We start from the raw sequence: 288,358 nt of genomic DNA, 5'->3' as shown, positions 1-288,358 counted from the left end.
ATACTTTATCCGAACGAAATAATTGGAAATATCTACTACTATTATCATCGCAAATATATATATATATATATATATATATATATATATATATATATATATATATATATATATATATATATATATATATATATATATACTTTACATGTCCTCTTTTTAAAACAATCATTGAGGCAAGAAAAATCATCCAAGATAAAGTTCTGAAATTCTAGAAAAAAACCTGCATTAACATTGTTCTGAAATAATTTTTAAAGTTTACGTAGATGCATTGCTGGTGGCTGTATATAACTTTAGAATGCGCTGCACATCTTCATTCAATCGATCAATTGTTTCTACCACAGGAAAATCACTTCAATTGAGCAGAACATCATGCACTAAACTAGTGGAAAGGTTTCCCATTCAGTGACATAGGGCGGAAGCAATGTTACGTATAATATTTATTCTCTAGTGTTCTGTATAAAATATCTTTACTCCAACAACAGATGTACGTATAAATTACGAACCTGATTCAGAATATAGCAAAAAATTAATTATTTTTGCAGATTATTGGTATATTTTACATATTACATCGTTCCTCTTAAAATTTCCACTTTTGTGTTAGCTGATTTTCTTTAGAATATATTATTATACACAGTGTATAGTATACTTTATAAAAACATTGGCTCGACTCAAATTGAGCATAATGGAGCACGGCCAGCCAAGGATACAAAATGTGGCAACCTTTTTGAAAATCATGAAGCAGCTACTTCTTAGTAGGTAGATAAGGATTATATAAGTTAAGCATACTTTAAGGTAATAATAAATATAAGCTGGAATCCTCATCACTACTAAATGGCCAAAAATAAACAATACAATTCATATTACTAATCATAATCTATGGTATTGATTATTTCTTTATTTCCTGAATACCAGCATCCCTTTTAGCATTGAGGGTACATTATGAGACGTGGACCTAATGTTAAAGGAGGAATCCGAACCACTGTAATTCGTTAAAATTACAATACTTCCTACCCGGACCACATGCATCAAAGGCACGCGTGATAACCAATACACCAGCGTGGAGTGCGCAATCTATACTCTTATATAAAAGAGTAAAAGTAACTCATCAATCAATGCCTAGGTCATACTACTTTAGCTAGGAACATGAAAGGGGTTTATTCACAATTCCATTTCCAAGGACCCCACAAGGTAGACGCTCACCAATAGGATAAATAGAAGGTACTCGTTGATCCCTATCGAGAGGTACTGTTAATTTGGCTCTAAGGCCTCAGAAAGTTGGGCGAAAAGGGCAGCAAAGATAAGGAGGTCGTTGGTGATTTAGAAAAACTGAGATATCTTAGGAATGAAATCAATATAGAAATAAGACCAGTATGTAACTGCATTTAGCTTATGTGAGAAGCATCTATAGAGGATAGTCCTAAGCTGAGATATCGGCATAGGTCAGCGTTTCCCAACCGGTGTGCCGCGGCACACTGGTGTGCCGCGAATGGGCCGCTGGTGTGCCGCGAGAAAATCGAAACAAATTATTAATTCTATGCGAACCAAATTGCAAGACAGGGAAAATGTATATTTATATTTCACATTACTATGAACCTCTACTATAAATCTACAATTTTAAATTTCATACTGTGTTACTTTTCTGTACATTTTTAATGTTCAAAAACGTATTTATCATTGTCATGACCATTATTACTTCTTTATTGTTGCAGACTATTTCGTAACTTGAAATTTTAACATATCATTCAATAAATTCAACAAAGCAAGCATGCATACAAATTACCTACATTTGTGTTTTAAAAGTATAGGAGATTTGTTTATTTGTTCGTTATTTAGTGATCTTCCCTTTTAGTTAGAGGTTAGATACAGTTTTCGAAAGAGAAAGTGGATTTTTAAAAACCCGAGTCCTATATTTCATTGCTATTGTTTTCTATTTTAAAATTAGAATGAAAAATGAGTATAATGATTTAGCACGGGGAAAAATCAGTGATCGAGCTTTCTTCTCTGTAAGAAGGAAATTAGTAATCACATTAAAATACCACGGTAATTATATATATATATATATATATATATATATATATATATATATATATATATATATATATATATATATATATATATATATATATATATATATATATATATATATATATATATATGGGTGCCGCGAGAATTCAAGTTACACCTGTAGTGTGCCGCAAGTTGAAAAAGGTTGGGAAACGCTGGCATAGGTGATGGGTTAAAAGCTTTTAAAAACTAGATATCTCGAAAGAAAACAAAGGTAAACGAAAGAGAACGCATGTCTAGTATAGAACCTTTCAAGATCTTGCATATGACATGCAATTTGTTTCAAGAAAACTTCAGGAACAGAGTGCAACTAGTGAGAGAACATTCTTCCATCAATCGATCAACAAAGGTGGAAATATGACTGACTAGCGCTAAACTGAGATATCGGTTTAGGTGATGGGTTGAAAGCTTTTAAAAACTAGATATCTCGAAAGAAAATAAAGGTAGACGAAAGAAAGCGCATGTCTAGTATAGAACCTTTCAAGATCTTGCATATGACATGCAATTTGTTTCAAGAAAACTTCAGGAACAGAGTGCAACTAGCGAGAGATCATTCTTCCATCAATCGATCAACAAAGATGGAAATTTGACTGACTAGCGCTAAGCTGAGATATCGGCATCGCATAGGTGATTGGAGATGACTAGATTTTTTAAATGATTTGGCAGCAGTTTGCACATGGTGAAGAATGTGAGAAGAGACGGGAAAACCCCTAGAAAACCCTACACAGAAGAGGTTTGTCCACCACAAAGCCCACTTGACGTGAGCTGGAATCGAAGCAGAGACAACATGCTCAATATATGCGAACGATCTACCACCGAGCCACCGCACTGACATCAAAAGTTTACAAATCAAAATAGCGGATCCAACATGGCGGACACAAATTGCAAAAAAAAAAAAAAAAAAAAAGCAAGGTATGGATCTGAAATTGGGTATATATGTAGAGATATTCGACGTCGCTGTGTGTGAATCGGATACCAAAAGTGTAAAATTCAAAATGACGGATCCAATATGGCGGGTAAAATGCACAACACCGCTATGGAACTGAAAGCAGCTAGTTAGAGGCTTTCGTGGACGCTGAGTACGAATTCAGTGTTAAAAGTGCAAAATGGAATAGGGCGGATCCAATGTGGTGGACAAAAAGTGCAAGAAATATGTACAGAACTAAATATGTTATTCTTACACATGTAGTAGGAACATATCTATAGTACATAACGGGGCCAGTAGGGACAGGTGATGTTTTACAATAAACAGGGAGCATGTTTTGCTATATAATCATGCCAAAATTGAAGCACGGAATGCAGGACAGGTTTTATAGTGCACATGAAAGTTTTATGATACGAACAAATTGCAATCATAGACAATAATTATTTTACTACCAACTCCCTCCCCCACCTCAAAAGAAATACGTGGGGATCCGCATGTGTTATATATCGTTGAAACGCTCGCACCGGGTACACTTTATATCTGTACCATCTCGCTAGAATGGCGCCTGGAGGGTACGTTGCGATAATTTGCAGATATAATCTGAAGATCCGAACAATGAAAGTGAAAAGAGCGCGTTGGAGTTTAATACAACATTAAACTTCCATAACTGTCTTTTCGGTTTTACATTATGCCGTGTACACTTGTATGCCATATGTATGACAAATATCCACTCTCATGAGTAGGGATGGTACTGACATTTTGAATTGTACACTTTTGGTATCCGATTCTTACATAGTGATGTCGAATATCTCTATGTACCCAATTTCAGATCCATAGCATGTTTTCCTGTAATTTGTGTCCGCCATGTTGGATCCGTCATTTTGATTTGTAAACTTTTGATGTCAGATTCGTATTTCAGCTAGCTTTTAAATCTATCTATCTATTTATCTATCTATCTATATATATATATATATATATATATATATATATATATATATATATATATATATATATATATATATATATATATATATATATATATATATATATATATATATATATATATATATATATCAAAACAATTACATCGTAGCTTCCTATTTTGCCCACGTTTTCTGGTATTTGGGAGCGTGCCTTGTTCTGATCTTCAAATATTCGCCACGCCTCCTACAGGCCCCATTCAAGCGAGATATTTCACATGTGAGATGTACTCGATGTTACCTTTTCAACTATATATAACACATGCAGATCTCCGCGTACCACTTCTAGTACCTCCCTAGTTAGTATTAATAATGTTCATTATTACAAGCAAAATTTGAAAAGTATTGTTTACATTTTAGATATTTTGTAACGAAACAACTATTGGAAACTGTAACTACACTGTAGTTTTCTCGAGTATGAACTCTGAGGAAATAGTTGATAATTGAAGTGAAATTTGTACTGTTGTTTAAGATATAGGCTTTGGTTGTTTGCTTGTTTGGTTTGGGGCCGAACGTCTCTTTTCAGCACCGAGGCTAAATGAAACATGGACTTATTCATTTTAACATGGGATCTAAATTACATGTCCTCTTACCGAGAATCGAACTCTTGTCCATACCATGCCAAAGGCGCGTACCGCCATAAGACAGTTATACTCCAACCTTCTAGATCCAGAAACGCCTTAGACTAAAATTGGTGATAATGTTCACTGCTATATTTTGAAAAATATAAAAACAATAACAAACTATAATAAGAGAAATAGTTAATGGTTTCTTTTAGAGCTGTCCTTAAAAGACCCTTTTATCCCACTTTATAGTTGCGTGATGTCATACACGTAGAACCAATTTAAATTTAAAAGGAAGGGTCCCAAAACATGTACACAACACTTAACCATGACTTAACTCTTCTACAGAGTTTCTCTCATTCTTTAACTGCCTCTACGTCGACAAAGAGATAAACGGGATGAGGGGAAACCAGTAGAAGAAAATATTATACAAGCAGGAAGAACACAACAGCTGCTGTTAATACCACAAAGAAAGAGCATGAAAAAAAAATAGTCCCGAAGAAGTTTCAGCTTTTAAACGATATGGTTTCAAGCATCTACATCAGCTAGCACTGGAGGTTTATTATGGTTGAGTTCTTAAAATAACAAGCAATCTCAGAAAGGTTTGAACCTTTTTCCCATAATTGCTATGATTAATTTACATGCTACTTCATTCTTCATCTCTCTTTCCCCTCTCTCTCCGAGCTCTTCAATTTCTTGGATTCCATCCGGGGGGAATTTCACGAATGCATTACATTTAATGTGTTCCGTTTCTTCTACTTCAGCATCTATTACTTTCATCCAAATAAAATCCCTTTATAAACCTTTACTTTATTCACGTTGATATAATAATAATAATAATAATAATAATAATAATAATAATAATAATAATAATAATAATAATAATAATAATAATAATAATAATAAACTTTATTAGTGGTATACGGGAACAGCTGAGAACAGAATTATAGCACTTCATCATAAAATTCAATGTTATTGTAACATTATAATGTAGGAAGAGGGCAAATAATAATTAGCTTTAAAATGGATAAATAGAAAGGTAGACTATGACAATATAGTCTATGTTAATTCCCATGACACTGAGAAGTCAAAAACTAAAAATAGAGTTAAGCTCATGAATCTCTGCCGCGATTCTAATTCCTTGTTGGCGTCAATCGCGGCAGAGATCCGTGAGCTAAGCTATACTAACAATAGTAACCTGCATTATAAATTCTGAAATACACAACCATTGTAGTTTGTTAGGAACTTAGAGATTAAAATATGTTTCCTTTACTTGGTTGAAATAAAATCTATCGCTTGTCTCACATATTACAACTTTTAAACTCAATTCTTTTTTTTTTAACATAGTCAGTGGTTGTTAAGCAGCTTTATTTTCTTCTGCCCACTCAAGTTTAAAATATCTTCTTCAGTTATCTGACATATTAGAGTAATATTCAAATACTAACTTAAATCGTACCATTCTAATAAACCATTTTTGAACCATTTCGATTCTGTTCACAAGCGTTTGTGTTAGACTTCCAAATTACCGATGCAGTTTCAAATATTGGTGTCACCAAGAGATTATGTATAATATATAATATCTTGGTTGACAAAAGTAGACCATTGATTAAACAGGTGCCCAATTATTTTCCTTGTATCATTATGTGTGTTCTGTATCTGTTCATTTTAAAACTTAAAATCTATCAAATATTGCAATATCCTCTCATATTTATGAATAACACGATGGGTTTCTCCATAAAGAATATAAGCAACCAATGGATGCCATCTCCGAAGAAATACGAGGAGGACACAGAGAGTCACGAAGAAACCCGGAAAACCCCTCCACAGGCCCCCCTCCAAATTCGGTTATAAAAGAGCATATCAAGAGGCAGAATACATCATTTCCAGCTGATCATTTCCTACCTTTCTTTCCAAGCTGTTCTGGGTGGTGCAGACTCCCTAACCTTAGCAATCGCCGTGCTACCGTACTGGGCAGGAGATACCTAACACACCTCTGCGCTGCTAGGGGCTAGAGGTTCCTTTCCGTCTCCACGCTGTTCTGGCAGGAGACACTATCCCACCTTTACGCTGCTACGGGCAAGAGGTTCCTTCCAACCTCCGCGCTGCACTGGACAGGAGATTCCTAACCATAAAAACTTCCGTGTTGCTCTGGGCAAGAAGTCTAAACCCATTGAGAAAGGATTATTATTAAAAACATCTACTTATTTACAGTATTGCGTACAAAAAACTTATATAGAACTTTTAATAATAAAAGATGAAGGAAAAGAAAATCCCATGTACCGCTTCTCTATCATACATAACAATGTTATGTCTAAATCCTAAATATTATGGTTCAGCAAAGTATCGATTATATGCTTTGTGGATTTTGACGTCTTCCTTTCCTTTTTTCCTCCTTTTTTGTGATGGTATTTACGCCATTAAAAGAAAATCTACAACGATAGAGTAAGTTATACAATTAGACCTATAGTTAAACGTTACAGCGCGAGTTCGATTGCCGGAGGGGACACTCGATCGAATAAGTAATGGCTTTTTTCAGGCCAGACATTCTGAGTTAGATTTTACCTCGGTTTTCCTTATTCACACCAGATAAACGTTGGGGTGGTACCTAACATAGTCCAAAGCCGCTTCCTTCCTTCCCCATTCCATTCTTCCTCCCCAATTCCCGGGTAGTGTGATCACCGAGGGACGTCATCCCTCATATGTGTGACAGGCTAACATGACCATAGATGCTGAAAGCACAGAAATTTAATTTCTAATTCTAATTCTAAACGTTACAGCGAAACGTATAATGCCGCAAGCGAAGTCAACTAATGTAGGGAAATGGAAGCACGCGTGTTGAGAGAGAAAGCATGAGTCACGATCAGCAGGACGCAGCGCTCTAGGTCACATTGACGGGTTCATTCTATATCAGAAGGAACAAAATGATTGCACCACGTTCTGACAAAACGTTTAAATTATTTTAATCATAAATAATGAAGAGGTGTGTTAACACGAAGAAACAAAAACGATTTACCTATTTTTGTGTGTGTGAAAAAGTAAACCAACTAACTTGTAACTTCAAAAGAACATTATTTAAAGTCATAATTGGATGTGTAAGCCTCCTACTACAAATAGAAAATTTGGAAAAGCATTTTCATGTTAATTTGTGTTGTTTCTTTGGCTATTTTGCGGATTATCCGTTATTTGTCTCGTTACCGAATTCCACGGATAATCAGTAGTTTACTGCGTTATTACTAATTAGTAGTCTGTTGTACTAGAGTAACTTCGTTATAGTAGTAATGGTAATATTGTAGTACAAAGTAGTAATAGTAAATATATATATATATATATATATATATATATATATATATATATATATATATATATATATATATATATATATATATTGGATGAGTCGAAAACAAGCAAATTTTTGAATATCGAATTCTAATAGTGCGGGAAAATTGCGTAATCGCATGCTAAAAAAGGGGAAAATATTTTAAAAATCTATATTTTATCCTTAGTTCACGCAAAAGGCCTAAAGATTGACAAAAATTACAAAATACATCAATTATTGCTTTAATGCTCAAATTTTAAACTTTTCTGAATTCTAATAACATGAAATCATTTTAGCTGTTTAATAGTAGTAAAAGTATTTTTAAAATAACAGTGGTTCATTTAGAGTTTGCGTATATAACCTAAAGTTAGTGAATTTTGGTGAAAAAATTATTTCTTCAAAAGTTTTACGAACAGATGCACTTTTGTATATATGGCCATATTAAACATTTTTTCTAGAGAGTGATTTTATATATTCAAATTTGAGATGAAAATATTAGATGTAGTAATCCGTGCCCATTTTACAAAATAATTATTCTTGCTCAATTACCCCGATCTAACCATATAGAGTTGATTGCAATTTAAGTGTCATATACACCCTACCCAACCACTCAGGACATGTTAAATTATGTTGTTTCACCATTATCAATCAAGGGTGGCATTGAAATTAGATTTACGATCAAATTTAGGCATGAAAGATTGCGATGTTGCTCTAATTTAATATAGCCATCTCTGTTATATTGTTTGCACACTTTTTTGACAGACTCTGTCACAAATTAACTAGGGATGCATTCGAGTCGAGTCGAGTCGAGATTTAAGCCTGTCTCGACTCGTCTCGAGAAAATGTTGTCTCGACTCGTGTCTCGACTCGAAAATATGTTTCTGTCTCGACTCGTGTCTCGACTCGACAGTCTCTGTCTCGACTCGACTCGAATTCGAGTCGAGACGTCTCGAAATTCGAGTCGAGACAAAATATACGCACACATCAGCCAGACCATCATGACTACCTACCTAATTGTCAGTATGTCGACTTTTGGCATGGATAAAAACGGCGACACGTCTTGGCATACACGCAATGATCCTTGATAGGTCGCTGTAGAGAGCTGGCATCACATGTGCTCACTCAGGTCACCTAATTCCCGTAAATTCCGGGAAGAGGGGCGATGTGTTCTGACGTCACGTTCAATCACATCCCACAAGGGACATTACTCAAATGTCCGGCTCCAATTTCAATGAAACTTTTTTTGCTGATAGAAGGCATGTATGCATCATTACTTGTGATGACAAATTTTTGCCATGGTGCATGTTTTCTATTTTTTTTTAAATAACTTTTAAGAGTTGTGATGTGGTTATTAGAGATTACTACAGAAGTCCCTTACTACCCTTTGTAAACGGAGCGTTAATGAAGAAAAGTGAAGAAAAACCATGTGGATACATATAAGTCCTGGGAGGAAGTTGTATGGTAGATATGACCTTGATGGCAGCCATCTTGAAATCCGCTATTTTGAATTAAGGTCAAGTTTTCAAAATGGGAATAGGGTAATATGATACATAATTTCGGGCTAGAATTTAATTAGAAAAATAATGGTGAGGTTAGTTTTAAGATACACCCATTTGGGGGAAAGTTACAGGCATATTAATTGTTTTTACTTACTGTGTGCGTAAGTCCCTTCTTACTTTCATCTCAAGACCTGTAAATCGATCGCAACGGCAGAGTCCGGTTTCGCACTAGTGTTTAGAAATCTTTAAACTCACTTGAGGCAATATTTGTGGATTATTGTATTGTATTTTGCCTTTAATTAAATTTGAACCCACTTCATGATCTTGTGTAAAGTATCACTAAAAGAGAATTTCTGTTTTTATGGAGAACGTAAGCATAGCAATTATAAAAGGTGAGTAAGGTGCGTATGTATTTATAAGAAAGTTTATTTTACGAGTCTTTTGTGGTTCCGCCAACCTATTCTTTAGTTGTTTTTTTTTTCAAAATACTCATATCTCATAAATAAAAGAGCTATTGTAAAATCTCTTACCACTATTCTTTAATACTTATAAAATTTTATTCATTGTAAAAGCACTGGCGAGATATTTCTTATCGCCCACTAAAATTATGGTGGAGCTCCTTCGTGGCTAACGGTTAGAATACTTGCCTTTGGCGTGGGAAACCTGGGCTTAATTCCCGGTGGGAGTTCATGTGGTTCGGATTCCACGTTAATCAGTAGGTCCATGTCACACATAGCCTCGCTGCTGAACGGGACGTTAAACTCAGAATCAATTCAACTCAAAATTATGGTTTTGACTTTATTATGATGTCATTAGTTTAAACGCCCAACTGCCCAGTAATTATAAACAATGACTACATTATAAAATTGTAATTTGTGACGACTAAAATATCAGAAATTAAAGATTATTCTTTGGGTTTTGGAACATTTTGAAAAACGTGAAAAACTGGTACTGCACCGATACAACACACCTTTTGGATTTGTCATTGTGTAAAGTGATGCAAACTAAAGAAGAATTACAACTTTATGAAATTGTATTAGGACTTATTATTTAGAAATAAACACCAAATAAGTGTAATAGTTCATATTCGTATCAAATACCAAGTTTATGATGAATCAACTACACAAAGTAGGATCCAAAAACGCTCATTGCAATTTGTTCCATCCTTCAGTCGAACCAGGAACTGAAACATAAAGAGTGACATTTTCTTTTTAAAGATACTTAGTCCAGCTAAGTATTGTGAAGGTTTATGTCAGTAGAAGGAATTGCATTCCATTATACAAGCGCAATTTCACAACTTTATGTACACATTACTAAATATCGAACACCCTTGTCCATATGATTAGCGTACGCGTCTTTGGTGCGGAGGCCTAGGTTCGATTTCCGATGGGAACTCCTGTGGTTCTGAACCCACGTTAATTTGTAAGTTCACGCCTCATATAGCCTTGATGCTGAAAGGGACACTAAACTCTAATCTAATACTAAATACAAATATTTAAAGAAAACTGATGACGCACCAAGATGATGTGAATTTGGCTATCAAATCCATTTTGTGTTTTCAGTTATTTTCTAGTAGTATTTTTTCTAGGCATCCTTTCAAAAGACAGTGATGCAAACTTCGTAACTGCGAATTCCTGTTAGAAGCCATGAAATTATCCGATTAGATGCAAAATTTCCCGTCCACTAAAATAGATACTGTAAATTTACAATATCTAACAATGAATAATTTTGAAAGATATCGCTTTCGAGGGAGAAAATGAAGTGAAATCTTTGAGTTTTACGTCCCACGATTATGCCGGTTAGGCTAAAGGAGAGGGGTGATGATGAGAAATTAGTGAAATCGTGGGATGAAGAAAGTGAGAGGAACGGAAGAACCCCGAGGAAACCCACGCACACGGTGTTTGTCCACCACAAAGTTCACTTGGTGCGAGCTGGGATCGAACCAGGGTCCCCAAGCACCAGAGGTGAACGATCTACCACTGAGCCACCGCGACCCCGCTTTAGAGGGGCCATGACGTATAGTTGAACTCATTCTCGTAGTATGCAAGGCATTATTCATAATTATGCATGATAGGATCACAAACAAAATTTAAAAATATTATGTGCACTTTCATTAAAAAAAAACATTATATTGTCTTTTATGGTGTCGAAGGGAATGTTATGTTCGAAAAAAAGTCCTTAACACGATTCTTGTTGCTACACACATCATGTTCCTAGCCACAGAAAAGATGCAGCGATAGGTAGCCTATTTTTCAATTGCTTTACGTACATTAGCTTGATGTTTCAAGTCTTTTGTGTGTTTGTGAAGTTCACTTTTACCACAAAAGAGCTCAATATTAACATGTCTTACATAGCTTTGATTCGATTCTCAACACGGACTGCAACTACCCGTTAAATTGTGTATCCGAAAGGCACTCTTTGTTAAACCTCGCTTATAACCGCTCATCTTAATAATATATATAACTTCACCGCGAAGCAAATGTTGCATTTCTCTCTTTCATCCTAACACAAAACAAAACTAACCACAGCTGTGACACGAAGGTGCTATTTCGAAAAGAAACAAGCTGTGCTTCATAGAGATGTGTACCAAATGATAGAAGTATAAAGTATTGTTTTCTTTCCTGTTTATTGATATCAGTTGTTTTTCTTGATGAGTTTACTCATTAGTTTAGAAAGAGTATATATGGAATTTGGACATATGTTGTACGTATTGATGAGACCAGAAAAATTATAAGGACAGATGGAATAGGTTTAAGCGCATCTACGTGACTTTATGAAATATTAATTCTCCATAATGGTACCACGCGGAAAACTTGGTATAGGCCTACTTTTATCTTTGCGTCCCTCTGTTAGCTGTTTTGTATCATATATATCGGATGGTTTTGATATTTCTTCTGATCATTAAAACAACAATGGTACCTGTGTGCGTGCAGAAATGCAAAAGCACAAGGTAACTTCCTATTTGTTTTGGAAACAACAAACCCATTTCACGTGCGCGAGAGAAATTGAGCACAGCGAGATCGGGTGTTTACTCACGGTCAGTTCGCAGCAGGAGTCCATGGTAAAAGATTTGGCTATCTCGAAAACACTCGCAAAACCTTACAAATACAAAAGACTGCTCTTCAAAGAAAATTTAGACACAGATGCTTCAATTTTCTTTTAGCATCTTTCTTCAGCAAAAGAGTCGGTTCATTGTATTCGAAAAAGGGAAGGGAGAAAGGGTGAATTTATATTTTATGTGGGGGTAACGTTGTAAGTAGTATAAACAATACATACCGCTTCCGACTCTGTACTGAAGCACTTCCTTTAGCGGTATATCACTAGATCTATCCTGACCCTTATCCCACCTCAAGTTGTAAAGTAGAAAGGGACAGAAGTATTCAACATGACTGCACACTTGAGTTTCAGTTCACAATACTAAAACCAGTGAGCAAGTAAACAGTCTTTTGTAGGATCGTGTTTTACTTCTTGAATTTATTTTTGAACATTTCTGTGAATTCAACAACAGAACGCAGTAGAAATACGGACTAGTTTTTACTCCAACCATTACTTTCGCTCCAACCCAGGGATGCCACATTTATGATTTCGTACTAGATTTAGTGATTTTACTATTGAACTAGTGATCTAGTACGTACTTTGGGTAAATAGGCACATTCTAGTGATTTTTTCCATTTTTTTCTGATGCAGACAAATGAGAAGGAAATGGTTCTTAAAATAAAAGGAAGAAGTATATTGCAGTTCAAAACAAATGTAGAAACCTTAAATTATTTTTTCTTTTCCCCCTGACTGAATGAAACCCCTGCTGTGTAACGACCTTAGGTAAACAACGGCTATCTTTTGTCCGCTACTTCCTTTTGTTAGCCGACATGAGATGGGTTACTTTTTTTTCTGGAAGAAAGTGAAGAAATAATTATCCAGTACATTCATGTTTTGTCAGGCACACAGGCGCAGTCTGTACTTGTTTCCTAACGAATTTTAGCAACATAACATAAATGAAACATATGTACCAGAAAATAGAGGCAGTACAAACGGAAATTTTCATCTGTGACACATTTAATGAGAAATATAGTTAGATGTCACGTGCAAGCACTCTAAACATGTCCTATCCTGTAATTCTATTCGATTGTTTATGTAGGTGAGACTGAGAAATCAAGAAACAATAATAACTGGTTTTCTTCCAGGGGAAAAATCTAAATGTGAAGGGGTGTTACACTGGGACTTTAATTGCGTCCTTTGTACAAGATTAACAAGTAATAGCAATTTTTTAAATTTATTTTAGTTCTTGGGGAGAGGAAGATGAAAGCGAACCCTCGTAAGGACCTCTGCAAGGAAACATGAATACTATCCGCCACTGTTTGTTACATTACACAAAATAGTTTTATATATATATATATATATATATATATATATATATATATATATATATATATATATATATATATATATATATAGAGAGAGAGAGAGAGAGAGAGAGAGTTTTAGTCAGGGTTTTCATTCTGCAGGAGAGGGGGGGATAGTAATACCTGACAAACATTTTCTATTCTCAGAGTGTTGCAATGATAGCATTTCCTCCATTATAACTTGGCCAAGCTAGTTGCATTATATGTAAGGATTAAGTTAGCCTAAAAAGCTTAAATTTCTATGGCTGTTTTACTCTGTACCCGTGTTTCTCATTTTCGGTCTACGGGACTCTGTGTCCGGAAATTTTTGATGGCTTCCAAGTCGGAAAATAAGTGTATCAAAGACATATATATTATATCTATGGTTATATGAGGTATGGATCCACAGTTTAAAGTGGGATACCGGTAACAACTTCATGAGCTTCCACCGTAAATCGAACCAGAGTCTCCCGCGATCAAGGCGTATGTGTTAACCATACAGCCACAAGGAAATTCACATAAGCACACACACATATATATTGTTGAGTTGATTTTGACTTTACCGTCTGTTTCAGCAGCGAGGATATATGAAATGTAGACCTACTGATTAACGTGGAATCCGAACTACATGAGCTCGCGCCGGGAATTGAACCCGAGTCTTCCACGACAAAGACGCATACACTAGCCGCGGAGTTCACACACACACAGAGAATCAGAGTCCTCACACACCAAGGGTGAGAGCTGTGCCACTGAGTCACAGCGGCCACGGGGCTAGGTTGAGTCCACTTTACGTTCATAGTTTCTTAGTACATAAATGTTACGATTATGAAATAGATTTTCCTTAATGAGCTGCATAAAAACAAAAAAATGAAATGAAATGAAATCTTTAAGTTTTACGTCCCACGGTTATGCCGCTTAGGCTAAAGGAGACGGTGATGATGAGAGATGGGTGAAATGGTGGAATGAAGAAAGTGGGAGGAAACGGGAGAACACCGAGAAAACCCACGAGCACGGCATAAAAACAAAAGCTTTCGAAATACATTAAACAATTAGCTCGATTTGAGTGTGAACTTAAAGTTATATCAGAGTGTAAATACGAATACGCACCAAAGCTCGAAAACTTAATACACTATTTCTCCTATATAGTCAGCATGTATCCAACAATCGTTCAGCTTTCATTTGAGAGGATGGAAATCGAAGGCCCCTGAACAACTATGTTACTAATGTGCGGAATGTATTTATCTTACAGTAAACTGCTTTGATGCCAAGTGGCCTAACTCCAAAATTAAAATTTTCCAGGAGTGAAAGTTGAAGTTGAATATCTCATGAACAATCCATATTTCTTTTATGTTGGGAACCATTACAAAAATCCTTTTAAAAAATACCTATTCATAGAAGTGAATGGTACTTATCTGTACTAGTTCTTGGCATCCAAGCAGTCCATTTATTGTAATACTAGCTTAATATACCCATTCTTCGCATGGGGGCTGTATTTGGAAGTCAACAACTGTGGAAGTATCACCATTCATTTCAGTGACAGCGAAAACTATGGATTTGACACTGGTATCAAACAATATGGGCTATTTATACATGTCTCGGTATTCCTCACCCGCTGACACCCGGCCCACATACAGTAGTAGCTGAATTTACAAATCATCACTGATGGAAGTGTCACCATTGATCTCAGCGACCGTGAAAACTATGGATTTGACACTAATGTCGATCAATTTGGATTACTTTTACTACATGTCTCGCTAAACGCCCCCCTGGTTCCAATTTTGACAAAAACGCTTCGCCTTAGACTGGGACCTGGACCAAGGTATCCGTGACCAAAATTTGGTAACTCTCGGTCAACTTGTCTGGTCCCCAGGTCGGTCCCAGAAAACGTCCCCCCCGAGACCCCCTGGTTCGAAATTTAAAAAAACGCTTCGTCTTGATCTGGGGCCTGGACTAAGGTACCCGTGATCAAACTTTGGGAACTCTCGGTCCACTCGTCTGGTCCCCAGGTCGCACAGACAGACAGACAAACACACAAACAAACTCTTTATTTTATTTATATTAGATAAGATATACTATGTAAAATAGTCTCTATCATAATATGTGATGTACAACAAATGTTACATTATATATTATCCGTAGCTCGTGATATGCTGCAACATATTAAAGTCTCAGAATAGTTGGGCAAGCGAATAATCCAGAAGTTACGTAACCCTATTGCGTTCATGGGAACGAAAACACAATAATTATAACTATGCTAAATTACTATAGACTACCAACTGCTCATTCAGAGAATTTATGAAGTTCACTTTATCGCAATATTTTTATACAAACTAGATTTAGACTACGGATAATAGCTTTATACAAACTAGATAATCAATTATTATTATTATTATCATTATATTTGCAGTACAACCAAATACAACGACATTAAATATTAGTTCTAATTAACCGAATTGAGCTGAAAATTAAATCTTGATCTTTAAAGATTAACTATTAATTTTATGCGTTCTGTACCTTTTTGAAGGAATAAAAGCTGGAATTGGTTTCAAGGCTGTTTCTGAGTGAATACTTTCTTCAAAATAATATTAAAAATTATAGAAAGATTTTCGAGACATTCGAGTCGAGTCGAGATTTTTAAGAGCCGTCTCGACTCGACTCGTGTCTCGACTCGAAAATTCGAGTCGAGAAATACGTTTGTCTCGACTCGTCTCGAATTTTACAAAGTGTGTCTCGACTCGAATCTCGACTCGAATTCGAGTCGAGTCGAGTCGAGATTCGAGACATGTCTCGACTCGAGCGCATCCCTAAAATTAACACATTTTGCACTGTTTGAATGTGACGGGGGAAATTTATTTTGTCAGGTTTTCCACCATTGGAGGAAATGATAGCTTAAATTTCGTCTAGTCAATCATTTCAATGTAATCCTTGGCATCAATATGTATTAAGAGAAGCATAAAAGTTTTAACAGATTGCACCTTCTTCTGTTGAGCCCTGGTTTTCAGTATTTTCCTGAAACCCAAATTTCGTATTGTCTTTCAGCTACTATTCATTGCCAACAACATGATCTCATATTCTTCCCTGAAATTGTATCTTAATTAGATTTCTACTTATGCTTACTATTGATCAATATCCGCTATGTCAGCCAAAAATAGCTTTCTACTTAACGACATGATATGTTTCTTTCCTATATCTTTTTTTTTCCTGATATGACATAAACTACATGTGAGGCTAAGTAGTGTTATTGGTATAGACTTTTATCATTCTGATTAGAAGTTTCAGCTTTGTTTTTCATTGCTATATTCAACCTTTTCCTGGTTTAGTACACCAACATCTACTGAGCATTAGGTATCATTTATTTCGTAGAAAAGTGCTAGTTAATTTTCTATAACCATGGTTTCCTGTTTTAAGTGGAGAATTAGGAACTGTAGATGTCAAGGTTGTAATTGAATTATTGGCAATCGTAACCTCGTTCCCTATGCTTAAATCTACCATCTTGTTCTAGCTATTGTGAGTACGAATATATCTATCCCTATATATGAGATTATATGTTGTAGATTAGTCTTTGGTTAGTCGGCCTACGGCCTTGCACCTCTTAAACCCACAATTCTACCAAATTTTAAGTTTCTTTTCGTATTTCAACCATCTAAAAGATAAGATTTTGTATCCCAAGAAAATACCCTTTTAAATAACATGGGGATTTCTTCACCCTCCGTTTAGACCCCCTAAAAATTAAAAATATTCTCTTTTGGCAATTTTCCTGTTGATTAAACCCGGAAAGCTACAGTAATATCAAATTTAATCACTGTAGTTTTACAGGAAGTGCCCAATAATTTTGGCGTGTAAAAGGTGTCCCATATAAATAACAAGGGGAAGATTTTTCAGTTCCCCATAAAACCACTCTAAAGTTGGAAATTTTTATTTTTAGTGGTTTATTTAGATAACACTAACAAAAACGTTCGAGCATAACGAATTTCAGGTTTTCATTCCAAGTACCTAAAACATGAGATTACAGGTAAAACAAACGCCCATTTAAATAAGGGTGAAAATTTCTTCATCCCTCCTTTAGATCCACTAAAAAAAAAATTTAAATATTCACTTTTGGTAATTTTACTGTGGGTTAGTTCCGGAAAGCTACAATCATCCCAAATTTAAATTTCCACGTCAACTGGAGGTACATATTACTTTATTTTACGTCAATTCATGTAGTTTATATATAGTTATGATTAGGATAAAAATACAAAATAATAATAATAATAATTGGAGAAACTGAAAGACACGAACGCCAATAAAACGTCACTAACACCTAAGAAGAAAAAAGTGAATTGGATCTTCCCAGCAGTGAGTTCCCTGGGGGGGGGGGGTGGAAATCATTTAGGAAAAGTCATTAATTTTATATGTGTTCTAGAAGCGTGCGTACGACTCGGTTAGGAGAGAAACATTATACAACGTTCTTACAGAACTTGGGATACCGAGAAAGCTAATTAGATTAATTAAGATATGTTTAAATGAATCCCAAAGTAAAGTCCGGGTAGGTAAATTTTTGTCCACGAACTTTCACGTCGAGAATGGCCTGAAACAAGGAGATGCGTTGTCGCCATTATTATTTAACTTTGTTCTGGAATACGCTATAAGGAAAATCAAAGATAGCAACCAGGGCCTAGAGTTGAACGGTATTCACCAGGTTATGGCATATGCTGATGACGTAAATTTAATAGGTGATGATCGGAGAACAATAGAAAGAAATGCAGAGGTCTTATTAAACGCTTGCAGGGACATGGGTTTAGAAGTAAATGCAGAGAAAACTAAATACATGGAAGTGCGTCGGGACCGGAATACAGCAAATTATGGATGCGTTAAAATATTAAATAATACTTTTGATAAAGTGGATAGTTTCAAATACCTAGGATCAATATTAACAGAGGAAAATCATATTCACGGAGAAATTAAATGTCGACTAAAAGCAGGGAATTCGTGTTACTATTTGGTTCAAAATCTCTTGTCGTCGCGAATTCTGTCGAGAAATTTGAAGCTTAAAATATACAAAACGGTAATCATGCCTGTTGTTTTGTATGGCTGCGAAACATGGTCACTTACTCTGAGGGAAGAACATAGACTGAAAGTATTTGAGAACAAGATCCTGAGACGAATATTCGGACCCAAGAGGAACGGGAATGGGGAATGGCGGAAACTTCATAACGAGGAACTACATAATTTATATGGTTTACCCAACATTGTTAGGGTCGTTAAGTCTAGGAGGCTTAGGTGGGCGGGTCATGTAGCTAGAATGGAAGAAAGTAGAAACGCTTTCAAAGTCTTGACAGGAAGACCAATCGGAAAACGACCATTAGGAAGACCTAGGCGCAGATGGGAGGACAATATTAAGATGGATCTCGCAGAGATTGGAATACAAAGTAGAAACTGGATGCAGTTAGCTAAGGATAGAAGTCAGTGGAGAGCTTTTGTGAACGCGGCATTGAACCTCCGGGTTCCACAGGCCATAGAGTTAGTTAGTTAGTTCTAGAAGCGTCTGCCACTACAACATATACACTAAATTTTCACATCAAATTGTTTCACATCATAACGTATTTGAATATTATTTGATCCTCTAATTATTATAGAACTTTTGTAACTGTTTCTGATTCAAGAACAGAATTTAGTTTCAAATATAATGAAATTATTTCATTCTGAGCAATAACGAAGCACTATTACAATCTCCATTTGCCCAGAATTATAATTATATATATATATATATATATATATATATATATATATATATATATATATATATATATATATATATATATATATATATATATATAAACAATGTATCTTTCTCCTCTTCTTCACGTTCACACTAATTATCCGAGGGAAAGCTTTTCTGTTCCGTTCATTTCAATTCCTACATATAACTCCTAAATTTTGTTTGTCTATTTATTTTCCACTCTAGATTTTCCTCAAAGCTTTAGTCAAAAAAAACATAAACCTGTACACATCCTTGCAACATAACACACACACAAAATGACTTTATAAATTTTTAATTGTACACAGGAATTAATTTCACAAAAGTTGTGTAACAACTCGATGTTTTGAACAACAAACATTTTAAAACGTACAATTTATCGTCTGTTTTAATATGCATATCGAACTAAGAGTATCCCTTTGAAATAATAAATAAAACATAAAGATCAAGAATAATATATTAAATCTGCTTTCCAAACTTTAAAAATAAATTTAAAAAAAAAAAAACTTTCAATACCGAGAAATAAACAGTTGATTATCATTTAAAATGAAGAGTTTTGTAAGACTGCCGAATGCTTTTAAAAAGAAACAATAAAACTAAAATATATCTTAATAAAACAATCAATCTCATATTCAAAGATTTTATAAGATCAATAACGTAAGGACAAACAATAAAAAAACTTGACACAAATAAAAGAGATCATGAATTTGTTCATTAGGAAACATACAGTTTGTGATTAGATCTCCAAATATAAAATCAGTATGGCTCATTTTGTTTTGATGAGTTTTGTTACTTCATTTACCAAGGCTTATATTTTGTTCTAAATTTTATGAACTTTCTCTTTTCTTGTACAAAGAAATAGTATGGATACAGAGCACAAAGTTTGTTTAACATTATGATACTCCACGACTTTAACAGTGCCTTTAAGAAGCAATAACTTTACATTTTCTTCTCAGAGCGAAATAACTGAAGACTAATTGAGAAACATTGATTTCCCATTTTCTTCTTAACAATGTACTCTTCTTATCCTTTATCAAAATAAACTTCATGGTGGTTAGAGCTCATTAAAACTCCAAACGACTCATCCAGTATTCTCTCGCAGGTCTCTTATCTTTGCTCTATGGACGACTGAAATGTCCTATAGATTATCAGTCATTGAGACGAAACGTCCTCTGTTAACGCTAGTCTTCGTGCAAATGAACCAACAAAAAAGGGACACTTCATAGTTATTTATACGGATTTAAACGCCTAACTTGGCATTCATCTTAATTATTATCCACTTTAATGTACTGTAAGTAAGAACAATTATTCAAAACATGTCATCGTTTACAGTTTTGTTATTTGATAATAAGAAACAAATGGAAGTAAATTTATATCCACTTATACAATGTAACTGGCATTGACTGTATTTTCACTATTTCTTTTATTTTAGATTATACACAAAGTCATCATCAGTTGAAGTTATATGGCGGCTGTGATGTCATAGAAATAAAGTATAGCTGCATATATTGATTGTGGAAAGCGATGGGTTTGTTTACACCTTTAACCTCCCTCTTCAGGCCAAAGCGATTTATGAGATGTAGGTCTTGATGCTAATGTGGGATTCGAATCAAATGTGTTCTCACTGAAGATCGAAGAAAGAAGTATGTGTGGCCAAGCTAACAAATAAATGAGTTGGGGAGAAAACAGTTTTGTAATAGTAATGAAAGGAAACCTGATGTAAACAAAACTTTTAGACGTATAGAATGTTACAAATTAGAAAGCAGATGAATTAGGGAGAGAGAATAACTTTTGTTATACCAGGCTGTTCCAAAAGTTGTGTACCATACAAGGAGGAAAATGAGACACGAATATCAGAAACAAAGATAAACCTTTATTCAGCAAAGTACAGGCCATCATATTCGATTATCTTCACCCATCTTTCAGACAAAGTTCAATCTGATGGCGATACCAGGCGGCAGGTTTAGAATTGAAGAACTCTCGACGGGCAACATGCACCTCATCATATGAATTGAATTGTCACCACATATGAAATGTGAGGGAGATCCAAAAACAATAATATGAGGGTGCAAGATCCAGACTATAGGCAGGATGAGGTAACAACTCAAACCCGTCAACTTCAGCCTGGGTGTTGGTCACACTTTGAGACCGATGACTCGGAGCACTGTCAATTTACAGCAAGGATCTCTTCCCCCTCGTTAATGACGGATATTTCTCGTTCAGAATGGCATACACTCGGCGTAATTTTTCAGAATGCAGTTCACTATTACAGCACGACCCTATGGAGCAAACTCAAAATGAATTATCCCGTCAATATTTCACCAAACGCACAGTATGAACTTTTTTCCAAAATTTGTCCTGTTTCACATTGGCTAGGGCTTCCTGTTCTTTTTTTCATCCACTGTTTATGTGTGTCAGTGTTTTTTTTAAGCACCCACTTCTCATCTCCTGTCACAATTCTCCTCCACAACTAAGATCACGCGTTTTTTTTTTTTTTTTTAACAAAGTCTGGCAAATTGCCACTCTGCTCCTCTGTCAGTTCATGGGGACTTTATAGGTGCTGTTTATTAACGTAATCCATGGCATGCAATTGACGGCTTACTGTTGATTTAGATACCCTAACCACTCTTGCTAACACACGCATACTGGATTGTGGTTCAGCACTCACATCATCTTGCAGAGGGCCGTTAATGTCCATCGGAGGTCTGCCCTTGCGGAGCTTGTTTGCGAGGCTTAAATCACCCGAAGTAAATTTTTTCAACCAACGGAAAGTTATCGATCAGTCTAGTACTGCTTTGTTCTCTACACGATAAATTTACTTCATGCAGGTCAGTGTGCTAATGATGCAGACTTCTGGGACAGCGTGGTATATGTTAAAGGGCAAACCGAAAATGTAAACAAAAATTACTCTCTTGCAGAATTTATTATAAATTTAGAAATACCCTCGTAAATGAATTAGGGAGAAAATAACTTTTCTAATGCAGTGAAAATAAATGCAGTGGATGTAATCAAAAATTATTCACGTGGTGAATTTGTTACAAATGTGGAAATAGATGAATTAGACAGAGAGAGTATAACTTTTGTGATACATGTAAAAGGTAATTTTTAATATGTAAACATGAACTGCACATGTACAAATTTTACTACAAAAGTGAAATTTTTCTATTTTTCGCGCAAAAAAAAAAATGTAACATTTATTGGTTTGGTTTGGTATTTCATATTAAAACACAAACAATAAAAGTAAATCAAATATTGATCTGAAGCACCGATACGTTCTCTACGATGTAGTACACTTTTTGTGTGAATGAGAGGATTTTTATCATGTGATTTTATCTAAAATGTATTTAGCTTATATATATACGAGCATTTACGAATGAAGGAATACAATTCGGTTGCACCAAATACTGTATGATGTACTCCCAAAAGTGGAACTAACATCATCATTCTACACACTTTTCAATTATTGAGATCCAAATGATATTGTCGGAATTCAGTTCGTATTCTGTTAAAATAATTTTTAGAAACAATAAGAGCGAAGAGGGATTTGTTACAATATTTTTATCTTGCTTAAACTAAAGAACGACAATAATTTCTATGTTCTCTCTCTCTCTCTCTCTCTCTATATATATATATATATATATATATATATATATATATATATATATTGTATAAAACCTACTATACGATGTATTGAACCAAGAGTATTCAAGATGTATATATTCCACGCGTATACTCTATGAAACTTATTTTTTAAATTGTATATTATTTATTTCTTTTTTGTTATAATATTAAAACGGCCTCTTAGAATTATTTCAAAAAACCTTTGGCTCCGCACATAGAATAAATAAATACTCGGTTTTAGCAATATGGAGTAAGTATTCGCCATGTTTATTTATTTATTTATTTATTTATTTATTTATTCAACACAACAGCTTCTAGGTCCAATTACAGTGTTGTTCCTTAGAAATACAATTACACAAAGTTTATATATATATAAACTTTGTGTATATATATATATATATAACAAAATTATACATTTATACATTTTCATTATTGCATATATTTCTAAGTTTATTTTTATATACTGTCTCCGACTTTCTAAAAACATCTATAGCAGATATCCTTTCAGTTGAATTGTAAGAAGCACTTATCCTCCATGAGACTTAGTGAGGATATTTGTTCTTGCCTTTTTGCTGTAAAATGTACTGCTACTTCCTATGCGGGTTTTACCTGACGGGACATGCAATTGAACCTTCGAAGTAAGATTGGGTCAGACAATTTTACCATGTGGTAATTTGTGTAAAAATAAAAGATCGTATGTTCTCTCCGTTGTTTCAAAGTGTGCATATTGAAATTTTGTACTGTATCCTTTTTAATCTATGTGTTTTAGTATTTTTGGTGACCAAGACAGAGTCTCATATTCCAATTGCGATCTCACAAAACAGAAGTAGAGTTTCATTAATGTAGCATCGTTTTGAAACTCTTTACCAATTCTCATAATGAAGCCAAGATTTCTGTATGAATTATAAATAATTGTTTCAATATGATAAGTAAAACTTAATTTAGGATCAAATAGCACTCCTAGAACTTTAATTAAGTTAGGTGTCTCTAAAATAGTTCCCTCAATAGAATAATCATGTTTAATGCTGTTTTCTTTGCGGATGAAGGAAAGAGTTTTGCATTTATTCACGTTCAGCTTAATCTTGTTATTCTCTTACCAGTTCTTAATATTTCGTAAGTCTATTTGCAGTTTTACACAGTCTTCAAGCGAAATAATTTTGGAGAATAGTTTAAGGTCGTACCCGAATAAAAGTGTTAGAATAATGAATATAAGACGGTAGATCACTTACGACTAATAGGAATAAGAGTGAACCTTGAGAGACTCCAGATAAGGTTGTAATTTTTTTAGAAACATATCCTTTGTATATGACGGCCTTGTTGACGATTTTGCAAATTGGAGGCGAAAAAACGTTTTGCTTGCATAGAGAAATTAAAAGTCGTTATTTTTTGTAACAATACGTCATGGTCTACCAAATCAAAGGCTTTTGAAAAGTCAGTATATATATCACATCCATTTGAACTCCTCTATCAAACTCATTTGCAATAAAATCTGTAATAATGGCTAAATTAGTGAATGTTAAATTTTTAATTTTACATGATACCATGTTCGGTATCATTCTTGATATATGACCGTTCTGTTAACATATCATTCATTACATTTCTATAAGAGTGTTCAAGTTCTCCATGAAACAAAGCAATTTGAGTTTGAGTTTTAGTGTTTTGTGGTTTGTATCCCTATACAACAATAAGTTATAAAGGGGTAGACTCTGAGCTATGCAGTTGGCAGGTGCACTGGATCATTATACAATATTAACCCTCACAGTAAAGACCGTTTCCCACCACTAACTCGCCTTCAGCAGAGATGATTACAGAACCATATCAATTTTTCCGGTTATAAAGAAGTTTATAAACTTACACACATACTAGACATAAAAAAAAACATTACCCTCCATTTAGCTTGCAGCAGTTAGAAAATTAATTTGCATTACTCAAGGATTTAGTTGCATATACGTATAATAAAATCCGCATACAGCATTTAAATGAGATTTCCAAAATTTTAAAAGCAAAGGTTGTTCTCAAAATTTTGAAAACAAAACAATTTTGGTATGTATATTATCAATAGACAATTTACTATATGTTCATTTATCTTGAATTCCTCTTTACACTGCCAAAACAAATAATCCATTAGCAATCATGCTTGTAATTTAATGTTTAATTGCTATTAATAATTAATGTTCTAAATCGGTCTAGTTAACATGGTAATATAATCCTAATCATAATTATTAATAGTTTGATTTATTAATGAATGAATTTATTGCTTTGAATTATATAATATTGTTATTGTCCTAAAACGCTAATTCTGTACTTAAATATTTTTTGTAACTTATAAACTAGTAGTGACTGCGGATATAAAATAATAGTTTCTCGACTACGGAAAATATGTCCTTCTTTGGTCTTTAAAATAATCTTTATAATAAGTACACATTGTATTTTCTTAACGTGTAATCTCAAATTAACGCTTGACAGTTTTGTTCCACGTATTTCTCCGTAATTCTTGTTCTAAATAGCAATTAGTTAAATATTTTAGCGAAACTTTGTGTAAGATTAAATCCCAAGTTTGATAACCAGTAGATGGGGACAACGATCTGCAGAGGAAAATATTTCAGATGTATACTAAACAAGTCGAGATCAACCTCCGTGCCAAATAGGATGAATTCTGTAGACGCAAACGATATACTGGGTGTTCCAAAAGGAAACCGACAAACTTCACACATATGTTCCATAAATCAAAACAAGATAAAAAGTTTATTTTACGCTTTGATGAGATGTGTTTAGTTTTGCAGATACAGGAAAATTTAGGCAATGTAGTGATAAAGATGCCAGGTTTGCTACATTTTGATTATCAACAAACTCAGTCAACGTGCTCCTTACATCGAAGCAAGAGGAGAAAAAATATTTTACGTTTTGTTGAGAAGTGACTAGTGTCAGAGATGCATGCAGGTGTAGGCAATTTAGTGATAACGACGCCAGGTTGACTACTCTGTGATCATCAACAAACAAATTCAATGTATTCCTTACATTGAAACTTTAAAAAAAAAATGAATTTTGATGAAATAAATGTGCACTTTATTTTGTTTTGATATAAGGAACACGTTGACTGAGCTTGTTGATGATCGCAATGTAGCCAACCTGGCGTCATTATCATTAAATTGTCTAGAAATACCTGCATCTCCGAAACTAACCACGTCACAATAAAGTGTTAAATAAATTTCTGTCTGTTTTGATGTGAGAATTGTTTATTTCGTATCATGTTTCTCTCATGTTTTTCATCATATTGCTTTTCATCTTTAATCTAACATCGTCTCTGTGTTGTTTAATCCTTTCTTCTAACCTCTTTCCTGTCTCTCCTATGTAATTCATATCTATTCTTTACACTCAGTTTTATACACTATCCTTTATTCACTTTGCTTTATCTTTTCTCCTTTTCCGTTTCACTAAAAGACCAGTTCCAAGTAGAATATTCCTTTATGCATATGTCCATAGTATCTTCCTTCAAATCTTCCATTACTTTAACTAGTTTCGTAAGGCAAAATAACTTGCTTCACTTTATTCTTATTATGTGTCAGTCTTCTTCAATTATTGTACTCCATTATATTGATACATGAATAAGAACCACAAAAGCATAGGAACTGAATTGCATTAAGTGGAAATTACTGAGGAAGATTAAGACCTTTTCCAATATTGCGTGACATCAGGGAGGCAGAACTGAAAATTGCTTCATACTAGAGGCGTAAAAGCTACCGTCGATAATATTATTTCACAATTATTACATAAGAGCTGGTGTAGACGTTCAAAGAAAGGTATAAAATTTAAATTGTTAAAAATACGGAAAGAAAAGTTGTATCATAGTTCCCAGAAGTGAAGTAACTGCCAGATACTTCTTGCACGCAAAAACAAAAACTTGGTGTCTTATATTGCATTATAATTATTGACAAATTATTTGAATCTTTGTTAACCACTTACTTTAGGTATAATAGTAATATCTATATTCATCATATATTCTGCTAAAGATGACAGTACCGTTTCTTTTCTCATTTGTTATAAAAATACTTCATAACGTAGTAGAAACATGATAAAATGTTAAGAAAATGAAAAAATTGTCGCTTCAACCAAACTTACACTCAAAATATCGATATAGCAAGGATATATGTTAGGTTGGTGAATAAAATGTCCGCTTTGATGTCTGGTGGGAAGCTCATGCTAGCGGCTAAAGTAGAGCGTCTAACGTCACGAACTTACTAAACGTCCAGCAAACAGGATGATACCAGATAGTCAGGAGGCAGTGTGTTATTGAACTGGTTTGTATGAAACTGAACCATGGAAAACACATAATTCAAGTATTTTTTAAACCGTTTTAAATTGGGACATTTTGTACAGCAAACCGCAAGAAATATTAACAGTGGATTTGGGCCAGGAATTGAGAGTGAGACCACCATTCGCCGTTAGTTTATCAAATTTTGTTCCGGTGACACAGCACTACAAAATGATTCCCGTGCACATCGACCAACACCATGTTCGGATCGGATCCTCAGGAACACATTCGAAGAAAACTCTCTGAAAACTGTTCGTGCAATTGCAAACAAATTAGGCATACACCACATAGTTGTTCTGCAATCCATAAGACGAAAAAGTTGAATCCATGGGTACCACGTAAACTAACAATGGTTAAAAACAATCGCCATCTGAAGGTGTACAGTTCTCTGAATGTTACATTCTGTATAACAAGCCGCAAGAAACATTAACAGTGGATTTGGACAAGGAATGGCGAATGAACACACCGTTCGCCATTAGTTTATCAAATTTTGTTCAGGTGGCACAACACTACAAAATAATCCCCCTGGACACCGACCAACACATTGTTCGGATCAGATTCTCAGGAACACCGAAGAAGCAGACTGTCTGAAAACTATGCGTACAATTGCAGACGAGTTAGGCACAGTACAGTTGTCGTTTGGCGGCAGCGCGCAATCCGTAAGGTCAAAAAGTTGAACCCATGGGCACCAAATACGTGTAAGTTAATACCGGCCAAGAAGAATCACCATCAGGAAGTGTACACTTCTCTGAGTGTAAGGAATGCCTGAGGAAGTTCCCTGGATTTTTCAATTCACTTTCACGGTACAACTTAGGAAGGGAGAGATATTTAAATATGATCGAAAATGACCAATATTAGTGCCGAATCCATAGTTTTCGGGGTCGCTGAGACGAAAAGTGAAACGCGCTCTGCCGTTTAAACCCAAATGCAATCCTTTATGTCTAAAATGAAACGTATTCTCTCCGTGCAAAGAACGATGTTGTGTTAGTATAAAATATTTATCTTTATATTTGTCGACTAGAAAGTAATTTTAGTTTCATTTTAACGTCGTATTCTGAATCTGAGAATTATGGTAACCCGCTAATCTCATCAACACAGTGGGTGGTATATCATGCAAGGATGATATTCATAATTACTCCCATTAGGAATACTTGGAGAACCGATTTTGACTGTCCATATCTTGGGATCAACTTCATAGATCACCTTCATTAACGCACTCGATTCCTAATTTTTGACCCTCTACATCCTTGCCTAAATTGATGGTAAACCATCAAGTAGTTGATGAGATTTTTGATTGCCTATATCTTGGGATCAACTTGATAGATCACCTTCATTAACGCACTCGATTCCTAATTTTTGACCCTCTACATCCTTGCCTAAATTGATGGTGATCCATCAAGTAGTTGATGAGATTTTTGATTGCCTATATCTTGGGATCAACTTGATAGATCACCTTCATTAACGCACTCAATTCCTAATTTTTGACCCTCTACATCCTTGCCTAAATTAATGGTGATCCATCAAGTAGTCGATGAGATTTTTGATTGCCTATATCTTGGGATCAACTTGGTAGATCACCTTCATTAACGCACTCGATTCCTAATTTTTGACCCTCTACATCCTTGCCTAAATTAATGGTGATCCATCAAGTAGTTGATGAGATTTTTGATTGCCTATATCTTGGGATCAACTTGATAGATCACCTTCATTAACGCACTCGATTCCTAATTTTTGACCCTCTACATCCTTGCCTAAATTGATGGTGATCCATCAAGTAGTTGATGAGATTTTTGATTGCCTATATCTTGGGATCAACTTGATAGATCACCTTCATTAACGCACTCGATTCCTAATTTTTGACCCTCTACATCCTTGCCTAAATTAATGGTGATCCATCAAGTAGTCGATGAGATTTTTGATTGCCTATATCTTGGGATCAACTTGATAGATCACCTTCATTAACGCACTCGATTCCTAATTTTTGACCCTCTACATCCTTGCCTAAATTGATGGTGATCCATCAAGTAGTTGATGAGATTTTTGATTGCCTATATCTTGGGATCAACTTGATAGATCACCTTCATTAACGCACTCGATTCCTAATTTTTGACCCTCTACATCCTTGCCTAAATTAATGGTGATCCATCAAATAGTTCTTGACATTTTTTTTCACCCGGACAGATAGACTAAATATATACTTGAGATTTTGGTAAGACAAACTCCTAAAAAAATGTAAGTATTCTATATTTGTTTACTGGTATATATTCAAAACAAATTGCATTCAAAGAGGACAAGACCAGGGTGATCAGTAGAACATTCTGACTAATGAAAGTGGTCCCTAAATGAAAAAAAGGAGTTGAGAAAGTCTGCATTCTACCAATTAAATTACCACAAAAGAGGACTGAGTAGAAAATCCAAAGATCCATAGAAACGTTACCCAATAAGAGGAAAAATAAACCGGAAAGTTTTTGTGTACAAATATAAACAGTGAAGTACTAGCATAGTATTCTATTTTAGAGCAAAACGTAGAAACTTTTACACCTTTCAGGCTTTGTACGGATGTCACGTATTGAATTTGTATCCCGAATGTCGGATTTTATATTATATATATATATTATGCGGTCGAACGAGGCAAAGCATAACTTAGTATGACGTATAAGCTTCGTGGAGAGAATTTATAACTAATGCATAGAGTTTCAAAGCTTTTGCTTCCTTCCTAAACAGTTTCCAGATCCATACTTATTTTCCTTTTTCTTAAATATATGTATTCGCTTAGCTTCTTTCTATCACCCTGCTCAAAGAAGGAAGTCTGAAGCTTTAACAAAATTGAAATCCCTGTACAATCCTCTCAACTTCTTGAAATTAAAATGCATTCAACGGAAGAAGTTAAGAAAGACTGCTTCACTTTACTTCACGTGACGGAAAGGAAAAAAGGAGGGCAGCCATAAAGATACTACTTAAAGAGAATCTGATAATGCAGGTCAGATTGATCGTTTAGTTTTCTCTGAAGTGTTATGTGAGAAGAGATGAGATTATTTTCGTGCAGATGCCAAATTATGCGCTGAACATTGATTTCCAATAAGAGGCTCTCTCTTCGTGTGAGCCGAAACACAGCGCCCCACATCACGCATTTCTTCCACCACTATTTCGTCGTCTTCTTATTGGCAAATGCAAAAATCTTTTTCCTATTCTCGAATTTCCGTCTTCCTTCTCTTCCCAGACAGTATAAGGCTGTTTCTTGGAGAAGTATTTTTCCCCAAGGCTACCAAGAACTGGAAACTCTGTTGCAATTCTGGCATAATGAGATACTGGTAAACCATTACTCAATATTTCTATAGAAACGTCGAGGCGGCAGAGGTTTTGAGTCAATAAAAAGAATACTTTGGTATCTCTCCCCTCTAAATTTAAAATGTTTTGTGGTCTACTGTTACTCTTCTTGTATGGTATTGATTCTAGATTATTTTCAAGAGTACTGCCTATTCTATCTTAAGAGTATTATTATGTTATATCTATCCTCTATACATAACCATACACAAGATATTTTAATACCTGGACTTGATAAGTTTTTTTAGCCAAAGAATGTGGATAACACAAAAGTAATAATTATGAAAAAATTAGCGGGGTATTAACATAGGAGGAAGCAGTAAAACTACCAGATTCTGTTGTATTAGTGCGGTCCGTAAGTGCAATAATTTGTATGGATCGTGCATTTCCGGTTACCAGCACGAAATTTGGTCAGAGTGTTTAACCTGACATGTGAATGAGAAAAGAGCCGGGAGACAGCTTCTCAATATGTTTCGTGTGACTCTGGGCGCCATCTTGGAAAATGGCCTACTTTTCACAAGTTCCCCAAATTTCGTCCGATTTACACCGTCTTTGGGCTCAAATTCACAGGCAAAACGACAATAGAAGACTGTGAACTGCTAGACAATAACGGCACGAAATAGCTTTAATTTCTTGAAGGGGCTAGTGAAAGGGCACAAGTACTCTGGGGGGGCAGTTATTTTGTGTACACCAAAAATAAGACTATTGTGTTACTGGACCTATATATTAAGTCCACATCTCTGGGAAGGGGGCTCACGACAGGCCCGTGTCCACGGAGGTCATGGGGCGTCATCCCCTAAATTTCTACTGCCCCCTAAAGTTTTTACGGTAGTCTTGCAAGAGCAGATATTACAGTTAATATGGTTGGATCGGGCCCCCTAACTTCTACCGCCCCCCCTACATTTTTGCGATGGCTACGAGCCTGGCTCACGATGCCACCAGAGGGCACTTGCCCCCTTCTTCCCATCTGATGTCATCCTGATGTATTTAAGGAATTCTTTAAGGGACATTTCACCAGTAGGAAATCTTACCGGCACTTTTCACGTATGTCCGACGACCAGCTTCACGAACAGAACAACAAACTGATAAAAGAAAGTGGTTCTCTATGGGAAGCTTTCGATAACCCATTTACTCTTTTGAAGAAAATAGTCACTTGTCCCGAAATCGCTCGTTTATTGGCTGAGTATGAACACAGCTACTCTGCTGAGTTGCACGTATCGAGATCACATCACGAGGACACGGATGCATTGCAAAGCAAGTACAGGACACATGTGAAGAATCTAATTGATGGACTTCGTGATACTGGTAATCCTTTTGAAGAAGAGCATCTGTCTACAGTTGGGTTCACCAGACGTATAGCACCAGAAGATTCGTACCAGTCTGTACGCATCGCAGCTACCACAAGAACCAAAATGTATGAGGACTTCGTTTATAACCATCTAATGACATGCAAGCAGTCCATACACGATGTTATAAAGAAAGTTAATATGCAGCTTTTCAACTGTAGCTCGTTGAAAGTTCGTTGCAAAGAAAAGATTGAACTTGGTAGTGTACACAAAAATTCTAACCTGTTCTGCAAGATGTTCATAGCATGTCAGGAAAGGGAGGGCGATATTAGAGAATTCTTTTCTCATGAGAACACAACTTATCCTCCATCAATATCTGAATTTGGAGAACTCAGACTTCCTACCTCTAAATCAGATATTTTGGAGTGTTTTGAAAAATTTGATGGGTGTACAAGTAGTATCATCTCCCATTCCTCTTGTCTTGTCGTCAATGGAGCGATGTTGGTACACCAACTGCAACCAGGAGCAGCGAAAACATTTTCAGAATATGCCACAGTTATGAATAACTGGGTTTCTTTCACACTTTGAGACACTAAACGCTTAGACGTGGTCTTTGACCGCTACATTGAAAAGAGCTTGAAAACACAGATGCGTCAGAAGCGTGGACAGGGCGACCGCTTTATTGTCAAAGCCAACGGGACCGCTTCCAAAAAATTCCAGAAGTTCCTTGCAAACGATGACAACAAGGAAAGGCTATTTCATTACCTCCCGGTAACAATAACTGCAGCTGATATTTCAGAAAGAGAAATATTCTGCACAAGAGGAAATCAAGTCTTATCCTCTTCCTCAGACTTAGATATTACTGGTATTTCTTCCTCATCGCACATAGAAGCTGATGGAAGAATCCTTCTGCACGTCCGTCATGCCGCCGCGAAGGGACACAAAAATATTACAGTTGGTACAGTTGACTCCAATATTATTGTTATCGCTCTCTTCGCGTTTCTGCATCTGTCACCCACTCTGAAGAAACTATGGGTTGATTTTGGTTCTGCAAAAATGCGACTTTTCATTCCTATACACATCATGTGCACGAACTTACCTTCTGGAACGATAGATTTGCTGCCGTTTTTTCACAGTTTTACGGGCTGTGACATAATGTCAGCCTTCCTTGGCGTTGGCAAAACAAGTGCGTGGAATATATGGATGGCGTTTAGAGAAGTGGATACAGCGTTCCAGGAACTGTCAGTCGTTCATTCTCATGATGTTTTAAGCTACCAATCTCGCATGCTAATCCAGCGATTTGTGACGGTCATGTACGACAGATCAAGTACTTGCGAGGAAGTCAACGAAACCAGACGTAGTCTATTCAGCAAGGAAAATCGCACAATAGACAGAATACCTCCAACCGAAGACGCATTGAATCTCCATACAAGAAGAGCAACTCTTCAGTGCAAGATCTAGCGACAGTGCCTCCAAAAGGATGTGCATGATGTTGAACCCCTGAACTGGGGTTAGAAGGAAACAGATGACGGACTCGGTCTTAACCTGTGTGGACTACGTTGAGGAGTATGTCTCATGACAGTCGACAACTACTGACATGCTGTTGCAAACTGCGCTGTACTTGGAAATGTACTTGCATTAAGAACGGCCTCGTCTGTACGTTGCTTTGCGAATGTGAAGGACAATGCTCACAGTAATATCACTATGAACACAGCAGCTGAACTTTTTTTTAAAATGTGAAAGCGTATATGAGTTACGTAGATATGTAACATTGTAGCAAACGCATTAAAGATGTAGAATGATAAACTGTATTAGTTTGTATTTGATATACAACACCTCTCAATAAAAACTCACAGTAAGGTTGGGTGACCGGGGAGGCCATTCATGCAGTTAACCCTTATGGGACCTTGCCTTTTTAGGTAAATTTTAGAGTTTCAGTCAAGCAGCTATTGCAACGAAACTATTTATCGTAGGATCATGGTTCATACCTCGTTTTTTTGTAATGAAGCTGCGTTTCCAACTGTACTAGTCCAATTTCCTATCTTGTACCCAAGGCGGGAAATTCCCGCCCAAAGTGGTAAAAACGGAAATTACTAAAACAATTGGCACCAATATCTCCCCTCGAGCATGCAAGTGATACCAAAAAACTTTGCTTTATAGTGAATAGAATGAGGTATGAAGAATTGTCCCTCAAAAATTAGTGTAGATGCTCTAGTCGTTTTACCAATTTCCCCCAATAATACATTGTCAGTCAATTGTTTTTCAATGAGGTTCAGCATAAAGACTATTCTTCGTAGGAAATATGAATCGTACCTTGTTGTCTTTGGGATGAATCAACCTTTCGAGTGGTACCACTCGCATGTGGGTACCGTGTGCCTGTGGAGGGAAAATTACCTCCAAAGGGAAATATTGTCAGAAAAATCACTCTTTTTCAAGTTTGGGTTCCTCTCTCCTTTGTGTTAACGCTTGGATCTCAAAATCGTCTAAAACTTACTACATGGTGTATGTAATATCTGTGGAAAATATAAATGTCATATCTTGAAAACTAAGGGCGTAAACAAAATTCCCCCACGTGGAAAGCATAACCCGTACTACTTTGTGTTCTACTTTAAGGGAAAAAAATTACTGAAAGGTCCTTATTTATCGGAGAATCATAATTCCCAAACGATTTCGTGTCAAATTAGGGTAGCTTTTAAATGGTACAACTCACATGTCCCTATCGTGTCCTTGAGCGGGGGAAATCCCGAAAAAGGGATTTTTCCAGAAAAATCTCATTTTTTCAATTTGGACGCGATTTTCCCGCTTCTGATACACAATAGGGAAATTGTAATATTACAGTCAGAGACAGTGCTTCATTACAAACACAACGAGGTACGAACCATGATCCTAGAATAAATAGGAACGTGTCAAAAAAATTCCCCAAAAAGCTCTAAAATTTAACCCAATTTTTTCTTCTTCAATGTTCGTGACGTCACCACCCGTAGGCATGTGACTGGAAAATGCCCGTGAAACACGCTCTTTGATGCTTCCACTCTCGAATAAATGCAAAGAATCCGGTGTGAATAGCTTAACTAGAGATTTATAAGGCAAATTCCAAAGGTCGACGCTATGGTACAGATCTGTTTCATCGGTCCCCAAAGGGTTAAATGACTAAAATCGGAAAATTTTTGCTATTAACTGTTTCTTATTTTGTTTGGCAGCAGACTGGAGAAGAAGAAAAGTGTTTACTAAAGCTTTCACGTAAATATTTAGATTAAGTCGCTAGAAGTTAGCCATTTTTCAATATGGTGTCCAGTGTCGACCATAATGATCCTACGAACTGTCTCCCGGTAATTTTCCAACCTTGATTGGACATGCAACAAAATGACGAACTTTCATGCTGGTAACCGGAAATGCAGGATACTTACGCTAACATACCACACTATATATACATCACAAGCTCGTATGAGTTGTAAAGAACCATTGACATCTAACAACAGAGGTAAGCGCTATACCACAATTCTACTTTAACTTGAAAGAAATATCTGACGTAATCCGCTTAATTTGATTTCGACCATGTATTGGCATCCACAAGTTTTCAAAGTGAGGTCAATGACCAGCAGCGCCGGCCTACATTGGCTATTATTTCATGGATGAGATTGTATTTGTCCTCAAATTATCTTTACGTTATTTGTCATTCACTTTTACATATTTCAGAAATGTATCCAAGTTAATAAGCAGTACTATATGTATTCTTCTCTGGACTGGGTCCATCACTATGCTTTCCAGATACACTTAGAAAGTCATTATACACTAAGAACGTTAACAATGAAATATTTCTGTATAGGAAGACAGTTGTGGAGAAAAGTGACCAATATCTAAATATTCTAGATAATTTATCATATTTCGCTGAGTGATACTGAAAAGTAAAATTGAAAAAAGTTCAATTAGCATGACTGTCAGCGGAATTTGAACCCAAGGCCTTCCGATTGCCAATCGTTTACCTGCACCGGCTTGATGCTCAATGTTTTGCAATATAAAATATCCCTGCACGTACACACTGGGGTCTGTGGGACCCCGATTCATATTAATTCTAATACTATAACAATTCTATTTATTTTTGCAGTTTGGTCCATCAATGTAAATTAAGTTTGCAACACTGTCTATGCGGAATAATAGCAGTCTAGCCAGTTTAGTGAGACTCATTGTTGGAAATAGACGTTATTTTTGCTCTTGCGTTGATTGGGGTCCAGCATACCCCAGTGTGTACTTTAAGTGGGTGAATTTTATTGAAAAATATTTTGATAAAATGGATTTGGAAACAGTTTTGAAACTCTAGTTGTGTCTAAAATGTTCTATTTACATATACTACTTACAACAAAGTATCACAAAGTTTAGTATCATAATTGTCAGAAAGGTCATAATATTTACTGCTGTTGGGGTCCCACAGACCCCAGTATGTATTTTAAAGGAATAATTATTTTATAAATTTCCCTCATGTTTTTCAAAATAATACAGTAACTACAAGAATGGCATTAGAAATATTATTTTCAGTAAAATGTTGGAGCATTGTTGATAGATATTGTGTAAAAATGTATGAGTTCATTAAATAAAAAGAAACTCCATAATTTAGAGAAATATGATTGGGGTCCTACGAACCCCAGTATGTACTTTGTAAGTAAGAAAATATGTGCGTACGTGCAGGGATGTAGACATCTTTCATTTCATTATACTTTTAAATTGAAGTATTTTACAATACAATACAGTGTGTCCATAAAAAATGTTATATTTTAAAGTGGTATTATGTTGCTTTGGATAATCGTACTTAAATGTAATTGGTCACATTTGAAAGAAAAACTCAAATATTTTTGTACATGTCAACAATGGACAACAATGTCAATAATGGATGTCAAACATAGAGAAAGTAAATTCACACATGTTTACTTTATGATTAGTGGATATGAGTTCATTGTTGAATATTTAGCAGGCAGCTGCTTTTTCTGCTGGAGGTCACTTGGGAAGCTTCATCTTTCTGTACTGTTATGCAGTAATATGCTAACGTAAATTTATTTCCTTTCTTTGTGTTGTGTTGTTATTAAAGAATAAGTTTTAAGGAGTTATGGCTACTCTACAAGAACGAAGAAATGATGATAATGTCTTCTACAAGTGGCCGCCGAGGTCGCCTTACTAGTGGACTGTGACTTCTTTCTATGGGGTTGCGTAGAGGATTGTGTCTATGTACTAACATTGCTTCAAAAACCTGCAAGAAGTGCAAGTTCTTATCAGTGCTGCCATCCAGTCCATTTCATCAGAATGTTGGAACGTATGTGGCATGAATGGGGATTTCGTGTTGATCTCTAGGACACTAATATCGTCACTCATGGGGCCCACATTCTATGTCTATGAGGTATAGTAAAGAAAAATGAGTTTTTCTTTCAAATTTGACCAATTTTATTTAAATACGGTTATCCAAAGCGACGTAATACTACTTTAAAATATGATAGTATTTTTATGTGCACGCTGTAATATGACATAAGATTTAATGACGTGTAGTATGTAACATTTTTTTTAAAAAATCCATTTCGTAACCCAAAATTAAATTCTTTCAAAGTAAGTACTATCATATCTGTTCCCCTATTCTAATAGGCGTATTAGAACATAAATAAGCTGGATTCTTGAGCCTAACGCGTGCGCCTTTGATGTAAAAGGCCTAAGGTTCAATTCTCGGTGGGAGAACACCAAATGCATTGTATTGGTTCAAATCCCACTTTGAACCGTAGGTCACGTCTGCTGACAATTCAGTCACTCAGTATAATATAACGTAAGTGAAATCCGTCAATCGATGGAATATTCTGAATGAGATTTTCTACAATACATTGTGTTTAAAAATGTCATGCGGAGAAAGAAACATTTTAATGACAAAACAAACGCATTAGGTAAACACGTAACGTGCATCCAGAATCACAAATATGAAGTGCAAGAGAGTACATATTATAGTCATTGATCACTATAGAAATGAGAGTGTCTTACGCCGGAGAAATGTTAATGGACGCGTCACATGAATGGGTAACGAAATCGTAATTACCGTACTCAATTCTTGAAGCTCTACACGCACACTCCTAGTACTCATTTACATACCCCTTCACTCTAGGTCTCACAGGATCACCATGGGAAATAAAGTAGCCGTCACATTCATTCTACTAGTTCAGTAGTGCTAGAACCTGTGTGTCTTTGTTGTAATATGTGCAATGGCGCTGATATTGTATTTCATAGTAAATTGAACAAGATTACCACTAAAACTAGGATATTTAGGTGTTGTACCTTAATTTCTTTTTTCTACTAAACTACCCAAATTAGCTTGTGTTGCAAAGAAAGCATTAAATAAACATTCATAGCTGTATGTTGGATGCACCTTTTTGTACTTTTTTTAAATGCAAACACTCTTTCTACGAACTTGAAAAGTTCGTAACTGAATTCTCTATGTCTGTGTGTGTGTGTATGTGTATCTGTAAGTCTGTTATTTAAGAATTTTTCAATTTTGAGCCGTCCTACTATCTGAGAAAGTGATGGAATTTTTCACGTCACTCTTACCGTTCCCAAGATATTGGCCAAAATTGTTCACCTTAGGGTGATTTAAGGAGCCGCATCTCGGGAACCATAAGTTATAAAGATATTATATTGGCGTTGATCAATACCTAAGAGAATGGTGCACATTTGGTACCAAATAGCACTCGGTACCCACTCTTCAATTGGCCACTAGTTTGGCCAGTTGTCACCTGTTAATATTAGTACCAAAATGTTTACCATCCTCTTAGGTATTGATCAATTGGCCAAAAAATAAAATAGTTCCGATTTTGGAAGATTTAAGGAGCCAAATCTCAGGAACCGAAGTCATAGAGAGATCACAATTTGTGAATTTTTGCGAGAAACATAAGAAAGTGCGGATAAAAAAAAAAAAGTACTTTTACATGTAAGTAAAATCACAGTTATCCTTCCCAGTTCATCTCTCCATTCTTTTTAAAGTTTGTCCTGACAATGCTCTCGGAACATTCTCAACTGGTTATATTTGTTTTCAATTTCATCATAATATTGCTCTTTTAAAACTTATTTTTTGGCTCCTTTGCTACATTTTATTGCTATAATAATAATAATTAAACAAGACACACAGAACGTGTGCAGCATTACATTGCTTTCGCTTCAGTGCAGTCTCATTAGCTGAAACCTATTGATTAGGAAGTAAAGGGAGTGCCAACATCAAACTGACCAGTCACGGGCATCACCAATTGGTGTTGTTGAGTACCTTTCTGCATACAAATATTTACTTAGTGATCGGAGACGCAGCCTTATTCAAAAATACATTGAAATGTTAAATTCTATCTGTTTTAAGTTTTTTTTTCTTTCGAACTTGAACATTTCATTGGTTTTATCTGTTTTGACATTTATTTCGAACCTGAAAATTTCATTGAAACGCTAAGTTCTCTGTATTAACAGTTTTTTTTTTTATTTCGAACTTGAACATTTCATTGAAATGTTAAACGTTTTCTCGATTTGTAATTTTCATAATATTGGTTGTGGAACTTTTTTTACGCAGATGTTATAATACATAGAAGTAATTTGAGTACTTATATACAGCAGCATTTCAGACTTTGTTTTGAGAGGGGAGGGAAAGACTATCCGATATAATTCGTGTTTCACATTTTTCATACGTATGCTGTTATCCTACTGTTTAAAACGTATATAGAAGTCAAACTCAGAGAAGTCAAACTCAATTGATGCCCCCCCCCCCTTCCTGGAGCGCCAAACGACGTTTCTGTCTATCTATGATTTAATTAGTTTTGATACTGTTCGTATAAATATATATTTAAAGTTCGCACTTTTTCTCAGCATATTTGCACTAAAATTACTACATCTACTGATTTCATTAAATAAAATTTAACAAAACTCAAATCACTTTCAATAAATAATAGTGTTACAGTTCCGGCAAAATATAATCTTGTTTGCCTTCATTAGACTCATCTTTCTGGACTCATTTACTTTTATTTAAAACAACGCAATTGTAAAGTTAATATGATTACATAGGAAACCCGTTATAATAATTTATGTTAAAATCATATGACCAATCCGAATTCTCATATGTCTCATTTTGTCATGTGACACGACAATATGTGAAAAATAATTATGTAATTCACAATTAGAAGACTAGATTAGAATCTAATCTTTAGCTTTATTGTTCAAAGCAGCAGATATTTAATACAGAATCATGTAATCTGTATTAATAAAAATAAGTGTAATTTTATTTGTGATTGTATCTCGGCTGACCAGTGAACCGATGAATATGATTAATATAGTTAGTATAGGACCTACATTTCTTATTATGTTACTTTCATTGAAATGGGAGGATGATCTAGGTTGTCCTCAAACAACGTCCTATGCGTTCTCTTGGGCCTGGGATGGAATCTTAGTGTCCTAACCCATACTCGTACCTCAGGAGTGCTGAGGAAGTGGGTCGCTCCTTCGTCCCAGGCTTACACATTCACTGGGTGCAGGAGCTCACAACCCTACCAGGGGAGCCGCCGCTCCAAAATGGCCATTGTCTTTAAAGGCAGACAGTCTACATCAGCCATTGGGTCTGGTAATGTACGGTGTACCTCTACCGTAACTAGAGGTAGTTCCGTATTGCTTGAACGGCCCTACTGAGGAAGGGTGTGGATGTCCCTTCTAATGGTGGCTTACACGTACCATTGGGTTTCGGACAAGTAGCTTGCTACAACGTGTACCTCTACATTGGCTCTGGTAATGTACGGTGTACCTCTACCGTAATTAGAGAAAGTCCCGTATTGCTTGGACGACCCTACCGGGGGGTGAGTGTCGGATTCCAGCCTGCAGGGGGACCAAACGGAGGTGGGGGAGGGGCCAATCCCAGGAATCTGGGTAACGGTTCTGATCCTGCTAAAGGGAGGAAACTCTGTGGGATATGGGCCGGCACCAAACTCAAATGGTGACTTAACGCGTGATAGTTAATCTGCATCCTGATCTGCTATATAAGCTTGTGAAACATTACGTTGCAGAGGATTTCGGTTCCTGAATTTGGTTCGGCGGCCAAAATTTGAGCCGTTGTTTTGAAAAAAAAAAAAAATACACACGGAACTCATGCCTTCGGGATTACACTTTGCATTGACTACAAGCGTATGAGATATTATGACGTGCAGGGTACTGGTTTTCAAGTTACGCACAATCGAAGTTCTAAATCAGTTAATTAGAGATAATGAAAATCTACGAGAGAGGATCAGAAACTAAGGTTACGAGGCCGACATTTCTAGAGTCTCGTCTGTTATAGAGGAATGAAGAGTGTGCGGTAATTTTAATACATGAAGTTGGCAACTATGCAGAGTTTCAGCCACCCGCTACCTACGGTGCTAGTTGTATGTAAACACAAATGGTGACTCGTTTAGAAAACTGGTCTCGCAAAAGAAGTACACTCAATTATTCAATTTCTGTGGACGAAACATGTAAACGCGGCTAAACTTCACCAGCAGCTCGTTGAGGTTTACGGAGAGACTGTAATGTCTCGTCATCATGTCGCAGAATGGTGTCGAAAGTTTACAGCTGATAGAGAAAACGTCACCGACAAGGAGCGTAGTGGCCGATCCAGCAAGACATCAACAGATTTGAACACAGTTGGGACATCATCAACGACCCTCCCTACAGCCCGGACCTCAATCCAAGCAATTTTCACCTGTTCCCGCACTTGAAGGAGCACCTAGAAGGCTGATGCTTTGCTTCAGACGAGGAAGTGAAACAATTCGTGACAACGTGGATGAATACGCAAGGACAGGATTTTTACCAGGAGGGAATCTTCAAACTCATCCCACGATGCGACAAGCGCCTCAGTCGATACGGAAACTATGGCGAAAAATAATCTACTGTATGTACTATCTGTTGGTTGTATTGGTTGTATGAAAATACATACACGTTTCACTGCAAGCTTTGTAACCTTACTTTCTGATCACCCTTCGTATACAAGCGTATGAGATGATATGACGTGCGGGGTTCTGGTTCTTAAGTTATGCACAATCGAAATTCTAAATCAATTAATTGGGAATAATAAAATCGTATGAAATACTGTTTAAATAGCAATTAAAGGTCAGTCTTGGACAGAAATGAAAGCTTTTTTTTTTTTTTTTTTTTTTTTTTTACAAACTATTGTATTTCACTTGTGCAATAAGCGCTCATCATATTCATTCTGGTCAACAGGAATACAATCTAGAATCCTTCTAACGCACGCAAATTTCTGCTTTATCCTCAGACGCAAACAAAATATTTAATGAGAACAGACCATTCGTTGAATAGGGATAACTTACTTCCTTAGTCCGTGTTGAAGAAAAAAAGGGTCCTTTATATAATACGGACATCACATAAAGAAACTAGTATGATTCGTTATATATAATTTCCATTTAAAAAAAAAAAAAATAATAATCGATATGTCTTTTTCATTCCAAGCTCTATAAAAAGCTCTTTTGGTAATAAAACCAAATTTAATTTTCTAATTTGAATCATTCTGTGAAAGATTTATTTTGTTATACAGCTCCACTTAATTCTTTTTCGAAAGAACATGATTTACAAAAGCATTACAACTACCAAAGTTACAGTTTTTAAAGGAACTTGTCATCGCCATCTCCACTCCAACAACGTCTACTTAAAAATGTTTACTGGTTAAACAGTCTGGCGTTGACGAGTGCTTAAAAGAACTCTTTTTTTTCTTAGACTTTGAATCATTCCGTTTGAAATGGAAGTTCTTGGAAATTACGTTTCTAAAGCTTTTCATCTCGTAATTGTTTTAACTCCCGAATTTGTTTAAAAGTTATGAAATATTGAGACATATATATTACTCTTAACCAGTGGCGGATGTAGAGCGGGGAAGGGGGAGCCTAGGCCCTCAGTTATCCGAGTGACAAAAATAATTTTAACTATTATTTATATATTTTTGAAAGTTTATAGTAAACCTATGATATACCTATCATAGGTTGGGTTCATAGTCTGGGTCCAAGTTTTTACCTTCAAGATCCGCTACTGCTCTTAACATATACACGGATACATTAAGAACATAAGATTCGCTGCTCCTCTTCCAGGAATCCCTTTTGAGAATATTGCATTTCAATAATCGGTTAATTCATTTAAATATATTTTTTGTATAAACACTATTTATCTGAACTCTGCTCCTTGTCTTGTTGCATGTATGTGCGCCTTTGGTGTTCGTAATACCGGGTTCGATTCTCGTGGTAAAGTATTGGAATTTAAATATATTGTGATGGTCCGGATTCTACCGTAGTCTGAAGGTGCACCGTCAAAAAATTGAGAATTTGACCAGTGTTTCTTAAGATGAACCTCTCGAAAGATTTGGGTCGCACTCCCGAAGGAGTTGGGTATATAATGTTTTCTTATATATATATATATATATATATATATATATATGTGTGTGTGTGTGTGTGTGTGTGTGTGTGTGAGAGAGAGAGAGAGAGAGAGAGAGAGAGAGAGAGAGAGAGAAATTTCATTTCACGCTGGAATTTCTGGTTTGATTTTCATCTAAGAGCGGGTAATTTATTGGTTAAATTGAAGTTAACATAGAATCTCTTTTAGCACGGAAGCGGAAGCTTATGAAATGTCAACCTACAGTGTAAGGTAGAATCTGAACCATCGTAATGCATTTAAATTTCACTACTCTCCTACTAGGAAACCTCTCCCCTACAATTTATGACCAAAATAATATCAATTCTGACCAAAAGTGATGGAGGTGATATGAAGCTGCTGAATTTTTAGGATAAAAATGATGATCAGAGGTAGGACTTTACCTGATTAACTTTCTGGTCGTAAAACATACTGTATACTAGTAAATGATTGCTGTTAATTTACTTATTTTCAATAATTGTACACAAAAGAAATATTGCAGCTAAGTTTCGAATCTAGTTCTTTACAAATTTTTATCATCAGAAGTATTCTACCAATATTGTCTTTTCACTTGTTGCAAGTAGCAGTTTTCATCACATGGTCTTCCTCTATTCTATTCATTTTCATATAATTTATTTATTTATTTGTGAACAACACAAGAGGCATAAGCTCAATTACATTGTTGGTGCATTACAAAATACATTTATAATAGTCTTCTTAAATATTGTAGTTCATATTAGAGATGCCAATTTCTTTGTGTTCGATACATATTATGTTATAAGAAGAACATAGTCTCCAGATTGGTGACTTCAATAATACGTTAGTCCTTGCTTTCTTGCAACAGAACAGGCCAGAGTTGTCAACGTGAGAGTTCTAAGTGTCGGATACTGAAAATTTAGTGTCGATATTAGATCTATACGGTTGAACTCATTTTGTAATATTTTATGAAAAAAAAAAACAGATCTATCACATTTCTAGTACGTGATAATTGTTCTCTGTAATATTGCCCATTAATTGTATTTTAATACCTCTCTCTCTTACCTTCTATTGTACTTTCGTCTTCAATAATTTTTCTTTGTTTAAAGCCAACCTTTATAGTTTCTCATTGTTTCTTCAGCTGATTTTCTTTATCCTATCCCAAATCAACTTGTCAAACGTTTATACTTTATTCCTCATTACTCTTTCGTAATTAACAACGTTTCTTCCCCATATAGTGCAATACTTCACACGAAACATTTTGCCATTGAAATATCTATTAAGTCCTTAATTAATATATGAAACATTTAATGAGTATTTTCCATCGCTTTTCTTCTTTTTAAATACTTCCTTTATTCCTGTCCGTTTTTCCTTCCATATTTCAGATTTTCACTCAATACGCTACCTACCTACATATCTAAAAGAAGTCACTGGTTATTTATTTTTTCCCTCCAACTTTCACACTTGACAACATTTCCTTTCTTTCAATTACCTCTCTTAAAATTATCAATCATCACCATTTCTCATCTTCATATCTTTCTAAAATACCATGGCGTCTCTGGCGGGGGGACGAGGGGGACGCGTTCCCCCCAATATTTTGAAGAACAAAAGTATTCAATATTTTATTCTAATTTAATTCATTTACTAACGACAGAATAACTTATAAATAATAACAATAATTATATTTATTTGGAATATAAATATAATTATATTTATTAAGGCTATAAAAGAATTATAACAGAGTTCTTTATAAACCTTCGGGGGTCCGTTAAGGTAAGCAAAAAGGTAACAAATGGAATCGAAGATAATAAACAGTTTGGGCTAGGGAGTACCATTTAAATCACTTTCTTTGATGTCCCCCCCAAACTTTACATTCCAGAGACGCCAGTGTTCAATACATACAGTAAACCTTATATAATCGGGCCGTGCGTTACTCTTGTCCATCCAGTAATCCGGCCTCTTTTAGCTGGCTACTGCTTGATCTATTTGTCGTTTTGTCTACGCATCTTAAAGTACATATAAAGTACGTTATATCACTTAAATAAATTCTTTTAGTAATCTAGTAATCCTTGAAAGACTAGGGAAATCTATTGTATTTTGTATATACACTCTCAGAATATAGCTGGGCCACTGCTGTGAAATAACTAGTGTTTCATTTATGATTTTTTTTTACCAGAGCCTGAAACAACTATCAAAGAAAGAGCACAAAAATTTAATTTCACAGTTATTCAACTTTATTAATCATCCGTCAAAGGAAATACTTAGAGTGAAGAGCATAATCGTGGCGCATTAAACTAAAAACAAAATCATTCCATTTCTGAAACAAGAGGAGATACTGCTAAAATATTTTTGAAGATCTTTGACCGGAAAATAAGCTGGGATTTTGCGTCTCGAACGTCTATAGAGGTTCTTTATTTCAAATTGTCAAAGTGTACATTGTCTGCTTGTCGTCAATTCTACGACCAGTCTCTAGTAATGTGGCATGTGATTGGTTTGTGTTATTGAGAATATTAAAGACCTCTAAAAGAAAATGGGTTTCCGGAGACAATATTTATCACTGAACTTGAACAACAGACAACAGCTCGCTGTCTGTCCTTCAAGCAAAAGCAGCTTATTTAGCTAACAAATTAGGACTATAGATGTGTCGCACTTAGCTACCCAATTTTTCGTTTGCGTCACATGTGTGTAGCAAATTGCAATGAGATACCCCTTTGAAAACTCCCATTCATATATCTGGCATGTGAATAAACTTAATTTCAGCCTACATAGATAGCAAGCCTATATTATTTGTCCTATATAGACCCTTTGTAATTACTTCTAAAAATATGCTGATTTTATAAATTAACTATATCATATTAATCTACACCAGACCAGACCATAACAATTCTATCCTTTCTGCGTATATTATCCTTTGTCTTCAATTCTATATGTATTTTGAGAATAAAAGATATTGAAAAATGTTTAATATCATGAATACAACACTACTGTGTTGATTAGAACTGCAGCACAATCGCGGCTCGTATCTAATGGATTCGTCCAGACAGGAAGAGGATCATTGTGAACTGAGGCAAGTCGAGCCACCTAGTATACGATGAATGGGGAATGCAAAAGGCAGGCCCAGCTCTATTCGTCGCTACATTATATCGCAATGCGATCACTCAACAACAGACAGATCAAGAGAACAATCAACCATGTGCAATTGGAATTGCATTGTTGTGTTGTAAGCGAACCAGCTGAACATTATGCATTACAATATGAATGCTAACGTAGCGTTTTCACTACATAACAAGAATAACATACTGTTCAAGCATTAAGACAGCAGACTGCAATATTTACATTAGACAATTAAAAGAATTAATCAAATAATTAACAATATTTCAAATGTCGAATTCCAAAAATGTCCAGTTCCTTTATCTTTAATTGAAAGTGTATCTTTTGCATAAATCAAACCACATTTTATTACAGAAACATATGCACCGCCGAATTACGAGGGATAAATATTACAGTTGGTGAATCATTTATTAATTAGTTACCATGAAAAAGGTATTACTAGAATTTTTTTATATAGGTAACTCTCAACCATTTTCAAATACAGGAGAGTACCGAAAACTAGGCCTAATGTGTACCGAAGGATGGTCGAGTTTGTGATAATGCCGGGTTATCGGGAATGGGGTTTAAAAAGAATAAGCACGAGTGTTTCCTCAAAAAATACAGCACTGTACTTGTCTGCAGGGGTAAAAGTGAGGGGGAACGCGGGAAGATGCCATCATCCCATCTCGAAAAAATATGTACGGCGTCCCACCAGTTCCTAAAAAAAATTACAATGGGCAAAGATATGCAGGGGGAACGGCCTGATGTCACACCACTACCTACCGTCCCCCTACCTTTTCATATCCACTTTTACCCCTGCTTGTATGTATTGGTTGCTTGAGAATACAACAGAGAATACAAAATACAATCGCCCAATTACCCTTAAACAAAGAAAAAGTTCGTACTTTATATAGGCATAGAGCCTTTAGTATACATGAAAATGAAAATTAATGAATACACACTGTATAGTAATCCTCCTGACAGGACAGACCTCAGAAAAATACTTTATGAAGCCGTCTATAATGAAAATTAATTAGGGTTTTTTCGCCCTGTCAGGATGTGGTCTAGTTATCCGGACTGTTGGGTTATCGAATGCTGACAAGTAAAGGGTCCAAATGGATGAATCGAGTTGCGGGATGAGACATAGTGCGGCTGATAGAGGATGTGAAAATATGTGTATGCCCCAAGTTATAGCGGCTGAGCGCCATAAGAAACGGAAGGGGAGAGGGTCAAACTTGGTGGCAGAAAGGCTATGCTATATTATAGAAATACATCAAATAAACTGTTGAATCGTAAAAATAGTGAAAGATAGACAATGCAAACGGTGATAGATTCACATATTGGCAACAGAATGGGCAGAGTAGATCGCGAACCTCCTCCGCCATTTTGAAATCTGTGATTTTTTTTGAAATGGAAATGTAGTCATGCAGCACGTGTGTTAAGACTGCGTTTTGATCAGGAATGCAAAGCTACTGTCGATTTTATCATATCAGTAATCGTTGATGAATTATGGTCTGTTTTATCCCTTCGGATATTACTACAACAAGTGCTCGAAATGACCACCCTGTGCAACAATGGTGTGTGCCACACGCCTCTTCCATTCAGATTTTATTGCGTTATGGTTTATATTAGTATGCATGTAATTTAACAAAATTTAGCTATATAAACTCCACATCGTTTTCGCCCAAAAGCGCAAAACACAAAACAAACAAGCGGAAGCGGTTCTTCCAGACCGGAACAGTTCTCTTCGGCACTATATGAAGCAAATTGGAAGTAATGCCATAAGTAATAATGTAATAATATACAACTTGGATATCAAATTTCCCTGTTAGTTTTCCTTTCTTTGTAGATATGTTTAGCTTACATTTATTTTCGTTATAATCCAAACTTGCAACGTACGAGTATCAGTCTCCTAGATTTTCGTAAATAACCATACAGATGAATCTAAATCTTCCAAATAGGTACAGATAATGATCACTAAAATTCGTAATTGAGTTTTTGAGATCATGTTAGCCCTAATTGATATATGATGATTGATACCTTTCCATTTCAAAAAATATCGCAGAGTTCAAAATGGCAGATTTCAAGATGGCGGCGGAGGTTGACCATCTACTCTGCCCATTCTTTTGCCAATATGTGAAACTACCACCGTTTGCGTTGTCTATCTTTCACTATTTTCACGATTCAACAGTTTATTTGATGTATTTCAATACCATAGCATAGCCCCTCTCCCACCAACCTTGACCCCCTCTTCCTCCGTTTCTTATGGCGCTCAGCCGGTATAACTTAGCACATGCACATATTTTCACATCCTCTATCATGTGCACTATGTCTCATCCCGCAATTCGATTCATCCATTTGGACTCTTTACTTGTGAGTATTGTATTAGCGTATGCCCTTCGTTACAGCCTTGATTTAAAGAGTATACGCTGAATATAAAAATATTAGACGGGTATATACCATATACCGCCTTATACCCTCTACTACATCCTTAGTTACCGGTACAGTGCTGTTTGAAGGCTCTTGTCCTGATGGAAAGACTCAAAAGAAACTTATATATGAATCAAAAAAATAAGTGTTAGTATAGGGGGACTATATGACAGAGGAGAGATTAATTGGAAGGGAAGTTTGGCAGGAATGTTGTCTCTCGCCGACGTTTTTAAATATCTGTCTAGAAGAAAGTGAAGAGGAGCCTACATAATGAAGACGGTATTTCGGTAGGATACAGAATGATTAAGTGTTTACGGTTTGCAGATGATTTGGTGCTTATTGTAGTCAGAGAAGTAAATTAGTAAGATGTTAGAGAAATTAAGAAATGACTGTGAAGAATATGTGATAAAAGTAAACGTTAGACAAAAACTATGGTGATTGGAACCAAGCGATCGGTTCAGTTCAGTTCATTTTAGTTAAACGTCCCTTTCAGCAGCGAGGCTACATGAGAGTGGATCTACTGATTAACGTGGAATCCGAACCACATGAGCTCCCACCGGAAATCGAACCCGGGTCTCCCGCGCCAAAGGCGCGTACGCTAACCGCTTAGCCACAAGGGAGCTCCACTAAACGATTGGTGTCAAATATAAAAGTAGCAGGGGAGAAAATAGAACAGGTGACTAGTATCTAATACATAGGTAGTATTATTAGTGATGACATGATATGTGAACTTGAAATAAAAGCAAGGCTAGGAAGAGCGAAAGAAGCCTTTAAAAGGAAGAAAAGTCTATTTTATGGGTCCTTGAATAGAGAAGAACTTATAAAATGTTTCATGTGGAGTATTATACTCTATTGGGCAAAAAATATAGATATTACGCAAAAACGATTTTTAAAAAATGCTGTAAGCTTTCGAAATATAGATGTGAATAAGAATGAAGAGAATTCGTTGGGTCGAACGGAAAATGAATTAGGAAGTGTTAGAAATAGTAGAGAAGAAAAGAACAATTTTAGATGCAATTAAAAAGAATAATAGAAATTGGTTGGGATAATGAGTGAGCATGAACTGCATCACGAGGAACGTGCTAGAGGTACGGTAGCAAGAAAAAGCGGGAGGGGGAGAGGGTACAGTAGGTGGGCGGTAGTAAAACACAAAAAATGTACGGGAAGACGAAGAGGCTAGCTGAAGAACATACTGCATGAAAGCTTCTCAGTTGCGACAAGCGACCTGCCAATGATGGCAGAATACCTATAATCATAGTGATGTCCCACTGGTTTACAGTTTGTTTCGGTTTTCAGTCATAACAATAATATCACTCGTTTTATATGTTCCCTATTCTCATTGCAGTATTTTACGTTATTTTTTGGTATTACCTTCATTTACATTTGCAGATACATTATGTAATCTTTATTTGTTGAATAGACTACACTTGAACATTGCCATTTATGCTGATTACAGTTGATTTATAATCTTTCATCGCAAGAGGGCAATGCATGGCATGTTAATCATAATTATATATATATATATATACAGTAGGACGTCAAAAATCCGAAACGTCAAAAGTTCGAACGCGGGCCCTAGAAGCTTTTTAAATTTTGTCCTAGCGCTAGTGATAAACAAACAATAGGGTTGTCCTTTGGCGTTGTGTGAAGTCAATGTTTTTACAAAAGCTCATTCGTATGTAACTGTTTGTCATGCATATTTTTATTTTTAATTTTCCCTTAAGCATACAGAAGTTAAGTTTTATGTGTGAGTTACAAGAACTGTGTAATTTAGTATACGAGCAGATTCTTCATAAACGTTAAATGTGAGTAGCCTTATGTACGGTGTTATAATTACTGTATGTACTGTATAACCACTGTATCGATAAAGGAGCGTATCATACAGTATATTTAAGCCTAAATGGCATTTTCTTGGTCATTTTCGAAAATCCGAACTACCTGTGGTCCCAATTAGTTCGGATTTTCGACTTCCTACTGTATATTATATATATATATATATATATATATATATATATATATATATATATATATATATATATATATATATCAAAATTATGATTAGTTTTAAACCATGACACTGTGCATGACACATATGTAAAGACACATATACGAATCCATAGATGATATCGAGATGGACAAATACCATACTGTGAGAGTAAATTGGAATGTGTAGTTTTTAAGAAAATCGAAAAACGCACATCTTCATGGCACTGAAAAAGTATTCTGTATGCTGCCAGTAATAATTGATAGTTTCTATTGTGGTGGAAACTAAAATCTTTGAGTTTTACGTCCCACGGTTATGCCGGCTAGGCTAAAGCAGACGGTGATGATGAGAAATCAATGAAATGGTGGAATGAAGAAACTGGGGGCAAACGGGAGAACTTCGGAGAAAACTCACGCACACGGTGTTTGTCCACAACAAATTCCATTTGGCGCAAGCTGTGATGGAAAACGAGAGTTTATTTATTTGCATACGATATATGTAAGAAAAACAAAAAAAAAAAAACGATATTTTTAGTTGATATAAGTTGGAATTCAAGCGCACAACAACAGTATAATGTATGTGGTGCTTGTTTTATTATTAAATCAAGTTACATAATTAAACACAAACAATTTGCTGAGCAAAACAATATATTCACGTTAGAAAACTACATGCGTGTGACAGTTTCGCCAACTAACATTTTGGCTTCGACAATATAGTGTATGATGAAGCCAAAGTGTTAGTTGGCGAAACTGTAACACGTATGTAGTTTTTTAATATGAATATATTGTTTTGCTCAGTAAATTGTTTGTTTGTGTTTAATTATATAAAAAGCAAAGCTTCTACTTATGGAAAATATTACAAGTTATCAGAGGCGGCTCTAGAAGGTAAAAACTGGGGGGGGGGAGCAGCCAGAACCCAGACTATGATAGGTGTACCATGAGTTTACTATAAATTTTGAAAATATATAAATACCTTAAATTACATTAATTACTTAAAAAAAACTGTTGGGGCCTAGGCCCCTCCGGCCCTGGGCTATATCCGCCACTGCAAGTTACATAGTTTCAAGTAGAGCTCAACAATTCTCTTCAACACATTCGTGTTAAGATCTTCTATGTTGATAAATTCATGATCAGGTCAGCCTCTATTTGAAGAACTGAAACGCAACATGATGTACAGATTAAATTCCTGTTGTAATAAAATTTGCGCGATGATGTTAGTTTAGCATCCGAGTATTTCTGCATATATTTATGCATCCCATTCGCTCGACTATGAATTCATATTTTGATTTTTCAACAAAGCGTGAAGTCAGTGTAACCACGTAAATTGACAGTTGCTGTGGTTTTCTTTTCTTTTCTTTTTAAAAGAAATAATTGTTATTCGTTAGGAAATATATAATATTTGGATATTATTCTTCGCCACGAGTATAATGAAGTTCCAGTGAATTCCGGTTTCACTACACCCCTCTCTATATTACATGATTGCGTAATGCTAATTAATTCATTTTCTTTTTATTATTATTATTTTTTAAAAATCTACTGTACTAGCTATATATACAGTATCTATACAGTGTACATACAGCAGTGGTTCTCAAACTTGTTGTTATCTCGACCTACATTAAACATTAAAAAGTACTTTGTGGCCCACCTACTTTTATTCAAATACACATTGTCATTCTGCGTAATGGTGGTATTTCAATTTTGTAAATCATAATTCTAATTTTTCCATATAAAGGTAACACAGAGTTCACACTATTCTCAACGCAATGCCCTACCCCGTGACAGATTTTGACTCACCCATTCTCTTTCCATCCTAACCCAGCATCTCTACTGACTGTAAAACAGGGCAGGGCTCTGAATAACCACTTACTCTTCACTTCATTAACAAACGCTTTCAATTTTCACTTCCTGAAGGGTACTTACTTTACAACATATGTTTCTGCATCAAAATACAATTTTCACAACTAAAAGTAAAAACTTCTCGCGACCTACCAAAGAAACAGCCCGCGACTCACCAATGGGTCGCGACCCACACTTTGAGAAACACTGACATACAGTACAGTACAGTACAGTACAGTACAGTATATATATATATATATATATATATATATATATATATATATATATATATATATATATTTATATATATATATATATATATATATATATATATATACAGGGAGCTGCAAAACAACACCGACAACGTTTGGGAAGTGATTCCTGACACCAAGATAAAACGAAAAGTATCGACCAACCTGGGTGCACAAATGTCTCCTTTCGGAGTTATAGTCTGCCGAAAACATGGAAAAATGAACTTAAAAGGTCCATAGCTTCAAAACTATGGCACCTACTGTGGTCGGATGAAGACTTCACTTAGGAACTAGTATGTGCCCTATCCAAATATCAAGAGTGGTTCAAGAGTTATTAAGATTTATTTATTTTCATATATTTCCCCTCCCCTTAGATCTACTGTCAAAATGAAATGATAAAAAAAACTTCCCATATTTGAACTTCATATATGTTGAAAATTTGATTGAAATCGAACGGGTGGTTCAAAAGTAATTAATTCACGAACATAGTCACTTTTATTTTTATATTTATTGATTTTTGTATATCTCCCCCTCCATCTCCTTCTCTACGTTGCTGCGTCAAAGTGAAATGATAAAAATCATTCCAGTCCAGAACCTCATCTACATTGAAAATTTGATCAAGATCGGTCGGGTGGTTCAAGAGTAATTAAGATTTATTTTTTCTGTCCCCCTCTTCCCCTCCCCTAAGTTGTACCGTCAACGTAAATAGCTAAAAACACTCCCAGGCCAGAACCACATCTACGTTGAAAATTTTATCGAGATCGGTCAGACGGTTCAAGAGATTAAGAGTCACAAACATAGTCACATTCAATTTTATAATATAAATATACATTAGATTTATACTATTTTTGTTTAAAATAATATTCGAAGTTGATACACTAATTGATAGATGATATGGATGTGAACAAAATAACATGTTTTCCAGGTCTCATTCGAATATTTCGAAAAAATTGACGAAAACAATTTTTTATGACGCTAAAAGATACGTCGTTTGTTGCCACTAATAATTGATAGTTTTATTTTTATTATTATTATTATTATTATTATTATTATTATTATTAGTAGTAGTAGTAGTAGTAGTAGTAGTAGTAGTAGTAGTAGTAGTAGTAGTAGTAGTAGTAGTAGTAGTAGTAGTAATAATAATAATAATAATAATAATAATAATAATAATAATAATAATAATAATAATAATAATAATAATAATCTGGAACGGATGACTGCTGAAATGTAATTGTAACAAAAAGAAATACAAATTGCTTTCTTCTAACGGTAACAAAACCGTAATTCCCCATATAAATCAATAGGCTAAAAACAAAGATGGCGCAGGTATTCGACACCGTTAATACTTTCTTAAAAAATGGCAAAAGTAGCAGAGTAAGAGAGAAAATTTCCAGAAGTAAGTTTCAAATATTAGGTGAATTGCAAAATTAAACTAAGTACAATGATTCCTTTTAATCCAATCTTAATCCCTTCTACAAGCATGTTCGAGTTTCAAGGCAATTTTTCTCCTTTAAAATAACAAAGACTGGATTGATCTGTTCCTGGGTCCTGCGAACTCGAATTTTCAAAATGATTTTAATAGTAAATACAACTGCATTTGAAGATAAAATATTATCAAATAATCATAACAATAATAGTTTATTGTTATTGTATTTGAATAAAAAATTTAAACTGATACAGCTAAAAATGTAAAAAATGCACTTTCTGTTCTGCTCCCAACAACAAACTGAACGATAAAGGGCATGACTAGTCCGAGCGCTGGTAAATGTACGCACAAGCACAACTGAACAACGTGATGGACGTTCGAATTCCAAAGCAAAATTCGTATTCTTGGGCAAATTTTGTTTTTCTTTAGTTTAACGTCCCACGTTAAGGCACCGAGCCTAAGGAAAGCGGTGTTGATGAGACGGATGATAATAATGGAATGATGAAAGTGAAAGAAAACGGAGAAACCCCAACAGAACCCATGCGCACGGTGTTTGTCCACAACAGAGCTCACTTGGAGGGAGCTGCGATCGAACCAGGGACCCCACACTACAGAGATGAGCGCTTTACCACTTGCTACCGCGTCCCCTCAAAATGTTTGTTCGTATTCCAAGTTGCTCGAGTCCTGAGGGCTTTAGATTCCGGAGACAATACTGTAATACGCCATCGCGTCCCCTCAAGAAAGATGTAGAACTTTTACTTCAATCGTCGATCCTCCGTATGTGTTAACAACTTTTATGAAATACAGAAAATGGGCCGTTTTTGGTGGTCTGGAAAGCACGTAAACTAGACAATTTAATACACAAAAGCTATAATAACTTTTGAGCGACTTTAATAAAAGTTTAAATTTGTGAGTAACGCCAATTCGTAATAGATAACAGTCACCCTCCATTATGTTCGCTGTCTGACTGCCGTAGTCTTCGTAGTTTAAGAGAAATTTCCTTAATTTAGGAAAATTTAACAAAGAGGGGAAAAGGGATTTTTTTCGATAAAACATGAAAATCCAGGGAAATTCTAGCGCTGCTGAGGGACCAATATAAAAGCTTAAATTTTTCTTTGTTCTTCAGAAATAAACCAATCCAACAGCAATAGTTTATGTGTGTGTCTATTCAAGGTAGCATAATTTACATCCATTGTTGACTAGATGTATTTGTATTTTCTTTAAAAAGAAAAAAGGTGAAGGAAAAAGTAAAAAAAAAAAATTGAAGCCAAAAGCAAATGAATAAAACAAATATTGGTTGGCATTTCCTTTAATATAGCTAAATTAATCTTATCACATAATTTCTGTCATTGAAATTGGACACTAAACAAACGAGGGAAAATTTTACAAGAAAAGGGAATATTTAGTAAGAAAAGGGAAAATTCTATGTCAGTCGAGGGAAATTTTCTTAAGAAAATCTAACAGTATGAATATTGATCTGTCGTTGAAAATGCTTCAATATGAACGTGCTTTGCTGTTTACTAGTAAAAGACAAACGATATATTAAATGTAAATAAAAGATTGCAATTATTTATATAAAATTGTTGCTTGAAAGCAACCTAAACATAGACTATACATTACAGACTGTTGTAACTGTTTACCTTTAACACTGCAACATTTAATAAGCTTTACCGTCAACTTACATAAAGCGCCAACCCACTACCATTAACAGCCCATATTGAGATTTCAGCATTAATATTTATGTAACCGCAAGTTAGTTGGGCAAACTAAAAGAAAAATAAACAACTAAAACTTTTAATTACGGTAATCTGCTTTTAACATATAGCCTGCAGCGAGTCGAAGACTTGGAGGATCAACTTGCATTTATAAAATAAACAATGGCTGATGTTTATTGATTAAAAAGAGAGATAGGTCTTTTAAAGATTTAGATACACACGCAAAAGACTATGGGCTATTTGGAAAATATGTAACAACCATAAAGTAAATGTTTTCAATAGTGAGACAGACATTGAATTAAACAAAATTCACAGAAAATGTACTCAGGTAACAATTCTACGGTAATATCTTAATTACATACAATATATGAGGTATTTACTATAATAATATCCTTTGCATACAGTATTATTGCTCGTTTACGTTCTTTTTTAAAAATCCGTAATGTGAAAAAGGAAGGCAAATACCATAAGTTTTGAATATGCAACTATAGGGGAAGCACCAGTTTATATAACAATATTTCAAATGAATTTATTTATTTTACTTTACAGGCTTTGCAAAACACAAACCAATACTTGGGTTTGTTATTCGAGATGCAGTACTCCCAACAGGATTTGAACCAAACACATGCAACGAAAGCAAGGGCATTAGCTATGAAGCAAACAATTCGAGTTTCCCGATCATATTCAAAATTACTCAACTGTGAACACCTCTCAAGTTCTACAGTTGTAATAGCTTCAGCAATTCTGAACATGGGAGCCCGAAGGGGAGGGGAGCGTGGGTCCCGCCCCCCTCTGGCTCACGAAAATGTATTAAATTTCTTAAGATTTTCTTAATACAAATAAAAAAGAATGTAAAACGTAATATACCAACTAGGAGGATGATCCCTCTAGAAAATTTTCTTTGGGTGCCCTTGATTCTGAGGATCAATTTCTCTCAATAATTTCGGCCGAAAATAATACTAGGTAGTTTTACAAAGCTATCGCTCTTTATATACAACTATTATGTTCGATGACAAGATCGGTGACATAGCAGCTCTCTTGAAGAAGAAAGAACGACCTACACTGTGAAAGATGGTCTTACATGGTGCTCTGTGCACCCATTAGCTGCAACTAGACTCAAAGCCTAGGCTAGGTTCGGACCATATTAATAGTAAGTCTGTTCTTCATAACCTTCGTGTTCAATAAAGACACGAAACTCAAAAACTCAAGGGGGCATGGTGGTTAAGTGGTAGAACGCTTACCTCTGGCGCGTAGGGTCCTCGTTCGATTCCCAGCCAAGTAAGTTTGTGGTGGACAATATCTTGTCCGTGGGATTTCTCGAGATACTACCGTTTCCTCCCACATTTCATTCCACCAATTCTTCCATCATCCACCATTCACTTGCCTTAATCAGCCGTCGCCCTTAGCCTAAAGGACATCATCGTAGGATGTTAAGTTCAAAGATTTCATTTCACTTCAAAAATTCAAATTTAATTATGTTTTATGTACAATTCCATCTGTGTCGCCTAGTGAATACTGTTGCGACTGTCACAATAGAGGTTATGGTTGGTTACTAGGCCGAATCCCCAATGAACGGCCCGATACGTATTAACAACAACAAATTTTAATACAATTTTTGCTTTTAAAAATATGTTATTCATAGGCTGTGTATCTTAGAAAATAATTTTCAAATACGATTTATGGAACGCAAATTGCAATAAAGTATATATGTAGAGAGAAAATATAGCAGCTAAATAAAGAATTTCAGCAGTAAAGTTGAAATATGTTTCTGTGCTTTTTTTTTAATACAGCTGGAAGATAAAAGCATCTTCCACTGAATCTAATTTAAGGCTAAAATATTTGAGTAACTCACACTGTAGAAGTCTAATATTTTAAATAATATTCTGAAAATAAATAAAAAAAATACAATGTATATTACGCAACCAAGTTTATTCTGCACATAGAAAAGAGAAAGAGAGGAACTTCCTATTGCAAGCTCATCTTTGTAATAAATTGTCAAGATAGTATCAGTTTCTAGAAGCTAACGTATTTGCTCATGTCTTGGCATACCAATCTCCTTTACTGGACGATTCTCTTGCGCAATATTTCAAAGCTACAAAATGCTATGAGCATATGGTACAGTATATATTAGAATTGCAGACGTTACGATTCCGATCTCCTCCAAGAGAAATGTACAGAAAAAAAGATAAGATGAAGTTACCATAAAAAAAAATATAGTAAATATTGAACTAAAAATTAAAGAAACTTTTTTTTTATCAAGAATTCTTCTTGTATGTGTATCACAATTCATGTCCTGACTAATTATGCTACCCAGGCAGTAGATATTAACTTCATAAATAAACCAAATACGAGGGTGATTCAGAAAGTAATGTCTCCAAGGTGATGCCTTTATTTGTGTTTGATGGATAGCACCGATACATGTATCAGTGGAAAGCTTGCAATGTCAGCTACAAATGGTAGCATCATTTTTAAGTGTAGTCCCTATTATGGGCAACACACTTGCGCCAAGGCGAAATAAGATTTTTCATGAAATCGGCGAAGAATTGTGGTGGCTGCTGGCAACACAATTGTCGAACTGCTACTTCCACCGCCACGTCACAAGTGTAGCGCTGTCCCTTAAGAGTCTTCATCCCGGCGAAATTAAAATACCGCTAATTTTACAGTAATTATGTGATATATTCAAATAGATAAAAGATAATCGAAATGTGGAACAAGAGCGCCCTAGACAATATTATTTTGCGTGAAGTACCGTTATCACAAGTCACCTAGTGGCTTTCAGTTTTCAGCCGTTTAGAAACGCGAAAATAAATGCCGATTTTCAAAATGGCTCAAAATCAAAAGCAGATAAGTGAGTCGTGATAACGGTTTCTCATGTAAAATAACCGCTCTTGTCTAGGGCGCTCTTGTTCCACATTTCGATTATCTGTTATTTATTTGAAGATATCACATAATTACTGTAAAATTAGCGGTATTTTAATTTCGCCGGGATGAAGACTCTTAAGGTGATCCTTAAATTTGGAGAAGAGCCAAAAGTCACAGGGCGCAAGATTCGGGCTATAGACAAGACGAGGCAGTATGTCAACAACACTTTGCCAGCAGATGAGATAACTGAATTTTTTTTAGCGGAGGAGAGGACGTGTGGCAGTATCTCATCGACTGACGTTTCGTTACCGTATCGTAATGGTGTATCCACGACTAGTCACCGGCGATTGTACATGGATGTAAACCTTCCGCAGTCATAAATTCAATAACAACCGCTATTCAACCGGATGTCACCATTGGATGTCATGGATTGAATCATTACTCTGGAATCAGAAGAAATAGAAAAGTGAAACAAGTGACATTCTATAGCTTAAACATCACTGCATTAATGATAAACAGTTCAGAATGTTTTCAGTACTATTGGCAAGGAGTGGGCTTGGTGGCATTACTTTCTGAATCATCCTCATACACAACTTACACTTTTAGTAGTATGTGTCTAATCTGTTTTAATCGGTAAAAAATACCTTATAAACTGTTGTAGTTTATAAAACTGATTACTAAAGTTCGTGTAAAATAGCAAATTATACTCACAAATTATAAAAATTCTATAAGCGTAATCTCATTTTCTCACAATAAATGAGTTACATGCAAGAAAGATGAGTTTCCGCGATTTATTGCGCTCAACTAAAATTTTCTTGGATTTTTTTCTCTATTTTTTCCGCTTCACCTATCCATCTTTTTCTCTGATAATACTATAAAAATTTCATTTTATTCTATTTTAACGATTTTTTATTCCTACTGTACTATATTAATCAAATTTGTTTGTCATGTATCTATGAAGATCACTATATACTTAAATTCTGCAAATCAAAAAATATAGCACACACTTACAAATGGAAACTCTTTTTATATAATGAGATGTCTTCACTTTTAACGTCACAAGCTTCCACGAGATTTCCACCTCCCGGAACTTCTTCATCATCTATTTTCTAATATTGCTAATATCAGTTGCATTCCTCCATATGCCCCATGCTGAATACTATGATTTGGTTATTCTATGCTATTGATGTTTATTTAGTTATACTAAAGTACATAAAAAGAAATATATGCACATTAGTAACATATCATATTAAATAGTAGTGATGTTTTATTGCAATTCAATCATATATGATAATGACGATTTGATAATAACTATGGGTGATACTTTGCAAAATGTGACAGCCATTTTGCTTTGAACAAAAATGACTTTAACTTGAGCTAATACACAATTGGATATCCACACGATTTAATAGTTAGATTGCATCGTTTCGGCACGGAGTTCACTAAATTTTGCAGTGACTCTATTTGAATGCAATGTTGCCAGACGTCGTTTACTACTTCAATTAACTCATTTCTTGTAGTAGGTGTCCTTGCACGAACCATGACTTTCAAATCACGCCATAAATTTTCAACAGGATTTAATTCTGGGGAATTACCGGATCAAGGAAGTGATGTAGCATGCCGTAAGGATAGAATATAATCTTTTATAACTCTGGCATGGTGGTAAGGGGCAGAATCGTAAAGGGCTCACCATTCAGTGTATTGTTTTACACTCAAGAATCATTTTGTGTCTTTGTACATTACAAATACGGATACCATTACAAATCGGATTCTACCGATCCCATTGGAAGAAAAACATCCTCAAATCATGACACTTGTATGATAATTCGAGATTTTTAACAGTACATGTAGGACTAAGTGCTTCAGTAGACATGCAATGTACCCTGGCACGTGAATCATTTCCATAAATGTTGATTGTTGTCTCAGCACTGAACAGTACTTTGCACCATTTTTCACTAGTCCAATCCTTGTGAGTCTGGCCCACCGCACACACATTGCATGTTGCTTTTGTGTAAGGCATGGCAGCACTGTACGAATCCAAACCCAAGGATTTCAATTTGTTTCTCACTAAATGTGAACAAACATTGACACTCAATGTTTCCCGTCAACTCGTTGCAAGAACTTGTGATGATTGAACTCTTCTGCAAAACAGCCGGAATGCACTGTTCAATCCTGAACACCTGCATAACGAGAATGAACAGAAGAATGGTACTACACGATTGAGGGGTTAATTAAATACGTAATCTATCGCGGATCTCACGTTAAGCTAGACCGAGTCGGCCATGGCATGAACATTCGAAAAGTCTAATTTGAGTTTCATTTACAATACATTTTGTGAGGTATAACGCAATGGTGCAGATATGGATAACTTCTGTAACTTGATTTGCATTCTGCATAAAATTTACTCTAAATTTATGTATATCTCATTGTATGTTTATGGTTACTTTTGTAGAAAATTCTTATTAAAATTGTAAACGCATAAAATCACATGGAGTTGCTATTAATCTTTCCTTTACTATAAATATGAAGAGTTATTACGGTGCAGGCATTAATTTCTGAATAACGTTTCTAATTTACAACAAACTGTCAATCATCGCTTGTTTTTGCTAGTATCTGGAGAAGAAATTTTGCTTGACTTTTATATCTGAAATTACCTCACCTTCTCTGTAATTACCAGAGATATGGAGACGATTCAATGATTTTTTTAAAACAAGCAAAAAAAAAAAAGACACAAAAAAGAGTTCTTACCCGCTATTGTTCTTTTAATAAATCTTACTATACATATCTATCAGCAGTAATTAGTTGTTATGAATGTAAATTATATCCGTTGAAAAATGTAACCTGTTCTCTGCTCTGTCAAGAAGAATAGAAAGTTCCGTAATTAATTCAAATCTTCAAAATATAAGATTCTTTTATATTACCCGGAAGGCAAAAGAGAAGCAGCCAACTCTCTTGAAATGATAAAAGCGTCGACTTCGCAGAGCCCTGAGGAACGCAAATGTAGTCGGTGAAGATAAGCATTAGTATGCGCAGAATCTTTTCTCATTTCAGATGGTCCTCGCGTTCCTCTTTTAATTTCTGCATTCAGTGCAGCCTCTGGCCAGCCTTCCTTACACTGGCTACGGGGAATATATACGAGATACATTTCATACGATCTTATCGAAAACTTCCCCGTTTATTTAATATACGATCTCAAATGGTGTGGAATTTTTTATGCTTTTTTTTTTCGCGTATACATAAGATTCCTACAGTTGGTCCCGATGTAAATGTGTTGATTAAATTTCCAGTTGGTGTATTTGGCGTAAAAAGTTGAGTTTTACCCTGTTGTATTTTATAATACCTTTAGAAGTTCGCAAATTTCTTTTTTTTTTTTTTAATGTACATCTCATAGAACAATATGTACAGAAGGAGGTGGTCAATAATAATAATAATAATAATAATAATAATAATAATAATAATAATAATAATAATAATAATAATAAGAAGAAGAAGAAGAAGAAGAAGAAGAAGAAGAAACAAGAATGTTCTCATTCTTAGTCTAGTAGTTAGAGCTCGTGCTTTCGATGGACGAGATTTTAAGTTCGATTTCCGACGGAAGAGAATCTAACTAACTACTGTGGTTTAGATTGGGATTGTCGTGTCGCACGGCGCCAGGAGTGCTCTAGTTCGAAATAAACTCTACTGATCTAGATGTCAACGAACTAAATCTCGAGCTTAAATGTTAAACTACATTGCTATTTTATGCCTTGTATGTAAATGTAAATCAGGGGAGCTTATATCACCCAATGATTTATACGCAACTCCTCTTCCTCATATTTTCTATTCTCTCCGCAAATTTACAATCTTCGCCCCCAAGTTTACCGTTTTTCATCCAAAATTTAGCATTTCCCTTCCCCCTATTCACACATTGTGGTCCGAAGCTAACTACATTGCTTCGACAAAAGAATCTTCGAGCAAGTCCTCTTATTCAACACTCATGACAAAAACATACTTTTCTTTATCTCGCTACTACTCAGTACATTGGAACATACTCGCCTTCTACATATCAACCCGGATATCTCCTTTGTGGTTTGATACTCTTCAGTATTCGAACCGAAAATAGGTCCCGGGTCCCGGATTCCCGGTAGGGGCACGTGGTCAAAAAAGTGTAAAAAGCTTTTACAGGCCAGAGATCCTGAATGAGGTTTTCTTGGGTTTTCCTTATTCACACCAGGCAAATACAGGGGTGGTACCTAACTTATAGGTCCCAGGCAGCTTTCTTCCTTCCCCTATCCTTTCTTCTTTCCCTTTCCCCGGATAGTGTTCTCGCCGAGGGACGTCATCCCTCAAACGTGATGGGCTAACATGACCATAGATGCTGAAAGCCCAGAAATCTAAATCCAAAATCCTAGCTCGAATCGGAATAAATTGTGGTAGACAGTAAAAAGGAGCATGCACCACAACTTTCAATTTCGTCCAGTAGATGTCAGCCGCTTGCAGATAATTAATGCCATCTAATGCCGAGTGTAACTTCTACTACTACCTCTGTTTCAAAATAAGAAAATTAGATATAATTTGACACCGTTAAAGTCACCGTTACCCATGAAAATGTTAAGAGATTGACTACATTAACGAAATCGGCCGAGGTTATTTGCTCTAGCTGTCTATTACGAGGACAAACAGCAGAATTCAACAATTCTCTTTCGTTCAAGAGTTATCGTGTAGAACAACGGACGGACAAACAATACAACATTATAAAACCCACTAGCGTGATCCTAATAACATTACAATCTTATAAGCACCACTAGCGTAGTCCTAATAACATTAAAATCCTACGAGACCCACTAGTGTAATTTTAATAACATTACAATCTTATAAGCACCACTAGCGTGATACTAATAACATTACATTTGTTAAGTCGGCAATAGAATATATTGTATCGTATGTATGTAACCGGAAACAATCTATTCTATACAAGGGGCATGTCACCGAAAAGTTTTGTTACTCTGTTTGGGGTTCCTCAAGGATCTCATCTGGGTCCTCTACTATTTCTCCTACTTATTAATGAAATTCCACTTTTTATTGAAAACTCTGAGATTCTCCTATTCGCTGATGATCTCAAATTATATTCTAGAATTAATTCAACTGGACTGCATACAACTACAACAAGACCTACAGCGAGTTCAAACATGGTGCGATGACAACAAATTAGTAATAAATGTATCCAAGTGTAAATATCTGTCTTTTACTAGAAAAAGAAATCCTATCACCTTTAGCTATACATTGAAAAAAACTAAATTGTCTAAACCAAGTACTGTCAAAGATTTAGGCGTTATTTTTGATCCTGAACTAAATTTCAATCAACACATAGATATGATAACAAACAGCGCATATAGAAACTTAGGTTTAATTTACAGAATAGAGCAAGATTTCTCCAGTGATACAACGTTTACAACACTTTATTTTACATATGTTAGATCAAAATTAGAATATTGTTCTACTATATGGACCCCCAATAATAAAAAATACTCTCAAGAAATAGAAAACATCCAAACAAAATTCTTGAAAATGCTTACATACAAAAAAACTAATTATTATCCCAAATAGTTTTCCTACAATGATCTAGTAAACAACTTTAATTTTAAAATTCTAGAAAAAAGAAGATGGATGTTGGACTTGTTATTCTTATACAAATTATTAAATAATAAGATTGACTGTATGGAGTTGGTCTCGAAAATATCATTGCGGATTCCCACTTGCAAAACCAGAGTAGAAAACACAGGGACATTGTATTGTGTAAAAGCCAGGAGCAATATATTATATAAATCCCCTATGTGGAGGCTGTGTAAATTATACTATGATATTGTAAATAAGCTTGATAAAGTGGATGTATTTAGTCTTTCTGAAAACAGGTTCAGATCATATGTGAAACAAGAAATTTTCTGTAGAAATAATTAAGAAATTTATATATGTAACATTTGCTGTATGTACACAACACTGTAATTGAGTATTAAGCCTGTTGTGTTGTATATTAAATAAATAAAAACTTAAAAATAAAAAATAAAAAATTACAATTTTATAAGACCCACTAGTATGATCATAATAACATTACAATATTATAAGTTCCACTAGTGTGATCCTGACAATATTAAAATCTTATAATGTCTAATAAGGACCATATAGTGAGCCTAATAACATTACAACCTTATAAGCACCACTAGTGTCATCCGAATAACATTACAATCTTACAAACACCACTAACGCGATCCTAATAATATTACAATCTTATAAGACCCACTAGTGTGATCCTAATAATATTACAATATTATAAGTTCCACTAGTGTGATCCTGACAACATTACAATCTTATAAGGACTAATAAGGACCATATAGTGAACCTAATAACATTACAATCTTATAAGAACCACTAGCGTGATCCTAATAACATTACAATCTTATAAGAACCACTAGCGTGATCCTAATGACATTACAATCGTATAAGCACCACTAGCGTGATCCTAATAAATTACAATTTAATGAGTTCCACAAGAGTGATCCTGACAACACTATAATCTTATAAGGACTAATAAGGCCCACTATCATGAACCCAATAACATTATAATCTTATAAGGTCCACTAACATGATCCTAATAACATTACAATCTTATAAGAACCACTATCGTGAACCTAATACCATTATAATCTTATAAGGTCCACTAACATGATCCTAATAACATTACAATCTTATAAGCACCACTAGCGTGATCCTAATAACCTTACAAACTTATAGGGACCACTATCGTGAACCTAATACCATTATAATCTTATAAGGTCTACTAACATGATCCTAATAACATTACAATGTTATATGTGTGAAGTAGCTGTGTATTAGATGTGAAGTGACCATGTGATAATTGTGTAAACTCCTAACTAAATTCGCTAAATTCCATTATTTTATTAAATTACATTATTAACGACAGAATCATGAACTTTTGAAAATTCATCGGAAGAAAACTTTGATCGAGTTTGTATATACATTCTCAGACAGCTTTTGTAAAAACGCATATTTGTTAATGAACAAGACTAGTTTCCTCGTTGAATTTCAGCATACCTTCAAGCATAGCCTGATACTTCCCCATTCATTGAACTCCAAAGTAATCATTCTTCAGCCACACAAAACCACGGAGGGCACATCAATAAGGGGTATTCGACACACGGTTAGGATAGGTGTAGGATCGACGAGGGAAGCGGATCGCACCATTGGAGGATAACCAGTTCCATAAATCAAGAGTACCATTCTGTTGGTTTATCACCGCAGATACATCAAGCTTAAGTTGAGACTAATGGAATGAAGGTGTAGGAGAACATAATCGTAAAGACGCATTATCGACGCCCCTTGCAGATCAACAGGATAGAGATCCAATTGTTGACTGACTCCAGTTTATCCAGGCTCCTCCAGAGAAAGACACTAATCGTTCCAGATGACCAGGACGACGCCAGCCTCGTTGAAATTATCAGGCTAGTGCTCATTCCTTTATCTCAGTTAAAACCTTTCTCTTTCTCTTACCTTTCCCACAACTAGTCATTTTTCAAAATTAGAAACATTTGAATTTTATTTAAAATCAACCACAATTTCTTAGTTAAGTACCGTGTTGTGCATCAGTTTCATCCCCATTTGGTTGTATCCATTTAATAAGTATTGTGAGCTACAACTGATGGCACAGCACCAGCACATGTTAGGAGATGTTGAAGGATCCCAATATTTACATTAGCCCACCAGGACATGGTGGTAGATGTTTTAAGATCCCAAATTTTCAAATATTTTACATATACTCACCGGCACATGGTGGAGATGCTGCACCGGTTCATAAGGATCACTAGAGTGGTCCTAATAACATTACAATCTTATATGGTCTGGTGGCTTGATTCTAATAATATTACAATCTTATAATAACATATTATTAGATCACATTAAATTGAACAAAGTGACGTGTTTTAGGGTACATTTATCATGCATAGTTTTCGAGAAACTCGAGGAAAACTAATTTTTGATGTGGCATAGCATGTACGTACGATATTACGGCACGCAGTTCCTCCGAACTAGACCGTAAATGCAGTATACTACTGTACGTTTTTGGAACATCTTCGTCCATGTGACTTTCATCTGTTCTCTAAGATGAAAGAACCAGTGTAAGGAATGCGTTACCGCATCAGAGATGCCATACTTAGAGCTATAGGGCGCTATCTTGCAGACACCAACAGAGAGGAATTCCCGTTCTGCCTAATTCGCATTTGCCCTAATTCGCATTTGGGGACAGGGAATTTTATGCGAGGAGGTATTTTTTAGGGAAATGCAGCACCGAAATGCTTGGGTTCTAGCGTGTTTTTCTTATGCAGATCGGAACTCATGTATATAATGGCTGTAATAACGAGGACGAGGACAAAATCCATGCTGTCATAATCCAAGGAAAATGTTAATGAGACGAACAAAATCCAAGGAACAGAACCATAGGAGTATATATTGGATACACCACTGCATACCCTATATGATGCTTCAATTGTCATATATTCTGAAGTGTTATCTGTAAGTTTTCAAATTACTGAAATAACTTTTATTTTAAATACTGAAAACACAATAAAACTTTAAAAAGTATATAATAAAAGGGTAGGTTGGGTTTAATTACTTTCACACCCAACCACCCGTATAAAAAGTTCTGGGTACTCCTATTTATTATACATTTAATATATTTAGCATACTATCGTAAGACTATTCATTTTACTTACGAAAAGTAACTATGATGTAACTTGATCTTTTTTTTTAATTGTCCTTGTGAGGTAGCATATAGCAGTCTTTTGAGTGTGTTGTATGAGTATTTATTTATTTTAATTTTGAAATACTGATCGAGATTTGTTTTATCAAAGATCAAAATGTGACATATATACTTATTATAACAATCTTAAGTGTTTTGTTGGGTTTTCAGTATTTAAAAAAAAAAATGTTGTTTCAATAAAGTGAAGAATTACAGATAACATTTTAGATGCATGACAGTTGAAGAAAAAATAATAATCCTTTTATTAGGTTGCGCCTATGATTTTGTCCCTTGAATTTTGTCCGTTTTGTCAGAATCTCCTTTGAGTTTTGTCCTCTTGAATTTTGTCGTGCATTCGTAATAATCTGTTTAGTAATTCTAATAGATTCTGTAAGAAGAATAACTATTTCTTCAAGTTTCATCATAAACTTAGATGTTATTCTACTTGTTCTTCTCGGAAAAATGAGTAGGATACAGTTCTGTTATTACTGGTGTTATTCACATTTACTTTAGAAAAGATGAATGAATATATATATATATATATAGAGAGAGAGAGAGAGGTAAAAGTGTGGGGATCGCGGGGGGACACCATCCCCCCGCTTCCAAATAATATTCGTGGCATCCCCCCACTTTCTAACAATTACAATGGGTAAAGATAGGTACGGGGGACGGTGTGACGTCATCCGTCCAACAACCTTTTCAGATCCACTTTTACCCCTACCTGCAGGGAATGGAAAATTGACTGACTCAGTTGTAAGAAAGCCGTTTAACTTTGTAGTTGAAACGAGCACAAAACAGAGTTGGTCTTCGGTCTAATATCAAGTCATTTCACAACAAAAATTCATTTGGATTTCCAGTAATTTATTTCCAGCATGCTAAGGCTCGAAATATTTAAAAAGCCAGTTTACATTCTCAAGATATGTTTGGCCATATATTAAGCAAACAATGCAAGAAGATACTTAAGAAAGAGCCTAAGTCTTCTACATTACAACTTCTTTTTCAGCATCATCTTCTCAGTTGATTTGTCTTCTGTAAATAGCAGCAATACAATATACCAATATCACATATTTAAATACATGTATGTTTTTGTAGTTTTAATCAAATAAAAATTTCGGATAATCGGGGAAAGAAAGGGGTCTATAAGATTTTGTTTCAGTTTGGTACTTTTGAAAGTGGAAGGCTGGAATCACTGTTTACTGTTTATACTGTAAACTGTTTATACTGTTTACTGTTTACATACTGTTTACATTTATAACAGTGATGATGAGGTCTTGTTTTAAATTGTATTGATTATATTGGTGATATGTGATATTTACTATTGCTAGTATTTACATTGATAATATAAGTATATATGACATATTGCATGCATTATAGAATCATGTATAGAAGACAAATCATCTGACAAGGTGATACCGAAAAAAGGAATTGTGATGTAGAAGACAAAGGGAGGTCGCCTTGTGCATCCTCTTGTACTCTTTGTTTAATATATGGCCAAACATGTCTTCAGAATGTGAACTGTGGCATCTTTTAAATACTGCAAGCTTTAGCATGCTGGAGATAAACTACTGGAAACCTGAATATATATATATATTTGTACAATGACTTGATATTAGGTCGAAGTAAGTTTGATTTATGTTCGTTTCAGTTACTATGTCAAATGGCTTTCTTGCAACTGAGTCAACCAATCTTACTTTTCCCTGCAGAAGAAAATGACGGATAAAATGAATGTTACTTGATTTACAGTTGTTATTATAGATTTGTAAAAGTATCAGTGAACGAATTCTAGCGGTGTGAATCGGTATGGAAAACCAGTAATAAATTAAGATACCAAAAATAATACCAGCCGTAAAATAATAATAATAAAATCAACTCTACAATAATGAAGTAAACAGTGTGTATATCTAAGACAGGTCCATATTTATGAGTATAGGCCTACCGATAGTAATTTATTACACTCACGCTAGTAAGTCTTATAAGATTACTATGTTATTAGGATCACGTTAGTGGACCTTAAAATATTGTAATGTTATTAGGTTTACGTTAGTGGTCCTTATTAGTCTTTATAAGATGGTAATGTTATTAGGATCACACTAGTGGACCATATAATATTGTAATGTTATTAGGATCACACTAATGGACCTTATAAGATGGTAATGTTATTAGGATCACACTAGTGGGCCTTATAAGATGGTAATGTTATTAGGATCACACTAGTGGGCCTTATAAGATGGTAATGTTATTAGAATCACACTAGTGGGCTTTATAAGATGGTAATATTATTAGGATTACACAAGTGGACCCTATAATATTGTAATGTTATTAGGATCACACTAGTGGACCTTAAAAGATTGTAATGTTATTAGGATCACACTAGTGGACCTTAAAAGATTGTAATGTTATTAGGATTACACAAGTGGACCTTAAAAGATGGTAATGTTATTAGGATTACACAAGTAGAACCTATAATATTGTAATGTTATTAGGATCACACTAGTGGACCTTATAAGATGGTAATGTTATTAGGATTACACTAATGGGCCTTATAAGATGGTAATGTTATTAGGATTACACTAATGGGCCTTATAAGATGGTAATGTTATTAGGATCACACTAGTGGACCACATAATATTGTAATGTTATTAGGATTACATAAGTGGACACTATAATATTGTAATGTTATTAGGATCACACTAGTGGACCTTAAAAGATTGTAATGTTATTAGGATTACACAAGTGGACCCTATAGTATTGTAATGTTATTAGGACCACACTAGTGGACCTTATATGATGGTAATGTTAATAGGATTACACTAATGGATCTTATAAGATGGTAATGTTATTAGGATCACACTAGTGAGCCTTATAAGATTATAATTGATATGTCTTACCATTGAAAAATGTTACAGTAAACTGTAATTTAAAATAAGGATTAATCATAATTTTTTTGGCTAGAATTTGTTGGATATACTGTAGATTGTAATCTTAGTAGTGCCACAATGAAAAACTTGACTATTGTATGCTTTAGTACTAGCTTCATCTTAATAGGTGGCGCGGCCTGGTTGCGATTAGTTCAAAGCCATTACAAATAACAGTTTTCTTCTTTCTATCTTTCAAATATTCAGCGATAATACTGTAAGTATTATAATACTTTACAATTATTGCTCTTTTAATGTCGTAGATGCCTACAGTGAGTCACGCATTCCAATGACAACCAGCTGAGCCTCCAGAACCGTAACAAATGCATTCATGTGTGAAAATCAATTCAAGATTTCTTAGAGAATTTCTATAAAGGGAACTTTGCCAAAAATGATTTTTGATCTAAGTCTTCATAGACATTAGGATCGTTACATTCCGATAAGAATCCTCTTTTGCACTCCACCATGAGGAAAAGAAGGAATTCCGTCTATTTCTTGGCTGAAATCAGACTATCCTGTTACAGATGACCTCTACTTATATTCCACCCACAGTAATCCGTTTCTATCTTCCTGCAGATTCTCACAGCTCTTTTCCATCCAAATATTAAATAATGTTAGAATTCTCCGAACTCTAGAATATACCATTTTCACACACTCTTTTTCATAACTTGATATTTATATTTCAAGCTGAATTTGCTAAATGCATACAACGCAAAATTATGAATAAACCGTCCAAATATAGATGTGTAAAAAAATGAAATGAAATGAAATATTTCAGTTTAATGTCCCAGGGTGGGACATAAATTGGTGGGATGAGAAAGTGGGAGAAAACGGAAGTACTCCAACAAAACCCACGGATACGATGTTGTCCGCCAGAAACTTGCTTGGTCGGGTATCGAACCAGGGACCCCACAGCACCAGAGGTAAGCGCTCTACCACAGAGCTACTGTATCCCATTCTTAAGTAAAGGCTAATGTTTCTATTGCCTAGTAACAGTGAGTACAGTTTCGATTTATCACGTACTGTATCTTATTTATATTCATTTTCAGAATTGTTCATTGGTGGAATCAAAATTAGACAGAATGCAGTAAATGAATCATGTTGAAAGAATGGAAAAGAACAAAATTCCTAGAACGAGAAATAAAAAGAAGCGTGTAATAAAAAGAGAAAGAAAACTAAGATCACATAGAAAACTTACACCAAAGTTGAAAGACGCAGTGAAGAAAGAATGTTACGGAAATTGTAGAGTGTGTAAGTTGATGTGAATGAGGAAAAGAGAAGATGTAGACTGACAGAATTAAATGGAGTGTTCGTTTCACAATTGACCTTCCAGACAGAGAATCTAAATGGAGCCAAACAAGAGCGTTGTGATTGCTAAAAGAAAATGGATAAGCATATTCAAAACAAAATGTATGAAGCAAACCGTTTATTTAAAACATTCAGAACAAATAGTCATGCATTATGCATACGTGAACTATATAGAGTATGGAGAGAATAATACCCTTTAGAGTCGGGTTTCTCAACCTGAGGGTCAGGATCCCTAGGGAGGTTGCAAGAGAAACATATGGGGATTGTGAAAGGAGTTGAAAAAATATAAATGTAATTAGGATCTAATGGCGGAAAATATTTTTTACAGAATACTAACAGAATGCACGTTCTTTGCACGGGGAGAATATGTTTCATTTTGAACATAAATGACATCAGAATTGTCACCAATCAACTTAGGGACCACCAAAACTATGAATTCGGCACTTATCTCGGTCATTTTCAATTACTTTTACATGATAGCATCCCCCCTTAGGAGTACTAATGGGAGATGAATTTAGATTTAAACGGCATCGGAGGTTAGGATCAGCGACCCCGAAAGCTATGGATTTGATACTAATATCAGTCATTTTTCGATCATTTTAATATATTTTCTCTCTCCTCCTCCCCCAAGTTGAGGGGATGAATTTGGATATAAACGGTCGGAAGTGTCACTGTTTATCTCAGCGACCCTGAAAACTATGAATTCGACACTAATACCGGTCATTTTCTATAATTTTTATATCTCCCCCTCCTCCTCCAGTTGCACCATCAAAATGGAATGATACACACCATCCCAGGCCCGAACCTCATCTATGTTGAAAATTTGATCGAGATCGGTCAGGTGATTAAAGAGTTATTAAGTCATAAACATAGTCACTTTAATTTTTTATGTACAGATAGATTTTGAATTTCTAATTTTGATAGACATATAAAAAATATTAAACTTTTTTTTTTTTTTTTGAAAATTAGAATACAGAAGGATTTAACTTGGTGGGGAAAAAAACTGGTTTTTGAAGTGCAAGAAAAATACAAGCTTATTACAAATCGGAAATTATTTATGGGATCACTGGCAAGAGGTTGCGATCAAAGGAGGATGGCGGTATAAAATCGTTTGAGAAAGCCTGCCATAGAGAACTTGTTAAAGGTACATATTAAATAAATTCCCTTAAACAGGAGTTGCATCATGCAATGCAGATCCGCGAGGAGTAAAACTAACGATACAGCCTTCTAATTTATCGATTTACTACGTACGAAACGTTCTTCTTAAAATAACAGCATAACAATGGTGTATAAAACATACTCTATACATGAACATAACATAAAGGGGAAATTCGAATTTATCTCACAAAATATAGAGTGGCCCAAAAGTAGGTATACAGTATCGTACTGATCAGCTCATTGCATTTTATATCATTTCTTATTGTTATCCATCAGGTAGACTTAGTTTCTTTATTATTTGTTCTTAATGTGCTTTTACTTACATCTTAAGCTCAGAAGAGCCGAAGTAAATGAACCCATAAACTAGAATGTTATACTTGATCAATGCAGGGGTATATACCTACTTTTGGGCCACCCTGTATAAATAAAAAATATAACTTAGTAAAATATTAGTGGAAATACGAGTTCTAAAAAACACTGATATTTGGATAAAATTAAAACATAATTGTATGTACGTGTTATTGTATGTACAGTATATTCATCACTGCAAATATCCTCAATTCCCCTTCTATGCATAAATATGTGTGGAAAATATTTAGTACTAATGTATTTCTGATTGATATATCAATGCATAGGTACTTACTTTATTAAGAAATTTACGTTTCACTGGAGACTAATTCATTCATTTTCAAAATGAATGCTTTTTGCCGTCACAGTTTGCTGCACGGATACGTAATAAACCACTCACAGAGAGCAATGGAAAGGCAGTGAACCTAGGCTAGCATTGATAGAAGACAGTAGGGACAGGTGAACAAAGCATACTAGATGTCTTTGCAGATACATTACTCCTGGATTCATGACTAATCAAATACTGGCAACACTTGTTTTATTCTATTCCATTTATCTCGTTCCCTCCCCTTATTTGCTCAGTCTGTTCTCTTTCTCCTGGCTACGAGTGTAAATACACACACACTGAAATATTTCAATAAGAAATAAAAAAAAATACAGATGACGTTCGCAACTGTATGCATTTAATACAATGGGAAATGCGTGTATCTACAGTAATACTTAACAAATATTTAACTTGGTCCGATCAAATTAACGCATCATGCAAGAAGGCTTTTGGAATTCTTCATTCTCTCAGCAAATTAAAAAACTTTTTACCAACACAGTTGAAAAAAACTATTGTTCAAACTATTGTTACCACATTTGGAGTATTGTGGCACCGCCTTAACTGACGCTGATATACATTTACAAAAGCGTTTGCAGCGAGTACAAAATGCTTGTATATGTTTTATTTTTAACTTAAAATTCTCCGATCATGTAACGCGATTCTTTAAAAAGCTGCAATGGCTGAAGATGCAGCAACGGCGAAAATTGCACTCGTTAGTACTGCTGTATAAAACACTGACTTTCACAAAATCTTCCTATCTTCTAAAACACCTTAATTTTTTAAGCGACTTCCATGAGAGGGACACAAGATCACGTTTTAATAGCCAGCTTGCAATTCCTATTCATAGATCAACTTACTCCTCCAAATCATATATAATTTCAACGTGTCGTGATTAGAATACTTTGCCAACCTCGGTACGTGAGTCAAGCTCTCTAGCATCTTTCAGAAGGGCAGTTTATAATTTATTGTTATCGAAGCAGAGTTGAATGGAAACAGACAGAAGAGCCAATAGAGAAGCTTGTCATAAAGATATAAAACTCAACATTTATTACATATTGTAACATGTATGTACTTTCGTGTAGCACTATATTCTATTTGTGTGTATGTGTGCGTGTGTGTGTGTGTTCAAGTGACCGTCTGTTTCTTGTATGTTTCTTTTTACTCTCTAACTTGTTTCTTTTGCTATTTGCTATTGTTAACTATATTCTTTGATTTTTCAATTTTATATCATGTTTAGGTGTTAGAAAAGGCTTCATATAGCCCTAACCTCGACATGTAAAATAAGTCGAAATAAATAAATAATGTTAATACACAAAATGTTTTAATTTTACCTAAATCTCTGTGTTTTTTCAAATTATGTCTACTAATAAATTGCTAGGTTATAATTTCATTTATACATGAAATCTGTGAAGTCAGGCAATCCGAACTTTGGAATATCAGAATTTCTGTACCATAAATGCGGATGAAATGAAACTTCATCCACAAAAGGCTTGCCCTTGTAGATGTTTCTGAAATATAAATCGTAAGGTTAGGATTCGAAGTTCGTCCTCACAAATGCCAGAAACATGCGAAGGTGAATAATTTATTTATTTATTTTTTACAAAAGGTGAAAAATCAGGAATTAAAGGTAGTTGTGGCTTTTTTGTAGACAAATGGAAATGTTAATGGGTAGGCTGGGCTACGCCTGGCCATGACTTCCAGAATTATTTGCAAATTTCTTGTAACTGTCTATCTGTAGGATAGTTGGTGGCCAGCACCGTCTGGTGCCGTCAATGTTACCATATTACATCATAAATTTAATGCCTGAAAACAGGTGTTTTTATGACATGTCATTATCATGGCTGTGGAGTCTCTACACTTGATGTCATTGTGTCGTTGTTGTTTCAGAACGACACATTCGTATCCAGCCTACCAATTAATTAGCATTCCCATTTCTTCATTTAAAAAAGCCACAACTACCTTTAACACCTGATTTTTCAAGTTCCACGAAATAATTTTTCTTCACTTTCGTATGTTTCTGGCATTCGTGAGAACGAACATCGAACCCATAACCCATGGATTGTATCTCAATAATACCTACAAAGACATGCCTTCCCTTAGGTGTGAATTTTATTTCATTTAAACTTACGGTTTAAAATTTTTGATGCTCCAAAGTCCGGGTTATGCGACTTTACTGACACCCTGTACATTTTATGAGCTATGCTCAAATAATCACTTTATGTTCGTGTATAGAATGTGTCTAAATACATTGTTCTGCAATTATATTGTAAAAACTTACTTTCGTATGTAGTAAATGGATAAATCTGAAGGCAGTATTTTCAGTATTACTTATCATCGCTCTGTTTTGCATAAATGAAAAGTATGCAAAGGAGCAATCATTAAATACTGTATTAAAATTAGTACAAATATAAGTATCTCAGGCAGAGGCAGCGATATTTTCTTATATATATATATATATATATATATATATATATATATATAAGAAAATTGTGCTACAGTATAAAAATATCCGCGTGAGTAACAATATAAATAACAGGTGAGTGTCCTATTAATAAAATATCCAAGAAACCGGATACCTCTCTACTTCTATTAAAATTGTAAAAATTTCTACTTTGGAATTATTTTTATGCTTATCCAAGCTTATTTTCCGTTAAATGCTCTAATATTCCTACTTTCTTGAAACCAAGAGGAAGACTCAGTAGGTATTTAACAATTACTTCCTTTCTCTTTTCGCGTTTATATGTTTTATTTTTTTAAATTAATTACAAAGGATAGTATATATCATATGTAGGGCTCTCACATTTTCAGACTAAAAAATCGGGACATCTTATGAAAATTTAAACTAATATACGGGACATGCTATGTAAATTTACAATATATTCAAACACCTTATGAAAACTTACACAAAAAATACGAAACAATTTATGTAAATTTACAATATATTCATACACCTTATGAAGACTTACACTAAAAATACGGGATATCCTATGTAAATTTACAATATATTCATAGTTAGAGCTTGAAAAATGGCAATTGGAAACTCGAACTTGTCTCCTACCTAATATAAGCCAAAATATTTAGATTTTATTTATTAAATTGGATCTGAATTATTATGGTGCCTGGTTTTCAGAACTAGCATTTGTCAGAAGAACTTTTTCGAGAACTGTTTGTAAATACAAAGATGCATTTGCTTTTTGCTGAAGTAGCAACAGTCACCAAACGTAAGTGTCAGAGAGCAGACTGTTCCTACTAGTTACTAGGCAAAGCGGTAACTTGTTTTTTTTTTTTTTTTTTTTCAATATTGCACACGCGATATGAACTCATCTTTTGGAGAAAACCAAGAATATTTGGAGTTTTGAACAATTTGGGGGGGGGGACAAATTAAGCAAATCCGGGACTGTTCCGGCAAAACCGGGATGTCTGGGAGCCCTAAACCAATTTTAACCAAAATGGTGGTAGCCTTTGACGAACTTAGTAAACATATCCAATCTTGTAATAAACATGTCCAGGCCTTTGGTTCTCGAATTATGGGCAATGAAAGCTGGAGTTTTGACTTCGTTATCTTCGCTAAAATTTCGCATCGTCAAATTTTCGTTAAAAGTATTTTCAATGTGAACAATTAGATTCATCCGATCTTGACCAAATTTATGATGGTGGTACGCCTAGACAGTCATCTGAAATATTACAGCGTGTAGACCTTTGGTTCCTGAGTTATGAGCCATCAAAGCTGGGATTTAATAAAATTTTCGTAACAAAAAGGAAAAAAAAGTATTTAGAACAAAATTTCATGGAACAAAACAATGAAACGTTAATTTGAGTCATAAAGAAGCATAGACGTCTTTGGCGGGGGGACGAGGAGTTCGCGTCCCCCCAATATTTTGAAGTACAAAATATTCAATATTTCATTCTAATTTAATTTATTTACTAACGACAGAACGATGTCCCCCCCCCCCCCAAATTTTACATGCCAGATACGCCAGTGTAAAGAAGTAAATGCTGAGACGGTTGCTTAGCTATGTTGTAAATGCAGTGTGTACTCATAATAAAGAATTTCTTAAAATAATGAACGATTTTTTTTTTCTTAATACAGAAACTTTCTTAATACGTAAAACAAAGTTTTGGCTTAATTCATTTATGCGTAACATAATCAAAATTCAAATCTTAACTAGTTTCTTTGTAATAATTTAATAACTTATTTTTCTGTTGCAGACCTCAAATACTATAACTTGGAGTATCTTAAATATGAAAATGATGTTTCTTTGCTGGACACATGCCTAACAATGTATAGTTAACTGAACTTCACTAGTTTTGAAAAAACGAAGCTTGAATGTAACTGTCATCAATTAGGAAGTTACATACTAACACTAGCGAAAAGTAAGTAAAGTAAGTTGTTTTCAGCTTTGTGCACATTGCGTAATATCTTGGCAATTCTGTTATTTGAGAAAACGTAATTATAGTAGCAATAAACGTACCTGCATAAAAGGAATTACATTCTGTCCTTATGATGTATAATATAAGTAGAAATGACATTGATAAATTTCCGAATCGATAAAGGGGCTAAACCGCAAGAGAGAATGTTGCAATGACACAAAGAACTTGAACATCCAGGTTCTGGTATCTATACGAAATCATCAAGCTCACATGACAAAGAAAAACCACAAAACATTGTGATACATCTATTGTCAGTAACATTGAAACTAATAAACTAACTTGAGTGTCTGGGACGTGGGAGCATCGCTTCCTCTGAGTAAGCAGATGAATGCATAATATAAATAATGCAATAATAATGCAAAATAATAAGAAAATATATTAAATATTCAGGATAATTCATTAAAAATAACCGTTTACCCTAAGTAGAAACTCACGCTACACCGTTGATATACCAGTATTGTAAATGGTAATAGCAATCGATAAGTATTGATATCTATCAATAAGTAATGAACAACTGGTATATAAGTTTATTTCTGAAAAGTATGGTAACTTTTTTTTTTTCTCTAAACAAACTTTCTAGAAATATACCTTGATATCAGTTATTAATTAGCTATCAATAGATATCGTTACGAAACTGATTTATCTCTTCTGAACTTATCGAAAAAGGAAGACGTTGTCCTGCAGGATAGAAGCATACACTTTTGGTAGATAAATGTATAGAGGGTGGGCTCAGTAATTTCTCTTGTAGACCCTAACACAATTAATATAATCCTATTGTCATAAACATAATATGCTGTATTTTTTTTCTTTTCTTATAATACAATATATCTAATCCTAATTCCATCTATCTCCAATTTTAAATATCATTATAACAGTTAAGGTTAATGAAAAATATCTAAGACATTTAAAACCTCTATTCTCTTACTTTAGACACTCTTTACTTTAGAATTAGTGTTTCGAAACTTTTAAAATCCTAGTCACCCCACAAATCAAACAGTTCACAGAAATTTTCATCTCTAAATACGTCGTCAATTACTGAATTTGCCATTTTTTGCTAAGCCGAGATACAATGCTACAATGGTAAAGTATTGATCCCGATGAGAGGGATATCTTGTTCGAATCCTGACCATAGGATTTGAAATAGCTACATCGTTTTCTTCATACTTTCTCCGGGTCCGGAAAATGAGCACCGGTTCTCAACCGATGTGTCGCAACACACTGGTGTGTCACACAGTCCCCTAAGGTATGTCACGAAATTTTAGAACTTTTAAAAATCATAAAGAATTTAATAATAATTAGTTAAAATCGGGACAGACTGTATCAATATACACCTCCAGCGGTAACAATAACGCTCAGTGCTATATATAGTCATTATAAAAACTAACAGGTTTCACTATTATAATAGATATTTATTATTATTATTGTTTATAATAAAAATATCAAACAACTATGTCACTATGTCCTGGACTTAAGTAAAGTGTGTCGTTAGTCAAAAAGGTTGAGAACCACTGATTTAGCTCCATGAATTGACCGTGTACCCCTCCCATCCCCGTCTCTCGCTGCAGAGCTAAAAGAAACAAGCACTACGCGAATTGAGTTTCGTAACTTAAAAGAATCAAAACTGTTATCACCGCCACTGATCAATACTGAAAATTATGTACTCCAATTATGAATCAAACCTGGAACCACGTAAACCTAGACACAGTCCTGATTCAGGAGAGTACTTTGCATGAATAAATACAAGGAAACATGTTCAGCGACGTAGTTAAAAAAAAAAAAAAAAAACAGTGGAAACTTTTTTGTCTTTAGTACATTATTCTTAATGGATTTTTCTGAATATGTAAAGTATTATTCTAAAATCATTTGCATAATTTATATTAACGAATTATTCTGTTTATTCAGTGGAAATGGCGTTTCAACAGCTTTCATGAAACGCAACGGCATTAAAGCATACTATTTTTGACTATATTAAACTATTCTCTTTTTTTCTTTTCTTTCTTTTAATTTAAACATATCTATCTTTATCTACGTTTATATATGTATCTGTATCTACGTATGGTTGGTTGAACTTTAGCGTCCCTTCCAGCACCGTGACTAAATGAGACAAGGATCTACACATTTTTAAAAGGTGGAATACGAACGCCGGTCATCGTTTAAGTGTCAGTGCTCCCCCTACGGGAATAGACCCCAAGATCCCGTACACCGAAGGCGCGCACCCTAGTCACTAAATCATCGGCGAGAACTACGTTATACATTTATAGGCTATATAAAAAAAGTAAAATGGATTATTATATTGTGTAAGCTATAATATGTACTTCTAAAGTCAGTCGTACTGGAGAATAAGGCATCGCGCTTGAATTTTAAAAATATGTTTGAACATTTTGCCGACCTGACACATTATGCAGAAGCTGGTTATTAGAATAATTTCACAAACGCACACAAAAAATAGTTTTAAAAAATCGATATTCCAACCATTATAGCCACTGATGTAAGCTTAATATTTGATGTACCGCGGGATAGCAGTTTACTGAGGTCTGTTAGTTATAATTTAATTAACCACCACCATCCAATCAATCATTCAAGCAAAAACAATTGTTCCCAAACCAAAATTAATTGTTTTAAAACTTAATTTTAATCAAAGAGATTGGCTATCACTTCCCGCAGAGAGAGAGAGAGAGAGAGAGAATTTCTGCCTTTCCCGCTATAATCTATTTGATGTATTGCAAAGGGCATGACCCCTTATAGGATTAAATGATGTTCAAGCTGCAATCTCGGAAAGAACAATTAATTGACTGCACTGACTGATGTAAGAAAAATTGTATTCTTTTTCCCTATAATATAAGTAAGTTAATACCAATTATTGTGTAAGATCTATCTTCGGAAGAGAATACATAAAATTTAATGTACATATTTTTTAATATATGCACTATAAGCGTGTATTTCCGCTTAGTTTAAAACGTTAACGCGCGTGTTTTCGCAATTTCTAGTTCGGTTCTCTGACAGAATTTTCGATCTTGATTTAGCATTGGGATTACTATAGAGAAGCTACTTGCATTAAGAAGGAGCGAACTCCAGTCTAAAAAGCCAGAATTAACTACAATGGGAGCGGGTGTACTGATTACACATAACAAGTGGTGTCGTTCAAACCATCACAACTGGTCCTATGATTAATATAATAATAATAATAATAATACAAAAATAAGTTTTCCAAATTAACGTACAAGAAATAAAACTAGGCATGAAGGCCTACTATATTGCAGAAATTGAAACAAAATTAATCGTCAAGAAAGAATCGCTGATCGTAAACGATATGGTAGAATCGTAACGTAACCCAGTTTCGTAGTAACGAAAAATTCTACTGCCCGAAGCTATGCACTTTCTCAATTAGATGCGCATTTTTTTCCCTCCATCTAAAATAGATATTTCTTCTAGTCATTGAAACAGAGGAACGATGTCTGTGTAAGTACCAAAACAAAATCATCAAAGGGTCCAATTTCGTATCGGTTTCCCCTCAGCGCAACACGGAATCTGCATTTTTTGGCAGGAAACTTAACACATGTTAGAGAAACGAACTGCATCTGCACATCGGCTAAATTACGTTTATATATATAAGATGCTAGAGAAAATTAAAGTGACATGTCTCAACTGTACGATGTCTTCATTATTTCTTTAAAAGCTGAAAGGAAAAGTACTAAATTCTTTTAAAAAAAAAAGGATCTACTATAGATTTTTTATTTATTTTTGCATACCTGAGTCTAGAGGTGGGGAGGAAATTTTAACAACCGATTTCGGGAACTTGATAAATTTTAACAATGATTCGGGAGAGCCGGTGCGAACAGGCTAAATGATACCACTGCACATCACTCAACTAAACTCTGGATCAATCTTATTCAGACCGATCGAATTGGATTCTAATAGGGGCATAGTGAGCTGTAATATCAGAGCCTTTTTAATATTTTTTTTTCCCTCTAGCAGCAACTAATGTTAGACATGCTCGTTCAATTTCAGTTGTAATGCTTGATCTAGTCTTTCACAATCAGTGTATCATGTAACCACATAACTCTTGACACGAAATTTTAGCATTTAAATATAAATTTTATGCCATTCATACTGAGAAAAATCCGTTCTCTGGACAGCGGTATATTGTACAAGTATACGGAATCGTCTTGCTTACTATAGAAATCAGTACGGAGCATGCGTTATCCGTATGCTACATAGGCACTTCCCTTAGTTGTTACATCATGCCGTTGCAGGATGTCTGGCATCTAACAGTCTTCCTTATATTGCATACATATATGTATGTTACCTTCGTCAGTTATATGTTATATACGTCCATTTGTATATGAGATCCTGACCGCCTATATTGTTTCATACAGAAAGTAGGTACAGATGAAACACTTATACAGAAAGTATTATTGAAAGTGCGTTGTCAGTTATACGTCTGCTGTACGTTAAGTCCAAAAACTACAGGATTTACAAATGTAACATACGATTTTACGTACGCCATATTTTGTTTTCTCAGTGAAGAAGTTGTACAAGTCTTGATTTTATAAAGCACATTTTATTTTGAGTATGAAGCCTTTAATAATAATAATAATAATAATAATAATAATAATAATAATAATAATAATAATAATAATAATAATAATAATGTCTAAATCAATTTTGAGACAGATTATATCAGTCAACATCTGGAATATTAAATATAACGCTCGATTCTATGTAGAAATTTATGGCCTTATCCCATTACAACTTACAATTATTATTAACTTTTTAAAAATATAGAAAAAAAATGTGTCCTGACAGTGTGTTCAATAAAATGTGTTCTAAAAAAGGAAAAAATAGAACCACTAGCCTAACTAGGTATGCTGGGATAGAACGTGCGGTCAAAAAAGCTCACAAGATCTTCCACGTTTTCATTGTTTTCCTAAAATAAAATAAAATGTTCTCATTTAAAAAATAAATAAATAAATAAAATGTTTAATTTAACATCTCATGTCTAAGCCCTTAAACAACTCATAAAAGATCTAGTTACTAGACCCGCAGAGAGGGTTACATTGTTCCCTACTAGCTTAGTGTGAAGTCATAGTAATCGGACACTTTCCTGAAGCATCAAAACAGAGAAAAAGAGAGTAAAACCACAGTAAATTGGATTCGTACAACCACTTTATTTTCTTTTTTTAAGCACATTTTTCTACCAAAAAGTTCGGGAACGTTCAGCGCTTTCTCCTAGAGAATAGGTCGCGACATTAATTCTAGAACACGCCATGGGAACTTGTAGTTCCCTTAAGTTACTCATGTTTCCTTCCATTAAATACTGCGTCATCAATCATTTGTCGTATTTTCTACTGTATCTAATAATCTTCTAGTACAAAGATGCGGTTTTCAACATTCAAATGAACCTTTAGTGTAACATCCGCTGCGATTATGGCCGCTAACCTAGAGGAGAAAGATGAAAAATTCACGTGAATAATGAAAAATGATGATGTTGATCAAATGAAGGTAGCAGAGTGAAACGGAAGTATTTTTAAACACAATGATGAACACAATAAGCTGACGTTAACTGGGTTCAAACTACGACCATTTGCACTATAGATGAACGTCATTCCGTCACTTCTAAACTGTTTTTATAACATTAATCACGGCCAAGAAAATCTCAAAATAACAAGAAAAAACTAAGAGACAATATTAAAATATTTCCATGTAACATATTGTGCTATCTTAAGTTAATTATTACGTCATAAGCTTTAACGATGTACTGCTCAAAAACAGTAAATTTATCTCGAAAACATCCGCTGATTTAGATTATAGCTGAGTGTAAGTATATATTTAAAAGTTACCTTCAAAATATGTGTTTTACTACTATTTATTACTATTTCCTACTCTTTCGTAATTTGGAAACTATGAAAATATACTTTAAAATTCGAAGAAAAGTATTAGCTTAATACTAGTTCTTTCTGTTTTTGATAATATTTAATATTATCAGAATAAAAAGTGTTTTCAAGTCAGAAAAACGTCGTTTTGGAAATATAATCTGATTAGCACAATATATATTTGGTCCAGTAGCGCCATTTCAGATTTTGCAAGGGGGTGGGCCATTTGATTGTCCAACATATGAGTTGTACGTTTTGATTAGCATATAAGTATACATTATTAAATTAGGATGTGTTTCTGAAACTCGGGGGTGAGTCGATTGTCCCCTTTCCAAATGACACCCTGGATTTAATCAATCTTACAAGTAATAAAGAAAAAAATATATGTATACTTTCACACTAATTATTCAAAAGGAAAATAAATAGGCCATGTCCATAGCCTAACAGCTAACGTTCTCACTTTCTATGTTATGTGATTCAGGATCAATCTCTGCCAAAGGTATAACGTTCCATATAAAACCCGATAAATGATTCTACTCCACTTTAACAATAGGTTCCATTCTTCACAATCTTGCCCGGCGGGAGCTCATGTAGTTCGGATTCCACGTTAATCAGTAGGTACACGTCTCATATAGCCTCGCTGCTGAACGGGGCGTTAAACTCAAATTCAACTCTTCACAATCTTGGCATGTCCCAAGTACAAAATCGCAAACGAAATTCCAAAAAGCTCGCACTAAATGAGCTTTGTGATGGACAAACATCGTGTGTGTGGGTGGGAGTTTTTCCGTTTCCTCCAACTCTTTCTTTTTTCATTCCATCATTATCATTTATCTTATGATCACAGTTGCCTTTAGCCTCGGTAGTGGAACGTTAACTGCAAAGATTAAAAGAAAAATCTACAGCAAAAATATCCAATTAAAAAATGCAAATATTAAAGCTTGAATTTTCTTTTTCTAATAATTCTTTAAAGATGAAAACGGAACAAAATTTGTCGATTAACTTGTCAAAACATTTTCCTGATATTTATCCGGATTTAAGAAATATTTTACCTGATTAAGGTATTTGCGGTTTTCAGATTCGAACCCGTATCTTCCGATTCCGCGCCAAGCACGTTGTAGTCACATAAGCCAGCGAGTATTTATTTATTTATTTTAACGTTCCATTCACAGGATAAACGCTTCAAAATATTAAAAACGCATTCCAAAATTTGCGCTGCTAAAAAACTTTTTAAATGTTTTTGTTTGTTTGTTTGTTACATATGAGTGGAACTAGGTGTGAGTGTAATGTAGTATCTCGTACGGAAATAAAAAATATCAGTATTATATTGCATTTTATCATTTTTTATATCACACTATTTTTATTTAAAAGTTTTCTAATATATCTAAAAGCTGTAGACCAAACACATATCCATTGTCATGCATTTCTGCTTCATTTCCCTACCTGACATGAAGGATGTGATGATTTGTGCGACGACCCAAAATTTCCAATCCATATCTTTCTTCACAGGAAAAAGTTTCCACGAAAGAATTAAAACGTTAATATTTTACCAAGAGCACTAGCGCAACTTTGTCGTTTGAATTTAAAAAGTATTTCTACTTTCTTTTAAAAATCGCAAATATATCCACTGACCGTCGCAGAAATTTGTGAAAAACAATTTTATTTTTGAAAATATAACCACGTATTATGTCGAAGATTTCTTACAATAATTATTTTTTTTATCACAACTAAAGAAAATCCACTATCGATCTCACAGAGACTTGGGAGCGATTAAACCCATTCAACGGCAGACGGCACAAAACCTAGTTCTCAGAACGTCCGGTAGGAGAAGACACTGTCGCTGCTCGAGTTAATAGAATCAGTGCTGCCAACGGTGTATAAAAGTACCTCATGTGAAACGTGAGATGCATAATAAGCAAAACGCAATACGAGAATAATTATTTTAAATTGTTCACATGCAGATATTTTAAACTAAATACCACAGTTCTGTATGCAAATATATTTTTGGCAATAATTTATGACATAAACATCCTTGAAATTTAATTCCAGAAGTTCAATTCAATTCAGAACAAAATACTATTCTAAGTGAACGTTGAATTGTATGGTATCTAACCCGGCAGGATAATTCCACTGTTTTTTTAAACCAATATTCAAAAGTGAGTGAGTTTTCTAATCAATGTCAGAATCTATGTTACGGTCATGGGGGCATGAAGGGGAAGGCAGAGTGTGGTCCGAGCACCCCTGATTCAAGAAAATTAGTACATTTCTTAAGATTTTCTTAATACTAATAAAAAATGAAAAAAAATTTTTTTAAGTTTTACGTCGCACGGATATGCCGATTAGGCTAAAGGAGACGGTGATGAAAAATGAATGAAATGGTGGAATGAAGAAAGTGGGAGGAAACGGAAGAACTCCGAGAAAACCCACGAGTACGGTGTTTGTCCACCACAAATTTCACACAGCGCGAGTTGGGATCGAACCAGGGACCCCAAGCACCGGAGGTGAATATTCTAAATACAAATAAAAAGGTACCAAACGTAATATAGGAACCTGGGATTTGACCCCCCCCCACCTAATTTTTTTTCGGGCGCCCATGGTTACGAGTAACAAAATTCTATCATATAACACATGAAAATAATTTTTCTTAAGATTTGATTATGTATTGTGACTAAAAGTTCTCCAAGGAAATACGTAATAAACGCAAAATCTCTGCTTCAATTGAAAAAAGAAAATCTTTCACTTTTGTATCCATATATATTTCCCTTGATGTTCAAAGATATTAATGACTAATGAAAGGGAATGATTTGAAATATATTGGTGGAATGAGGATGTGGGAGTAAACCGAAGAACTCCGAGTAAACCCACGAACACCCTAAGATCGAACCAGGGAATCTCTCACCAGAGGTGAACTGTACCATTCAGACACTGCTTCTTGTTCTCACTGCTTCAAGTTGTGGTTCTGCAGAAAAATTTAACGTGTATTGAACGTCTAGTCCACTCCGTTTTTCAGAAATTAAAAAAAAAAAAAAAACCTTTCCACGTGAGCGTTTCTATTGTGTTTCCTACAGTCTTGTTCAAAATATCTGGGTCACCCATTTGCTTCAGAAAGCTACCGTACATAGGAAATTCTAATACTTTGACTCTAAATAAAGATCTCATTTTGGCCAAAGAAAATTATATTTGTTTGATTTAGTTTTAACTGTAAGCGAGTGTCTCGGACTTTTCAACAAAATGTGGGTGGCCATTTTTTTTATTATTATTATTTTATTTTATTATTTCTTTTCAAACAAGACTGTATTCGAACTTCCAGTGCTGTGCTTGCTGAATTTGAACAAACTCAAACAATTCCAAATCGTAAGTAAAACAAATGAGAAAGTTTCTGATTCCCTGATTGTTGTCAACTGACAAAAAGTATTCTATTGAAAAAGAGAAAGTAGCTAAAATTAAATTTCGTTTTGCGTCTTATGATTATTACTTATGGCTTACCTGTGATTGGTGAGGTCCCGGGTTCGATTCCTCGATTAGTAAGTTTGAAGTAGACACTATTGTGTCCGTGGGTTTTCTCGGATACTCCCTTTCCTCCTACTTCCTCATTCCACCAATTCTTCCACTATCGTTAAGTTGCCTTAATCATCGTCTCTCTTAGCCTAAACGAGCATAAGACGTTAAGCTGAAATTTTTCATTTCATTTTAATTTTTCACTTCTTTAATTTCCAAAACTTTCTTTACAATATTTTTAAGTCATCGAAGAAAATGTTTTGTTTATACTGTACTATCTTTTTCTGCTAGCTAAGGATCTCGTTTTACTGGCCACGATAACTAGATATACTAGAATTTGTCTTTGAGCAGAATACTCAGACAAAATGCGACAAATAAAGTATGTATTTTGTGTACAGTAGAATCAAACATTCCTATTTTTATCAGTCATGGGCGGCGATTAGGGGGGGCAAGAGGGGGCAGTTGCCCCCCCCCCACTTTTTTGAAGTGCCCTAATTTATATAATTTCATTTGGAAATGTAAACAGGGTGTCCATACAATTTGGAGAAAAGATCTCTGACTTTTCCCTGACTTTCCATGACAAAAGTTGCAGATTTCCCTGACCTCTGAATAACTTAAAAATATAGAAAAAAGAAAGAAATCCCAGCCTCCACATTCCCCATAGTTGGCTTTGTTCTATTCCACTTCTGTTTCTTTCGTTTTCAATTTTCTTTCCAAAGGAATATAAATTTACAAATATGTGCATTGGGCCATTATTGATTAGGCCTACATATTACACAAAATGTAAAGTTACAAACGAAAGTGTGCAGTATACAGAGTACTTAAGATATGAAAAAATACACATTATAATACCAATTACACAGCATTATAATATTGCCTATAGCAATAAACAGTTCATCCATGATTTTACTGATTATTAAAAAAAAAAAAAAAAAAAAAGATCACACACATTATGTAACACATACTTTTGCTGGTGCAGTTGTTAAATGCAACAAATTTAGAAATTTGTTTTCATATTTTCTCGCATAGTTTTCTTCTCATTGATCTGAATGTCCTTGTCTTCGCAGGTTAATTTTCTTTTCTTCCTCCAGCTCCTTTAGTTGTTGCTAAATCTTCCGTTTCTCTCTCCTCTTCTCGTCTCCAGCATTTATTTCTCTTTTCTTTTCCAAATACACCTGATATTGTCTCATTGAACTTGTCACTGAATTTATCATACCTCTGTAATTATTAATCCTGATGATCCACCTATTCTCATCACAGAATCATATATGATCCGTTGAGTCACCAGAGATTCTTCTTGTAAGTTGTCAACAATGAGAATTTTATTTATTGTAAAACGACTTTCAAAAAATGCGTTTCCGTGAAAGAAGACAAAACACATTTCATAACTGACCATAAGTCAACCAAGTCCTTCCCATTTCCTAAGACTATGTTAAAAAAAAAAAAAAAAAAAAAAAAAAAACTCATCAAGTCCAATACCATCTCTATCATTGGCTATGAATTCATTCGAGTGTTCCTTAAATTCTTCAGTCTCAGCTTTCACTGTGAGCTGGAGATACTATTTCTTCGCGTTCTCAGCCACTTGTCCAGATATCCTCTTGGCACCATGCAATTCTTTTAGAACAGCGTCTACCCTTTTGAGCAAATATACCAGGATGTAGTTAGATGTGTTTTTTGCAGAAAATTAGTTTCAGCGACTACATCAGAGAACACTGACTCGCACAATATCATAATTGAGAACACCACATTTTGAATCCAGTAACAATAAAGAATCAACCCTATTTGATAAATTCAATAATTGAACAATCAACCTAAATCGATTTTCTCCTGACTTTCCCTGACTAATCTGCCATTTCCCTGACTTCACCTGATACATTTTACTTCCCTGACCTCTCTCTGACTTTCACTTATTTTCCAGAATGTGGACACCCTGGTAAAGGTTTTGTATGTATTACTGTTTCATAGAAAAAAATGGTGCCATATGATATTTGCCGTTGCGTGAGTACATATTGGTTATTTGTCTTCCCATGGAGTTAAGAAAGCTACAAGAATTGCGTTTTAATTGCAATTCAAAGCAATTAATATTGCAATTGCATATTTCCTTAAATGTCGTAGCATATGCTTGCAGCACTTACTGTATTTCATTTTCTAAGACTTAAATCATTCATTTAATGGCACGTGTGGAATTAAAAGTATAAATTGTTAATTAATTCCCAGTTTCAATATAACTTGTGCAAAACAAGCGTCATTATTCATTACTATTATGATTAATATTATCCTTTCTATTTATTTATGTTACAAATTTATTAAATAATCTGATCACAATTTTCCAGACATAATTTTAAGATGTTTATGAGCAAGAACTCAAATCTCTTCTTACACTTTCGTTTTTAAGAGTATAAAGGGCTAGTACCTATCTGTATTGCTCTTATGAATTTACTTAATAAAATAGAAATACGATATACAACATTTTAAGTGAAAAAACATAGTATCCTATTAGTTATACAACCTTTCATGAAACAGTGTTAGAAACAATCAGGAAATCTAACATTGATATACAATTGTTCAGACCATGTCTTGCCCCCCCTCCCACTTCTAACGTCCAACCGCCGCCACTGTTATCAGTGGTTACTGAATGAATGAGATTTCTGATTGTGTATGTATATTTCGTTGTCCATGTCTACAATAAGTCTGAAATTCTTGTTACTTTTTTTTTTCTTTCGTCGCAGATGTTTATTTTCGTTCTATATATCAGATTAGATGGATGGCATTGGCCGTGTGCATGTTAAAACACTAAAAATATTAGGGTGCGCACCATCATTTCATGGCGCCAAGAGATTTGAGTGAAGTACGATGGACAGAATAATGTGAAATAGTGTCAGGAAACTACACAATATTCTATTCAGACGGCTTTAAGGCTGAGAATAGTGTCGTGATAGTCATGAGAAACGAAAGAGCAAAACTAGCCCACGGGCTCAGACGCTTATCGACATTAGTACGTGGCATGATATGATGGAAACGAATATATGACTTACAAATAGAAAAATCCAGCTGTACACTTAGAAAAGTCCACGAGACATGAAACGCTACCAAATAGATTACATTCTTATCAAGCGACGTTTCAAGAATAGTGTACAGGACGTCTGATTAGGAGAACAATCTCCTTGTAGCGGAAGTGCAAACCTGGTTTAAGTTTATCAAGGGAAGTGGGTGGAGAAATTGAAAAGGACGACTAAGAACTATGGACAGTGATATGACAGAAGACAATGGACAATGGTAGGCAGAAGAAACCATAGTAATGCTTGGGCCAAAGTAAAACCAATAGTGTGGAGATTGAGTAAGAAGTCAGACAAAAATGTAGTAAGTCACCCCAATTATTCAACGTTTATAATGAATGTTTCTTGAAGAAAGTACTGCCAGTAATGGAAGTTGGAGATATCAACATTGGAAGGCAGATCAATAACAAGGTGAGGTATATGATACGGATGACACGGTTATTGTAGCTAGAACCGAGGAAAGACTACGAGAGATGATGGATAAAATAGTTGACAATGGGAAACAATATGGAATGAACATCAGCATGGAAAAGTTAAAAGGTTATGAGAATATCGGGGGAAAAACGCCCTTACGGATCATATTAGAACAAAGAGAGTTTGAAGATGTCGATTCATTCAAATATCTGAGATTGTGAAAATGTCTTTTTTTTAACCCTTTCACTGTGGAAGGCGACGGAAAAAATTTCCCTAACCTGCGAATGTCGATTATAGTCGACGTGTTAAAATTTGTCTGTATCTTGGTTTTGTCGATTGTAGTCGCCAAAGGTTTTCTGTGTGATTTCTATTGTTTATCGAAAACAATAGAACACAAACAAAAATGAACGGTACAACTTTGGCGACTACTCTCGACAAAGCCAAGATACGGATAAACAAATTTTAACACGTCGACTATAGTCGACATTCGCATGTTAAGGAAATTTGGTTCTGTCGACAAAAGTCGACTTCCTCTGTGAAAGGGTTAAAGGAAAGTGGGTTGCCATATTTTGAAAACAAGTCTACATTTACTTAGAAATTCAGAAAATCTTACAACGTTATCGGAAAAATAGTTATAACGTGAATATTTCTTTTAAAACAAATTTGGAGTCAAAAGAACTCAGCAACGTACTTACTATTCTATTTTTGAGGTTTACGTCCCACGAATATGTTCTTTAGGCTAAACGAGATGATAATAAGTGAATGATGACAAAGATATGCGACATCAAAGAACAACATGTAATATCCATATCTTGAGTGGATTTCTAACCCGCGATAGACCAATCACCTTAGTTGCAATCGCCAACCACCTTAATCTTTAGATCACTAGAAATCGCAATCAGTATAAGTATATATAAGTAATTTTTAATCAAGAAATTGTAAAATAATTCCGGAAGCACATTGTGATTGAAGTCACAATAATTTGAAAAAGAGATAATGAGTTTTATATTTCACAAGAACGCTAATTTTAGCATGAATCTAACCAGTGCCGGACTGGCCACGTTGGCGATCGTCAAGGGCCCGAGGCCCTAGGGGGCCCAGCAGGGATAACGAGGCCCAGGACCTATAGAATTTGGTCGAATTTATTTGATCACAAATGCTTCCTTGAGTCTTCCTACCAAAAAGATTGCGGAAGCCTAAATCCGTCTTTTCTAAAGAAGTCTTCTCAGGTTCCCTTACTTTAATGTCTATCATGCGCATTGAGTTTTGATTTTGAGTTTAACGTCCCGTTCAGCAGCGAGGCTATATGAGACGTGGACCTACTGATTAACCACATGAGCTCCCGCCAGGAATCGAACCCGGATCTCCCGCGCCAAAGGCGGGTACGCTAACCGCTTAGCCACAGAGGAGCTCCATCATGCACATTTTCTTTTCTGTTTCAGCTTTCGCAACAGAATGATTTGTTCAGTAATTTGTACACTGCTTTCAAATTTGTTCTTACCTTCCATGTGAGAGGGCATTTTCTAAATTGAAAATTGTTAAAAAAAATAGACTAAGATCTACGATAAGTCAAAATCATTTCTCTCATTTACTTTTTATATTTATTTCTGAATGTAGACAAAGAAAAAGTAATGATTTCATTGCCTCATCAAAGTAACAACTCAGGGGTGACATTTAGGGGGCAGGAGGAGGCAATTGACCCCAAGAGTTTGTGGAATACATATACTTTAATCAATTGTCTACTAATATACTACTACAAAGCGTGAAAGTCTTATGTCGGAGGTGCTTTTGGCCCCCTCAAGCGAAGTTTGAAATGACGCCCCTAGAACAACTGCGTAAAAGAACTGTCAAAGTAACTGAAGTAATTTCACGATTACGTTTTATTTTTTTTTCGATCTGTTTTGTACTTCATATTTATTCATTTGTCACTTATGTTTTGCAACTGACGTTTTAAGTTTATATATAGTAGTAGTTTAGAACTAGTATGTGTCCTATTTAAATATCAAAGCGGACCGCGGTGGCTCAGTTGTAGAGGGTTAACCTCTGGTGCTTGAGGTCCCGGGTTCGATCCCAGCATCCGTCAAGTGAACTTTGTGGTGGACAAACACCGTGTGTGTGGATTTCCTCGGGGTTCTCCCGTTTCCTCCCACTTTCTTCCTTCCACCATTTCATTCATTACTCATCATCACCGTCTCCTTTAACCTAACCAACATAACCGAGGGACGTAAAACTCAAAGATTTCATTTCATTTTTTCAAATATCAAAGTTTCAGAATCCTGTGGTAGTTCCGCAACAATTTTTATAGAGGTAGTTGGTGAGTATTTCAAATTATATGATCGCAGCGAAGTAGCCAAACTCCGTCTATAAATATTGTTGCGTCAGTAATTCTGAAATGTTGTATTTTTGGATAGCGCACATATTAGTTCCTAAGTAAAGTCTTGACCCGACAATGGTAGGTTCTATAGTTTTGGAGCTATGGACTTTTAAAGATCATTTTTTTCATGTTTTCGGCAGCCTATAACTCCGAAAGGAAGCGTTTGCGCACCCAGGTTGATCTGTACTTTCTGTCTTATCTTGGTGTCAGAAATCACCTTCCAAAAGATGTCGGTGTTGTTTTGAAACACCCTGTATATATGGGGCGTTTAAGGACCCGCGCCAATGGTCTTCATCTTGACCAATCCGACACTGAATCTAACGTATTAACAATACCAGCTGGTGCATCCGAGTCTTCAGACTCGCTGTACACTATAGGTTAAAATAGGGTTTAACTAAATTTCTTATTATTTTCTTTATTTATTTTTATTGTTTAATTTGCTCACTTTAATGTGTAACACGAAGTTACACATTTATGTTCAAATCTAAGTATGGTTACAGCCATGTTCCAATAATAAGCAGCAAACCACGTTCATGTTCAAAATTAGCCTATCAATATTCATTTTCAAATAATTCAATTAATACAATATAGTATTTAAGTTACAATTAAATCTTAACAATAGTTTTAACTTAGCAAATTGCTTGCATGGTAGCGATATTTATTGGCGTCAAGCAATGCAGGCAGCGATACCTGTTCGCTTGACTGTTTACTGTTATAAATTAGAGTGACGCATAGACGCGTTTCTCTTTTATATTTACAATATATCTCATTAATTCAGGCTTCCATTAGGCTATGCAATGTTGATCGAAATGGAGTAAAAATGGTAAGCTATACTTTTGTTTCCTTTAATTGATTCAGGCTTTCAAAAATATTTTACATCTCCGTCTATATCCCTCCACTGTAACCAAAAATGATAAAAATTTCCTACCATTTTCGGTTTTAACATTGATCGCCAAAGCGTAAAACGATAAAACAGATAACAAACGTTTTATGGTTGCATAAATTCAGTACCCCAGGAATCGTTTCTTCTCTACTTGCTATTAAGAACGAAATTAATAGATGTGTAATATGTTTTTTCATGTGGATGCAGCATAACGAGAACATAATCCATCTCGCTCCTTATTAGTTAATTGAAACCCAAGTATACAGGGTGTTTCAAAACAACACCGACAACGATTGGGAGGTGATTCCTCACACCAAGATAAGATAAAAAGTATAGACCAACATGGGTGCACAAATGCTTCCTTTCGGAGTTACAGGCTGCCGAAAACATGAAATATTTAATTTTAAAGGTCCATACCTCCAAAACTATGGGACGTAACGTTCTCGGGTCAAGACTTCACTTAGAAATTAATATGTGCCTTATCCAAAAATCCATGTTTCAGAATCCTAAGATACTCATGCAACAATTTTTTCAGAGGGAGTTTGGCTACGGACATATAACTTGAAATACTCATCAACTTCCTCTATAAAACTTGTTGTGGAAGCACCGCAGGATTCTGAAATATGGGTATTTGGATATTGCACATACTAGTTTCTAAGTGAAGTCTTGATCCGATTACGATATGTCCCATATTATTGAAGCTAGGGACCTTTAAAGTTCATTTTTTCATATTTTCGGCAGCCTCCAACTCCGAAAGGAAACATTTGTGCACTCAGGTTGGATTATACTTTTCGCCTTACCTTGATGTCAGGAATCATCTCCCAAACGTTGTCGGTTATGTTTTGAAACATCCTATATAGTTGAAATCTAACACTTTCGCTGTCAGTATTGAACATCCACAGAGAAAAACGGCAATAGATATAGAGAAATTGTTTTCCAAAGTCGATTCAGAGTCCCAAAAATAGATTTCTTCTTTACATTTTAACATTTCCGGTTTGGCTATTGGATCCGACTGAGCAAAAATTTATAGCGAGAAATTGTTGTATAGATTGATTCCCTCTCTACTATTATCCCTCTATAAAAATGGAATAGTAGATATTTACCATTTCCGATTTCAGCATTGGCCTCCAAAAAGGCATAGTATGAGAAAGAAATCGTTCTTGATATTTATTCGTCCATCCTGTACATTCCATTCCTTCTCTTATCCCTCTGTTGAGACCGAAAGCGATAGAAATCTCCTTCCGGTTTAAATATTGGATCCCTATATAGCAAAAAAACAATAAGATATAGTGAAAAACTTTTTGATATTGATACAGTTTCCCAAGATTAAGTTCTGTATTTACACTTACTTGTTCCATTATTGAAACCGAAAATGATAAATCTATCACTTTTGGTTACAATATAGCAGTAGCGGTTCGTGGTCTGTTGAAGCACCGGTTGCAATGTTGCAATATCAAAGATGTGTAGGTACGCGCAAGTCCCCCAGCATTCTCGAGTCTTATCCAAAACATATTCAGGAAATATGAAGAGGAAAGTCCTTTTAAGCTCCATTTGTATATTTATTGATTAAAGTGTATTCTCTAATATTGGGATTATATAAGCTATTTCCTTTTATTTTCAAACAACCACTATCAATGTACGTTTATACACTTTTTATATACAAAACTTCTACGTTCATGCTATTGAACAAGATATAAATCGAATATATAGCATGTGCTGTAAGCCATGAATGATATCGTTAACCCGAAAAGAAGAAAAAAGCAAGAAAATTCCATATATTCATGCACGCAGTTAAACAAAATTATTTAATTTGTTTAAAGTAAGCTATGCATTATTTTCAAATGGAATATTTTTCTTCGTTCTTTTCAAGCTTCAAATTTTTCTATGATTTCATTGAAATCTGAAATGCTGCTCGCCAAGTTTATCTGAATAGAAAGCATCGCTATCGCAAATATTTTCTGCTTATTTTCTTTAGGGTACAGAAACACCTCCCTCCTCTGTCAATATGCATTTTGTTAGCATTTCTTTGTATGAAAATAAGGGACAAAGAGTCCATTTTTAGTACCCACGTATTTTTGTCTGCTGTTCTACTATAAAGAAGCATGAAATCTAAGATTTTTTTCCTTCGAAAATGAATATATATATATATATATATATATATATATATATATATATATATATATATATATATATATATATATATATATATATATATATATATATATATTCATTTTCGAAGGAAAAATCTTATTATATATTAGTTTAACATTCCAGCAATTTAGGCTAAAGAAGACAGATGAGTATTGAAAGTAAATGATTTGAGATTAATTTTATACGCTCTCCGCCGGAAATCGAACACGGGATCAAGTGCACGAAAGACACAGAGCTAGGAATTAGATCAGTGCTAAGACATTTTCTGCTTCGAGACTCGATCGACCCCCTTCCCCGAGAATAGGATTTTTTTTATTTTATAAATAAAACCTATAACAAGAATTTTCACCTTTGTATTATAAATGTAAAATAAAACCTATTGACTTCGAACGACCGCCAAACATTCAGCCTGGATCCGCCCCTGCTACCACCAGACGCGTATTTGTTCTTTGCGAATTGACATCTCTTTGTACCTGTTTACCCAAATAAAGTATCTCTAGCAACTAGCTTCTTTATTTGATCATGTCATACCTTTTTATCTGGCATTTTAATCTTGAACGTTTTTGCTAATGATCGCGGACGAGTTTCTTTAATTTTTACGTTCTAGTGATTTTTGTTACATTCTGGGAACATATGTCCTCTAATGTGGTTGGCAATATTGTAAACTTGAGAAGTGGCGATGGAAAATGTAGTAGTTCTTATTTAATCTATGGAAGTAATTATTGGCTTCTATAATATAATTATATGCGTATTTTGTTATTAAGATGTCTGTGGAAACAGAAAGTGTCTTGAAATTGGTATTTCCGAATGGTGTTCCAGGTGAGGACCTAAAAGTAGTGAATATTGTGATTAAGTTTGTGGAGTGAGTGACAAATGAAGATCTCATTGCGTTATTTTGTGTAATATGTTACGTGTTAAACGTAAACAATACCAATTCATATAAACTATGTAATATTATTGACTGGTGTCGGAGATTGTCTCCGGACAAATTATAAATGACAACAATTATGAAATGCTTTGTCCATCAGTTCTAACATGACAGTAATTATAAAATGCTTTGTCCATCAGATCTAAAGATTTGACGTATTTGTAGAAAATAAACAATTAATACTATAGATTCAGAATACCCTAGCATAAATTTTGAATTTTACATCATAAAGAGCTTTTCGTGTTAACCTATTTTAGATTAACATACATGATTTCATTATTTACGTAGGTCCTTCATCAGGAAATGCACTCCTAGTACCTTTTAATTATTTGTTACGGAAAGACATGTATTGCTGGGTGCACTCAGTACAGATTTTCTTTAGGGGGGCATAATGTTATGGGTATAAATACAGCGTACGGAGATTAGAAACTACAGCGGCTAAGCTTCCATAGATGGCGGCCCTGAATTAAACAATCATGAACCTATTTTAAACGTTGTATTACTATTTATTTGTTGTTATTTTAATATACTTTACCTAAAATTACCCCTCTTTAATTTCCATCGTTCACTCTTAATAGTTAATCACAAATATTTCTTATTCTCACACTTCCTTTGTTCTTCAGTAGATACATATTCATGTGTGTATAGTATTACTGCGCAGAATTAATGCCAGTACCTTGCAACACTAAAGTGTTGCAAACCACACTATTCAGAAATAACGAAAGCAATGCATCCTTACCTTCTCATGTTTCCGACCAGCACTACAAACAACATCTTATTACAATATTATGTAAATAAACTTTCAAAGAGGGGGGGGAGGTTGGGACGGATCGCCCTATCAAATAAATGTCCCTGGGACATCAAAAATTTCAAAATACATACGAAAGTACTTCTTTCCTGTACTAGGTTGTCACACAAAGATATACTGTATTCATGAAATATAAACTTCTCTTAGCTGGAAATGAAATTTAACTAACTTAGAAAATGTTTCTTAGGAATGAGTTGCACCATTTTCTTTAGAAGGGCTAAGTATGACTACAGCGTGTGCAATATGGCATAAAAATTTCAGTGCATAAAACACGAATTAACTTAAAAAACACAAATCAACTCGTGTAGGGAGGTCGAGCGTTAGCGACGAGTTGCATAGGTAGGGCGCAGGCACACCAGTGACGATGGGTAGACGATGGATAGTGGAAATACACTTTATACAGCATAAAAACACATGTCTTGCGTGTGGCACAGCTTTGCGACACTTCTATGATCTTATATACTGTCTTCACATAGTACTTCACTTCATCGTGTCTTTCTTATGGATTACTACATTTTAAGGAGCTCACTTTCCATTTCCTATTTCTACATTTTTATACATGTATAAGATTTAAGATTTCCATATATTTTGATTACGGTACTTGCACGATCCCATTGTGAAATCAAATAATATATTTCTTCCGTGGATATTACAAATTTATGATCCCATAAAATGAGATAGCATCCAAAAATTGTGCCCCATTTCACCACATTTGCTTCAAATGTAGCTCTATTTTTATTAGTTTCCAGTCTACATTTCTGTATTTCTTCTAGGTTGAAAAGACATAGGGTTTGAAATCCTGCTATATTATGCTCTATTGCCTGTTTACCTAATATTGCATCAATACGCAAACTCATTTATTCAAGAATTTAACTTCGTTTTTCCCTAATTAATCACCCTACAGTGATGACCTTTATTACCTTTCTTATTACTCTCATGCTGACATTTCGTCTGATTCTGTTGATTTCTCTGTGTTTTATTATTATTCCGTGACCTCCATCTGTGGCAGTTAACTCCTACAGTACAAAAAGTGCAAATCAACCTGCACTTGGTTACCGTTGGAAATCAAGGAAATGTGTCCGTAGCAAGCAGGCGCGTTAGCGAGGGTGAGTATACACGTAAACGAGGATGTCGCAAGAAGTGACATAAATTGTGTTACCCCTTCTCTCCCCTTCCAGCTTATAAAACACACGTTAAGTAGTTCAGATTAAATTAGGTTTTGTTCGGTTTACCATGATGTAAGTAATCAAGGTGGGTCTTGATGGAATGTAATCAAAATAATAATAATAATAATAAATAAATAAAAATATTGGTCTGTACATTTTAGAAACCTAATGTCACATTTAAGAAGAAATTAGAACTTACCTTGTATTTAAACATTGCCTTTCCCTAGCAATTAAGTTTATCATGGTTTTCTTATACAGTAATATGTAGCTAAAAAGTACATTTTGCATTACGTAGTTCTATATTATTAGGCATGCTACAGGTAAGATCCCCTTATATTTTGATTACTTACACATTACTCTTGTGAAAAAGCAATATTTCTTTCGTAAATTTTACAAATTTGTGTATACCTAAGCTAGGAAGCAACGACCTTTTAATGTCTGAAGAACTTACTTAGCACAGGGAGCATTTCTCTAAATAGAGTAATATGATGGAGGTACAGATGAAAAATCTTTTGGTACTAGGGTTGTCACCCTCTCTGAACAAAATTACCGGTTGTTTTTACAATAACGCCGGACATATCGGACATGAAGTTTCAGTTCAAAACTGTAATATTAAAAAATAAAAATAAATCTAATATTTGTTGGATAGTTTATAGTTAATTACAAGGGCAGTTACAAATGTTAATGCTTCAACCCTTATTTTTATGTTTTAAATTTAAAATCATGTGTCTGATTACCACGAGCAGCACTAAGCGGTTTAGGTTTGGTTTTCACATATTATTTGAATCCAGTACAAGATAATGCATAATTGATCTTCACACAGAGTTCAATCTTAACTTGTGTCCATATAATTTCTATCTTTTGTCCATGAAGCATTCATCAAACTAAAAATTCGTTCGGGAAAGGTGTGGAACTAATAATACAGCTTTGACTAGTTTTAATTGTCTGGAAAACTTTTTGAAACACTTACAGTATTTTCTTGAACTAAAATGTATTTGTCTTAGATGATTGATGATAATAATAATAAAAATAGTATTGATTAATAAAAATAAGTTTAGTATGTTATTTTGGTAGTTGTATTTAAATAATATTATTTTACTGGGAAATAGTATCCCATCTTTCAGAACTGAGCACAAGAGGAAGATTTTATTTTTATTTTTTTTCTGGAGAAGTTTAGTAAAAGAATGGTTTTCCTTTGATGTTTAACTACAATTTTATTAACATAAAGAAAATTTTAATTTTTACGAGATAATATTAATAACACGTATATATTTTTTGAGTTACATGCCACAACCTATTTTCGCTTGGAGACTAAAATTAAAAGCTTAAACTTTTTTTTTAATAAAAATGTTTACATATGTTAACGAATGAGACTTACATGAGCAAATGATACCCTCTCAACCCAAGTCCGAAGTTAGTTAGTTTTCCCGCACATGGCTAATGCTGCTTTTTTTTTTTTTTTTTTTTTTTTTTTTCCTCATGCCTTTGTTCCCCCGTTTTCACTTTTGGTAGTTGCCAAGACCACAGTCCTCATCCCTGTTCCCGGTTTTTTTATTATATTACAAAATTAACTAGTCATTAATTTGAAATTAGATGCTTAAACTGTAATTTTTTTCAATTAGAAGTCCCATTAGGTTATATCCCCTTTGTTCCTTAGGACAAGTTATTTTTCAAAGGAAAACTTATTAATAATACATTTAGATTATAGTCTTAAGGTTTTTTTCTTATAATTATACTTAAGCACTAAAACCTTGAACAAATTAGCATATCAGTTTTTTTATCTTTTTTTCATAAATTTTTTGTTTTCAAAACTATATATATCTGACAGGTTTTTGACGTTTAACCAGACACGGTCAAATAATTTCCTCACATACACGATGTCTGGTTTAAAACAGGACAACCCTCGGGATCAGGGATGTGAAAAACCCAGTCCAATGGGTTTTATTTTATAACAATTTTTTTTAATGAGCAAAATTGGGTTTTTATTAAATTTTGTACATACATTTAAAGCGTATTCCACTTAAAATACGATTTAAGTGGTCATGTTCTGTCGTACACATGAAAGTAAGGAATTCTCTTGCTGCACGTAGCGAATTCGTGAAGGCCATCCGCGTTTCATGGGTCACACTTTGCACCACTGCCACTCAAATGTATTTCGATTTCTAGAAAGAAGGAAGTAGACAGTTTTGTAGGGTACAAAGAGGTGGAGAATACTATATAATAAAGAATAGGGTTCTTCTTATACTCAGGATTCAAATCCATGGGCCAGCCACACTGGCTGAAGATTCCTTTAGTTTCCCTGAAAACACCAACAAATACTGGGACAACGCCTCAGTCAGGAACCAGAGATTATGAAAAAAAAAAACAACACTAATTTATTAAATGGGACTTTTTAAAAAATAAAATGTCGGCTTATTTGGAAGAATTGAAATGCCGGAAACCTTGTTCTATATATATATATATATATATATATATATATATATATATATCATTTCCAGTGGCCAATGTGCTTTCTTACAATTGATTTTACGATTACAGGACATGTAACCAATGATGGATTTCTGTATAAGCTAAACAAACTATAACCTGGGTCCCTAAAAAGCTAAGAAGAAAAACTGGATTCACATTTCTAAAATATAAGATATTGTATTTCAGTTCATTAATTCCTTTGATAAATTACATAGCCTATTTTGTCATGTGAAAGTGGCTTCAGATGTTGTTAGGTCCATAAATTACCATATAGTATGTACACAAAAATAGCGACAATTTATTATTGACAAAGAAGAGCTGGACATATGAAGATCCCCCATTACCTTCAGTAGCTAAGGGCCTCATTTAAATCCGGCTTCGTTAGTAACGAATGATCATACTCTATTAGATACGCGAAAACAATTCGGGAACTGTAGGTGGATTTTCTCGGGGCTCTCCCACTTCCATGTTGTAGCGCTGCTTTGTACTTTATGGCGTTGAAAGTAATTTACATAACTTCGGGAATTAAGTGAAAATCAGTGAATTCAGAAAAAATCATCTGTAAAAGGGTCCTTTAGCTGAAGGGTAAGGGGAAAAAACAAGGAATGTCCATGTGTGTGCTTTAACAAGCGCTTTGCCCTATCTGTTGATGAGTCTTGATACTATTTGACCGTATATGCCATGCATGCGTAGATGTAGAAATGCCCAAGGAAAGGGGCAAAAGATTTCTCTAACCCATTCATTTTGTACGCGGTTTTCAATGTTAAAACGTCGTTTTCTCGAAAATACAGTTTTGTGACATTCCTTCTTTTTTTCCCCTGACCCTTCTACTTATTTTACTGTTCCTTCATAGTAACGAACCTCATAAATTTATCATTTGTCTCTGTAGTGGTGGTCATAAAACGATTAAAATATTCAATACGCATGCCAGTAAATATCGTCTTTTATAATTTTGAAAAAAAAAAAAGAAAAAAAAAAGTATGTCAATGTATTCATATTAACTTGTTTATATAAAAGAGAGAATATTGATGCCTGTGTAGTACGTCAAGTGTTATTATTTTTCTACTATACTATATTTCGGAAACCCCATTGTTTGCTCATTTGTATAATCCGCCTAGTTATTACTTGAACTACTTCCTAATTTTTCTTTCTTCTTTTTCATTTTGAGCTACTTAAGTTCAAAATACGGTAGATAGTATAACATTTTTACTTTTTTAACGAACTGGAAAACTATACATAAAACTTCCACTGTTGTTGAAACAAACAGGGTTTCCATATCCATTAACTGTGAGCTAGGTAGATGGTGTAGTATGCTGGATCGGATGGCGTGAAAATTTCGGTGCAATATATTGAATCGAATGCCATGTAAATTTCAGTGCAGTGACAGTAGGTAAGATTTCATTGTTGTAATTTATGATGTAATCCCATTGCTTGTCCAAGCTACATTTATCCAGGTGTAATTTTGGGTCTTTGGTCCTAATGAAGAACGAGAATGCTTAGTTCGAAAATAATCATAATCAAGCATCTGACTTGCGAATTTATATAAATATATTTCTCCTTTACAGATGGCTGGAAGGATAATCCAGATTTTTCTTTATACATAACCAAACTTGGTTCATTTGGAATTGAAAGCTTAAGTAAGTAAGTTCTTGCTTTTGGTAAATACTTGTTCTCGTTCAGAAGTTGTTTACTTCGGTATAAGATTAACTGCGTACCTCAGCTGTTCTTGTTGGCACATTTACTTCATAAGTAATAACAAGCACGTATGCGTAGATCATTAGTTAGTTTTTTATTCTTATTGGCACATAAAGAAATTGTTAAACTGTTGTGACTTATGTCAGTTTTTACCTGATGAAATTGGAGCAGGCTGTTGTATAATATGGCTCGTGTACTCCGTTACTTTAATTTTTCTTTGTGACTTTATCCTTGTATATTAAAGAAATCAGAACAAAAGTTTTCCCAAATCATATTATTAATTCGAATAAAACAATTCTTGAAATATTTGTCGTATTATTCAACATTAATATAATTAAGTACCGGAATGAATTTTGTAATGGTTTTTTTAATTTTTTTAAAAACAACAATTTGTGTTGTTTCTAATTGATAATGTGACAAATGGAGGCATAATCTCTGTCAGTTTAAAATAGCAGAGTATAGTTATTGTCCATTTCTCAGTTGAACACAATTGAGAGAATAGAGCAGTGATCGCCAAACCATCGATCGCGAGGACATTTTCGGTAGGTCGCGTTAACACTTCGGTTGGCTAATCTTGATTCCTCCACTGAGCTGACACTAACAATAGAGGGCGCTGATGACAATAACTGCTGCTTTCTCCTGCGCAACTGTCATTGCCAGCCCCATCTTACAGTTAATTGTATGCACGGTATGTTTTTCGTCTGTGTATTAGACATTTGCTAACTCGGATAGTTTGGTTTGTTATTTACTAAAAAATAACTAATTTTATAGGCAATAAACAAATGTAAGATTTTTCTGAAAAAAGTTGGTAGTCCTTTTGATTTGTAGCCGGATTTAATAACAGTAGGATTTAAAAACAGTACAATTGCACATAAGCTTCATAAGTTTGGCGACCACTGGAATAGAGTATCCTTTTGTTCGAGTTTAAAAGCTTAGCTCCGTATAATGATTTAATTAAAGTTCGCCGATCTGGAAATGAAATAAAATAAGTAAAAGGATGGCTAAAATAAACTTGTTGGTGAAGCGAGTATTACGAAACTGTTTACAGAATCAGTAAATCTCGTTTGATTGAAGTCATAGTGTTTAAATAGTACATCTAAATTATATTTTCTTACAGGCAGGGAACCAGAAAGGTTAGCTGAAGAGAAAGCTGCTGTGCTGGAACGTACACAAGAGTTAGCATTTTCAAATTACAAGACCTTCATTCAAACAGCTGAATGTTCTCGAGAGATATTTAAACAGGTACAATCCTCAATTAAGTACTTTACAATAATTTTATAAAATAATTTACGAAAAATAATCTCATTGAATATTAAATAGAATATGTGATTTTATTATTATTTAGTTTGTAAAGAAGGTAATAGGATTGATCTTTAGTATTAGTTTTCATTTACTAAAGTTTCTGTTTTTAATCTTAGATTTGGTTTTTATCAATGTAATATGCCCAATACATTCATGATATTTTTAACCTGATTTTGCAAGCAGACGTCGATATTTGTTCAGCGTGCAGTGGTAGAAGTTTGTGCACTCTTGAATTAAAACTTGAAATACCGTTAACCTGCACTACGTTTTTTGAAATGACCCAATACAATGTTGTCTATGGCATTGTGACATGACGTGGGATCGACCACGGAGATATCGTAGTTCCTAAAGTTTTCTATGCTTCTTCGGTTTTCATGATGGTTACGTAATTTGCTAGTGCGTCATTTCCCTTCGTCTCATGTAGAAACCCTTAAAAATACAGTCTGTTCGTAATAAAAGGTTTGGTTCAAGGCGAAGCGGATCATGTTTTTGTCGAAATGTATGGTTTCGCTGAATGATGATCTATTCACTTGATAAGTAGAATAATTGTATAGATTTGTGCTTTGTGTGTGTGTATATAACGGAAAAAACAAGTTTCGAAATACACAACTATAATTCTAAGTGCTCTTATGCTGTTACTGTCTGTTTTGAGTAGTGTTAAAATAATAATAATAAATAGATCATTTAATTACTTCAAAAACTGTAATTAAAAGCGATTTAATGCGTTTGGAAACCAAGGTTAATAGTGATTTTTTTTTTTTTTTTTTAACAAAATACTATTGGGGCACTTATTTCGATAAAGGGAGATAAGCTGCAACGATCTATTCAGAGGCGAAAGATGTGCGTCTATTAAGTTAAGTATTTTCAGTGTTTGGTGATTTTTTACAAGATTGATTTTCGTTTCGTGGTATCCGTTGAAATGGTGCGCAAAAACTCAAATATTTGAAGACTGTATTTAAGGTGTACTTGTATTGCTATTGCTGCCCATGGCAATATCTGATTGATTTGAAGTAGGGAACTAGGTGTAATGCACGTCGTAAGAAAAGTAAAATTTTGTACGATACCTTAAATGAGAACTACGTAGCCAACCACATATTTCAAGGAGTTACACTCCGGACAGAGAACAGCGCTAATATCCGTGATGCATCTGTCAGGACTTGAAACTTTTGATGTCGATATGAGTCAAGTTCAAAATTGGGCGTGAAAGGCATATAATAAACTTACAGACTTACGCTAACTGAATTTCTGGTATCTAAGTCTTAATTTAAACAGTATGAAAGGAAATAGAACCTGATTAATAAAAGTACATAAATTTTAAAAGCTGATACAAAGTGAACACGAATCAATTCAGTATGTATTATGTCGTTCGATTGAAGAAATAGGTTGTGATAAATACGGCCAGTATTCAAATTATGAATATGATGTACGGTTACATTATAAAGTTTAGGAAGAAACAAAACGTGAAGTCTGGTTTAAACTTTCATTCCTAGTACCTGTGAATTCGGAATATTGTTTCCAAGAGAAAGAACTACAGACGTCTTTTCAACTTGTTTTAAAAGCTGAATGGGTTGATCGTATCTGCTTATTTATTCTGACATTGTACTCTATCTTATTGTAATCTGATACTCTTTTCTGTTTTTCTCTCTTTCTTAGTTTAACAACACTGAAGAAAGATTGAACTCACTAGTTGTAAAACTTCCAGAATTTGTCAAAAAATGCCAGGAATTCAGCAAAGCTTCTAGTGATATCAACACTCATAGGCGCTTGAACTCTTTAACTCTCACGCGGAATACTCAGTTGCTGGAGATATTGGAGCTTCCTCAGTTAATGAACACATGTATAAGAAATAGCTATTACGAGGAAGCCCTTGAGTTAGCGGCGTACGTGAGACGTTTGGAGAGAAAACATGGGAACATACCTATCATTGCAGTAAGTAATCCTTAAGTATCTTAATTCACTTAGGTATGAATGTAAAGCGGCTGACTTAAATGTAAAGCTTGTTTTCAATGTAGTATGTTAAGAAACACAATTATCTTAGCTCATAGTAGCTCATTAATATTTTAACAATAATAACTAAAAACAAAGAACAAAATTATTATTACTTTTCGAGTATTTGGAACACACTGTAATACCTCATGGAATACTCACTTGGCAATTTTTCCTCCCATACTTCGGGTGAGACACACATCTTCAGGGGACACTTTCTTTCCATGCCTCAAAAGTGGTTGGTTATGAATATTGTGAAAAAAAATTGTTTTGCGTATTTATTGGTCAGATACACAATACCTTCTGAATTAAATTAAAATCTTGTAGAGCACTTACTTTCTGGTAAGTGTACCTACTTTCAAAGTAACCGTTTTCTAAGTAAACTGTAGCCTTCTAGCTCCGTTGCGTCAGATTTACTATTTTATAAACTAGCCATTTACGCCCACTTTGTGGTAAGGTTATCTTTGAAATAGTGTTAAGTTGCAAATTTTCATAAAATAGGTCGTACTTAATATGAAAGGAGGCTCGGTGCACGTATGTAGAAACTCCCACAGCGTAGCACGTAACTCTGCCTACTTCACATATATTCGGAAATAGTAGTGACAACAACTTCATGTTGAAATAATCTGTTAACTATATATTTGAGTTGTCATCCAAGTAGCAATTTTAATACAGCTAGTTATTTAGCATGAGACTTTGATCCGAGGATTTATTTTTACATTTGCGTATTCATAATTTATACTACCCTCAAAATCACAAACGTATTTCGTCCTCATTTGACTGTCAGTCAACACTATAAAAGCAGTGATTTGTGTACTAATTTCGATTCGAAAAAGTTTTTCCGTTAGATTCAAATCATGCGATATAAACCAAGATACATGTCAGCACATTTCAGAATGTCGTGTAATGCGCTGTGGTGCAGCTATAAAATAGCGGCGCATTACACTCTCAGGTTCACATATGGTTACTAAAAGTAGAAAAATAGTTTGACCTGGCTACACTGTTTACACAGCGATTTTGAGGTTTACATATGGTTAGAAAAATTTTTGAAAAAAATGTTTTAGCTGGCTATATTGGTTACACAGCAATTTAAATTAACTGTTTCTTGAATACTTATGACGACGTTTTGATTAGGAAAAATTCATCGGAAGGAAACCCTAAGAAACCAATAAAGAAAGGTTATTAGTAAATTAAGTAACACTAGGGTTGCATATATACGAGGGAGTATCGTAAAGTTTTAATTATCACCAGGAAAGTATTAATATTGTAGACTAACTGTAAAATCCGTGCCAAAAATGGAAAAGTTCGGTGTAATGTCAAAATGTGGGCTATGTGCCTAACAGTGCTCAGTTAAAATTGGACTATCTAGTATTCACTGTGGAAGTAGTTCAAATAATCGTCAGAAGAATGCGCGTGGGCCTATGTCCCACCAGTTGTGAAGTAAAATCTGGCGTTTTTCTCAACATTTTCATTTTGCCATTTAGCACGGATTTTATCAGTGTACATTATGATAGTGACATTTTGTCAGAGTTATGTTTGGTTCTTATGTGCATGATGTTAAGGAAATTAGCTCCTAATTTCGTATATATTGTTATATAGTAAAATAATAAGAGCAGTCTACAACACAGAACGGTAAGCGAGAAAATAATGGTTGATAAAATTTTACGCAATATTAATAAATAACCACTGAGAGGCAAACAAACCAATAAAAAGTGTAGATCGTGAAGTGAAAAAGGACTTAAACTGTTGGGTGCCCCTGACGATGAGTGACGGACTGGCTGACTTGAAATATTGGAGGAACATGGTGAATAATTTGAGGTAGGAAAAGATTATAATTGTATATTTATATTGGTATAGCTAATTCTACAATATTGTTAGTATTTAACGAAAAAAAATCCAAAGATGAAAAATAGACCAATTGGTTAATACCATTGAAATGAATAAAATGATATGCCTAAGTGTGGATACTCATGCGTAATTTTCGAGAAAGTCGAATTTCTTTGCATACGTAACCATTGATGCTGTACAATAACCATGTCACTTATTGAGATAAAAATTGATACTGAAAGACCATTAAGCTTATTATGACACTAACAAAACAATAGTACATAGTATGATTAATAAGACATAACCTAGAATTATCATTAACTGATAAGTTTTAATTTCTGTTTAACTAAAATATTGCCCAAAATTGAAATGAAATCTTTTAGTTTAACGTCCCACGATTATGCCCTTTAGGCTAAGGGAGATGGATGATTAAGGCAAGTGAATGATGATAAAAGAATTAATGGGATGAAAATGTGGGAGGAAACTAGAGTACCCCGAGAAAACCTACAGCCACGATATTATCCACCAAAACTTACTTGGCGGGGATCAAACCAGGGACCGTACGCACCAGAAGTAAACGCTCTACCACTGAACCACCGTACTCTCAAAATATTGCCCTAAAATGTTACATATATTGGTCGTTAGATCACATCAAGTTGTTGAATATAATAACATTTGATGGTAAGGTGATTTTGAGTTTTACGTCCCGTTCAGCAGCGAGGCTATACACCCTCCATTCAAAAAGAAACCGAACTTTTGAAAACAAATAGTACCACTAGTGCCATCTGTTGTAATATTTTACCGGTAGATGGCGTAGTCCCTCATTGACAACTGGTATAAATGTCATGACATTTGGATGCACGGCAACAAAGTTATTGCGTTTCAACTGTCAGTGTGTTGTGTACATCGGTCGGAAAATGAGTTTCAAACAACGAGCTGCAATTGAGTTTTGTGTTAAACTGGGTAAAACTTTTAGTGAAACGCACCAAATGCTACAAAATGCATATGGTGATGAGTGTCTATCCCGTACGCAAGTTTACGAGTGGTTCAGGCGATTCAAATCGGGTAAAGAGACGCTGGATGATGACGAAATATCAGGCCGTCCCAGAACCGGATTATCGGAAGAAAACATCGAAAAAGTGCGTGAATTCATCAAACATAACAAAAAATCGTCGGTGAAAGTTATTGAAATGGAATTAGGCATTCCTCAAACAACCGCATACCGCATTTTGACCGAAGTTTTGGCCTTAAGAAGGTTAATTCGCGGTTTGTACCACACAAACTCACCGAAGACCAAAAAGTTGATCGAATTGCGCATTGCAAAGACATCGTTAAAGGTGCTCGGCAGGATCGAAACTTCTTGAAATCGATTGTAACTGGTGACGAGACGTGGTGTTTTGAATATGAGCCCGAAACAAAGCGGCAAAGTGCTGAATGGAGAGCGCCGGATGAAGGAACACCCAAAAATGTCGCTTGGTGAAGTCAAAAGTTAAGGTGATGCTGATTTGTTTTTACGATTCAAAAGGAATTATCCACAAAGAATTTGTTCAGCCCGGCCAGACAGTCAGTGGAGAGTTTTACTTGGGCGTCATGAAGCGTTTGCTGGCAAGAATTCGTCGTATTCGGCCCGAATATCGCGAAATCGGCAGTTGGCTCTTTTGGACGATAATGCACCATCACATCGTTCGCGACTTGTAACTGAATTTTTGGTCAAAAATCACATTATTCGGTTGCATCATCCGCCCTATTCACCAGATCTCGCTCCATGCGATTTCTATCTGTTCCCGAAACTGCATTTGGCGATGAAAGGAAAGTGGCACGCATCGATTAATGCCATTGAGAAGGCGACGACCGCCGTCCTAAAGACCATTCCAATAAAGGACATGGAGAAGTCGTTTGACAACTTGTTGGAGCGTGCAAATATGTGTATCGATGCAGAAGGGGAATACATTGATTAATAAAAATGATTTGTTCCAAAATGTACATTGCTTTTTTGTTTTTTTAAAACGTTCGGTTTCTTTTGGAATGGAGGGTGTATGAGACGTGGACCTACTGATTAACGTGGAATCCGAACCACTTGAGCTCCCGCCGGGAATCGAACCCGGGTCTCCCACGCCAAAGGCGCGTACGCTAACCGCTTAGCCACGAAGGAGCTCAACATTTGATGGTAAGTTCTCATGCGAAGTTTTCAAGAGAATCGAAGGAAGCTAATTTTTGTGACACTAGAAAAAATCTCGTTCGGTGCCAATAATAATTGATTGTTATTTATTTATATACGGTGTATGCAACAAAATACACTGCTAAGTCGCGAAGTATTCCTAACGTGACACACACACTCCTGTACCCACACATTATTGCAGTCTATAATACAAGCAAATCTAGGTCTTTAGAAGCTAACATAAATGAAGTAAAACTTCAAAATAGATGCATGTTTTACATAATTTGTTATTTTGAGCACTAAAACAAAACGTTGGTAAATTTACTTACGCATATAATTTTCTCCTAAGCAGTCTGCGTACTTTTAAGCTGAACAAAGTACACACATTTTGATATAAGCAGGTTATAGTTTCCTTAACATCAAATTATAATGTGACATAAATGTAGTAATTAACTGATATTGGGAAATTTAACATCCTTATTAGTAATAATATTGTTTACGTAACAAAGATGAAAACATAAATTCGGCGAAGATTAAGTTGTCCCTCTAGTGTTAGCCCATGCTTGACCGAATGATTTTTAGTCAAGGTTGACAGATTCTACTTTAAGTGAAACATTAGTATGTATTTTATCTGTAGATTGTATTTCAAACATTGTGAGCGGATGTATGTGATAGTTACAGTAATTTTCCTTCTGCCTTCCAGAATATAGTTCAAGACATACAGGCAGCATGGATGTTGATGTTGCAGCAGTTATTAGCTCAACTTCGAACGGATCTTCAGTTACCTCAGTGCTTACAAGTTGTTGGATATTTGCGACGTATGGAACTGTTTTCGGAGGCAGAGCTTAGATTAAAATTTCTGCAAGCTCGTGATTCCTGGCTTCAAACTCTGCTTTCATCTATACCAAAGGACGATGGTAAGATATTCTTTGAGTCTGAGTATATTTATATCTCATGTACAGTCTCACAGCTACTATCCAGTCAAATTTCTTTTGTCAATAAGCCCTAGATAAATTTACGTGACCAACGATTTAAATTATAAGGAATTTGAATGTATTTCCTTATTTCAGTTGACATAAAACCGAAACTGCTGATAAGAAATGGATTAAAGTTTTATTAATTCTCCAGATTTAAAACTGCGTTGAAGATGTTTCTTCTCATTAGGATTTGCACACAGCCTTAAAATCTCAAAACTTTGAACAAGATTTATAGCACAATGCAAAAACTATACAGCACGAATTCAAATAAAATTAAACTGGAGTCGATGAAGTAAAATGCAGCAGTCTGGTTATTTATATAGACATTACGAAAAGATATTTAATGATTAGTGGTAAAGAACATTTTAGAGGTATTAAAACATAACACTCAGTTTCAGATCTTTCGAAATAAATAAATATATAAAAACACTATTGTTTACTCAAGAACTTTATTTGGAGCCTAAGATGAAAGAGATATTGTTATTTGAAAATTTGCTTATTCAATTAGAACATATAAGGATTGGCTAAGTGAAAAAAATAGAAGGCAGAAATTAAAAAAATGCATCTGAAATTCTCACATCCAATGAAAACATCAGCTTGAATTTGGCAGACTTCTCTTCCCGAACAAGAAAACTGCACAAATTGACTCCGCTGTTTCACAGTATGCTACACCATTACTTAATGAGCGACAAATAGCAATTGACAAGGTTTATCTTGATTGCTTTATCCCTGTGGGTTCATTCCTTTATATTTCCTTGTTTTTATTTCTTTTTCTCCTGTTGTTATCCAAGGGAGAACAGGAAGGTTGGAAGTATAAAGATTTATCATGAATCACAATTTAAAATAAGTTCGTAAATGTTAAATTCCGGAGCATCTTAGCGTAGTAACAAAATTGTTTTTCTTCTAAATAGGGAAAGTTTATAGCTAAAATTGTATATGTAATATTGTAATCCTACTAGAAGAATCATTATCATTATTTATCATTTTTAGCATATCAACATTTAAGTAATACTGTGGAATTGACTCGAGTTCACCTATTCAATATTGTGACTCAGTATAGAGCAATATTTAGTGATGAAGATCCTATTCTTACTGCATCAAAGGACCAAAATAATAATGACGGTGGAATCTTTTATGGATGGATCACAGAGAAGGTATGTACCTATTTCGTATATAGTACATGTATAGTGTGGATTTCGTTGCGCAACAATACATAAAGACTGTGTGCAGTTCTCGAATCCCAAATCAGCTATAAAATGTTAAAATAATGTAATCAAGTTCTTGTGTGTTTATGTATAATGAAGTAAAATAAAATACTTACCTTTGTATTGTACGTCTTCTTTTGTTTATTTACCCTGTATTTCAATAACTCTTGGCTGTTAATTTTTCAAGGGACGAAAATTCAACGAAGAAAGGAGATTCCAACTGTTTACATTTCTATTGTTCCCCAAAACTCCTGATCTACTGTTGTGTGTTAGATTCTTCTCTCTTTCTGTACACCACAGAATCAGACGTAGAAACATTTTTAGAGGTTTTGTATAGGCATCAAGAGAAAATAATTGGACTCACAAATTGGCAACACTGAAACAACATGGATGCAAGCAAAGCTGGTTGATGGTAGTGGATATTTTTAAGGAAAACTTCAAGAGTTTCGGAAAATAATCGAAATAGAATCAGGTGGATTTTTTTTTAATAAGAATGAACAGTCAAGAGTTACTGGATTATAAGGCAAATAAACAAAAGGAAACGTACAAAGGTAAATATTATATTTTACTTCGTTAATACTCAAATTTACTATTTCTAACTATCTAGGCCGGAGATTGATACGACATTCGTACGTACCAAAATTCTGTGCTACTCTGGGAATCAAACTGGGGGCTACTCGTGTTATCAATTCTGCTACGTGAAATAACAAATACATATAACAAACAATACGAAAGTTAATAAAATAGTAAGTATTGAGAGCTTAGCCTTAGATTGCGCCATAAGAAGGTTTTCCTGTATTGTTTGGCCACCTGTTGCTACTGTCTTTGTCAGCAATAGAGTACAAAAGTGTAGTTAGTTATCGAATGTATAGAGCATATTGTAATACTTCTAATTACTAACGTAGTCATGTTTCTGGTCAAACTTTACTCTAATATTTCGAGTGAGACGCTCGGGCACTTATCTTCAGGCGCACACAATGGCTTAAGTTCGTTTTCATAATACGATTTTCACATTGTTTTTGTGCTTCAGCGGTGGTAATTTATGAATATTGCGTAAAATTTTATCCATATTTATGGTCCCCTACTTTTCCCGATAAGAGCAATCTGTAACTAATGGGAAAGGTACGCAATCATAAATATCGATAAAACTTTACACAGTATTGAGGCGAAAAAGAAAATTGATGGTCGTGTTGTGAAAGCGCATGTTAATTTTACATTTCGTTCGTTTTGACGTCTTGTGAGATAGCTTCTTCTGCGATGCTTGTCACCTTATCCTAAAGTACCGATCGTATCAATCTTTTATTATTATTATTCCAGCTCGCGCCGTGTGGACTTTGTGGTGGACAAACACCGTGTTTGTGGGTTTTCTCGGGTCCTCCCGTTTACTCCTACTTTCTTCATTCCACCATTTCATTCATTTCTCATAATCACCGTCTCCTTTAGCCTAACCGGCATAACCGCGAGACGTAAAACTCAAAGATTTCATATCATCATCATCATCATCATCATCATCATCATCATCATCATCATCATCATCATCATCATCATCATCATCATCATCATCATCATCATCATCATCATCATCATCATCATCATCATCATCATCATCATCATCATCATCATCATCATCATCATCATCATCATCATCATCATCATCATCATCATCATCATCATCATCATCATCATCATCATCATCATCATCATCATCATCATCATCATCATCATCATCATCATCATCATCATCATCATCATCATCATCATCATCATCATCATCATCATCATCATCATCATCATCATCATCATCATCATCATCATCATCATCATCATCATCATCATCATCATCATCATCATCATCATCATCATCATCATCATCATCATCATTATTATTATTATTATTATTATTATTATTATTATTATTATTATTATTATTTTGCCCTTGTTCTTGGACCGATGGATTTATTGTTATTGATATCACTATAAGTTGTTAACCATTCATAAATCCATTTGTATAAGTGTATTTGTAGTATTATTATTTTTTTTCATCCTACATGAATTGTATCAAATATTTGATGAGCAATGAAATTTCATGCAGCTACAGTATGATGGTTTTGACGCATGAAGTCATAGTAGGCATATGTTGTGTAATCTTTTCTATAAGTTCTGTTCTTCTGTTGTTGCAAAGGTCACATTGAAAAACCAGATGGTCCAGCATTCAATTTCTTCGTTGCAGCAGTAAAAGTTTATATTTTTTTAAAATTTAGTTCAGTTTATGAAGTATTAATGCGACATTAAATAAAATTCAATGTAGCAGTAGTACTTTAGATCTAGAGTAAGTTTGGATTTCTGTCCAAATTATAGTATCATTGATATTTGAAATTTCCCAATAACATTTACCTGGTCTCACTCTTCTCACTTTCCATTTTTGTATTCATGTTTTCTTTTATTAGGCTTTTGAAATTATATGAGGGTGTCTCCAAAAGTTTCAGGCTTAACACTGAAATTTTAATGTATCAGTTTCAACAGTCTATCTTCGTCAGTTCGTTGGAGGCAGTCATTTCAGTCAGTTGCTGTATGTTCATAATGTTCCAGTCCACATGGTTGTTGTTGCCAAGGCTGCACAGCGCTAAATCTGGTCCGTAGGGTGGATGCAGAATCTCCTCGAACCACCTGAATCAAATCTTTTCTTTTGCTTTGGTAACAACAGCCGTATGGACTGGAGCATAATTGTGCAGTATTTGAGCTCAAAACACAGCGACTGATTGAAATGATTGTTTCCAGCCAACTGAAATAATTAGATAGTTGAAACTGATACAGTATTTCTTCCGTAGATGGCACCAGCTTATTACCAGTGTCGCAATATTTGAGTTCGGAAACTTTTGGAAGTATCCTCTTAGAAAAGAATTTTTATATTTGGCTTGTGCACATTATCTACTGCAAGTTTGGATAATGTATCAACTTATTTTAAAATTATGTCCGCATATGCCTTCATAAATAAAATTATGTTGTAGTTCTTTCATCAGAGACTTCTGTTATAATTGTTTTATGTTTAGAATATTCCAAGAAGTTTTATAATTCTAGTGGTTCTTATCTAAGGTTAAAATCACACTCAACAAATCAGAACAAATGCAAGCTGTAGATATATATTGAACTTATTTATTAATAATGAGAACATCAGTAAAGAGGCTTTTTTTTTTTTTTTTTTTTTTTCTTCACGGATATATTGAACTTTTATATTCAGGGTCTGGCAGAAAAACCTGCTGATTTTCAAATTTAAATTATGATTAGACTGATTATTTCATAAATAATACTTTACTTCCGAATTGAGCTATAACTCAAAGCGTTTTGTTTACAACAATTAGGTATGAAACATATCGCTCCTACTTCCTGAAAATCATATTTTTCAAATAATTTCTCCCATCGGCAAACGGTACGCGTTACGAGTTTTTTTCCCGAAACTTTCTAACCTACAACGGCTCGAAACAATTTGATTCCGTAAATGTTGAATTGGCATCGAAATGCACGCTGAGTAACAATGATTGACTCATTGTTTTTAAACTCTGACATCTCCCAAGATGAATGATCGATTTTCTGCTCATTAATGCTTCATGGCAACTGAAACAATTTCAGCTGGCTATATTGTTACAGTCAACCTCAGCAATCATATATGCTCAGAATCGATCTTAAGAAAAAGAAAGAAAAGGAGAAACATAGCTTTCAGTTATGCCAGTCTTAAATGCGGCTCTGAGACATGGAAAAAACATCTGAAAAAAATGAAATTTTCAAAAGGTAGGTGCGGTATGTTTTGTAGCTAATTGTTGTAAGCAAAACATTTGAGTTACAGTTGTTAAATTCGGAAATAAAACACATAAGTGAGATAATTAGTTGTCTCGTAGCAATTTCAATTTGGAAACCGTCAGATTTCTCTGCCGGACTTCGTATATAGTAATATTCGGCGTGCACAAACGTTCTTCTTTAAATGTCAATGTTCTTTTAGTTATATATATATATATATATATATATATATATATATATATATATATATATATATATATATATATATATATATATATATATATATATATATATATAATCTGGATGTATGGTATCAGCATAGGTATTCCTACTGATGTTCCTGCTTGTTTTGATGCATGAGAGAAAATAAGTGTGCAATCTTTCGATAATTTGTAAATATGATATTTTCAGATTTCATTAAAATTACATTAACGTTAAACTTATAACATTAATGTCTAACATTAGCATTATAAGTAAATTATTGTTAATATTTATTGGTAAACAGTATTTGTTTTCCTTTTACCATATCAGGTGTCCCAGTTTCTGACCACTCTAGAACAAGACCTTAATAGAGGGGTAGGAAGTTCTCTTGCTTCTCTTATTGGACGATGTATGTATTTTGGTCTGTCGTTTAGTCGTGTAGGTGCTGATTTTAGAGGACTTTTGGCACCAATATTTATTAGAATTGTATCACAGAACTTCAAACAGTGTCTGGATAAAGCCTCCAAGAAGTTTGAGGCTGACATGGAGAATTTCTTGTTGTCAAAATCCCAAGTTTCCATAGCTCGCTCAGCTGGTACAGGAGCAAAACAGGTTAGTGTTAAGCAATAATGTACTTTACTTATTTTCTATAACTGTCTTACCTTTAAATATCCAATTTTTTAAATTTCTTCTTAAACTCTCAATCCAGACAAAGTGGAGATTCAGGTAAAGACAGAAGGTGCATGAGAGCCATTGCAAATAATGTATTGACAATAAGTATTGCATAAAATTAAGGACCATGGAGGACATGCGAATAACGAAACATCATATTCTATTTACCGACACATTTATTTGAGGACAAACATAGTATTGATGGTAAAATTCTACTCAAAAATCTAAATCTCGAATTGGAGGAAATATATAAGAAGCATATTAAAACTATAACTTCAACTTTAAGCATTGATCAAGGTATTTTCATATCTGTGCGGGAAGAATTTTAAAATAATATGAAAGAGACTAACGTCTCTGTCTCCCAAACTTCAGGTAGAAAAACTTGTTTACTTCCTGTTCCTCTGTGGGCAAGTAAAAAAGGTTTTAGTGGGGTGAGATAGAATGGATGGGAATTGGTTACATAAGAAATAAATAAGAACATAATCATACGAGGGAAAACTAGAAAGTTCTTCTTCTCACCATGATAGAAATGAACTAGAGGTTCGTAGTTTCGTCCACAGACGCGCCCTTCTCTACATATTCACCTTGCAATTCTCACATCTTTGGATTAGTCCGTTAATACCATCTGCATAAATGTCTGTGGAGTTGGAGGCAAACCAGATTTCTACCACATTAATGACCTCCTGATCATCCGTGTTTATGCTTACGTTCTTAAATGTTCGCCATTTACTTAACTGGTAATGGACTGTCTTCTAACAATGGAAACTTCCAATACTTGTTTTTAGTTTTTATTATATCTTACTAATTGCTGGTTTTTAACTAACACTTAAAATAAACCACAAAGTACATATAATAACTGCACTGTGTTCATTGCACTTAAATAACAAACTTAACTTTAAAATTATGGAAGAAATGTTCGTGCCTCGTGCCTTATGCACCGTCTCTCTTCAACACTTTCCATCTTGAATAACAAATGAAATCTAAATTTCGTAAAAACAGTGTTTCCAGTTCTTAAAAATATTACTACATAATATAAGACTTAACATGCCGCCCGCCAAAAAAGGGCTAGAGACCTTTTTTTTAAAAAAAAGAAAAGAAAACAAACTTTACATAACAACAAATAAAATAGACTAAAACAGGAAATAAATATACTTTAACATGAATGACATTACGATTCATCATTATTTGGTAAAACACAAAGTCCTCTAATTGAGCGTTTATATAAACCATTGGAAGTTCTAACAGTAGCCACTCGAACCAAACCGTCAGGTCCAGAATGCACTTCAGTGATGACTCCCAATTTCCACGATAGAGGAGGTAGCTTATCTTCTTTGAGAACCACCAATTGACCTGGCTGTATGTTGGCACAGCTTCTCTTCCACTTGTTTCTTCCTTGTAGTTGTGACAAATATTCCATATACCATCTTCTCCAAAACTGTTGAAATTGTTGTTGGATCCTTTGCCATCTTTGAATTGAACTAATCTTCTCCTGATGTAAGTCACGTTCTGGTAGCGCTGTCAATGGTTGACCAATAAGAAAATGACCAGGAGTTAATGCTACTGGATCATTAGGATCATTGGATAATGCTACAAGAGGTCTCGAATTTAAGCAAGCTTCTATTTGTGTGGTTAAAGTTGTTAATTCTTCAAACGTGAGATATGACATTCCCATAACTCTCCTTAAGTGGTATTTAAAGGACTTAACTGCAGCCTCCCAAAGACCACCGAAGTTGGGCGAATATGGCGGAATAAAATGCCATTGGATTCCTTCAGTAGTTGCAAAATTCTTAATCCTTTCTTGATGGTCAGCTGTATGCAACAACTTCGCGACTTCTTGAAGTTCCTTGTTGGCACCAATGAACGTAGTTCCATTGTCACTATAGATATGCTTGCATTTACCTCGACGAGATATGAATCTTCTCAAAGCAGCTAAAAATGCCTGACTAGTAAGATCACTCACAACTTCGAGATGGACAGCCTTTGTTGCTAAGCACACAAACACTGCAATATAGCACTTCACCTTTGTTTTTGACTTTCTGGTACCAGTTTTGATGTAAATAGGACCGGCAAAGTCAATTCCAGAATTTGTGAAAGGTCTTGTTAGTTCTACTCTATGTTTTGGTAGTTGTCCCATTAATTGTTCTGGTCCAGACGCCTTTAATCTTTGACATGTAATACACCTTCTAATAACTTTCTTGATGGCATTTTTACCATTAGGTATCCAATACCTTTGCCTTAGTGATGCTAGCATTAACTGACATCCAGAATGTAGCAATCGCCTATGTTCATGTTCCATAATTAGTCTTGTTAGGTGGTGATCTGGTGGTAGAATAATTTGATGTTTAGCATCAAATTCAAGTTCAGACATTTTTAATCTTCCACCAACTCTTAGTAATTGTTGATCACATATGAAAGGATTGAGAGACAAGAGTTTGCTCTTATTGCTAACTCTTCCACTTTCTTTAAGATTAGCCATTTCCTTAGCATAAACTGAGTTTTGAACTTCTCGTATTAGTCTGATTAAAACTTCTTCAATTTCTTCCAAAGTAAGAGCGTCTACATTTCTTCTCGATGCTTTTACTTTAGCATTCTTGAAAAACCGCATGCAATAAGCCAAGACTCTCTGAAGTTTGTTCAAAGTAGAGAATTTTTCGATCATACTATTATCTTGAGTTGTCACTAAGTAACTTGATTTTAATTTCTTCTGTTCAGGAATCTCTCTGAGTGGGGCAGGCTCCGTCTTAGGCCAATCAAGTGAAGAACACTGTAACCACTGAGGACCGTTCCACCACAAATTATTATGTATTAACTTGTCAGGACTTGTTCCCCTTGATATAATATCTGCAGGATTTTCACTTGAAGCGACGTGTCTCCATTCCCCTCCCACTTCTTGTACCTCAGCAACTCGATTGCCAACAAATGTTTTCCATCTATTTGGACTTGCTCTTAACCATGCTAAGACCACCATAGAATCTGTCCACATATATACCTGGGATATTCGTTGTTTTAATGCCTTAGTTACCTTCTTGACAAGTTTTGATGACAACACTGCTGCACATAACTCTAAGCGAGGCAGGGAGATCTTCTTTATGGGCGCCACTTTGGACTTAGCACATAATAACTTCGAAGTAACTTGACCATCCTTGCTGACGGATCTTAAATACACACATGTCCCATAAGCCTTTTCTGAAGCGTCTGAGAAAGCGTGAACTTGAATGTCTATCAAGGTACCCGACTGAAGAACCATTCTGTCTACACTGATATCTGATAATGAAGGAATGAATTCAAGTACTGTCTTGCATCTTTGCTGTAGTTCTTTAGGAAGTGTTTCATCCCACTCCAATCCTGCTTGCCACAGATCTTGAAGAATTATCTTACATACGATTGTTATTGGACTAACAATTCCTAACGGATCAAAGATTGAAGCAATAATACCCAACATCTTGCGTTTTGTTAAATTATTATTCGACCTTTGATTTAGAGTGAATCCATTCATCACTTGAAGTTGATCAGTTGCTGGATGCCAAAGTAATCCTAATGTTTTGATTTGACCCTTATCGTCTAAGCGTAATGGAAGTTGTGTTTCTCTCAATTCTTCAGAGATGGATTCCAATAACTCAGTACTGTTGGAACACCACTTTCTTAGCAAAAAGCCACCCTTTTGTAGCAATTGTATTAATTCGTCCTTTATCTTTAAAGCTTCCTCCAAACTTTCAGCCCCTGAAATACAATCGTCAATATAGAAGTCATTCTTGAGAATTTGTGCTGCCTTCGGATATTCACAAGCTTCTTCTGCACTTAATTGCTGGAGACAGCGAGTAGCAAGGAAAGGCGCTGAGGCTGTTCCGTATGTGACAGTTTTTAATTCATATACCTTAATGGGTTCTTCTTCTGATCTTCTCCACAAGATCTTCTGGAATTTACAGTCACGCTCATCAATCAAAATCTGTCGATGCATCTTCTCTATATCTGCAGTAAAAGCTATAGGGTAGGTGCGAAATCTTAATATAATTGACTGCAAATCGTCTTGCACAGTTGGACCAACTTTGAGAACATCGTTCAGTGAAATGCCACTAGTTGAGCATGCGGATGCATCAAATACTACTCTAGTCTTCGTAGTAGTACTAGCTTCCTTAATAACTGGATGATGAGGCAAGTAATATCCTTGAGTAATATTAGAGTTGCCTTCTACTTCCTTCATATGTTCCAAAGCTTCATACTCTTCAAGGAATGCCACATAATCTGTGCGTAACTTTGGGCATCTATTTAACTTTTTTTCTAGTTGTTGTAAACGCTGAACAGCTGTCTTATAAGAATCACCTAACTGGATCACTTCTTGTTTGAAAGGCAGTCTCACTATAAAGCGTCCTGTTGAATGTCTTCTAGTGTTTGCGATAAAATGTTCTTCGCATTCCCTTTCTTCTTTGGATAGAGGAGTTTCTTGGATATCTTCTATTTTCCAAAACTTCTGCAGCTGATGGCTTAAATCATCGTTGTTGTGCAAAAAGAATGTTCGATGTTCTGGCGTGAAGTTGTTGTGCTTTGGCATCTGATATTGTCCTGAAACTATCCATCCTAACTCTGTATTTTGGAGAACTGGAAATGCTCCTGGACGCACCTGTTGTCCTGCTTTGAGTAGACTAAAGAAAATTCCAGCACCTAACAACAAATCAATCTTACCAGACTTGTTGAAATTAGGATCCGCTAACTGTAAATTCGGTGGAAAGTTCCATTCTTTAATGTCAATATCAGCATCAGGTAAATTTCCCGCTATTTTTGGCAATACAAAACACTCAACATCTACACTAAAATCACTTACAGCAGAGAATACTTGTAACTTACTTCCGTATTTAACGTTGCAACTTACATTATTAATACCTTGTACAGGAACATTCATAGGATATTTCTTTAATTTTAACCTTTGAATGAGAGATTCTGTTGCAAAATGAGATTGGGAACAACTATCAAGCAAAGCCCTAACCATATGTAATTTACCATTGCAATCTTTAACTTGAACAACTGCAGTTGAAAGTAAAACACGCACATTACTTTTAGGCTTCACAGAGCAATAAGTACTAGTATTAACAACTTCCTGTCCTTGAGACATTGACTTTTCACCTACAGGTTCCGTAACAGAATCATTTTCAACACTTACAGCATGATTAGGCTTTGATTTCTTAAAATCACTATGCAATAACGTGTGATGCTTGAGATTACATATTTTGCATGCATTTAGCGAACAATCTTTCGCTACATGGTTGACAACTTTCAAGCAATTAAAACAAAGCTTGTTCTGTTTCGCAAAACTTAATCTTTTGGATACACTTAATTTCTGAAACTCATTACACTTTTGCAACGCATGACTTTGTTGACAGAACGAACACAAAACATTAGTACTTACATAAGATTGACTAGCATTTTTTACATCCTTAACAACATTAAATTTACTGACATGCGACTTTGATTGTGTAGACTTTACCAATTCTAAGGCCTGGCATTTATTTTCTAAAAAGACATGAAGTTCTTCTAAACTAGCAAACTGTTCCCTATTTGTTTGATTTTCAAAGTCTTTACGTGTTTGTTCATCTAGCTTTTCCAAAACTAGGTGCGATAACAATATATCCTCCAAAGGAGTATCTAACTGTAATGCCTTAAGTGCATTTACGTTACTTATAGTTTGATTTAATAATGTCCTTAAGTCCGCCACTGAATCTTTACTGACAGTTGGTAATGAAAACAATGCCTTTACATGAGCAGTTGCTATTAGCTTTGGATTATTATACCTTTTGCATATCATTTCCCAAGCAAGTTTGAAATTTTCACCTGTCACGGGTATATTCTCAACTAATTTGCTTGCTTCACCTGATAATGAGGACAACAAATAATGAAATCTTTGAATATCATCTAAACTCTGATTGTTTACAACCAAACTACTGAAAGTATCATGAAAATGTCTGAAATCTGTAACTTGACCTTTAAATGTTGGTAGCTTTATGACTGGTAATTTTAGACACCCTGTATTCGCGGTTGAATTATCTGACGAACTTCTATTGCTACTACTAGCCTTCTCAGCTGTTTCAACAATTGACGTCATTTTTGCAAGAGTATCGTAGTAAGTAGCTTCAAACAACTCCCTATCCTGTGTATATTCATCGTTTTCGTCCTTTAATTCAAGCTGTTTTTGCACTTCATCATATTCTTTGAATATATTGGGTAAACGTGCACACCTAACTTTAATTTGCATTACATCGCCGTCTGCTCCAAATTGTTCAACAAATGTTTTCATTCTTGTAAGGGAAGCTTTAGCTAGGCCTCTTGCCTTTATAAGAGAATTTGTATTTGAATCCATTGCTTGTGATATATCTACCTGAAGTCCTTATAACAACAGACCTTTACACAAGTAAAAGAAACAAAAAAATATACTTAGCTACGTGACTGCTACATTGCGCCTTTGTTTTTCTTCAGATTGCAATGCACAGCTGAATGCGTAGGCGCGTACGTGATAAGTCCACTAGGTCAATTTTGCTTCTGATTCGTAACACTCACTGTCTTTACACACACATAGTCAATATGAATGTTTGAATGATTCACTTATTCTTTTTCTTGGCACAACACTTCCTCCATTCGGCACTGGAGGACCAAAAAAAACTGTTTATGCTTACGTTCTTAAATGTTCGCCATTTACTTAACTGGTAATGGACTGTCTTCTAACAATGGAAACTTCCAATACTTGTTTTTAGTTTTTATTATATCTTACTAATTGCTGGTTTTTAACTAACACTTAAAATAAACCACAAAGTACATATAATAACTGCACTGTGTTCATTGCACTTAAATAACAAACTTAACTTTAAAATTATGGAAGAAATGTTCGTGCCTCGTGCCTTATGCACCGTCTCTCTTCAACACTTTCCATCTTGAATAACAAATGAAATCTAAATTTCGTAAAAACAGTGTTTCCAGTTCTTAAAAATATTACTACATAATATAAGACTTAACAATCCGCAAAATGCCTAACCCGCAAATGTTGCTTCATATATAGGGGAAAGAAATAATCGAATGGAGCCTGATCGGGTGAATATGGTGATGGTCATTTTCATTTCTGTTGTTCGTTGTGCCGTTGCATTTTCCACTAGCAGCAGCATATCTTTCAAGAACAACCCTGTCCCTTTGCGTTGATAGCATCCCGTAACTTTTGCAACAGCTGACTGTAATATTCTCCTGTGATTGTAGCCTTATTTTGTAAGTAATCAATCAGTATGTTTCCGTATTTTACTCATTTCTTTGGTTTCAAATTGAAAAATACACTCAGTCACACGTCTATCTTCAAGTATTAGCTTCTTAACTCTTGCCACTACTCTTGGGACTATTATTGTTGACGGAAGACTTTGTCTTAGGTCATCTTGTAGACTTACGCGATTACATTTGAAGTCTCCCTTGTAGCATTTCATGGTACCATATAATGAGTATTCCTCATCATACATAATTGTCGTCCTGTCATCTCTTCTTGTATCGTTTGAGCTGTTTTTATAATGGAGGAACCTAATCAGAGCTCGGTATTCGATTTTCCCCAACATGCCACCGCCGCTTTGCTTTCTGGATGTCACATTAATTTAACAGAACATGTAAAGACACAAATTTGCATATATTTCAGTGAGATGCCAACTAGTCATTCAGCAATTTTTTACGTTCCAGCACGTCTCTATCATTGTGAGAGTAAGAACTTTCTGGTCTTCTATAGTATTTACACTAATAAACACTATTCACTGTACCTTTAGAAGCTTCAAAAAGTTATAGTGTTTATGTCTAAATTTGTTGACGTTTCAAGTTATTTGCAATGTAATTACTTCCCGTCCCCACTAAAACCTCTTTTCTTGCCCATGTCGTCAGAATGCTGACAGCAGGCAGCGAAAGTTTCATGTTCAATATGATTGTTTGAACTAATTCGTAACAGGGTACAAAAGAGCAAGGTAAGGACCTAAGTTTTTATAAGAGGCTCTTCAAGCGGTTTGCATTGACAATACTCTGGAATAGTTTTCAAATAATAGTGGAATATATTATCCCCATTTATTTATTTATTTATTTATTTATTTATTTATTATTATTATTATTATTATTATTATTATTATTATTATTATTATTATTATTATTATTATTATTATTATTATTATTATTATTATTATTATTATTATTATTATTATTATTTACAATGGCTTTTCAACTAAAATTCCATTTCTAGTCAGAGCTCTTTCGTGGCTAAGCGGTTAGCGTACGCGCCTTTGGCGTGGGAGGCCCGGGTTCGATTCCCGGTGGGAGCTCATGTGGTTTGGATTCCACGTTAATCAGTAGGTCCACGTCTCATATAGCCTCGCTGCTGAAAAGGGACGTTAAACTCAAAATCAGCTCAACTCAACTCAACTCTATTTCTAGTCGCATATTTTTCATGCGAGCCACTTGTCTCACTCATTTCAGATGTTTTGGTCTAATTATTTTCAATGTATTCGGTGACAATATATATTTTGAAAATTTGTGTTATGTAACTTCCATTCACCCTCAGCTCTTTCCTTCCCTTTATTGCACCAAGTATTTTCCTTAAAATGTTTCGAAACTCTATTTGTGTTCATTTTTTGTAGCTGATATCGAACTTTCACACGTATATGGTTCAGTCGGTAAAATTACAGTTTATTCGGCACTTACTGTTAGGAATATAGTATCATCATTAAGAGAAGACAAACAGCAATTGATATATATTAGTGAGAGGAGAAAACAACTGGATGTTTTACACACCAAATCCTCTGTACGTGCGAATTCAATAATAAGCAAAGAGTGAAAAAATGAATGACTGGACCAGGAGTCGAACCCGGAAGCCAAGTCGTGGTCCAGTCATCCATCTGTTCACTCGTTGTTTATTATTGAATTTGCACCTACAGAAGATTTGGTGTGTAAAAAATCCAGTCGTTTCGTCCTTTCATTAATATGTATAGTGATAGTACAACAGTCACAGGTATTCTGAATATGGGTACTAGATTGTGCAAACACAACAGCTAGGCTGTGATACAAGCCACGTGGACTAAGTAAAGAGCACCGACTCCAACAATGAGAGAGTGTGTGGATGTTCTGTGAAGCGGACTGGGTAGCGTAATGGTTAACGCATCGGGACGGTATGTCGGAGACCCCGGGTTCGAGTCCCGGTCCAGTAATCCACTTTTTCTCTCTTTGTTTATCAGCAATTGATATATTTTGTACTTATACAGGGTGTTCATTTATTATGTAGCCAAAATCTACCGGTGAAATCCTCACACCTTAATAATAATAATAATAATAATAAAAAGAGTCCTTATGAAGATAGGGCGAAATACGCGTTGTTTCAAAGTTACTTTTTAGAGTCATAGGTAGAATCAAAGTTTCAAAGTCATAGGTATTTAGATAGATATGGTACTAGTTCCTCTAATATTTCTTTAACCGCCGTTGATATCTCTCATAGTTTTCGAGCTAGGCAGCCTCAAAGTTACAACTTCCTCGATTTTGGTATCTCGTAACTTTGAAACAACTCGTTTTTCGCCCTATCTTCATATGGACTTTTTTTTTTTTTTTTTTTTTTTTAGGTGTTTGGATTTCACCAGTGGATTTTGGCTACATAATAAATTAACACCCTGTATAATACATAAATAAATAATCCGTACGAGCAAAATAAAACTCAGTAATGATATACATACTTTTTTTTAGCGCCCCATCAAAATTCGTTTTGGACGATTTTCTCGAAAACTACCACGAGAATGTACCCTCGAGCATCTTATTTTGTTCACTCCTTATCGCCTTTCTATTCATGTATGTTCCATCTTCGGACCTTCTTTTTAGTTAAACAAAAATTAATATCTAATAGTTAACCATAGTAATACCTCATTAAACATATGGTATACTGTCGTTTGATGAGAGTATAGTGTTACAGTGACGAGCTTGGTGACAGTAGTTTCAATATCAGTTTCATTTTTATAGGTGCTGTTGTTATAATACAGAGTCAGGTTTTATGTTTAAAAGTTAAAAGGATTTACAGCTCACAGATGACGAGAAGAACCCTAAGACAGGGGATAGCGGGGAAAGGTCAACGATACGGTCAAGTCCATTTTCGGTTTTTGAGGTGTGGTCTATACTTAAATGTCGTCTGCCACTCCGGGTAAAGTTATATGTGTGCTATTCCGTGGTGTCATTTGAAAGCCCCGTGCGAAAAGTGGGCGAGCCCATACCTACGTCACACTAGTTCTGCTAGGGTTCTTCTCGTCATCTGTGAGCTGTACATTCACTCATACAAAATGTTCACCTTAGTAAGATCTATCAATAGTAGATGTCTTATCTTTGGACTTGTTCTTTGTGATTTTTAATATGCTGTTTTTCAGGAACATCCACCAGAGTGCCTTTTGGAGTTCTATCCTCTAGCTGTTTATTGTAATGGCATTCTCACTGCTTTTAACGAGCTAAGATTTTGTGCTCCAATTGCCGTGGCGGACGATATTACTTCACAATTGCAAGTTTCTCTGTGCATGGCATCCAAGTGCATACTTAACTTCTACAGACAAGAACAGCAAGCATTTACAGATGTAGAGAAGGAGAAATTCAGCAGGTTCTGTGACTACTTTGCCAAAGAATTAATTACGTATCTCCAAACGTGTCTTCACACAATATTCCCTCCAGCAATGATAGCTTTGCATTTGGGTGTTAGTGTGCAAGAAATACATAAGGAGGTAAAGAACTCATTTTTATTCAATATTGAATATACATTGTACAAAAGGCATTCAATAAGTTTTGCACAAATGATTATAATATTGTTATTAGTTTCAATATGACAATGAAATTTTAGGTGAACAAACTTTGATCCTTTGGCTACAAGACCATGTCACTCAATGTAGCCTACATCTAGTGTGACGCTTCTTCTCCAACGTTTTTTCCATGCCTTGAATACACGTTGGTAAAATTCAGGTGGCTGTCTTTTACGCCATTGTTTCACACAAGAAATGAGGGCCTTGTCACTGTCGAATGTTCTTCCTCGCAGGGCTGTGTTTTACTTTTTGAATCTGAATGAAATAACCACGTTTCATTCTGTGTGATAATGCCACCAAAACAGTGTGCAATCACTGCTGAAAGTCTCAAGGAGGTCGAGACAAACATCCTTCGTGTTTGTCTTCCTTTCCCTTGTCAATAACCGTGGCACCTATCTTGCACAAATTTTTCTAGAGAAGCTGTCTTGTGGTTATACATCTGTCCTTTTGGATGATTTCGTGGATGGCTTCTTTATTCACACCCCTCACTGTACTTAATTGTCTACCACATCTTGGTTTATCCAAAAGACTGAAATCACCATATTCAAACCGCTGCAACCAACGTTGGATATTGGCACGATCCAATGTGTGATCGCCATAAACAGAAGCAGCTACATATGAATTAATGTGGTGGCCCCGCGTAGCGCAGTCGCTAACGCTCTCGCCTTTGGTGCGAGCGGTCTCGGGTTCGATTCCTGGTGGGGGCACTCGTTCGAAAAAGTGTAGGCCTGCTTTCCTGAGTGAAGTTTTCCTCGTTCACACCAGGCAAATGCAGGGGTGGTACCTCACTTATAGGTTCCAGGCCAGTTCCTTCCCCTTCCCCGGATAGTGTGCTCGCTGAGGGACGTCATCCCTCATATGTGACAGGCTAACATGGCTATAGATGCCGAAAGCCGAGAAATCTAAATCCTAAATCCTAAATGAATTGATGTGGATGATTCATCGTCAGTTTTGAACAGGAATTCCATTACCGACCGTTGTCGGGTACTGATATTTATTTCCGTGTTTATTGTGATTTACTTGGGAACAACAGGAAACAACAACTATCATCATTAAAAGATCAAGATATGTTCACCTAAAATTTCATCATGTGCAAAATTTCGTTTGTATAAAATGTTATATAATAAACCTCTCAATAACGAACACCGACGGGACATGATTATTTGTATGTAAATGAGATGTGTCCGTTACAGAGAGGCCGCGCAACTTTAGATTATTCTCAGCGTACATAGTGATTGTATATATTAGTCATAAGTATCAGTGTGCACTAATATTGAAATCCTGTACTCAATATCCACATTACTGTAGGAATGAAGTGGGAATCCTCTCTGATACATATCTAACAAGGGAACCTTCCGAAAATGATAGTTGCAGTGAAAGATGTGACCTATGCCAATTGAAAGAGCTGTAACAGAGATGAGCAATCCCAAAAAATTAGCTGCCCATAGCAATAGGCTCAAGAAATATAAGGGGTGTAAGTGCGGGAAACAGCAAGGTTGGACAAGGGGGGAGGAGTGCAAATTCCGCAAAAAAGGGGAGCACGGCAAAATACAATGCTGACAAGTGATGTATAGAAAGAGACTTGCCACAATAGTGAACAAATGAAGGACACCAGTGGGGTTAACAGTGTTGCCAACTGCAATGAAAAGTACATGTTTTGCAAAGAGTGAGTGAGTGCATATGAAGTGAGTGCAATATTCAGTATCAACCTGTCATATAGAACATAAGATATGACGTCTATAATCAGTGGTGCAATCTAACAAAAGAAAATAGAAAGAACAGAAGTACGCAAAATATACAGGGTGTCAAACGAAACTTTGTGAGCTGAAAGATTCGCGAAACGAACAAAAATGTGACGGATCAAGTTGTGCAGGAATGTACCAATGTCAGGGAGCGATAAAAGTATGTGAAAAGCAAGTGCCCCCAGGATGTCCATTATAGGGCCCCAGGAGCCAACTTCGAACTTTCAAATGGCAACAGGGACCAAGTGGTACCTCTTTCGATAGATGGTAGAATGTGCAACAACATCTATAGGAAACATTTGCTATCTACGAGCATGTACCATCTGGAGTGAATTTCAAAGTTGAGCTGATCCCTCCTGGTTGCACGGGTCTGATACAACCACTTGATGTTTATTTTTTTAGACTATACAAGAACTTTGTGCACTACGTTACAGAGCTTGTTATCAGATAGTCACTTTAACATTTGGTCCCGCGAGAATTTTCTGAAACTTCAAGCCTTAACCCATTACCAGCTTATGGCATGTTTATTCAAGGCTTTGATTATGTTTGCTTTTTACAGGTGTGAATATGTGATAGAAAAACCACCAAAGGTTCCGACACCTCTAGAATACTGTTTCGAGACATTCACAGCGATCATTGTACCATGTGTTACGGATGGCAGTATTCCGCTGTGCTCACTGTAAATTTATTTTCTGTTTGGACCATTGTTTCATCGAACAATTGCACGTACAATGTTGACGAGCATGCACAAATGATGCGAAGGTTAATGCTTGTTGCCGGAATTTGTGTGTGTGTGTGTGTGTGTGAAGCGAGTGGCCTAACTATATTAGACTTGTCTGGATTTTCATGGTTAGTGTTGCCAATTTTGTAACTCGATTTTCTTTTTGACTCTAGGTACGTCGGTTTCCTGCATAGTTGGTGCTTTCTTGTTTTGTTCATTCTAATATGTCTAATATGCACAGCTCGTGATCAAATGTGGCGCATTATGGCCAACTCCGTCTTTTCCGTTTTTTTTTTCGTACTTCTGTTCTTTCTATTTTCGTTTGTTAGATTGTACCACTGATTACACACGTCATATCTTATGTTCTATATGACAGGTTGGCACTGAATATCGCACTCACTTCATATAGTGCTCTTTGCAAAACATGTACTTTTCATTGCAGGTGGCAACACTGTTAACCCCACTGGTGTCCTTCATTTGTTCCCCATTGTGATAAATCTCTTTCTATACATCACTTGTCAGCATTTTATTTTGCCGTACCTCCTTTTTTTGTGCGGAATTTGCACTTTCCCTCCCTTGTCCAATCTTGCTGTTTCCCGAACTTCCACCCCTTATATTTCATGAACCTATTGCTATGGGCAGCTAATTTTTTGGGAATGCTCATCTCTGTTACAGCTGTTTCAATTGGCATAGGTCACATCTTTCACTGCAACTATCATTTTCGGAAGGTTCCCTTGTAAGATATTAGTGGGGGATATGTTTATATGGCTATATACAGCAAAATATATGCTTGTGTGATAATTTTCTTCTCAAGTACAAGTTATACAAGTATATCTCTTTTTTTAAGAATCCCTTAATTCGGTTACTAACTGTATTAAAAGTGAAAGTAACCTAATATTGAAAGTGTAAGCAGAATTAATCAAATAATGATTTACAAACTTTAAGAGAAGGGGAAAAAAATTAAATGAAATCTTTGAGTTTTACGTCCCACGATTATGCCGGTTAGGCTAAAGGAGACGGTGATGATGAGTAATGAATGAAATGGTGGAATGAAGAAAGTGGGAGGAAACGGGAGAACCCCGAGAAAACCCACGCACATGGTGTTAAGGGAAGGGGCATTCTGCAATAGTTATCTGCCATGTAATCTTGCGGACACTAGTTTCAGATCGAAATTTGCGTGTAACTACTGGTTACAATTGAAGATTTATTTTCAAATTGTGGAAAATATTTTGTTACGAAATACGTTTGAGCTGAATATAATTTTTGTTCACATATAAGGTTATCGGACAAAAGAAACTCCCGTATCTGTATCTCAGAGTATCTGTAAGAGGGAGAGTTCTCTCCCACAATACATACATTTGGCGGCGTAGTTACGGCTGACAGAACGGCGACCGCCAGTGCAACCGGAACCACCATGGTTCTTCGAACACTAAACATAGGAGAGCACAAACATTTAAACAGTCGATTGCTGAATATTGATCAATCATCTGCATTACTTTCGCACGATTACTCAAAATATATGATTATCGCTAAGAAACATCTTCCATGGTATCGGGAGAGACTGCAATGAAAAGGCGAACCGAAGATGGCAGTACTCGTAATCAACGATGAGAATAGTTTCTACCTTAGACATAGAGATAGTTCTGTGCGCATATGTAAATCTGTAGGTATAAGCAGAAGTAATCAAATAACCCAGCGTGTTCTCATTCGTCATGTAGGACTCATATTTGACTCTGTAGTATTTTGTAAGAAAAGGGAGGAATAAGCTCACCTCGGTTTTCAATCAGAGGTAGTCATGCTACGTTGTGCATTCATGATGTTGATCCTATCCTCCGACCTTACCTGGACACTTTCTGGGACTTCATCTTCCAGTAGCATCTCACACGTCCCCATATCGCTCGGTGAACTCTGTGTACTCTGTTCGGTATACGCCTTCTACTTTAGCCTTCTAGGTCTCCGGACCTTAACCTCATTGAGCATATGTGAGGTATGGTGGGACGGACTCTGACCACCAGCTGACTTCGACAATTATCTTCCACACAGATATAGCCTAAGCATTTGTCCGGCTACGTGTCCGAATAGTTGTGTGGCTACTTGGGATACTTACATATTATATTAAGATAAATAGGCCTACTGCATGTTCAGGATGTGCCATGAACAATGTGTTGGGAAAATACTACTCACCATGACCTTCTTCTAGTGTATTAACTTTAGGCCAGACCCATGAATTCCTATAGTGTGTTAAAAACATGTGTGGCACTGTAGTTTTATAGTCCTTGTATATTTTAATCGATTTTTTACAGAATGAAGTATTTCTCTATAAGAAATCTATGACAACTCTCTAGTCATTTAATTAAAAGTTCCGACTATTTATTTTTTCCATTCTTTATAAAAATGTAATAGGTGTATCGTCTACCTTTACATTCTTCATTTCGATGTGTTCTTGAACTTATCCTTTAGTATCGCAATTTCTTGCTATTCTCGTTTACTTTGTTTACTTTTCTAATGCCCAAAATAAACAATATTTTCTTCTTCCCATACATTTCAAAGCATCCTTTTTGTCTGCCTCAAGGTGCATTTCAATCATTAAATATCCTCTTCTACCCTTAGTTTTCATATTGGCGTACTAGTTTCCCTATGCTGCCTTTCTGTTTCCATTAAATTTACTTCGATATACATTATTCAAATTCTCTATCATTTAAAATTCCTCCTGTCACTTTTATGTTTATTGTATATTTCTGTATCATTCTCGCCTTCCCTTCTAATTTACAATTCAACTTTCTATACATTATTGTACCTTCTTCACTAACACTTTGTTTCCATACTTGTCTTTCCCTAGATTTCCAGTCTCTTCTATAACCCGTGCTTCTTGTGCTTCCTGATACTATACCTTCACTCGCAAAGTGTAGTAACATCCACTAGTTATGGCCTATGTCTATTTCCTCTCTACTCTTTTACTTTTTACATTATTTTTCCTTTCTTCGAAATTTCAAACTAATCTGTTTTAACTCCTTTCATATCTAAACTTTTCAGTGCCTGACTTCTTGGTTCCTATTTTTCAATGGGATTCAACTTCAGTCAACACAAGATGGTGATCTGACAGCTTTTATGTTTTTTTTTCTTACTATTCCTGTTCATCAGAATTTTCTACCATCCTAAATAGTCACTTGCTACAAATTTTGAGAAATCCATATACAAAGGTCATGTCGTGACATTCAAATTATATGCTTTAATACTATTCATTAATTGTATCTTTTTTTTTCTTTCTTTCTTTTGGCTTACTTCCATCATACCACGGCATTCAGAAGACAAGTTTCATATAAGTAGAAACACAATGTAATAAATATAACACTCAGTTATTCTTTCTCCTTTTTTACTTCTTTCATATAAGATTTCAACTTTCATTAACTTGCTGCCCTGCATAAAATATTGGAAAGGGTGACGCGTGTCCCCGTCAGAGACGCCCGTGTATGGGATCATGTGAAGTCTGTTGTATATGCGGTGAAAATTAAAGATGTTCAGCATTTCAAGGAACGAATTGTGGACGCATGTTCCAACATTACAGCCGACACTTTGTGCAAGGTTTTGCGTGACTGGGAACTCAAAATATATCCGATAATCAACCGGAATGAGAAACATATTGAACACGAAGTGTAGCAGTGAGTGGTTCTTGCGGTATGAGTACCCACTTTTGTTGCGGACACAACAAAGAAACCGTAATAACTTCGTAATAGTTAGTGCTAAAGTAAATATAAGATTGCCAATCAATTTCTACAAAAATAAATAAATAAAAAAGTAAATGACATACCACATGCTGTGGTTTCCATTTAAGATAATCGCGTAAAATTTAAGATGGAGGACGTCATTGTGATGTGTTCTCAAACATTTCCTCCCATCCCAATTGTCCATGTACATTGTTACTTTGGTTATATTTTACAGCGTTTACCTCTTATTAGAATGTATCCACACCTTTGGACCACCCTGTATATACATATAATTTTTTTTCTGGAGAAAATTATACAGTTACTTAGCATGAATTATCTATTGTAGCAACTTCCACACTGTTAATGTATCCTCTGACATGCTATCATCTCTAGATTGCTTCTTTCTATGGTAACAGCTGCAAAATGACAACTTCAGAGCAGTAGTGAGTCCATATATTTGAGGGTTAAACACATTTACTAGAATGGAAGATAATATAATAAGGTTAAGCATGATATAAAGAGTATAGATTTTTTTTTTTTTTTTAAGATACTCACGGAAACCACAAACTGATTCTCTTCCAGGAAGATCTGGGAAATATACTGGTCAGTCAATGCGATTAATATCCTTACTCTTTAGTGTCTATGTAACTTAAACACATTTCTGTGGGCCCGAGTTGTTATCCATATAAACAAATGCAGGATGTATTGCACCACAAAAAGGACGAACATATCCTTTCAGGATCTTGTTAGAATACCGTTCTCCAGTAACGAATCCTGCGTCGAATATGTGCAGTGATGCATTTTTCATTATCCCTTTCTATATCATAACTCCAAGATTCCCATATCTGTCACTTCATGGATGTACTGTCGCTAATATTGTGCTCCCCATTCTCTCTACACCATGTGGTGTGCAGAATCACTTATCGCACAGGACCGTGATTCATCTGAGAAAGGATTATCTCCCTTGATCCCAGTAACGATGTTCGTTACATCATTGTAATCTGACATGACAGTGGATGGCGGGATAATAGAACACACTCCATTGCCTCCTGTGCATACAACCAGCACTATTAAGTCATCATGCAATGACTCTTGGACACTGTGAAATGACATGGACACTAGAAGCATCAGTAAAGCGTGAGTAGTCTGGGATGGAGTAGCAGTTTTTTTATTTATTTTATTTATTTATTTATTTTATTTTTTTTTTTATTTTTTTTTATCAACTGGCTTATACGAGTATACCGATCCTGTATACTTTGCACGACCTCCACCGTGTACACCCATAGCGGTGTAATAGCGGTTTTTTGAAGTTGAGAAATGCCATATATGACACGCTGATCACACGTGCAACCTTTGTGACACAACCTGCCTCAAGCTGACCAACAGCTTTGCCACAATAATAATCACTTAAACCCTTTCCGCCATATTCCAACAGACTATTCACTTTACAGAACAATGTTGCACTGGCATCGAGCTGTACCGTATTTGTATTTAAAGATAATTATTAATTAATTATTAAGAAGACAATAACAGGTAGAGAAAGAAGAAGTGTTGATTTTTAGATGGCCATTTATATTTCTGTGTCAATTTCAGAGATCTATTTTAAGTAATTCTAGTAAAGAAAACTATGATTTAAAAAAAAAAAAAAAACAGCGAGTACATGATTATTAGAAAATTTATACTTTAGATATAGGAAATCATATCAATTTCAGCAAATTGATTACTTTCGATATTTTTCTGCTTTTAGGGTCTTGCTTCCTTGGATACAAATGTGATTTTGGAACCAATAGCTCATTTGTTTCCTCCTAAAGTGCCACATTTTTCCCTGTCGTCTACAAACACTGTGAATTTAATTATGGAAAGTGCTAAAGAAAACTCCTCTGACAAGATGGCAAAACAAACTGTGGGAGATAGTGATACTCCAAAGCCAATAAAAGTTGAGACAAGTCATAAAGAATCTGTTCAAGTTGAAAATATAGTATCTGAAGCAGAAAGTCAAGTTATTGATCATAATAAAGAAATGAACACTTCGGCCAACTCAGATGAACATGAGAAAAGAACGAATACAGTGCCAGAATCTTGAGTTTGTTTCCTAAATTGTACAAAAGAAAACATGTTAAATAAAATTGTTGTAAATGTGTTAACATTGTGAAATCAAATCTGTTATTAAGAGAAAAATAAATGTTGTGACCAATTCTTAATTATGTGACGAAAATAAGTTAGAACATTAGAAGTGTACAGGTGAATCATTTATCTTAAAATACCATTGCATCTTTTAAACTAACAAATAAAAATCGATGAATTTTGTACATTGCAAATGTCGAGAGAGGGAATTATTTAACATATTCTGTAATACCACCAAATAAATGTGTAAGATGCTATGTTCATGTTGTTATTTTGAATAAATAGGAAAACTTTTCAAGGGATTGAAAATTTTACATTTTTCAAAAGGTTTTATTTCTAATAACTGCTTAGGTAAGTACCACACCCAGTCTCTTAAGTGGGTTTCAATAAATGTAATGAACGTAATGATGTTTACAGTAATTTGATATCTCAAACCATTTTGGAGATGTAATTGGCAACACTGTTAATCTGGTGGCATTACAAAGTATGTCGAACGATTTCTCGTGTCAAAATTTGCATCGTACAAAATTTGAATTATTATTATTATTATTATTATTATTATTATTATTATTATTATTATTATTATTATTATTATTATTATTATTATTATTATTATTATTATTATTATTATTAAATTTACAAGAGGATTTCAAGGTAAATGATCCACACGTGTGATGTGGGTTATAACCCAAGCAAATAGTATTGCGCGGGAATTTGTCGTTTACTTGTATTTTCTATTACTAAGAAAGTACAGTTGCAAAGAATCAGTCTGAAGGACAAAAGAAATGGATAGTAAATCTGATTTTTCATTTATTGCTGACTCGCATTTTTTGTTTGGCGACGGAACAAATCTTACGTTCAAATATTTAATTTTCGAACAATTGGTAAGGGCGATAATTCTATAACGCTAGGAGGGTCCGGGTAACACCATAAATCAATCAAACATATTTATTGTACTGATTATATTTTACAATTTATAATAATAATACATGACATAACAGTTTCACGAAATTAAGTGAAAAATGGAATATTTCAGTGTTACGTCCGCGGTTTTTCTTCGTAGACTAAATTATCATCATCATCATCATAGGAATTTGCCATTATTGGCAGGTCACTTGTCGCAACTGAGAGGCTTTTATGCTCCACAGTCCTCAGCTGATGTCTTCGTCTTCACCTATATTTTTTTTTTCCATGTTGATATCGCCTTCTATGCCCTCTCCCTCTCTTTCCTGCCACCATTTAGCACGTTGATACAATTCTTTCTTAGTCAATGTCCCAACCAGTTTCTCTTCCTCTTGTCAATATCTAAAATTGTACTTTTCTCCCTCACCATTTCTAATACCCTCTCATTCCTTTCTCGCTCGACCTAGCTATGAAATAACTAGTGAAATGAGAATATGGAGAAAATGGGAGAACCATGAGAAACCCACGAACACGCTGTTATTCATTACAAAGTCACATGACTCGGAATCGAACCAAGGGTTCCACGCACCAGAGGTTAGAGCGCTTTACCACTGACATACTATTCCGTTCAGCAATTCCGTGAATTTACATTTCGATCTTTTATACTCTGATAAATACTCGATATTTCTTAGGAATATAATCCTCGTATTCCTCCGCACTGGTCTAGTAGTTAGCCCGCGTGCCTTTGGTGCACATGGGTTCCAGTTCAATTCCTAGTAGGAGAGTCTTAAACTTTTGAACGCAGTTTGGTGATTTGATTCCAGTTTAAACTGCAGATGCATGTCTCATACAACCTCGGTGCAGAAAAGTGTGTGAACTTCAGCAAACAATCACCTTCGTGAAGAAAGGAAACACAATTAATGACGAAACGCGTTGTAGTCATTTAAAATATGGATACTGATAAACAGTAGCCCGACAAGAGAATGGATATTTTACGGTTATAAAAGAACATAAATCTCTAACAAATCAGTTTATACTTACTTACATTAACACGAAAACAAATAAATCTTAAAACATTATAAAAAGCGTAATTGCTAAGCAATCCACCAGAATTGAATAAACTCACACAGAACATACAGGGTGGCCGCAAAGTCCCGTTACTCTTTGGTAAATGCTAATGTAATTTTTCTCGTTATCCATTGATAATGTCATATTTTGGTTCAAGGACAATCCATACTTTTATGAAGAGTTCAAACAGAATCCTCCGCATGTGATGATATGGGCATTCGTGGACAGCAGAAGCGTTTTTGGGCCGTTCTTTTTCGACGGTGTTGTGAATCACCAGCGAGGACCACGGAACCAAAGAGACATGTTAGTTTCAGCATGATGGGGCACCTGCCCAGTATGCCATCGCCGTATGTGAATATCTTACGGAAGTTTTTCCTCGGTGTTGGATTGGTCGTGGTAGTCCGGATAGGCCCGCACCACCACGAAGCTCAGACCTCACCACCTGTGATAATGCGCTATGGGGGTTCATAGAGGGCATCGTTGCACAGAACCGTTACGATACCACTACCGAACTGACAGAAGCTGTGAAACAAGCTTTCACTCAAGTTACACCTGCAATGCTTTGCAAAATGTCGCACAGAACCTGCGGTGCATTAACTTTGTCATGGGAATGACGGTCGACATACTGATCCTTTGGACACTTAATGTTTCCTATCTTAATAAGACCTCGAAAGCATCGTTGTTCGTGTCATTCAGTTCTTTACGTGTGTTTAGTGGTTTATGTTACTTTCAGGGGTGACGAAACTTCTTGTAGTACATAAACTTCCGGAACAAGGGCTAGTTGCGTGCAACAACAATATATAAGTGACAGTGACTTTGAATAACGCCCGCCCCTGAGCCTTCGGCACCATAATTCTCTACGGTACTCTACCTGGCTACAAAATTGGAGCATAATGTCTATTCTAATCAGTAAAGATATTTAGTAAAAGTAAAACTGTAAACTCATTAATAAATTACACGTTTTTAAGACAGATAATGATTACGACTTTTAGCCAAACACACTGCGTAGTTAATGGTTATACTATTATGTCGAGATATTCTCAATTGGCAACAAAAATAGGAAAATGCTTATTTAAATTTCAAAAACAATCACAACTGTTCTGTTAGCTATATTACTAGTTCTTGTCCTTAGAAAAAGTCATATTTCTAAGTTCTTAAAATTACTTCGAAAATTAAAAGAAAAAAAAGTGACGTAACTCCAACTGGCAGTTGATGAAGGCAACTCTTTTAATTTCTACTTATATATTCAATCATGAACCAATTATAGCCAATCTTTACAAATTTAATAGGATCCAGGGCTAACACAAGGAAGTTTATTATCAAGACATGACATTTCACCAGATAAGTTTGAGGTTTAAAAAAGGAGGGAGAGAAATAAAATAAGTGAGATAAATAATAGACTCCAGGTTTTAGATAACAAGGACGCCATCATCTTTATCTGTTGAAGTACCTAACGAAAGAGGTAGTAGAAGAAACAACACATAAACATCTATGTAAAATATTATGAATTGGCTAAGTAAAAAATCAAAAAAGGGCGAGGTAAGATTAACTTCATGATAAATGCATTTACATTTAGTTTCCAGGTACAGTTTTACTATACGGATCCGCAGATTGTAAAATGTACAAAAAAAATTAGGGAAGTCTTTAGTTTGCCCATTTTATGTCAACAACAGAACCCAACGAATCCCTGCGGAGCTTCTAACCCGTTCCTACTACTATTACTACTACTACTACTTATACTATGGATCCGTAAAGTGAAACTGCACGAATTGCCATATTTATTTCGTTGATTCTCTTGCATAACATGCATTCTATGTAGCTAACAGAATTTGCTTTGAATAGCAAGTAATTGAAGACTATGAATAGTAGACTTTCACGATACATAACTTATTTCATCATTTACAACGTTTGTCTAGTCTATTTCCAAGTTAATCCCTTATCAGGAACTAAAGAAACGTTTTAAAGTATATTGAATTCAAAAAATTCCTTTATTGAAGTTGGGAATTGGCCAAAGAGGCCTTGTACCTGAATTAGTAAGAAATTAACGATTTAAGAAAAGGTGCAGGTCCAGAATAAATACACACACGTACTATATATATATATATATATATATATATATATATATATATATATATATATATATATACGAGGAATGATCGAGAAAGATTACAAAGCATATTATGGCTTATGTATAAGACATAGCTGGAAGATCAACACAACTGGTGATAGAGGGCACTCAACAATAGTCCCCGATGTAATAACAGTTTTTGTTCAACCACTTATCAAAATGGCAGATAAAATTTCCTTTACCATTTATATAGAAATCCACGTCAAGGTCTCGTAGCCACTGTGACGCTGCGATTTTTACATACTCACATGCCAGATAATGGTGGCCAGCCATTTTTTTTTTTTAGAACAGGGACAAAAGTGAAAGTTACTGGGGCTAGGTCAGGGCTGTAGAAGGGGTGCTCTAGTCGTTCTAAACGTAACGTCAATAGTTGAAGTACTGTGTCTACCGCTGTGTCCAGGGTTACCATTAACAATATTGGTCCGTCTTTCTTTCAAGGCACAACAACAGTTCCTACATCGCTACAATCTGCCTATAAATGTCAACAGATGCAATGTTTTCGGCCAACAGGAACCGCACCACTGAGCTCACTTCTACTCTTAACCAATTTTTCAGACAAATCATCATTTTTAATGTCCGCTTCTCGGATATACATAATCAGAATCCGAAGTCTTCAAACCTGCACCAACATAGACATGTTAATCTACAAATAACCTTAACTTCAGCCGGCCTCCCCCCCCCTACATTTTTGGGCTGGCTACGGGCGTGTTTCCAGAGGACTAGTTATCGTGACTTCTAGTGAGCAAAAAGAGGCCGAAGGCACAGAGATACGGTATTTGTAGTCAACTTCTATTTTAGTAGATCCATACGTACTATGTGTAATTATTACATTACAATTGTTACATGGCAATTGCCTCTACATTGCAGTATTGTATCACTGCACATTAAGGAATATCGTAAGAACCAATTAATTTTTAATGTATTTACTCTTTCTTGTAAAGCATTAGATTTCATTCATAAAGTTTCCTAGTTTGTGTTACCAAAAATGTCCTGTGATATATTATTGCGAATAAAAGAAGTATATCACTAGATTGAAATACAGATTCTATAGAAAATACGTGGAAACATATGAAGAAGATTTTCTACGTTATAAGGAGAAAGAGAAGTTATTTTAACTATGTAGTGTCCTTGTCTTTGATTTTCAGGGGAAGGAGGAAAACTAATAATTGCCAATGAATCCCAATTAGAAACTTTATTTAAAATGTTCTTGAATCATTTGTTGGTTATTCATTAAAGTAATAACATTTAATATTATGAAATAAGCTCGCAGCACATATTAATAGAAATCAACGTATCATATTAACTATTGTGCAAATCAGCATCTCAATCGTCGTTGGGTGCGTTTGATATCCATGATCATGTTTATTACAGAGGTTGTTTCCGATCTATGGTGACGAAATTACACCCCTTGTGGAGCACTACCGAGCAGGAAGAGAAGGAAGCTGCCGGTTGTGTAGACACCTTGGACCATTGACTGTGCGTGACAGATGTGGTAAGTGCATATCGAGACAAATGCCGCCAAAAATAAGCCCTTATTGGGAGAACTTCATAACTACCCATTCTGACGTGAACTACAGTTATAATGCCATTATCAAACTGTGCAAAGAGCGTGGATTTTATTTTGTCCAAAAATGGCATATCACGGGTGTTGAAAGGGGCAGGTAAGGCGAGGTGTGGGATGATTTCTGCGGGTCAGAAACAGGATAACCCGCGGCCTACCACTAGCTGCACATGAGCTAGAATTCGAGAAGTCAGGGCTCTGGTCACCAGGGAGAATCACCCACACAGATGAGTATCACGACCGGCTACAGACTTCACTGAAGACACTGCACGCCATCATTCACCGCGATTTAAGGTTGGTAAAGCGACGGAAGAGGCGTGTTCATAAGCCCTTGCCAAAACACATCCAGGAACGTCGCACCAACTGTCGAAAGCTGTATGAGCGGTACCTGGCTCGCGAAAAATGGACGTTTCTTGTAACACTGGACGAGGCATCACAAACCTCGTTATCTGGATGACTATCACAAGCTACGTGCAACTTTTTATCGATCGACAGGTGCTAGGAACTTTCAAAGATGAAAGTTTGTCCCAAGTTTCACTGAATGCAAGGCACAAGTTTCATGATCATTGCTGGATACTCGTGCCAGGACAAGTAGACCATACATCGTGTAGCCAAACATACGAAGGTAAATTCGGAGTATTGCCAAGCCGACATGATGTTCCCATTTATCGCCATGATATTCCCCATACGGGAAGAACAAGAATCGTATGTGGGTGCATCAAGACAAGGCGTCAAGTTACACATCTCACTCAACCCGCCTGTTCCTCCAACAAATGGCAGCAGAAACTGGAATTCGTGGCATTCCATTCACAGACATTCCAGTGAAGTCCCTTGATGCGTCACCGATGGACTTTTGTTCCTTCGGCCTCCTGAAGCGAGCCTTATGTCACAGGAGACCCCACGCCGTTGAAGGGATATGGAAAGCCTGTCAAGAGGAGTGGTTGCGGCTTGACATGACTACACTGCATGCCAGTCTCCTACAGTGGAAACTTCGTTGACTTTAACGTTCCTTTCAGCAGCGAGGTTATATGAGACGGGGCCTACTGATCCGAACCACACAAGCTCCCACCGGAAATCGAACCCGGGCCTCTCACGCCAAAGGCGCTTACACTAACCGCTTAGCCACGAATGAGATCAGTGAAAACTTCGCTGTCGGGCAATTGCCCAGATGCAGGGCCACCAAAATAGAGCACACGATGTTGGCAACATGGTTTCTATTAAGGTAAGCGCAGTTTGAAATCGTCACTATAGATCAGAAACAACCTCTGTGGTTAAATATAAAGATAAGAGAGAAAGATTTGAATAGGACTGTTATCAGAAATAAAATTTAATACTTGCACAAGAATATTGCACGAAAATTTAAGACGCTGGTATATCCTTCTGTCTTGTTAGGATGGAAAATGGAAGATCATAATTATCCCATATTCAATCTAATTTCCTGATACACAGTTCTCTTCAATGTTTCCTGTTTTAGTTACGATTGAGCGCACTTAATTATGTTGGTATACTGATTTGCAACATAGTTAATATTTTAGTTTTTTTTTTCCTTTTTTTAAAATATGACTCACTTTCAAAGAGAAGAAATGAATACTTAGTTAAAATAGTCTTCACCTGTAGCCACACACTTTTGTCATCGCTCAGCCAACGTTTAGATTCCATGACGAAAGAAGTCTGGAACCTACGGTGTGAAAAGGTCCTCAACCTCACATTACACCTCCCGGTCATTGGGGAAGTTCTATTGATTGATCTATTTGGAGCTTACAAAGAACGTATGCGAACCGTGACAGCTATATATTTATGAAAATTGGTACCCTGACTAATCGTGGTGATATTCACTCGGTGGAGAAATGCCTTCTGTACCCGCTACGTTTAGTACATATACCAAGCAGTGACCGGGAGACTGTGCGGAGTTATACCCCAAAAACGCCGGAAAAGGGTAGGAAATAAAATATATATCTGATACCGACGGGAGAGGACACATGACCAAGAACACGGCAGTAGTGTCACACAAGCAGTGCTGCCATCCCAACACAAACTTATAGTTTTTCAAATAGAACGTATACTATTTATGGCATTAAAACAATTGGCATAAAATGTGAAAGAAAATAAGCAAAAGCTGAGCTATCAGTGTTGTCAGGTAAGGGAAATATGAGGCTCTAAAGTTGAGAAATTATGGAGTCCGTACAATGAAGTGAACAAATGTACAACAACAAGATTGCAGAAGGAACAAATATACAGTAAGGAGTAAACCACAGCACGACGTGACTAAGGGGCTTGATATGCCATATCGAGTGTGCGGTTAGGGCGAGAAATGTACATATTTTGCTATACTGTTTATGGCTTTTCTGTTGTATGTATTGGTGTATTATGTTAAAATATTTTGCGCCTGTATATTACTGGCAACCTGAATGCAGTGTGTTTTCATTGTTTTTCACATCTTAACGTTTCCTATATTCTCGACTGACACTCATCACAGGTTACTAATCTTTGTGAATCGATTCTGACGTTCTTGTCACAGATTTGTTACCTGTTGTGCCAAAGCTCTCTGTACTCTTTTCAGGCTCTACGCCGGCGTTTCTGTGGTTTGGAAGACATGCAGGATTTTATTCTGTGTTGCAACCTCAAGACAGTTCGTTTTATAGCTCTCGGGAACCGTAGGAGATATCGATTCTACACAAATGCCATTGGAATTGCTGCGCTAGAGGAAGACTTGTTGTTCACATTTCCGCATTATGTCACATGGGACTTCTTCCTTCTCGCCTTTTTTTTGTGCTCTTTTGGGGGGAATCCTGTATAAAGTCCGTTAGTCATTGAATGCTGTGCATGCTGTAGTTTACTCCCTACGGTACGTTTGTTCCTCCTAAGGTATTGTAGTTGTACATTTGTTCGTTTCTGTGTACGGCGCCCATAATTTCTCAAATGTAAAGGCTATCTCCATTATTTGGCAACACTCATAACCCGCTTTTTTGCTGTTTTTTTTTTTTTTTTTTTTTTACGTTTCATGCCAATTGTTTTAATTCCATAAAGTGGTATAAGTTCTATTAAAAAAAACTATAACTTTGTGTTCGGATGGCAACACTGCTTGTGTGTCAGTATTGCCGTGTTCTTAGTCACGTGTCCCCTCCCGTAGGTATCAGGTTACCTGCATACATTTTTCATTTGTTTGCCTTTTTCCGGCGTTTTTGGAGTATAAATTGGCAAGCTTCACCCGGTCACTGTTTGGTATATGTATTATACATTGCGGGTGAATAATGCTTTTTCGCACCGAGTGACTATCACCACGATAATACATATACCACAATTAGTCAGGCTACCAATTTTCATAAATATCTAGCTGTCACAGTTCGCATACGTCCCTTCTTAGTGTCCCGTTCAGCACATAAGACTTGGACTTACAGCTTAACGTAGGATCGGAACCACATGAGCTCCCACCAGGAGTTAAACCCGAGAGTAGAAGTTCTTTTCTAATAAGAATTGATCAAGATTTCGGAAGAGGTGGCAGAAAATGAGAGAGACGTCAGAAGAATACGGTGAATGAGGAAGGTTTCGTACTGTAAGTTATGAAGAGTCCCTTGAGCGGCACATGGGCATGCATTGTTGTGCAACATGAATACATCAAATCTGTTGGTCATTGCTGGATGCTTGTGAATAAATAAGTTTTCTGTGCATTTCCTGGAGCACTGTAACGATCGGCAGTGGTGGTTTCGCCTCGCCAGAAAAAGCCGGTTGTTACTCTCATCATGGACCATGGCAACACCTTCTGGAATGAGGCGGTGATTTTGGAAACCATCCTGATTTTGATCACAATCCAACTACTATCCTGATCATCTGCGATTGCTGTAGCAAATCCATTTTTCATTAGAAGTAACAATTCAATGCAGAAAACCTTCTTGGTTATTCAGTAGGCTATACACACTTCCAGGAGGTGATTCTTATTGACCAATACCAACTCATATGGCACCCATAAGCTCAACTTTTTCACCTCACAAATCGTGCGGAGCCGCTGAACTACAAGGTACAAAGTACGTCTAACTCGTTTGCAAACACCTTTCTGAGAGCCCGTGTACATCGTGTTCCTGAGAAGCTCAGAACAGGCTGTTAGTTAGTGGCTCACAGAAACTAAAGATGTTAATTCACCCACTCCTTGTTCAAATGCAAATGCCCAACACACTGCCTATTGACAGACTGGGCACTTCGGCTTGTTTTCTGAACATGCACGGGTTTTGTGAAGTCGTCACATGACCTTGATCTATTCACTTGTTGGATTACGGTGAGTTTACCACCAGACGAAATACGGGCATTGCAATTGCAACAACCCAATACGACAACTACAGTAATAAATTTGACAGTGTTTAAATATATTGGTAGTTCTTTCAGAAAATTGTCCAAACTTATTTGATCAAAACGGTTTTTGTGCTGTAGTTCGGGTTTCTAGAAGACCATTAGTTGAAACATAACATTTTTCTGTTGTTAAAGCATAAGAAATTTCATTTAAAAGTTAATGAGACTGTTTATAAACAGTATAAACAATTTGCAAGATTTATTTTAAATGTTAGGATATTAATGGTTTATGAATCATTTTCTTTTCCTAACTTATAGGTGTTAAAAAGCCCCTTAGCTGAGCACCTCTATGGACTGGGGTAAGTTCGGGTTTCATTTATATGAAATAACTTTTATATTATTATTTGCATATATATTAATAATAAATTATTTGCATATATTAATAATTAATGTGTGAAAGACATGTATTAAATTAGTTCATTCGTTGTTTAACATATAAAGAATCCTATAAAATGATACATGATGTATAAATCAAACAGCGGATTCCATAAATTGAGTTAATAAAATACACATAAAAAGATACAAATGTTGATCTAAAATGAAAGCGGATACTAATAATTTGACTGATAATGACAATAATAATTATTATTATTTTCTGTCTGTAAACAAAAATACAGTAGAAAAAAAACTTTGTATGAATTGACAAGCAAAAGAAATAATATAGCATATAATGCTATATAAAATTAGATGACAGTGAGAAAAGATTATGCATGTATCTAACAAGTAATAGTGTCACGTGTATGCCAGGTAAAAAGAGTTTTGTTTGTATGGCGTGATATTTTCTCAATATTGAAACCGAAATTAGTAGAAGATTCCTACCACTTCCGGTTTTAACAGAGAGATTAAAGTAGAGATGAAATATATTATTGGGACGCTTAATGGATTACAGAAAACCACTTCTCGATATCTATTACGGTTTTTACTCTATAGCGATTAACGTTTAGACAGGAACAGGTTGATTTCTGCCAATTCTGGTTTGAATTAAGAGCTAACAGAGATGATAGTATCTATTCTTAGAACGCTAAATCAATTAAAAGAACGATTCTCGCTATCTGGTATCATTTTTACTCCATATATTGTAGATCAATTTTGAAACCGGAAGTTGTAATGGGTTTCTGCAACTTCCAGTTGTACTAGAGAGTTACAAATGGAAATTCTTGCGATGCTTAATTGATTGCAGGAAACCTTTTTTCGCTATCTATTACTGTTTTTTTTGTAATATAGTGATCGACATGGAAACCAAAAATTGGACGATTACCACTTCAGTTTGAATATCACCTGTATGAACAAACGTAATTCCAGACTTGGGATTCTCCACATCCTGGCCAGACTGGGTGATCCATCAACCAGTTCTTGAGATTCTTTCCTTTCCTATACAACCGTTTCAACACGACGACAGTCATGGCTTTATTGAGAACACTACTTTTCTTTCTTCTTGTACGCGCCAAAAATGACGTATCGCAAACCAAAACAACTGCAAATCGTTGAACGAAACTTACACAATCACTGTACGACGTTTCGAAGCACAAAAGTAATAAGGGGCGCTTCTACACCGATTTTAACCAACCCGCACAATTGTGTTTCCCCGTGTTGAAAGGGATATAAAGGTAATCAAGAAATTTCTGTCGCTTTTTGTGGAGGTTTGTGTTCAATTGACCCTCACACCGTGAGTTGAATGCCAATGGAGATAAGGCGAAGATCAGTTGTTGGTATTGGTATATCCAACATACTACCTGGGTGTGGCAGTTCAGTTACACCGTGAACTTGCGTAAGGACAGAGTGAACATGTGAACATGTGAACATGGGACCTCCACACAGCATCATGTATAGTGTACGAGTTCAAACTGGGGTCAAACGCCGCTGCAGCGGGGCGGAAGATATGCCATTCCTTTGGCGAGGGTGTCGTTACTACGCGGACAGTGAAGTGGTGGTTTAACAAGTTTAAGGACGATGACGAAACACTCGAAAACACACCACGTGCCGGAAGACCAACACATGTACAAAATGAAGATCTTCAGGGAGCAATTGAGGCGAACAGTAGCCAGACATGTGAGGAACTGGGACTACAATTCAGTGTGAGTGAAGAAACCATTCGGCAGCACCTCCATCAACTTGGAAAGCACTACAAGTTGGGTCGATGGGTCCCACTCCAGGTCAGAAGGCAACACGAGTAGTCACCTGTGTGTCTTTGCTATCTCGTCTAAGGAAGGAGCCATTTCTGAACAGGGTGTTGACATGTGATGAGAAATGGGTCCTGTAAGAAGCTTCACGGCGCTGTCATCATTGGTTAGCATCTCATGAACCGGTTCCAAAACAGCCGAAACCAGGACTGCACCAGAAGAAGGTCCTCCTGTGTGTTTGGTGGACTGCTCGTGGCATCGTGCATTGAGGATTGCTACCAGATGGTTAGAGCATCAATGTAACTGTGTACTGTCAGCAGTTGAGCCGTGTTCAAGAAAAACTCAAAGCTCTGGAGCCACACTTCTGAATCGCAAAAAGGTCCTCCCGTTACAGGACAATGTTAAGCCCCACGTGGATAGGATGACCCAGGACACCATTCTACGCCTTGGATGGGAAACACTATTGCATCCGCCATACTCTTCGGAAATTGCAACGTACGATCATCAACTGTTCCATTACTTGGACAGTCACCTTAGAGGACGCCAGTTCAAATCCCTAGTAGAGGTGCAAAATACACTTGATACCTTCTTCGCTTCATGGCCCACCAAGTTCTACCGCGATGGAATTCATGGCCTTCCAGAACATTGGCAGAAGGTCATCGATTGTGATGGAGACTATTTTTGATCTTCTAGGTAGGGTCTACATCTTAGATTTCGAAATACTGTGCTCGTGACTCCGACATTTTTTTCTTTCTTGTTGTGAATGTTGTGGTAGAATTTTTATTTTGATACGAAAGCAGAGCTATGGAACTGCCTTTTCCATCCGAAAGTTTGGCTGCGTATTCAGACAGTGTATCCATCAGCCAATGAAGTCTAGTGGAGATAATCTGAAACTGTTACGCTAACATGAAACTGTGACAGCAGAGTATACATAGGAAACGAATTAATAGATAAGAATGTTTGGAAAGCTGATGAGGATTTCACCGAGCATACGCTTCGAATATAGACTAATAACGTATAAACCAAAGCGCATGTGGAAAGTCTCTGGTACGATCGAAGGTCGCCACGTGGACTTCGTTGTGGACAAACACTGTGTACGTGTTTTTTTTTTTTTTTCTAGGAGTTCCCCCGTTCGTTTCCACTTTCTTCATTGCACTTTTCAATTCGTTAGCATCATCACCTTCTTCCTTATCTCAGTGCGTAATTTTAGGACGTTAAACTTTAGAAAAACATCTGTATTGAGAATTGTTTCATTGGATTATACATGTTAAGCAGTAGTTTTATTATGTTACTCTTACTAGTGTGGAAGGTATCGTTAACATAATAATTATAAGAAATGCGTATTCTATTATTGCTTGCATCGTATAAATGCTATGTAAAATGAAAACTTTCAAAATATTGTAGTCTATAATGTAAAATTATAAAAAAAAATAATAATAATTCAATAAAAATACATTATTTATATCAATATTATTATGAGGTACGTACTACCGAAGAGTTGCTCTTAGCAAATCAAGATAGCTGCACATGAAGTTATCAAATAACTCTGATGAAGTTGATGTTACATCGCCGAAACTATTACTCAATTGTTATCAATATATAGTTAGTGCTTTGGTCAGTTTTATTTTATTGTTAATGCTGTCGAATGTAATTATAAAACAAAACTGATCAAAGCACTAAATATATATTGATAACAATTGAGTAATACTTTCGACAAAATTGTGTAATAGCCAGTGGCCACCGGTTACTATTTGGTACCAAAATGTTTACCATCCTCTTTGGTACTGATCAACACCAATATAGTCTCTCCATGACGTACAGTTCCCGAGATATGGCTTCTTAAATCTCCCGAAATCGGAACTTTTTTTGGCTAATATCTGTGGAACACTGGCCAGTTAGCCAGTAGCCACCAGTTACTATTTATTAGCAAAATGTTCATCTCCTTAGGTATTGATCAACACTATTATGATCTCTCCATGACTTACGGTTCCCGAGATATGGTTCCTTAAATCTCCGGAAATCGGCCATTTTTTCGCCAATATCTCGGGAACAGTAAGAGTGACGCGAAAAATTCCGTCACTTTCTCAGATAGTTTTTGATGCTCTGTCGAATGAAAGGCTCAAAATTGAAAAATTCGCAAATAACAAACACACTCATACACACACAGACAGAAAATTCAGTAAAATTCGTTGAAAATTTGTAAAGTTCGTCGTTGAATATCAATAAAAATTAAATACTTAAAAATATTTTTTTAAATCTTCAATCATGGTGATTTCATCATTACAAAGTCCATGATCCAGATCCTAGGCAAGTTCGGCCACTTTGGGGAAATGAGCCTTCCTTAATCCGAATATGTAGTGTAACCGCCTATGAAGTTTTTGAAATAAGGCACAAAATATTTTTTACAAAATATCTATTTCACGTGTTTTTTGAGAGAAAAAATAACGGTTAATTTTCTAATCGTTACGGATTCTTTTTGAAGTTTATCAATTAAAAATTATCTTGTGTAAAATTTAATTTATTAAATTAAATTTAAACAAAAATTTTAATTGATTACTACAGTTGTTAATTTTTTTAACGGATTAATTACAAACCTGTAATACAGATATCCATCATTATATGCGATGTCAGTTTATGCGTTTTTATTATACGCGATAACTTCTGGAAACAAATTAATTGCATAGTACGAGGAATAAGTGTATAAATATATAAAATGTCAAAATTCATTGTCTGACAGTTAAAATTGGATTTTTTTCTTTCTTTCCATTACTCTTAGCATGGATGACAAGTCTCGTTATAGGCAGATAGGGGATCAAGTTATCGGAATCCTGGAAAATGATGAAGGAGATGTAGAGCCTGAAAAAATCTTAAGTCCAAGACCTGCCCTACAGTCACAAGAGCGTGGAGACACTCGAGATCAACAGAAAGAGAGTGGCCCTACTTCAGAGAAAATTTGTGGCCATACCTCAGGGAAAATTAGAGGCCGTACATCAAGGAAAATTAGTGGCCGTACTTCAGAGAAAATTAGTGGTCGTACCTCAGAGAAAATTATAAAGAAAAAAGGAGGAGATACTAGAGAAGAATTATGGGATGCAAAGCTATGTATTCCAGGCAGAGTAAATGAGGATCATACTGAAATGAACTTGTACTTTTCTCCAGTCGTAGAGTCTTTCGAGTTCTTTTCGATTAAGTATAAGACTTTGACTATTTTAAGAGCTATAGGTCAAGATATAGTGAACCTCCGTGGGCTGCAAAACCTACATAACTTGAAAGAATTGTGGATCATCGAGTGCCAACTCACTGTAAGTTTCAATTTTAGTCCTAGGCTAAAGTCAAATTATTTGATTCATGGTTGCACGCACAGGAATTGTTGAAAACTTGTGATCTATTAGTATTACGTAGCAAATGTGTATTTTTAAAACTGCTTTAGATCTTATTAAAAAAAGCCACCTATACTCTCATTATAATAGTATAAATTTAATCCTAGGAATCTCAAGAGAGGAGCTCCTCAAATCCAACTGAATGTTACCAGCTTGTTACTTTGTTTATTTATTTATTTATTACGATTACTTTCGACAATTTGCCATTATGACATAATAAAAGTAGTTCATAAGTAGTTTAGAAAATAGGGTGGTGAGCCCGAGGAGCACGCGTTCCTTTGGGAATACCTGGAACCATTTTATTTGAAGATCATAAATTTAAGTACATACTATTATCCGGCCAGAATATCAAATGTAATTTTATCTTCCATATCTCCAAATTAAATAAAGTATGTATCACATTGCCTACACTGACCAATTTAACCACACTGACCAATTTAACCACACTGCCCAACCAGGCAACAATTTGGTACTGTTGGCGCAGATGTGTCTGGTTTTATACACCTTCTGGTCAACCAGACATCAACAAAGAATACTCTAGCTTCCGGTAGAGAAAAAGAAATAAAGTCTTATGTGTTTTATATATGGGAGTGCAGGTGCTCTTATCATCATCACCATTGGTATTCTGCCATTACGGCAGGTCACTTGCCACAACTGAAAAAATCACATGCTCCACGGTCTTCCGCTAACCTCTTCGTCTTCACGCAAGTGTATTTCTGTTTTAAATCGTCCATTAATTGTAGTCTCATTCGCCCCCTCCCTCTCTTTCCTGCCACCATACCCTCTAGCACGTCTCTCATTATACAGTTTTTTTCTTAGCCATGTCCCAACCAGTTTCTCTTCTTCTTCTTAATAATATCTAAAATTGTTCTTTTCCCTCCCACCATTTCTAAGACACTTACATTCATTTTCCTCTCGGTCCAGTTAAGTCTCTCCATTCTTCTCCACACCCACATTTCGAAAGCTTCCAATCGTCTTCATCATATTTGCGTAATGTCCATGTTTCTGACCAATGCAGTACAACACTCCACACGAAGCATTTGATGAGTCGTTTTTCTCAACTCTTTGTTCAAGGTTCCACAAAATAGTATTGTCTTCCTCCTAAAGGCTTCTTTTGCAATTCCTATTCCTGCTTTTATTCCACATTTACATTTCATATCATTACTAATTTTACTACCCAGGTCACCTTGTCTATTTTCTCCCCTCCTACTTCTATATTTGACACGGACGGCTTTGTTGCAATCACTATGGTTTTTGTCTTTCTAACATTTTATTTTCATTCCATATTATAATTTTTATGGGCTAACAAATTTTAAAATAACTTCTTTACTTTTAATTATATATATAAAAAAACATTACTGAGTAAGTTCGAGGATCTTACATTTTGGGATTACGTGTTACCTAAAATAACTTGGGATTCCTAGGGTAAATATATGTTTTTAGTAATGAATAGAGCTATTGTGTGGTCTGGAGTTTTATTTTCGTTGAAGAGTGAAGAAAAAATGAAATGAAATGAAATATTTCAGTTTAACATCTCACGATTATGCCCTTTAGTCTAAGGGAGACGATTAAAGCAAGCGAATGATGATGGGAAAATTGGTGGAATGAGAAAGTGGGAAGACCTCGAGAAAACCTACGGACGCGATGTTGTCCATCGTAAATTACTTGACCAGGGATCGATTCAGATACCCCACGCACCAGAGGTAAGCGCTCTACCACTAAAGCGACGTGGCCGCCTTCTTGAAGATTCAAGTGTTTCGACATTCGCATGTGCACCATTGATGAGCTTAACTCTGGTTCATGGAGTCTCTAGTTCGATTCCAGCTCACGCCAAGCGGACTTTGTGGTCGACGAACACCGTGTGCGTGGCTTTTATCGCGGTTTGTCCGTTTCCTTTCACTGTTCTAAATCCATCATTTCTCTTAGCCTCGGAGCCTAAACGTTACAATTATATGTATATATAATAAATGGAAAACAACTTGAAACTACTTTAACACACACAGTCTGGTATACTTTGTTAAGTTTTTTTTTTTTTTAAAAAAAAAACTAACTTTTCGTATGACCTGTAAATACTAACTGGATGATTATTTTCCTTGTATGATTTCGGCAACTTTCGACTATCACCGCCTTATGCAGAGTCGTTTCGACGTATGATTAGCGTCATACTAAAGGCCTGACTACTGCAGGAAACATGTTAGTTGAACGCTTTAGCATGACACTAATCACGCGTCAGAACGACTCTGCATAAGGCCCTCAGACACTAAATGAGGAGCTTTGGCTTCAGGAAGATTTTTTCAATGCTATTTAACTTAGTAACGAAAACATTTAAATTAGCATGATCACAAAGATTCTAAGATAAATTATTGCTAATTTTAGTGCTTTCTTTTTTAAAAAAAAACTAACATAAACACCGTAAAAAAAATCTTCGTGAAGCAGAAACTCTTCATTGAATGTCTTGTATGCAAGGCAACAGGATTGATTGCCGAAATCATTCCAGGAAACTAGTATCCGATCTCGAATCCTAGACGTGGTTCGATACAAGGCTAGTGGTTGTTGATGCTGATGTAGAGACCTGCACGGGCCTGGCCTGGCCCGAAGCCCGGCCCGGCCCGCGGGCCGGGCTTGGGCGGGCCGACTCTGATATTTCTTTGGGCCGGGCCGGGCTTGGGCTGGCCGACACTGATTTCTCTTGAGGTCGGGCCGGGCTGGGGCCGATCAATTGCAATTCTTTAATAACACAGGGCCCCATAGGTTCCGTTGTTTTTATAATTTTGAGTGTTTTATATGTATTTGAACATGCTGAAACCGAAACTGGCACTAGTTTTCTCATATCACGTAAGAATTTCTTACAATTCACGATTTATATATGTTGATTGCGGTATGCATGTTTGAGCGTAATTCAACTAATTGACGCTAGATGTCACCAGTACGTGGGGAAACATTATCCATGAATGTGTTTTAAATGTAAGGAAGTTTAATTCAATTAAAGTAACTAACTGTTGCCTGCACGAATATTTAAAATATTTCTATATCAAACATTGTTATTTCATTTCAAATAAATTTCATATTTAATTATCGCAAATCTTAGATATGCTTCAATAGTATGAAATGTTAATATCTTAGGCTATTTCTCTTTTGTAGTTCGTTGAATACTGTGTTGCCATGGCATCTCGTGGTTGTAATAGTAGACCAGATTTATTTTGTTACATCTGTGGTGAATTTCTTCCACACAAAAAGAGACAGAAAATTGCAGATTTTGCAAGAAGGGCATATTTCGCATACTTCCGTATGGAGCTTGGAGATCAAGATAAATCGTGAACTCTACACAATCTGTGTAGATCTTGTGTGGAATCGTTACGGAATTGGAGCACTGGAAAGTGGTCATCTATGCCATTCGCAGTACCAATGGTATGGAAAGAACCCAAAAACCACAGCGACGATTGCTACTTCTGTTCCTGTGAAATTGGAGGACACAATACTCGAAACAAGACAAGGATAGTGTATCCCAATATTCCCGTTGCAATGAGACCTGTGCTGCACAGCCTAGACTTGCCTGTTCCGACACCTCCATCAAGTCTTGAGTTTGTAAGTGATTCTAGTTCGAACAGTGATTCAGTGGAAAATAGTGAAATAGAAGATGAAGTTTACAACCCCCCTAGCGGATGTCGTGACCCTATACCACTCACTCAACGCTAGCCCAATGATCTAGTTAGAAACATAAATCTGTCTAAAGAATCTGCTGTACTTCTTGGTTCCAGACTTAATGAAAATAACTTGTTGGCTTGTGGAACATTTTCCTGGTACAGGTATCAGGAAAAAGAATTTGTGCAGTACTTCTCAAAAGAAGGTTCTGTCGTGTTTTGTTGTGATGTGTCAGGTTTGTTGATCAAGTTACATTTTCCTTGCCTTTCTAGTGATTGGAGATGACTCGAATAAAACAAGTTTAAAATTTGTTCTGTTATATAATGGAAATAAGTTTCCCTCAGTTCCTATTGCTCATTCTGTGTCACTGAAAGAAACACATGACAATGTGCAATTTATTCTTAATAAAATTAAGTACAAGGTACATGGTTGGGTGTTGTGTGGAGATTTGAAGATTTTGAGCATTGTACTTGGGCAACAAGGTGGGTATACAAAAATACCATGTTACATCTGCGAGTGGGATAGTAGAGCACGAAATGACCACTGGGGAAGCAAACAGTGACCATTACGGAAAACACTGAACGCGGGATCAAAAGACATCATTCAACAGAATTTAGTCAGTCCTGAGAAAGTTATACTTCCTCCCCTTCACATAAAATTAGGATTGATGAAACAATTTGTTAAGGCACTCGAATGGCTAATGTTTCAAATTCATATGCAACAAATTTCCTTCACTTTCATGTGCCAAGTGAAAGAAGGTGCCTTCGTTGGCCCAGATATTAGGAAGTTAATGAAGGATAAAAACTTAGAGGCAACTATGACTAATGCTGAAAGGGATGCTTGGATAGCATTTAAAAGCGTGGTGGTGAACTTCCTGGGGAACCACAAAAGTGCTGATTACAGAGAAGTTGTTGAGAATATGTTAGTTAAATTTCAAGAACTGGGTTGCAACATGAATCTCAAGTTGAATTTTTTGCATTCTCGTCTTGATTACTTTTCACCAAATCTCGAAGAATTAAGTGAGGAACAAGGCGAACGGTTCCACCAAGACATGAGGGATATGGAGAAAAGGTATCAGGCACTTTGGAGTGTTAGCATGATGGCTGACTACTGTTGCACATTGCACAGAGAAACTTCAGAAGAAAATCACAAGAAAATTAGGAAAGCTTATAAGAGAAAGCGTGCTAAAAAGATGTGAAAAATAAGTGTGTTATATGACTGTGTTTATTTCCATTTTACAACGTATGTATTTATGTATATATTTCCATATTATATGTACATATGTAGTAATCTGTATGTGTAGAGAATCTTATATTCTTTTCTTTGTCTGTCTGCATTCACATTAAACAAAACATGTTCAGTTATTTAGTGTAATAAGGTCTTTAGTCTGCTAGAAGATAAGAAATAAGGTATAATAAAGCAGTATTGAATACGAAAGAAGGCCCAAATTTTGACATTGATTTGTAAGAAAACCTTACGTGACAGGGAAAAACGAATTCATTATTCGTAATCAGCTAGGAACAAAGAATTAAGTTCACCCATTAATCAAAAAACAACATGAACTTTTTTCCAATTTGCAGCCCTGTGTAATTATTGACTTTCGTTAAACGATAATTGGAATAAAGCCAAACGTTGAAGAAGTATGTCCGTGAAAAATGTTACAAAGAATGCAATAGCTATTTACACTTAATGCTTCCTTAGCGGTTCCACTTTCACTATAGAGGATTGCAGGCATTATGCGGTAAATTGAGCTCTGGCCTTGATCTTCACTGAACTCAAAATATAAAAAGAAGGGGTGGGAATGTTTTGCCTGTCGCTAAACAATATTGCCATCTTCACTTTATGCTAAAAATCAATAAGGTTAGATTTTTGTTACAGGGAGTGGAGTTTTCGTTCTCTCGATGACAGGCAAAGTTCTAGGAGGCAATGGTACCATTCGGGAGGCAAGGGTCAGGTTGTGAACCAAAGTTTGGAAAATGTTTCTGAGGGTTAAGTCAAATTTAGTACTAAATATTGAGAAAGATTGGGGCTCGAGCTAATTTTTTAAAAAAATTATCGGGCCGGGGTCGGGCCAAAAACATTTTAAATTTATCGGGCCCGGGCCGGGCTTGGGCCAAGAATTTTGAAAAACTTATCGGGCCGGGCCGGGCTCGGGCCAAAAATTTCCAAAACTTTTCGGGCCCGGGCTGGGCCGGGCCTAGGTACGTTCGGGCTGAATTGGGCTCGGGCCGAAAAATTCGACCCGTGCAGGTCTCTATGTAAATGTAACTTATAAATAAATAAAAAGAATTAAATTAGAAAACTGGAAATATTGATTTTGAGACAAAATACACCGACTACTCATCACGCAGTTGATATTTTCTATTTGCTGAATAAAAACACGTAGCAATGTCACTCGTACTTCATATTTTTGCCACTTTCAGTTTTAGTAGAGAAATTAGAAGGGAGAACAAAGATTGTCCTTAGGACGCTTAATTCATTGCAGAAAACAGCTGCTCGCTATATACAGGGTGACTCTAAAATATGTGCACAAACTCCGGGAGGTGATTCGTGATATCAAGAGGAAACAAAAAAAAAATATTTTGCATGTTGTTGAATTCTTCGTCGTGTACGACTGACAGAGGTGCCGAGTTGGAATCGAAACTCCAATCGTGATAATTAAAATAGAACAGAAAGATATGCACAAACAACGGGAAGTGATTCGTGATATCCAAATTAGTTAAATGTGGCTATGAATATCATCAAAATTGTACATTAGGCAATTGCGCAGAGATAGTTTGTGTACATCTTTCTTTTTCCGTTCCAATTATCAGGATTCGATTGTTGATTCCAAGTTGGCACCCCTGCCAAACGTACACGACGCAGAATTCGACAACATGCAAGAGGACCTTTTGTTTTCCTTTGATGTCACGAATTACCTCCTGGGGTTTGTACGCATTTTTCTGTTCCGTCGGAATTGTCAGGATTAGACTGAGAATTCCAGTTGGCACCTCTGTCTCTCGTACACGATTCGAAATTTGACAACATGCAACAGGACATTTTGTCTTCATGAATCCCTCCCGGTGTTCGTGCACATCTTTCATGTTCAACGTATATATTACCGTTTTTACTCTACTATAGCAATCATTGTTAAAACCGGTTTTGTTTTCTGCCATTTCCGGTGATTTCTGTCACTTGTAGTTCGAATAGGGGGTTAAGAGAGAAGATAGTACTTATTCTTAGAACGCTAAATATATTTCAAAAGCTGCTTATCACTATCTCTTATTGATTTTGCTCTATTTGTAGATCAATATTGAAACCAGAAGTTTAAGTAGATCTATTACTTCGAGTTTCAGTAGAGTTATGTAGAGTTAATTAGCTTCAGTAGTTAACTAGAATTTAGAATTGAATTTAGCGTCCCCTTCAGCAGCGATGCTATATAATACGTTGACCCACACTGCTTAACGTGAGTTCCGAAAAACTTGAGCTCCTATCGGGAATCGAACCCGGGTCTCAGTAAAAAGTTAAGTATAGAGATGAAATACATCCTTGGGACACTTAATCGATTACAGAAAACTGCTTCTAGGTATCTATTACCGCTTTTGCTTTTTAAGATTCATATTGAAACCGGAAATGGTTGATTTTCTACCACTTCCTGTTCGAATTTCACCTTAATCGACAAACCCAGTTCCTTTATATCCTGGTCAAAATTGATGGTGATGCATCAAGTAGTTCTTGATTTTTTTTTTTTTTTTGTCTCCAAGACGGACAGACGCACGGACAGACAGGGTAAATATGTAAAGGGGTTTCGGTAAACTAAATTCGTTAATAAAATAAAATAGCAAAAGAGATACTCCTCCATTCTGGATAAGCCAGTAAGTATGAGTCATGAGCCCTTTGGATGTAAGGCTTCACGCCACTAGCGGATCCAGAAGGATCGTTTGGAGGGGGCAGTTCGCTTCCTGGAAGATAAGCGTAACTTGAAGGTGACTAAAATTTTAGTTAGCAAGTATGGGACGCATACCAATCCGGGACTGGATGGGGGTGTAAACCTGATTCCCAGATTCCATTTTGGGACCCGAATTTGTGTGTGTGTTTTTTTTTAAAATGAAAGTATCTTCTTTCTTACGGCTTAATGAATCCGTAGATTCACTGCCGTAATAACAAAAGAACGCAAGTGCATCCTCCCTTGCGCTGTACCAATGAAGTAATTACTTTCATAATTTGCTTCCATAAGATTATTTTTTATATTCTTCTTCTCAGTCTACTTAAAGATCCATCTAAAACTCTATAAAACTCTTTCTTGCACTTCGTAAATATTCCTTTACAAAAATGACACACACACACACACACAGAGAGAGAGAGAGAGAGAGAGAGAGAGAGAGAGAATGTTGAAGTAGCACATCACAAGGCAGGGGCTTACGCAGGGGATGGATCCAGGGAGTCCGGATCCCTTCCACAAAATCTCGATTTTTCTGTAAAGTTCGTCTAATTTTGGTGGCGATTTTACAAATTTGAATATAATTTATTCTCATTTTAAATTTGGACTTCCTCCAGAAATATTCCAACGTACGTGCCTATCACGAGGTATAAAACATGTATAACTTACTAAGTTTACTTCATTCATGAGTTCCTGGTGTTACGGCCTTGAAAGGACTAACTAACGCCAATAGAACTGGTAAAAAGTGCCCTCGCTTGGAAAAAATTTTGACTTTTTTTAAATCGCTTAATCCAATGCATCTACTTTTAAGCAAATCCGTTCATGGGGTCACTAGTCAAATAACATCAAAACTGAAATTTTTGAACTTCCATTTATGCCAATGGTAAAAGTTTGGATGGTTGAAAACGTTTCGAATTGCTCTTTTTTATACTAATTTGAGAACACTGAGGCCAATGGAAGGATGTTTTAACACATTGGTGTATGAAGCAACGAGAAAAATGACATCAATGGATAGATATGCATGCTCCATTCTTGTGACTCCATGAACGGATATGCGTTAAAATAGTTCAATTGGATTCAGGGTCCTCAAATTAGTATGAAAATAGCAATTAGAAATTTATTCAAAAGTAGGCACTTTCTACTAGTGGCAATATTGTTTGTTCTCTGGGCGCATTCCAGCGATTCGGATTCCAGTGGTTCAGATGTACGTTTCATATAGCATCGGTGCTAAAAGGAACAAGCTTTCTTCATAGTCTGTTGATAGTGATATTTGGGAGGGGTGTCATGGTGAGTTGTGGTATAAGCCTGTAAAGCGCTTACTTCTTTCGATTTGATTCGAGTCCATGATTTTAGCCAAAGTGTGATAAACAATGCATGTATTTCGAAATAATTGAAAGCCACACATACACCCTGCTTTCATGTGCCTCCCCAAATTGCATGAATTTCTCATTACGGGATTTTTCACATGTTTATATTGCCTCTTCCAGTCTCGGTCGCTTCACCAAAAATGATAACAGAGTCACGTTCTTCAGTTTCTTACTCATCTTCAACACAAACACACACACTAACAGAACCACCGTAAATTAATATATAACAGGTTGAATTTGAAATATGCTAAAATTACAGTCACGTAAAAAATATTTTATCGCTGTCAATGTAACAGAGTAGGGTCACATGGTTAAAAGTTATCTTGTCATCTGTTATCTGCCATTAAGCCCCTCTCATTTCTCCTCTGTGTAGATAAATATAGCTTTCCTTTGTTGCACTAAAGTGATCGCAGGAAAACATTAAGTTTGACCTAAATCTATCGATTTCACTATCCAATAGAATGCAAGGGTATATTCCGATCGTCGACTCCTATCCATTATATTTTTTCATTGTCCTCTCTGAGAGGGACATAATTTTTTAACTATAGAGTCGTGCGAAGAACATTTCCTGGTGGGCAAAATGTTGGATTTTCGATGCGTTTCGTTTTGTGAAACTCAATATTTCACTACGACTTCAATTTTTCAACATTGTTGAGGTTTTCTTAAATGTGTGTTCGGATTGCGGCTCCATAAATCGTACCAAAATCTTCTGCTGTATCAAAGGTGAGGAAAACTTTTGTATGATCGGTATAGAACCCAGGATTCACGAGATGTTCGAAGTTACTGATAAACCTTGGCATTATGTATCCATAGAATTGTTCATTTCTCAAGAAAAAACTTTCAACTGTATTCAATTGATGTATTTAAAGATGAATGTATCAGGAATTCAATTGCTGGTACGTTCAGGAATTTTCACTTAAACAGAAGAGAGCGAGAAGACAAATATAGGACACTGTTACAAAAGTGTATGCAAAGGGTATTTTGGTTTGTTGCTTGAGCGGTAACGACATGGCGGCTAAAGGAGACGTTCACTTACTGATTATAGTAGAATCCGAACCATTTTTGTTCTAATGTACTCCAACCGGGAATCTAACCGGGACCATGAGCACTGTATAGGGTATTTTGTCCAAATTCACAGCTTTTGCAGTGGTATAATTGAGTATATAAAGAAAAAAACCAATAGACCGGACTAAGAACAGGAGGTTAGAAATTGGCTCTATTAAGTAATTTGTTAAATGTAGCTTTTAGAAACATAGTATAATTATAGTTATTCCTATAACAACAATAAAATTATATTATACTAGCCTTCGCCTAGGGTGAGGCTTCGCCTCCAGACCCCCAATTTGCTTGGAATACGGGCTCACTCAATATAGCAAATGCTCATACGTGTTACTATGGTTCAATATTTAGCGTTCTTCCTTCTGTATCTTTTATACAGAATTGAATTGAGCTAAAACTCTGTCACAAAATGTAAACACCTCATAAGGCATTTTAGTGAACCACCCCCAGCTCTTTTCCTACATTTCTCTTTATTCAGGTAAAGGTAATTGAAGTTTCGGGACCAGAATTTCATTTTCATATCCTTTTCCTAGGGCACAATTTTAAAATATACGTCTTTAATTCAAAGAGTGAGCCGTCTTACCCTCCTTCCTACAGCTGTTCGTCCAACAAATGAATCATATATTCGCTCGTTTGGGGCTTACGGTGTCTGCCTAAGGAACTAGGGACAAAAGTATTCATAATTAAAATATGTCTGTATTAAGTATTATTAATACCACACATTTTGATTAAACTCTCCTAGGTTTCTAGGACAAATTGGATCGGTCGTGAAAAGGCAATATTTATATTTGCCAATGATAAATGCTGAAAATATATATATATATAAAAAAAAGAAAGACCTTTGGGGGGCGGTCGCCCCCTCCGTGGATCCGCCAGTGCTTCACGCTTACTCAACTCCAGCATAAAGGGATTGATATAGTTAGCACAATTTTCCCGCCGCCTTTATCTGCAGCCTTCACTAAATACTCATTTTATAAAAAGGATGGATTAACCTTATAGCCGCATTAAAATGAGGGTAGGACGAGAAAGTCAACCCACAGAAAATAGAACACAAGTCACCCTGTTGGTGGGTAGCATTATCAACTATCCCACCATGCCTATTACGAGCTCTAATACTACTATCTAATGTATTAGTAAATCGGTCTTCTTTACTATTATTCGATGTCTACGCCATTGGCAGGAATATTTCTTCGTTTGTTCTTCACGTTTCAAATTCCCAAATTATCAGTTCCTTGATCCAATCTTAGCGTATATTTAACTGTGTTTTTTTTTTCGTTTTAACAGTATTTTCCTATATTGCTCTGATATTGAAAAAATATATTACATGTGATGCTAAGTTAATTATAAAAAAAAAAAGTATGTGTGTATAATTTTTCTTTCCAGAAAATTGACTATTTGTATGGATGCCCGTTACTTAAAAAGCTATATCTGTATTCTAATAAAATCACTGACATGGCTGGGCTTGATGAAAACAAACAACTGGAAGAACTTTGGTTATGTGGAAATAAAATCTCAGAATTAAAGGTAAGAGTTTAAAAAAAAAAAAAAAAAAACAAACTAAAATGAAGACCCAGAAGCAGATCCAGGACGGACTTCTGGGGGGGGGGGTTGTTGTAATACTGCTACTTACAGCTATATTAAGAGCTCCAAACACTAGCATGGGTTTTATTTATATTTAAAATAAGAAAGTTTTCTCTTCTGGGGAGAATCGCCCCGATCGCCCCCCTTAGATCCGCCCCTGCAAAGAACGTATCAAAACTTCATTATTGTCCTAACTTGTTTCCCGTGAAAAAAATATATGTATTTGTGTGGTGTAAGCTCTAAGTTCAGGGGAAAATTTCAGATTAAGATAAGATTTTGGTTAAAAGATTAGTATGAAAGTATAAATATTTAAAATGTTCTGGGTTATTATTATTATTATTATTATTATTATTATTATTATTATTATTATTATTATTATTATTATTATTATACAGTATTTCCAAACTATGCTGTGCATAATATCGGAAGTGTTCTAGAACGACTCCAGAAGTAGTCACAGGTCTCAGAGCGAAAACGGTAAGAGACAGCGTAAAGCAGTTTATAGATAGATAGATAGATAGATAGATGGATAGATAGATAGATAGATAGATAGATAGATAGATAGATAGATAGATAGATAGATAGATAGATAGATAGATAGATAGATAGATAGATAGATAGATAGATAGATGCAGTATCCGAAGAAAAAGTTCCATCTTCTTTCATAGTCGTCTATTTCAGAGGTCTCGAACCTTGTTTACTTAAAACTCTCCATCGAATCTTGCTTGAAGTACACCTTTGGATCAAAGGTGTCATTTGGAGAGAGCAGGAGAGGGCAATTGGCCCCTGAGTTTGAGAACTACACATATTTTAGTTAATCTCACAGTAATAAAAAATCGTGAAATTCCTATATGAGTAGATAATCTTGTCCTCCCCTGCCCTGTAATAAGATCTGAAGTGACGCTCTTGCTTCAGATAGACATCTATTTAGGATCTTACTTTAATAGTTGCCTCAGTTTTTCATGACTTCTTTGTTGCAGAAGAACGTAAGCACAGTTAATCTTTTATTATTGTATATTTGTGTAATTATAATATGGATTATAATATTTGTGTGAATACATTGTTTTTTTTTTAACCTGGTGTTTATTTTTAACATGTACGAGGAGCAGTCAGAAAGTTCCCGAAATTCCGTTGTAACTATTTATTACCGCGATATAGGCACACATTCACTTAATCGCCTACAAAATAGGCTATTTGTGAACAAACGCACTTGTTCCACATTGCTAGAAACAACGCTGAAAGTCCTATTTTGGTATGTTCGAAGTTCAGCCGTAGCATTGGTTTGGATGTCTTCTACGTTGGCAAAACGGTTACCTTTGAGACCCTTTTCGATCTTGGGGAAGAGCTAGAAGTTCGCTGATTCCGCTAGTGCTATATATTTATCCTGGTTTTCAAAATATGTGTTGATTTAAGTTCAGTTTCACTGAATTTGTTTTATTATTGTTACCATTTTAGTTATTTCGCTTCTTATATACGTTCTATTTTGTCATTTATTATTTTAAGTTTATCCCCATCTCTGTATTACTTTTTGTAGATCTTTCTGTTTTATTGTCATTTCATTGAGCTTGTCATTCATATATATTGGGAGGCCATTTATTAAGAGAATGTTTCGGCCATTGACCCTTTCTTGACAGGTATAATAGCCTCGAGGTACTGATGTCCTCATCTCTTTTCCTCCCTTAAGCCACATTGTCACGTTAGAAGAACTTGTAGCTGTGTCATTTTTTAAAAAAAATCTTGAAACCCTACCATATTTCACCATGTACACATAGTCTTGAAAGGGTCATAAAACATTTTTTTTTTTTCGTCTTGCAAGGAGTTGAACTATGAGCAACTTTCTGGGACGTCTTGCTTTCTACCTGCTATCGCCCTCCCGCTGACATAAAAGAAAAACCAGTTTCTCCGCTTCCGAAACAACGGATTCTTTTGGACAGGGAGGGGAAGTGCGCCAAAATACACGTTTTTAATTAGGAGGTTTACTGTTTGTCTACTAGAGTGCAGTGCTGCATATGTGGAGAAATCTTTCTTGCTTTCAAGAAGTTGTAACATGTAAAGAGTAAATAGAAAGATCGGGTTGTAAGTTTTTTTTTTTTTTATGACAGCTACAAGATTCATTTAACGTCGCAGTGAGGCTTTAAGGGCGATATTTCGTCTTGTCGTCAGCCAAATGGGGATTTATGCAAAATTTCAAGGTTCTATATGCAACAACCGAAAAGAGTGAAACGTCTTAGCTGTCAAGCAAGCAAAAATAACAAGCCAAATTTTGTCTCATTCGGTCAGTCTAAAAATAATGTTCCTCTTTTATATCATACGTTATTATATATTAAATTTTTGTTTTTTTCTTTTTTAATTTTGTGTTTTAAGTTTTTCTGGCATTTTGGAGTGAGAAATAACGTTTAAGGCCATACAAGTTAGAGACAAATGTTATTTAGTAATAAGATGAGTATATAAGTATAGTTGACATTCATTTTGCTAATATATAATACTAATAAATTTTTATTAGTAATCATATAAAATTTGTAAATATATGTTAAATTGATTACAACTTTATATCCTTTCAGGATTTGAGTAATTTAGAATGTTTGAAGAAATTCAATATTGCGAAAAATAATATTACATCTATCGGAAATATCCTGAAGGGAAACCAGGCGTTAGAATATCTTAACATGTCAGCAAATCCAATTTATAGGCTGAGGGTAAGCATTTGTCTTTTTTATTTGGTTGAAGATACTTTCTTTTAGTGAGTTATTTAACTTCATTTCTTACCCGTCGTGAGATCTGTAAAGACATGGTTAGAACTTAAAACATTTGAAAATTGTGATTGAAGTGCGTGAATAACTTTTTTTTTTTTTTCGTAACAAACTGAATATATGTTCCGACTATTTAGATCTCTAAGTACGTATTTGCCTCAATATTCGTTGTGAAACTTTTAAATACAGGCAATTTTTCAAACCCCATTAGAAGTTCTCTAATGAATGTGCAGTTGGTACTTTTAACATTTCTATTTATTTTTGTTTTATATTATGTTTCTTCACAACCAAAACGTTCCGTAATGCAGTTTACATTTTAAATAAATGAATAAAGAATTTTATTGTTAATGAATTTGATGTGCCAAACTTCATTATATATTTACACCACCCGTGTCTCCGTCCGGGAGACAAAAAACTCAAGAAGTACTTGATGGGTCACCACAAAATTTGGTCAAGATGTAGGAGTCGAAAGTTCGGAATCGAGTTCGTTCTTGGAACCAATATTCAAACCGGAAGTGGTAGAAATTGATCATTTCTGTTTTTTGCGTTGATCACTATAGAGCAGAAACGGGAATATATAGGGAGAAGTCGTATTCTGCAATCGATTAAGTATTCAAGGAACACATTTCGTCTCCATCCTTAACGCTGTATCTAAAACCGGAAATGGTAGAAATCCACAACTTTCGGTTTTAACATGAATCTACATAAAGCAAAAAGAATAAGGGATGGCGAGAAGAGGTCTCTTGGAATCGATTAGCATTCTAAGAATAAGTATTATCTTCTCTCTTAACTTCGTGTTCAAACCAGCAGTGTAGAAATCAACCACTTCTGGTTTTACCATTGATTGCCATAGAATAAAAACCGTAACAGATAACGAGAAACAGTTTTCTGTATTCAATCAACCATCTCAAGAATATATTGCGTGTCCAATCTAATATCTCTACTAAAATCTAAAGTGTCAAAAATCAACCATTTCCGGTTTTAACTTTGGTGGTCATAGATTAAAAATAGCAATAGATGGCGAGAAGATGTTGTCTGAAATCAATTAAGCGTCTCAGAAATATATTCTTTCTTCAACATAATCTATTAAAGCCGGAAATGGTTGAATGTCTGCCACTTCCGGTTTTAACGTTGACCGCTATAGAGTAAAAATGGTAATAGATAGCGAGAATCGGTTTTCTCCAATCGATAAAGCATTACAAGAATACATTTCAACTCCGACCTTAACTCTGTATTAAAACCGAAAGTAGTAAAAATCCACTTCTGCATAAAGCAAAAAAGATAAGCGATAGCGAAAATCGGTATTTTGGGATCAATTTAGCTTTCTACGAATAAGTATCATCCTCTCTGTCTTAACCCCTATTCAAACCGAAAGTGGACGAAATCAACCGTTTCAGTTTTAACGTTGATCGCTATACCTAGGTAGAATAAGAATCGTAATAGATAACTAGAAGCGGTTTTCTTTAATCAATTAAGTATCCCAACAATATATTCCATCCTTTCACTAATTGTTCTAATAAAACCGGAAGTCGTATAAATTTACTACCCCTTCCGGTTTCAATATTAATTGAGAAAATATCACACTATACAAATCTATCTCCTCGATGTGGTATATGCTACTTATTTAATATATAATTAAAACATACAAATATATATGCTATATATAGTGTCTCAGTTACAAAGGGTTAGCCACTTGCGACTGTAACACGAGGCACAAGAAGATTGACTTGTGTCTCCCTTGAATAATGTCATTCGTAGATCTCGGTCTACAAGGGAGGAAAATGGTTTTACTTGAGCCCAAACTATAAATACCAAGCAATCCCTGACTTATGAAGACTCTAGTATCTATCTATCTATCTATCTATCTATCTATCTATCTATCTATCTATCTATATATATATATATATATATATATATATATATATATATATATAATATTTTTAATTTATTTTGATAGACATATATATATATATATATATATATATATATATATATATATATATATATATATATATATATATATATTTGGTCTAGGAATTAATTCGTGCGGTTGGTACGCACACATTGAAGCTGTAGTACAAACACAAAATACATAAATACCTTAAGAAAAATATTGTCCATCGCTAGCCACCACTTTCGCCCATCTGTCAGGCAATGTACGGATTCCGTGGCGAAAGAAGTCCTCATCCTTGGAAGTGATCCAGTCAGAGACCCATGTTTCGATATCTTCTGAAGAAGTAAACCGCTGTCCAATCAAATCGTTGTTCATGCAATCGAACAAGTAGTAGTCCGAAGGAGCAACGTCTGGTGAATACGACGGGTGGGGTAAAACTTCCCATCCGACATTTTCTAAATAGGTTTTGACCGGTTTTGCGACATGTGAGCGAGCGTTATCATGTTGAACAATAAGTTTATCATGTCTGTTCTCCCATTCTGGTCGTGTTCTGGCCAGAGCTTGCTTCAAACGCATTAATTGTCGTCGATAACGTTCTCCATTCATAGTTTCACCCGGTTGCAGCAGCTCATAGTACACCACACCTTTCATATCCCACCATATGCACAGCATAACCTTTGCACAGTAAATATCTCGTTTTGGTTGTGATGGACCTGCTTCACCTGGTTTCACCCAGGCCTTTTTTCGTTTAGGGTTCTCGTAATGGATCCACTTCTCATCACCCGTAATAATTCGATGCAGAAACCCCTTTCTGCTCTGTCGTTGAAGCAGCAATTCGCAAATGGTTTTTCGTCTTTCAACGTCTCTGTCTTTCAATTCATGTGGAACCCAATGTGACATCTTTTGAATCATTCCCATGGCTTTCAAGCGTTTGGAGACTGTTGTTTGATCAACGCCTAATGCTGCTGCAAGTTGTTCCTGCGTTTGACACGAATCCTGCTCGAGCAATGCTGTCAATTCTTCGTCTTGAAATTTTTTTGGCTGTCCAGCTCGCTCTTGGTTTGCCAAGCCGAAATCACCACTTCTAAACCGTGTAAACCACTTCTGACACGTTCGCTCAGCTAGAGCATGGTCACCATACACTTCCACCAAAATACGATGACTTTCAGTCGCACTTTTCTGCATGTTAAAGTAATGCAGCAGGACACCCCGCAAAAATACTTTATCAGGCACAAATTGCGCCATGTTCACTTAACTACAAACTGGTGTTGTTGACGCTTTAATCCACTGCCCTATACTACGAACGATACGTGATGACAGGGGTTTGCAACACATGTGTGGATACACGGAACTGTGGGACGCTCCGTTCGTTGCGCCATCTCTTGTCCACCCGCACGAATTAATTCCTAGACCAAATATATATATATATATATATATATATATATATATATATATATATATATATATATATATATATATATATACTAAAACCTACATATTTTAGTTTTAAATTAATTTCTTGTACGGTCCTATAAAATTATTAAAGCATTCTCCTCCTCTCTTTATTGTAGGAAATTAAGAAACTAGCTCATACAAATCTGAAACATCTGTGTTTCAGTGATCCTTTGTATGGTTCCTCTCCAGTAAGTAAAGTCTGCAATTATAGATCGTTTACTGTTCACTGTATCAAAAATCTGTCCAGTCTTGATTCTGTTCAAATCACTCGAGAAGAAAGAAATCGAATTCAAGTAAGTGTTTTACCTATTACTTCTATGTTGTAAAAGGAATAGTATACAAGTTTGTGAAATGTATTTATTACTTTTGGTTTAATTCTGTTTATATATATGGTGAACCTGAAAGATATGCACAAACGATTCGTGACATCAAAAGAAGACAAAAAAAGTCCTTTTGCATATTGTTCGCGTCGTGTAAGAGTGACAGGGTTGCCAACTTGGAATCGAAAATCGAATCGTGTGACAATTGGAACGGAACAAAAAGATGTGGACATACTTCGGGAGATGATTCATCACATCAAAAGAAGACAAATGTCCTCTACATGTTGTCGAATTCCGTGTCGTGTACAAGTGACAGGGATGCCAATTTGGAATCGAAACTCGAATACTGACAATTGGAACGTAATAGAAAGATGTAATATATATATATATATATATATATATATATATATATATATATATATATATATATATATATATATATATATATATATATATATATATATATATCATTATACTCTATGTTTGTTTATTAGTTATTACTTTTTACTTAGTTTATCACGGGATACTATAATTTGTGAGAATGTCTAGTCGGAATTTCCCACTGTTAACAGTATAAATTTAACATCTCGTTATACCGGGTGTCCCAAAAGTAATGGTAAAAAATGAGACCACAGATTTCTGGCATCAAAGCAAGCAAAAAAGTTTATATGATATATAGTCCTGAAATGGACACGGGCGAAGCTAGACAGTTCCGAAAGTGGGGAAAAGGAATTTCACACCTGCCTACCGGAATAATGATAGTGGCTAGGAAATGGGTTCAGAAATACATAAAAATCATATCGGCTTTACCTGTTAACCGCATGTTACATAACTGCGCTAGAGATTCTTCATACGTCAAGTAGGAATTCACCGAATATCTGTGTTGTAAGCAACTACAACCACTCCCATTACTCCGTGAGTATACCACATTTAATTGACCCTGAGCAGTGTAAGAATTGCCAGGGGAATGAGAGGGAAATTTCCCTCTGTAGAACTGGATATTTTCCATAAGTTTTGAATTTCCACATGTTAATTTCCTCGGGTGTATACTTCATCCCCCTTGTTAATTCCCATACTGTCCGTGCGGTTAATACAACCATCCTAGGCACGCTTTGCTTTGACCGCCATTTTCCTGCCATCCATGTATCACAACTTCGTACTGTATGTTGTCTATCTTCATTGTACCGTTGCATTACCAGTGACGGAAAGTCATTCCATTAATCCTCAGACGATGTATGGGGAATCCCTTGCACACTTATGTCAAACATTTGGTGTCGTCCTACTTGCGACAGATTTATATGGGACAGGAACTGTTAACTGTCCTATGAGCGACCGATTCTATCTTTTAACCAACCTGTAACTCAGCGATTCGTTCATACTAGATAATGGAAGAAGATTAGGCTCTATCTTCTTTAACTTGTTTCACGCTAGTGTGATTTAGAACCTAACAAAATATGCTATGAAAAATTTACGTTCCTAGAGGTCTCATTTTTTTCAGCCGTTCAAGCGCTAAGGGATTGTATCTAATTGCTATACGACAAGCTTTTATGTATAAGTCAAAACAAGGAGGAAGCGAATTAAGCAATTAGTTTACGTTTCGGTAGCTTACAATAGAGGGGAAGGTAATTTAAAGAGTTCGTTTACCTTTCGGATTGTTTAGAGTGAACTGCATTGTCATTGGTGGGATTGCCAGGGACTAGCTAATCAGATGTAAGGGATCTCAAAAGCTGTCTTTTATTATTGAAATATTTTCCTCATTTTATTTATAGAGTCTTAGGAAGTCCAAAAAGTAGATAGTTGGCGTAACTGTTACGCTTCTAAGTTTTACAAAATAAAATATATTGCTTTGCTTAGTGAATAATTAGATTTGAATTAAATTAAGCACAGAAAGCAAAGCTTTTGAAGAAAGGAGATATTATTGGGGATCAATAATTATTTACATAGGAATATAGAGTCATTCAGAGGAAAACGCACATACGGGTTAAATGCGCAGAACAAAGTTTATCAGTTATCTTGCAACAGTGATCAATATGGGATATACCGCACGTAAGTCTTTGCAAGGCAAGAAGAGTTGCAGAAACGAGCGCTGAATTTTGGAGATAAGTTGAACATAAAATATCACATATGTATACGTATATTAACATGTTATGATATAATATTAAGACGTAGAAACGATTGTATTTGAAAACAATGTGTAACATTAGTGGATAAATGCCAATTTGGAGTAATGATAGAGTAATATAGGTGAAGTGGTGAATACAATTCTATGGCCCATCTGGCTGAGAACAAAGCCTACTGATCAGAATTGCAACATGTACGAAAATTATATGTTAGGGGCAAAATGCTCATATTGTTGTGGGGTTAAAATGCACACATGCGGAAATTACCCCAAGTGAGAGGTACGTACAAAGAATTAAAAATATACATACATTATGTCCCAGGAGGAAGGGGCAATATTTTGGGAAATGGCAATATGGGTGATTCTAAGCAAGAAAGTTTATATGAACATTGGTATTAATCTCAACGGTTTGAGAGCTACAGGTTGTGAACCACTTTTGACTTTATGTGGCGTATTGCTCACTCTGTAATTACCCTACAGGTGGGTCGGAGCGTATATTTGAAAGGTAATGGAATGGTTTTCCAACGGTATGCAGCATGCTGCAGTGGTGTCTTTGGAAGGAAAGCTATTGAGGGAAATATGGAAAAGTTGAAGTTATTTCAAGAAATTGGATAGCAACTGATTCCCAAATATCCCTCAATAACTTCTCTTCCAAAGGCAACATTGGCACATGATGCATACCGATGGATCGCTTCTGTAGAATAAATACAGGGTGATCAATAAACAACATGAATTCAAAATCAGTTCACAACCTATAGCTCTCAAACCGTTGAGATTAGGACCCATGTTCATATGAACATTTTTGCTTAGAATCGCCCATAGTACCATTTTCCGAAGTATTGCCCCTCCCTCCCGGGACACTGTGTATAATGCGTACATTAGCATGTCTGATTCAAGATAATACGTACTGGTACATTTGATTGCTAGTTGGATATTTAAAAGTGGATGAACTTTGAAATATACATCGAATCCTTTATAGACTTAAATATAAATAACAACAAAATAAATATTTTATCACTGTTGTTTATGTTTGATGACAAAGAGCTTCATAAATTCAGTATTTTCCTTCTGTTTCAGTCCAATGGTTGGAGATATCAACGACAAACACAACGATGTTCATGTGGAGAAGCAGCGGCACAGGCAACTATGTCCGCAATAGAAGAAAGTATGAAAATATGTACTGCCAGTAAAAAAAAAATTGGAATTTCGATAAGGACATAGCAACACAGACTAAAAAAGGACCACGATGTCAACCTAAATTAGATCTCCCAATTCCACCTGGTTCTGGAGAAAGGAATTGGTTCAATATATGTTAAAATTGGAATCGGAAGGTTTCCCACTTACAATGGTTGATACTAAGCGACTAGCTTATCACTATGCAACGAAGAAAGACCATTCCAATCCGTTCAGTTCAAGAAAAAGTACTGTTAAATATGACTGGTTATATCGACTACTCCCTCACCAAAGGCCTGGCATATCTTCCGCCCCGCTGCAGCGGCGTTTGGCCCAGGCCTTTGGTGAAGGTATCGTGACTACGAAGACAGTGCAGCGGTGGTTTAACAAGTTTAATGACGGCGACGAAACTCTCGAAGTCACACCATGTGCCGGAAGAATAACACATGCACAAAATGAAGATCTTCAGGCACCAATTAAGGCGAACAGTGGCCAGAATGTGAGGAACTGGGGCTACAATTCACTGTGAGTGGAGAAACCATTCGGCAGCCCTTCTTGGGAAGCATTACAAGTTGGGTCGATGGGTTCCACATGATTTGACTCCGGACCAGAAGGCAACGCGAGCAAACACCTGTGTTTCTTTGCTGTTTCGTCTGAGGAAGGAGCTATTTCTGAACAGGGTGTTGACATATGATGAGAAGTGGGTCCTGTACGAAGCTCCACGGCGCCGTCATCATTGGTTAGCATCTCATGAACTGGTTCCAAAACAGCCGAAACCAGCATTGTACCAAAAGAAGGTCTTCCTGTGTGTTTGGTACACTGCTTACTGCATCGTGCATCAGGAACTGCTACCAGCTGGTCAGAGCATAAACTGTGTACTGTCAGCAGTTGAGCTGTGTTCAAGAAAAACTCAAAACTCTGGAGCCAGCACTTTTGAATCTAAAAAGGATCATCCTGTTACAGGACAACGCTAAGCCCCACGTGGCTAGGATGGCCCGGGACACCATTCTACGCCTTGGATGGGAAACACTATTGCATCCGCCATACTCTCCGGAAATTGCAACGTATGATCATCACCTGTTCAATTACTTAGACAGTCACCTTAGAGGACGCCTGTTCAGTCAGTTCTTATTTGATATGTTTTATGCCAAATCTACCTCAAAATTAAGATGTTTTATTTGCACTCATAGTAGAGGGGAAAATATTTGATGAACAGTATGACTGATATGTACATTTTTCATAGCAAGGTTGTTCGGACGCTAATAACGCCAGAGGCAAACATATTTTACGAGAGGGAATCATATCATATTTCATCATCTCAATGCAAATGAATCGGTCGCTCATAGGACAGATAACAGTTCCTGTCGCTAATAGGACTGTCGCTTCTAGGACTAATTCAAACATTTGAACATGCATTTAATAGGACAAGCCGATATAATATTTATGTATTTCTGACCCGCTTTCCTAGCTCCGATCATTGTCCCGGTAGCCAGGTGTAAAGTTCCTTTCCCCCACATTCGAAGCTGTCTAGCTCCGCCCCTGTTTATTTCCGTACCATATGTTATATAAACTTTTTTACTTATTTTGGTGCCAAAAATCTGAGGTTTCAGTTTTTACCATTGGTTTTTGGACACCCTGTATATGTTATAAAGATGGTAGTAAATCTTTGTGTTTGATATTCTAAGCAAAGAAAAAATGGAACTAAGTATGGATTACATCCACAAGAATCAGTCTCTAGGTTTTAATTGTTCAAAGGATTTAATTTGCACGGAAAATGGCATAAAGAGTTCCATTTCGTAGTACTCTAAAATACTCTAGCACAGGGTTTCTCAACTTGGGGGTCTCGAGAAGGTTTCATGGGGGTTGCGGAGATAAGTGGAAGAGATAAATATAATTAGAATCTAATACCGGAAAATATTTTAACTGTTAACAAGAAAAAAATAGGTCTATTAAACATTTTAAACAGGTGTAGAGTTGTTTAAAAATCAGTTTTAATGAAAGAAGTACGATATGAAACTAATGAGAAATGTATGTTGAACTATCAGAAAATATTATACAAATGCAACGAAACCTGCATATTGAAATATTAACATTGAAAGCTAATGAGATGCCTGAGCATGGGTTGACTTCACTAGTGCGCCAATGTGCGGTTCAATCTTTGTGTCGCACATTATTAAGTCATTTTCAACTAATAAGCGATTTCCTGTCTTTGTTTTAATGCTTACCATGAAAGAAAATCCACTTCCACACAGGTACGATGTAGCAAATGGAATTATTACTTTAAAACAGCAGATACCAGACCAGGATATGCTTCTCTCCTCTTCAGCCAGAACTTGTCCAAGTCTTCGTTACAGAAAACCAGTTGCAATGACTTGTCGCACGATAATTCTATTAGTTGGTCAATAAGTTGTGGGCTTAGATCAGCTACTTTAATGGTCTCTACAATAAAGAGGTTTAATATCCATCTTTAAAATAGCACTTTCATTGTAAGAAATCTATTACTGTTTTTGTATCCACTATATACAAGGAATGGATTCTACTATTATAGAAATAGATGGATATCGTGAGATCTCCGTAGTAGGTATATTAGAAACCCCACACAAGCTTTATTACAAACCAGAAATTATAAAGGGGTCGCTGGCAAGAGGATGTGATAAAATTGGGATTCTGATAGGTATTAAGTTTAGAATCTGCTCTAGCATATATACCTAGGTATGTATATATACATTAAAAAAAAAAAATCGTACTCTCAAATTCTCAATATTAAACTGGTTACTTGCAACGATTTCTTGAATACCACCCTTCAAAATTAGGATGTATTAATTTACATTCTCGCAATCAAATATAAAGAATTCTCTTATTTATTAAGTTGACACGAATGAAGTGTCGTAAATTGTATAAATTAAACATCGTCTGATTTTGATTTTTATCCAATTTCCTGTGGTTTTTGAAATAATTTTTACTGATTTAGATGATGGTGGTGATATTATTATTATTATTATTATTATTATTATTATTATTATTATTATTATTATTATTATTATTATTATTATTATTATTATTATTTAAAGTCTCCTGAGTCTAATTATAATTATTGGAAGCATTTTGCTACAACTAATAATAAATAGAAAGGTCTTTAGGGAAAGTTCCAAAAACCGTCTAAAGAATTTAACTGAATTATTGCGAATAGTTTCACCTCCTAGAACAGATAATAGAGAACACAGGCCCCTCTGACGAGGGATGTAAAAAGAACGTATCTCTCCACCAAATATCTTATAAAAAGACGAAATAAATGAAGGCGGAAACTACATATGAGCTAGAAGAAGTAAAGAAATAGAAATGACAGTCGAATCTTATAATTGTTGTCAAGCAGTAGCAATGTATTGTGTAGCTATTGTAGATAGCATATACCTTCAATGCCGGGCAAATTCGTTTCAACGTTTCACAACATTTTGTTATTTTTTACACTAGTATCATCTACCATTCCTCAAAAACATATCTTTTTAAAAAATATCCGTTGAATCTGGAAAAGAAAATTACCTACACAATTGTGTAGGTTGGGGTGATATTGTGAATATTGGTGATCCGATCCACCTGCATCAGCGGTGAAACGGTAATGATATTTTAAAGATAATAAGAAAAATAACTATATCATTTCCTGAATCTTAAAACAATTCTATTTTCGCTCTGCCTCCAGAGACAGAAGACAATATTTTTATTCTTATTATTTCTAATATGTATTACTTTCGACGTATTGCTATTCAACTGATATAACAGTAATGTGTTCTTCCTACCTGACTAAGGATGGCCAATTCTGGAATTTTTACTTTCTGAAATGTGCAAAGTAAAATCAGAAAAATTCCCGAATTTGGAAAAAAATCCGGATTTCGGAATAATTCTGGAATTCAAAAAATATCCGGAATTTAAAAATTCCGATTCTGGAAAACAACCGGAGTTTTTGTGAATTCCTGGATTTTTCCGAAATCCAGAAAGTGAAATTTCCGATTTTCCGGAATCCGGATTCAAGAAAATTTTGGCCATCTCTACTATATACCTATTCAATACAAGAACTTTCAGTCTTCGTGTCTCGTATTTTCAACATTTTGGAACTAATAATTTGTTCAATTGCAGTCGAAGAAAATAGAATCAATCATGAAAAGGGTTCTAAGTGTAATTTTAATGGGCAGCATGAATGCTTTTGTAGATACAGAACAGAATGTAATGTGGTAGTTAAATGTGATTTTAAGAAAAGAAATATAGGAGATTGTAAATGGTGAACTTGAACTTTTGACGACAGAACTCACTGATTATAGAAAATATGTGGTTCAATACAACTGAAGAAGATAGACCTGTATGTCACCGTTTGATGAGTATTGAGATACCAAAATTATGCGCGATGGATTTTGTCAAAGAAAAAACTAAGATTCTCGGAAATCTGAAGGTTGAAAGAAATAGAGAAACGTAACTGGTTGGAAAGGTAAACTAATAGAGAATAATATGTTGAAAAGAAAATAATTGATGATTAAAAATAAGTTAGGACATAATTGAAAAAATGAGTCATATAACAGATATATATGGAAGTAAAACTTGGAAGTAGAGGAAAAGTAGCAACAATCGTCTTCTCGTGATGTATGTAAATCACAATAATGAAAAACATTTCATACACAGGAAAGTATTTTGTTATAAACAATAAAATACTTTCTTATAATCATGGATAGTATTTAAACATATAATTGCAATACCAAGACAAAAAAATATCTAAGAATTTTCGTGTACTGAAACTTAAATTTTCGGCAAATAGCCTATCAGTGAAGGTGTAAAATTATAATGAACGCTCATTTTAATATATATAATATATATTCTCATTCAATATTGTGTTAGCTAAAGTGGAATCCAACTGAAAAATGTGTCCAGGAAGGGAAATAGGAACAAGAAATTAGATAGTGAGAAATTTAAAGTGGGGAAGAAACAGCAGACCTGCTTGAAATTTTGAAGAAAAGACATATAGTTTGAGAAGAGGCGAACACAGGAACTAACTATATGTGAAAACATTTCGAACTATGGATTAACGGTACGCAGTAGTGAAAGTAGAGTAAAAAACCTAGGTATAGAAGGAAGAAAAAGAAAAGAACTTGAAAACTAGAGAAATAAAGTTGAACAGAAGAAGGGAAAAGAATGTGTAGAAAATTGAATAGTGAATAAAGAAGGGAAACTCACAAAGGCTGAGAAGTATATAATAAACGTAAAGATGACAAGAGTGATTATAAAGGAGAGAGAGAAGTTGAGTACTGTATATGGTAATAAACTAAATGGAAACAGAAAACAACAAGGAAGAACTATTATGACAAAAAATATGGAAGAACATTTAATGAGCGTAATGCAGCTTGAGACAGATGGAAAGTCTACATTGAAGAGTACGGCGGCAAGAATGAAGAATAAACAGTATATTTAGGTATTAAAAAAGAGAAACAAAGTAAACGAGAATAGAAATACTGAGGAATAAATTCAAGAATATATTGTTTGATGAACGAAAAGGTAGATAATACTATTGTGTTTATTAAGAGAATAAGCGAATAAAGCCAAAACCAAACAACTGGAATTTGGAACCAAATGACGAGATAGTCACCATTAGACTTCTTAGGCAGAGTTAAGATTCCATTAGGTAAAAAAAAATCATATATATGATGGTGGTTCTTGTACTAGACTGCTGCAGATTTACTTCCAGTATAAATTCACGGACCTGGCCCAAAATTAGTACGCAGAAAGAAGACGATGTATGCTGTTCAAGTCCCCAACATGACACCAGTGGGACATCCTGTTCACAAACCTACAATACTTCCTTTAGTAGTACGTGTAACTATCCCGAGTAACCACACAAACAGTATTCAGGTATATAGCTGTTCGTGTAAATGCTTAATGTCTGTTTGGGGGAATGGTTTGTCGCACTTGCCACAAATCTTGGTGTAACTCGGTAATATTCGTTGCAAGAGCCCGGCTAGCGCCCCATCATGCCCCACACGTGCTTAGAGATATACCAGACAGGCCAGGATAGAAGCCGTTTACGAGTAGAACACGTTGGATTCGCCTGACCATGTGGAGAGGCTTGTTATCCTGCTGGAAAATGGAGTCCCGTAAGGTATCCAGGTCATGTTCGAGGACAGGATTCGAGGGCAGAAATGAAGACTGAGGGGGCAATGACAAAGACATCAAAGAACACCATAAAATTGTACATTTATTTATTTATTATTTACAGCATCTGTATTTATTTTGAATTATCGAAACCGTAAATTGTTGCTTCATTTTTCTGTGCTTAATTCAAGCTCTTTGCGAGGTACCTTGTTTCATATCAATACTTAAAATTGAAGTATTTGTTTTTTAAAATTTAGAACAAAATTATATTACAGCAATTTTAGATTATATCAATACAAAATAGAAGTTTTATTGAACGTTTGCACTCAATTTTCTACCTTCCAAAATAAGGGAGACACTAGTTTATTATTGTTTGGAAGTGCCCTGATATCCTTTAATGCTTGTCATGGTTGCAATAATAGCGTACGGTTTGAAATTCTTGAAATGGGTAAAAGGCAATGGAAGATGTTTTGTACATCTAGCAAGAAACATATAATTTTACACAGAAATGAGTAGAATTCGCGAAGTTAAATTTAATTTGGTAAATATAATTGAAATAATTTCACTGGTTTTGAGTCAGCTTGAAAATTCTCTTCAGGGGGTAAAAAGTAATTTAGAGAGGCAATGCCCCCTGGCTATTGGCCTGCAGCTTCCATAGCAGAATATCCAGTGTCAGTCCTGTATAACAAATGCAAACGTATTTTGGATTTTCTCGTTCACCTGCGAGTTTAATGTGTCCGAAATAAATATAACTCACATTGCTGAATACCACTGTCTTCTATCCGCTTTGCCACTGTAGTCCCTCCCAACTTCATCGAAGGCTGAACTGTTTGGAATGATAAACCGGGAACATCGGGTAAAGAGAGAAAATAACACATATAATTCGAGATCATTAAAAAGAAGTTAGAATTTTGTTGGTGATGAAACTAGTCTGAGTGACCTAGTACAAAATATGATGGAAGAAAAATATATTAAGTTAATGTATTGTAATAAAGATGCAATTATTATCTAAAGGCAAAGAAGTTGCCTAAGGATCATAGTATATGGAAACTTCTAAACATATAGCAAGTGATGGAAGAAAAGTACAGTGAATTTTATTGGCTGAGGTACAAAGTGGAGTGTACTAGCTCTTAATCCAAGTAGCTTCCGAATTACCTCACAATTTTGACATAAATTTAGTTGGGTCTTTTAATAATTCTATGTCTTTGTTGTCGCTCTCAATTTTGACGTGGCTGAGATGCCCATGATACAGAGAAAGTGTTGTGCCGCCATCTATTGACAAATTGTGCCTGCTTACTTTTTCTGTCAAGTTATTCTAATTTTCAGTTTTCTGTTATTGTTAGTACAGATAGTAGGAGTTATGCTATATCTCCTCTCGTTCATATAGTTTTCTTCTGCCAGTTATTATTATTGAAATATATTGTAAAAGAATATCAGATAGTAATGCTATTTTCTTTTATTTTGTTTGTGGAATTTATGCAAATTTTAGTTGTTTTATGAAGCAAAATGTTTTTTATTCAATATCCAATAAAGAACTTGGCTAGCAAAAGTTTCTATAGCTATTCGTATTATTCTTTAGGAATTTCTTCACTCGAAAGTAATATACTACAGAGCATTGCAGCAAGAGGCCATTATGCACAATTACAATGAATTAGTGTCAAAACGAAAGGAAGTATATCAATCATTAAGCAGACTGCACGACAGTGGTTTCGCCTACAAACTCATTGAAATGCAGGTACTAGCATAGGATTTTTTAACACTTTGTTTTTCCTTAACTTCCAATATCATGCTATGTACATAGGTATATAAAAGCAACACTACCAAGTTTTATTACTAACGAGGGAACCTATCCAAGTGTAACTCTGACTTCGAGTCGAGACTATGGTCGTTGGATACTTTGGATACTTTGGTCGTTGGATAACACGAATAGGGATACATCCTCGATCTCAACCGTTGCAGAGATATAAGCGTAAAAAGTTAGAAATTGAGCTCCATATTATACATTACAAAGTCAGATTCCGGGTCAGATTTTTTGGACACGGTCGGGTAAGGAAACTCAGCGAATACATATCAAATTAATGTGGGGAGCCCAGCACCTTTCGAATGAAACATTTGTGTCCCCGGGACAATCGCAGGATCTCAGGCGGGGTCCAACTTAAAATTTGCAAATTGAACCGGGGGTCAAGTAGCATATTGTATGAAAGCTATTGTTAATTAAAAGAAGATAGAACAAATTTTAGCTCTCTACGATAATTGTGCAAACGGGCAACTGGTGAAAATGTCAATACAACCTAGATCAGATAATCTATGGCCACTCTTTTAAATCCGTTAAGTTGTGACAATAATAAAACAGAAAAACACGTTTAAAAGTGCAAGGTATTGAAGTAAAGCAAATTGCTCTTTCACAGAGTCGCACAACAGACCTTATCCAAGTATAAGTGTAATTTCAAATGACTAATGGACCATAGAATGACCATGACCATTGGATTTCGTGTCCTAGAAGAGAAAGGATACGTTGTCAATCGCAACCGTCGTTGAGGGTGAGAAGTTCAAAAGGTAACGTGTCTGTTTTCATTGAATTTTACGATATTTGTTTTCATTTTTTCTAGCGCAATATATGTTTTCTTTGTTGAAGTAATATTCTGTAAATATACCAACACGTATATGCGAAGTTGTATATCTATTTTCTTTAGACATAGTTTTGTTTACTTATATTTCATCCACACATTCTTCCAATAAATTGCATATTGCTGCAAATCAATATTGTATTGTCACAGAGTATTTTGTGTGCCAATATTCTATGAAACACTGCCTTCTTTTACGTTTACTATGTTTTGGCTCGTCTCCCACCCCACTTGGTTATCGTTTTCTTTCCCGAGTTTACAATTATCAAACTGATTTCCAAATTTATATTTTAACGAAATATTATTCTTGACCATTCCCTATAGCCCTAGAAAAGCACCCTCCGATATATTTTATTTCTGCACCATTATTCCAACCCCACTCCTCTCCAAGTTGCCTCACAGTTTCAAGGTCACTCCTTTTCGTCTTCACCATCATGTTTCTCGTTCAGCAAATCCCCCGATAGAAATTTCACGGTGCAATCTGCGAATTTGGGGTCCCGATTTGCGACATATACCGTTGCCATTTGACCTTCTCACCCTCCACAACGGTTGCGAGTGACAATGTATCCTTTCTCTTCTAGGACACGAAATTCAATGGTCATGGTCATTCTATGGTCCATTGGTTATACGAAGTCACACTTATAAGGTCCGTTGTGCGGCTCTGTGAAAGAGCAATTTGCTTTACTTCAATACCTTGCACTTTTAAACGTGTTTTTCTATTTTCTTGTTGTCGCAAATTAACGCATTAAGAAGAGTGTCCATAGATTTTCTGATCTAGGTTGTATTGACATTTTCACCAGTTGCCCGTTTGCACAATTATCGTAGAGAGTTAAAATTTGTTCTATCTTCTTTTAATTAACAATAGCTTTCATACAATATGCTACTTGACCCCCGGCTCAATTTGCAAATTTTAAGTTGGACCCCGCCTGGAATCCTGCGATTGCCCCGGGGACACAAATGTTTCATTCGAAAGGTGCTGGGCTCCCCACATTAATTTGATATATATTCGCTGAGTTTCCTTAGCCGACCGCGTCCGAAAAATCTGACCCGGAATCTGACTTTGTAATGTATAGTATGGAGCTCAATTTCTAACTTTTCACGATTATATCTAAGCAACAGTTGAGATCTAGGATGTATCAAATTTCATCTTTTGGGACAAGGTATCCAACGGCCATAGTCTCGATTCGAAGTCAGACTACACTTGGAGAGGTTCCCTTGTAAGACATACAAACAATCAAATTTTCGATGATATTCATCTTGTAGATCTTCTCGTTGTAGGTTTTTGACGTGAGAAGAGATGTTGTATTTTAATAAAATAAAGGTATTAGAAAGCAAAATGTACATACTAAGTATCTTCTATATAAACATATTATGTTAAACATAATATTGACATTATAAAAATTCTATAAAATCTCAAACTCAAGGAAACAAACATGAGGAGGAAGAGGGGGAGTATTGTACCAAAACTAATAGTTATAATCCAGCAATAAAAACTGATCAATGTACTTTAAATCTTGGCATAATATTATGAACCACTTTAATATAAAAGTTATAATTGTAAGTTATAGTCTAATATCGAAATATTTTCACAATACATTGTCTGAACATGCCAAACTTTCAATTGTTTTTAAAGAGTCGGGATCCAGTTTGGAAGCCAGGATCCAGTTAAAAAGCGAAATGGACGCCACTCTCCGAGATTCTCAAATTTACACTTGATAGCATGACATTTTAAATAATTTTAAAAGTAGTCTCTAATAAGGATCCTTCTTTTTAGACATATCTCTTCCGGATATGTCTACAATTTTGCTTATTTTTATTTTCGAGGGACGATAGGAGAGATGAAGGTATGATAATCATTCAGAGCCCTTACACTCTGAAAAAGTGATTTTTGAACACCTATCTGTCCGTTCGTATGTGCCAGGTAAATACGTTCACTCGCCTAGAAGTTATACTGTTCAACGTATTCTTAACCAAATTTTAAACGAGAAGTTGTTCGTATAAGATTCTTTAGGAAGAGGGAGGACTAGAGGTCGAATTTTCTTTTCCTTCAAAGAATAAGAGTAATTTATTAAAGGATGAAAAAAATATTTTCTCGAAAACGGCTCTAGCAATATTGTTCATATTTCATATATCACTATTTAATTAACAGTGCTATACTATGGTATAAGTCGTTTTTCTTATATATATCCAGAAGAGACAATTTCTTCTTTGTGAAGTTCTTTTCGGATGATTTTCTCAAAAGTAACTCTTGTGATTTTGTTCATATTTTATAAATAAATATTTCCTTACTAACCTAATAACATGTCATTTATCCTAAAAAGATCTACGGGAGCAATTTGTTCTGTATATATATATATATATATATATATATATACAGAACAAATTGCTAGAGCAATATATATACTAGGGGTAGTTTACTCTTAGGAGCGAATTTTCTTTGGATGAAGTTTTCCAAAAAGGTCAAATAAATTTGTTCGTGTTTCACAGGAAAATGTGTCATTAGTACCTGCAACATAGCATGACATATTATATGGAATTGGAACGGGAAAGTTTAGTGCCGTGACTCGTACCTTTTATTAATATTTAGAACCAAACCTTACCAACGTCCTTACCCTGTCGAATACATTTAACGAAATATAACTGCTCTCCTAAGTTACAGTATTTAAATCACTATTTGATAGATAGTTGCTATTTCTTCTTGACATCTTAAAAATTCCCGAGCGATGTCGCATCGCTGTTTGCTACACAAAATTATAGAAATGAAATGCAATCGAAAAATTAATTACAAAATGGCATGCGTGTATCATCATAATTTATTGTATATATATTATAGAACTGTATATTATAGATATTTTTTTCATCACAGAATCGTTCTCTTTCAAATTTTACCTGCTGGTTTAGTCTAGTGGCTAAGGCATGCCCTTTGGGTGCGCATGATCCCGAGTTCGGTTACCGGTGGGTCAACATGGAAATTTGAACGCATTACAGAGATTGGATTCCATCTTTAACTGAAGGTCCATGTGTTATAGCCTCGGTGCTGAAAAGAGAGACTTACTTTCAATAAACAAACACTTTTCTTTGATCTTACATATAGTTGAAGTTCTGTAATCAATGTCCTCTTAAAAACCAGACGTTTACATTTAGTTACCTATAACATTACGGATCACATACTTTATTACTAGAGACTGGCCGTAGAATTGACAACAAGATCATGTACACTCTTGATATTTTGATGTACCTGAAAATAAATCTTCTCGCCAGGCTTTCGAGATGCAAGCTTATTTTTCGAAAACTAGATTACTAAGGAAAGGACGGGACTTTAATAGCACAATCTCTCCATATTATTTAAAGCTCTGGCAAGGGGTTTATAAATGACACGTGTAATTTTTGCACAGCACTGATTTAGAAATATTTCTTTTGCTGCATCATCTCCCCTTTCATTGAAATTGCAAGAGAAAAGTAGTATTGCGTATCCGAGTAGCATATGACTGCAATATGAGTTAGGAAATAAACGTTTGTGTGAACTTTAGTTATTGTGCTCTTGTCATAAAATGAAGAATCCCGCATTTCCCCCGTTTTCTGACAACATTACAGATTCAGCACTTAATAAAAAGCTTTATATGGACTATTCAAAGCTAGCAACCAGGTTGGACAATCTGTAGAGTGACAAAATTAGTACTTCTATTTTTTAAAAAATATATTTGTCATTATTTTTTGTCTGCTTTTCATTATCATTCTAGTTTCTGGTACAAAAATTCTTTATTTTATATTATTTCATGTCCAGTAAATCAGTAAAATAATAATAATAATAATAATAATAATAATAACCTATTCAAGTGTGTTTTGTTATTTTGTACTAAAAAATAAATAAATAAATAAATAAATGTTGACATATATAAATCTAGGACTATAACTTCTACATCTACTTCTTGTTAATAGAAGGTGGTAAAGGGATTATATTACATATTTGAGTATTTTACTGAATTCAATACTGAAGAGAAAGCAAGGAAATATTCATTTTTAAAACGGTAGTAAAATTTTACTATTACTATACGTTTGTTCTGAACTGTTGAACATACAGGCATGAAACTTTCCATAAAAATTCAATACAATATACAGAGAAGGAAGGGTGCAAAATATTGTTCGCGGTTATCACTAACAATTTGTTAAATACGAATGTAAGATTTGAATGTGATACGAGTATACGAATATAATTTCTTCATAGAGAATTAAGTTCCGGTTAAAATCTGCATATTCCGTCTGTCCTTTTTGCGAAATAATATCTTTTTCGAATAGTTTGTTCCAAAATTTGCTGCTAGATATACCATTGAGATTTTACAGCTACTTTTCAACGCATTTAAAAATGTTAGTATAAAGTGAAAATAAGCGAAAATTTACAACTTTCTTTTATTACTTTGAGAAACAAGAGACTCATTTATTGTTTTGCACTATCAATATTTTGTTCACATATTTACTTATATGAATTCTGAAAATTATTCTCTGAAGGGTTGGAGCAGTAAAAATTCACCTGTTGCTATATGTTACTTTATTATTGAATCTTTTTAAATCAGCTTCTATTTCTCAAATAAGGTGATGAATTCGAAAATATTTTTGATACAGCATCTTTTCTAAAAGTAATTATCTAGAAAATAAATTCACATTTATCATCCTACGCTTTCTTTATTATTATTATTATTATTATTATTATTATTATTATTATTATTATTATTATTATTATTATTATTATTATTATTATCATTGGTAGTAGCAGTAGTAGTTGTAATCGACGTCGTCTGCATTAATGTATTCACTTGTTCAGTTCAATACGTTAGCTTGAAAATAAATGCAGTACTGAAAATGCATACTAATACATCCAAAATAAATTTCTTATTGACATGACAATACTAGATCAACTGTAACTAATAACTAATGGGATTACTTTTCTTCCCTATTTAGAAGGAACGCTCCGAGTTACCGGACGAACAGAAAGATAATAAAGAGGAGAAAGAACAGCAACAGATACTACAAATGAAAGCTGACAATATTCAAAAGTATCTTGCAAGATGGGAACGCATGCATCAGTATATGTTAAATGTACGAGCACATATTTGTATTAATTAGACTATAGTAAAATCCTTTTTTTATGTTTTTGTTTTCAACAAGCAAGATTCTGTAAACATATTTAAATCATAAAACGCAATGACATATCCAGAATTTTATGCTATGAATTTTAAGATGTGCTTAAATATGGTTATATGAAAATAGATAAAATAATACTGGCATTAATTGAAGGAATGAAATGAAAATATTCGCAACTCTCCTACGCTTGCAAAATATAATTTTCATGTTATGCATCACTGAACATCTCCATATGAAAAGTCACATATTTATATAGATATAAAATTATACAATACTACTAGGCTGTATAAACAATAATCAGAAAAAGGGGATTTTTAGCAACTTAGTGCCCAAACTACTAGTAGAATATATGTAAGCAGATCACTGTGGAACTTTTCAAAATTATTTCTTGTATATACAAGAAATATATATACGGGTTAATGTTTTTATTAGCTTCATTTCAAGTCGATCAATTACACTGTTTGAAGAAAAAAAAACATATTTCCTATTTTTGCAAAAAAAAAAAAAAAAAAAAAAAAGTGAATCTTATAGACATTTAAGAACTGAATTCAAATATGTGTAAATATGTGTTCAGTTTTAGTGCATTAGAGATAGTTTAAGAGTAATCAACTTTTAAATTTTTTGAACATTTTCATATAGTTCTAAACATTGTGTTCATATAGTGATAGATATATTAACTGAAATTCAACTAAATACCTGTAAAATTTAGAGACTAATAGAAGGTAATATTTGATAATGTTCATAAATGTATTCAATTTCTAGCAGGTATTCTAAAAGATTATTTAAAAATAGGCAAAATTTGAACAGCGTGTCTTATTTCATTCTTTCGTACGAGTGTTCCTCTTGACCCGAATTATAGTCCAGGAATAATCTGCAAACAGGGTGTGCATCAATTTCCCTTCATACCATTTTTCCGTGATAGGTATGTTTGTGAAATCTTTCCCCGTGATTATCCGGTACACACTGAAACTCTCTGAGAAGTCCAGATTTGAATCTCCGAAATGTACTTTTAAGAATATAAATCTATGTATGCTTTGATCACTTGATTCACAGATTTCTTGTGTTTGACGTCTTTTCTAATTCCAAGGAAATTTTATGTTATTTTATTGCATCATACCCATGCTTGCTTGTTTTTCTTTGTCTATTACATATGCTTCAAACTTTCGGTGTTGTTGAAGACGTCGATCTGAGAATCCCAAATATATCATCTTTAATTTTAGTATCTGATAGATGTGAAAATTAGTCAGCAAGATGTGCAAGCCATCTGTTAATTTGATCCATAGCATCAAATGTTATTTAATGTTGCTCAGTTTCATATCAAGGATACAAGAAATATATCCTCTCAAAATATTAGATTTTTTCGCTGCAGATTTTTAAACTACCGTTCTGACACTACTGACTTACAAACATGCTGAATATGAACACGAAAGAGAAAATTTATAAGTGTACTATGGATATACATTTTACCACTTCGTATCTCCAAAGGATCATGTAAATAGAGGGAGGAAAAAATATGAAAATTCGTAACTTTAAACCATGCCTCGTAGGGCAGTGGGAACAAGAATCGGGAATGTTTTATAATGCGTCGAATTGAAACAGGGTATTTAAAATTTTGATATTTCATAATATTTTTGATAAAATTTTCATATTTACTAAAAAGCCTAAAATTTCTTCATATTCTGTACGTGTCATACACATAATTATGATATAAGCTTGATGATAGATGTATAGAATAGAACAATCTAGCAGTTCATCACGTATTTTATTTATGAGGTAAGATCATTTTTTTTAAAAAAAGTTATTTGCTTATTAGCATTTTCTCGTTTATAGGTCAGACTAAGGCAAATTTTTGTTGAGCTTAAAAGCGTGGGAAACATTGTGTTTTCTGATGAGAACGTAGATAGGACATTTCTGACAGAATGTCAGAAATTAATCGAGTTATTTTCATGCAAAAATGTTTTCAGGTAATTTATGAATATTTCTTTTCTTTTTAAAATACCTAGCACATTCAGTAGTTATTATAATACATTGTAATAGCGTAGTTTATACAAGGTGTTTCAAAACAACACCGACAATATTTTGGAGGTGATTCCTGACAAAACAATGCTTTCTTTCCAAGTATAGACCAACCTGGGTGCACAAATGCTTCCTTTCGGAATTATAGGCTACTGAAAACATAAAAAAATGAACTTTAAGAATCCAAAGCTCTAAAACTATTTATCTACTGTAGTTGGTCCAGACTTCACTTAGGAACTAGTATGTGACCTATATAAATATCCAAGTTTCAGAATCCTAAGGTACTTCCGCAACAATTTTTATAGAAGTAGTTGGTGATTACTTCAAATTATATGCCCGTAGCCAAACTCCCTTTATAAAAATTATTGCGTGAGTCCCTTAGTTTACTGAAACATGTATTTTTTGGATAGCGCACATACTAGTTCCTAAGTAAAGTTTTAAACCGACTACGGTAGATCTCATAGTTTTGGAGCTATGGATCTTTTATGTTCATTTTTTCAAGTTTTCGGCAGCCTATAACTCCGAAAGGAAGCATTTGTGGATCCAGGTTGGTCTATACTTTCTGTCTTATCTTGGTGTCAGGAATCACCTCCCAAACGTTGTCGGTGTTGTTTCGAAACACCCTATATATAGAGAGCGATGTCATACATAATTTATCATCAAAGTAAAATTTTAGGTTGTCAATAACACAAATCAATTGAGTACGGACCATGCACCATTATCTCTGATGACTTGTTATAGAATTAACGGCACAAAAACTATTTGTACTTGGACATTTTATTGCATCTGGAAAGAAAGCGTACTAATGAGCTTTCGAGATGCAAAGTCCCAGCTTATGTTTCGAAAACTTAATCACTAGCAAAAACACTGGACTTTAGTACTACTTCATTTTTGCCCCTTATTATTTTATAATCGTTTCAAGCTCTAATAAGCTATTTCATAAAAAATATATGTATAGTTGTTTGATAACAGTGGTAAAAAAAAAAAATGCTACACTCTTATGTTTTTCATTGAAATGCACAGGAAAGTAATGTTCAGTTATAACGTTTCAAAAAAATGGACAAACAAACTGCATTTACGTAGCATTTAGTCACTGTATGAGTGAAAAAATGAGCATTTGTGTAAAATTTAGTTATTGCATTCATTTGCAATATTGATTAATTTTATTATTTTGTGTCTGTGTAAAACAGTAAAATAAATAAATAAGTTTTTTTTTTTTTTTTTTTTTTGCTGTCAAAAATGTTATATGAAACTTATAAATTGTTATGCAAACTTATATTTGTTTAGCAGTTTGTACTAAGAAGGAAAAACTTATATAACTTATGTAATGAATTATTTACCAGAAAGCAGCAGAAACATAATCATGCACATTAAAAAGAAGGAAACTATAAGCATATTCCCTATAACGTTAAATTATATATTTAAAGGAAAAGTAGAGATAAATTAAAAATTAAAGAACAGTCATGCTGAAATGCAAAAACACATAATAGTGTTACCAGGGCCGGCCTTAGGCAATTTGCCGCCCCTCCTTTTCTCCAGAAAAAGCAAATCTTAAAAACCACGATTTTAAGTATGCTAACTCCTCATGAACAATGAAAGGGAGGTAAATGGCACTCACACTCAGAAAAATCTAAACACTATAAATACAATCTTGTTGTGTTTTTTTTCTTTCTTTAAATAATAATCTATTGTGTTAGTGAAAGATAAAGCAACAGCAAAGGAAAGATGGTAATCCTTTTTATAGAGTTCAATATCGAGATTCAATCTCAATATATCAGTTTGCAATTCCAGTGCAACTAGCTCTTTTATCTTTATTTCTTGATTTTCCTTCTACATCTATTAAAAATTCCTTCTACAGGTGTTTACTACTGTTCGAGAATTGAGTTCTTGCATTTGACAACAATCAAGCAATTCATGCTGGGATTTGATTGATCATTTGTTTTGACTCTGTTCATGTGACCTTAAACTAATGCTACCTAAACATGATTTATGAATGTAGTATTCAAATAGGTCAGGTTAGTAAATTTAACTACCATCATCATGAAGTTTGTTAGTTATTTTCCGCCCCGTGCAAGTGCACGTGTTGCACATATAGTAGAGCCTGTCCTGAATGTTACCAGGCGGAAAGTGACCCTCCATTCCGACTTGGTGCTTCTTAATTGTTGCCCTGTTCTTTATTTTTTGTTTCTTTTCTCCTTCTTCCTTTTCGTGTCTGATGAAACTTGTTCTAGCGAAAGAACTTATAATATACATTTTTAGTGCATGTTTCCATTACATTTTCTGGTAAGTGAATATTTTTATATCTTTTCCAGATTCCTTTGTTCCAAGTTAATAGAAAAACTTTATAAAACTATTTTAAATAAGAAGGTTATAAAATTTACATTAAATAGTGTATTTTTATTTGCTAATTTTAGGGAGTTAGGTGTAAAGAACGTGAAGGTTACCAAAGTAACTTGTATTGCGAATAAATCTCTGGAGATGTTGTTCACAGAAAAATATCATAAGGAAGCAATCAAATATAATAAATCACCACGGACAACATTACTTATGCTTATGAGACCATCGGGAGTTGATGATTTAAGTAATTGGCCATTTGAAGTTGTTGAAAATGGACTGAATTTGCAAGAAGTAAGTACTATGTGTTGTTTAATTTAATAGGCAAAGATCGTTCGAAAAGTGTAATGCAAGAACTACAGCTCCATAGAATAGAGAAGAATTTTACTCCTAATAATTCGATATTTTTGTGTACTCAACATACAGAGTAGCGCACGAAATGTTATACCATTTGTTTTGCTGACTACACATGTAATATTATAGATGGAATGTTGAAAACTCGTATTCGTATACTTTGGTTTATGGAAAATCCGATAGATGTCACGAGAAGTTAGTATCGAATATTTACTTGGCGCCAAACAGCAGTTTTCAAGGTGGCGCATAAAAGCAGGTTAAGTGTTGAACAGAAGGTGAAACTTGTACTGCTTTTCTACAGAAACGAGGAGTTTTGTAGCGACACAAAGACGTTTTCGTACACACTTTTGTACAAAATGGACTATATGTAAACGGACTACTCTGAGATTGTATCGTCAATTTGAACAACTGGCTCTGAGATGGAGAAGAATCGACGGTGCGTTGCTCCACCGATTGAAAACATTGAAGCAGTTTGCGTGACGGCTACTCTTCTCCAATCAATCCATGTGGGACTACTTGAAAGATAATGTCTTCGCAAGGAAGCTTCCAAGTGCAGCTCAATTTAGGGCTTTCATCATGCAGTTGTGTCGTCTAATTTCGGTAGACTTGTGCAGGAAGGTTGTGACAAATGTAAAGGTTCGGTTGCAAGAGAAACAAAATGTAAAGAAAATGGTGATCACATTAAACACATACTACATTGAACCAAATTTCCATGCTCATATAATTAATTATGCACTAATTTTGTAATATTGTGATGATCCTATATGTATAATGAACATAACAAATTGTATGACATTTCGTGCGCCAATCTGTACTTCATGAATTGAACACATGTTTTGGATTTATTACTTATTAGCTACTCTCAACCCGTTTCGCTGGGATCAGCTAAAGGAAATAAAAATTCTAATTGAAAATTGCAAGAAATATAAAATGAAAATTATTGAAAAAGCTTTCAAATGGTAAAAAAATAAAGGAAAAGATTAACAAATGAAACGCTATAAAAAGAAATGTAAATATAATAAAGTAATAGTGCAACAATGAAAAGTTTGAACAAAGTGGGTGGCCTAGGAGTTGTGTCTTACAACGTTAGTGTATGTTCTATGAACATTAAAATTAATGCAACTGAGCAGTGAAGAGCCACAGCAATGGAGAATAGGCTCCATTGCAATACAATGAACAGGTGATTAGTTATTTCAATTTGAAAATAATCATTAATTATCTCAACTTTAAGATAAATGAAAAAAATGATAAAAAAACACCTCGGCTCAAGTGTTAACTATGATCAAAAGTTCATTCAAATGAATGGTTCAGTTGTTTCGTTGTGGAAAGGCTACATACGACGATTTGGTTGATCAATTACATCCATAAACCTATTAGTTTTTGACTTTTGAGTCAGTCAGAAAGATCATCCGCACAATTTAAAATTTAAAATTGATTAGTACCTGTCACAGCAATATAGTGGATTTGCCAGGTGCCATTACAAATTTATAGGAATATTATCGAAATAAATAAAAAAAAATTAACAATTAGAGTATTTTTCTAATTTGTGTTGTAAATCATGGAAGTATTAGGACTTTTTCGTTAAGATTTTGTAATAAATGTTGAATTAATCACATAGATATACATAATAGTCTTACATATTGAGGTACAATTAAAAGTTCAATTCTGGTCTATCAAAGTGTTATCTCGAACTCTGAGAAGAAAACCTTCGTTTATTTCGCTCGTGTATGAAGAGATAACACGGCTGCTAAAGTATTTCATTGTCATAAAAATTTATAAAATAATGAACATGAGAATTAAAATATTTCTTTTAAATTACCTTTACAGTATAAGAAATGCCTTTATCTTTCAAAAAATATTTCCTAAGTTATATATTCATTAATATTAATTTAATTTAGATTTTTAAAGTATAATTTGTTATTTCTTTATTAATTTTTTGTTTTAAACACTTGTTAGAATTTTCTTACCTTCCAAAACAAGTTAGGCATGCTAATCATTATTTAAGCTTTCCTCTATATCACAGAACTGTACTAAAATAGGCACTATTTTGTACTTTTTATGTTCCTTTTGTAGCACACTGGAGTATCTGTGACCAATTGCATAGTGCTGGCTGATTTAAATTGGTTCGATACACTAGCAAGATGCAGCTATCAAAGCCTGTTGGAGGATGCAAGCCTAAGGAAAACTCGTACATGTGTCATTGTCAAGCTTTTACCTACGAACATGTGTGTGAAGTAAGTAATACTCTTATCCTTTAAAATAATATATTGGGCAGCTATATAGAACAAACGAAATGAAAACTCAATAATCTATATTTTGCTGAATTTGAATTGCTCTTCTTCTTTCATGTTACTCCCTATTATTTTGTGTTACCGGATGCTGAATATAGAAACTACAAAATTCTACATTTTATAAGTTTATTGTCGGTGTCGACTTCAAATATAACAAACAATGCAAACGTGTAACAATTCAATTTTCACAACGTTATTCAACAGTGTGCAGTCAGCTCCAAAAAGGAAATGTTCTTTTAAGCAGATAATTTCTACATCATTTATAAACTTGGAAAGGTACAGAGTTAATAGAACAATGTCAAATCCAAATATGATAGGTACTAAACTAGTTTTATTGCGATAATTTAAGACTGTGTAGTTCCGAACTACACATAGATAATAAACTTAATTGAATGGATCACAACTCACATTCTTCATCTGTAGTTTTCCCAATTAGATTATTTGTCCATTTATCAGGTAAATATTGTTTCCGTAATTGCTTAGTCATGTGTAAAATACGGCATTGATTTCTGGGAATCAGCAAGTTGTCCAAATAATTTTCAAATTCTAAAAGAAATTGATAATTATAATTAAAAAGTTAACTTAATACAGTAACTATACCTAGCTTCTATGTAACTAATATCTACTGTATAATTATTAATCAGACACTATTAATTGTTCAGAAAGTATTAATCTAAAGAATGGATATTTAAATTGATAATGAACATTATAATATAAAATGTGAAACTAGCTTCAGAGTTTGTACCTAGATACCTGTTCTTACTACGATCTGTGCACTTGATCTTAGACAATCGTTTTCCTTTACATAAAAATACCATATTATAAAAAGGATTTGTTTGCTTGGAATTAAGAATTCTTTTTCGGTACTAAGCTTATTAAGATGCAGGAATTATAATTTAACGTGGGACCGTAACATGAGTACTTATCGGGAATCCCAACAAAGAATCACACGCACATAAATCAACCAGACTACTTGCTATGCCAAAAATGATTGTTTCTACAGCCAAGAGGACATAGGGAGCAAATAATCTTTGGTTGCTTGATAGGTAAAAATCTAAGTGCGTTCCTAATGATGTCATACTATTATTTGTGTGCATAAATTGTCCTAGTCTTAAATGACGACAGAAATATTACCTTTTGCTTTTCTTTCTTTCAGAACACCACAATTTGAATCTAGTTCCGAGTCTCCAAGTATGATACCGGAAGGTTGTGATACATATTTTGTTGGTGATATCAAAGCAATTGTTCCTCTATTGGTAATAGAATACTACTACATTTTACAGGTAGGATGTAGTGTCTTCATTTATTATTGATAACTTTATACATAGTATTACATTTGATTTAAAATTCTCCTATCTATTGATAAATACTTTGTGTTTTATGCTTAGCTACATAAGCATTTCTCTAGTTTGTTTCAGTATTAAGTACATTGTTAACATAGGACTCGGTTATGTAATTCTCTTCTTCTTATAGATCTTTCTGCTGAAAGTTCCTTGTGCTTAGTGCTCTACATCACTAAAGTTAGCGGATACAGTAGGAAATTTCTAGAGATTGGTGTATACATTATTATTATTATTACATACCAATTTATGTAATAAAGGCATGCTCAAACCACTTTGAATCTAGTCCACATGATGGTATATTCAATATACACACATGTCCAAAATTAAAATGACAAATGAATATACGGGAACAATAAATAAATTTATAATGAAAAATGGGAATACTGATGGGATTTACCGAATATGTAACGCCGTACCTACTTAAATACGCCGTGTGATTACAGCGCGTGATGTCATGAAGAAATTCCTGCAAACTACCAGCAATACACAGAGACATAAGTAAAGCTTTCGGTACAGTAGGCCACTCATTGCTATTAATCGTCAAACATGGGCTTATGTCCAAAATTAGCAAGTAGTTCAGAAGCTTCATCACTAATATGTCTTGTAAAAGAAAGGTCATAACACTCAAAAGAAAGTTCTATAGGAAAAGGAATACCACAAAGATCAGCTGTGGATCCATTATTAGTAGTAGTTTTCGTTAACGATCTAGTTCAAAATTTATGTGACAGAAATCTTGTACCTAGATAAGATATTCACAGTAATGATATCTTAATGATAAGATATTCACAGTAATGAAAATAAAAGAATAAAGAAATCTTACAGAAGGAACCAAGCAAAATATCTTGTGGAAAAATAGTAATAAATCTGAACACATATTGTTCATAAGAAATACTCGATAATTTGTTACAATTAGAAATTAAATAATATTGTATTTAAGAAAATTGAACATACGTATAAATAACCTTAATATAATACTTGATAAAAGAAATTAACTTTCGATTGATTGATTGTGTGTTTAATAGAGATGTCAGCAGAAAGGCTAGCTAACTTTTGAAATACATATAGGACACATAGTAGAAAAAACATCAACATTAATGGGTTACATGTTAAGAAAACGGCCCGTTTTAAAAAATGTAAAGAGTTACCTATAATGAATAAAATAAATTAGAGCATAATTCAATAATTTAGTCCAACATTTAAAGGAAAAGTTATTTATTACGTACATTTATTTATTTATTTATTTATTTATTTATTTACCATTAAAAACTCTCATCGATTAGATTACGATAGAAGAGCAGTCTCTAGCATTATGAATTACAATCTTTTACAACATGGAAGCATCTCTAACTTGTCATTTCGAGGGACAAATTTCAATTTCACAACGTTTAACAAACATTCGGGTTCTGCCATCAGAATTAAAAGGAAGATTAAAAAAATTGTAAAAACCTACGGATTGCTTGTATTTATTTCGCTAATTTGAAAATCTTCCGTAGACAAAGTTGCGTCAGAATCTGTGTCCTTCATACACTTGTACAATGGCTTGTTTTTGGAGTTGCCACATCATAAGTGTTCAATATGTGTATGCTATTATTATTATTATTATTATTATTATTATTATTATTATTATTATTATTATTATTATTATTATTATTATTATTATTATTATTATTGTATCAGAATAAAAGAATGTGTACGTTTCGTGAAATCTGTCAATAAAGACAACCAATAAATTCTAGAACATATTGACATTTTGTTCTGCATGTTTGTATGTTTGCTTTAGCGAATTTTCCCAGAGGAAAAAAGTTGGTAGAGATTACCTGCCTAGCACACTTCTATTACAAGGCGAACACATTGCCACTTTACCGCTTCTCCTTTTACCTTCCTTGAGTTCATATCAGTGCAGCATTGTATATGACTGTTTAGTTAGAATTTAGAGAAATAATCGAATAATTGTGATGTGTTCTGTTATTTTGACAGAACATAACCCACTGAAAAAGAATGTTTAGAGACCTAGATCTCTCAAACAGTTGCTCCCAGAAATCTAGTTGTGTTAGTTTGTTCAGGGAAACATTTTCTGTAATATTAAATAATGATCATAAACACACGAAGTAGTAATTTTTGTATTTTCTTATGTTACAGCATCCACTGTTTTTTGATCAAGATGCGATAGGTTGGTTTGTTGATACTCCAAATGCTACTATTCCAACCAATGTATCGATGCATTCCATCCTGGATTTTTCAGTGTTGGAGAAATATATGCAGACTAACAAATGGGACGATCTTACAGAAGTGACATTAATATCATGTGGCATAAAGACTATTGAATTATCTCCACCTCTACCTCACGTTACGAAAGTTGACCTTTCGTATAACAAAATACTAGCCATTGGTGTTCTTGAAGCTTTTCCTTCGGCACAATATGTTAATTTGAGCTTCAATTACATTCGATCTTTTGTTGACATGAAGGTAAGTTGCAAAGTACTTATTAAAAGAAAAAAAAACTTTTCCTTTCTTAGTTAATTTTAACTTCAATATGATACCAAATTAGATAAGCATCAGCAGTGTGCTCGTCCGGTAATCGGGATTTCTTAACCTTTATATTGCAAGTTTTGTAGTACTGTCGTTGCACCAAGCGGAGTAGTTAGTGCATATTACATACGTAGGTACTTTAAACTATACCTTCATAAAACTTTAAACGATTCACAGAAACCATTATAGAAGCAATAATGGCCACTTCCAGCTCCGTGTGAGTAAACAAATACAGGGCGTTAATATTTCTATGTTGCTCGTATGTTCTAAAATATAGGGCGTATGCAAAAGAACGTTACGGTTTCAAAAGTTACATAAAAACACACATTTTTGATCATATACTAGCATAACATACACTATCAGGAGTGGCATAATGTTGTGGTTGGAAGACGCGGAGTGTATATATACAGTGCATATATAACCTATATCAGTACTAACATGTGTAAGAACGTTTCGAAGTTTCCTATACTCACTTCCTTCTCTTTACAGAAACAACTTGAAGTCAGAGGATATATAGCAAGATATGTATTTTTTGTATCTCCCGAGGTCAGCTTACTAAGTTAGAATAGACTGCTGTCCTGGTTGCAACGATCCAGCTTGACTTTGCACACCAATCGACGCAATGACGAAGATCTAGTGAGTGGAATAAACAGCAGTGTGTGCGAATTGATGGGGAAATGCCAGGGATTTCCACTCCCTTGACGAAAACGTATCCCCACTAGAGAAGAAAATTTTCGTCTCTGGCAGGGATAACTTCCTGCCCCCTCTAGAAGAATTTCGAATGGTCATGTAAATAGAATCAGGAACCAAGTTATTTTGTGTACCCAGACTTTAAAAAAGAAGAAGAAAAGCACTCACTTTTTAACCTTTTTGTAGCAGTTAGAATCACACTCTTTTGTTTCTTGAAATATATTCCTATTCAAAAGGAAAATACATTCATTTTGCCAAGAGAAAGCCAAAAAGGCTGGAAGGGATTGGAAAGGTCACCAAATGTTTAGGTCTGTAATTTCTGGAAAACGATCCTTGTATTTGTGTCAGTGCCACATTCATTGAAACAAATGATGATGTAGTTTACCTAGAAGCATCTTTATATTTGTAATATGAAGATGTAATATTTGGTCGTATTAGAGTATATGATATTATATATACATAGTTCCAGGAGCGGATCCAGGACCGACTTCTGGGGGGCGGTGGGTTGTCATACTGCTACTTAGAGCTACTTTTAACAGTTTCAAACTCTGGGAGGGTTTTATTTATATATATATCTAAAATAAGAAAGTTTCCTCTTCCGATCGCCCCCCCCCCCCTGAATCCGCCACTGCATAGTTCAAAATCTTGAAAACTATATTGAAAACGATAGTGAAAAAAAGCGTGGTTAAATCGAACTTTTGAACTTTCTGTGTGGATAATTCGAAGTAATTACAGTGCAAGATTTTTTAGTATTGGACAGATTGCAAACAGAAGAACGCAGTTTCAACTGGTTTTCGGTTATCTAGAGGCAGTGGTAGGGAAGAGTGAAACTAAAGCACATTCCACCTGATGATGATGATGAAAATGAAGACGAAATAGGCAATAAAGTAAGGAAAGATTGTGTGCCAAACTTATTTGAATTTTCCGAAGTGGTTGAAAATTTAAGAAGATTTATTGAAGGTCAACCAAATGTTATTACTAACGTACCGTATTTGGCGCAATAAATAAGCTAAAGATTTTATTGGGTGTGAAAACACAATGAGATCAAGGCAAACCAAGATCATGAAGTTCGTTAAGTAATAACAGATAAATAAGATTGTTACTCGTGTAAATGGTTTTGTGTGCTAATTCAGTTTGTGTGGTAATGTACTTAAATTGTGTTTTCCATGGTACGTGTGGCTGATGGGAATAAATGAGTAATTTATGTCATTTGTCAAAATGCATACAAATAAATGTCATTTGTATGTTGATGGTATTGAATTACAGAAAAATATTATGTTCTCTTAACCCTTTCAGCAGATGCCCTCACAATTGTGAGTGCAGAATACACTGCTTATAAACGTTGTGATTTCCAATATACTCAACAGAGGGCAATTCGGTACCTGACAACTTGTCATTTAGACACTCACAAATGTGCTTGTAGCTAATTTGTGTACTAAAATCCTTTGATTGGCATTTTTTGACAACTGAAAGTAACATTAACAAATTTTGAGGGTATCTGCTGAAAAGGTTAAAGAAAATCTAGTGCACATTAATTATTCTTTCTCACGTACACTAGTTTGCTCGCTTGATAATTGGATATTAAAAATGCATATTTTTGGATATTTCGAAGTCTGAATAATTCGAATATTTTAATTATAAAATTTTATTATATTACATTTTAATTATATTAAAAATATTCAGTGGACAAATTGGAATAGAATTTCAGCACTGCTACAATGGCAGCGCATCTATTCATGATCAACAAGAGGAGATGAGGAAACAGTTCCAACTAACATTTTCTCACCTGAATCTTTGTTGTTGTTATCAATATTATTTTCAAACCAGAGTCCTTATGTAACACAGTTATACAAGTTGCAGTTTTCTTCGCAGTGTTCATATATGAATTCTATGGGTACTCAATTGTTTTATTTTTTCCATAATTAGTCAGATTAGATAATATAATTCTATCAAAAAAAGTGTATTTTTAACTATTGGAAAAATTACATTGTTTACTAATTATAATCTGTTTTATTTATCAGGAAATGCCTTTCTTAGTATCTCTTAACATTTCGTGGAATGTGATCAGCAAACTCCTATTTTCCCTTAAAGCTTTGAGCAGAAATGCCGCTAATCTTGTGTCTTTAGATCTTTCCTGTAATCCATTAGAAGATATCACAGATATTGGACAAAAAATGGTATTAGCGTTGAAATATCTACCGAAGATTATAGAATTCGACAAGGAGAATGTTCCGGAATTTGTAAAGAATAATTCCGTCCAAGAAGCAGAACTATACCGAAAGCATTTAGGCAAGAAATCAGTCTTGGACCAATTTCCTTCTATTTCTATCCGTACAAATGTTGAGGACCTATTCACAGAAGAAGACGATGAGTCTCATGAATCTGAAAACACAGAAACAAATAATGATAATTTAGTGTTAACACTAGAAGGCGAGAAGATTATTCAGTTACATAATGCTAATAGCCTTTCTCAGCTGAAATGGGCATCATTTGCTAACAATTTACTTACAAATGCAGAGTTTTTAGACCATAATGTTACTTTGGAAGAACTCTCTGTAGCAAATAATGTCATTGAGCAAGTAAATTCTGGTATTTTGTACATGAGATCTCTGGTCAAACTTGATTTGAGCAAAAACCTTATCAGTTCTCTTTTGAACTTCCAAAAAGGAGATTTACCATGTCTCAAGGTAAGTTTAAACATGAGTAAGTAACAAGAATACTTAATAATAGTAATAATAATCTCTGTTTCATATATATATATATATATATATATATATATATATATATATATATATATATATATATATATATATATATATATATATATATATATATATATATATATATACCATTTATCTTGACCACTCTTAGTAACTTTTAAACTAATACATATGAGAAGTTTAAATTTTGTTGCATGCAAATATGGGCGTTGACACATATAGACATCGTTTCGACATTGCTTGGCATACTCTGTAACACCACAGTTTAACAGTGTCGCCAAACCAACATAAAGTTATACTCTTTTTAAATGGCACTATCTCCTTTAGCCTCACCGGCATAGTCCTGGGACATAAAACTCAAAGATTTCATTTCATTTTTTTCTTTTAAATGGTACTACGTCAGGTTATTACATATTTCAAATCTACGTATTAAATGAAAAATTACAATATTATATGTGATATTCAGTGTTGCAAACTAAGGACGCTACAGTATGTCAAATCTCCAAATTTCAGAGGCCTCTACAGCAGTAATAATGCAAGTTAAATGGACAAGAAATGCACATCCAAAGTACCTTTGTGTCTAGTATTATGATTATGATATGACGTATTTCTAATGAATACGGACAAAGTAGAAAGGATTGAAAATTTGACTATTTTTCAAATGGCTTTATTTCGAGAAATTGTTTAGATAAATACTATATCCAATGAGATATATGGTTTTCAATAATATTTACTGCCATTTGATATCTCAAACCATTCCAGAGATAAAGACTAGTGAGGTGTACAATACTGCTTAAAACTATGTGATTCGGAGACCTTATAGTTACACCTACCAAAAACTATTATTGTAATAATTTAAAAGGAAAAGAAAGCAACAATTATTTTAGAAAATCCCCACAAATACGCCATTTTAAGCAGTATAACAAACTTTAACAATGTTTTTCAGATCTCTGGAACGATTTAAGGTATCAAATTGCTGTAAACGGGATTATGATTCTTATGTCTATTGAAAACCATCTAAATAATTGAATATGATTCTTATCTGTGCAGTGGCGGCGTAAGAGCGGAGCGAGTGGTGCACCCGCCCCGGGTCCCATTGTGTAGGGGCCTCCGACGGTAGGTAATAAATAATTACTAAGGAACCTTGTTAGCATGAGACGCATTAGGGCCGCCAAGTTTTGTACTCCACACCTTCCCTAAAAGTAAACGAAATTAATGTCAATCAATATTACCTCAAATAACGGATGAAACAACAGAAATATACATCTAATAAAGCTAATCAGTGCTGGACTTCCGTATAAGCTAAACAAGCAATAGCTTCGGGCCTCACTCTCTTGGGGACGCGCAAAGAAATTTAAGAAAAAAACTGAATGTAGATTAAAAATAAATAAAATAAAAGTTTCATTATCGTGGAGGCTCTAAAAGAAATTTAAAGGAAAACGCTCTGAATATAGGTGAAAAATAGATAAAGTAAACGTTTCACGGTCTTGGGGGCCCCAAAAGAAATTTAAAGGAAAATGCTGAATCTAGGTGAAAAAATAATAAAACAAGCGTTTCACTCTCTTGCCCCCCTCTAAAAAATAAAGAAAAAAGCTTAATGTTGGTGGAAAATAAATAAAATAAAAGTTTCACTCTCTTTGGGCCCCAAAGAAATTTAAAGGAAAAAATGTATGTGGATTAAAATATGAATAAAAGTTTCACTCTGTTCAATAACCTGAGAGAAATTTAAAGGAAAAAAATGAGTGTAGATTAAAATATAATAAAAGAAAGTCATAGTATATTGTGTTGTTTACATTCTAACGTCTTATGATGAAAGTAATGGGGCCCTGTCTGCCAGCCTGCTTCCTAAAATATCACTATTTATTTATTTGTTTATTTATTTATTAGTTCAAGAGAAGGGCAGAAAGGAGGGATCAATGTACATAATGATTTATTAGGATATTAGCATTATGTTGCTAACTAGAAGCTCTTTGGTGGAGACGCTATAATCGCTGATTTACTTATTTTCCTTCTGTTTTTTCTTTTGTCCTTTACAAGTTGAATTTTGGACTTTCGGATGCACAACCGGCTCACTTTAAGCACTGCCCTAGACCACACTTTCATACATATATTGACCTAATTATTTGTATTCCTGTGTAGAAGTTGTCTTTTTTTTTTCATCCGACTGTACATATTAGATTCTATCCTACATTCTTGATTTTACAGTTCAGACGAAGCGAGGCTTCGTTGAAGAAAATTTTGCCGTGACTTTTTACACATTTACATATTTATAATTTTTTTTCTTAATCACTACATATTGATTGATAGGTAAAATACACAATACACAGACTACCATTAGTATATGTATATAAAATGTTCAGTTGTTGTCATTTGTGCACAATGTAGAAGATAGTTTAATTACTCTTATGTCAAAAGCAGTTAACTTATACATTAAAATGTTCATTTATTGTTCTGCGTAACTATGCTCACTCACAATTAAAATAAATCATTATTTGATTTAAAGAAAAAAACTTCACTTAAAATTATAGTAGTTGGTAATTGCTTTTACTATTTTCAAAGGATCTTTAGTGTGAAGCAAGCCTTGAATATAAATATAAGAAGACACCTTTACACAAGAATACGAATAATGAGGTCAGTAAGATAGTAGAAAAGATGCGTTCCTGAGTATCATATCTAATTATACATATATGCTTCGTGCTTTGTGCGTCTCGTTATAAGTATAATCAGTGGTCGAAGTGAGACGGTACGCGGTTGTATGTCATACCGCCTCTGGTTTTTCTGTGATGAAGGCATATCGTCTTTGGTTTTTCAATGATTAAAACATACCGTCACTGGAAAGTAGATGCTAGATACCTTTAATAAATCTATTTTATACACAGTAATTGACGAATAACTGTGCATGTAAAAAGATTTTATTTCGTATATAGAAACAATTTCTAAGTTGACAACACCGACATTTTTGTTATATTTTTCTTGTCCTTTGTTTCTAAAATTTCATGTTTTCAAAGAAATCCGTCTACTTTATATTTTGATGTGCCGTATTGAATTGTTTTTTTCTTTTCGTATGTATGTGTCTTATTGTCTTAATTCATATAAATATCGCATTTTGAGCATGGGTGGATTTAGGGGTTGTCTGCTGTGGGGCTGATCTTCCGGGGATTTGGAACACCTCTCACTCGAGTAAGGGCCGGGAGTTTTCTTTGTTATGTATGTGTGTATATCTTCTTGCCTTAATGCATATAAATTCCGTGGCATGAGCAGATTTAAGGGCTGTGGGGGCGGACCTTCCGGGGGATTGAAATACCCCACAGTCAAGTGGGAGAACCTGGAGTTGTCCCGCAGGAAATTGTTAATATCCTCATTCGGTTTTTGAGTATTTGCGCGTATAATTCTCTATAAAACAAGGGGATATATTTTTTTTAACTATTTTTAGAAAGTTGTTGGTGGGAGATCTTTCTCCATATATCTCCCCGTTAACACAGAGAAGCTCTTCAGTGGTTTTCGGTCATTATGCAAATAGAAATGCAATCTTTTAGGCAACATACCCTCACTACATTTCAACATTTAGATAGCCGGTATGTGGAGTCAAATCGTAATAAAACATACCGCCTCTGCTTTTTTCCCACTTCGAACACTGAATATAATAAGTTGAGCAGAACCCGAAGAAAAGATAAATATTAAAAAGATGGATAAGTTTAGAACTAACTAATTCAATTAATTGATAAACAAGTCTTGATATTTCGATCAATGTGATTGCTGTGACTACTGTGACCTGATGTACGATTAAGAAGAATAAACTTCTATTCTATTCTATTCTATTCTATTAATTTGCTTCTTTCTTTGCAGTATCTAAATATATCTTGCAACATCTTGATGAATTTCCATGGGTTAGAGGCTGTTGCTGGAAACTTGCAGGAACTATTAGCTTCATTTAACCATATAATGAAACTGGATGATATTTCCGCATTAAAAAATAGCAAGTCTCTACTTGTGCTAGACTTAAGTTTCAACAAAGTAGAAAAACATAAGCATTTCAGGCACTTTGTTTTATATCATCTTCCAAAACTTCAGGTAAATAGTTCAGCATCATAATTTACTATATATATGCCACTTTTATATATAAACCTATAACCCAGTCTTTTAAATGCTTATCGTAACACGTAGAACTTCGAATTAAGTAAATTAAGTACTATCTTTCAAGTTTAACACATGCTCTTGCTGCATGCTTAAATGGCAACTAAAACTTAAACATTTCAGAAATCGAATCATTCTCAACAGTATTTAATTGGATAAAACTTACATATGGTACACGAAAGTACGTCTCTGAAACAATCATTAATTGATATCATAAAACTAATTAAATTTTACTTTTACTTGTACTTACAAATGACTACTTTATTGGTAAAGAAAAAGCTGACTCGAGACCCTTTGCACGTGAGTCATAGATGCTCCTCAGTCTGCCATGCCGTCACTTGATAGATTTCCGCGTCGTATCATATATACGGCAAGTCGGAAACTTTAAGACGTTTTTCTAGGCTATTTTTGGCTATTGCGCTCTCCCAGTTTGTAATATTAACACTTTAAATGTGCACTACTGCTTTGCGAAAGGTGGCCCTGAAGTTCATTTACCAAAGTCTGAATTATTCTTGTTAGCAATATTTCGTGTACAATTGCTGCAGACATCCTCAGACCGTTCCTCAGAGATTTATTGAGAAAAATCTATTTACATCTTCTATCTTCTTTTCTTAGAACATAGTATATTTCTATTTACAGAGATGCCAAATGAGAAATTCTATAGCTCCGAATGCCACACTTGAGAAATAAAGTTTTTAATACACTAAAAATAACTGAACATGATTCCCATTTGTTCTTCACATAGTACCCAGTGTTACCATACTTAGAATTTGTAAATAGTGTTAATTTTCTCTAGTTTATTACTAAACATGGTTTCCGCATGTATTTTGGTGCCACATTTGTGGGCATTTTTGGCTGATATTTTTCGTGTTTAAAAATCTCTTCTCAAGTTTGATACTTACAGATATACGATTTCTCATTTGCAAAGGCGCAAATCTGTCTTCAACATTGGGGGGGACGGGTAAGATGGTCCCGTATATATATATATATATATATATATATATATATATATATAAGCGATGTTCAAAATATTTATGAAGTTGAAAAACAATGCTGTGAAGGATCAGGGGAGCAGAATTGTCTTCAGTGACGAATTTAGGAGGCTATCGGGCTCATTCTCCCCTCGAAATAATTTGTTAGTTTTACGCATTCCACGTACAACAATAATCCTTCTTACCATTTCTAAGAATGTCATTGACTTTCCATTTTCTTATGCTTTTTGTTTAGAAATAATACTGTATTTGTCAGATTTCATTCCATGTAAGAACCGCGTCCTTAATTGTTCTTTCTGTCATCCTTTCTATTTTTCTGTTTCTTTTTCTTGACGTTACTACTTTCATTTCGCCTATCATACTTTATCGACCGTTGTCAGTTGTAATTCAAGTTGGCCGTCATCAGTAACACCAAAACTAAGAGGAGTTGATAAGCGAAACTAGTGTTCCACACCAACATGCGCGGATATCAACATGACAGGACTTTAGTTATTATAACAAAGGAACAATTATATCGTTTAGTTATTTTTAAAAGAAGGAAATGTTTGAATTAAAGAAAATCAAAACGGGGGAATAATTAGCCCGGGAAATTAGGACGGCCAAGAGGATGCTTTCTTTTTCTTGTATGAATAGAATAAAGGGTTAGATTCACTTTTAAATTTTTGTGTCATATCATATAGGATTTATCGATCTGTAATTCTTGTCATTATAACTTCAATTTATGCATAAATTAAAATATATTTAATTCTCAAACTCAGGTGGGCAATTGCCCACTTCCTTCCTTGTATTGGGCATAGCCCTCGAAAGAAAATCCTAAATACGCCATTGGTTGTCTTCAACATTGGAAGGTGGGCAGATTTGAGGCTTATTCTAGATAAGGGAGATGAAACTCATATTACGGTAGATGAATCTGATCAACTGTTGTAGAGTATAATATATATTAGGTGATGTAGATGAAGTAGTAGTACATATCAGTATTACAAATCACTGCCGTGAAAACATTCTGAAATCTGAATACATGCATATTTATAATTGGTATGTTTCTAATTAGGCATCCACAAAGATCCACGTTAAAATTGTTTTATAGTAACATAATAATATAAATGACGACTTCCCCAAAACTATGAAGAAAGAATATCAATTATGTGTGACGCAACAATACTCTTTGAGCAAAATGATTATAATCTCAATAACATTACAGGAATCGTTTCAGAAATCTGACGCATGTCATACTCTTTACTTAACAGATGTAACCTTAAGATTAGAGAGAAAAATATTCCAGCAATTGAATTCTTTTCTTTGCTTACGAAACATCCTCTCTCAAAAGAAAAATTGGGACACGCGGAAATAATACGTAGGAACAAACCATGGTTCGAACTAGCAGAGAAGAGAAAACAGGCAAAATTACGTTGGCTACAAAATCCGAATGAAGTAACTACACAAAATTTCGTAGACATCAGGCGAGGAACTTCCAAAACTTTTAGAACAAAAAAACGCGATATTTTGAAAGCTAAAATTTAGGAACTTGAAGATAGTAAAAATAAAAACATTCGGGACATGTATAAAGGGGTCAACGAATTTAAGAAAGGCTATCAACCTCGTTCTTATATATGAAAGAAAGCTGATGGAACAGTTCTCACTGATACAGATAGCATTTAAAATAGATGGAAAGATTTCTTTGACGATTTGCTTAACACGCAGCCAAAAACTAATGTGCGTGGAGAAAGAAAGATACACACGGCAGAATCATATATTCCAGAACCCAATCGAATAGAAGTAAAACTCGCTATAAAGAAATTAAAGAAACACAAATCTCGGGTGCAAACGAAATTCCGGCTAAGTTAATTTTAGCTGGAGGCAAAAAATTGTGGAACAAGATACACGAACTCATTCTCCTTATCTACAACAAGGAAGAATTGCCACAAGAGTGGGAAGAATCAATCATTGTTCCAATTCACAAGAAAGGCGACAAAACTGACTGTAATAATTATCAAGGCATCTCTCTTCTGTTAACATCCTATAAAATCCTTTCAAACATTCTATTAGCAAGAATGAGCCCATACGCAGATGAAATGTTTGGAGATTATCAGTGTGGATTTAGACGAAATCGATCAACTATCGACCAAATATTTACCATTCGCCAAATACTCGAAAATAAGCGGGAATACAGTAGTCCGGTACATCAACTATTTATTGATTTTAGAAAGGCTTATAACTCGGTTAGGAGAGAAACATTGTACAACGTTCTTACAGAATTTGGAATACCGAAAAAGCTAATTAGATTAATTAAGGCATGTTTAAATGAATCCCAAAGTAAAGTCCGGGTAGGAAAAGTTTTGGCCACGAGCTTTCACGTTAAGAATGGCCTGAAACAAGAAGATGTGTTGTCGTCATTATTATTCAACTTTGTCCTGGAATACGCTATAAGGAAGATGAAGGATAGCAACCAGGGCCTAGAGCTGAACGGTGTTCACCAGGTTATGCGTACGCTGATTATGTAAGTTTAGTAGGGGTTGATATGAGAAAAATAAAAAAGAAATGCAGAGGTCTTATTAGACACGCTTGCATGGACATGAGTTTAGAAGTAAATGCAGAGAAAACTAAATACATGGAAGTGCGTCGGGACCGTAATACGGCAAATTATGTATGTGTTAAAATATTAAATAATACTTTTGATAAAGTGGATACTTTCAAACATCTAGGATCAATATTAACAGACGAAAATCATATTCACGAAGAAATTAAATGTCGACTAAAAACAGGGAATTCGTGTTATTATTCAGTTCAAAATCTCTTGTCGTCGCGAATTCTGTCGAGGGATTTGAAGCTTAAAATGTATAAAACGATAATCATACGCTTACTGAGTACAGAGCATAGACTGAAAGTATTTGAGAACAAGATCCCGAGAGAAATATTCGGACCAAGAGGAACGGGAATGGGGAATGGTGGAAACTTCATAACGACGAACTACGTAAATTATATGGCTTACCAAACATTGTTAAGGTCATCAAGTCTAGGAGGCTTAGGTGGGCAGGACATGTAGCCAGGATGGAAGAAAGTAGGAACGCTTTCAAAGTGTTAGCGGTAAGACCAATCGGAAAACGACTATTAAGAAGACCTAGGCGCAGATGGGAAGACAATATTAAGATGAATCTCGCAGAGATAGGAATACAAAGTAGAAACTGGATCCAGTTGGCTAAGAATAGAAGTCAGTGGAGAGCTTTTGTGAACGCGGCATTGAACCTCCGAGTTCCATAGGCTATAGAGTTTGTTAGCTTACGAAGCATGAGTAGATGCCTAGGCTGATACTACAAATAGATTAAATGCGCATTTACTGAAAAGATGGGTTCTACTGACATTGGATAGTCTATATACTCTTCGTGTGATAGGGCCTAGGGGAGAGGAGGAGATAAGATTTCATATGAGGTTACGTCACGCACAGTCGCACGCCTTCATTTTCATTATAAATGGAAAAGCCAAGAGAAACAAATTTCATCTAACTTTCCTTTGTGGCAGTCGGACACAACTCATCACAGTTATCTGCAAAATGCACTTTTCAAATCGGCACTTTTCAAATCGGATTATTGGGAGAGCCTCTAGTTCCAATGTTGGGGGGGACATGTCTCCCCATTTCCCCGGAATTTGTGCCCGTACCTACAGTTGAGACAACTTTCCAGCATGAGGAGAGGGGCATATCCTCCTCTGGCATTTATTGCAATTTGTGCCCAAATAGCGGAAGTGGAATTAATACATATTGATGAGACTACTAAACTCACTACAGCACGAAGTTCAGTTTGAAATACTACAGAATACGATTCTTTTTTTTAAAAAAATGGAAAAGCCAAGAGAAATCAATTTCATCTTACATTCCTTTGGGGCAGTCGGACACAAATCCGAAAAAGCGCTTTTTAAATCAGATTATTGGGGGGGACAGTCCCCCCCAGGTCCAACATTGGAGGGGACATGTCCCCCTCGTCCCCCCCGGGATTTGCGCCAGTGCTCATTTGGTATTTATATAAATAGAAGTGTTACTATAGTACAAGAAAAGAAGTTAGAAGCATAAAAATAGATATTGTTCAATATAACTGAAGGACTCAGGATGTGCACAACAATTGTGCAGACAGAACATTGCTAAGTGTGAATCAAACTACAGTTTAAGGTAAATAAAAATTTTATTATTCATTTTCATAAAGGTGCGTCAATGAGCATATATTAACTAATTACCAGATTTTCTTTATTCTTATACTTGACAGTTGTATTCTAAAAATTAAATATTTATTTCATAGAGATACGTTTTAGTCTAGTTGGGAATTTATTTCTTTTATTTTCTGTAACTTTTTTTTGTAGTATCTAAACGGAACAAATGCTTCAGAAACTGAACATTGTGAAGCGAATCAAATATTTGGCTCCTTACTTAACACGGATTTCGTATTCAAACGGTATCCAGCAAATGAAATACCCTATTTAACGGAGATAACGTTTTCAAATTGTGGATTGCAAAAGGTATGTTTTAAAATATAATTGATGCTAGTAATTAGATGTAAAGTAATATGTAATTAGTCATACATATTTACACATTTAGTGATCCTTAATGTGGTATGTGAAGTTGTTTTATTATACAAAATTAATGTCAAATACTGGGTGGTTTTCAGGTCCTGCCGGATTTGGGAGGGTTGTAGATTCCGAGAAGGGAGCTGTTATCTTGAAGTATACAATGATAAGGTTCAACTTAACGTGCAATTCTAATTAATAAAAAAATGCCTTATTTTCTGAACTAACCTAAGAACATAAATTAATTATGCATTCTTAGTGTTGATATGATAATCTTAACATTATCATGTTGATATAGAGATTATATAACAAATTATAAATATTGATTGTGATGATGTCTGTCTTACACAAAATCTGAGAAATTTATTCAAAGTATAGCTCATAAGTTATTATATTATTACTGTAAGTATTCAGTAACAAACCAATTATTTGGTATAACGATTTTTAATTCCAACTCAATAGTAGATGCCGTGTCCAGGATTCCTTGATAATACCGAAATTCAGTAGTGATTATCAAAACACAAACTTTAAATTATGAAATTAACTTATGCTTCTTCACATGGCGGGTTACAAATTATTTAGAAATAATAAAAATATTTATACCATCATGGACACAACAACCTGCCAAGTTTGTCTTTTATTTTCTTGCATACAATACTATACCAATTACCAACGTAGATTTCGTCACTCTCAATTCCAGTGACCGTCGTTTAAGTAATTTAACTGAGCTCCTCTCACGCTTCCCTGCTTTAAATTCACCACCTCATCGCTTGTTCTGGATCTTCTACTACGTGGCAAAATTGCCTTGAACTTTTAACATCTCTGGAAGTTTGTCTCCGCTGAATATGTTTCTTTAAATGTTTGTGAAATCTTCTCCGCAATTTTTTTTCGGCAAGTCACAGCATTCTCTACATCAGGCCTGTCCATGAATTGGCTCCCGGAGCCAAAGCGTGAGCGAGCACGAGCGAAGATAAGAACAGGTGAGCACAGGTGCTGCTAGCTTCGCTTCTTCCACTGCATCCGATAAGTGTTGCCAACCACACATGATGGCAAAAAACCTATGGCCAAGCCTGGCCAGAAATTCGCACGATGATAAGCATTGAGCAGACGCAAGCGTGAAATGTGCAGGTGTGCTCTCCCCCTCCCCATTTCGAAAGCAGTGACGCGAAAACACTGCAGGAAATAAAATTGGTACGTTTTTTGGTCGAGGAAGACGCATGATAGAGGTTACAGTTAGCGTTGAAGTAACTAACAAATGAACAAGAAAGAAAGAAAGAAACTAATATTAAACATGTCATCTTACAGACGTAAAAACGACTGCAAAAATCGGAAACGAATCGTTTCAGGCCTTTTTAGCTTGCTTACACAATTCGTGACGTTGTATTACATTAGCATTCGGTCTGTAACTTGTCACTCGCTTCACGTTTGCTAAGTTGTAAACGCCTTTCGTTGCTAGATTGATAGGAGAACGACGGGATGTTGAAAATAATAATAATAATAATAATAATACGCATTATTATTATTATTATTATTATTATTATTATTATTATTATTATTATTAATAATAATAATAATAATAATAATAATAATAATAATAATATTCGGACCAAAGAGGGATGAAAATGGGGATTGGAGGAAATTCATAACTAGGAATTGCATAGTTTATACCGCTCACCTAACATTATTAGGGTTATTAAGTGTAGAAGGCTCAGGTGGGCAGGCCATGTAGCCAGAATGGAAGAAATTAGAAACGCTTTCATAATTTTAACTGAAAAACCCAATTGGAAGAAGACCACTAGGAAGACCTAGGCGTAGATGGGAAGACAATATTAAGATGGATCTTGCAGAAATATGAGTACAGAGTAGAAACTGGATCCAGTTGGCTAAGGACATAAGTTAGTGGAAATATTTTGTAAACGCGGCATTGAACCTTCGGGTTCCATAGACCATAGAGTTAGTTAGTTATTATTATCTAAAAGAAATGTTCAAATGTTGTTAAGAGACAATTACACAGAAGAACTGAGTTCCGACCAAACACTAATTTGCCGGAAGGAAATTCCAGTGCAGTCCAGCCTACTTTAAGCGTTATCCGTGCAACCCACTTTTCATGTTCAAGACATTGGGAATAATTGTTCGTATCATTCAGTTGGAACGTTTCCTTCCGAATTTACGCTATTACAGTAGACCTACGCTATTACAGTAGGCCTACGCTATTACAGTAGGCCTACAACATTGTGACTTTCAAAATCAGTCAGTAACTATCGAAGAAAGACAAGCGTGTAGCTTCAGTCGTTGAAATGATTTAACATTCTTTTTCACTTTTAACAAGCCACCGGCAAGCAACCAGCCAGGGACAATACATTTTTTCCTTATTAAAAAGACACTCCTTGTTAAAAAAAAAAAAAAAAAAAAAACTAATTGCAGTCACTAACGGTCACTCTTAAAAATGGAAAATCTCTTTGGCTTTCTTAATATTTTGTTTGATTCTTTGCGATCAAAGTAACTTTAAAAGTGGAGTAAGAAATACTATTCTTCCTATTGATAGTGTAATAGTGGCTTCTAATCTCCACAACCAACCCCTTGCTAAGCCTATTCGTACACACATACATGCATAAGCTAATTTTCTGGAGATAATACTTAGATAATTACAAACAAGTGCTACAGTTTTTTTCGTATCAACAGATTATCTCTTTTCCTAAAAAGCGAAACAACATAATATAACAAACCTACACTCGGATATAACAAACCCACATCCTCCTTTAACAAAAGGAAAGAAAAAAGAAGAAAAGGAACGTACATAGTTTATCATTTGATTGCTGTTACAAGTTTGTATTGTCTATAGTTAACGGTTACCACATTGTAAAAAAACACTTTACACTAAATGGCAATCAGTCATACTTTTTTTTTGGTAAGCTAGTGATTACCGCCAAGGTTGACAACACTTCCGCTCCTCTAAGGACGAAACCCGAAGATCCACGAAGCACGAACAATGGTATTTGCCCGTAGAATGCTCGTGAGCGTTCACGAGGAGAGTTTCCACTATCTGCTCGCCGTGGGCAGGGCTGCTCTACATCTTCTCCTGAACTGATACAATTTTGAAATCACATGATTGTGAGTAGTAAGGATATAGAAATGTTCAACAAATACCCTTGAAAAGTGTATTGGAGGGGAAAAGATGATGTTATATAGAAAAAAAAAAAGTTAGGTTCTTTTGAGCTGTAGGTTGTTTTGTGGAGGAAAAGATGTATTTTGATTATTAAATACAGTTTTGAAGTTTTACTGTTACTTCATATTTGTTTACTAGTGTTTCGGTAGTTTGTATAGTCATATTAATAACAAGTTTGTGAGAAGATCCTTTTGTTTCTGCCATAGGCCTAATAATAACAATGACAATGGAAGACCTAAGATCCTTAGTATACGGATCCTCGTAGGTATTGTTTACTCAACAACTAACAGTGATGCTTACACACACACGGAACCTCTCACTCAGCAGTGAACAAGTTTTTGAAAGTTTTCTTTGTGTAACAAACCTTATATTATTGAAATAAAAGATCTCTTAAGATCTTTAATACCCTCTATTTAATATTTACTTCTATAAAGAAAACTGTGTTAGCATATATCTATCTCTTCCGCATATTAAATCTTAGATATAGTAGTTGGTTTCCAAATTGTAAACTTTTTTTTTAAAACCAAAGCTGAATTCTTTGTTGTTAGTGAATCGGTATAGATTGGTTTAACAATGACTTTTATAACCCTTTCTCTTTTGTATAGATTGAGTTGTCAGAACAGCTTCTACCGAGTTTGGTAAGCCTGAATCTTGAAATCAACAACATAACAAACCTTTGGGGCCTTCATACTCTTCCACGGCTGAAGGTTTTGTGTCTTAATCACAATCATGTCAGAACCTTTCACAATGAGGATTGGAAAAATGAAGAAGTGCCATCTGTTCTGTTCCCAAGACTTGAAGTACTCTTTCTAAGCTGTAACAAGATTCAAGATCTTAAGCCATTAGAACTGCAGAAGTTCCCTGAATTGAAAACACTGTTTTTGAACGGAAACGAGATCAAGTCGTTAGAAGGTATTGTTTTAATAGGCTATATCACTCATGAGTAGTAAATACAATGTTATTAGAATTATACGTACGGGAAACAATATTATTGCTCTTAAAACCACTAATTTAACTTTTCAAACTCACACATTATACTCGTATATCTGAAAAGTAAATTTCAAACTTCATTGCTGTCCTATTCTGGTTTCTAACAAATTTTCTTTCATAGTTTTGATGGCTAATACCACGTGCCATGGTGCCAATGATAAGAGACTATATACTACACAAATAAAGGACTTGTGTTATTTCAGTAATTCAAGTAGAGCTAATTTATTGATAAATCTTACAAATACAAATATTCATGAACTTAACACTTGTAACTATAAAACCTATTAGTAACTGTTATCTTTTCATTTGTTAAAACAAACAAATACTTAAAAAAAAAAAAAAAAAAACTCTATGACCTATGGAACCTTGAAGTTCAATGCCGCGCTCACGAAAGCTCTGCATTGACTTCTGTCCTTAACCATCTGGATCCAGTTTCTACTTTCTTGTCCCATTTCTACGACATCCATTTTAATATTGACCTCTCATCTGCGTCTAGGTTTTCTGCATTCTTTGCAAGACCTTAAAGGCGTGATTCCTACTCGTATTTCACTGAGTGGTACTTCTTAACTCCTCAAGCTAGTATTTAAATAACTACTATCGTACATTATTTGCAGTATTGTAATAAAACACTGCTAGTAATACTGTAATAAGATTCTATTTAAAGAATAACGAAGACTCCATAGGTGTAAGTGCAATGGTGATTGTTTTAATACTGCACTTAACGAGTGCGTGCTTGGGAAATCACCCATAGAGTACAGACATTTATTGTATAGACAGTGAATTTGTTCTCTGGCTCCCGGCTTGAAGGGTTAATATCGAACTAGACAGCACAAAATATCTCACAATATAGTGGCTAGTATCTTCAGTTCATTCGTAAGACTCGTTTGAGAAGTAAATAATTGTAAGACCCGTACATATTTCAACCATTGGGAATGCCTGGACGTACGAGTTCAGTAAGAGAAAGGCGTTTTTCTATCATGCGGTTGACGATGATAGTGGCTGAGAGATAACATACAGGGTGTCCATAAAGTCCGTTGTCACCCTGTGTATCTGCGGAACGACTGCGAATATGAGAAAACGCAAAAACACGTCCGTCATGATTGTGAGTTGCTTGAATTTTGAGCTATAAAAGGTCTATCCCAGACACCGTCATATAGGAGTACGTGGGGCGAACTTGAAACTTTCAAGTAACAAATGGGATCAGGTAACATATCGTTGGAAAGGTCTTGACAAGATAAATATTTTGTCGAAAGTTTCAAGTCGCTATGTTGACCTCATCCAAAATGGCGGGGGTTCACATTTCGTGTCCATAAAGTCCGTTGCCACCCCGTGTATCTACGAAACGACTGCGAATATGAGAAAACGCAAAAACACTTCTGTCGTTATTTTAAGGGGTTGCAATTTTGTGCTATAAAAGTTCCACCCCAGACCCCCCAAATAGGGATACGGGTGTAAACTTCTCTACCTTTCGGTAGTACTGATCCCTTTTTTGATGTCGATATTTTCGCAACTCTTTATTCCCACTTTTGACATAACGATTTCGTAAAACTTTACTCTCATGGCAATAGAGTAAAACAGCAAAATGGGCCTTCGTTTCCCAAACTAAAAGCAACATGCACAGAAACAAAGTCTCCACACAATAACTCATCATTTTGTCGTTTTACGAACGTATTTAACGGTGATTTTGGTGGGATATTTTCAAATTTTAGGCCTTTTGCGCAAACTGAAGATGAAATATAAGATTTTTTCTCATTATTTTCACCTTCATTAGCATCTAAATAGGCAACTTTTCTACACTCTATTTGTCTTCTTTTCTTATTTCCCCCCCGTAACTACATAATATTTTTTGTTTGTGATATATAGGCCTGGATGTCGAAGGACTGGAAGAACTAGTATTGGATAGAAACTATCTCTCAAATCCTCCAGAAGAAGCATTGTGTAAATTGAATAATCTCCGTGAACTTTACCTAGAAAAGAATTCACTGCACTCCTTAGGATTCCTAAAAAATGTAAAACAATTACAACGGTTATTCCTCAGCGATAATAGAATTAGGGTAAGTCAAATTAATATATTCATCTTGTATCTTCTTAATATATTCATAATATTATCCAAGTTATATAAGTTATATATCATATCCAAGTTATATGTAGGTTAACTTCAAAATTTCTAACGACGACAGAGGGATTTGGTAGCGTCTTTAGTGTTGCAACATTACTGTAGTGGCTCAACTTTTTTTTTTTTTTTTTTGTCTCATCTCGCGTTATTTGTTTATGTGGAGTGCAAGTATGATGACGTCGAATTCAGAATGTCAACGAGTAAGTAGGTAAATATGTCAAATTCTTCACTTCAGCAATAACAATGATAGATGTAAACGTTGCTGCAAAAAACATATGATGATGACAAAAACAGAAAAAAAAAAAACGAAAGTTTATGCCTGTCAGAATTGATTCATTGATACTATTTTGCAGTACCTAGGTTATATAAGGTGTGAATTTAAAATTTAAAATGAAATTAACCACGTCTCCAGCACCAAAGCTGAGAGTGGTGGCAGTTTATCCATAAGAGTTCAAAGCGACGAAGCAGCTGAAGGAGTTTCGAAGAATATGTCTTACAAGAAGAATAATATCTAAAATTTATGATGAAACTTGAAGAAACCGTTATTCTTCTTACAGCCTCTGTTAGAATTACCAAACAGATTATTACGAATGCAGGACTGAATTCAAGAGGACAAACCCCAAGGAAAATTCAGACAAAACGAACTAAATTCAAGCGACAGAATCATGGCGCAGATTAATAAAAGAATGATATTTTTCTTCAACTATTATGCATTTAAAATGTTATCTGAAATTCTTCACTTTACAGAAATAACATTTTAAAAAATTGCTGAAATCCCAATAAAAGACGTAAGACTGTTATAGTAAGTATATACTTCACATTTTGATCTTTGCTTTAAAAAAAAATCGTCAGTATTTCAGAATTAAAATATTTATACATTACTCAAAATAAAAGACTGCTATATTTTACCCCACAAGAACGAGACTTTTAAAATCAAATAGCATCACAGTTACTTTTCGTAATTAAAATGGTCTTACTGTAATATGTTATATTTCAAATGTATTAAAGGTATAATAAATAGAAATACCCAGAACTTTTCATATAAGTATGTGTGAAAGTAATTAAAGCTAATCTGCCCCTTTATTACAACATTTTTACGTTTTATTGAGTTTACTGCATTTTGAAAGAAAGAAAAAGTTATTTCAGTTGAAAAAATACAGATAACATTTTAGAATATATGACAATTGAAGAGAAAAATAATCATATAGGGTGTGCCCTAGTACTTCCAATATATACTCCTGTGTTTTTGTCCCTTGGATTTTGTTCTCGTCAGAATTTTCCTTGCATTTTGACCGTTTGGATTTAGTTCCCGCTCTCGTTACTACAGCCATTTTATGCATGATTTCCGATCTGCATACAAACACGCTAGGAGTCAAGCTTTTCAGTGCTGCATTTCCCTAAAAAATTCTTCCTCGCATAGAATTCCCTGTCTCCAAAGATTAGGCAGATAAGATCATTTAAAATATTTTCCACAAAGTCCTGGAGAGCTTTAGGCAGAATCCACTGTAAAAATGGCAGGCGGAAAAAATGGCAGGGTAGTTTTTAGGGTGGAAAATTGGCACAGTGAAGAAATGGCAGGGAGGAAAAAATGGTAGGAAGGAAAAACAATATGTAAACACGTTACATACACACGTATGAAAACATTTTCAAATATATTACTGAAACTTACCTCCTGCATGTATTAATTGAAGAATTTCTAGTCTTGTAGACAAATTATTAGTAGTGGAATATTCGAGAAACAAATTGATTATACTACCTAACTTGTCAAACGAATATTCTGGTAATTCTTTTATTTCATTTTCTATTATTTCTGGATCGACGTTTACTTTATACAGAACATAATTTACGTGAAACAACAGTAACCATAATATGTTATTATTTTTATAGTACAAATCACGTAGTCAAATTCGCAACACTATATACAGAATAACGTATATGCAATAACAATAATTACACTATTATATAATTTTGTATTGTCTAATTTCGTATGATGGAAATCCACAGTTAGCTTCGTTGAACTATAGCCTCAGAAATTACTCGTACATGCAACAATAATAACCACCTTGTGCTCTGTCATGTTTAAAATCTCAAACTGTGAGCGACTGTACGTAAGAAGTCTTCAAGGGATTTTTTCTGCCGATGTAATCTAAACACAAATTCCTCAGCCAGTTCTGCAAATCAACATACACTCGCTTTGTCTTCTTTTTCGGCACTTGCCCCCTTTCATATTCAAGGATCACTGTCTCCACTGCTGCGCAGTCCTGTTGCAGGCACTCAACCAACTTCCATATTGTTGGATGGTTGTACCAAGTAAGTCGGGAAAACTTATTGTTCCAACCTTCGCATAAATTATTTGTGCGTAGGTTCTCTCCAAGAGTAGCCTGATGCACATTCCAATTTTGGGGAGGAAACCGTGGCGGAATGAGTCTTACTCTCAGAGTTTCTTCCCCTCCTAATCCCCTGTATGAACCGGATACATATATTGAATCAAAATAATGAATGAGCTCTCCTGCTTCTGGAGGAGCCATCTGTTTTAAATATTCCATGCCCTGCAACACATCTTCACATGGAAGAAACGCCAGTCAATCAATTTGGTTGCAGAACATAGAAAACTCTACATCTTCTTCATAAAGTCCTGACAAACCCAATTATTGAATTTTACGAAAAGTACTTTGTCGTAGATGGAAGAAATATGTCCAAGCTTATTTCGAACTGCGTTGTACACTGCTGCTTCAAAGTCACGTACAACCGTTGAAGCAATGCATAAGCAACCGTTATAGCTATTTCTCCTATCGGAATCATTATTACATATAACTGAATAAATAATCGAGATGCCATTGCAATAAACAAAACAGGTACTTCAGAAAGGACAGCCGGCTAAATGCCTTATAAAAATGCTTTCTTACGTGTATATGTTACATGTTTACATATTGTTTTTCCTTCCTGACATTTTTTCCGCCTGCCATCTTCTCCACTCTAAAAATGACCCTGCCATTTTTTCCGCCTGTCACTTTTACAGCGAACCTTACGCAGAACGAGAATGAATCTTTTTAATACTGCACTCCCTAGTTGGAGGAATGTAAGGAATTCATTTCCGGGGGTGTCCGAAAATTTTAGGGGGGTGCTGGGGGGTGCTGGGAGGTGTTAGGGAGGTGTAGATAAATCACTGAGTGTGCGAACCGTTCGTACACCAGACAATATCCAAGCTGTTCGAGATGCTGTGATAAGAAATCCACGTCGGTCAATCCGTCGTCACTCAGCATCTTTACAGTTGCATAGTTCAAATGTTCAAAAATTAATACAGGACTTGCAATGCTATCCATACAAGTTGCAGATCGTCCAGGAACTGAAATCCAACGATCATGTTATGAGACGAAAATTGTGTGAGTTAATGCTTCAAAAGACAAAGGAGCTCACCTGCACGATATCATCTTAAAAAATAAATTGTACTGTACGTATTCTAAAGTGGTATTATTTTTACTATTAAATTAGATAAATAATTTGTTTAAAAAATTTGTTTTCATGAAATTATTTAAGTTTCAAAATTTCCCGTTTTTTGAATCACCTTGTACCAAAAAAATAGAAAAAAATCTTTAAAAATTTGACAACCTACGTAGATTAACACAATTATACTTGTTTCTCTGTTTCTTGTTACATATTACATACAATGCTTTCGTTTTCTGTGTGATCTTATCTTTTTAACTACCGGATACTAGACCCTCTTGCATTAACCGAACTCCTTTCCGATTACTTAGTTCCTGATTTTGACTACCTATTGCCTTTCCCGATAGTAACGTTTTCATTGGAAAAAAATTGTTGTTTTAACGACTATTTTTATTATTTTCACTTGAAACTGTACTAGTAATTTACTTTAAGTAATTTTGAGAACAATTTGGGGTGCTAAGTTTTGGTATCCAAAGTGGAAGGAAAAGTGAGGCAAAATACATATATTTCGAAAAAAAAATGTTTATAACAGCTATTGCTATTTTACACAGTAGCATAAGTATGTTTTTACATTTAAAGCAGGTTATAGGAACCTTCTTTTTGTAGAAAACTCGCATATACAATATTTTTTTTGCGGAAATCATAAAATTCAGATTAATTAATCATCACAAATGAATTAATCACTGTATAAACTACGAGAAAATTTAACCGAGGTGGAAAATACACCGCAAGTGTTTATAGTTGAACCAGATGATCCCTTACATTCACTAGAAATATTCTTTCAAATTTTGAATTGTTAGAATATAAAACGGTGGTGTCAGAATACTTAAATTGTATATCTTAATAGAAGGATTAAAACTATTGTTTTTTTTTGTATGTGTGTGTGTGTGTGTAAATTATGGGATAATACTATTATTCTTTTAAAATTATTTTCCACAGGAATGTTCACAAATTAAGATGCTTGCAAACATGGATTGCTTAGAGGAACTTACTTTAGCTGGAAATCCATTTTGTCAGAAATCAAACCATTACAAACTAATAGTTCAACTTATACCATCTCTTTTACTTCTAGATGGCTGTTCCTTAACAATGAATGTCTTCAAATAGCATCTAATCTCTGCTTTTAGTGAGTTTATTTTTTATTATTTTGAAGGAGATTATTAATATATATATATATATATATATATCTGTATGTATGTATGTATTATGCAATGTGGTAGCAATCCAGATATAAAACTTTTCAAAAAATGAACATGGTTTTCATTTACTTATTATAACTAGTGTCAATTACCTGCTTTGCTGGGTTAAAATAATAAAAATTAGTTCCGTTCCGTTCCGTTAGTCAGTCATTTTTTGCTATTTGCTGAAGTGTTATCTGATATCGGTCATTTTTCAATCACTTTTATATATCTCCCCTCCCCCTGCCCAAGTTGCGGAGCTCAATTTGGATTTAAATGGCATGGAAAGTGTTACTGTTCATCTTAGCGACACCGAAAACTATGGATTCGGCACTAATTTCGGTCATTTTTATTTATCTTTTCCCCTCGCCCCAAGTTGCGGGGCTGAATTTGGATTTAAAAGACATCGGAAGTTTCACTGTTCATCCCCGAAAACTATGGATTCCACTATGGACCGATACTAATATCGGTAATTTTTGAACATTTCTTTTTACATATCTTCCCCTTTACCCTTCCCTAAGTTGCACCATCAAAGTGAAATGATAAAAACCATCCCAGCCTCGAACCTCATTTATGTTGAAAATTTGATCGAGATCGGTCGGGTGGTTCAAGAGTTATTAAGTCACAAACATAGTCACTTTCATTTTTATTTGTATAGATTGTTGCAGAATATAGATACAGGATTTGAACAACAAAACATAATACTTGCAAATAGAGCGCTCTTGTTTCACGCCTATGTAAGCGTCAATTGGTTACCCAATTTACAGTTATGTTGAAAACAGTGTGATGGTTAGTAGTTGTGCAGTTGTCGTCGTTTAACAACGTCGAAATACTAACGTAAGTTATTAACGTACAGATTGAGAAAGTAGCTTCTTCCAGGAAAAGAATGTACCAGGGTACATGCCACCTACAGCCCTCTTGAATTTTCAAGACACTTCTTTTTTCTTTCCAGTGAAGTCATTTTTCCAAGAGTGATTTGCGTACTACGAAATAATTGCACGCGACAATGTAACAAGTTAGCGAGAAGGCCATTTGTATTTTCCGTGTATGGAAGCAGTTTTTGGTTTCGAGATTTGGAACTATTTTTCTTGTTGTATGTAAATGTAGGTGACAAGCAAATACTACAGTATATTTAGGACGTTTATCTACTGTTCCTACATGTAGGTAATTTTAATTTATTTGGTCTAGAAATTAATTCGTGCGGTTGGTACGCACACATTGAAGCTGTAGTACAAACACAAAATACATAAATACCTTAAGAAAAATATTGTCCATCGCTAGCCACCACTTTCGCCCATCTGTCAGGCAATGTACGGATTCCGTGGCGAAAGAAGTCCTCATCCTTGGAAGCGATCCAGTCAGAGACCCATGTTTCGATATCTTCTGAAGAAGTAAACCGCTGTCCAATCAAATCGTTGTTCATGCAATTGAACAAGTAGTAGTCCGAAGGAGCAACGTCTGGTGAATACGGCGGGTGGGGTAAAACTTCCCATCCGATATTTTCTAAATAGGTTTTGACCGGTTTTGCGACATGTGGGCGAGCGTTATCATGTTGAACAATAAGTTTATCATGTCTGTTCTCCCATTCTGGTCGTGTTCTGGACAGAGCTTGCTTCAAACGCATTAATTGTCATCGATAACGTTCTCCATTCATAGTTTCACCCGGTTGCAGCAGCTCATAGTACACCACACCTTTCATATCCCACCATATGCACAGCATAACCTTTGCACAGTGAATATCTCGTTTTGGTTGTGATGGACCTGGTTCACCTGGTTTCACCCACGCCTTTTTACGTTTAGGGTTCTCGTAATGGATCCACTTCTCATCACCCGTAATAATTCGATGCAGAAACCCCTTTCTGCTCTGTCGTTGAAGCAGCAATTCGCAAATGGTTTTTCGTCTTTCAACGTCTCTGTCTTTCCATTCCTGTGGAACCCAATGTGACGTCTTTTGAATCATTCCCATGGCTTTCAAGCGTTTGGAGACTGTTGTTTGATCAACGCCTAATGCTGCTGCAAGTTGTTCCTGCGTTTGACACGAATCCTGCTCGAGCAATGCTGTCAATTCTTCGTCTTGAAATTTTTTTGGCTGTCCAGCTCGCTCTTGGTCTGCCAAGCCGAAATCACCACTTCTAAACCGTGCAAACCACTTCTGACACGTTCGCTCAGCTAGAGCATGGTCACCATACACTTCCACCAAAATACGATGACTTTCAGTCGCACTTTTCTGCATGTTAAAGTAATGCAGCAGGACACCCCGCAAAAACACTTTATCAGGCACAAATTGCGCCATGTTCACTTAACTACAAACTGGTGTTGTTGACGCTTTAATCCACTGCCCTATACTACGAACGATACGCGATGACAGGGGTTTGCAACACATGTGTGGATACACGGAACTGTGGGACGCTCCGTTCGTTGCGCCATCTCTTGTCCACCCGCACGAATTAATTCCTAGACCAAATATTATGCAGTTCTTTTGTAGAATTGGATTAGGTTTATGATTTGGGCGATAGTCTTTATCAAGGGACATGTTTTTGATGTACCAAGGGACAATATTTTAGATATAATAAGCACTATTGTTGTAACTGTCTTTTGAATATGTTGTAGTTTTGAAACGAAGATGTCTAATTTCATATTCATTGTTTGTTCTTGCAACACATGATCTGATAAAATTGCAATATGTTTGTTTTTAAACACATATCATGTTCCTTGTTATTAAAGTTTGTTTACGCAGCAAGAATTCCTATTCTAATGAGAAAGAGGAAGCAGATTATAACTTCTGGGTATTATTTTTTATAGTTTTTTTTGGGGGGGTAGAAAATAAATTCATCGAAAACAATCGATTATCATTATATTTAATATTGTCCCTAGACTGGGTATGTACTAAGGGACAAAATTACCACCCCAGCAAAAATTACTCTGGTATTTTTCTGATTCCGTATTCACGAAGAAATTAAATGTCGACTAAAAGCAGGGAATTCGTGTTACTATTCGGTTCAAAATCTCTTGTCGTCGCGAATTCTGTCGAGGAATTTGAAGCTTAAAATATACAAAATGATAATTATGCCTGTTGTTCTGTATGGTTGCGAAACATGGTCGCTTACTCTGAGGGAAGAACATAGACTGAAAGTATTTGAGAACAAAATCCTGAGACGAATATTCAGACCCAAGAGGAACGGGAATGGGGAAAACTTCATAACGAGGAAGTACATAATTTATATGGTTTACCCAACATTGTTAGGGTCGTCAAGTCTAGGAGGCTTAGGTGGGCGGGTCATGTAGCTAGAATGGAAGAAAGTAGAAACGCTTTCAAAGTCTTGACTGGAAGACCAATCGGAAAACGACCATTAGGAAGACCTAGGCGCAGATGGGAGGACAACATTAAGATGGATCTCGCAGAGATAGGAATACAAGGTAGGAACTGGATCCAATTAGCTAAGGATAGAAGTCAGTGGAGAGCTTTTGTGAACGCGGCATTGAACCTCCGGGTTCCATAGGCCATAGAGTTAGTTAGTTAGTTATTTTTCTGATTGGTGTAATTTACCTTGTGACATTTACAGTATGAAACTGGAATATCAAACTAGGAGCAATAATTTTTTCCTTTAGCCTTGCACAAATAACACCCACTTCTGTAAAGCAAAATTTAAAAAACATCCCTGCAGTGATCAACTTCGCCTGTAACATGAATTATACATATACTCCCACCTGATAAAATTCTCCACAGAATTGCATCTGTTTCCAATACGACTATTTGTTGGGAACTTGATACGATATTCATAATCACAATCAAAACCTTAATGATGTTCAGTACTAGTGCCATCTTTGTTTTTCAGATCCTTGGCTTGTATGGGGACGTATTCTTCTTCGAAGTTAACGGAGATTTTAATGATGCGACTGTACTATTTTCTTCTTCTGGTCTATTTGAATGTCCATTGATTTGCTAAAATGTTGTTTTATTACCTATAAATGTAATATTAGGTTTGATGTATATATTAACTAGTACCAGTGTCACGTATACACCACGTGAAGAAGCTTGGTTTATATAGCGTGATGGTTGCTCAATTAATATTGAAACCAGAAGTGATAATAATACTAAAGATATTAGAGTAGAAGTGGAATATATTCTCGGGACGCTTAATAGATTACAAAAAAACATCCTTGTCCATTACAGTTTTTATGACGATCAACCTTAAAACCGGAAATGGTTGATTTCTGCCGTGCACTGTTTGAATAAATATTAACACGTACCAGTGTGAAGGAGCTTGGTTATATGGCGTGACGTTTTATCAATTAATATTGAAACTGAAGTGGTAGTAATAGTAGAGATATTACAGTAGAGGAGGAATATATTCTTGGCACGCTTAATTATTTAAAAAAAAAAAAAAAAAAAAGCTTCTTGTTATCCATTACGGTTTTTATGATGCTATGACGATCAACATTAAAACCGGAAGTGGTTGATTTCTGCCACACACTGTTAGAATAGAGGGTTAAGACCTTTATAGAACGCTAAACTGATTCCAAAAGACAACTTTTTGATATTTCTTTATCATTTTTGCTCCATGTTAATCAATATTAAAACTGGCAGTTGTAGTGGCTTTCTATCAACCTCGGTTTTAGTAGAGTTAAGGATGGAGATGACAGAATCCCAGTTTTCGCTGTTACCCTTTTTTGCTCTATAGTGATTGTGAAAACCAGAACAAGTTGATTTCTTCCACTTCCGGTTCTACACCCTAACCAAATTTGTTGGTGATTCACCATGTATTTCTTGAGATCCTTTGTCTCTCGGATGGACACGTAACTCAAAATTACACAAAGTAAGTCATTTAAATAAGTCTGAAAGAAAATCAGCGAAAGCGAAATCAAACTGTTAAAAATCTTTGTTTATTCAATAGACTGAAAAAACACTGGTGAACGTATTCACCCCTAATGCTTAGCATCAGTGCTAAGCATTTCAATGGTGCAAGCAGAAAAATAATGAGCGGTGGACAATGATATCTTCGTATTTGGAAACAAGAATTCGTTCGAAGAAACCATTTAGCAAAAACATGAAATATTTATTTCTCATTGAAAGTTAGTCTACATTCAAACGTCCGAGCTTCTACGAAGGGTTGTGTATTCCCCAGATAGCGCTTAATTTAGAAATACCAGTCAATCGAGTAGACAATTTTTGTCGACATTAATAATACATATCCCTTAAAGAATATTTCATAAAGCCAACTATTCTCAGATGTGAAATGTAACTTTATGAGGTTGATATTTCCAGACGTAAAGGTCAATAGACCAAGTTTTTGATATCGCATATCATGTCTGAATTAGGGTAAAGATCAATTTCAAATAAATACATTGATTTTATTTTCTTCCACAACTTTCTCCCAAATTGCAATTCTTCAGGTTTATAGAGATAAAGGCCTCATAATGCAGGTAATGGAGATATGGCTTTGGTTCGGTTCCATTCCACGTGTGTTTGTAGTGGACAACCTCATGCTCCTGGATTTCATCAAAGAGTTCTACCGTTTTCTCTTACATCTTTATTCTTTCAATTCTTGCATAATCAATCACTTTCATTAATCATTCTCCGTCACCTTTAGCAAAAAGGGCAAAACACAGGACGCTGAACTAAAAATTTCATTCATTTGGATAAATGGAAATATCTTGTGTAAGTATATATAAAATATAAATTGTTTCCATAAATTCCATTTAAATACGCAAATTGAACAAGTAAAACGTACATTAGTGCAGGGTGCAAAATTTCAGGTCGCCATTGACGACTAGAAATTTAGACCTGGCGGCCAGTGTTCAGTAGGAATGGTTTCTGCCTAAACTCATAAGGCTGCGCTGTTTCTACTTTACACGAAAATAGTTATCACTGAGTGAGACAAAACACGGAATGTGAAGTCATTCTTTGTCAAACCAAAGGCCTTTGAGGACGGGGGGGACCTCTCATAATTTGTACGTGAGAGATACTGGCGACCATAATTTTTGGATTGGCGAGTATCTCTGAGTTTGAAATTTTGCGTCCTGCGTTAATGTATTACTAGAACCAATAATACTGAAGACTATGATGAAGATTTTACGAGGGTCAGTCAAAAATTATCCGCAATGTAGCTATAATTTATCTTACATTGTTCATACTGACCACTGTCCTTGTTTATTTTACTGTTATGCTGTTGTGGTCATGTTATGAAAGTTTGATCCTAATTCCTCCATTTACCTTCCTTTGTTGCAAACAGATCATGGCCGCTTCATTAGAAGTTTGCACCAAAGAGGAACAACAAGCCGTGATCCGGTTTTTGTGGTCGCAAAGTTATCAGTAGCCGCAATCCATCAAATACTTGCGGCATAATACAGGAACAGTGTCTTGTCGCAACGGAGTGGCTACGAATGGATTGAAACATTCAACAATGGTCACACAAATGTTACGCACCAGGAAGGAGCAGCACGGCCATTTACGGCCACAAATGACAACATTGAGCGTACACGTGACATGGTTCTGTTAAATAGATGGGTGATTATTGATGAAGTGGCATATCATCTGGAAATTAGTCATGGTACCTTCCGACATGGTATCTTCCGACCACAAAAACCGGATCACTCCTCGTTGTTCCTCTTTGGTGCAAACTTCTAATGAAGCGGCCATGATCTATCTGCAACAAAAGGAAGACAAATGAAAAAAATTAGGATCAAACTTTCACAGCATAACAATAAAATAAACAAGAACAGAGCTGAGTATGAACAATGTAAGAGAAGTTATAGCTACATTGCTGGTAATTTTTTTACTTACCTTCGTATTTCTACTGGCAACTCTTGGCTTTGGATAATTCAATTTCCGCAAAGGTGTGATATTATTTTGTAGACGAACAGAGAGAAGTCAGCTAGTATTCCTTAGCCAAAGTTCATCCTTGAGGAGCGTCGAATTATTTCTACTAGTGGTCCAAGAAAATGGCCAAACATACTTTCATATAATTGTGATTGTCATGCTTGCTTTTTTTTCTTTTTCCTTTTCTTTTTTAATATAGCGTGTACAACCTAGCGTTTTTCAATGATTTATTTTTTTTATTTCAGCATCGTACCCATAACCCCACAGCTCATCTCTGACTATGATATTTTCATGGAATTAGAATCAATAATGATGGATTCAAACCATGTTACGAATAAATTACCGATGATTTATCTTTTAGTAATGATTTAAGAGTTTTAAAACGAATTTTGCTAGAGATTGACATATGACAAGATCGTTACTCTAAATTGATAAATTTCCCTAGAGATATTAATGCTATAATTATAGCGTGCATGTGAAATTACCATGACAGCAACTGGATGATCAAGGAAGGTTGAAAACAAATTTACAAGTGCGCAGGAAATATTATAAGACCTAATCTTACCTATCTATCCCCTTAATCTTCAAAATGGAGGTCATTATCAAGTTTAAAAGATAGGTAAGAGAAAATAAACTTTTGGTCTTCAGAATGGTTGAAAATAGTACAGAAAGAGATCATTGCCTCTAATATATTGTAAATCATTGCATAATTTAACTGCCTATTGTGTTGATAAACAGAATATTAAAGTCAGTGACCACTTATTTCACAGTACTTTTACTCAGTTAAATTATGCAGTGATTTACAATATATTAGAGACAATGATCAGTTTCATCTTATCATATTTTCGAAGTACTTTTCCCTCCGAAGTCCAAATTTTGATATCAAAATAAATAAAGAAAGAACATGTTTTGAAAATTGTTTAAGAAACTCTTAATTGACAGAGATCTATTCTTAAAAGCTAGAATAAGTGGCACAGCTCTAAGATATACAGTTGGCTTCTATACATATGAGATTTCTTAAGTACGCACCATATATGAACGACAATCCAGAAGGTACTCTGATTTTCTCTCATTTTATCATACGAGTAAACTATTTCATAATTTAGTGCATCTACAAACATCTGCTTTAGCTCAATACCTTATTTCAATATAAAACAGGAAAAACAAAGGGGTTTTAACCACAAAAATTTCACTTTTTTAAACAAACATTTTTATTATACAATATATAATACTTGTATATTGTTACAAAGTTAAGCAATCCCACATCAAATTCTTTAGTGATACATCATAATTTACGATATCTCTAGAAAATATCTGAATTCCATTTGCGCTGAACACAATTAGTGATTGTAAAGTAAAAAACTAAAAATGTAACTTATCAACCATCTTCAATAAGCTTTACACATCTTTGGTATTCAAGTGGCATAGCAAAAGCAGTTCGAAATACAGGCATTACATACAATAGTTGAGCCTAACTGAATATTTATAAAGTAAATTCGCACCTTATTTGTCGAAATTAGGTGGTGTCTTCTGGATCAATAGCCAAAGCAACTAAACCAATGAAATTCTGAAGTGTTCAGTTTATCATAAGGAATTTCTTAGCACAACCATGTATCACTTTGCTGTATATATCAGCTCGTAAAAAATGCATACTCCTAATAACAATTAATACACGAGTAACTAACTCAAGAAAAAATGACACAATTTACAACTAAGTAATTAACACAACAAAAGAAATAACACGGAAAACGAAGATTGGTAGAAATTGGTAGACGAACTGTAATATTTTCCATTGTACAAGCTTTGGTTGTAACAGACTTAAATCCGATTTATACTACTCGCTGTGCAAAACAATACGTTTATTGTAAAAATTATTAACTAACAGTTTCGCCAATGTATCTGTGTTTGATGATGCGAAGATAGTGTCTGATGAAGCCAAGTGGATAGTTGGCGAAGCTGGACGCCACCTATCCACCCCCAGTTACACGTTAATAATTTTTATTATAAAAGAGAACGCACAAATCCTTTGTTCCCTCATCACGCTAATACGGCTGAACCAATTTCTTTCATTTTTGGGGAGTTATTAGGATTTGGACCCTAGATGGTTTTTATCATATCACTTTAATTTTTAATTACCAGTGTCTTGAGATAATTGACCATTCAAGTGTCCATAACGTACAAATCCTTTGTTAGTTCATCATAGGTAAAAATAAACGTATTTATATGCAACCCGCATGACCGTGTCACTCGGCGGGTTAACATAAATGACAGGCGATATAATGTTAACATTTACTGCAATCTACTATGGTTTTTATCATATCACTTGAAAGCGAAAAAGTAAAAATTATCTAATTAACAAGGTTTATTGCGTTCCGGGGTGACCCCAGCGAAGCGGGGTGAACGCTGCTAGTTTTTATTATAAATGTATTGTTTTGCTCAGCGAGTAGTTTAGATCGGATGGTAGACGAAGTACAGGAATTCTATTATTTAGGATGCAAAATAAAATGCGATAATAGATGGAAAGAAGACAAAATCTGGAATAGATCAGGCGAAGGCATTTGAAACAAAACAAAATTTTCTGACCGAAATATCGACATACAACTGAAGAAAACGCCGATGAAAGCATATATGTATGGGGTGTGGAATGGCATGGATGAGGCATATATGCTGAGTTGAGTAGTACTGTCACATGTACGATGGTCCTTTTTCCAAACAATGTTGAAAATGAAATCTTTGAGTTTTACGTCCCACGATTATGCCAGCTAGGCTAAAGGAGACAACGATAATGAGAAATGAATTAAATGGTGGAATGAAGAAGGTGGGAGCAAACGGCAGAACCCCGAGGAAATCCACATACACGATGTTTGTCCACCACAAAGTTCACTTGGCGGGAACTGGGATTCAACCAGGGACCCTATGTACCCAAGGTGAACGCTCTACCACTGAGCCACCGCGGCCCCTCCAAATAATGTTGTCCTTTTTGTATCGATATACCTATTTTTATTTGGCTACGGATATTAAGCAATATTTGTGAAAGAAATCTTTAGGTATTTACTGTTACTAATAGTGGCAAAGTACATAGACTTAGTTTATATCAGGTTTAGTGTAAAAAAAAGTACCAGACTAGAGGAAGATATAGCATCATTAGGATAGAATTCAGTAGACACACAATAAAAAGAGAAGTAACGATTACAAGAGATGAAAAAATTTTTCTTAGCTTAAAGTTATAAATGTAAAGTAAAAGAGGATGACACTGACACAGAAGACGTGGTACACTCAATATAAGATGCCTTACAAGAAATCGAGTTCAGTGAAAGGGATGGAACTAGGAAAATAGCAATGATCACTAAAAACGTTTCTGATCGCTCAGAAAAGTGACCTGGCGGAAGAAGAAACGGAAGGAATGAATAGGATAAAAGCGAGAAAAGATGTAGTGAATGGAACAAAATGACGAGGGGGAATGATCCTCACTATGAAGAAAGTAGAAATCAGAAGAAACAGACTTCAATGGTGACTCATATGAATCCTTGAATAATGAGAAAGTATTAATATTAGTGTCTTAACATAATGAAAATATTATGGAAGAAAGAGAATGAAAACACTACAGGAAAAAAGGGAGAGGGTATAAGGGACAGAAAGAACATGTACGAAAGGTTTTCCAAAGATAACTAAATAAAAAATAAATACACGAGAGGCCAGTATTAGACTGCAGAAGTACCTTGTCACTATTATAAACAGTAAATGTAATTATAGTTTTACAATCAAATATTGTTTCAATAGATCTTCAGGTAGTGTAAAATGGTGGGTTTGGTAGTATAACTAAATATTGGAGAGATAGATAACAATGTTAATTAGTGGAGATGTGTATTTTCAAAAATATACTTTCGAGTTTCTTATATATAAACTACCATTTCCAATTATCACCACAAACAGTATCAGAATACATTTTTGGCACCAACAGTATATATCACGTCTATTACTATAGCTTCATTTAGTAATACGGATTTCGACTGAATGCTGACGACCACTGTATGTTTCAGGCACGCATACACAGATTCGAGCTCTCCTTTAATTCGAACGTACAGCATACAAATGAAGGTGATCATTATATTATGACTCAGTTGACCTTATGCTTCATTATCTGTTTAGCTTCTAAACCGCAGAACCAATGTGATTTTCAAGCATTATACACCATTCCGCTTCCGTATGCAATACGAAATAATTCTTCAATTTGTTACATTTAACGAGCTAAGAAGCAGAATTCGTCATTGATTCAAGTGGCAGCAACAGAAATCTCCCAGTTTTTATAAAGACTTTTTTCTGGAAGTTTTATTTATTTACAAGTAACATATTTTTAAACCTTCTACTCATACTGAAACAAAATAAGCATGAAATAAGTAGTGAGGTATTTCCCTAGGATTTTTAGAAGACACCAAAACGAACTTTTGAGTGCAAGTACTTTATTAAGAACAAGCGGAGTCCTAACCTCGTTTTGTCATTATTGTAAATTCTTTTAGTTAGTTAATTAGAACAGACAAACCCCAGCACCTGCGTATCTTAATATAATTTCATCCTTCTATCTTTATTATTCCTTCTATACCCCGCTCGTGCGTTCGATTATACATTTTCATTTGATAAAATACATTTTATTTTGTTAGCTTGTTAGCTTATCCTATATTGATTTAACTTGTCCTATTTTCTGTTATTTTAATATACATTCTCTACAGACCGTGTCCTTTCCAGCATATTCTTCTTTCCCTGTTTTATGTTATTTAATACATAGATATACAAATTGCATGTATCAAATGTATTATAAAAAGTTACCCCGACAGGCAAATATAACAAGCATTTTAGAGGTGTATTGAGAACCAAATCAGCATTCCATTCATATCCTTCGATTCAATTATGAATATTCTAAGTAGAACTTAAGTGTTTGCGCTTACAAATTTCCCTGCACAGTAACTAGATTACCTCTGATCTTCAAGAACAATACCAACAAAGTACTTTTTTATTAACTAATGAAGTTTGAGTTAATGTTTTATAAATGGCACAATGGTATGAACTTTTCTGATTATATTACATTACTTTTACAAAATGAGGAAGTAATAAATCTTTTCGACAACACTTCGCAGAAAAGCACTCAAATGAGGAAAGGATCGGTGGAGTGGGAGTATATTAAACTTTGCATACAGCAAACTGCAAAAGAAGTAGAAGGTTAAGGCGAACACAAAATGGCAAAGAAACCATGAGTGACAAAACAGATGTTGGATAAAATGCGAGAAAGGGAGACACAGAAACAGGTTAACAAAGAAGACAGAAAGATGTATAGGAACTTAAACAACGAGTTGCAAGGGAGGAGTTTTACAAAAGAAAATAAGAGAACATAGAAGAATTAGAAAAGTTGGGAAATATGAGGAAATGTACAAGAAGATGAAATCTATAGAAATGCGAAGGAAACAAAGAAATATTACGATGGCAATAGAAAATAAGAATGGGAAGGTAGTCCGCGAGAGAAGTGAAATCTTAGGAAAATGAAAAGAACATGCTGAGGACTTGTACGAGAGCAGGAATAGACCACGAAGCCCAGATGATGAAGTAGAAATTGAAGTACGCGAGGATGATAAAGTATTCTTTGGGATGAGTTTGAAAACGCTGTGTCCGATATTAGGAATGAAAAAAGCAATCGGCATAGGTAAGATTCTAATCGAACTCTACGAAGATGGGGGACAAGGTCAAAAAAAGAATTGTTCTGATTCTGTAAATGAAATATATGAAACAGGAGAGTGACCAAAAGATCTCCTGAAGACGATTATGATATTGTTGGCTAAAAAACTGAACTGACAGAGATGTGAAGTCTACAGAATTATTAGTCTCATATCACATGCAGCAGCAGAAGTTGAACAGAAGACTGTAACCAACCACAAAGCATAAGGTACGAGTATGAGATGTTAATCAGTGTATACGGTAAGCATACCTTGTAGGAGTGGATAATATCAATAATGAACATCGTATATTACGTCACTATGTCAGAGGTATAGCTGTGCCTGAAATCTGATACTTCTTGTTAAAAAAGAGGAAAAGACACACAATTGAGATGACATTCTCGGAAATATACTTTCTGTGGTGTTGTCACATTGATTGTATGCCGAATGGCTTGAGTTTTACAGGTGTAAGATTTGTTGATTCCATTCTCGACAACAATATTTTGAAGAAAATGAACGGTTGAACAATTAAGTTTTAATACGAAAATCTGTATTTGTATCAAATAGAATACTATGAAATAAATGAACAATTCAAAAATTCGGAGTATATTTAGTTAACAATGCTCGGATTTGTTCTCTCCCTCTCAGCTTGTAAGATGTGCATATGAAATATGAAGATGTTTGAATCAACCATAACTTAACAGAAAATTGAAAATCAGGACTATACGTAACATGCAAAATTACGTTTATCTAATCTCAATAGACTGCTGATAGTTCTATGCCACCTTTCTCTGTGTGCACGCCCATGCTTCAAAACATCTACTATCATATAACCGCCTTCAGAGTGAATGCGAAACTATGAAACCTATGACACTTGCTACTTTATATACAAAATATCTATCACAAGAAGTAACACACTTCCGCATTTATTTATTTATTTTCACTGTTCATTATTGTGAAATTTCTCCATTTTCAAGGGCAAAAGGTTTACCATATCCTTGCAAATTCCAAGCTCAGCATTCATCACTTCCTTTGCTTCTGGAAATTTTTCGCAATAGTCCACAACAAACTGAAATTAAAAATAAAAGTTACTGTTAAAACTTACGTACATAAAATAATGCTAGGTAATCACCATTCAGTATTTCTACTGTTATAACTAGAAGTCTGCGCGGATCTGCATCATTATAGCTTCTTATGCATATATTTTTACGTGGGTCGTTCAATGTATATACATAAGTTTTCCTAAGCTGTAAAATATTTTTCTTTGAGTTGATTGTGAGTTTAACGTCCCGTTCAGCAGCGAGGCTATATGAGACGTGGACCTACTGATTAACGTGGAATCCGAACCACATGATTTCTTTAAGATACATTTGTAACCTATACATACATGTGTAGGTAGGTCTTCCTCATTTCTCCACATAAACCCCATTGAGATTCAGGCATTTGTCTTATCGTTGCACCAATTTGTTCAAACCTTTTGCAAAAAATCAGGGCCTTGGCTATTTAACATTCTCCTTACATTCCGTTTCACTTCTTCATCTGTCTCGAAACGTCCACCTTGCAATGCAGACTTTAACAGCAGAAAAACATGGAAGTAACTCTGTGTTAAATTGAGATTTTATAGAGTGGGGCAGCCGTTCCTACCCTAATTCTTCAATTTTGTGTCTTATTTGCGTGCTGAATGGGGGTGGGCGTTATTGTCAAGAAGAGATCGGGTCGCTTAGGTAGAATTACGTTTCTCTGAAGAAGACTTTAACATAAGCGACCTGGTCTCCTGGTGATAAAGAAGTGGAGCGGAATGTGAGAAGAACGCTAAATATCCAAAGCCGTGATTTTTTGAAAAGGGTCTACGCAAATTGGTGTAACAGTGAGACAAATGCCTGAATCTCAATGGAGATTATGTGGACAAACGTACCTTTCTTTTTTCTTTTCTTAAAAAAAAAAAAAAATCCAAGGAAACTTGTATATTAAATGACCCACGTAGTTCCTTTGTGTGTGGCAGATATCCGTGAAAAGAAAATTTTTAGTGATCGTTCTTCTAAACATTATTAATTATTTACATCTTGCAATAAAGCATCATTATCCTTTCGAGACAAATAACAGCGAATACAAATAACAGCGAATAGTTTCCTTAATTTATCTTTTTCTCTGGTTTTAAACCCTACAATAAATACGAAGTGTTGATTTTATTTTATGGCAGTTTGTGTGAGGTGATTTATTCCTCTTTCTGAAAGGTCTTTTGTCTCCATTTTACTTTTGCATTCTGAACAAAGAGACTTGTATCTTATGGGTTCGGAAAAACGAAGAAAAAATGCTCTAAAATTAATTGACAGACATGGCATTTCTAGCTCGACAATTTTCTTGTGAGAAATCTGCATATGAGGGAATCTTAAGTAAGAAGGTATATTTTTCACTAGTTTCGCATTTTTGTTTGCATTATTTCATTACATTCTATTTTGCATTATTTTATTAAAGAAAAGATAGTATTGAATAATTTCAGGTAGTATTGAATGTTTAGCTTGAATTTTATTGATATTATGTTATAGAATTTACGAAACTGTGAACGAAGAATTTACAATTATTATAGTTCAAACTGCATTTTGAAATCACAATTATTGTAGAACAAACAAGTTTTATACGTTTCCTATTTCATTATCTGCGGATGTGATTTTTTATAACCACGCAGACCTCTAATTACCGACAACTTGAACTCGACAAGGCACCAGAATTTACCTTGAAAAGGTTTTTAAGTATGTATCAAGACTTTATAAATGTGACCGTTACGTAATAAAACCTAGAGGTTAGATATATGAGTAAATGTGTCGAACATTCATGGTTTCGACAGCTGTATGCAGTCATACGTTCAATTTCAGATATGAATGACGCAGTAATTTGCCAGAAGCAACAATTGTAGAAGAAGCACGTGAGTAGAACGAGAGAGAGAGAGAAAAAGAAAGGGTTTTATTTTTTTCAAAAACGAACCACGTCTTAAAACGAAAACGTTTCAGTGACAGTGAAAACAACATATGACAAAGGAAGTGAGGGAAATACCTTTTCAGAATTTCCACCATGTCTTCGAACATCTCTACGATAAATGAAAAGTTGAACGGAGTCAGGAGAAAATTGTTTTGATTGACTGTAATTGAAAACCCGGAACAAAACTCCTTTTATTAATATAATAATTACTGTTTCATTACTTAATAAACACACCGTAATACAGCAACGATTCCTTTTAGGGCTTATAAATTCCTATTTGGTGATTTTTTTCTTTCCCTTTCAAAATGCTCCTAATTTCATTTTCAAAAAATTTCTACAAACGACGCCATGAATTACGTGGTAAACTGCTCATTATTGAGAAATACTACATAAATATCTTTTACTTTACGAAATAGTACTAAGTGAATATTAATTCAAATAAAAAATAATTACAATACTTTATTTATATGTCATTTTATTAATATATTAGGGAACTAGGAATTAGATTTCTGAACTTTGGGCATCTAAGGTCATATTAGTCTGTCACTATGAGGGATGACGTCCTTCAATGATCACATTATCCGAGGAAAGGGAAGAAAGAAAGGATTGGGGAAGGAAAGAAGCGACCTGGGACCTGTATGTTAGGTACCATCCCGACATTTGCCTGGTGTGAATGAGGAAAATCCAGGAAAATCTAACTCAGGATGGCTGGTCTGCGAAAACTTTTACACTAAGTGTCATTAATATATTGAAAAGTATTTAACGGAAACGGATGATGGTGATATCTTAATCAGCAGAAAGGTTTTTAGTTCTAGTCCTTTAAAAACTAGTTTATAGTATCAGTCTAAAAAGTACTGAATCTTTTGCGCACGAGATGACGTCAATGGCCCAAATTTCATGACATATGAGTCACAGCGGGTTAGACCTAGCAAATACTGCGCAGGCCCGTGAAGAAATATTTTGCAGTTTATGGGAAAGATACACTGTCAAAACCAACGACCAAAAGATGGTTCAGTCGCTTTTGCTTTGGAAATTTCGATATTCAAGATGCTCCGCGCAGTGGGCAATCAATTATAGCAAAAGTGGATGGTATTCTGACAAGTCAAGCAAGACCAGTATGCAAGCAGTCATGATATCGCCAATGAACTAAACATTAGTATTAAACCGTTTGGATAAAGCTGGCTACAAAAACCATCTTGACATTTGGGTGTCACACAATATGACTCAAAAGCACTTACTCGATCGATTTACATCTGTGAATCTCTATTGAAATGTAACAATCTTAAGCCACTTCTGAAGCGGTTGGTCACAAAGTATAGAAAAGTGGATAATCTACAAGAACAACATGCGAAATAGATCGTGGTCAAAGCAAGGAGAAGCTTCACAGTCTATGACTAAGCTCGCACTGACGCCCAGGAAGATTATACTGTGCGTTTGATGGAACTGGAGGGCATCGTGCATCACGAGCTGCTGCCACCAGGTAGAACGATAGACTCTGACCTGTACTGTCGACAATTAGCGCGAGTGCACCTAGCATCTTTGCATTACTATCTGCCACAGATAAACTCACGGCACGATCTCGTAACTGTGAAATATGATGGAGCAGACTCCCCAAATGTTTGTATAAAATCCTTGTGAATTTCCTTTGGTTGTATGTTTTCCAATTTAAAGAACTTGATGACAGCAAGAACCTCTTTATTTTTCATTTTCACCATGTTCTTACAGATACTCTACTGCTAATATTTGTAAAGAAAAGCGTACATGGTAAATATATTCTATTTTGGTATAAAGTCATTACAAGATGCCTCTTTCTATACAAGTTAAAATTATGATTCTACATGAGAGGAAAGGGGGTGAGTATTATTGTAGAGCATACTGAATGCTTCTCGTACAATTACCTCAAACAGTTAAAACATCTATCACCTTTGCAACGAATTTTTTCAACAGGCTAAGTCCAACACAGCTTTGAGAATATAAAACTTCATTTACTTTTCTCTCTTCATCATTCTACTAGAAGGTACGAATCCACACACACATCACTGATTGAATAGGGTACAAAGTCATTTTAAAAAAGGTATCAGCGAATACCGAAACAATTTGAATTAAAGGGTCTTTATTTTAGTTATTCAATATGCATTCTATGGCGCCTATGAGCAATTTATGGCCAGGAATTTTTTGCTACTGAAGATTAAAGGTTTTTTAAGCTATATGGCTATATTTTGAAATCAGTCTACTTACGATTTAAATAATACAAATGAATACGTATCGAATCCTATGGTAATTTAAAAAGTAATAAAAAAAAGTTTTAGTAATTTAAAAAACTAACATCATTTTTTTAAAAGAAAGAAAACAAGATTTTTTTAAAAAAATCTATTACTTACCTTATAGCACTTCAAGCTTTCTTGTAATTTCTCCAACTTTACAGCTCTTTCTGGTACAATCATTCGATTATACAACCGTCCTAAGTGAAAATAAGCAACCAGAGCTGGCCTTAAAACATCTTCCGAAAATTCTTCTGGTTTATCATCAGTACTGCAAAGATAAAATTATGCTTGAGTGTTCCCGTAAGTACAAACGCTACAATGTACTTTCAAAAGTTTTTAATAAACAGGAAGAGCAAGGAAGAAAAGAGTAAAAGAATTGTCAATCGCCTTGTTTCGTTTTAACATTGAAAATGTTACTATGTATCTGCTTGGAAAGTATTCTTCTCAAAATTAGTAAGCAAGTAAAAATTTAAATCAATATACTCGTGAATTAGTCTATCACAAAACATAAGAAATAGTCAAGAACATTTCTTTTATAAGAGTAATAGTTCTAAGTTTTAACTCTAACCATCAATCAAATTAATGTTTTCCAGTAGAAACTGCGACCAGCAACACCCTTCAGAAGAGTGGGAAGAAACAAAGAAACTAAAGGAGTATGCATTCTTACAGATAGATAATGAAGTGTTTAAAAAGAATTACGTGAACATGGATACACGTACGCGTGTAAGTTGTTAAAAAAAGCGCATTTCAAAGTGAGCTTTGGGTCCCCATACTGCACGTATCCTCTTCAGAAGTTATTTGAACTGATCAATACTGGAAAACCTTGCAGCCTCCAGCAACAAATTCAATCCTGAGTAATCTGAAGAGTCAAAGTAGTTGAAAACAGCGGACAGCAAATTTTTCATTTTCAAAACTTCTTAAAACTGAATGAATCATTCTACGGTTCATTAGCTGATCCCTGTGAACACATTCAGTGGGATAAATCCTGGTGATCTTACAAGTGTTCTAGATGTACGTACGTACGTAAATCTCACTGTGAAGTGTGTAATAGCCTAATTTCTTTCATATAAACATCGTCCTAAGTAAATCTCTACATTCATTCAATTTTCGAGTTCTAGGAATTAAAGGCTAAGGTTTTCTCCTCTTTTGTAACTCTTTTCTAACTTTGGATTTCGAAATTCCGTGTTAATATGATAAAATGTTTCTTTCCAATAAATTACATTGCATTTATCGTAGGCCCTGGGTTCGATTCCCGGCGGGGACACTCAGTCGAAAAAGTGTAAAATCAGTCAATTTTTTCAGGTCAGTCAATCTGAGTGAGGTTTTCCTCATTCACACCACATAAATGCCAGGATGGTGCCCTCATAATGATCCCGGGCAGCTTCTTTCCCCATTCCTTTCTCTCCCCCCTCCTCCCGATTCCGCGGGCATATAATCGCCGAGGGACGTCATTCTTCATACATGACAGGGTAACATGACCATAGAACCCGAAAGTCCAGAAATCTAAATTCCTAATCCTAATCCTGCATTCATCATTATTTCAAATCATCTCTAAATATGAAAACATTACATAGAAAGAGACGTATATTCTTACTGTTTAGTGAAAACGTTTTACAAGAAATAAGATCACATTTTAGCATCCTGTCTTCATAAAACAAATGATATGAAAGAAAAGCGTTTATAAAATCAACGAACATATTATTTTATTACCTTGGATCATTAAGCGAATCCAAAAATTTCCAAAAATGGGATATGCTCTGCTCAGCCAGGTGATTAATCTTGCGAAGAGCATGCGGACTTGGACGTTCATCTGTAGCCTGCAATCGTTGCAACTTAATGTCTAACATATCTGAATACGTTTCACCCAACTCATACCACAACTGTCTACATACAAGAAGATAATATCGGGGATTTAATTCCTTCAATACAGCCTCTAGTTGATCCACACGGCGCTTATGCATTTTACTCTGTCTAAAGAAAGAAAAGAAAAGAAGAAAACACATAAGGTTGTATTATTTAAAAAAATCATTTAAGGTCAAGCAGAGTTTTTAAAAATTTTTAAAGCGGAAACATCATAGCCCAGTGGCAGAGCGTTCTCTCTAGTACGAGGTACGAAATTATGATGGACAATATTGTGGCTAAGTTTTCTCGAAATTCTGTTTCTTCCCACATTTTCATTGCATCATTCACATGCTTCATCAGTTGTCTCCTTTAGCCTATACGGCATAATATTCAGACGTTAATGATTTATTTCTTTGTCATACTGAATGGTCTATTGTTGGTTTCTGAATCATGATTATTTTTGGCGTCTCTAAAATAAGACCGAAAGATTCCTGAGTGACTAGTTGGATGCATGCTCACTTTCTATATACAAGGTTCTATGTGTAATTCCAAAGAAGAATAGCAAGCGATCCCGCGTTCGATTCCTGGTAGGGACATTCAGTCTAAACTGTATAATAGCTTTATCAGATCACCCATCGTGAGCGAGGTTTCTCCTGGGCTTTCCTCATTCGCACCATGCAAATCACGAAATGGTACCAAACATACAGGTCCAGGACGCTTTGTTTCTTCTCATATTTCTTTCTTTCTTCCACGGGTAGTGTGCTTGCCAAGAGATGTCATCTCTCATACTTAACGGGTTTAAAACTATAGATGCCGACAATGACCATAAATATGTACAAATAAATAAAATACATAAATGAAATGAAATTTGTTAGTTTTACGTCCCACGATTATGCCGGCTAGGCTAAAGGAGACGGATAAATAAAATAAATAAACCCAAAATGGTATAACTCTGAGACAGAAAACTATGGGCAAATTTACATTTATCCTGCTCCTGCCACATGCATCATCAGTATCGCCCACTTTTCCTGTGGATCCATGCTTCAGATGAATCGATGACTGCAAGAATGACCTGAATTTGTTTTGTATAGTGTTGACATATTATAGAACAACTATTAAAATCTCTTCATTGGCCATCTTTCTGCAATCAACCTGTAATTCAACGCTGGGTTTAAAATGTTGTTAAACCACAGGCTCTCGTCTTTTTTATACAGAAAGTTGCGTATATCTCTAGAGAACAGGGGGTTGCGGTGGCTCAGTAGTAAGGCGTTCACCTCTGGTGCATGGTATCCTTCGTTCGATCCCAGCTCACGCTAAGTGCACTTTGCGATAGACACACACCGTGTGCGTGGGTTTTCTCGGGGTTCTCCCGTTCCTTCCCACTTTTTTCATTCCACCATTTCCTTTACTTCTCATTATTACCGTCTCCTTTAGCCTAGCCGACATAACCCTGGGACGTAAAACTTAAAAGATTTCATTTTTCTTTAGAGAACAGGAAAATGTTCATATACTCATTTCATAAAAAGTAGATTTTGGTCCTTTTTGGAATCATTGACTAATATACAGTATCAGTGCCGAAAGAGCTCGAAACCCTACACTACAAACAACGCGATATAGCTGATGAATAGAAAAATAATATGAGGGGAGCTACTGAATCTTAATTTTAAAAATCATCCAAAAATTGGTGATAATATTTAATAGCATATCGATTTTTTTTAGCAACATAAATGAATATGAGAAATTAATTCTGCGACCCAATTAAAGATGTGAGGAACTTGTGATTATTTCTGATGACTGAATATTCAATATTTCGATTATTCAACATCGTTGCATATACGCAATCAACGAACTGACGACAATCTAACTTGATTTTTACTTTATTTCATAACTTTACTTTGTATCCACTTTGTACCTTTCAGTCATAACATTAATTAAAATTCAATATTTAATAACTGCAAGACACCTTTATGTAAGTTTCCAACAACTAATAAATATTAAATAAAGCACTTCTGAAAACGTCTACGAAGAATTTTAGTAAAATTTAGAAATAATTTATCTACAAGCTGCTGATAATTTATTGCATCAGACAGCGTTGTACACATGCTCGCGATTTCATGAATTAATATTTTAAAAAAACACTAACGTTAAATTTATCAATTTAAATTTGTAATTCATTAATTTAAATTTCAAACCAATTACTGGCGTAGGCTTAACTTACCTTTCCTCATTATCTTCAAAAAATGCTAAATACTTGTAGAGCTGACTCATGTCTTGTATGATCTGAACATAGTCAGATGCATGGTTTTCGATAGAGTAGTATTCCTTTGCCTTATTTAGCCACTGCTGGGCATTTAAAAACACTAATCTGGCATCTTCGTATGTCAAGACAAAGCTGTCTTGTATTTGATCTTCGTAATTTGCTACTTCTAATGAGGTAAAGTACATGTCCTCAAGCTCTTCTGTAACGAATTCCAAATACATAAGGTAGTAAATTTTACAAATACTGTGACTTTTAACACACTCCATATCCAAAATGTATAAACGCTTGCCTTCCAGGAAAGAATTTTGAAGGAGCGATATCCATTATTTTAAATATGAGGAAAATAAATTTTATTATCACTATGATTATGGCAGACAGCAGAAATAATAATAATAATAATAATAATAATAATAATAATAATAATAATAATAATTTTTCCTAATGCTAATCAATAGATTAATTGAACTTGCTGTTATTGTTAACATAAAATATCATATTTCACGCTCAAAATCACATAAGATTGCAAGATGTAACCTTAGTTGATATTTTGTTTGAGAGAAACTTGTCTTATGTTTGAGAGAAGGAAACTTGTCTTAACTGCAATCTTTTTAGTCAATAGCTAACGTTCCATTGATTCCTTTGATGTCTCTAAAATGTTCCTTAGTTTTGATGTCAATATTTCTTTTAGTCATGTTTAATAAGGAATTATTATAATCTTTTCTTTCGTATACGCCACTTAGAGAGCTTTGTCAACTAAATGCCAGAATTATCGAGACATCTAAACTAGTCTAGCGTGGCGTCCAGGTACTATACAGGTTTTTCTCATTAATTGAAAGAAGTGTATCTGAAACGTAAGGTAGGAAAAGAAAAACTAAAGTAAGTATAAAAAAAAGACAACCTAGACTAATATTGGGATGTTATGATAAATTCTAACAAAAATCACACACATAACTAAGAAATTTTCAAAGTTTCACTATGTAAGAAGTATTTTTTTTCCATTATTCATTCATCGTTAGCAAAACTATCATCAGTATGCAAAAACATCTTCATAGGTAGACAATACTTTTTAAGGGAAATATAATTGTTCTTAAATATGGCGGTAGCATTTACACAAACTAGACTTTTTCCAATGTAAAATCTCTCATACTAATTTACTTTTGTTACAAAAGTTGTTTTGAATCACTGCCAGTATTTTTGTCATATAAAGAACTTTAACATTAATAGAATTAATGTCAGTGTTTCCAACGAACTTCAATAGCTATTTCTGCAAGCAAAATATTTTTACAAATTCTAATTAATACTGTAACTTTAGTAAATTACACATATTATAACACTACTTTTACGACAAACATCAATAGCTCAGGCCCTAATTAAGCTAGTAAGCTGATTTGGTACCAATGTATTCCTGAGGGATGAAACTTTCCGCCAGTATTCATTTTATGTATGTTGGAGGTACTATGGTCAAAGGGGGAAGGTGAAGTTAATTTTTTCATCAGGTTTTGGGGGCATTCCTTCCCCTTTGGGGTACATTCATAAAAATGGTATGTGAAACAATGAAATAGCACCCTACATGATAATAAACTGTATGTGTACTTGTTGCTTATAGGTGGAGGTTGCGGGGGGAAATTTGATTGCCAGAACCCCGCGAAGTATTTTTTCCCCCCATATTTTTATGATTTCTTTGTTTCATCATCATCTATGAATATAGCGGGAATTGCACCACGAATGTTATTTTGTTGGAATCTGTGATCTATAAACTTTCCAACGGTGTATGAATCATTACCCAGTGATAATTACGGCGTTTATACAGGCTGCCAACGCGAAGGTCTGCAACAGCCCTTCGAAAATGATACACAGGGCGTTTTTATAGGAATTTCGTTACGCATTTTTATCTCGCTTTGTATTTAAGCAACGGCTTCCATTTTTTATATTATTGTCACAAGTGTCTAGCCCACACATTACTACCATTTTGTCAGTGTTAAGGTGACTGCAAGAGTTGCCAGGGCCCCGCAGTCAATTTTTTCATATTTTTTAAATGATTTTTTTTTCTTCTTCTATTACTACGAATATGGCGGGAATTGCACAAGCGTTACCTCGTTGGAATCTGTGGTCTATAAGCTTTCCACTGGTGTATGAATCATGACTCTGTGATAATTAGGGCGGGTCACCAGAGCCCCCAACGTGACAGTCTACGATTTTATTAAAATCCCACACAGGCGTCTAAAGGTTAAGTCTCTATCCCCGATTAACCATACACAAGAATTCGCACGATTTTGAAATACAGACAACGACAAAATATAATTGTTACCAGTTTGGAATATTGCTACGCACGTACCTATCATTTTTAGATACTTTTGTGTGTAAGTTTGTGCTTATTTGCATCTATATTTGAATAACATATATACGAAAAAAGGTAGGAAGTTAAGCCACTTTGAATCCTAACGTAACCAACTTACCCTGCAAAGTGTCTTCCGTATTCTGATTCTCTAAATTCACTTCATCATTCTCTTCATTCGGCGTTTCATCTTTAATCGTGTCGTCTTCGTTAGCTTGCTTCATAAGTCTTTCTTTCGAATTCGTTAATAAAACCAGTCCATACTTCGCCCAACATCTACCAACATCGGCACTACGATGTCTCAACGTCTCCCATCTTATTAAAAGATAAATAAAATAAAATAAGATGATTTATTCATTTAGTCAGATTACAATTTCGTAAGTAAGCAACCAGATTTATATGCAATGAATCCTGGACTAAAATCATTAAATCTATTTAATTCCCAGAGTTTCAAAAATACAACCCTCACAAACAGTGATGTGCTCATCCATAAATACTTGCGATCTCGAGAAACTCCTAACAATATTAGATATATATTACATTATATTAATTTATTTGGTCCCATAGTATCTTCCATTCAATGTGTTTTCCTTTTCAAGAATAATGGCAAAGCGACAGGAACTGTCACATATGGAGACGCTAGAACTAAGTGACTAGGTCAGCAGTGAACACATCGATATGAGTGGCAATATTACCAGAAAATTTCCTGTGAAACATTTCCAAGACTCCCCCGAGGAGGCCCGAGTATTACGTACTGTCATTCAGCAGAGTACAAGGGATTCTTCAATTTTTCCAGTTCAAAGAACATTAAAAACCAAATTCATCTCTACAAATACAATAACTGCGTCTGCAAAGATCACAGTTCTGTAGTCAGTGCAAAAAGTAATGAATTAGGCACCACACGTGGAGTTATAAAATACAGACTCCAGAAAATAGATCTGATCGACAAAGAAATAAAAATATTTAGTTATGTGCATTGCTAGTTATTTTATCAATTTTGTAAATTGTTAGATTTACACCACTACCACCTGTACCACTTACAAAAGTAAAGAGATGTTATTGAACAACTTCTGGATCCAAAAAAATCATGCTCCGTACGCACTTTGGAGGTCTCATTAAATATTTATACATATCTGCGGCAAGGTAACGTAAAATCTGTTAGCATAGTTTAACTAGTTCGCTGAACGAGTTGATTTCCAGCTTTTTTTAGATTGGCAACTTCGTGATTTGTCTATGTAAACTTTGTCTTTGAAGTATTTCCATCGCGGCAAATGTCATAGAAACATGCTGTTGGCAACTACCACAGAAGTTCTTGCAGTATAGGATGTTTTCCCGTAATGGAACAGAACTCAGTGTACGGAAAGTTTACAGACCATACGAGGTGTTTAGGTGATAAGGACGTTGTACATTAAAAAGTAACAATTTACATTAATAATAATAGTATGAGAATCTTCCTCGGAAAATAAGAGTCAATGTTCCGGAATTTACATACACCGCACATGTTACTTGTTCAGAGTGAAGTTGTCCTTTATGCAATTGTTGCAGATTAATCATAAGTTCTATGTGTTTACACAGAGATACAGCATTTCTCACTCGTAAGAAGAATAACGCCATATAGAAAATAAAAGTTTTACACATATCTTATATTTATTTATATTATGTTCCCTTAATTTCATTCCCTATGCTGTGATTTTGTTTACTGCGCACAACAGGAGCTGGCAACTTTGACGCATTGTGGTGTAAAGGAAGAATAACTATATTTCAGTTAGTGACGATCATCTTTATATATATATATATATATATATATATATATATATATATATATATATATATGTTTTTACATAAGCAAATGCATTTTATAATACTTTATAAATAACTGTCTAAAGATTTCGCAGCATACACACAAAAAGAAGGATCCATCGCATACACGGATGAAGATTCAATAACAAGTGATTCAATAACTCAATTTTCTTCAACGAATTTTTTCCTCAAAAGTAGTTTCCAGCAAAGGCGCCCATGTTATGGTTTCCAAGGGGGGGCAAGTATAAGCAACATTTCAAATGTAGTCTCAAATTTTGCGGTAACTATTCTAAAATATCTATTGGGTTTTCGATCTTCCGAAGCACAATTTCCTCTAAAGGAGGGGGGGAGCGCCCCACCTTGCCCCGCTGATGGGCGCCCTTGGTTTCCAGCATAGGAAATTAAACACAAGAGAAAAAAAAGAAACAAACGCAAGATATGTGCAAAACTTTTATTTTCTATATGCTGTAAATTGTGTAAAATCAAAATGAAAACCTTAACATATTAAGAATAATGTAATAAGTCCAAACTGAAAGCACAGTTTCTGCGAAATAAAATATCACGAACTCCCGGTGATTGTCTAGTTCTTCGTAAGATCTTTCGGCGCAGAAGACTCTGATTCAATTTCTAGTGAAACTTACCCGGTTCGGATCGCACGTTAAGCTTCAGGTAATATCACGTATCCTCGATGCTGAATGGAATGAGTTAAATTTTGTTTCTGTGTTGATTAGTGTAAGATATATTTGCTTCAAATCGTCTGAAGTTTCAACTGGTACCAAGTGGGTCATGTTTTGTTTAAACGGTCTGGAAGATCAGTTTCATACATATTATGAAATGTAATAATAAGGTTTAAAATTAATAATGAAATAGCTGTTAATTACTGTTTATATAAGAAAAATGTTAACGTTATCGTAAGAAAAGTATCTAAATGCCGTTCATTCTACGTTTGGAATTACTTTTCTTTAATTTAAAAAAAAAATGACCAAAGCATATCACTTTTAGTAAATTAAAGTGCTGCAGTTTCAGCAATGTACTACTGCCTTCATCAGAAGGTAATGTGTCTGATGAAGGCAATGATACACTGCCGAAACTGTAACACTATTAGTTATTAACACTGATTTGCTTTCGGCAGACTTTATTTTTAATTAAAAAAGCATGTATATCGGGGAGAGAAAGAGAGATAATAAAACGGGATACACTGAAAGCAGAAATAGTAAGACTTATGAATACAAGGCAGAAGGCAAATTCCACCCCCAAAAAATCTTGGATAGAAATCTGGTCCGGTCTAAAACAAAATATCTCGCCTAAAGGAGAAAAAGAAAATGGCGAAGATGAATTAAGTGCCGGATGATCTTAAGTTTCTGTTTTATAATTTATTTATTTGTTCATAGTTATTCTAATATCCCAAGTTAATAAAAATTATTTTTGTATCTCAATGTTTATGAAGTAGACATAATTTACTTAACATTGAAATTTATATAAAGAGTATATAGATTTTTCAAAAGAAATTAATTTAGCTATAAAGGAGAAATAAGTTCAATGAGCAACCTCTTTATTTATTTATTTATTTCATTATAAATGAAGAGAAATTTCAAGACTAAAGTTCAAAGACAACTTTGAGGAGTTTACAGCCTTAACAGATAACAGACAAACAAACATGTATGAAACTTACTTGGCTTCATCTTCTTCCCCACATCCACCTCCTTGTCTAAGTTCTGCTTCATATCGGTCGAGCACGTAACTAGCAGCGGACAAATGATGTCGTGCTTGGCTAAAATGAAGACCATATATTCATTATTGTAACGGACCGTTTCAGCCGATCCGTTTACAGAATAATATTCCAGAATAATTTTACAATGTGCACTTTTATTTCAACTTTCAAATGTCGACTGATTTATGTTTATTTTATTATTTGTTATTTGCCGACATTATCTCAATCTGTACTTGTTTATTTTCATTTATTATTTGTTAACTAACTTTATGTTATGTGCAGTGAAATCCATATTCCATTTTTATTAATGTCTCTGGTAATAGGATATGATATTCTTTATCTGCATCTAGGATACTGCACAATGGACTTTCTAGCAGATATAAATTACCTTTGAAAGTTTTGTAACCAAGATTGAAACAAAATGTAGCGTGATGTACATTGTGTAGTCGTCGTAAAAGAAAAGGTAACGACAAATTACTTTGAAATTAATTTTGTTTGATTTGGCATTAAAGATCTGTGAAAATGATGTGTCTGTAAAATAATATCCTTCCGGAATCCAAAAGATAACATTTGCTGTACATAAATATATCGGATGTACTTCTAATTTAATCAATACAAGTAAGTTGTCAAAGTCATCATATTTAGTTCACGACATGAGTTCTGGAGACACGTTAACTTGACCATCCGATGTTTTATCACCAATGTATTAAATCGTATCAATGTGCTTATTCATTTATGTTGTAATTCAGATTTCTCCGTTCACTAATATAAATGTTTCTTAAAAGAAGATTGAATATGTTAATAAAGTGTACGTATTTTTATTTAGTGGTATATTACTATAGTATTGCAACGATAAACAGAAGCAATTGTATTAATATATATATATGCGAGGTTAAGTGCAAAGGATTAAGATTGTATGAATTGCAACTGAAAGGATATGCTCATATTGATATTATGGTCGTTGGATGGTCCGTTCATGCTACATAGATATAACAGTCTGCCACTTGCTTAGTATATTTACTTTAAATATTGTTATCTATAACTTAACTTGTGTACAGTATACAACCGATTTATCGACTACATCCGATTATATTCACCTTCTTCCGAGGGCCACACCGTCGTGTTTCCGAACTTGCAATCTGGATAAAGTTCTAAATTTAAAGACACCAAAAAGTAGATCAGGACAAAATAACAAAGCTAGTTACAACTTTCAGCCTGCGTCTACATGGGGAACAGAAGGGTGTTTCACATCAAAAATGGCGACCGTGACAGGACTTATCAGGTTGCTTTAAGAACAACTTTCTGATTGAGAAACTACGGCGGGAGTTGTGTTGTCGTAGAAGAAGTGTTGAAATTCTATCTAATTCAATACTACACCAATGTTTACATAGGATTCCGGGGGTATTGTATGAAAACATTAATGGCGTTGAGAAGTAATAAACTTTCTACTGCTAATACACAGGAGAGTGAATACGCGTGTTGCGCGTCAGTTACTGGTTTATCGTCGAGTGACGAAACCGTAAACTCTATCATGTGTAGTCGCTGTGGGTCCTGGTACCAATTCGAGTGCATGAACATACCAAATGAAGAATTTGATTCTTTATGTCAGAGTGAAGTGAAATGGCTGTGTAGTAAGTGTGGAACTGAAAATAGTGCACACGGAGAAGGCGTGCATCGGGAAGACAATGTGCCAATACTGCGTTTGTCCGGAAATAACGCATCGGACAATTTGAATGGAAACTCTAATACAACCCGGTTAGAAACAAAGCCTTCTCGAAACGTGATCGAGGAGAACAATTATACTACTGATATTGCGTCACCAGGGCAAACACAAAACATTACATTAGAAATGATTTTGAATAAGCTATGTCAAGTAGTTGAAAAAGCAAAAGAGTATCATGTTGGACTTCGAACTATGCGCCTGGAAGTTCGGGCTATGGGAGATGTTATAAAAGAACAAAGTAAAGAACCGAGAAAACATATGGATGATGAGCAATCAAATAATTGTCCTTTGACATTACTAGAACCAGAAGATGAAGAAGTTGTCAGTCTGAAGGAATTATTTAGTGAAGAAGAGTCAACTGAAATAGAAGCAAATGGAAATAGCAACTTTAATTTGTTACCACAATCAAAAGAGACGAAAGACGAGCTTAGAACAACTAGTGAAGATAGGGACAAAGATTTGAAGATAGTAACCGTTTATATCGAAGAGAATTTTGAGGTCGTTAGTTCGAAAGTACAAAGACAAGAAACAGAAATATGTCAGTTGAAGGAATGTGCTGTAGAAGATATAAAACCTTATTCAGGAATACGGACGAATATGGAAGTAATGCGAAACGGAACTGCAATGATTCTAGATTATTTGCAAAAAGTGACTAAATGTGATGTGGGAGAGAATGTAGAACAGAACCTAAATCACGTATAAATGAAATTAGAAGAAGAAAGCAATGACGAAGGAAAGTTTGAGTTCCCTGAAGACAGAAAGGACGTAAATGGACCTAAGTTTGTTAAAGAAAGTAATGGAACCAGTAAAGGATCTCGTGAAAAAACAGTTAATAAAATTGGTCGAAAGATAAATAAGTGGGAAGAAGCATATCTACAGACTATTTATATAGAGAAAGCTATGAAAAACTACAAAAGGAAAACGCGAAAACATAATTCAGTTGGAAATGAGGCAAAAACTGTGAAAAGGAGGAGAAAGAAACATAATGTGAGTTGGAAGAAAAGAAAGCGAAAATCTTGGCTTCAGTTCCAAATGAACGCAGTACGTGGAAATACAGTGAATGACCACAGGAAGAAGAGAAAACTAAAAGCGCTAGTCGAAAGGAAACATATTAGATCACAAGTAAAGAAGTATGTGAACAAAATTATGAATCGGGGAATGCGAATTGTTCATCGCAAAGTGAAAAGAAAGAAAATTAAGAGTGAAGTAGAAAATGAAGAGTACTGTAATGAGAAACAAGAGACGTGGAATTCTAAGAAAGATTGGAAGTTTCGGAAAAGAAAGCATACAAAAGAAGGAAAGAAAAGATAGTTTGGAAAAGGAAAAGATGGAAGGAAAATATGTATATAGGAAATGAAAATTTTTGTTTATTCTTATGTCAATTCTGTTTCAAGTTTTTTTTATTAGTTTCTTGTTTACTTAATACTTAAATACATATTATGGACCCTATATAGTCATACGCGTATTTAGGAGTTGTGCTTTATTGTGTTTTAATTCTTAACTTGTTAACAATTGTTAAATACTTATATACATATGTTGAACTGTATAATTTCGTTTGCACATCTAGAAATATGTCTTGTTAAGAATTTTGAATGTGTCTGTAAAAAAAAAAATTGTTTTCTAATTCTTCGCAACAATTTTTTTTCTCTTAAGGCCGTCGCAACCTGTAACGGACCGTTTCAGCCGATCCGTTTACAGAATAATATTCCAGAATAATTTTACAATGTGCACTTTTATTTCAACTTTCAAATGTCGACTGATTTATGTTTATTTTATTATTTGTTATTTGCCGACATTATCTCAATCTGTACTTGTTTATTTTCATTTATTATTTGTTAACTAACTTATGTTATGTGCAGTGAAATCCATATTCCATTTTTATTAATGTCTCTGGTAATAGGATATGATATTCTTTATCTGCATCTAGGATACTGCACAATGGACTTTCTAGCAGATATAAATTACCTTTGAAAGTTTTGTAACCAAGATTGAAACAAAATGTAGCGTGATGTACATGTGTAGTCGTCGTAAAAGAAAAGGTAACGACAAATTACTTTGAAATTAATTTTGTTTGATTTGGCATTAAAGATCTGTGAAAATGATGTGTCTGTAAAATAATATCCTTCCGGAATCCAAAAGATAACATTTGCTGTACATAAATATATCGGATGTACTTCTAATTTAATCAATACAAGTAAGTGAAGGATCTCGTGAAAAAACAGTTAATAAAATTGGAGGAAGGTCCTACTTCCTCTTGCGTGTTCTCACTCTTGCTTTTCCCAGCAAGTAAGTAAATGTACATTTTTCGTCCTGTCATTTTGTTCTTTATTAGTGATCAGTTGTTGGCCTAAAGGATGGTTGCTTTTTAAATATTAGTTTAAAGCTTTTGTGCTGCGGTTTTTATATTATGCCAATTTCCGTCTAAGTTGTCCCAAACCAAATTTAGTGTGAATTTCTTCGCAAGAGTGTGATATGCTTTAGAAACAGTTCTTTTAATTTGTGCTCCTGCACTGTATAAAATCAGTACTTTTTCAACGACATGTTGGTTATCTAATACATGTTTTGCCAATCCTGAAATTGTTGTATTTTTACCTTTTGATTCCTTGAGTGATCTTTAACTTAGTTTGTCACTTCTATGTTATTTCTTATTCCTTGACAAATGGCGTCACACAACCCTACACTCTATCTTTCTCTGTGTAATAAGTTTTCTAATTTGTGAGTGATTTCAGAAGATTTTTAGAGAAACTAGTCTAATTTCGTACTTTTAAAAACACTCTTCCTTAAGTGTTACGAGTAATAGTTTTTAAAAATTGAAAAACTCCTTGTGTTTTCTACCGAGACCTATAGCAGAAAATCATTTTTTAAGGGTAGGAATGTCACAGTTGTTTCCTTGTTTCAAATATATCGTAGCTTCAATAGAAAAGTGAAATAAAATTTTAGTTTAACGTTCCACGTTTATGCCTTTTAGTCTAAAGCGGACAGGTAATTAGTGAAAATGATTGATTGTGAAATTAAATTTTGTGCTCTCTCACCGAGACCAAGTGCACCATAGACACACGCACTAGTGACTAGACCAGCGGGAACGGCTTTAACAGAAAAGTGACACAAGTCAAAATCATCAACTTTTCAGGACAGCAAAGACTGGCAGTGTTGTAAGTTAACAAGGACGGATAAATTATACAATTGAAGTGTACATGGGAATAACGATCTAAAGGGTACATTGGAATAACGATCTAGGTCCATCTTTTGCGAATTTGAGCTGTTATTGCCGTTTTATACAACAAATAGTGGTCTTACATATAGTAAACTGTGTATTTCGAAAACGTGACCAATGTCCCTGGAATTTAGCTTTGCAAGGATCATGTACTTTGGGAAAACGATGGAAGTCCACAGGTCCATCGGAAAAACGATCGAAGTCCTCAGTTCCATAGTCCCACTGAGTCAATGCAAAGAGGAGCTAAGTTCGTGTGTCTATGCGTTTCGTTGTACGTTTTCATATTTGTGCTCATAACGCATTATCAGTGCATAACATTGGTACACCTGTGTTTTGTCAGTTCACTCCTGTTCTGCTAGCGTATAACATCGAGTGCTGTGCTTTGTAATGGACAACTCCAGTTCGGATAAACAGTCTGCACCGAAAGCTGGGACCAGTTGGAAGAAAAGAAAATCATATGGGCGAGTTTCTGATGCATCAAAACGGATTCGAGCCATGAGTCACATCACTAGAGATGATTGCATGAAGTTTGATCCATGTTGTGGCATTACTGCACGCAAATTATATCAAACACTGTTAGTGACTTTGACATATTCTGAGATTCCTGCCCAAGGCAGAATAAGAACTACAAAATATTCCGATTTTTTCACTTTCTGGTCCACACAACTGAATAGTTTCAGAGCATTCAGATTACATTTTCAGTAAGGGGCCATTCATACTTAGAATGTGGAGAAAACATGGGCATAATAAATACCCGATCGAAATGTGAAAAACCTAATGACTGGTGTGAGGTCATTCAACATGCACTTAAAAAAGAAAGAAAAAAAAACTTTCATTGTGATAGACTGTAATCCGGAATTTTTCCGGGAATGGACAACTTTTGTTGACAAGAGATACAAGAAAAAAATCCCTTCCCTTTAGCACAAAGGACAATCTCACAATTCCTTATGAAGAAGATGGATACACTGGTTCACCTTCGAAAGTCATACTTTGGTCCATATGAAGCATACAAAATCCTCCCAACTTTGAGAACTGAAAGCAGATCCATTGCCTCCAATAAAACAGGGACAACCGATTTGAATTTCCCGTACAAAATTTGAAAACTTGCAATTCTTGAAGCAATTCTGTGGAAGCGCACCAGTACTTCAGTTCATTGAGAATACGCGAAAACGAGTCGGAAGAAGACATTGAGTAAGTTTCAGTAAACACACACCCCCACAAACAAGAGAGAGGATGAAATATCATCTCTATGCATGTAATGTTTATTCAAGAAAGGTTCTGTATTTTTGTTCTGTAACTGTAATTTCTTTATTTGTAACAGTTATTCATTGTAATCTAAATGACTGTAGAATTCAATAAAAATTGTATTACTTACGAAAAGAAAAACAGATGTAATAATTGTCGGAAACAAACTGAAAATGGTCCTTACACTTTTAAATCGCTTTTTCTCACGAAGTTTAAAAATGGACTTAGATCGTTATTCCTCTGTACCCTCCAATTGTTTCCTCGATAGGAAAATATGTGCGTTTATCTGCGATGTTTTTACACTCAATTCTTTTACCCTTTAAGATCATTTTCAACTTAATGTCAGTAAGGGTAATGGTTGAGTTGTGTCACTTTTCTGTTAAAGCTACGACATTAATGTTTTCAATTTCCAATAGATGACAAAGAACACATCAGTACAAAACAAAATGAACATTCCATATTTTACAGTCATCGCTAACACTATAAAAAGAGAGCTTTTAAAAGATAAAGTTAAACCTGCTTTAGTTCTCCCCAAGGTACTTGAGAAATCACTCACAGATTAAAAAAGTTATTACACGAAGAAGGTTATAGGTGAGCACGTCGCCAGACCCATTTGAAGTCGTATAACGACTCAGCTCACCTCTAAGATTATAAATTTTATTCCAAGCAATGTAAAGCTTTAAGCTGAACAACACCATGGGCTTTTATGGAGGACGAGGCAACTACAATCTCCCATTCATCTTCTAAGCTTCGGATACAGTCATTTTCACATATAAACGAACGTTTTTACATATAAACAAACACATAATATGTAAGAAAGCACAAGAAAATTGGTTCATGCGAATGGATATATGAGAAATACTTTTTTTTTTTTCTGAACTTACCGAAATCCATTTTTAACTACAAAAAACTGCGACAAGGTTGCAGCATTTAATGCCCATTCAATCGGATCAAAATCTTTACTTTCTAACTGCCTTTTTAAAGTTGTGTGACAATACGATGCAGATTTAACAGGTTGTCCTAACGAGCCATATATCTGCGCAAGATAATACAGTGTATGTGTGTACACTTTCTCCAAATTCTTATCACCCTCTTCCTTCTGTTCATTGTTACCGAAAACGTCAAACAAATCATGAACATCAACGGGTAACACTGAAGTCTGGCTTCTGTAATCTTTATACAAATTTTCTGCTCTTTCTAAATATTCTTGAGACTTTCTAGCTTGGTCCCTCTGCGACCACAATATGCCAAGCTGATTGAGAGCACTTAACATAATTACTATAGCTTCAGGCTTCACAGCAATGTCCGACAAACACTCTACACACTTAGAAAGCTGCTCTTCGCCTGTTGAAAGTTCTTCAGTGTCAACGGAGATAGATCCCATAGTAAACCACACAGCACCAAGCATTGCTCTTAATCGCAAATACAGAGAATGGCCTGTATCTAAGTCATCTAATGTTTTCACGAGAATGTCCTTCATTTCATTAAGAATTTCCCGAGCAGCATATTTGGAACGAAACGGCTCCCTTTCTGGGTCGGTCTTACTTTCCTCTTCAAGCAGTTTCCGGACTTTACCGTATTTCTCTTGCAAAGGAACAAGGACTACTTCTTCAATGTTGGACGTCATCCTGGCTTCACCTGAAATACAATATAATAATTAGCATGATTCCCAAACCGATTTACTTACAGACTGAAGCTTTAAAAAGTAAAAAATTATACAGGAACTTTCATGCAGTATTTAATACGCCTTAGTATCTCTAAATACTGATAGAGAGAACTTAAAATAAATCATGGCATATCACTGACAATTTCAAAAATGAGAAAAGCCCTACGGTAACTTCAATTTTGCTAATGATTTTGAAAACCGGCCACGAAAACATCTGATACAGTTTGTCCACATTTTCATTCCCACAAGTTGACATCTATTGAAGTATATTCGATATATTTTGAGTGCCTTTACCTATGCATTACCTTATTTCCTATATCTACACTTTTTAAAATTACCCAGTAAAAGCACTCTGCTAATTAACTAACTAACCGCATAGCCTATGGAACCCGGAGATTCAATGCCGCGTTCACAAAAGCTTTTCCATTGACTTCTGTCCTTCGGTAACTGGATTCAGTTTCTACTTTGTATTCCTATTTCTGCGAGATCTATCTTAATATTATTCTTCTATCTGAGAGTAGATTAGAGTATGAGAATATTAAGTGCTAAACTACAGAAACGAGAAATGCATTTTAGTAGAGACGGCATTAGCTTAAAAACTGAGTGAGAGAAAAAAGCAATAATTGTACGTAGTTCATCAGTTTTATATACGACATGGATATGAATAAAGAATGAATGAATGAAAAATGAATGAATGAATATAAAGGAACTAATAAAAAAAAAAAAAAAAAAGTTTCATCAAGGAGAATTTCAGTGAAAATCTTACGGTGGTTTCAGTTTGAGGCAATTAAGCACAGGAATTTAATCTCTCAGAACATTCATTTATTATTATTATTTTCAATGTAAGCGGGGGGGGGGGGGGGGCATAAAACAAACTAAAGTGATTTATGCAGTGGAGATAGTTGTATAGACAAGAAGTCATACATTAAGTATGTTTGTTCAGCAAACTGCGTGCTTCACTCTTATTTTATAGAACACCATTAATAACTTATTAAAAATCAAGTTATAGCAAAGGTATGATCGTGGCCAAGATCAGTGTTGATCAAAATTGTGAACGATTAACCCTTTCGAGATGAGTATAGCATATAAGCCCCTAACATGTGCCTAAACAGTTAAAAAATATATATACATAAATATACAAATATATTTGCGTATATCAAATATACACAAATGATACTTAAAAAGGTGATTTTATATTATAACTTCGAGTTGCGTATAATCAATTAAGTTTTAAATTAAACACCGTTTAACACAGGAGTCGGTTATAACAACAAAAATATATGAATAAAAGTGTATTGATACACATTCTTTCTATCAGCTTCCGAGAAATATTCGTGGCCCCGCTTAGCGTAATCGCTAACGCTCTCGCCTTCAGTGCGAGCGGTCCCGGGTTCGATTTCCGGTGGGAGCACTCAGTCGAAAAAGCGTAACAGCTTTTTCAGGCGAGCCACCTTGAATGAGGTTATCCTGGGTTTTCCTCATTCACAGCAGGCAAATGCCGAGGTGGTACCTAATTTATAGGTCTCAGGCCGCTTCCTTCCTTCCTTTCCTTGTGCTCGCTGAGGGACGTCATCCCTCAAACGTGACGGGCTAAATGGCCATAAGATGCCGAGAGCCCAGAAATCTAAATCCTAAATCCAAGAAATATTTCAAAGTTCTTCCACTCTGCTCCTCCCCCAATGAACGTGAAAAATGTCACTTTTTTCGTCTACGATTTGCTAATTCTTGCAGTCTGAACTAAAATCTTGAAAACAAGAATTAACACAATTATGCACTGAATTTTGTCTTCTTTTAATATCGTTTAATTTACATACTATATATACATGCTGCATGGCACTACGTTTTGATATTATTTCGAACTTATTTATGTTTAAAATGTATAGCTTTCTTTCATTTTTAAAATAAAATTGAGTAAAACAAGAAAATCTTGTATGGTTTAATAAGAAACAGACCAAACACAGCGAAATGATGATGACAGTAGTAAAATGATCATGCAACCAAAAGAGATATAAATGGAATGAAGTAAGTATTCTGAAAAATGGTAACCAGAGACACAATAAAACTAAACGTTAAAATAATAACAACAAATAGCAGAAATAATGAACTTGGCAATAAAAAAAAAAAAAAAAAAGAAAAAAAAAAGAAAGAAACAAGACTTATTACAACAAATTTTCAGACATTTAAAGTCAAGTAATCATTACTTTACTTTCTCATAACGTAATAAGTACAAATACTTCATAAAGTATCTTGTGAATATTTTGTATATATATCTAACTTCTGTTTTTTAGTTTAAAAATGTTTTCGACGCAGTTCCTTTATTCAACAATAAGTGTGAAATCAACACTTTATATAAGATCCGAGAAGTTACTGCTAAGACGTAATTTCTTCAACATAGGATTTTCTTGTTTCTGTACTGTAGGAAATATGTTGGAATAAAAGGAGCTAGGTTTTCAAGAATGTAGGATTCTCCTTTATCCTACCTTGCAACATAAAAGTGCAAGATGTTTCCATAGGAAATGAATAGTTGAGCTCGTGATTAACCCAACCTTCCTGTTAATGGTAGTAGGAAGAATGACTGAAACAGTTTATAATTAATTTCCTGTGTTGCAATAAAGGAAAGTGCTTAATAGCTATTATTTCTCAATTTTCAGTAAGATGTGTCGATTTTTGTCTTTAAATAAACACACCTGGTGTACAGTTTGAAGCTCGCAAAATAACATGGGTTTTGAAAATTTTGAGGAAAATATATGGTGCAAAAATAGACAAAGAAAATGGTGAATAGAAAAAGAAAAATGCAGAACCTAACATGTATTTGCCACTAAACCTTTCGAATAATACAATAAAAACATTAAAGAAACCTACATATCGAAATTGTCTAAACAAACAAAGGGAAGCTGACAGCAAAGAGATATCTTGAAATAGATAAAGATGGTGGAAGGACAATGCGAAGCTTGGTTTTACGGGTAGGTATTAACTATCATGACTGGACTGGTTTGGCACAAGCTGCATACATTTTCCAGTAGATCAATTTTCAGTACAGTAAAATGTATGCCTTAGGAAATAAATGTATGTCTTACGAATGACAAATAACGTGTTACCTTTAGAAAGGTCACTCCAGTAGATATTCTTACGCGCAGACAAGAATAATGTGTCACTTTCAAACACGAGAAAACAGTCCTACTAGCAAAGGTTGAAACTTATCATAATTTGGATATAGGACAATACTGTGTAAAGCCAATACAGTCTTTAGCGTCCTCAATCACGATAGCGCAAAATTAGTCTGATAGCTACTTTCTGCCAATCTCTACTCTTATCTACAACATCCACTTTTCTTGTAAAACACATAACTCATCTCCTCTGAGATGTAAATTCATTGTCTCCAGTGAGATCACAAAAACAACGTAAGTGTAAATAGTCTTTCCTGAGATCACACCTTATTGTTTACCCTAGCTGCTACTACTTCTGTGTAGACTCACGCTGATACAATGAAAATTATCCTTTCTATTACGTTTCAGACCCGGAACTTCCATATCCTGTAATTGCTCCTGTTCCCTGAGCATTTCCCTGCTTCCTGCAGGTAAGCATCCAATTCTTTTTCTTCACATCACATCTACTATGAATTTTACTAAATTTACGAAAATATGGTTTTCTATTTACTTCAAGAAAACTTTCTCTAAATATATTAAATACGAATTCAACAAGTACTATAATCAACGAATTTCGTGAAGAAATTAATAGAAGATATTCGAATCTAACTGTTGAAGCAAAATTATCTTCCAAAAGACGAAAAAGAATCCTTACAAAATGTAGAAATCGCTCAAGACACATATTAAATTCATCAAAATAAATAAATAAATAAATAACTAGGCCCTATTAGCGTAGATTCGTGTACGATGTGCAATTGTTAATATTGATGTAAAGACTAATCTCCAACAATAACGCGACTGCTCTCTGCGGATGCATCCCCTGCTTCTCTCTGTTCTGACGCAATACCACACAATATTAGTCTGTACTGACCACCAAGCACACATTAGTAGTTTTTCTTTTCTATTAGGTGTTTTTAGTTTACAATTGCACCGCGTATGCCTTATATATGAAGATATAACAATGCCATCCGTCGCTAACGACTTCTAAACGAGTCCAACTTCTCGTATGTTTGCGTCGTAAAGATTCCAATTGGAGTGTGTAATGTATACTTAACGCCAGCTTCACCAATATTTTGTAAATTTACAGGAAAAATCGAAAGAATTTTGCCAATGTATGGAAAGTTATGCAAGCCACGTAGGTATGTAATAGAGAAGAAATAAGACAACAAAACTGAACGCTGTGTATGATGGAAATCTACACTAGAAGAGCGTTGCACGGTGTCAAGAATCTGTTTCATATCCTTAGGTTTTGAAGTGTTGTCTAGTAACTAATCAATATCTGACGCTAGTGAGAGAATTTGAAATGAAATTATATCTGTAGTTTTACGTTCTACGCATATCCTTTATGCTGAAAGAGAAATATGATTAATGAAAATGAATGAGAATGCGGAAGGACACGGGAGAGCCCCGAGAAAACCCACAGGCACGACGGTGTCCACCAGAGACTCACGGCCTAAGACCAAACCTAACGGGCTCTTCGCACTAAAGATGAATGCACAGTTAGGGTAGTGCAAATGGGCGCATAGAAATTAAATCTAATATGTAAGTACCTGAACTCAGTTTGACATCCTGACAAGGTATTGTTATATGAATTGTTGTTCCACGCATGCGCAGTTTGGTGAGAGCAATATACAACGTGCTGTTCTATTTTAGGTCCGCATACTTAAATTCATTATATAGTTACTTCTTTGATCAGAAAATTCACACTTAGTATCTTAAAAATTACTTTTAAGGAAGAAGTTACAACATCGGATGCAGATTCACCTTATGAGACTTTGTTATAGATATAAATACGAGTTCAGAAGTATGATATTAAAACGACTAGGTGCAAGAAATACGAACCAACTTAAGCTAAGTAAATACTGAAAGCGAGAATTGTATCTAACCGAGTCAGGACAGGAGCACAACAGGGAATCCTGCGCGGAAGCAGGTGCATTAACGATAGTGGGTATGCACATTAATAAAGATAGTGGTAAAACACTGCGTTTCTGTGCCTTACGTGTACCACATCTTTGGGTTACTTCTATCGTTAGAAATTAAGGGTTCACTCGAGCAGACGGTTCTACCAAAAACAAAATTTTTAGGTAAAATGTGATGTGAAACATTTTTCGTGAAGGAAGGAATGAAGTGTTAAAGTAAGTAATTTTTGTCATTGCACAGCATATTGAAATGGATTTTGAATAGTAATGTAAATATTGTATGTTTACTGAAGCGGAAGAACACAAGAATGCAAATAGAGTAGAAATAAATGCGGGAATGTCCGGTTCACACGCTGGTCATGGACGTATGTGATGAATGAAATGCATTATTACAAAGAATTGTGTGATAAAGAGCGTCATAGTATAATGAAGCGTAAAATCAATTCTGCGAAATATGGAAAAGAAGTATAAATTCAGGAATACCTCCTTGCAGCGGGCTGTTTGTACCCGGGAAAGCACTGAAGCCGTTTTGAAGGTAAGAATTATTACGGGTATTTTAAGTATTTTTCCACTACCCTCGTTTATGCGTATGCCCCCATCGCTAACGTGCCTGCTCCCTACGGACGCACCACTCCGCTACCGATCGGTACCCCTGCTCCGTTCCTGCGCTGATTCGGTCAGATAGCATTCGTGCTTTCTGGTGACTACCTTAACTTCTGAACCGGACGTGAGAACAGGTTAAAATTTGATCAGGAATACTCTGCTCGTCGAAATGAACACCAGCCATATTGAATTCAAGATAGCGGTAACACACCCACTTCCAATACATACCATAAATGCTCTCCACTATGCTACTGTGCTCCCCCACCCTCAGTATGAGAACTGATACTTTGGAAGGAAATAAAGCACATATGTATCGGGAAAAGGTTTATATCGTGAGTACGGGTAAACTGTGTTACATACAAATAATTATCATACACATAAAAAGTAGGTTAAACAAATCAAAGTAGCACTGACTGTAAATAGTGGTCCTCCAATGCCTGAATTCCTGTTTGTAATTCGCTTGGCTTCTTTCTCTCAAGCTCCTACGTTGTCCTGGGTCAATGAAACAGATACCTTATGCATTCATCGTACTAAATGTACTTAACAGCCTACTAGATGGTTTGGAATAGTCTATTAAGTTAAACCTGAATTGAGGAATTTATCGTTGCTTATAAGATACAATTGACACACAATCATAGTCATACGTCTTGCGAATAAAATCAGAAAAACACACTGCTGAACAAGACTGTACTTATTTAATATGAACACACATTTACACGTGACATTTCGATCTTCTAGCCAAGATCCTCATCAGAGTGTACGTCTGATGAGGATCTTGGCTAGAAGATCGAAACTTCACGTGTAAATGTGTTTTTATATTAAATAAGTACAGCCTTGTTCAGTAGTGTGTTTTTAAGATACAATTGTTGAAGGTATTGAGACCGAACTGTTCAGACGATTTCATAGGAAAGGCAGAATGTATGTCATGATTTTCTATTACTAACCCATTTTCAATCTGCACCAATTTTCTTACAGTCAGCCTTTACAAATACGCTCATCACCCTTATCGCTAAAAAATAATAATACTTAAAATAAAATAAGATATCGAGAAAAAGCACCATAGCAAAGTCAAAGTCACCTTAACAACTTTTAATTTACATAATTTACTATTACGATACAAACGTACTTCGCCTTCAGTCTCGAATAAATAAGCCTAGTAGTTGTAGAAAAAGTTCCATCGGCATATGGTCACATTTAAGATTGTAACAGTATCCTTTAAAATATATTCTATGCCTTCTACATTATGAACACTGCAACATACAAAATTTCCGAAAAAAAATTTAAGCACTAGCAGACGATGCTTTCCTGAGGGTAGCGATGTTTTGTATAAACAGTGTTGCCAATAAGACCACTCAAAAATCCGCCATATTCGAGAAAATTGTACCAGAAAATATGTCGATTTAAGTAGATTTTGAGTTTAACATCCTTTTGCAGCAGCGAGGCTATATGAGGCGGGACATACTGATTAAGGGGGAATCCGAACCACATGAGCTCCCACCGGGAATCGAACCCAGGTCTCCCACGCCAAAGGCGCGTACGCTAACCGCTTAACCACGAAGGAGCTCATATGGCTATTTGAACATATTGTCAGCATTTTAGGATTCTGCTACTACTAAGCAAGAACAATAAAATTGTTAAAAATAATTGAAAGTACTTTCGAGTAATTAATAATTGGTGTTAAACAATCATATGCCTTCAGCATATGAAATAGAATTTTGGTTTTAGGGGTTTAACAGGCTTTAGGATTTTATTTTTCGGTAGGCCTGCTGACTCACTTATGGATACATTTACACATTCAATTGATTTATGGCAGTAGGAAATTACTTTTACAGTAGTGGTTGATGCTTTTTGTTAAAAAATTATCTACCATTAATATAAATAGTGGAAATATATTTAGTCTTTATTATATGTTTTAGCGTTTATATATAGGGTACAGCGGGGTAATTTGAATAATTTCAGACATTTTCTCATGTATCTCAGAAAGTATAATTGGTATTCAGATACAAAATTGTGAACAAAAACTTTGAACCTTACTATAACTTAGCAATTTTTCTTAAGATAGTATCTGTGATACATCATTGTGAAATTTGGGTATTCAATTTCCCCGCCGAAATTTCAGAAAACGTAAATGCGAGGGGCAATTTGAATAACGAGTGGGGTAATATGAATAACCAACAAAATAAGCAAGTCTTAAATAAGGAAAATATATATACCTAGAAACAATGTATAAACTATTTAATAGTTAGATTGAAAATTCTGCCGTAGTTGGAATATGTTAATTTTAAATAAAAAGAAGTACATAAATTGTAAATATGCGTCACCTGTAGTTATCTTTTTGAATGCACACTAAAAATATTGTTAGGAACACTGTCTAAGACAAAGAGCTGTAATAGGTTAATTCATTTAACATCGTTCATATTTAACGACAACGACCACAAATAAACTGTTTTCGACCTTCTGCACCTACACAGACCTCGTGGAACCATGTCTTACAACGCTGGCAACGAATCCAGTCTCCCTTTCTAGCAGAACGTTCTGAATAGTAATTAAGAAGGCAAAAACCGCAATTCCATGTTTGGTCTTCATTGCCTGCAGCCATCTTTACACTTAGGTCTACTTCTTCGTCACTGGAAGAGGTAGAAGATATCAGTTTCTTTCGAGCTTTCATTTGTTTTTTCTTGATAAGTTTCGTATTAGCACTCTTCTTTCTTGTAATGTTCTTGGATTTTGTTGCATTCGATGCTTGCGTCTTTCCTTGGAGTTGTTTTACTCTCATTTCCTGAATATTTTCAGGAGAAGTCGAGTGGCATGGTTTTCCTATGACACGACGTCTCTTATGCACACAAACTTTTTCTGGGCTGGGAAGCACTTGTTGTATGGGTTCAGCTCCAGGCTTCGTTGGGACGTTTTGAGAACAATGACCGGAAGAAGAAGGCGCGTTAAGATCATCTTCCCGTGAAGACTGCTCCTCAGGATTTGTAACAAGGCCATACGTTTCCGAAGGGGCAAATCGAAACTCTTCAATAGCTTGTGGTCTAAAGGGGTATATACCGGTACATGAAAACCCATTAACTGCTAGTCCAACAGAAGCTGTCCGCTTCCAGGCTTCAGTGAACAAAATGCAGAACTGAGATTTACTAATCCCTGAGTTCGGGTTTTGGTAAATCCAGGTAGTTGCCTCTCGGTGGTAATTGGCTTTAAGAGACTTAAAAACAGAGCGATCGAGTGGTTGTAATACGTGTGTTGTGTGTGGAGGTAGGCAAAGCATTTCGATGTCATGACTTTGGCAGAACTCTAAGGACGAAAGTTGTGAGTGAGATTTATGCCCGTCCAAAATCAACAGAACCCGACCCGGAACTCTATGTTCGTTAAAGTGCTTGATAAACTTTAAAAAAATGTCTTCATTTATGTATCCACTATCACTCATGCAGACAAGTGATCCATGCGGGAGATGGGTTTTAAAGTCCGGATTTTGGCGTACACCTTTGAATATTACTACAGGAGGTATAAAAGACCCTCCGGCATTGCAGCATACTATCACCGTTACATTTTCCCCGCGCTCTACAGGTGTTAAACTAATCACCTCTCTTTTACCCTTTTCTGCAAGAATTTTAGGGGGTCTGTTATTTAGAGGAAGTCCACTTTCGTCCATATTGTAAATCCGGCTAGGATGGTTATGGAGATCATACTCGTTCATTAATTCACCCAGTAAGTCAAAATAAGAATTCACAGTTTCCTTGTTAACACCAGAAGCTCTCGCTTTTGACAAACCTTCAGGTTTTCTCAAACTAAGATTATTTCGCTTACAAAACGTTTGACACCAGTCCTTCCCTGCCATTTTAGTTTCATTCCAGGATTGAGGAATGTCAAGTTCACATTTAGACGCATATAAATACGCCGCTACACGCACTTCTTTCGGAGTAACTCCAAACCCCCTGGATTCTAAATATTTTACTCTATCCGCTAGTTTTTTCTCTAGATCACTGGAAAACACGCTTGGCCTCCCAATATCACCGAACGATATTTTAGACGTATTGCCTACAGCAGGATCATCAATTAATGCCCTCTCTTGATATTTAACTCGTCTGTATAAGCTTGTGAAAGGGACATTAAATAGCTCTGATGCTCCCAGTATCGACAGGTCACCATTAAGAACTGATTTGACTGCTTGTTCCATAGACTGTTTACTCCATTTTAATCGCTTATCTTTCTTCTTATAATTTCTGACCATCTGAAACGATAAAACATTACGAATGCTTGATCAGAACCGAGGCATAAACAAATATAAAATAGTAGGACTATAGTTCTAATTGCACTGGTATTCAAATTGCCCCGTTATGAATTATCCAAATTGCCCCGCAGTCGACGAATATTCCATTCAGAACGTGGTATGAAAACTGCTCACTAGTTGGCGCAAGCGTACAGTATATCAACGCACCACATGACACTGATACGATTATAATCCAGAACGATTTCATTTTATCCAGTTAATAATAAGGAAAGCTTAAGGAAACAACGGTGAAAATTATAACGACCTAAAAAATAGGTATACTCGTACTTACCTTGCAGCAAGCAAAAAATCGTGTAGACCTTCAGAACCGTAGGAATGGTTTGTATTTGTGAGAGCGACTTCTGCAAACAACCACCTACAAATCCACCGCAGGTTCACTAACATGGCGAGCCGCGTTTTCACTCCAGTTAGCAAAATGCTTAACATTATTCAAATTCCCCTCCTATTCGAATTACCCCGCTGTACCCTATATATATATATATATATATATATATATATATATATATATATATATATATATATATATATATATATATATATATATATATATTAAATTTTTGAGTAGTCCCGTGCCTACCCGGCCTACCTGCTAAGGTCGCCACTGAGATTTAGGGTTCCTTATATCAGCGAAGTTATATGAGATATGAAATTGCTACTGTTTAACGAGGGACAGAAGTCTGAATCACATAAGCTTCACAGGGAATCGAACCCGGATATCCCGCATCTAAGACTCGTCCTATGGGGAAATCCTGTTATCCCTCGTTAGGATTTCCCCATGGGGATTTCACGATATCCCCATTTCCACATTTAGTAGTAAAGTTTTCCATTTCTTGCAATGTAGCCTAAACTTCAATTAAAATTAGGTACAATTTATATAATTTTTGCTTCATTATTTTCGGAGATTTTTCAAGATAAGTATTAAGTGCGTGCTCTTTGGTAACCTCTCTCTCTCTCTCTCTCTCTCTCTCTCTCTATATATATATATATATATATATATATATATATATATATATATATATATATATATATATATATATATATATACGAGAGCAAGTCAAAAAATATTTACACTTTTCATTCTACAGTTTATTTACATGACTCGCCCTCGTATGTATATATATATATATGAGAGAGAGAGAGAGAGATCTATAGATAGATAGATTGTACACCCAGTCACAAAAGTATCTCCCCGCTAAGCGCTCTAATTCCATTACTTGGGGTCCAGGTAATTTGCAGTTGTGAGAACGCCTAGACAGATGCTACCCAACTTAAACGTAACTTTTCTCGGCACTGACCGCAGTTGTTAGACCCGATCCAGGTGTTTATTCAGGTAAAATTATAAAGTAGGTGTCTAACGAAACTGTTCTCCATTCTAAGGTGAATCTGTATGGGTCGAATCGTGTTTTCCAAAGAACACCATATATTAATCTCAATATTGCTGGGTATGTAATGTATTATTTCTTTACATACTGTATGTTTACAGAAATATAAATACTGACCATGCATTTATCAGGAAATGCTTGAAAGTAGCTGAAAATATCAAATCTAGAACAACTGCTGGAGATAAGTTTGTAAATGATTGCCTCCATTGAGAGACCTTCTCCAATTCTCCTCATTCCAACATCATTTTCTTTCTGGAGAAGAGAAGATGTTTCTTGTCATACTGAGTATGTATTGAAGTTGAAACATTTGAAAAAGTTTCAACCTGGGCGGGATTCGAACCCGGGTCCTCCGAACAGAAGTTCAATACTATAACCACTCACCCAGCGCGTCACTTCATCTTTTACCTAAATTTTTAGCTAGTTAAAATCGTTGCATGTAAGACTATACAAATACTATAAGAAGACGTTCCGTATGAGTGTCTTACTGACTTACTTGAGACTTCCTACTACTGTTCCTACTACTACTGCTATTATTATTATTATTATTATTATTATTATTATTATTATTATTATTATTATTATTATTATTATTATTACTTTTACTATGGATCCGTATAGTAAAACTGCAAGCTTATTTTAATGGAAAAAAGTGTTATGAACATTTAAAAATTGCCAAACTATTTTTATTACTAGAGTGTTGTCCTAGTAAGCTCGGCCACGAAGGCTGACAGCAGTTGGCCTTAATTTCCGCTATATGTAGGTCATGACTCTTCATGTTATCTGTATCGGCCAATAGGATCAGAGATATCTGAGATATCAGAATATCAGAGATATCTGAAATTCTTGGAATCCGCGAAAATGCAAGCCGACGGACAAGCACGTAGCCAGGATTTCGTAATAGCGGGGATCCGTGATGAAATATTGAGGTTATCACACCAGAGATGGGTCATTCTAAACTATTTTACTGGTAAAATATTTTGGTTCGTGTAGCCAGGATTTTGTAATGAGGGGGAGGAAATGAAATATCGTGGTTATCCACAAAAGGCTCGATCAATCTAAACTATTTTACTGTCAACGTACCCATATTGGTTTCTTAGGACAATAAAATTAGGAAGTTAGTATTTTAGTAACAAACTATGAAAAAATCTCGAGCAAAAGGATATAAAAAAAATGAAAAGAATAGTCTTCCGAGGTCTTTCGAACTCGGTTCTTCTTGTCTTTTCTTCTTTTTCTTGTCTTCGTTTAATGCCGTTAAGGATAGCAACGAGATATCTTTTGGCAGTGAAAACATCCTGTCGCGAAATGGATTAGTGTTGCCGCGAAATTGAAAATTTCTTTAACAAGTGTCACTGGAACCTATGTTGCCAGGGTCATATTATTGGAGATTATTGGTATTTCTTAACTTCTACCTGAGGCTCTATCTAATCGTCATTCGTAGTCCATAAGATTAGCATGGAGCTACATGCAATTCACAATGCTCCGTTACAATATCCATTTTTAGTATTGCCACGAGACGAGACTTCAGGCTGTCTCGTCTCGTCTCGTGCAAAACATGTCTCGTCTCGAAAAAATGTGCTCGTCCCGTCTCGTGTCTCGTCTCGAGAGGTACTGTCCCGTCTCGTCTCGTTTGTCTCGTTTTGTCTTGTCTCGTAAAAAATATAGCAGCATACCATGGGAACGAAAGTAAAATGTAACACGCTGCACCATGCTAAACAAGATACAACTAAGTTACAAGTATTACCCAGAACACACAAGACAAGAAATGTCACGGTAGCTACACCGTGAAGCCTTCACCTCTGGTGTATGTGGTAGTCGGTTCGATCTCGGTTAGTGCCATGTGAGCTTTGTGGTGGACAAACATTGAATGTATGTGGGGACCACGGTGGGGTCTCGGGTTCGATGCCAGCCCCGCCAAGTGAACTTTGTGGTGGACAAACACCGTGTGCGTGGATTTTCTCGGGGTTCTCCCGTTTCCTCCCACTTTCTTCATTCCACCATTTCATTCATTACTCATCATCACTGTCTCCTTTAGTCTAACCGGCATAATCGTGGGACGTAAAACTCAAAGATTTCATTTCATTTTTCGAATGTGTGTGTTTTCTCGAAGTTGTCTAGTATCCTATCACTTTTTTCATTCCACTAATTTTCCAATCATCATCCATTCGGCCAAAGTTGCCTAAAGGTCTTAAAAATAAATTCAAATAAGCTCACAAGGCAAGGACAAATAGTTTACAAGATAATATATCTCTGCTGTTATTTGTCCGAGGCTTCTCGACCCTTTTTTTTTTTTTTTTTTTTTTACGTTCTGAAACATTGAAATTTGTTTCACCAGTTTCAATATACGAATATACAGTAAATTGCTCATAGGTACGTCGAAGATGAAGACACTAATGCCAAATAATATTTACACGACAAGCGAAGTTCGATGTAAAGGTGTCACCATCAACGACACTATCGTATAATATCAGTCCACTTGCTTTGTGTGAACTTTGATTTCATATATTCCAGTCTTTAGGTTTCACAGTGTTAACCCATAACAATCCAAAACTACTTTCCATTTTAGCATGTTTAGATTTGTTGCAATTATTTTTTTTTTAAAAAAAGCTCGGAACCAAATAATTTTATTGAGTAATGGAAAGTATTTGATTGAAATTATATATGTTACTGCACGGTAAGCTCTACTTAAAGTGCCATAGTAATGGGAGCTGAACGACATAGAGGACGAAAGAATGCTTGGGGCCAGTCTTCACCTCCATGGTTCAAATCTGTTCCCATAACGGCGGAGTGTGTGCTACTATGTGGTGGTTGCCCCGTTTATGTAACAAACTCATGACAGTACACCCAGATTAGCTAGTGGCTAAAAAAAAGTTGATTTTTGGGTGGCCATTTTGGATTAAAGTTTCTTATATTGTCGTGGTTTATTCGCAATCATACAACGTACATCTTCATACCAATCCGAGCTGTCTGCGGCGATAGACCATGGCTTGAAGACCCCAGGTTGAGTCCTGGAAGGGTCATGTGTATGGATTTTAACATTTGTTTTTTCGTATTGTGTCAGGGGGGGAAATCGTACGGGATAAAAGGATTTCAGTCCGAAAAAAATGTAGAGAATATACTCCCCAGGATACTTTCATGGGAGTAAGGAATTAGTAAAATATAGGATATACATTTTATAGCAGGTTTAAAAATATGGTTTGGGTATCCTATATCTTTTCTGTTAATTATGTTCTTCAATGTTCGAATTTTGATCATTCTCATGATATTTTCTGCTTTTAACGGAGTTCTATAAATATTATACCAAATGTTCTTTAAACTTATCAAGTTCGAGAGGTTTTATATGCCTGTAAGAAACAATTTCTGAAAATAATTCAGGTTCTAATGAATATTATTCACTAGGAAAGGGAAGTATTCCCCTCCTCTCAACATGGAAGCAGAGGGCAATTTTGTACTCTGGTCAGATCAAACATTTCCGCCTAACAAAACGAAGGTCCCCCTGTAAAACCTCTTTACCTAAAGTGTTATTATTAGTATCATAAATTTGCTAAAAGCAAACAATTTGAAGGGTTCGTCAGCAATATCTTTGCTTTCTTTGTCCTTCGCCCACCTTCCAAACGAAGAGGTGAATTTTACAACTTGACTGCTGTATAATAAGCGAGCGATTGGTAAAATGGTAAAAGTGCGTTTTTATGTGTAGATGTGTATGTGTGTGAGAGAGAGAGAAAGAGAGAAAGAGAGAGAGAGAGAGAGAGAGAGAAGACAAAATTTTAGTTGCAAGATGACATACTTCAATTGCCGTTTCCGGTTCATATAGCAAAAAGAATACCGTCACCAGAGAATAAAGACAAGTGTTGTCTGTTCTGTTCTCTTCCGCCATCTCAGCCAGAACTTTCAACTACAGCCTGTAATGAGTGTAGACCTTACCCAGTTTTCAAATTGAATAGATGGTGGGGGTAGTTCGGTTTCTTGACCTTGTAAAAATCTTCCCTGTCTTTGATTTTGTTTGTCACCATTCCAGCCAGAAATGAAAAAAATGAGAATTCTTCAGTTTACAGCAAGGGGAATTAGGGACAAGACATTAAGGATGATATTCCTGGAAGCTCATGTATCACGATTGTTTCATTCAATAGACAGAGGACACTTTTCTATGAAGGCTTTTCAACATGTTTTCTCACAAAGGGGATTTTCCTTTTGCAATCTATATGACCACTGGCAATTTCAATCTTGGCCATTCCCGCCAGCGTTTTCATTTTCGAGACACGAGACGAGACGGGACATTTCACGAGACGTCTCGTATCGTCTCTTTTTCGACACGGGACAAGTAGTCTGTATCGTCTCGTGTCTCGTCTAAAAGGGTTCTGTCCCGTCTCGTGGCAACACTATCCATTTTTAACTTGACTCCCCCTGTTTCCCCCACACAAAGTTCCTCATAAGAAAGAGTACCAAACGCTGGCTGTAGCTTTATATTTGTAACACTGGTTCTTCTTTTCCTCGTTTCTTTTTGTTTCATCTTTTCTTAATATGTTTTCATTTCTGGTCTCGAAGGGGGGTACGGACCCCCGGACCCACCACTTGGTTACGTGCCTGCGGCAGACATTATTTTCGCATTCTTTGAATTACATCAACACGTGTAGAAAAATAAAGTTCTATTTTTATCTTCCGTAACTACTAGTTATTGTTTTATCTTTGTATGAGTAATTTGTGGTAGATTGGCAAATTATTTATTTATTTATTGAACAAATTCCCAGATACAGCATAATTGTGCCATTTTACACAGGGAAATTTCAACAAACGGGAAAAAAGAAAAAAGAAAAAGGATAAAAAAATAAATAACAACAACATTAACATCAATAGTATCAACAAAGAGTGCACAAGTAATATTATTTGGCCAGCATGCGTTTTATTGCTCTTTCAAACACCGGGTAGCTCGAAAAAATGTCCACCACACTAGTTAGAATATTATAATAGTTGGGTACTCGGTGGAAAAAGAGACCTGTATAATTGTCAACTTAGGACGTGCAAGATGGAATAGGTGGGTATTCCGACTTTTGCGGGAAGGGACATGTAAGGATAGTTGTTGAATTAGGATTTCTGATCTTAGGTTCCCATTAACTATCTTATGAAGGAACTTCAAATCAGAGTAATTTCTGCGTACTTCCGGCGTCTGGATATTAAGATATCGCAAAATTTCCTCCTTAGGTAATATTCGAAGTGCGGGAACACGAAAACGTACTATTGCAATAAAGAAATTGGGAACAGACTCAAATCTAGAGAGATGTGTAGGTGCGGCCATGGCCCATATGGGAGAGCAGTATTCGATCTTGGGTGTTATTGGGTGCTATGAAACTCGTATGGCAGAGACACAGGTTAGAGTCCCGTCGTGGCAGCGCTGTAACTTAGATTTGTTCTGAGGAGGGGACAAGCATTAATACACGTATTTTCGCCCCCTAGAAAAAGTCGGTTTCATAATTCTTGGGTTCCCTCTTTCCACCCTTCTCTTGCTCTTTATGGGTCCCCGGAGGTCTGTGGGGTCGTTAGTTATGCCTCTAGACCCGTTCGATACACGACAAATTAATTAAGAGGACAATACTGACAAATCTGACAATAATATACGAATACATATTATTTCTAGGGCCCCTAATAGTAGACATGTTTTACAGAAATGGGCCCACGACTCATTTTTGTTTTATTTACCTTTTGTGTGCTGTTCTGTTCATGTAATGTAATGAACCTGTTTGATGCTTCACTTATAATTTCATTTTCGTATCGTATGGAGTAAGACAATTCTGTGTTAAAATGGGCCCCCCTCGAACGGCGTGGAGATTCTCTGGGGGGCAGTGGCGGTTTCAAGTTACGGCCCTGCGTCGTGGCAATCTTTTTTTTTCTTAATTGGAAGGTATCGTTTACGTAATTGATTTTGTAATTCTGTTATTCCTTTATTATTATTATTATTATTATTATTATTATTATTATTATTATTATTATTATTATTATTATTATTATCGCAAAGTTGAGACTTGGCTACATATTTTATATTTTATGAATTTTCTGATTGGATTTCAAGTCTTTTTGTTGAATAATCAACACACTCCACTTTAGGGAGTTTGGAGGAGGGAAATATTATCCTGTTGCTTTTCATTTGTTTACTTTCACGCTACACGAAGCATGGATACTACATTTCACCTTTCTATATCTACGGGAAGTACCCTAAATGTTGTGATGATCTAAGAGAATAAGTGAATAAGTGCTGAGATCAATGAACTTTGGTTATTAACAACATTTAAAATACCAGGTTGTCAGAAAAGTCATGACGTATTTCGGTAAAATATGACAAATGATGGTTTGTGGATATACTAGAGTTATTCGGATCATGCAATAGGTTGTCATGAATAGCTAAGATGTTGAGCGTTTTGTGTAGTAATATTGCTCTTTGTTTGGTTTGGTTTTACAGATTTGATCAGAGATGGCGTGGGTCAATGAAAACTTGGCCCTCCACCCACCGCGACCCACTCTGACCCATAATCCACCACCCACCTTGGCCCACTCTGACCCAACCCAACCTGACCCACTCCCACTCATCACCCACCATGAACCACTGACCCACCAAAACACATCGTCATTAACTCTGACACATGATCCACGTCCTCTTTTCTACCGACTAAGGAGTTTATACTTGTAATAAAACCAGGTTTTCAAATTCTAACTAATCGGAGTTTGATTTTCTACTGGTCAATCCCTCAAGCACCGCTCTGTTACAATAATAATGGATCTGACCTTTACAATATAAAATGGTAAAGTGTTTGTCATGGGCAAACTTACGATGAATTTCAATTAAATTATCACGATTTAATTATTTCCTTGTTGAATTATCGATACTTTTCAGTGGAAAAGCGGATGAAATTTGAAAGTCCCACATCAACGTACGTAGACCAACATACAGAAGCTTACATTACAAATTTTATGTCTATTTTTCTCACAACTTTATGGGTTGATTGTCCTGTGCTCTAAGCGCTCCATATAATAAACAAGCTTCAGCAATTATTATAAAGCGTATGGTAGGCATATATGGATATATGATGCGAAGCACTGTATTTTTTGTTGAATTGAGTTGATTTTGAGTTTAACGTCCCTTTCAGCAGCGAGGTTCTATGAAACATGGACCTACCCCATGCCGTAAACGTCACCAGCACCACTTGCGGGTAAACATCGATCATCAATATAGAGACGAGTCGAAGGATTGCCACTAGTGTCCCACTGCCGGCAGGGTTTCGTCGAGTCGAAACAGATATCTTTCGTCGGGGTGTTGAAGTTACCACCGCGCAGCAGCGACGACTTCGTTTTGGTCCGCGCTCCTTCGATTCGTCGCGGAGAATCGCGAAGGGACCAACATGAAGTATTGCCAGTCATATCCATGCGGTTATTATTATATATTATTTTTTCCTGACGAATTGTTCCTAAAGTGAGCTCCGGGGGTCAAGAATAACCTCTGCCTCAACATCATGAAGTGAAAAATCTTGAGTGCGATAATTGTATGAATTTAGATGGCAACTGTCGTCAATCATTAGAAAGTGGGTATGAGAGAACTATGAAATAAAGTAAATAGACACGTGTCATTTTGTTATAAAATTACATGACGAACTCATTTTATCTTAACCGAAACAGTTATCGTCTCATATATACGGTTAAAAGAGCATTGATTGACCATATTAAAAAGATCTCAACGATCTATCCCTTTACAAACCACGTCTCCTTCATCGCCTCCGTGAAGAAGTTGGAAGAACAACAGCCTAGTAATCATAAGGTTGGAGGTTCGAACCCCCTCCGAGATACTTTGTTTACTTATATTAGTGTTTTTAGACATATAGGCGAGTTAACATATTTTGGGGGAGTAATTTTGTGGTTCATTGGCGTTTTGTCGCATATGAAGATGCTGTCTACAATGTAGTGAACAGAGAGGGTCGGTGGGTCAGAGTGCGTCACAGTGAGTGGTGGGTCACGGTGGGTGGTGCGTCGCTGTGCGTTACGGTGGATGATGGGTCGCAGTGGGTCACTTGCTGTTGACCCACTGACCCACTCAGAAAACTCGATCAATTTGACAATCTGACCCACTCGAACCCTGGATTTGGCACCACATGAAAAATGGAAAACCAAAAATTGCATGTTCACCATATTTTATTGTTTTACTTCAGGCAAGGGAAGAACGCGCGAATAGTGTTTGTGATTTTTACTGTCCTCCATGTTTCTGCGTTTTTATCCCTTTTCGTAAAGAGGTAGTGGAAAAACTGTCAAAGTGAGTAAAACGAGTCAAAATAGGAAGCAAGGTACTGAGGTAGGTTCGTTAAATTAATTAACTTAAAAAATAATCCAGTCCCTGAAACACCATATTCCAATCAATATAAGTATCTGTCCAATGTCGTGCCGTGAAAAATCACTGCCCGAAGCGAGAGCATACGGAAGTGTCTCCATACATATGAGTTGTCAATTTAAAGTTGACTTCTCTGGACTATTCTTTCTGCTTAATACTTTACTATTTTATCATGACTGAAATCAGAAAGTTTCAGCATTATTACACTGGAATCGTAATTACTGAATTCATTGCAGCTCCATTTTTCCTTCTCCCAGAACAGTGATGTCTTAGAGTAGTGGATTAATCGTTAGTTTCATAATGTTGGGAACGCAAGTTCGATTCCGGCTGTGACAATTCAATAATTTTTTATAATCTACAAAACTGATACTTCTTATGTATAGTAACATGAAAAATATTCAATTTCTCTGGGTCTAAGAGTTGAGACAACTACCTTTACAGGTGAAACGCCAAAACCGAAAATTACGACATCCATATCAACCTTAATAACTGTCTGGCAAGTAACGTGTTTGGGCAAGAATTGATGAAAACATAAGGGCTAAACACGTCCTTACTGCTGTAGTAGGGGCCAAAAATGAATTGTTCCTAGCTGTGCATGAATTGCAAATAGTGATCGAACGTACAATAGCGATCGCTAGTCACGAGAATGATCCTATTTAAAATATCATCTCACCTTTCTACTTAGAAGAAGGGCGAAACAAAGTGCATTACTGTTATCAGCTAACAAATCTTTATATCAGCTAACAAATCGTTGTCATAAAACGATAATTCTATCTGTAAATCCATAAAAGTAATAATATGATTACGTTCATGTGTAAACCTAAGAAACATCTGATATACTATATATCTTTTCTGTCCCTATGAATACCTTCGACTGTTACTTTTTCTTTCCATTGTGGTAATAATAATAATAATAATAATAATAATAATAATAATAATAATAATAAAGGAATAACATACCGTAATTACGATACCAATTACATAAACATTAGCTTCCAACTCAGAAAAATTAATATTTACCACTACTGGATTTGAATCCAAGTAGCTGCAATGGGACTTTCCTGCTTTCACAATACTTTCACTGGATTGCTAAACAAATCGCCCCAATAGGAGTATTGTTTACTACTGGCACCTCATGTCCTTTCGACGTGTTCCAAACACTACAGGAACACGAACACAGAAATACTGAGGATAATTAACATTCCGACCTTGCTCTTCAGAGGAATTCGAACCCCTAGTGGATTGCGCCTCATGATCAGAAGCCGAACTCCCGGGATTACCTGGCTAGTGGTACCGGTTTAATTTGCCACAAACTCCTCATATGAATATAAGAAAATAAACTAGTAGTTATGAAACAAACATAAAACTGTCTATTTCTACACGTGTTGATACAATTCAAAGAATGTGAAAATAATTTCTGCCTTCTTTTCTTCTTTGGAAATTAGAAGTTGTGATAAAGGCGAAATGTAATGTAAATCGGGACCATCCCTGCAACCGATGACCAGCGTCGTAACTTAGATTCTTTTCTGGGGGTCAAGCATTAATAAGCTTATTTGCCCCCCTAGAAAAAGTTGATTTTCTAATTCTTGGGCCCCCTCTCTCCAACTTTCTCTTAATCTTTATGGGCCCCCGTAGCCTGTGGCTCTCCCGCACGGTAAAGTCTGCGGTTCCGTTAGTTACTCCCTGGGCCCACTCCAAAAATGACAAAATTATTAAGGGGACAATATTCATAAATTTCAAAGCTATACTAATTAATATTACTGAAATGGGCCACGACTCATTTTTGTTCTATTTAGCTTTTGTGTGTTGTTTTGTTTATGTAATGTAGTGACCCTATTTGATGATTCATTTCTAATTTCATGTTTGTATCGTATATGAAGTAAGAAAATTTTGTCTCAAAATGGGCCCCCTCGAACATCGGGGAGCTTCTCTGTGGGGTCACTGCCCCCCCCCACAAGTTACGGCTCTGCCGATGACGTAGGCTGAATTTGAAAAACATTTCGTGATATTTTCCTCATTGAGGAACGTCTATATAACTTGTGTTTGAGTTAAACAAGAAAATCTCGAGTAAGTCATTAAGACACTCACACAAGTTCCTTATATTTTCTTGTTTATATCTTCATTTATATTTTGCTGAAAGGGACGCTAAATTAAAATCAACTAACTCAACTCATTTATATTTTGTTTATAATTGTTTGTTTTTATTATATTTGAGTATCTTGTTTATATTTTTCCATGAAACGATTTTAACTAGGTATTAGTTTGGGTGGAAGTTTAAATGGCGCGGTAGGTGAGTGGTTTGGCCGGTGGCAATAGCCGAGTGGTCTCGGGCGTTCGGCTTCGGATCATGAGGCGCAGTCCACTGGGGGTTCGAATCCCCCTGAAAAGCAAGGTCGGAATTTTAAGTGTCCTGGATGTTTCTGTGTTCGTGTCCCTGTCGTGTTTGGATTACGCAGAAATTGCTCGAACTGCCAATGGCGAACAGTATCCCTGTTGGGACGAACATTTTTTTAAAAAAATAAAAAAGTGGTTAGCGCATTGAACTTCTATTTGGTGGACACTGGTTCGAATCCCGGCCAGGCTGAAACTTTTTCAAGTATTCCTGTTTCAATTTCAATTTCAATGCATACTTAGTGTGATAAGCAAGATCTTCTCTTCTCCAGAAAGAAAAATATGTTGGAATGAGGAGAATTGGAGGTCTCTCAATGGAGGCAATCATTTACAAACTTATTTCCAGCAGTTGTTCTAGATTTGATATTTTCAGATACTTTCAAGCATTTTCTGATTCATATGTGATCAGTGTTTTTATTTCTTTGAATATACAGTATATAATGAGAAAATACATTACATACACAGCAATATTGAGATTAACATATGATGTTCATTGGATAACACGCTCTGAACCAGAGAGATTGATCTCAAAATGGAGAAATGTTTCGTGCGTCATCTACTCACATATTTTACTTCCATACAGACTTGACTCAGTGCTACCAATTGCCGTCAGTGCCGAGAAAAGTTACGTGTAAGTTGGGTTGTATCTGTCTAGCTGTTCTCACAACTGCAAAAGACCTGGACCCCAAGTAATGGAATTAGAGCACTTAGGGGGGAGATAATTTTGTGGCTGGATGTACATGTAAAATAAATATATTCATCATCTGAAACGTCTACCTATACAAATGTAGGCATATTGCAAAACTCCTTAAATTAATTCAACAAATTTTATAGCAGAGCTAAACATTAAGACTTTCTTAAAGACACGTGGTTATTTCCTGGTAGAACCAAATAGTATACCGAATGTATTAAAATAGCACACGTTTAAATCTCATTTTGATTCTGTTTGCGTTATAGAAATCCGAGAAAATAGTTTAGGTCCACGTTGGACGTAACTTAATTCTGAATGACAAACTATACTGTTCACATTAACTCCAAATTTTAATTCCATTTTCTGATGAAATTATTATATTTCATAGTTTGAATAATTTGACGATAAAAAGTTGTAGGTCTACATTAGTTCTCAAATATCCGACGATTCATGATTCTTTAACCAAAAGGAAAAAAAATACTTCCGTTAGTATCTCAATTTTGAAGCGAGTCTTAGAGGTCCTTATCGTCGTCAACTTGCCTGTAGCGTAGCTGTATTATTATTTGTTTCGAAATTGATCTGATGAGAACCCTTAACGGTTTTGTGCTTAATCTTGTCACCATAGTAGGTGGTATGACAGACACTGTTTCAGACAAGGAAAAAAATCTAAAGAAGTTGAACTGGTTTCGGGAGGTCAAGATTAGGTTTGCTATATTTTAAAAGTTGCAAAGCGGGGGATTCTAAAACGGAAGCACTGAAGTGAACGTGTGTGCTACAAATATTAATCTGGATTATTCAGACCATTTTTATAAAAGCGATTTCTTTGTTAAGTGAAACTTCCAATGTACTTTTCTAACGAAACTAAAGTAAAGCAAATTTAGTTGCCTTTAGTGTTTATTAAGTTCAACAAATGTGAGTCTCGAATTGTAAATTATTAAGTAAGTATTACAGTTAGGTATCTGTAATTGTAAGGATATCTATAAGGAGAGTTTCAAAAAAAAAAAAAAAAAAAAGCAATATATGGCAGATATTTATCATATGGTTTTCTCTGTAAGAAACACACAATAATTTCTAAATTTTTATCATAAGAAAGGTAAAACAAATTTACGAGTCTTGGTAAATTTTTTATAAAATTTCTAATCATTTTTAAAGATTGCTACTTGAGATCGTACTAACATACAAAATTACCACGGTTTGACAATATATGAAATACAGCATAAACATTTTGAAATAAAAAAAATATTAATAATGAATCCAGTCTAAACAAAATGCTAACGATACCGTAATTTAATTTGCAATCATTTCTGAATATATAAAGACTAGGTGAACACTGGGGCGGATCCGGGACCGACTTCTGGTGGGTGCCGGTGGGTTGTCATACTGCTACTTTTAAGGGCTCCAAACTTTGGGATGGGTTTTATTATATATATATAAAATAAGAAAGCTTCCTATTCTGGGGGTCCGATCGCCCCCCTCTGGATGCGCCCCTAGGTGAACACCCACTTATTCAGCTGAACTGGACAGAATGGTCATCACAGAAATATGCACCCATGAGATCATACATTAGTATTCATGGGTTGAACCAAAACGTGTATGATTATGCCACGTTTTTTACATATTTTTTACTCCCTTTAACTTTAAAAAAAAATCTAAATAAAACAACACTTTATCAACAAAGTCGTCTTAGATTTTTCTCCAATCCAGAAAACCGTGTTTTTTCTTTTTCGTGATTAAGAGATAATTAAGCGGGGGCGAATATAGGACCTGACAATTGGGTGGTACCCGCTAAAATCTCGTAATATGGCAACCCTACTCAAGCTTTAACATATCTAAGCCAAAAGACTTGTTTAGATCCGTCTAAAATCAGCAAATCACACACAAAACATAGTACTGTATTTATTAAGTGCACGTATATGGCTTGTCGGATTTTTCGACAAGTGAAACGCGTTGGTTTATTTATTAAAAGAAAAAGTATTTATGCAAATATCATCCGTCGTATGCTACAGCCTTCATCCATCATTCAGGAAAGTTACGGGCTCCTCACTTGAAGATTTTTCTCATATTTGATGCATCCATCCAATAAGGAAATGTTTAATTTCTTCATATAAATTGAAGCACTGCTGTTCTGAACGTCTATGCTGCATCGAGCGAAACATGTCGAAAGGGCTATGTCTGGTGAATATGAGATGTGTGGTAAAGCTAGAGATGCAAGGGCTCGAAAAAAAACGGCTTTTTTGAAAAAAAACTCGGTTTTTTCTGCTTTGCTTTTTTGCTTGGGAAACCATATTTTGTTTTGCTTCTCTATAACACAAAAAGCCATTTAATTAGTGGTTGATGCTGATAATAATATAAAACCTTGAAAATAACCACGAATTTCGAAAAGATATTTCAAACAATTTTACTTCTCAACATACTTACATTATGAATTCCAAAGGATTAACCAATGTATATAATAAGATTTTTTTAACCTCCTACATACAAAAGTAAGCAGGGTTGGCAAGAACTATGGTTGTTTTTGAAAATTCCAAAAACCCGTTTTTTTGGGGGGGGGAGTTTAAACTAGTTTTTTTTTTGTTTAAACCAGGTTTTTTTTATTTATATATTTTGCTTTATGTATTTATATTACATATTGACAGAAATAAATTTGTTTCGCCTTGGTGTTATTATGCAATAACGGGGTTATGCTGGAAGAGGTACACATAAGCTTAAAGAAGTCCGGTCAGTAAATTTCTTAAATTGGGAAACTCCCGCCCTAGCCATCGGGAAAATCCCGTCATTACTCTAAATGTAAAACAATAATGGAAAAATCCTGTTATTGCTTTGCATGTAAAATTTAAAGGTCAACATATCATAATCAGTACACTAAAACTGAGGTATTAAATTACAAATTTAGTATGTACAGTACATATCATTGAAAGTCTAATCCAAGCTAATGTTGGAAGCCACGTAGGCAATCGATAAATTTTGCCAATTTCTATCAATATATTTAAGCAACCTTGGCTTCTTTATAAAACAACAGGCATTCAGGCATGCAGAAATATACAATTTGGTTTCGTTTCGTATGTTCAGGCTTAACATCCTTACGTAATACCGAGGTTATCAAGGAGAAGACTTACGCTTAAAGTTACATCCGAACCGCTACTTTGTTTACGAATGAAAAAAGGGTTGTGGTTCGACCGAGAATTGAACATGGGACACCTTGATTAAAAGGTGAAAGGGAAATAAAACTAATGCAGATGGTTTGATGTGGGGAAACGTCATCATGAAGTTCACACGATTCGCATTTTTCGTTCTTTTTTTTTTTTTGGTTTAAACCATTTGTTTATTTAAAAAAAAAACCAGCTGGTGTAAACCAGCCAACCCTAACAGTAAATACTTCTTTTAAAAAATACACAAATAACTAGCAAAATTCTATGTAGTATTTTTCAAAATATGCCATACCCTCTTTTTGGAACAAAATAAAATTAAACATAAGAAAAATACTTAGATTTATATGATACACTTAAAGGCTGCACATCTAGAGCTTTTGGTTTTGTATATTCTTGAAATTCTACAGTTTTATATAACCACCATCACGGTTTACTCAGTCCTCAAGGTTTCTGAACTTTTAACAAGAGGGATTCAACATATGAAGGTGTGAGGCAAGGACATAATAACCCATAAGTTTATTGTTTTAAGAAATTAGAGATTTTCTGCTGCACAATCCATTTTGAAAGTCGGAAAGCTGATTTTTCACATAAGACTATACATGAAGGATTAAACGAAGCGGAATGCATTGCTGTCTATCTGGTGCTGCATAACTCAGCAACTGAAAATTTGTTAGTTACCATGTTCTTGGCTCATACCTTTCATATCATTATGGAACTCTCCCCAACCCACCACCACCAAAAAGAAAAAAAGGACTACGGAATATATTTAAGTTAAGATAAATACAACTGCACAACAAACATGACTGAGTGGAGCTTTTGCACTTCTATCGGGAAGTCCGGGATTCAACTCAGCATTCGACCATTCTGACAAAGCTTTTCTTCATTCCATCTCTGAAGTAGAAATTGTGCGTGTACTGTGAGTTGGCCGACTTCCTTCCTTCTTGTTTTTAAATCGTTATTATTACTAATTACCAGCAGTGACGGTTTTGCGAAGGTTTGAGGGGCGGTCTTTCGGACTGAAGCCTGTTCCCCAAAATTACGGAATTTCTAAAACAAACGAAATATCTATTAGTCATGCCTTTACTCATAAACTTTAAGCTCCCGTCAAATAAAAATTACGAATGTTTAGAAAAACTAAACATTAGTAAGAAGAAAAAAACTCCCAAAATACTTTTGTAAATCCGCCACTGTTTCTCAGTATAAAATGATCTTCAAGGTTGTATCCGGAAAATTATTGCTAAATCGTTGCACAGCTACAGTATAACAGAAATGTGGAAGTACGATTTGACGGATATATTGAAAAACGTACGCTTTGACGGATATATAGAAAAACGTAAGTGTAACTTTTGCGCTAGAAGCTAGGGTACTAAGCTCTTAGAAATGAAACACGGATGACAAACTGAAATGATCCCGAGAAGAAAAAAATGTCGATAACTCAAAAGTTAAAATAAAGTTAAATAGCCTCTAAAATTGCCCTCAAATACTACATTCTTCATGTTAGCTTTAATTCGTAAAACATGTGCTCCATCCATCTTGATGGTGAATTTTAGAGCGAAATATGGCATTCAGGTCATGGAATTCTTATCTAACTATAGAATATACTATAAGAAAGCTATTTAGATAGAAAAATCATGAAAATGAAAAAAAGCCAAAATTTCCAAAATTCTCGTTTTTTTCCAAAAAAGCCGACTTTTTATGTGAAAAAAACCATCGATTCAAAAAAGCCGGCTTTTTTGCATCTCTAGGTAAAGCATCCCATCCCAATGGTTCCAACGTTACCCGGAAAGACTTAGCAACATGTACTTCAACATTGTCATGAGGGAATACGATTCTGCCATGTCTATTAGCCCATATGACTTTCCTTCAAAACTTGGTTCAAATCGAGTTGTTGTTGGTAGCTGTTTGTAGTAACTGTTTAACCAGGTTTGAACAGCTCGAAGTACAAAACACTCTTTAAACCTCCAGATGGAGAGTAAAGCATTCTTTCCTTGGATACACTGTTTAGCTTGAGGACTGGCCTGGATCAACCTATGATCTTTTGCGTTTTTGATTATCAAAATAAATCCACTATTCATGGCCAGGAACTTTTCGATAAACAAAATATTTTTTTCCTGACAATCAATATTTTGGAAGTTGTTTTTGGTCTTTCCTTGGCTCTTTCCGTTAATATGTATGGAACCCATTTTCCTTCCTTTTGGATCCTTCCTAAACCATGTGGACATCTCGAAGCAGTTGCTTGATTACTTGTAATGCTTCTGTAAGCTGTTTTTGTGTTTAAGATGAATCTCCATCCATCAAGGCCTGCAATTCAACGTATTCGAACTTCTTTGAAGGTTTTCCATTTTCTTTTTCCTCAACATTGAAACTGCCATCTTTGAATCATTTAAAGCATCGTTCACAGATACTGACTGATGGAGCATGTTTCTTGTAAGATTCCACAAACATACGATGAACTTCTACACAACTTTTCTTAAAAGTGAAGTAAAACTGCCCGCAAATGATGTTTTTTTTTAGGAACAAAAGTGCACATTTTCACAGCGAAAAGGAAATATATTTTTGATATCCCATCGAGCGAAACATGTGGTAGTCGAAAGGGACTATGTCTGGTGAATATGGGATGTGTGGTAAAACATCCCAGCCCAATGCTTCCAACGTTACCCGGAAAGACTTAGCAACATGTACTCCAACATTGTCATGAGGGAATACGATTCTGCCATGTCTATTGGCCCATATGACTTTCCTTCAAAACTTGGTTGAAATCGAGTAGTTGTTGTTGGTAGCTGTCTGTAGTACTACTTCTAGAGTGTTTTGAAGTTGTACCTCTCAAATACAGATGATGCCACATATTAAACAAAATGCCCGAGTCAGAACTAACGCTATCTAACAGCAATCCGCAAGTTATATGCACACATCTAATAGGTTGGTGAGAATGAAATGTCCGTCGCAAGTGCGTCATTTCCAAAGGTCCTTCCCCCCCAAAAAAAATGGAAACTTCAAAACCTGCTTAATCAAAATAATCACCGACTGAAAGGCACACTATTACCATAACCAGGTCGAAAGAAGCCTGTAGTATGCTATGTGAAGATACCCTCAACTGCATGTTGCACCGCTCGATCATCAGGGAAGGTCTTCCTCCCAAGAAGTGATTGATGACGGGGGAACAGTGATGATAGGTTCTGAAGGTAAAATTTCCCTCAGGAGTGCTCAAAAATTCCCTTTAAAGATAAAATTTCCCTAGTTTTAGTTATCATTATATATCATTTTTTAAAGAGAGCGTTATTGCAAATCTATGGATTATTATACTGTGTTCATATCTCACAACTACATTTGTGCTTTTAATCTTCTGTTATTACTTCAATGTTATCTTGTATAATGACATCCTCAAGCCAGGTTGCTGAAGGCTTATGGAAGGGAAAAGTTCGTCACTTTGTGTGTGGGATTCTGGAAAGAATGCCACCGTATTTCGTCATACTGCTGCAGTTAGTAACATTTGTTGAAAAAGCTAAATTTCCCTATATTTTATCTTATAATCATAAAATCTCCCTTTTTCCCTCCTTAAAAAAATCTTTGCTAAATCTCCCTACGATGCGGGAAATTTCCCACAAACTAGCATCACTGCGAGGAGGTGGTAGTCGGTGGGAATAGAAGTAAGTAGAATACGATGGATGAGAAATGGTTACCTCCTAGTTTGATCCCCCACCTCCTGCCAAGTAGGTTTTGTGATGGATATACACCGTGTGCGGGGGTTTTCTCGGAATTCTCCCATTTCTCCCTGGTTTCTTTATTCCTCTATTATCACACATCTCATCACCACCGTCTTCCTTAGCCTTGGTGCATATTCGTGAGACATTTAACTTTAAAAAAAGAGGGTGGCTTTCATACTACAAGTCCTGGAGAGCATACATCGTCTTTTAACTGATATTTGTGTGTGTTTTCATGCAACATGCAACACAAATGCACTGTTAATGTTTCTTGCAGCTTGGTGTGCAAAATGTCTTAGTTTTAAGCCGTGAAATAAAATCTCTCGCAATTGTGTGTCCTACATTGTGCACTTTCATATGATCCTGTTAAATAATGCACTGTCTCTATTGTTTGAATGCCCCAGTTTATTTGCTGGATATTTGTGACGTTAAACACGTGACTCTAGTTCATTCCTGTGTTGTGTTGCTAAATTGAGTTCCCCACCAGACGTAAAATTGAATATTTCATTTGCACCAACCTAGTACTAGTAAACTAGTACTAGTTGTGGCCAAATGAATAACGCTCACATTTTCCGTGTACGTGATCCTGGGCTCGATTTCAGATACAGGTTGCTTGCTTGGGGTTTAAATTCGAGTAGTATTTTGTATTTCATGTATTTTGTATTACATAAGACGCGGATTTCATTTCATATGAGGTCTAACGACGTATGCGCCAATTGTTAATTTCGAGAAAAATTCGCTTCAAATCTTACAGGCTCTTTTCTATATGAGGCTAAGCACTACTTGCATTCGAACTGGAATTTTATTCTTATCTGTGATGCATGAGTCAATGTTAT

The 288,358-nt window shown here is 35.2% G+C and overlaps 3 protein-coding genes across 4 annotated transcripts; 2 read left to right on the top strand and 1 right to left on the bottom strand.

The window, feature by feature from the left end:
* Positions 1-97,171: 97,171 nt before the first annotated feature.
* On the top strand, positions 97,172-136,886 carry Cog8 (conserved oligomeric Golgi complex subunit 8). The gene is made up of 9 exons (XM_081758743.1): positions 97,172-97,337; positions 103,455-103,526; positions 104,702-104,826; positions 106,540-106,815; positions 111,561-111,774; positions 112,825-112,988; positions 117,363-117,644; positions 128,099-128,443; positions 136,433-136,886. The coding sequence occupies exons 1-9, from the start codon at positions 97,283-97,285 to the stop codon at positions 136,766-136,768; spliced, it is 1,869 nt and encodes a 622-aa protein (XP_081614869.1). The 5' UTR covers positions 97,172-97,282; the 3' UTR covers positions 136,769-136,886.
* Positions 136,887-140,178: 3,292 nt separating this feature from the next.
* On the top strand, positions 140,179-222,391 carry LOC145685956 (leucine-rich repeat-containing protein 9-like). Of its 2 annotated transcripts, none has more exons than XM_081758742.1 (19): positions 140,179-140,319; positions 147,069-147,109; positions 151,707-152,232; positions 163,681-163,821; positions 166,440-166,574; positions 170,094-170,165; positions 181,298-181,453; positions 187,299-187,436; positions 189,312-189,445; positions 191,912-192,125; positions 194,259-194,419; positions 195,633-195,759; positions 197,959-198,285; positions 201,060-201,725; positions 205,605-205,829; positions 211,232-211,387; positions 215,207-215,513; positions 217,455-217,645; positions 222,091-222,391. In XM_081758742.1, exons 1-19 carry the CDS (start codon positions 140,284-140,286, stop codon positions 222,256-222,258), a joined length of 3,921 nt encoding a protein of 1,306 aa, XP_081614868.1. In that variant the 5' UTR covers positions 140,179-140,283; the 3' UTR covers positions 222,259-222,391. The 2 variants fall into 2 exon arrangements, with proteins under 2 accessions (XP_081614868.1, XP_081614867.1); XM_081758741.1 differs by having other exon boundaries at positions 170,094-170,270.
* Positions 222,392-232,090: 9,699 nt separating this feature from the next.
* On the bottom strand, positions 232,091-264,881 carry LOC145685955 (KIF-binding protein-like). Its single transcript, XM_081758739.1, has 8 exons — positions 264,682-264,881; positions 257,106-257,859; positions 250,001-250,099; positions 246,650-246,843; positions 244,152-244,392; positions 241,802-242,062; positions 240,209-240,359; positions 232,091-235,920 (listed from the first exon to the last, which is right to left on the bottom strand). Exons 2-8 carry the CDS (start codon positions 257,846-257,848, stop codon positions 235,792-235,794), a joined length of 1,818 nt encoding a protein of 605 aa, XP_081614865.1. The 5' UTR covers positions 257,849-257,859; positions 264,682-264,881; the 3' UTR covers positions 232,091-235,791.
* Between the last annotated feature and the right edge of the window lie 23,477 nt (positions 264,882-288,358).

Source organism: Thermobia domestica, chromosome 5 (assembly GCF_964235325.1).
Source record: "Thermobia domestica chromosome 5, izTheDome1.hap1.1, whole genome shotgun sequence".
Classification (NCBI taxonomy): domain Eukaryota; kingdom Metazoa; phylum Arthropoda; class Insecta; order Zygentoma; family Lepismatidae; genus Thermobia; species Thermobia domestica.
The sequence above is the reverse complement of the archived record's forward strand: the minus strand, read 5'-3'. Positions and strand labels throughout refer to the sequence as shown.

Bases quoted from the DNA above. Each gene is read 5' to 3' on its own strand.
- Cog8 (XM_081758743.1), top strand. From the start codon at position 97,283: ATGTCTGTGGAAACAGAAAGTGTCTTGAAATTGGTATTTCCGAATGGT. The intron at 103,527-104,701 runs GTAAGTAAGTTC...ATTTTCTTACAG, and splicing joins ATTTGGAATTGAAAGCTTAA to GCAGGGAACCAGAAAGGTTA. The intron at 128,444-136,432 runs GTAAAGAACTCA...TTCTGCTTTTAG, and splicing joins TGCAAGAAATACATAAGGAG to GGTCTTGCTTCCTTGGATAC.
- LOC145685956 (XM_081758741.1), top strand. From the start codon at position 140,284: ATGAATTGGCTAAGTAAAAAATCAAAAAAGGGCGAG. The intron at 170,271-181,297 runs GTAAGTGTTTTA...ATTATTCTTTAG, and splicing joins AAGAAAGAAATCGAATTCAA to GAATTTCTTCACTCGAAAGT. The intron at 205,830-211,231 runs GTAAATAGTTCA...TTTTTTTTGTAG, and splicing joins ATCATCTTCCAAAACTTCAG to TATCTAAACGGAACAAATGC.
- LOC145685955 (XM_081758739.1), bottom strand. From the start codon at position 257,848: ATGACGTCCAACATTGAAGAAGTAGTCCTTGTTCCTTTGCAAGAGAAA. The intron at 242,063-244,151 runs GTAAGTTAAGCC...TTCTTTCTTTAG, and splicing joins TTTGAAGATAATGAGGAAAG to ACAGAGTAAAATGCATAAGC. The intron at 240,360-241,801 runs GTAATAAAATAA...TTATCTTTGCAG, and splicing joins GATTCGCTTAATGATCCAAG to TACTGATGATAAACCAGAAG.